The sequence below is a fragment of the Juglans regia genome, chromosome 3, assembly GCF_001411555.2.
Source record: "Juglans regia cultivar Chandler chromosome 3, Walnut 2.0, whole genome shotgun sequence".
NCBI classification, from domain to species: domain Eukaryota; kingdom Viridiplantae; phylum Streptophyta; class Magnoliopsida; order Fagales; family Juglandaceae; genus Juglans; species Juglans regia.
The window spans coordinates 659,822-945,751 of record NC_049903.1 but is presented as its reverse complement, the minus strand read 5'-3'; the positions used below and the strand labels follow the sequence as shown (position 1 = coordinate 945,751).

The 285,930-nt window shown below is 36.0% G+C and overlaps 27 protein-coding genes, 2 long non-coding RNA genes, 2 other non-coding genes and 2 pseudogenes across 50 annotated transcripts; 19 read left to right on the top strand and 14 right to left on the bottom strand.

Moving 5' to 3' along the window:
* The first annotated feature begins 12,934 nt into the window (after nt 1–12,934).
* On the top strand, nt 12,935–15,570 carry LOC108999404 (ankyrin repeat domain-containing protein 30A-like). Of its 2 annotated transcripts, none has more exons than XM_018976298.2 (5): nt 12,935–13,380; nt 14,185–14,295; nt 14,437–14,517; nt 14,625–14,673; nt 15,280–15,570. In XM_018976298.2, exons 1-5 carry the CDS (start codon nt 13,144–13,146, stop codon nt 15,372–15,374), a joined length of 573 nt encoding a protein of 190 aa, XP_018831843.1. In that variant the 5' UTR covers nt 12,935–13,143; the 3' UTR covers nt 15,375–15,570. The 2 variants fall into 2 exon arrangements, with proteins under 2 accessions (XP_018831843.1, XP_035544482.1); XM_035688589.1 differs by having other exon boundaries at nt 12,937–13,380; nt 14,625–14,726; nt 15,280–15,383.
* An 8,029-nt stretch (nt 15,571–23,599) lies between these two features.
* Nucleotides 23,600–28,714, top strand: LOC108985010. The gene is made up of 3 exons (XM_018957133.2): nt 23,600–24,919; nt 25,478–25,664; nt 27,805–28,714. Exons 1-3 carry the CDS (start codon nt 24,035–24,037, stop codon nt 28,344–28,346), a joined length of 1,614 nt encoding a protein of 537 aa, XP_018812678.1. The 5' UTR covers nt 23,600–24,034; the 3' UTR covers nt 28,347–28,714.
* A 2,302-nt stretch (nt 28,715–31,016) lies between these two features.
* On the top strand, nt 31,017–31,853 carry LOC108985008 (dehydration-responsive element-binding protein 1B-like). Its single transcript, XM_018957131.2, has one exon. The coding sequence runs from the start codon at nt 31,049–31,051 to the stop codon at nt 31,703–31,705; it is 657 nt and encodes a 218-aa protein (XP_018812676.1). The 5' UTR covers nt 31,017–31,048; the 3' UTR covers nt 31,706–31,853.
* Nucleotides 31,854–56,656: 24,803 nt separating this feature from the next.
* On the bottom strand, nt 56,657–57,460 carry LOC108985007 (ethylene-responsive transcription factor ERF024-like). Its single transcript, XM_018957129.2, has one exon. It carries the CDS (start codon nt 57,299–57,301, stop codon nt 56,657–56,659), a length of 645 nt encoding a protein of 214 aa, XP_018812674.1. The 5' UTR covers nt 57,302–57,460.
* Nucleotides 57,461–81,215: 23,755 nt separating this feature from the next.
* Nucleotides 81,216–84,310, top strand: LOC108985011 (trihelix transcription factor PTL). Its single transcript, XM_018957134.2, has 2 exons — nt 81,216–81,791; nt 82,559–84,310. Exons 1-2 carry the CDS (start codon nt 81,352–81,354, stop codon nt 83,808–83,810), a joined length of 1,692 nt encoding a protein of 563 aa, XP_018812679.2. The 5' UTR covers nt 81,216–81,351; the 3' UTR covers nt 83,811–84,310.
* A 5,135-nt stretch (nt 84,311–89,445) lies between these two features.
* On the bottom strand, nt 89,446–92,549 carry LOC108985009 (fructose-bisphosphate aldolase 6, cytosolic-like). The gene is made up of 3 exons (XM_018957132.2): nt 92,349–92,549; nt 90,841–91,068; nt 89,446–90,603 (listed from the first exon to the last, which is right to left on the bottom strand). The coding sequence occupies exons 1-3, from the start codon at nt 92,374–92,376 to the stop codon at nt 89,783–89,785; spliced, it is 1,077 nt and encodes a 358-aa protein (XP_018812677.2). The 5' UTR covers nt 92,377–92,549; the 3' UTR covers nt 89,446–89,782.
* A 6,919-nt stretch (nt 92,550–99,468) lies between these two features.
* On the top strand, nt 99,469–100,071 carry LOC108984775 (annotated as a pseudogene).
* A 2,892-nt stretch (nt 100,072–102,963) lies between these two features.
* On the bottom strand, nt 102,964–104,961 carry LOC108984773. The gene has a single exon (XM_035688584.1). It carries the CDS (start codon nt 104,598–104,600, stop codon nt 103,695–103,697), a length of 906 nt encoding a protein of 301 aa, XP_035544477.1. The 5' UTR covers nt 104,601–104,961; the 3' UTR covers nt 102,964–103,694.
* A 3,101-nt stretch (nt 104,962–108,062) lies between these two features.
* Nucleotides 108,063–109,978, bottom strand: LOC108984774 (PAN domain-containing protein At5g03700-like). Its single transcript, XM_018956825.2, has one exon. The coding sequence runs from the start codon at nt 109,907–109,909 to the stop codon at nt 108,434–108,436; it is 1,476 nt and encodes a 491-aa protein (XP_018812370.1). The 5' UTR covers nt 109,910–109,978; the 3' UTR covers nt 108,063–108,433.
* A 3,056-nt stretch (nt 109,979–113,034) lies between these two features.
* On the bottom strand, nt 113,035–113,115 carry TRNAL-AAG. The gene has a single exon. It is a non-coding gene; the product is annotated as a tRNA-Leu (tRNA).
* Nucleotides 113,116–116,190: 3,075 nt separating this feature from the next.
* On the top strand, nt 116,191–117,109 carry LOC108984776 (putative phytosulfokines 6). The gene is made up of 3 exons (XM_018956826.2): nt 116,191–116,485; nt 116,591–116,667; nt 116,773–117,109. The coding sequence occupies exons 1-3, from the start codon at nt 116,386–116,388 to the stop codon at nt 116,881–116,883; spliced, it is 288 nt and encodes a 95-aa protein (XP_018812371.1). The 5' UTR covers nt 116,191–116,385; the 3' UTR covers nt 116,884–117,109.
* A 2,384-nt stretch (nt 117,110–119,493) lies between these two features.
* On the top strand, nt 119,494–122,213 carry LOC108984791 (ribosome production factor 2 homolog). The gene is made up of 6 exons (XM_018956849.2): nt 119,494–119,727; nt 119,825–120,028; nt 120,699–120,944; nt 121,030–121,272; nt 121,357–121,422; nt 121,775–122,213. The coding sequence occupies exons 1-6, from the start codon at nt 119,659–119,661 to the stop codon at nt 121,892–121,894; spliced, it is 948 nt and encodes a 315-aa protein (XP_018812394.1). The 5' UTR covers nt 119,494–119,658; the 3' UTR covers nt 121,895–122,213.
* A 12,526-nt stretch (nt 122,214–134,739) lies between these two features.
* LOC108984781 lies at nt 134,740–149,127 on the top strand. 2 transcript variants are annotated; one of them, XR_004801167.1, is made up of 4 exons: nt 134,740–134,901; nt 148,662–148,811; nt 148,890–148,951; nt 149,041–149,127. It is a non-coding gene; the product is annotated as an uncharacterized LOC108984781 (long non-coding RNA). The 2 variants fall into 2 exon arrangements; XR_001995080.2 differs by lacking the exon at nt 134,740–134,901 and adding an exon at nt 144,942–145,010.
* Nucleotides 135,748–143,110, top strand: LOC118347959. Its single transcript, XR_004801168.1, has 3 exons — nt 135,748–136,180; nt 136,374–136,521; nt 143,041–143,110. It is a non-coding gene; the product is annotated as an uncharacterized LOC118347959 (long non-coding RNA).
* On the bottom strand, nt 136,604–149,857 carry LOC108984779 (transcriptional activator DEMETER-like). Of its 5 annotated transcripts, none has more exons than XM_018956827.2 (20): nt 149,771–149,857; nt 148,772–149,434; nt 146,557–148,233; nt 146,044–146,442; nt 145,080–145,170; nt 143,730–144,987; nt 143,556–143,635; nt 143,258–143,342; nt 143,057–143,148; nt 142,915–142,983; nt 142,749–142,785; nt 142,567–142,649; nt 141,709–142,140; nt 141,313–141,349; nt 141,165–141,222; nt 140,870–141,009; nt 140,665–140,730; nt 140,448–140,562; nt 140,327–140,365; nt 136,604–137,064 (listed from the first exon to the last, which is right to left on the bottom strand). In XM_018956827.2, the coding sequence occupies exons 2-20, from the start codon at nt 149,256–149,258 to the stop codon at nt 136,946–136,948; spliced, it is 5,364 nt and encodes a 1,787-aa protein (XP_018812372.1). In that variant the 5' UTR covers nt 149,259–149,434; nt 149,771–149,857; the 3' UTR covers nt 136,604–136,945. The 5 variants fall into 5 exon arrangements, with proteins under 5 accessions (XP_018812372.1, XP_018812377.1, XP_018812373.1 ...); XM_018956832.2 differs by having other exon boundaries at nt 146,557–148,068; XM_018956828.2 differs by having other exon boundaries at nt 149,790–149,832.
* On the top strand, nt 137,071–140,113 carry LOC108984780. The gene is made up of 2 exons (XM_018956834.2): nt 137,071–137,546; nt 137,624–140,113. The coding sequence occupies exons 1-2, from the start codon at nt 137,522–137,524 to the stop codon at nt 138,910–138,912; spliced, it is 1,314 nt and encodes a 437-aa protein (XP_018812379.1). The 5' UTR covers nt 137,071–137,521; the 3' UTR covers nt 138,913–140,113.
* A 10,680-nt stretch (nt 149,858–160,537) lies between the features above and the next one.
* On the bottom strand, nt 160,538–167,995 carry LOC108984792 (delta(14)-sterol reductase). The gene is made up of 13 exons (XM_018956851.2): nt 167,678–167,995; nt 167,484–167,601; nt 167,286–167,356; nt 166,654–166,710; nt 165,925–166,016; nt 164,942–164,989; nt 164,419–164,539; nt 164,272–164,318; nt 163,414–163,495; nt 161,527–161,603; nt 161,310–161,429; nt 161,114–161,188; nt 160,538–161,037 (listed from the first exon to the last, which is right to left on the bottom strand). Exons 1-13 carry the CDS (start codon nt 167,723–167,725, stop codon nt 160,884–160,886), a joined length of 1,110 nt encoding a protein of 369 aa, XP_018812396.1. The 5' UTR covers nt 167,726–167,995; the 3' UTR covers nt 160,538–160,883.
* A 2,571-nt stretch (nt 167,996–170,566) lies between these two features.
* Nucleotides 170,567–175,306, top strand: LOC108984784 (histone deacetylase HDT1). 2 transcript variants are annotated; one of them, XM_018956840.2, is made up of 10 exons: nt 170,567–170,775; nt 171,806–171,876; nt 171,980–172,194; nt 172,321–172,343; nt 172,429–172,497; nt 172,596–172,756; nt 174,370–174,477; nt 174,551–174,644; nt 174,824–174,935; nt 175,010–175,306. In XM_018956840.2, exons 1-10 carry the CDS (start codon nt 170,754–170,756, stop codon nt 175,071–175,073), a joined length of 939 nt encoding a protein of 312 aa, XP_018812385.2. In that variant the 5' UTR covers nt 170,567–170,753; the 3' UTR covers nt 175,074–175,306. The 2 variants fall into 2 exon arrangements, with proteins under 2 accessions (XP_018812385.2, XP_018812387.2); XM_018956842.2 differs by having other exon boundaries at nt 170,568–170,775; nt 172,330–172,343.
* Nucleotides 175,307–175,841: 535 nt separating this feature from the next.
* Nucleotides 175,842–178,702, bottom strand: LOC108984783 (splicing factor U2af small subunit B-like). 2 transcript variants are annotated; one of them, XM_018956839.2, is made up of 6 exons: nt 178,249–178,680; nt 178,089–178,170; nt 177,631–177,757; nt 177,047–177,521; nt 176,907–176,917; nt 175,842–176,100 (listed from the first exon to the last, which is right to left on the bottom strand). In XM_018956839.2, the coding sequence occupies exons 1-4, from the start codon at nt 178,576–178,578 to the stop codon at nt 177,077–177,079; spliced, it is 984 nt and encodes a 327-aa protein (XP_018812384.1). In that variant the 5' UTR covers nt 178,579–178,680; the 3' UTR covers nt 175,842–176,100; nt 176,907–176,917; nt 177,047–177,076. The 2 variants fall into 2 exon arrangements, with proteins under 2 accessions (XP_018812384.1, XP_018812381.1); XM_018956836.2 differs by lacking the exon at nt 176,907–176,917 and having other exon boundaries at nt 178,249–178,702.
* Nucleotides 178,703–178,768: 66 nt separating this feature from the next.
* Nucleotides 178,769–178,851, top strand: TRNAL-UAA. The gene has a single exon. It is a non-coding gene; the product is annotated as a tRNA-Leu (tRNA).
* A 3,088-nt stretch (nt 178,852–181,939) lies between these two features.
* Nucleotides 181,940–183,007, top strand: LOC108984786 (peroxiredoxin-2E-2, chloroplastic-like). The gene has a single exon (XM_018956844.2). The coding sequence runs from the start codon at nt 182,168–182,170 to the stop codon at nt 182,852–182,854; it is 687 nt and encodes a 228-aa protein (XP_018812389.1). The 5' UTR covers nt 181,940–182,167; the 3' UTR covers nt 182,855–183,007.
* A 273-nt stretch (nt 183,008–183,280) lies between these two features.
* LOC108984785 (pentatricopeptide repeat-containing protein At5g12100, mitochondrial) lies at nt 183,281–186,256 on the bottom strand. The gene has a single exon (XM_035688571.1). The coding sequence runs from the start codon at nt 186,194–186,196 to the stop codon at nt 183,707–183,709; it is 2,490 nt and encodes an 829-aa protein (XP_035544464.1). The 5' UTR covers nt 186,197–186,256; the 3' UTR covers nt 183,281–183,706.
* A 2,142-nt stretch (nt 186,257–188,398) lies between these two features.
* Nucleotides 188,399–193,834, bottom strand: LOC108984789 (glucomannan 4-beta-mannosyltransferase 9). Its single transcript, XM_018956847.2, has 9 exons — nt 192,960–193,834; nt 192,719–192,817; nt 192,333–192,585; nt 190,708–190,818; nt 190,330–190,466; nt 189,824–189,937; nt 189,536–189,735; nt 189,069–189,263; nt 188,399–188,937 (listed from the first exon to the last, which is right to left on the bottom strand). Exons 1-9 carry the CDS (start codon nt 193,287–193,289, stop codon nt 188,775–188,777), a joined length of 1,602 nt encoding a protein of 533 aa, XP_018812392.1. The 5' UTR covers nt 193,290–193,834; the 3' UTR covers nt 188,399–188,774.
* A 14,090-nt stretch (nt 193,835–207,924) lies between these two features.
* LOC108984771 (AT-hook motif nuclear-localized protein 1-like) lies at nt 207,925–211,920 on the bottom strand. Of its 2 annotated transcripts, none has more exons than XM_018956821.2 (6): nt 211,228–211,920; nt 210,472–210,539; nt 210,231–210,362; nt 209,092–209,253; nt 208,259–208,596; nt 207,925–208,156 (listed from the first exon to the last, which is right to left on the bottom strand). In XM_018956821.2, the coding sequence occupies exons 1-5, from the start codon at nt 211,622–211,624 to the stop codon at nt 208,267–208,269; spliced, it is 1,089 nt and encodes a 362-aa protein (XP_018812366.1). In that variant the 5' UTR covers nt 211,625–211,920; the 3' UTR covers nt 207,925–208,156; nt 208,259–208,266. The 2 variants fall into 2 exon arrangements, with proteins under 2 accessions (XP_018812366.1, XP_018812367.1); XM_018956822.2 differs by having other exon boundaries at nt 208,263–208,596; nt 211,228–211,898.
* Nucleotides 211,921–222,433: 10,513 nt separating this feature from the next.
* LOC108984793 (protein PSK SIMULATOR 1-like) lies at nt 222,434–226,196 on the top strand. 3 transcript variants are annotated; one of them, XR_004801164.1, is made up of 3 exons: nt 222,434–222,661; nt 223,117–225,293; nt 225,626–226,194. XR_004801164.1 is itself a non-coding variant. In XM_018956852.2 (2 exons), exon 2 carries the CDS (start codon nt 223,175–223,177, stop codon nt 224,891–224,893), a length of 1,719 nt encoding a protein of 572 aa, XP_018812397.1. In that variant the 5' UTR covers nt 222,434–222,661; nt 223,117–223,174; the 3' UTR covers nt 224,894–226,196. The 3 variants fall into 3 exon arrangements, 1 of the variants encoding a protein (XP_018812397.1); XR_004801165.1 differs by having other exon boundaries at nt 223,117–225,044; nt 225,626–226,193; XM_018956852.2 differs by having other exon boundaries at nt 223,117–226,196.
* Nucleotides 226,197–226,720: 524 nt separating this feature from the next.
* Nucleotides 226,721–228,512, bottom strand: LOC108984772 (cytochrome P450 76A2-like). Its single transcript, XM_018956823.2, has 2 exons — nt 227,522–228,512; nt 226,721–227,414 (listed from the first exon to the last, which is right to left on the bottom strand). Exons 1-2 carry the CDS (start codon nt 228,431–228,433, stop codon nt 226,803–226,805), a joined length of 1,524 nt encoding a protein of 507 aa, XP_018812368.2. The 5' UTR covers nt 228,434–228,512; the 3' UTR covers nt 226,721–226,802.
* A 2,570-nt stretch (nt 228,513–231,082) lies between these two features.
* Nucleotides 231,083–236,167, top strand: LOC108984770 (probable 3-deoxy-D-manno-octulosonic acid transferase, mitochondrial). Its single transcript, XM_018956819.2, has 12 exons — nt 231,083–231,487; nt 231,569–231,662; nt 231,759–231,801; nt 231,902–232,024; nt 232,152–232,271; nt 232,353–232,431; nt 232,563–232,679; nt 233,077–233,174; nt 233,748–233,838; nt 234,358–234,477; nt 234,562–234,632; nt 235,561–236,167. The coding sequence occupies exons 1-12, from the start codon at nt 231,142–231,144 to the stop codon at nt 235,744–235,746; spliced, it is 1,488 nt and encodes a 495-aa protein (XP_018812364.2). The 5' UTR covers nt 231,083–231,141; the 3' UTR covers nt 235,747–236,167.
* Nucleotides 236,168–238,699: 2,532 nt separating this feature from the next.
* Nucleotides 238,700–241,965, top strand: LOC109015904 (leucine-rich repeat receptor-like protein kinase PXC1). Its single transcript, XM_018998353.2, has 2 exons — nt 238,700–240,306; nt 240,994–241,965. Exons 1-2 carry the CDS (start codon nt 238,950–238,952, stop codon nt 241,665–241,667), a joined length of 2,031 nt encoding a protein of 676 aa, XP_018853898.2. The 5' UTR covers nt 238,700–238,949; the 3' UTR covers nt 241,668–241,965.
* Nucleotides 241,966–242,269: 304 nt separating this feature from the next.
* Nucleotides 242,270–248,354, bottom strand: LOC108984787. Of its 4 annotated transcripts, none has more exons than XM_018956845.2 (7): nt 247,327–248,352; nt 246,004–246,148; nt 245,809–245,862; nt 245,622–245,713; nt 243,956–244,191; nt 243,183–243,353; nt 242,270–242,874 (listed from the first exon to the last, which is right to left on the bottom strand). In XM_018956845.2, the coding sequence occupies exons 1-7, from the start codon at nt 248,139–248,141 to the stop codon at nt 242,777–242,779; spliced, it is 1,611 nt and encodes a 536-aa protein (XP_018812390.1). In that variant the 5' UTR covers nt 248,142–248,352; the 3' UTR covers nt 242,270–242,776. The 4 variants fall into 4 exon arrangements, with proteins under 4 accessions (XP_018812390.1, XP_035544467.1, XP_018812391.1 ...); XM_035688574.1 differs by having other exon boundaries at nt 242,369–242,874; nt 243,177–243,353; nt 247,327–248,354; XM_018956846.2 differs by having other exon boundaries at nt 242,369–242,874; nt 243,183–243,256; nt 247,327–248,354.
* Nucleotides 248,355–254,146: 5,792 nt separating this feature from the next.
* Nucleotides 254,147–261,331, top strand: LOC108979677 (pyruvate kinase 1, cytosolic). Of its 2 annotated transcripts, XM_018950388.2 has the most exons (17): nt 254,147–254,442; nt 254,589–254,685; nt 254,799–254,896; nt 255,458–255,613; nt 256,044–256,121; nt 256,286–256,417; nt 256,547–256,627; nt 256,913–256,984; nt 257,056–257,145; nt 257,742–257,886; nt 258,138–258,226; nt 259,064–259,159; nt 259,292–259,359; nt 259,603–259,702; nt 260,058–260,108; nt 260,450–260,509; nt 260,845–261,331. In XM_018950388.2, exons 1-17 carry the CDS (start codon nt 254,374–254,376, stop codon nt 260,995–260,997), a joined length of 1,635 nt encoding a protein of 544 aa, XP_018805933.1. In that variant the 5' UTR covers nt 254,147–254,373; the 3' UTR covers nt 260,998–261,331. The 2 variants fall into 2 exon arrangements, with proteins under 2 accessions (XP_018805933.1, XP_018805935.1); XM_018950390.2 differs by lacking the exon at nt 260,058–260,108 and having other exon boundaries at nt 254,148–254,442.
* Nucleotides 261,332–261,602: 271 nt separating this feature from the next.
* Nucleotides 261,603–263,720, bottom strand: LOC108979678 (kinesin-related protein 4-like). Of its 3 annotated transcripts, none has more exons than XM_018950392.2 (2): nt 263,449–263,719; nt 261,603–263,329 (listed from the first exon to the last, which is right to left on the bottom strand). In XM_018950392.2, exon 2 carries the CDS (start codon nt 263,319–263,321, stop codon nt 261,918–261,920), a length of 1,404 nt encoding a protein of 467 aa, XP_018805937.1. In that variant the 5' UTR covers nt 263,322–263,329; nt 263,449–263,719; the 3' UTR covers nt 261,603–261,917. The 3 variants fall into 3 exon arrangements, with proteins under 3 accessions (XP_018805937.1, XP_018805938.1, XP_018805936.1); XM_018950393.2 differs by having other exon boundaries at nt 261,603–263,290; nt 263,449–263,717; XM_018950391.2 differs by having other exon boundaries at nt 261,603–263,720.
* A 5,592-nt stretch (nt 263,721–269,312) lies between these two features.
* Nucleotides 269,313–274,638, top strand: LOC109014218 (annotated as a pseudogene).
* A 4,821-nt stretch (nt 274,639–279,459) lies between these two features.
* Nucleotides 279,460–282,468, top strand: LOC109002767 (homeobox-leucine zipper protein ATHB-22-like). Of its 3 annotated transcripts, XM_018980656.2 has the most exons (4): nt 279,460–279,474; nt 280,063–280,222; nt 280,690–281,027; nt 281,995–282,468. In XM_018980656.2, the coding sequence occupies exons 2-4, from the start codon at nt 280,129–280,131 to the stop codon at nt 282,271–282,273; spliced, it is 711 nt and encodes a 236-aa protein (XP_018836201.1). In that variant the 5' UTR covers nt 279,460–279,474; nt 280,063–280,128; the 3' UTR covers nt 282,274–282,468. The 3 variants fall into 3 exon arrangements, with proteins under 3 accessions (XP_018836201.1, XP_018836200.1, XP_018836202.1); XM_018980655.2 differs by lacking the exon at nt 279,460–279,474 and having other exon boundaries at nt 279,651–280,222; XM_018980657.2 differs by lacking the exons at nt 279,460–279,474; nt 280,063–280,222 and adding an exon at nt 280,452–280,605.
* Nucleotides 282,469–285,930: the final 3,462 nt, after the last annotated feature.

Below are 285,930 nucleotides of genomic sequence, written 5' to 3'. Positions count from 1 at the left end.
AAAGAATTTGTATAAAGGTACGTTTAGGTAGTAAGAAATGTTGATAAGTGTTAAGAATATTTGTGAATAGTAGTAAAAAAATAATGAAAAAGTAATAATAAAATATTAAATAATAGTAAAAAGTAAATAAAAAGTAATAAATAGTAAAAAAATAGATAAAAAATAATAATAAAATAAAGAATAGTAGTGAGAGTACCTCAATTGTCAAATACATCCTAAGTCATTACTCTTCAGAGAATTTACACTGAGAGAGTTGAGCCGACAATACAGTTCCATTGCAGCCGAGCCTAGGCTTTACCATTTTGTTTACGGTTTCTACGAAAAGTCAGAGACCGACATTATATAAAAATAAATTTATAATTAATTTTGAATTAAATCTATTTTATATTAAAAATAATTTTATAATTTAATGTTATAAATTATATTTTATTTCTATATAATTTTTTTGTGATTAAAATATTTTTTTATTAAAAATTACTTCAACTCTCTTTTTTATTATTATTAATAATGCTAGGATGCACACTAGTGTAAATTGAATTTTTATTTTTAATTTTTTTAACCATTAAAAAAATAAATAAATATAAATTCACTAATAATTAACTTTTAATTATTAAAAAAAATATGCAAATAAACATATCTAACACATAAATTTAATAGTCATACTATTGTTTGGCTATTTGTGGTTTTATTTGAACTTTCTGCAGTTACCAAGTCAATCAATATTTGAGAACGTTTTGGGAGGAAAGTTAAATTAATAAATTTCATTAATAATATAGCATACTCAGATTTACAAAAGCTTGAAAAAAAAATCAATTCTCAAATGAACTCTTTATTCTTAGGTTAACATAACAACATTATTTGCAGTTTAGATACATTTAACTTTGGAAAAATAATATTTTACATTATTGGTTAATATCTTATCGAAGGCTGAAGGCTATATTGACCTTCTTTTCGTGGTAGCGAGGTGTGTTGTTCACATGTATCTCTCGTACATGTCAAAAATAAATATATTTTTAACACATTTAAAATTGGACTTTAAATTTTAATGAATAATATTCATATTATAAATATGGGTAAAACGTTGTCCACGAAAAAAAGGGCTTCTGCTAAGAACGGTGACAAACATTGCTGCATCCGAGTCATCAAAAAGATAAAAGAGTCCAATTTAAAACGATGGTAGGAACTCATGTTTGCTTGAGCCGCTCCATTCCCCATAAGATAAAATATTTATTTATCACGTGATTCTTTCACCGTAGGAAATGTCCTCCAACATGCTCCTTGGAGAGATAAAAAATTCACAAATAAGAGGTTCGGCCCAGCTAAAGAGTAATGATACACTAATAGAAGTGGCCAAGGGTGACGTGCGCCAACTTACCAGCCACCTTGAATCAGTTGTCATAAAGCACGTAAGAGAAACTATAACCACTGTTCACTTGGAAATTGAAAAAATGAAATTGGGCGTCATCTGGATAGATCGAAGATGATACAAACTCCTCAAGTCCTTATAAAACAACTGCTAGAAAGGTGGGCATCGTTGTAGCAGGCTGAGAAGTTACCGAAATGATAACCATGAAGCAACAACTATGAGGATGCATTCCAAAAGAGCAACCATGGCTCTCTCTACAAAAAGAGAGAGAGGGGACTCGTTAGCCCTGGTTAAGAGGGTATTGAGACAAAAAGTAAGAACTCAACGCCGCATTAATTATTTGCTTTAAGATAACTAATTCACATGTTTGAAGCATTGAGCATGATGGGATAGCTACTCGAAAACGGAAGCCAACGACACTCCAAACCTAATATAAAAACTAACTCAAGGTATATTCAAACTCACGAAATTTGAGGACAAATAAAATATTTATTAAAAAAAAGCTAATTTAAGCATTAGAGGGTCTCTTAACCATCCCCGTGACCATCTCGAGATACCCTTTATTTTTGTATGTTTGTAGGTTTTTTGGTCCACCTCTCATCTATTCGAAAAGACATTCTGATATGTATGAAATACATCCAAAACACTCTTAATTAATAATGAATATATATATATACCAAATATTGATTTGATTTTTCCACTAATCTTCTTCCCTCCACAATTAGTAAAGTTTATGGATATCACAAATATCCCTACTGAAATATGGTAATTAAGAAAAAGTACTTGCCACTTTTGTTTATATTTAAGAGAAAAAGAAACAAACGGAATTTAAAAAAGAAAAGATATATACAAATTGAATGAAGAAATGGGGACCAATGTGACAGACAAGTAGTGATGGCCTTTGTTCAAAAAAAAAAAAAAAAAAGGAAGTAGATGATGGCCTGCCCTCTGACATAGTGTTCTCAAAACAAGCAATAATAATTCAACGTAGACTACTTATAAGGTTTAGGGCCTCAAGTCTGACCTATTTTCTCTCTCTTTCTCTCGACTTTTACTAATATAACTAGATCCCTGCAGTTTCTTGAATGTAACCAGCACCCTATAAATACACCACGGACAAAGCCACAGCGGCACTTTTAAATATTTTAAAAAAATAAAATAAATTCAAAAAATTATTAACAAATACTTATTTAATTAAAAAGTAAAAGAAAAAATATTTCATTAATCACGAAATAAAATAAAAAATATTTTTTTATAATTTTTTATTTTACTTAATGATTAAAGAATTATTTTTTAATAATATTGTGAACTTTTATTTTTTTAAATATTTAAAATTGTTAAAAAAATCTAAATAAAAAACTTTAAAAAAATACATAAAAAAAACACTTAGAGCATTATTATTATTATTATTTACTTAGAGCATTATTCATACACTATATCACTTCCACTCTATATCTCAATTGATATATTATCCTCTCATTTTCTTTTGATTTCATATTGCATTGATACGATACTATTCATCAATTATTAGATTAGCTCGAATTTAACAAGTTCAAAATGTAATTTGGATAATACCATATCATCTATTTAACCAAAATTCCAAAAAAAAAAGCCCCGAATGTTATTAATAATAATTAATTGTAAACCGACACGTGAGGCCTGTGGTGGGCTACAGCTGTCACCGTCCCCAAAACGAATGAGATCAAGTGAGAGGGAGGGACTCGGGGGAGGGGAGGCGTGGCTAATTAAAGAGCGAGCACGCCACTTAAGCCAAGCCGATTTGTCTTTGTCTGCTAAAGTGGTCCACACCACCATCTCTGCTCACTCCAATTATTACCAAGTCCTTTTTTTACCGACACATCCTCCATTCTTTATTTATTTACCCTCTTCCCACCTATTAGTTTTTATTTACCGAGATATTCTCCTGCTTTTAAAAAAAAAAACTCAAAACAAAGTGAATAAAACTATTTAACACCGTGATTTATGATTTTTCTTTTTTAGTGCCTCATACAAGGTGAAAGTTGTCACTCTATTTGAGGCTTAGGGTACGTTTGGGTAGTGAGAAGTATTGAGAAATATTAAGAATATTTATGAATAATAGTGAAAAAGTAATAAAAAAGTAATAATAAAATATTGAATAGTAGTAAAAAATAGATAAAAAGTAATAAATAATAAAAAAGTAGGTAAAAAGTAATAATAAAGTAAAGAATAATAATGAGAGTACCTCAAACATACCAGAGTACTCTTATTGAATTAGTTAAAAGTTAAATTTAATGAATATTTAATTATAAAAAAGTAAAATATGTTCTAATTAAATTAGTCAAATTCAAAATATTTAAAATTTAGCTACAGTAACTTTCAAAATTTTTTTTTAAATTTGAAGGTTATTGTACATATATCAAATGTATATTTTATTAATTATTTCTCTCTCTATTTCTTTCTATCACATATTTTATCACAATTAATATATTAATTTGACTTAGCTAATTATCAAATAATAGTCTTTGAAAATATTTTTCAAATAAAATATTATTTTAGAGAGAAATAGTAATTGATCAAATTCAAACAAACAAATGAATTTATTGTAGCTCAAAAATAAAGTTTTAAAATTTTAACTATTCTAATACTACTTAACCAAAATTTGATTAGAAATTGGCATTTAACTAGCCAATGCCAAGTGCTCTAATCGGGCAAATACCAATCTAATAAATTTGGTGATTCAACAAATTTATTTTGAAATGATTATTTTAATGTTGATATAAAATATTAAAAATTATATATAATACAATTTAAATATTTTATATCGTGTATAAAAAAAAGTACAAAATATAAATTTTTTAACTAATTTCAATAAAAATATGATATAAATATAAATAGTTTCAACAAACTAAAAATTACTTTAAATGGACTTAAATTGATCGATTGAAGCGATTCAACATATTCATTAAAATCGATACTCTTTCGTACTGATTCGATTCAATTCAATTTGAATAAATTAAATCAACCCTGGGTCGTATCGTTTTTTCAAGGCTTAACCTGACTACAACATCTCTTGTCTATAGCCATATCCATGCTCTATGACTTTTAATTACGATGCATGAAAGAAAAACGTTAGCTGACAAATAAATTTTATAAAAATATAATTTATAAATTGATATGATTCCTAGCTAACACATTTCTCCGCATAAAATCCACTAAAATTCTTTTAAAAAATGTGTTTTGAATTTTAACTATGTCTTGTAAAATAAAAATTCCATTGTATCAAATACAAAATCATGTGCTATATATACTGTTTTCACACAAATCTAAGACAAACAAAACCAACTTACATCGTACAATTAGATAAAAACCTTTCTTTACAAAACTTTATCTGTTTTAAATCACTTAAAGAAAAAAAATCGCTAATATTTTTCTTACGAATTTCAATATGAATAAAGAAATACTCTTAGCTTTTGAAATGAAAAATTACAAAAAACATATCTGTGCAGTGAGTTTCGTTACAATTTCGATTTAATAGCAAAGTTTTTCTGACAAGTCGTAGCTATAAACCGATTTATTAAACAGGTGTTGTTACATGCCAATGATATGTAATAGAAGTGATCGATAAAGTGCTGTCTTGATGGCATGTGATCGTCTCTGTTTTGAGAGATTTGAGTCCAAACTCAAAAGCCGTCAAATCGTGACGTTGTTCCCTTCCCTCGTTCGTTTCATTACTTAGAGCATTGTCTTAATTTTAACACTACTGCTAGCTGACAATTGACACTCAACGACCAACAACTTCACGAATTTAAGCTTGTGTTTGGATGTTGAAGTGAATTGAGTTGAGTTGAGTTGAGTTGAGTTGAGATGATAAAATATTGTTATAATATTATTTTTTAATATTATTATTATTTTAGAATTTGAAAAAGTTGAATTGTTTATTATATTTTATATTGGGATTTGAAAAAGTTATAATGATTAGTTGAGATGAGTTTGGTAACCAAACTCACCCTAAGTCGGAGTCGGCAAAATATTACATTTTAAAACTTAGTCGAAAAATATGAAAAATAATAGATAAATTATTTTCAATAATTACTATTTATTATTATACACTTTACATCTTATAAAAAATTATAGATATAAAATATGAAAATAAATAGTAACTAATACATAATGTCAAAAGAGAGGCCAGTTCTACCTCCACTTTCATGCTTATATAGGCAGGGTTGGAATTGGATATGTTATTCATATTCATATATATATATATATATATATATTGATCAATGATGATTGTATCTTTAGATTACTTCTAAGTAATTTAGTATGTATTAACTATTTAATTTGAATTAGAATATAAATTCATCTTGAAATATTGATATATATTAACCACCTCAGAATTTATTAAATTTTATTGTTGGGTCGGTACCCAAATTATGACTTAAATCTAATTTGAGAAAATGCTTGCAACTTCTCAACATTTACTATGACTATGGAGACAAATGGAAACCTCCCGTTGGTCCCTACCCTTTCTAGCTCCTAAAATAAAAATAAAAATAAAACATAAATGTTTACTTTGTTACAACTGTCCAGCTTCATAAATTGTGAGAGCTCAGAGCATCCTATGCGTAATTGGATTTCAGAAGATCAGTGGTAGATACAGTTTTTGATAAGTTTATTATTAAAAAAAAAATGAAATTTATTATTAAAAGATAATTTTTTATTTTTATTTTTTAATATACGAAATTTGAACACATGCATATATCATTTCTAGAATTGAAGAAAAAATGAATAAAAAGAAAAAAGAAAAAAGCGGGCACAGAGAGGGATAGGAAGGTAAATAAGAGGGGAGCAATGCAAAGAACTGGTGGAGAAAGAAGAGGCATCAGAAAGTGTCAGAAGTTAAGAGGAGAAAGTGAGAAACAGCAGGTTGTTGGGTGGGTGGGTCTTTGTTTTTCTCCATTTTTTTAATTTTGACGGAGTGATGTGACCAACTACTCTTTTGTGAAATGACTTGACTACTCAGGTTCCCCGCTCCCCCTCACCGGAATTAAAATATCACAATTTTGACCTGCATCCACCAATAAATTATATAAAATAATTTTATAAATTTACATAAATTTATCTTATTTATTAAATTTATTTTATAATAAAATTAATTTTATATAAATTATATTAAATAACACCAATTATTTTATGATTAAAATATTTATATTTTAATAATAATAACGAAAGGATTTAAATGTAAACATTTTATTAATATTTAAAAAATAATAATATAGGCGAGCATATTGGAAAGCAACCTAACATCACCCTCGCAATACATATATCCTAGCTAGCTTCGCCCCTAGAGTTAAATTAATTGCTTTAATGTATACGTAGTCATGACTCGTATATAGGATAACATAACATTTTTTTTCAGAGATAAGATTTTGTCTGAGAAGAAATATGAAAGTTGAATAAAATATTATTTTTATTTTAAATTTTAAATTATATTTTATATAAAAATTTGAATGATTATTGATTACCACATGTTTGTCGAACGATACAAACAATATATTTCATAATAAATATTGTAAATTAAGAGTATTTTTATAAGATATTATATAAAAAAAAAAAATCTCTTCTTTTTAGTTGTGTTTGATAAATGAAATAATTTCATACTATTCATATATAATTACTATATATTTATAAACATCTTATTATTATTTACGATTACCTTAATATGATTATACTTTTTCACATGCAGTTATTCACGTATCAACGTAGCTTTAAAATATAAGTATCGAAGTGATGTATCATTTTTATTGTCGTTAATGTATCACAACGTTGCTTGATCAGGAAAGTAATGATAATGTCCTAAGAATATTGCTCTACAAACGATAGAAGAAACTTATTCAAGCTCTACTATAAATAGTACTCTTCTTACCAGATCAAATGAAACGCATTAATTGCTCTGTTGGGTGGATCAATCTTTTGCAAAGATATACTCCTTAATATTAAAAAAATAATAATAATTGGGACGTCCGATCCCCACAAAATAAGTAGATTTATATTATTCATAAAACTAAAAATTATATAATTATTTCCAAATAGAGTCATTTCATTGAAATAGATTTATATCACATGTATCTGACCATTTCAGGCTTATTTATACAAAATAATTTCACATGGTGTATAGACTCCATCTGAGCAAAATTCCAAACCCTGGCTTATGAACTAGAGAGTCTTCCATAAAGTGATAAGACTCAAGAGAGAAGCACGCAGGGTAGGCTCTACATTTATGACACACACGTTCTCTTTGGATGAATTTATTCGCAACAGTTCACAGTAGGTACATTTCTCACAGTTCCTCAGAATCCGGCCAGTGCCGGGGCATATACGTCAACGCTCGACAGTCGGGACACAACCCACAAAGGAAAAAAAAAAATCTTGGATCAACTCCTGGTCGTACAGGGTAAAGACAAGGGCCCACACGAACAGTCCACGTCATCTAAGTTGTCTTTACTCCAACTCACTTGTTTGAAATTAAAAAAGAGATGGGGGCTTGGGCTTCACATGTCTGAAAGACTCATACGTCACTGACTCAGTGTGTCAGTAAAGTTGTCAGAAAGTTGGAGGGTAGCTTTGCCCACGTCGGTCCCTTAACTTTTGTTTTTTTTTTTTTTTAATTAATGGTTTTAAAAAGCTGGGCACGCGAGAGCTTACGATGACCTCACGTGCCTTCATGTGAGTCCTCACTTTTTTTCCCCCTCGAGGTTTGTCTTTCGCCCTTTTACTTTTTATTGGAGAGACGAGCTTTGTATGTATTCGCTCGTACCAAGGCCACTCCTGTCTGCGTGTGAGTAATATGTTCCTGTTGATGTGGGTCGGTCTTACTGTTTTTAAATCCCTGTCCATTACTGTTTTTTAATTTTATTTCCATTAGGTTGGATTATCTTCGTTCATCACACGTTGGTTACACCAGTGATTACCGTACTCACAATCTACCAATCTTTAAAATTTATGGTTGTCAAAAGAACGGCACATGAGACTCAAGCAGTCCATATATACCTCGTATGATATGGACATTGATGTCACATAAATAAGATAACACATTCGATAATATCACATATAGCATTTTCTTTGCTATATAGACCATCGTCTCAGTGCCCAAAAGGCCCAATTGTATCAGAAGATTCACTAGGACGGAGGCTTTTCCGAAATGGCTCTTGTTCAGACCATTTCTGTTTGTCAGGCCCGGTTTGGCAACTTCCAGGAAAAATGCCGACTTAGGCTGGCCCAGCATCTTTGAACCCGGGCCCGTTAGTTATGGTCCTGATCTTAAGGCCGGCCGTTCATATCAATATTTTACTGCTGCACGCTAGCCCGTACAAGAAGGTTGGGTTGAAGGGTTACAATCAAACCAGCTGTAAATTTGCAGATGCATAAGAAATAGACAAGATCCAAAGAAACTTGGTCCCCGGAGCATTTTTTCTAATTGCAACAAAACGACAGATCAGCTTATGGTTAATTAAGCAAAAATCCAAAATAAAAGTGACAAAGGCCTAACAGCCTAGCTATAGCTACCGGCTGTTTGCTATCACATTTTATTTCTCGTGAGGGACAGATGCTTGATTGCGAGAGCAGCAAACATCTTATATCTTTTTTATTGAGTTTTGAAGCCATGAAGTTGACAACAAACAACAACGATAATACTAAGACTATTATTCTGTTGAATTCTAACATTGTAAGATTATTACTCAATTAAATGCTAACCAATAAAAGCCGATGCATATCAGCATAATTAATATATATATATATATTTTTTTCTAATTAACAAAGATGATAGATTGCATGTAATTTAATCCATTTTTGAGTTCTCCGGGAATGGAACTCAATGCATACGTCAGCATATCGTGTGTTTGTCGTTTTCTTTTGGGGGTAATTAATTTATTTTAAGGAAAATATTAGTGTTTATCTACGTACGACTTCGTGACATGGGTGGTCAACTTTGGTAACCTGAACTAACATCGGATTCTGATCCAAGAAATTCTTGTTGGGTACTGTTGGCATTTGAGGGTGAAAATATGAGCAGTGTAGCACGAGACGAGCAAGAGAGTTTTTTTGTTTTTTATTATTTTTTAAAAAATTTACAATATCATTAAAAAATAATTGATTAATTCCATTTAGATAGTAAGATGAAATGATTTTAGATAAAAGTTAAAAATTAAATAAAATATTATTAGAATATTATTTTTTAATATTATTATTATTTTAAAATTTAAAAAAATTAAATTGTTTATTATATTTTATTTATAAATTTTAAAAAATTATAATAATAAAATAAATTTAGATAAGATGTGATAAAATATTTTTATTATCCAAACCGAACATCAATAAAAAAAAATTTATATTTTTTCGTGAAAATATATATTATATATATAGTGCCCCCACATGGATTGTATCAATCGGATACCCCAATATGGATTCTGATTTCTGCACAACTGACCAACTCTGCATGTAACCGTTATTTCAAAAAAAAAACTCTACATGTAACTGATAACTAGTAGTCGTTACACGAAGAGGAGAACATGGATGGAAGAAGTATCGCTGAAAAAACGATTGAAGACTCCATGAAGGAATTGTGAAGACCAAAGTCAATGTGAAATCTCGAACAAAAGCATTTCCCGATTCGTAAAAAGTAGCTACTCATCGAATTATAGTTGTCATTATCATAAACCTAAAGGCTCTTTAAAAGGCTATACCGTATAATTAAAAAAAGAAGGTATGCCAGCATTCGTGACGTTTACTTGGGGTTATGAAAACATTGCGAAAAGAAAATCTAAATACTTGGGAATATGTACAGATTTTAGATTTTGTCTATGGAACCAATCATAAGGGTCTATGCTAAGAGCCTAAAGGATTAGGTTGCCCAAAGAGTACGGTTAGAGTCCTGAATTTGAGATTTAAAAAGTGTTTTGAATAATATAAAAATTTTTTAATGTATTTTTTTAATTATTATAAATATTTTAAAAAAATAAAAATTTATAATATTATTAAAAAATATTTTCTTAATCATTCAGTAAAAAAAAAAAAATTCTCATTTAGGACATTTTTTGAATTTTAAATTTGAGATCCAAAACATTTCTCTTGTCAAACACTAAAGACAGGTTTGGGACACAAGATAAAATATAAAATTTTCATCTCATCTTATCTCATCATTATATTTTTTTCAAATTTTCATACAAAATATAATAAACAATTCAACTTTTTTAAATCTTAATACACCTTTTTTAAATTCTAAAATAATAATAATATTAAAACATAATATTTTAAATTTTAAAACAAAACATAAAATTTTCAGATCTATCCTAACTGATATCCAACAAAATTCTCAGGAAAAGAGCACAGTGATGTCGTACGTAGAGGTTTTGCCAGACCAAGACATTGCACTTAAAAAAAAATAAAAAATAAAAATCATCGGCAAGATCACAACATTGTATGTACCACCGAAATCATCGGAAAAAATAATTAAAATTTTTTTTTTTTTGGGAATGCAAAATTGGATTGAAAGTTGAAACCCTTGTGGTGGTGGGCCTGAGGCGACAGATCATTTGAGTTCGCAAACACGCCTCTAACGATGCTTGTGCTGCCATTATGCAAAAGTGAACGTATTCGTTGCTTTCATTTATTATTTTTAAAAAATAAATGATATTTTTATAATATATTTTATAATAATATTTGTATAAAATATTTTATAAAAATATTATTCATTTAAAACATAATTATATAAAGTGTTTAAAAAATATTGTGAATTATTTTTCATTTAAAAACAAAACAAAGCAAATAGCACGCCGATGACCCTAATGCGTGTATTGAACATCCAGCATTGGATGGCCCACTGAAGATTCCTAGGGCCATTTGATTTGATCTTGGGATCTCAATAACGTCATTTTCTGTTTTTTTTTTTTTTTTTCAAATACCTAATGAAAATTTTGTGCTTGAAAATTTCAAATGGTGAAATGGTCCCCACCTCATAGACTGGGAGAAAAAGTAGAAACCCATTGGCAAGGGATTATGTTATTGAAGAATATTTAAAGTACACCTTGACTCAATCATACCGAGTAAAATAAGAATTAATCAAAGAAACACGAATAAAATTAAAGAATACTAAATAAGAAAAAAAAAAGCAAAAGAAAAAAGAAAAAAGAATGAGATTCTTCCATTGAAGCCACCTGATTGGAAAGTGTGTCGTAGTTGTCAAAAGCTTAGCTAAGTTGCCGTTTAGGAGAGGAGGGTGACCTGATCCATCCTAATTTCTTTAGGTAGACTCCCACACCAAACGACGTTTAACCAAGCAGGGAATCAAATGGGCAAAAAAGTTATTAAGTTTTGAATAATTTAAAGAAATTATTTCCCGGAAATTCAATCCAATATAAATATATGCATGCAGTTACGTGACTTTGTAGCGGATCAAATACAACACAATACTGCATGGGCGAGGGTTATAGATACAATGGTCTCAATAAGCATAAAATACACTTGATTTACGAATAATGAATAAACATGTCACTGAAAAGTGTAAAAAAACAGAGAGGAAGAATTCAATACATGAATCAGATTGCAAGCAAAGATTAATTATCGAAAAGAATCCCTTGAGATGTTGTCCAAACACTAACAAAAAAAAAATACAATTAATGATGTGATCGCATCAGTCACTCCATTTACGAATTAGGTCTGTTTTGATTAAAAAGTGATCTCAATTCATCTCATCATTATAATTTTTTTAAATTATCATAAAAAATATTATAAATAATTAAATTTTTTTAAATTTTAAAATAATAATAATATTAAAAAATAAAATTATAATAATATTTTATTTAACTTTAATTTCATTTAACTCTCAATTCAAACGGACCGTTGCTTGAAGTTGGCCGTCTACCTACTTCACAAAAATAACAACCTTGTCAAATCAAGCAACCTGGTTATAAAACGATAAGAAAGACATACGGGTAATTGGAAACAAAAATTGCTATGCCAAAAAGATAAACAAAACTGAAAACTGCTTTAATAATATTCACTATAAAAGGGGGGGCCATTCACATTAGATGTGTACGTAGTAGCTTCTGTAGGTACAATTGAATTTGATTTTGAAAATGTAAAAGGTGTTTATCAACTCATACGGAAATGGAAAACACTATTTCCACATAGGATTTTTATTGATTTTTTTAAATTTAATTATTAAGTAAGTTTTTTTAAATAAATATATATATTTTTTTTAAAAAAATATTTAAATAGTTTAAAAAATGGTGAAAGAAAAAAAAAAAAAAAGTGTTTTGAGGATTCCATAGAAAATTTCGGTAGAGATTATCTGTGGAAGTAGCAATGTCCTACGGAAATTGTGTATGCAGGTTTTAAAATTTCTGTGACCCAATTCATTCAGTAAAGTTGAATCGGGTCTCAATCTTTATCAGTCGTTGGCAGTTTAGTCATTTCAGCCTTCAGCCAGCGCTTTTTGAAATTCCATTGGTTTTTTTCTTTTATTATCTTTTTGCCCTTTTCTTTGTTTTTGGCTCATAAAGAAAAGCTAACGCTGGACACTCTTAAATACACCTTTTTTTTAGGGCAAAAAAAATTAAGGCCAGCCTCGTTTATCAACACTCGCAAGTCGCAACAGGGGAAACAGAGCAACCCATATGTGAAGGCAAAAAAAGCAAGAGAGAGAGACAGAGAGAGAATCAGAAAGCAAGGAAAGAAAGATAATAAAGAGGGGAATTCAAGGAAGAAGAAGGGTTTCTGTGTAGTTGGGACTGGAGACCATGCAGACAGCGGAGCCTCCTCAAAACTCGCAACAGCTAATGGTGCAGAGCTCGGGAAGCCTCAGTTTCAACAGCAACTTATCCAAAGAAGACGAGGAGATGTCAAGGTCTGCTCTCTCTACTTTCCGGGCCAAGGAAGAGGAGATTGAAAGGAAGAAGATGGAGGTCAGAGAGAAGGTTCAAGCGCAGTTGGGCCGTGTTGAAGAAGAAACCAAGCGTTTGGCCACGATTCGTGAGGTATGTCTGATAAAATTTACATGTATCTTATAGTATGTCATCGGAGGAATAGAGAAACCGAGATTTCTTCTGTATTTTCATTTAGCTTTTGGTGAAATAAGAAGTGGCATAAGTCACAAAATTTCCAAGATTCATGATCTGAATGAAACGTTGACGGTAATATCAATGAATTCTAGGAAATTCACCCTTTCTTATCTAAAAAAAATCATCTTTTGAGAATCCGAAGCACTTCTTCTTTGATGTCTTCCCTGTTAATTTCTGATGTGAGTTTCTCATGCCTAGAAAACTTAGATACTACCAACGAGGTTTATTTTCTCGATGTTAATTCCCATAAACTTTTACTCGACTTATATAAGCTCAAACAGTCACCAGAAGTCGGGATCTGAAACAAAAATCATTAAAGATTGAACTTGCGACAGGGTGTTTTCATCTGAGACCCGAAAAATTTAGAATCATTTGTTTCTCGTGCACCTTTTCATGGCAAAGCATGGTATTTTGTTAATTTCCATGAAATTAAGACGCTTTTTTTCCCCTTAATTACTTGATAACTCAAAGGTGACTCTCTGAAAATCTTTGAAGCAGGCCAGTTGAATAATTCAAGCCAACCAAAAATCCAGTACTATTGTTTTAATTGAATATTCAGTACTTGCGGGTTTTTTGTGGTAATATTGGCGTGTGTAATTGTGAGACTTTAAGGTGTTATTTGTAGATACATAAAGTCTGTGCAATAATTGTTGTGAAAAATGTAAGACTGCATCTTTTCTATTTTGTTCTGATCTTAAATAAAATCGATGGAGCTACCAGGAGCTTGAAGCGCTAGCCGATCCCATGAGGAAAGAAGTTGCATCCGTCCGCAAGAAGATTGATGCAGTGAACAAAGAATTAAAGCCATTGGGGCATACCTGCCAGAAGAAGGTAAAGCACTTATCTAATACCAAATTTGGTCTCTATTAAGTTTTGCTGTGCATATCACGCGGAATCATCCAACATCTTACTTTGATTTGTATGAGAAAACCGAATCAGAACCAGTGAATTTGGGTTTATAATTTGATGCAGGAGAAAGAATACAAAGAAGCTCTTGAGGCATTCAATGAGAAGAACAAGGAAAAAGTACAACTTATAACCAGGTTAATGGAGGTTAGTATCATAACTTTCTGCTTAAATGAAAGCATATGAATCATTGTATAACCTAATTTTGCCGCCTAATAATTGACCTTTTTGGCAACGTTTGATGATTTGAGCAGCTGGTGGGTGAAAGTGAGAGGTTGAGGATGAAGAAGCTGGAGGAGCTGAGTAAGAACATCGATTCATTACAATGAAATAGCCTGCTGCTAATAACTGATTAGGTTTGCGTAGCTTTGTGTGACATTTATATTTTATATATGGGTGCTTTCGGTTTGGTGTATTTTATGATATCTTTGTTTGTTTCATTAGCATTTTATGGAAATACTCATCTGATTTTAGGAAGGGAAATGCCCTACAAACAGGTTTGTAACTAAATGTATTTGGATCTAGCATTTTCTTCTCAAAATTTTCCCCTCGTGTTCATATTTGTATTCTCTCTTGTTAAGCCCTCTGTAATTTGATTTTTCTTCCATTCTCTCCCAATAATGGCTTGTAAGAGCCATTGGTATTTATTTAGTATGTAAACTGTTTGGAATTTTTATGAGGCAGAAAGGGAACATGTTAGTGTTGATAAAGAATTATTTGACACGAAGAGTCTAATAATTAAGAGATGAAGTAGAGCTGAATCTTATCATTGACAGTTAGAATATTCATCTTTCCCTGAGCTTACTTTGAAGGCACTCTCAATAAGGGTACAGTGGCTAGCACTGACATGCGTTTGGATTCTCCCCATGGCCATAAAAAGTAAAGTAATGGAGCTTTCATGTTTTTCAGTGACACATGCCGAACTGGATTCTCCCCCCATTACGAGAGAGGTCCTGCCATTTGAGCAGCTACCAATAACAACGGTTGATGATATCAACAATTGAGAGGTCTCTCGATTCTCAAATCAGCATTATATGTATATCTCTTATGCCGAGTAGTTAGTGTTCATATTGTGTTAGGCTACAGTTTATCGTATCCAAATCGATTTCATTTCATCAGTCTTAAAATACATAGATGAATGTTTTCATAGACGAGAGAGAGCATTTATCAATTTAATTACTCATATTACCCCTTTTTTTTTTTTTCTAGTATAATTTATGATAATGATGTCAGAGTTTTAACAAGAACAACCTAAACTTCGCTGTCTGTTTTGTGAAGGCTCCATGGAAAATATTCATCTAAGATTAACTGGAACATAAAGAAATGGGAGGAAAACAACAGAATTAGATTCATGTGGTCTGTGCACTCCTCCTAGTTACCATCTCCTTTCAAAATAGACAATTTACCCAACTGATTTAGACGTAAAGGACAAATGAGTAGGGTAGAGGTGTAGGTCACTCACCCTGCCATATGTTTTTTCGTGTTAGGATCCCTTTCTTTAATAATTTTAAAAGGACAGATTAGGCCAACTGTATTAACCACTCCGACTGCTAATAAAGTGAAAAGCGTTCCTCTTTCTTTTATCCTTGTCTGTAATCATAAGTATTGTCGACCGTTGGATAAGAATGAGATAAAGCCAAAGTTTCTGCATTGATGTTTTAATAATCATGCCGTTTCTCCCCCCACAACAAAATGGACATATCATATGGGAAACACAACCTCAACTGTATAATTGCTGTTTTATTATCTATATATATATTAGCTTGAGCCTCAATCAAATTCAAAAGATTGACGTGTAAAACCATATGACCAACGACACGTATTATGCTAACAAACCCGTTTTAGATTATCAGAGGAATGATTCTAATTTTGGAATATAATTCTGTCTCTAGACTATTCCATTTGGTTCCTGTATTTTCCTGCTCTTAAATACAGAGGAAACTGGACCACAACACCCGGAGCGGTTCCCTTGGAATAGTCAAAGATTGCTGACTTGGCACGCTTTGACTGGGTTCGGATAATCAAATCAAAGCATGCTTAGCATGGACTCTTGACCACGGCAGACCACTTATAGGCATTTCTCTCTCAACACGCCTGGAAGATGGAGGCTGCTGGTTTTACCACGGATATGTTTTTTTTTTTTATTATTATAAAAAGACGGAAGATATTTTGCATATTTTATAATATTTGATCAGCGCTCTGCTCTTGTCAAATAGAGTTAAATTACAGTATATAATGCTTTGAATATTGGAACTGATTTGAATATCAACATAGCCCATTATGGGGAGCCCGTTTGTTCAATAGTCCAACGTGATTACATACCGAACAAGTTCTCTCCTCTTCTGTTTACAAGATTTCAGAAGCGAAAAACAGGAGCAAAAACTTCGGTGTTTTTAATTTGCGAAGTGGTATAGCAATAAAGAAATTTATAGACTGATGTGATTTGATATGATACGTTAAATTTGCTTTACAATAAAAATAATTTTACAATCTAACTTATCACATCAAGCTATATCAATTTGTAAATTTATTTTTACGAAATCATTTCTCTTTTTATTTTTCGTTTAGAATTGTAAATAAAAGGACAAATGGATGACCATTCCATAATCCATTTGCAGTTTCCAAAGTGGGAGGCCATTCAGCCATTGTGTAGTCGCTGTTGCTTAAACGCTCTCGATACCTTTCATTTCATGGACACAACTTGCAAGTCTGGGCTCCCGAGCCTGACCGTTGTCCAATGAATTTCATGTATATAAGAAAGCCCAAAAGCCCATGCTAAAATTTTCAATATCGTGTGGCTGTTATAGTAATATATACTCTTTATCACCACATGAGAATCTACCAGCCCATAATCCCCCATTGTTCAATTTTCTGTGCCTTCGCCTTTGTGTCGGCTGTAGTTAAGCCCATTGAGAAACTGGGCTTCCCTAGTTTCTTCATTTTTCTATCAATATTAATATATATCCAGTTTAGCATAGACCTTGGGTCTAATTAAGGACCCAGAGCCGGAGGGATTGGTAAATGGTAAGAGAGAGGATAAGGTATTGCTTATTGTCTGGTTCGGATACAGCTAGCGGTTCTATTAATTATTTGTAAGAAGCTTCCAAGATACTTTCAGCAAATTAAATTAGACGAGTATAATATCGCACTAATTAATCATGTTTTTGTCTACAAAACCATGCTGAGTAAGAAGCTAAAACATATTGTTTTGGCCGGGAAGATGCCCGTACGACGGTGTGCAGCCGACTGATCCTTTATTGTCGAAGTTTGATGTAGTATGGAGGAACATACATTCACAGATTTGATCTCTTTAAACATGAAACGACAAGACTTTGTCCCATTACTCGAATGGTCAATGAAAGTATCTGGACAAAATGCATTTAGAATAGAATAAATATAATTGATGTTCACATATCATGTGTTCAAGGCAGAATCTATGTACCCATCTCCATATCTTATGCTTGATTTGTGTTAGGTTCCCCGGCGTTATCCATTCCTTTGATGTGCCTCATGCCTAGATGAAGAGAATCCCCCCTCTCTCTCTCTCTCTCTCCTCTCTCTCTCTCTCTCACACACACACACAATTTGCATGTCTCCTGTTAGAGTGACCCATGTAAATAGAATAATAAGGCTGCCAAATGGGAGGTTTTGTACTTTTGTGGGCCTTTAAATAGGAGACCACGTTGAGAAAAGAGTATGATATATAGTAGGAATTCGAAATTAAGAAACGCCAAAACTCTTCTGTTTATAATTCATTGCATGCGGTGGAGTTGAGAACTTGAGGTGGGCTATCACACTTTGACTTGTTGACGTCATTAAAAAAATGAATTCTATATCATATGCTGCATGCATGGTATGAATAATTAAGCATATTATATCATGAAAAATCTTATTTATAAGCTGATCACTTATTGTAATACTAAAAAGAGTGCATGCATTATTAAGACTGAAGCACAGAAGCCAAACGGACAAGCTCGAGGATGGATGGCAATTCCTTTACAAGGAAATGATCTTGTGTTTACGATTCTGTTATAGCCACGTCAAAAACATTACATTTGATAAAAAGAGTAATGATATATAACAATACATTGCATAATATATTATATAATAATATTATTTTTATAAAATATTTTTGTAAAGTATTGTAAAAAAATATAATTATAAATCATTTTCCTTGATAAAAATGCGAATTCGAGAATAATGCAATCATAGCATATATGGTATCCGATGCAGAGGGGTACTGCCGCGTCACATACGGAGCCACATGTGCGGTTTGCAACGATGGAAGAGCTGGGCCCACAACAGTACGCGGACAAATATCCGACCGTCTCTGACACGTGGATTCGGTTCTTCCAACAATGCACACATGGAAGTTAGAATCGCCAAGGATTGGTTGATTTTTTTTTTTTGCATCTGGATGCATCGAATGACGGTGCATTTGTAGGAAACCGTCTCATCTATCTTTTGTCGTCTGAGTTTAGGGCTTTCGGCTTATTGTGTGGAGGGCCCTGTAGATTTACTAAATCAAGTTGCCTGGTACAAAGGTTGCGTGGTCGTTTTGTCCTGCCATTCATCACACGGGCTAAATTTAAAGTCGGGCTACCGTCCAGAGAAGGAAGTTTAAATTAGTTTTTTTTTTAAATTCATTTATCTTTATTTTTTTTCACATTTTTAATATATTTTAATATTTTAAAAAATAAAAAAATATTTCAATATATTTAAAATAATTTTCTTAATTATTAAGTAAAAAAAAAAAAAAAAATTTATCAAACAGTCAAATAGAACGGTATAATTAAGAGGGCAAAGTAGCTTTTTTACCTAAACTTAAGCAGTGGAATCGGCATCATGGATGGGAGACCCAGAAAGTAGTAGTAGTAGTATGGGAGAGTGAAATGCTCGAAATTCATATGGTCAATCAAAACATTTGCATTTAATACCATAAAATTAATAGCCCAACGATAAAACGTGCTTTATAAAAAAGCAGTACCTGTAAATTAATGATGTCAAGGTTTTGTCGACAATGATCAAAATAAAATCAAATTTTAAATCGATGGAGATAAAAAATAAATATTACAAATTAATAAAGTATTATGCACGCTTCCTCGCACATGGTGGTACAATATTGGGCCCTTTTTTTAATGAATTGATCCAAAATATTATATGATCGAGCATTAACTAATTATGCAGCATAACTTGAGAGTTCAAACAGCTTGCATGGGTACGTACCATATATATCAAACACATCAAACTAGCTAGTATACATCTTTTATATATATAAATATATATATATATATATACACATACACACACACACACACACGATTAGGAGGAGGATCACCGCTCGCCACTGCCAACAACCGGCTACATGCAAAACCAATTAAAAAACGTAAAATAAACAATATTATCTGAGTTCTTTTCCTTCTTTTCTATTCAGTTAATTAATTCACCAATCAACTCAATAGAATTTTGTTTTTGTTAAGAGGTCTACTTAGCAAATTATTAAATCAAAATTAAAATTCCTAAGCAGTCGGATACGTACGTGAGTGGTGGAGAATTGAACAACTCTGCTTAATATATATAGGGTACTGCATCTGTAAATTTTTGTCTGATCTCCTACCAGCATTACAAGCTGGTTAACTTAATTCGAGGCTCATTTGTAAATTAATTAAGGAAGAATTTGATAGCATCGAATTAACAGCGTTTTTTATAAGTACTGCTTGGGATAGGTAGCACTGTAATTGCAGCTCTCGAGCCATGCAAATAATGGGCGGGGCCCGCGTCATTGGAAAAAAGTTTTATCTATATAAATAATCAATCCATGGAATATATTATATACTATTTAGTACTCATCTTTTGGCTTTCTAATTAGAAAATTAATCCCTTTAACTTTTGTATTCAATTTCCAATGGTCAGAATTAATATATATATAACAACATCCCAACTATCTAAATTAACCAACTTCTTAGAATATTACATCATGACGACATGCATTAATATCGATTATCTTTTTATTTGTTGGTTTTTAAATACACATACTATATATTTTGATTAAACTCACGATTATAGGATCACTCTACCGTCTACATAAGTTGATCAGATCATCTAGGAGTGAATGTTGAATTACTAGAAGGAAAAATAAATAGTTTCACTAGGAATTAAGAAGGGAGAAGACACGTACAGCGAATGATCATTAGCAGCAGCACTTCAAGAAGATTCCTTCAACTTAAGCCAGCGTCTCTTCTAACTACAGGAATTGGATAAGATCTTGGCTATAAAGCTGCCAGTTGGAAGGCGGAAGTGCTGTATAGGGTGGTAAGAGCTTTCAGCATTGGAATTAGGGATTCAACTACAAATTTTCTCAGGAGTACTTAATTATTATTCATAACTTTCCAACGTTGTATAAGCTGGTTGGGACGGCTTGATTGGCCACAAAGTAAAGAAAGTTCTTTTTAAATAATTCGATTGGAAAAAGTCTTATCCCACTTAAGCGTGCTCGTAGCGGTGGAAGGATTGATTAGTAAAGATCAAATGATATTTAGACAACAAAGCAAGTCCACTTGGCCGAAGATTCTCCTCCATACATGTAACTTTCAAATTTATTTATTTATTTATTTTTCTTTAAGAAAAATCACACATAAAAAAGGGAAAGGTACTGAAGGCAAAGAACATGCAAACGCCTAGCTAGCCAATATTTTGGAGAATGGGATATTATAATAAGTTATCGTTGCTGTAATTATGCAGCATGCGGCCTGCATTATTAAACTCGAGCATGTACGTACGGCTCTACCCGACATATGGAACTGTAAGACTTAAAATATAGCAACGGAAAGACAAAAAACGTGAAGATTTGTAGAACTGCAGTAACGCAAAGGACGAACTACATATATATATACATGTATTCGTTGATATGTGGGTTTTTTATTGCCTTCTCCCGGTAACTGGTTCAAACTGGCTCTGTTCGCTCGTCTCGTCTCACCCGGTAACTGGTTCAAACTGGTTCTGTGCTTTTTGTATTTCTCGTTGTCACCCATGTTATATATATAAGTACTCAAGTGTGAGTTCCTAGCTATTTCAAGTCGAGTTAGCCGTATGCAGATGTTCTTTCACGAAAACCAAACCTCCACGTTCAATCAAAAGTTATAACTCATAATAGAATTAAGAAAGCATGTAGTTTCACGTTACCACTTGGTATTGATAATTGTTTTTTTTTTTTAGCTGCTTTTTTTAGTGGAAAAGAGGCAAGAAGATCATCTTGCTGCCATGCTCCACCTTCATTCCACAAGATATTTAATATTTGGAAAGCTGAACATTTAGATCAGATATTCCGAGTTGGTTGATGTCTCATGTTAGCTGCTAATAATGCCAAGTTTAAACACCTTTTTTTCTTTCAATTTCTGCTAACAATGATAAGTGAGCAAAGAATACAAGTAGGACTAGACTTTCCCATGCATCTTTTGTGTTCGGATTTATGTTAGACTTTTATTTATTTTTTTGGATTTAAAAATTAATTATAAACTCTAATTATAAACCAAGCAGATGCCATGGTTGTGAGGTTGAAGGATTATGCCACAGTTTTATGTAAAACGAGACGTGGAAAAGCACTTTGCTGGTTGTCATTCATTTTAAAAAAGTATAGTAAAAGTATCCCCGAAACTGTTAAATCAAGTGGGTCACGCTTTGGCCTTTTTCGAGGCCTGTAGACAACAAATTACAAAATGGGTAAAATTAAAAAATGTAATTTTTTTTGTTTTTGTTTTTGAAATTTAAATTAAAGGTGATATAGTGGAAATAGACGAGACAGGTAAAAGGTGGGGGGGTACGACTGGCAGGGCAGGACGCTCTCACACGCATGGCGTACGCACGTTTGATTTGCAAGGCAGAGGTAATCAAGATGAACGGGTGAGACGAGACGAGCGAACAGAGCCAGAGGGAGTGCTCTTTCGAGAACTGTCAAAGATAGGGTCAAGATCCGGTTCTTCGGACTGTGTAGGTGACTCAGACGGCACGCGCGGTAATTGTGTCTTTTCTCGTTAGCTTTCCCCCGTTTTGGCTCTAGTGCCGCCGAGTCTGCTCCCCCAATCCCACTTCTTCCCCATCTTTCTTACTTACAGCTGTCTTTTCATTCGCGTTAATTAAACAATGTTTTCACAATTTCTTCAGAATCTCGTAATTTATTTCATTTGTCCAGCCCCGCCATTAAAAAATAAAATAAATACAAGATTATGCCATGTGTACAAAATAAGCCATTTTATCAAATGATATATATATCTATTTAAAAAAAAACGAAAATAAATTGTTAAGGGTAAGTTAACGCTTGACTTTCAACCCAAAAGAAACACCATTCTTTCCGGATATTCTCTGATGTTATGTACTTACAATTGACGTAAAATTGGTGATTAGTAGGGGTATAAAGGTAGCACTCGAATTTAAAAAAAAAAAACGCTTGTTGCAGGCATTTCGTATCAATGATGTATAAACGTGACTGATATGGAGATACTTGATGAGAGAGATCGAACTGATGAGAGAGGAAGAATTTATTTTAAATTTGATGTGACATGAATAACTGCATACCGATTATATCTAAAGATTATATATATAAGAACTTATTTCTAAATTAGTCAACTGTTAGTGGGAATAATATTTTGGAGGGAGGGAGAGAGAGAGGACCGATTTACTGCAAGGAGTATTCTATTAGCACCTATATGATAATGATAGTTCTGGTATAAAAGGCTAGCAATTGGCCTAAACCAGCGAAAGTTTGTCAACAATCACAAGACATAAGAGAAATTTTATTTATAATTTTAAGCGGGAGATTGCCTGAATAATTTCATTAATGAATGCTGATAAAATAAAAAATATATTATTATAATTTTAATTTTTTTTAAACATAACTATATAAAATTATATGAACAATCTTTATTTTAAAACTGTACGTAGACTCTTAACGCTGTTTTTTGCATTTTAACTTACCCGATGCAATGCAATTAAAAAGAACAAATCTCGGGAAAGAAGTGGTCTATAGGCAACGCGGAAGTCTCACGTAGTCCAGTACTTGGTTCGGCCATGCAGCGCGCTGTTCTCGCAAAATCTTCTCCTATTTTGCAGTAACAACTAGATAATCAGAATCATAATACATAAAATAAGAAATGAAATTAAGGAAGATCAAGGCGCGCCCACACACACAATTTATATATATATATATATATATGGAACAGTTTTGTCAGTCAATTTACATGAGCCCGACAGACCACAAAACTGTAATACTATATTGTAGATTTCTAGTGTAGTATATTTCTTCTGTATCTCTTTACATGTACTTGGGTTCATCTACAATTTGCTGCCAAGTTTTAACCTTTTGTCCATGTTTGTAGCTATTATTTTATAATAATTTGTTTACCACACTGCCTTGCCTCGAAGTTGTATACCTATCAGATTTGAATCGGGAAGTCTCCGTATCCTCTCTCTCTCTCTCTCTCTCTCTCTCTGGGGTATATTTGTTACCAAGCTCCCCCCCCAGCCTTGGTCCTCCCCTTCGGAACTTCCACTTCAGTTGAAATCTCTTCAACTATTTTATGTTGCCGAAAGTTGCAAGCTTTCTTCTGTAATCAGGTTTCAAATACATTTTCTTTTTTTTTGCCAATACCCGCGTTCTTTCAGACTCTAAATGATGGCTCAAAAGCACTTACACGAGCTACTGGAAGAAGACCAAGAGCCATTCCTTCTCAAGAACTACATTGCTGACAGACGCTGCCGGCTCAAAGGGCCTTCACCCAAGACCCAGTTACAAGCTGTCAAGAAACGAAAATCCATCTCCAAAACGCCAAGCTTTCCTGGAAGCTTTTGCAAAAACGCTTGCTTTCTCTCCTTCCACGACTCCCCGGACCTCAGGAAATCTCCACTCTTCGATTTTTCATCTCCGGCCAAGAGCCCTTGTAGAAGCCCAAATGCCATTTTCCTCCACATTCCTGCCAAAACCGCAGCTATTCTTCTTGAAGCTTCTCTGAGAATTCAGAAACAGTCATCAGCTTCAAAATCCAAAACCCAAAACAAAAACCATGGATTTGGTTTATTTGGGTCAATAGTAAAGAGACTGACCCATTGGGGCCGAAATCGCGAGATTGAAGGCGATAGAATTAACGTCTCAGTGAAGGACATTCTGAAATGGGATTCATCAGTTTGTCGAACTTCCGAAAGCCTGAAAAGAATGCACAAAAAAACTGTGGCCTTGGAGGACAAAAGTGCTTCCGATAAAAGTGCCTGTGAGACAACCTATTCTTGTTCTTGTAATGGTAGGCCTAGTAGCGCGATTTGGTCAGAAAGTAACGAGGAAAGGTCTTTGGACCTCGATTTCTCAAGTAGTAGCCAATCCGTAGACTCTGAAGTAATTGAATTGTTAACCAAACGGAGAGAAGATGCAGATTTCTCTTGCTGCGACAAACAATTTTGCGAAAGCCCTTTCCGTTTCGTGCTCCAAAGAAGTCCATCGCTCGGTCGTCGGACCCCGGAGTTCACGTCACCTGCGGAATCCCCTAGTCGTCCCAAAAGAGAGGTTTGTCTTTTCTTTTTTAACGCGATTTCTTTTACCTCTTACTTTATTTTACGGTGGAAATTACCCAATTTACCCTACAAAAATATTGTGCGCGTTGGACTTTACCAATTGACTCGGTTTGTGAATTGTCGGCAACATTGTCCACTTCCTTCGAAGTTGGCCGTAATGTTGCCATCAATGACAATAGTACAGTAAAAATGTTACTCGGAAATCATAACTGTCAATGACTAGGCCATTTTAAGGGCTATATATGTCATTTAAGCTTTTAACTCCAGTCTTCGACGTGCGAACCTCTCTATATTAGCTAATTATTTTCCCGAAAATGACAAATCCCTTTTTGTTTTTGTTACCAGTAATAAACTCCGACATCCCTTTTTCTTGAATATTGTTTTTTGCTTTATTTGCTAAAGCTTGGGATAGAAGTCAACAACCAACAATTATGATCCGGGTCTTGATCTAAATTTACCAACGAAATTCAGATGACAACTTCAGCAAAAAAAGTTTGGCTCAATTGTGAAAATTGTTTGTCTTAATTAACGTAGTTATGAATTCTAATAGGAAAAAGAGATTTCTGAAGCGGGGGCTCTCGAAAAATTCCAAGAAGTGGAAGAGAAGGAGCAGTGCAGTCCAGTGTCTGTATTGGACCCTCCATTCGAGGACGATGACGATAGACATGACGACGAGCACGAGCACGAGCACGAGGAGGGCAGTTTTGATCACGAATGCAGCTATGCCATTGTACAAAGTATGTAACAAGTTATAAATTCGTACTAAATTATTGAACTTTTGTTCCATTCTTTGTTAGTTGTGTGGTCATTATCAATGAACTTGTATTAAAATTGTACTAGTTGCTTTTGCTTGATGACAAACTTATTGTCTGGTACAGTAAGATTTGATGGTCATGGTTGGATGAGTCATAGTATCTAGGTGGGATCCATTGAAAGATTGTAGGTTGAACAGGCACTTGTGTTTTGGTCATTGGGTATGTGACAACTCTCGTAGGCTCGTTAATGTGATTTAATTTGATCGACAAAATGGATACTGCCAAAGTTTTAGCATCATATGTGACCCATCTTTGATGGTAGGAGGTTTGTATTAATTGTAGGAGTCTTTTCAATTAATTGGATTGGACCGTGCAATTGTGAACCAAATTCATTTGAACTTTAGTGCATGCAATTTGGTACCTCTTGTTTGTTCATGGTTCAAGCATTTAATGGTTGCCAAAACTTTCTTGAAAGCATTTATTAAATGAGGTCATTGCCATACTGATGTGTTGTAGCAATTTGGCACAAAAAATACAGTAATACCCGAAAGGGATCGCAGATGTTTCTCATATACTGTAATGCTCCAATGGAAGGCCCAAACCACATGGCCTATACTCCAAAAGGACTGGTCAATAATATAATTGGAGTCCCATTGGAACTTTATAAAGAGTAAGAACTTCTCATTCCCAAGCAATGTGGGATTCCATACACTACCTACCCTTATCCATATCATATGGGGTATCACAATCTACTCCCCTTAAATTCCCAACGTCCTCGTCGAGCCTATCCATTATAAGTGGCACGGCTCAAGTCCCATATTTCTGGTTGGGATAGTCTCTGATACCATTTGTAACGCTCCAATGGAAGGCCCAAACCACATGGCCTATACTCCAAAAGGACTAGTCAATGATACAATTGGAGCCCCATTGAAATCTTATAAAGAGCAAGAACTTCTCATTCCCAAGCAATGTGGGATCCCATACACCACCTACCCTTATTCATATCATATGGGGTATCATATATACCTTTAGGAACCGACTTTGCCTTATTCTTGATATCTCCCAAGTGCTATTTATTTTCCTTCAACAGTCTTATAGACATACTTGTTTAAGCCTTTGTACATCGATCAGTCTGTGGTGTGAAAGCTTGTGCTCGTTAAGTTCGTTCTGATAGGAAAATTGAGGCTCAAAACCCAAGAATTAGTTGTTCTTTTTCATGCTTTTAACTTCTTTTGTGACTCTATATTTACCGTTAGATTGTCATCATAGGTCCCTTCAATATTGTTTTCGCTGTCAATGTTACTTATCGGTGGCATGACTTTAGTTATGAGAATGGCAACTGTCTTAATTCTCTTGTAGTTTGTTGGAACTGAACCTCTCTTTTACTTGATTTGTCCTGATTGTCAGTTACAACTTAAAATGAAAAATTATAGTACAGATAGAGTCAGTCAATTGTAGTGTGAAACCCAAGCACAGTAAGTTGAATTTAAATTTTGGACTATGCTGCAAACTAGTACTGAATTGAGATTCACTAAATTTACAATGTTCTTGTTGAATTTACTACATCCTTTTTAACAAATCATATAAACTTAGTCTATTGCTTATAAAGTGCAAGTACTTTGGATTTCAAGAACAGAAGTGCAAATACTCCGTATTTTCCTCCTGTTTCTTCAGGAGAATGCTTGAGCAATTGTATTTCTCTCCTTGTTCAAACTGATGTACTTATCACAAAAGAAAAGTCCTGGTTTCTGTATTTTTTTTTTAGTTTCATGTTTATGAGTTGTCCATTGTTCAGTAGTCTTGTCCAAAGTGATTTAGTGGGTATATATATCTATGTCATGCGATCTATTCTCTTACTCTTTGAATCAATTCATGTATAATTTGTGAAAGAAATCTAGATAAACCTTTTCTTCCCTGTTTGTGATGGAATGGAGAATGGTATAGGCTTGATATGGCTACGGTATAGTAGCTTGGCCGTTACCTGTATTGAACTAAATCAACTTGTAGATTTAAAGTAGCAGTTTAATGCAAATTCATCACAGAACTAGTGCCAAAGTTTATGAATCAAAAAGCAAGTGATTTATTATGATTTGCCTTTTGGTTGCCTGTTGGATATTTGCAGGAGCAAAGCAGCAGCTATTGCACAAGCTTCGTAGATTTGAGAAATTGGCTGGATTAGATCCAATTGAGCTTGAGAAAAGAATGTTAGAACAAGAAGAGGATGATGACTATGAGCATAATGATGATGACCTAGAGGAAGAAGATGAAATTGAAGATGATCTGGAAGCATCATGCAGAGAAGAGAATGTTGATAGGTTTTTTATGGAAGTCCTCTGCAAATCCCACTTGCAGAGTTTGCGGCGAATCCCAGAGGACATGAAGAGATTGGTTTCAGATCTCATCATCGAGGATAGAAGGGAACAGGATGCCTTTGATAATAGAGAAGAGGCGGTGAATAGGGTTTGTAAGAGGTTGGAATCATGGAAAGAGGTGGAATCCAACACCATTGACATGATGGTAGAGCAAGATCTCAGAAAAGAGCTTGAAGGGTGGAACAGAAATCAGCAGCAGGCAGGAGAGACAGCACTAGAGATTGAGCTAGCTATCTTTGGATTATTGGTTCAGGAATTGTCTGAGGAACTAGTTTCTCTCAATGGAAATTGATGGGAGCTGTGGTTCCATTCAAATTGAATTTTGGTACAGCTTTCTTCTTTGATTTTTTATTTAGTTTTCCATTGGAGCATAGTCTGACTTGCACTAGGATGGAATAGGCTAAATAGGAAAAGACCGAAGAAGGCAAGAAAGATGCGAGTTAGATGGTAACAGGCACTATGTATATGGAGCATGTAAGTAGTGGGGAATGGTGTATTTATCCTTGCTTAATGAAACATGACGTGTAATTATCGAGTTTTTTTTTTTCCCTATCTTGGAGGTCTTTCTGTGCTCATGGGTGTCTATGAATCTCTGTTTGTAGGGAGCTTACTACTTTTTTCCAGCAACATGCTTAGCAATTGATTACTAAAATTGCTCATCGTCCCGGGCATAAGTAGAACATCCATTATACTATGTCATGCTTGATTTTTAATTCTATCAGTTTTGGACTTAAAAGACAAGATTGTTCTAAATTGTATGCTGATTGAACCAGAAAAAAAGTCTTAACCAAATAAACATCCTCTGAGCGAGTGGCATTCAAGTTAGGCCAAGGAATTGAATTTAAAGTGCGGCAGAGCAGCATGCTTGATCTGCTCCAACAATGTTCAGGTAAATCCACAAGGAGGGAAAAAAAACATGGAGGGAAATAGTGGAGGACCTTCTCCAGTAAGGCTTTCGCTATTTGTTTTCTTTTAAGGAGGTTGATCATGTAGGCCGGATTTCTTCTTCATTGCTTTTTCAGTTGCCAACAGCCCAATCGAAGTTCCTTAATTATATTGCTTAACCATGCATTGTCATTTTCTTCATGACCGACACCTAAAAAGGCATTATTATCGAGGTTTTGCTTCTTTGCTGACTAATCTATTAGGGGGGACGAGACGAGAAAAAACAAGTTTTTGCAGACTAGTTAGTTGGTGATCGATGGGACCATCCATCTAAAGTTAAAGCTTAAAATTGTTGACCCGATGCCAGCTATACTGCCATATCGTGCATATATGGTACTGTCGAAAAATGGCTTCTATGCCGGCCGGTTACGATTTTTCACGAAGTCACTCTCTCCAAACTTCTGACTTTAATTAAGGATTGTTTTTAGAGCCCCGCATTTGATAATCAGATTTGTCAAATGAGATGCAAAGTATAGTTTTTCTTTGACTAAAACCTATAAATTAAACCTCTTCTACATGATCAACCTTCTTAATTAAATAATAAAAGTAGTGACTTTTTTTAGATTAATTTGCATCTTTTTTAATTTTATTCAAAATCCAATATTCAGTCTCCCTTAGTCTCTCATTTTGAATGAAAAAAAAAATCATTGTTTTTTCAGTGAAAATGGTGTTTTCTTTTTCACACGACAGATTAATTGATGCTGGTGCTCACAAAGTTCTCAGCCAACCAAAAAAAGGTCGGAAAAGAAAAAGAAACCTATATGCCTTTGATATTGGTCCTTTAATTTATGCATTACTTTATTGTTCACGCAGTGTCAAGTCTTCAAAAGACAACAGTCGAATTAAATAGATGTTCTTACAATATATATTTTCGGGTCGAGAAATATAAAATTAAAAATTTGAATTAAATTAACTAACATGAGGTCGTATCAAATAAAACTTGAGATTATCGTTTCTAAAATTTTTCTTAAATGTGTTTGGTGGAGCAAATGCAAGTAGTGTCCGTTTCAATCCGGACCTACTTGCAGTTGCAAATCACAAGTTCAGCTCAGCACGTACAAAATGGGGCTTAATTAAATTAAAAACAAAAAAAAAAAGGGGGTTCTGTTTATGTCCATCACAGCCCAGTAAATGGAAATGACCTGTCTATCGGATTGGAAAGAGAGAAATTTTCGTTGACAACGTGACCAAAATAGTAGGCAAACCTGAACCAATCCATGAAAAAAAAAATAATAGGAACAATGTTTATGATGATTATAGTGGGCAAAATTTCGGTGGATGGGATGTTGCTCGATCTTTTTCACACTACTGATCATACGGTACCCACTACCTTATTCATTTTGCTTTTTATCACTCTCATTTATTTCGATCCAGCCACGTGCCACGTCCAACATTAGACACGTTAGTTGTTAGGCTCGTGAACAGTCGGACAAAAACCAAAGGTTGTCCGCCGCAAGCTGGAACCGCCTGAATTGGACCCACGACCGCACTTGAATGTTCCGGCTTTTCTAAAAAAGTTGTCCCAGAATGTCAAACTCGCTATGGAACAGAGAAATGATTTGTAAGAGTTTTAAATATATAAGTTTTATATTAATTTTGGTAAAAAAATAAATTTTATCTTAAAAATGTGTAAAAAAAATTATTTTTTATTAATAAAATCTATTATTTTATAAAAAATTTATATAAAATTTATCTATTTAAAAACTTATACATAACATTTAAAAAAAAACAATCCACTTGTTAGCAACGTCTCAGTGCCTCTTTCTTTTTTAAAGGAATTCCTGGTTTTGGTGTCGTCAGACGATGTTTTTTAATTGGGTAACAAACGAAAGTATTATGTACCTTTTTCCCCACGTGGGTTTCTGAATTTCCAGCTCTTCCACGTGTTGAAATATTAAATGTCTCAACAATCAAAACACGTTTTAAATTCCACGTGATCCTCGCATCTTCCTCGTGCCATAAAATTTCCACAACGTCACTGCTACTCTTTTCTCCATTTAAGGTACAAACTCCTCTCCCTCTCGATCTGTATGCTATTCTGGCAATTTCATGGCTATTGGAGAGGAACCATCATCTTCAACCTTGGACAACCAACGGAGTACTACTTCACAGTCACTAGTACTGGAACAGACTAGTTCATGGCAAACTGATCATCACGCGCAAAGTGGCAAGCAAAAGAGAAAGGCAGGAAGAAAAAAGTTCCGGGAGACGCGTCATCCGGTCTACAAAGGCGTTCGGCAAAGGAAAGGCAAATGGGTTTGCGAGCTGAGGCAACCGAACAACAAATCTCGTATCTGGCTGGGGACCTTTTCACTCCCGGAGATGGCTGCTAGGGCTTACGACGTTGCCGCCCTAGCTCTCAAGGGAGAGTCCGCTTCCTTGAACTTCCCTGAAGCGGCATGTGCCCTACCACGCGTTAAGTCATCATCCTCCATTAGGGATATACAGTGTGCTGCTATGGAGGCCGCAGGGGCATCTTCCTACGAAGTAAAACCATCTTCTTCACTGTCCTTGTCCAACTCATGCTTGGGTATGGTTCCCAAAACTTGTAGGATATCGTTTTTGGATGAGGAGGAGTTGTTTAACATGCCGGGATTACTTGACAGCATGGCAGAGGGGTTGATCCTCACTCCACCAGCCATGCAAAAGGGCTTCAATTGGGACGGTTTGGAAAATACTGTGGACCTGACTCTATGGAGTGACTGACGTTATGTATGATATTTCACGTACATGCATGATTTTAAATTACGTACCCTTCCTAGAATATTTGGATACTATCCGATTTGCATGAGTAAGTGCATTGTTTTGTTCAAATAGAGAAATTATGGCACATCTCTCCCGTTGGCGCTAACGTTTAAAGAGCTATATATATATATATATATATATAGAAAAGTTTTTGTTTGTTTCTTAATTGTTTTGGGAAGAGAACGGTTACGTTTATAGAGCTCGTAGTTATCAATTGATTATAGCATGATTGCTTGAACATGCGTGTGCTGACTAATTTCTACTAATGACCCGACGTTTGTACGGGCTAGCTATATATGGTGAATGTTAAAATTAAAAAAATAAAAATAAACATGTAGATCGATTCTTTTCCTCAGGGGCACTCGGTCATGATCATCATGTCGTATATTATATTATATCATTCCAACATGGAAGTATCTATTAGAGCAGCATACACAACAGATTCCTCAAAATACAGATCATGTGATGGATGCTGCTCATAAACAAATCAATGGTTTTGATGTGCAAGCTCCCACTTCATCAAATGTGCAGAACACACGTCATAATTCTTTAGTTTATTTACCACATGGACCTTCCTTTAATTGATGTTTCATGTACTTTTATGTAAATTCCAAAGTTGTTACGTTGCTGTACAAATCCATTGTAATTACTTTATTCTGGTAGTTTGTTAGGATTTTCTTTCCTCTTTTAGTATAAAGCTGCATGCAGCACCTTGTAAAAGGCATGACAGTATACGATTACAGAGCACTGCTCTTCCCTCATTCCGTGTGTTTCTTCTTCTTCTTTTGCCCTTTACTTCTTTTATTCCTAATTCTTACATGGTATCAAGAGCCATTGCGTAAACATATTCTGCAATGACTACTGAATCTCCCAAGTCTCCTTTTCTGGATTTCAATAACATCACCAATCTAACTTATCTTCTTCACCCATACAGCCCCTTCTTCAAACATCCTTCCATCTTGCTCCTCTTCCAAATAACAATTCTGTTATCCCTTCAGAAACTTCATTTTCTTCTCCACCACCCCCACCTGACTCACAACCTCCTTCACCTCCATCTACTCTACATGACTCATTACCTTCTTCCCCTCCACCTGACTCATTACCCTCTTCTCCTCCACCTATCCTTAGAAAATCATCTCGAACCAGAACTGCTCCTAAATATCTTCAGGATTTTCATTGTCAGCTGGCCTCTTCTATCTCACCTTCTCAATCAGGGAACATGGCTACTTCTTCAGGTATTCATCATTCTTTATCTTCCTTCCTTTCTTATAACAATTTATCTCCTGCTCTTTCTTTTTTTTCTGCTACCATATCATCACACACTGATCCTCATACTTTTAAACAAGCTGTTAAGGACCCTGATTGGTGTCACGCAATTGAGGCTGAACTTGAAGCTTTAGAGCTTAACCACACCTGGACACTCACTGATCTACCCCATGGAAAAGTTCCCATCGATTGTAAATTTGTCTTTAAAACCAAATACCATTCCAATATCACAATTGAAAGGAAGAAAGCAAGGCTGGTTGCCAAAGGATTTACTCAACAACCAGGAGTGGACTACCATGAAACATTTTCTCCTGTGGTGAAAATTGTGACAATCAGAACCATTCTAGCTCTAGCCTCCATTAAAGGTTGGCATCTTCACCAATTTGATGTCAACAATGCTTTCCTTAATGGAGAGCTCAAAGAAGAAATTTACATGAGAAAACCATCCGGATACACTAAAGGTTCTCCTCATCAAGTTTGCAAGCTTCTCCAAAGTATTTATGGCCTCAAACAGGCCTCGAGACAGTGGTATGACAAATTTTCTTCTTCCCTCATCCAATTTGGATTCACTCAGTCCAAATCAGACTATAGTCTCTTTACCCATCATACTGCAACCTCTTTTACAGCACTACTTGTCTATGTAGACGACATAGTAGTTGCCAGCAACCAAGTTGAATCCATTTCTATTCTTAAAGATTTTTTGAACAACCATTTCAGAATTAAGGACTTGGGTACATTGAGATATTTCTTAGGCATTGAAGTTGCTAGGAATCCTACTGGTATTCATTTGTGTCAGAGGAAATATACTCTTGATATTCTTGCAGATTCAGGCATGCTTGCTGCTAAACCACTTCGAATCCCAAGACCTGATCCCACCCCTTATAGACAACTCATTGGTCGACTTATATACCTTACAATCACAAGACCTGACATAAGCTATCCTACACAAGTACTCAGCCAGTTCATGGACCACCCTTCAACAACTCATCTTGCTGCTGCTTATAAGGTTTTAAGATATCTTAAGAACTCACCTGGCCAAGGGATTCTCTTATCATCTACTTCAGAAATTCAATTACAAGGCTATTGTGATTCCGATTGGGCAACATGCCCTGACACTCGAAAATCCATTACTGGTTATTGCATTTTTCTTGGACAGTCTCTCATCTCTTGGAAATCCAAGAAGCAAACTGTGGTTTCCAGGTCATCTGCAGAGGTTGAATATCGAGCCATGGCTTCCATCACCTCTGAGTTAACTTGGTTAAGACAATTGCTTACAGACCTCTCTATCTCTCACTCTCAAGCTGCACAATTATTCTGTGACAATCAAGCTGCATTATATATTGCAGCCAACCCAGTCTTCCATGAGAGGACCAAACATATAGAGGTGGATTGCCACCTAATCCAAGATAAGATCTTAGAAGGCAGCATCAAAACTGCCTATCTTTCCACCACCTCTCAACTTGCTGACATTTTCACCAAATCTCTACCTTCTCATATGTTGTTTTCACACATTTCCAAGATGGGAATAGTAAACATCTATTCTCCATCTTGTGGGAGGGTATTAGAGTAGCATACACAGCAGATTCCTCAAAATACAGATCATGTGATGGATGCTGCTCATAAACAAATCAATGGTTCTGATGTGCAAGCTCCCACTTCATCAAATGTGCAGAACACACGTCATAATTCTTTAGTTTATTTACCACATGGACCTTCCTTTAATTGATGTTTCATGTACTTTTATGTAAATTCCAAAGTTGTTACGTTGCTGTACAAATCCATTGTAATTACTTTATTCTGGTAGTTTGTTAGGATTTTCTTTCCTCTTTTAGTATAAAGCTGCATGCAGCACCTTGTAAAAGGCATGACAATATACGATTACAGAGCACTGCTCTTCCCTCATTCCGTGTGTTTCTTCTTCTTCTTTTACCCTTTACTTCTTTTGTTCCTAATTCTTACAGTATCAGCTAGCATCTGGTTGCATCGATCGTTGGATATAGAACAATTACACAAAAATATTTGTACTATTCCACGTCATTATATGTTAATGCCGCTTCTACGTACAACATCTTTCCTTTGGGTAACTCTCCTTTTAACTGATCATAACACGGCTCGGCTATCTGGAAATCAAATGAAAAGAAAAAAAAAAAAAAAATTTCATCCGCACTTCATGTTCCGTTCAGAAGCTCACGATCAGGTTCCGGCCGTACGTGTAAATTACAAGGCATTATTTTCAGGTCCATTAGAACCACATGACTTCAAAACAAATGTTTTATTTTCCATTTTGCTGTCCATTTGTACGCATCTTCCAAGCACTCAGACGATTTTTTTTTTTTTAATCTGGCAAAATAATCCTTGATTGGTCGTTATGATTATTAATAATCCCAGATATTTAGTTGTAACTACAGTTTTTCTTCACTAAAAGCGAAGGCTATCAATAAAATTAATTACTGTCCTCTTCTAAAAAATAATTAAGAATCCTTCTGTCGTTGATTATAAAGACTGCTGCCATTTCGCTATGTGGATGTGTTTTCCCCGACTTGTTTGTTAAACCTTTGTCTTTACTTCCCCATGAGGACGACGACACATTTTATATTCTACTTATATATATATAGACCTCAAGGAAAAAGCTAAGGTCACGAGATATTATCCCGATTGTTATTTATTTTTTTTTTTGTTAAAAAAGTATTTTTTAATGTATTTGTGATCTTTTTAAAAATGATTGAAATGATTTAAAAAGTGCTCGAAAAAATACACGAAATTACAAAATACACTTATCGGAGGGCAGTGTCAGGACACATCTGAGGCCCAAGACATCAATATTATTGCCATTACATAAGTGGGAGGAGTTCTAATATATATTTAATGTTAGAAAAATGATAAGGAGCCCGTTTTGGGCTCTGTTTATTTTGTCCGATTTTTGTTTTTATTTTATTTTATTTTGATTTAGTGATTAAAAAAATATTATTTAATAATATTGTTATTTTTTTTAAAATATTTTAAAATATTAAAAAAATAATGTAAAAACAAACTAAAAAAAACATTCGGACAAATTAAACGGGAGCCCAAAATGAACTCCCTAGCATTTCCCTTAATGTTACTGTAATTAGGCGCTTATTTTAGGAATCCATGGCATCAACGTGTTTCACTTCTTTGGTTTTTGTTCCTTTTTCTTTCTTTTGGGTCAAGTGTAGCTAGCTCGCATGACATCTGCGTCATTTGGTTAGACTTCACAATGGAAAAACTTAGAATGAGATTGTTAGGTAAAACGTAAAAGTACTGTACGCCAAGAAAGAGGGAAGGTCGAGATGCGATCAAAGAGGTGTGCGTGCATGAGAAGTACTCCACATGAAAGAAGGCAAGGAAGGGTCGAAATTAGATAAAACACACCGGTTGGCAGACCAAATGACGACCCTTGGGAGCTATCGTGATCGACCATCATAGTTCTATCCGATAGATCAGCTTATCTCGTGAGAGATTCACGCAGACGAAACAAGTCCTCCAGAGGCAGAGGCAGAGGCAGGTACCTCCTTCGGAAGGACCGCGTACACCATCGTCCTGAGTACTGTTGTGCTCAGCGTAACAACTCCTGTATATCATGCCCTCCAAATCTTATAAATACACTTTTTACGAACACGTTACAAGAGATATAGATTCATTAGAGATTCTTGCTTTTCTCATTGGGCTAACTACTGTTAGAAATATCCCTATCACTAATAATTAATACATAATCGGTCTTCTTAAAAGAATCGGTAAGTAATGGGCCTATCACTAAGTACATAATCGGGAAGGACTTCTCTGAGCCCATTAGACGCGATTGCTCTGTAAAATGATGATAGGTCAGCTAGCTAAGTCCAGGGTATTCAATGATTCCCTCAAATAATATTGTTCTTGGTAGTGTGTGTATGTGTGTGTGTTACTACGATTTGAAATAGTAAAACACAAGATCGAACATGCAGTACTACTGCATCTAGATCAACTTTGTTCTGAGGTTGTTAATTAAGAGGTCACACAATAAATATTTATGGTCAATCAGCAGGGAGTATGATATACTTTACTATATAATTAAGTTTCTTAAGCCTTCTTGTAAGAGATAAACGTAAAATGCTGCATGCAGGTCTTGAAAATTATTCAGGCACAAAACAAATCAAGCTGTATAGAGCTACAATATTGCAATCAAATGGGGAGATAAATATTAAAAACGTAGGGCCGTGCTTCCATATGCATCTTATAACCATTCGAGTGTGACGTTTTTTCTATATATAATTTGGATGAGAGTGAAGGATGTCTCAATATTCAGCAAAAGATTATTCCATTTTATCTTCAACTCGCGCCGGAAGTTCAGCTTCATAAGCTCTCCATCCCTTTCCCCTATTACAAAAACAGAAAAATTTAAGAGAATAAGCTCTTTGCCTATCTCTAAGGTCTCGTTCATTGTTTGATTAAAAAAAAAAGGTCTCGTTCATTTTTATCAAATTTTTTATCTCATCTCATCTAATCATTATAATTTCATCAAATTTTCATACAAAATAAAATAAACAATTCAACTTTTTTAAATCTTAAAATAAAAATAATATTAAAAAAATATTCTAACAATATTTTATTCAATTTTTAATTTTTATCTCAATTCATCTTATCTCATCTACAAAAACAAATGATATATATTATTCAAATTCACATATCATCTCCTCCTTCTCCTGGCCGAGCAAAAGATCGATCGACCGAGCACATCTGTGAAATTCAGAGTCGGTTAATTTTCTCAAACCCAAGCACTTATATATATATATAAAGCAACAAAATGTGTTTTAAGACCACCAGCACACATCAAAATGGTTCTGGGTCGGTTAAATTTCCTCAAACAAGACCTCTACCAGTAGGCAGCTACGATATTGTTATGAGCTCCGCGCCAAACAATTAAATTGAACGGCAAGGCTCATGATCCAATATCATTTTTTTTAAGTGACAAAGAATTCCGGAGAATGTGCAAACAAAACTCTTCTTTTAGCTGGTAACAGAACAATTAAGACTCATTAGGACAATTAGGAGTAGGAGAAGAGCGTGGGAAATACAAGCAATGAGTTATGAAGAACCAAACTCATTAGTATAGTCTCTTTCCATAGTGACCAAACACATAATAAACTGAGTTATTATAACAAATTAACATATATAAAAAAGCAAAGCCATTGCATGCATAATACTAATACATGCAATCCTAATACTTCCATTACATACTAATACCTCCATTGAAGATGAACATATTTTTAGCATGAATGGGAAGGGAGACTCACAACAGCTTCGGTTGAAGATGAAGCTACATAATCATCTAAAAAAATATTAAAAATTGAGTTACATATATAATAAACTGAGTTAGATAGATATTAAAAAAAATATTTCAAGTTTCAAACTTACATTCAAGGTCTATCGACTGTATGTATTCTTCCAACTCTTGAATGTCGATTGGTTCGATCTTTAACCAATTTTGGGTGCAAATGGGGGTTTCGACAATTTTTGGAGACAATAAACTCCTAAAAGGATCCAATATACATAATCCAGTACTAATATAGACTTCAAGGCAATAGTGAAAATGAAGGTGGCTAACACATCACGTGCTACCTCAGCAAGAATAGGATAATTGACGGCATTAACTCTCCACCAATCTAAGATATCAAAACTGAGCGAGTTTTTTACACGCGCCTCATACAAATACCTCTCTAGCTATGATCTAAACTTCACAACACCCTGCTCCTCAAGGTATTTGGTGAACATGGTTCGAAATTTAGTTGGAGGCGGTGCAGCCATTGCCATATATTAGAGAGACCCTTGGTTTCCTTTTGAGCCATTTTCCCCTCTCCCCCTTCTAGCCCCCAATTAGCTTGTTAAAGATTTGTGTATGCTTGGGGCCCTAAAAGAGTCAATTAACCTTATATTCATCTCATCTGTCAACTCATATTGCACTTTTACAACCAAAACTTCATTGTCATCATCATCGTGGATCAAGCACAAAATCAAGCACAATAATTCAATTTCATAAAGTTGCTCAAAATATACATTAACTGTCACATATAAAGAATCAGAAATGTTCAATATAACATTATAAAAAATTTTCAGCAATTCTACAAAAATCCGTGCATTTTTCCAATCATCACTAGTGGGGTTCACAAATTGTTCATCCACAAACACATTTTTCAAATGGTTGTTTATGTTTTTCAGCGATACTCAACATCAAATATGTAGAGTTTTATCAAGTAGGGACATATAAAAAAATCATCCTCTCATTGATCTTTTCCTTTGCCCACAAGTTTTGAGCTTGGCAAATCTTGATGACAAATATTTCACATACCTGACGGCATCCCTAATTTTTTTTACAAACTCATAAACATCCTTCAAGCTGTCCATAACAATCAGATTTAATATATGGGCAACACAATGCATGTGAAGAAATTCACCACCAAATATAGTACACTCATTGTCTTTTATTCTCATATTCATGTAATCAACAACAACAACATCATTTGAGGAGGCATTGTCAACTGTGATGGTCAAGATTTTATCAACACTCCATTCATGCAATCCCAAATCTAACACCCTCACAATAGTTTCGTCCCTATGATTAGGATTTTGGCAAAATTTAAGTATTTTTTATGCAATCTCCAATTGCAATAAATAAAATGTGTGGTAATATACATGTAGTTCATATTTTGCACCGACGTCTAGGTATTGGTGGTAAGACAGATTTTTTGACCATTCAACAATTTTTTTATCTGTATATTCTCTTTGTTATGTTGTTTAATACAATCATTTTTTAAAGTGATTTGGGATGACAAAATAAATCGAGACTCTAAATCAGCCACAAACTCAACAAACCCTTCGTGCTCCACTAGTCTAAAAGGCAATTCACACTTAATAAAAAATTTAGCACGAAGGGTTTATGCATCATACTTCACTAGGTTTTGTGGGTTACACACTCTTCCCTCCGCATCCCTCTTAACATTAGAAGATTGACTTTTTCCAACTCATTTAACTCTAAGAGAGAAAGTTTCACATGCATTCTAGAGGTGGTATATCATAGATGAAGTGCCATTCTTTTAGTGGCAACTGTATTGTTTAGCGCAATAATTGCACTGAGTTTTTGGGTTATCGTGGTCAATAGGTTGCACTTTAGTAAAATGTTCTCAAATTACCGATTGGTTACTGGGTTTTTTTGGATTTCTTGGGTAAAGGTGGTCGGATGGAACATGTAGGGTATTATGTATATGTGGATAAAGGGGTTGGAAGACTCCTATGCTGCTCTATATCCACTAGAATAGACGAGAAATCACCACCAAACCCCTGGGTTGTACCGACATTACAACTCACAAAATTTTCTTCCATATGTTATTAAGTAATTATAAAGACTACCAAACACAATATAATAAAATAATCAAACACAAATAATCAAATATAACAAAATAAATAATCAAACACTGATCTAATTGTGGACTCTATTGTAAAAACCACCCTAAATTTTAATTGAACAACGTTCAGCAAGAGCTATCTATATCATCCATGCACGGAAATTCAAATTCATTTGTTCATGTATAAGGAACAGCAAAAGTAGAAAAAGAATAAGCAAAAAAATAAAAACAGACCAAACACATTACTTATGGGAAAGAAGTTAATCAACATATATTTTGATTCAAACAATAATAATTCATGTGCAATTATGATTCTGCGTTGTACTTGGGATTAATAAGCACAAGAATAGAGAATAAGTAAAGAACATGCTGATCACGCTTAAGCTGATCAGTACTAATTAAGTTCTACTTAAGTTGGTATGGCTATATCATTAGAATCTGAATGATATAAGTTAGTATTACAAAATTAATACATTGCAGGAATTCTTGATAATCACTCCTATTAATTGCTTTTACATTAATAATGTTCTTTTCTGTACTCATTAATTAAATAGGGAAAAGCAAATAAGATACAATTAATGCGATAATCAATATTGTAATTGATCATGACATAAAGAACATATGCATACATGATATGCGCAGAAAGGTGATGAAACTTATAAGGAATAGATCATAACTGATATAAAAGTACAAAAAAAAGAAGGAACATATCACAAGATTTGGTCAATCCACAGCAAGCATAACAGGTTTCTGTTGTGACAAAGGTTTGAGAATGACCCCATTTTTAGTTTTGTTGTTTCTGTCTTCCAATGTTATAAACAGTACTACTGCTGAAGGATTAAAAAGTGTTGATCAAGGTCTTGAAATAGAGAGACAACTCAAGATTATGAACAAAATGTTCCCATCAAAAGGACTCGGAAGGAAGACTTATTATGGGCCAAAATGTCGTTTGTGAGAAATTCTGGGTCAAACGCTGCCTCTCCGATCCTATTCATGTTAGCATTTTTTTTTTCTTCCTGTTCTAATCTTTTGTGCTTGTTTATAAATAGTTTTCATGGTATGTAGTAATTGGCAATTTGGGAAATTTTTTTCCTTTTATGATTTAATTGATAATAATACATTCAATATTTTTCTCCCATATATAGTAAGCAACAAGAAAATTACCAAGCAGTCCAAGCCAAAACTATAAGGGAGCTGCGCAATAATTAATATACAAAACCCCCAAGTTTATAGATAATCAATTCAGCCAAGCAATACAAATCCGAAGTGGTGTTGATGTGATTCAAGTTGGATGCAGGATGGTAATTAGTTTCAAATCCTAGCTCATGTCAATGCATATCTTAATTAGGAGCCATCTCTTGGTTCTTAAATGGGTGTTTGATTCATTGCAATTATTTCCATATATTTTTTCTCTTTTTAATAATGTAGATTTTCTTGGTAAATTTTTAAGGTAAATCCGAAACTACATGGCGATAATACTACGCGATCCTTTGGTGCATGGACTGTAAAGCTGTGAATTTATTTATCTTATGCATTTATATATAAATCTCAATCTCAATTCACAGATTGCATCAAACCATTTTTAGTATTCTCAATTTCTCACCATGCATAGAGGGACAGATAAAGAGACAGAGAAAATGCCTCAAGCATTTGCAAACTCTGTCATGAAATTTGAGCATATAAAAACAGACCCAAATCTTCTAAAATTTCTAGTTTGAGCATCTGTACTCGCATTCATATATATTAGTTTGAAGGAAAATTTTTTATTATCTTATCAATCAAAATCCTCTAAAATTTCTAGGCATTATATATATATATATATATAATTACTACTCTAAGTACACTACCTCTCAATAATTCTCACATCTTGCATGCCCTTAAAAAAAGTTGTCACATCTTACAGCCCAAGAATTAAAAGCTCTCAGCAAGTTGCAAACTTGCAACCCCACTAGATCTGATGCATGCAAGGTTCGTTGCGACCGAATCCGCCACTTTCTTTGAATGCCAAACTTTCAATCAATACAACGTGTAATCTCAGAGCAAGAACAGGTCTACGAATTAGCAAGAGTACAGTGGAATATACATGCATATTCTAGTTCAACTCTGAATTAATACTGATCCACTACTAATTGCATGCCTACCCAACAGAATAAATAAATAATAAATAATAGTGAACTACACGTCGCTTTTCACGGGTCCTCTGCTTATATAAACAGAAGCCAACCCCATTGGGCCATTAGGCTGCCATAACATTTAACGTTTGCCTGCTGGCCTGCCTTCCTGCCTGCACTTGCAAATATTTCGTTCTAACGTACGTTCGCGCGCTTGCAAATAAAATCGGTGCACGTTTCCTTAAAACTGCATCTGCTGCCTGCCTGGTGATCAAAACTAGCCGGCCTTCAGTTTCACCATGAATCGTTGTTCGGTGCTTCTTCAAATTCCCCAACCCTCCACACCCACAAACATGATTAATGGTATGTATTCCAACTCGCCCGTATTGGCCATGCATGCCTCCAGCAGATAGAATATTATCGCCTCAACTTTATAAAGCGAACATGCAGTCTCCAGCAGACAGATTATCGCCTCAACTTTATAAAGCAAACATGCAGTACATGAAACTTTCTCATGAACCCAGAAGAAATTTTTATGGTCACAAAAATAATATTGGTTCCACACCCCCCGTGCATGTGATGCCATCGTGTACAACATCATCGATGGAAGAAGAGAAAATTGTAGAGATCGAAGAGCTAACCAGAGGCATCTCAGGGTTGTATGCGGACGGCCCCGATGCCAGGAAAAGAGGTTTGAATGTTCGGACCATCATGCAAAGGCACCGTTTGAATGTTTGGTCGACATCAACTCGTGGTGGTTCTGGAATGTTTGGTGGCTTGTTGCGGAAGCCTGAACGTTTCAAAATAAGGACTCTGATTTTGGAAGGGACCACCAAAGAGGAACATAAATGAATAGGAAATTAATCAATTTTTTTTTGAATTTGTACTTTGGTTATCATGATCTAATAACATGTTTCGGATTTCATTTTAATTTAATTATTATAATCAGGTGGTGTTTCCGAAACGATAACTACTAGGATATATAGATCAATCTTGTAACAATTTTTTAAAACACAAGTAGCAAGCATATATTATTCGATCGCAAACGTTCCGAGTTGTTTTCAGATTTCTTAATTAGGAGAATTTATCGGTAGAGTTTTTGGATTTTTAACTATGCATTTTTAATTACATAATTCAGATTTTTTCCACTATTTGTGATGTTTGGAAATTATTTATTAATATTTTATTAATTTATTACACATCACTTATTAATTTTCTGAATCAACAATTAATGGCCTTATCCGATAGATAGCCTTATTTTCTGTAGCAAGTAATAGATAGCCTTATCCGATATGATATGGTCCTCCAAATTAATGGCCATAATTTTGTTGGGATCTAATACCACAATTCTCGAATTACTTTTAAGAAATTTCTTATGATTAAATTGAGGTGGATCGATCTTTCGTCTGTTTTACAGTATTGTTTGACAGAGGAGTAAAAAGGATTTGCTACACAATTTCTAGGAACCTTTAAGTTAGGCAGCCTCCAAAATAGTTGGCCTGCAAAGAATACAATACATTCAAGTTCGATATAACAGTTCCTCTTTGAACCGGCGCTGCCACATCAGGCCTAGATATAGGAGTGGATGGAGGGAGCTTTATGCTCATGGAAAATATTAGACAATGGGCCTAAGCCTGATGGTTTAAGCCCATCAAAACCCGAAATTAACGATCCGTATCTAAGCCCATTAAAACTCGAAATCTCTGTTTTAATGCATGCATTGTTTCATGTATTTGTTAGACTCTGGGCTGGCCTTGTTTTAAGATCACAACATGGCCGTTGATAAAAACTATTAGCTATAATAGGCCAGAGCTCAGCCACTCACAAAATATTCACGTAAACCTGTGGCCGTTCCACGTACGTTAGTAATTCAAGTCCTCATGTATCCTCCAGAAAATTACTGTGAGCAATGAGCTGTAAATTTTGAAAGCGGAATGACTTTGCTAGTGGCTTAATTAAGCTTAACTAGCTGGAAATTCTCAGCCATGTTTTGATCAGATATATAATTATTTTTTCCTAATTAAATACATCCATATATAATACTAGAGTTGAAAGCTGGTGCAAGTTGCAACCTCGGGAAAACGTGACTGATCTGGAAGTGGAAGGATCATGCATGGCAAGAATACGACGTCGATGCAAAACTAGGCCACATGATCTACAAGAAAAATGCCATTTTCCAGCGTCAGATTTAGTCGCAAAAAGTGCCCAAATTCGCCGGAATTATATTTTTCCGTCGGTTTCTGCTTCAACCCATGTTGGACGCCAAAGTTGCTTTACAAATACTATTTTCCAACGATTCTAAATTATTGTAGCAAAAATATGTTATTTCTGGCGCTCATAAACTGCCGCAACTATACGATTTAAGCGTCAGGAAAAAGCAACAAAGTTGATCACCTATTGCATTGGAAAAAACCTATACCGGAAAAAATTGATTCGCCGCAAATGTCATAATGAATGCCGCAAAATGTCATTTACAACGAGAAACGACACGCCGCAGGGTGGATGCGAAAGAGGCGATACAACAACTTTGGTTGCAAATACTTATTTGCGGCTATTTTGGTGGCTGTATAAAAGTATTTGTGGCCAAAACATATTTATGGCAATATTTGATTGCAAAAAGTCTATTACAAATTTTTTTTAAAAAAAAAATTCACAGAAGTATAATACAATAAATAATAGACATGATGCACCAACAATACTAGCAGACTGAGCCACAATTGAAGCCAAGGATACAATTTCGATCCTGCTATAGGTTTCAGATTGCAACGGTACTGTCCTTTACTACCTAGTTCATATTAACTTTCTACAGTGTTTTCATAAAGAATTCTAGAAAAATTAAGCTTACAAAATAAAGATATCATAGCTGAGATTAAAAACTTCTTTGAAGAAACTAATTAGATACAAACAAAGGTGAACTACTAACAGACTTACCCACTGATACTAAAAACCACGGTTGCAATCCAACCATGTTATTAGCTGCAATCAAGCAAATTAGTAACTTGATATGCAAAATAGTAAATTGTAGAAAAAACTTCTTATCAAAGCACTCGCTGCTTGTATGCTTGAGTGAAGCTGAACTCAAAAGAATCTCGAAAAAATAGTTTGTGTAACATTGCTTGCAAAATCCTAGAGACAGGATATGGTTGTTAGTTAAAAAAAAGCATCATCCTTTAATTTTTGACAAATATAAGCAATAACTCCCTTATTTCATAATAAGTAAAAGCTCTTTTGATTCTTACAAAAATTTGAGCTTCTTGAAACATTATCAATGAGGTCTACCTCAAATTCCACTGGAATTCTCCTATATGCTATTAACTCCTTATGGTCATAAGATACGTTGGCAAGCCCACAAATCAAACAAGCTCTATCAGTTAAAAGATTAATTGATTGCATCAACAATGGTGATTGATTTTATGAGATGTATTAAACTTTACTGGCCTTCTTACCAATTAGTCAGCGTCACTACAGGAAGAAATCCAAAGAGATACCTATATAAGCAAGTTCAGAGTACAACAAAAGTTACTTAAACTCTGGCTTGGATATACACTTGATGGGTTTGACCACTTCCTAAATCATTCATAAAAAGGAAAATTCCAAAAATATGTTACGACTACAAAAAAATTCATCCATAAAGTAAAATAAGGAAAGTCTTGGAAATAGATGATAAATGTATTTGAATTAATAAATAAAATGCTTAAGATCCACAAACATGCAAGCTAGCAAATTGCAAAACTAGCTAGAGCTTTGCTTGAGCTTGACTCTAGTATAATCAAACCAAGCTTGAATCGTCACTTATTAATGTGTCCCAATCTTACTCCCACTTCCCCTTTTCTCTCCTGTTTGTTTGCAATTTGCTGGTAAAGTAATCAACTACTTTCCCACTTTTAGTTGGAAGATTGACTAATCAAAGTACTTTATGCTCCTAATATTTGACAGATCAGCAAAAGGTAAATTTAAAAAAAAGAAGAAAAAAAGAACATTAATGCTCTAAGTCCTACCATTCATTACTCGACAATCTCAGAAGAAAATATATAAGAAGACAAGCAAAATAAATTATATTGTTCAGTACTTAGGTTCTAGTGATACCCACTGTTATACGTAGCTACATTGCACTCCTTGAACCAGATAAAGAGATATATCTAAAATCTAAAGAATAAGAAACAGGAGAGGAAAAATATCACAAAGTTATTGGCAAGGAAATTTCAGGCTTTTCCATCCACTAACAGTTGGTGGTACGATGTTCAGTTCGAATCTCCTCTAAAAAGGCCAACCTAAATCCAATCGAAAAGGAACTTTTTTTTATTTTTTATAAGTCAAGTCGAAAAGGAACTATTGAGAAAAAATAATTATGTACAAATCCAGAAAAAAAAAAAAAAAGGAACTATTGAGGTAAAAGTAAATATAAGAAGGGACATTAAAAAAATTCATCATGCATTGCTTCAAGTATCAAATACATATACAAAATTTGAAATTACTTGATATAAACTACATGCACCATGTGAAATCTAAAGCACACCTAATTTTTTTCAGCCCTACATATGGAAAGCAAACTATATGCAAGTTGTAACGCTCCGACCTCGAGGGTCCAGAGAGTTAACTCATATCACCTAAAAATCATTTCCAAATAATACTTTTAAAATAAACCAGAGTCTCCATAACATATTAACCTATTTGTTCAAAACAAATATCCATGTTCCTACATAAGGACACATCAATGGTGTATCATTAATAAACATAAACTTTCCCACAAAGACTAGGAATATCCATTACTCAAAATACCAAAACCACATACAATATTAACACTACCAAAAGACTCTCCAACAGTCATTGTACTCTAAAGTACTTAGTCTTCTATGATCAACAAACTTGCAAGTACTCCCTATTCTTGATTTCCAGTTGTTGGATCAAAATTATCTGAAACATATTATGGAAATAGTGGTGAGTTATCAACAACTCAGTAAGCAGATAATATATACTAGTATGCAAACATGAACATTTACATATGCCAGAATGCAGAACAAAACACTTTTTATTTTCAGAATGCAGAGTTAGAACATGTTATCAAAAATATTAGAGCGAAAGTTCACAATATTCTTATTCGAAATTCCCTTAGCACAACATAACTGAAACATCATATTAGAACAGAATTTCATGTTTAACCCCCGTGGTAGGGTTGTGCAAACCCCGGTGGCCAACCGAACAGAAACAGAATGTGAATCTTCCCCTTATCATTCTTGGAGCCCCGAGTGTGCACATAAGAAAGACCACGCAGAAAACTACTTTATTTCCAAAGTGGGTGCACCAAAAACAGAAAAGTTAGTACCAACCCAAACAGAGGCCACAGTTTTACACCTGTAGTAAGGTCAGGACATAAACAGAATGTCATGCCAGAGGTTTCAGAAATCACATCATATCACATCAGAGTACAAAATATTTTCAGAACAGAACAGAATCAGATCATAAAAATATAATTTTAGAATTCGGGTGTTACACAAGTAATCCAGTTTCTACAAGCACAACATAATAGAATTCGGAAACAAAGTCTACTATTTTTAGAGTGAGTCTTTTACAATGCAAATTTAGAGAAATATATGGCAAATGGAGAAAAAGATCATTTCCATATTAACTTAGAAAATAAGTATAATTATATATAATCAAATAAGGGACAATTATACAGTCCTTTTTTTAAACTCCATGCTAAAAAACAACCATATATACAGACCCTATGCTAAGGTTAAAAGATAACAAAAGCTTATATGGAAAAACTACTAAAACATAGCCACAACAATGGAGCTTACATTGTGGTCACAATATAACCAGTATATATATCTTGGGAAAAATTTTTAAAAAAATTGCACCTAGGTAACAATGTATTTTCCTCATTTGTAATCCAGAAATCCAGATTGAACCAGCTCCTACTTCATTTATGGCCTAGTTTTATAGCCTAAATGTCCAAACAACAGTTACTGGAGTTCACAAAAGACCAAAAATAGCATATAACAAGAGCATATAGATTCTAGCAGTTCACAAAGTTTCAGCAACTAAGCAAGAAATCATTCACACAAATTTTATCCAAGAACATGAAACTGAAGAGAAAGAGAGGGAGAGAACGCGAAAACTGTGGGCAGGAGAGCAAAATGTTCTTGAATCAAATTTCGGAGAAAACCCTAATAGTCAAAATTCTCAGCGAGCAAATCTTGGAATGAAATTTACTAAGCTATTTATAGAAATACCTCTGAATAGATAACAAAATAAAGAAGAAATGAGCTTAAGGAAATGCAGACTGGGCGGAGGAGGTGGCGGAACCACATGACAGAGACAAGGACGATGTGAGAGAGAGAGAGAGAGAGAGAGAGAGAGAGAGAGAGAGAGAGACTCACCAGCTGGCGAGGTGGTGATAGCGTGAGGAGGGGAGGCCGAAAACTCAAAAAAAAGAGGGAGGCTGACTATTGGGCGAGGGAGAAAAGTAAAGTATAAAAGCCTCAAGTTTTAATTTTTAACTATTTGCAGCGGTTTAACTCGTCAAAAATAGTTAAGTAGGAGGAATAATCTTTAGCGACAAACTAATATTGTCGTAAAAAAGTAATAAAAACGTTTCTGTCCAAAATATTTGATTAGTTCGCCGCAAAAAAAGTAGATTTTAGTGATGAATTCTTCTTCGCTAGAAATAAAACGATGCCAATGCACAAATTAGCTTTTTGTGTCCAATATTATGGGTGCTGCAAAACATTTGGCTGCAAAACCTGTCACAATAACTCAAAAATCGATGCAACAAATTAAAGAATTAATGCACATGTAATATATCTCAGCTTCACGCTGGAATTCAACAACAAAATTAATATCGTTGCAATTAGTTACCATTAGCTAGCAATAATTGCTTTTGTGACAAAAATTAAATTGCTGTAAGAAGTACTTTTTCTTGCAGCGTCAATTGACAAGACTAGCTTAGTTTACAAATCTGCAAGTCATGAAGTACTGGATATATATAACTCCAAGCTAGTTAGCTAGCTCAACTTTGAATAATAAGAGTGTTCATCCAGTTCCGAGTCGGAAACCTAGCCTGGGTATACCCGGGTTATGACCCGGGCTGGAACTTGGATGAATTTGAATTTTTATAGCCCGGAAATTCGGATTCCGGTATCCAACCCAGGTTTTATTTTTATTTTTTATTTTTTTAAATCTAAAAGCCTATATTACTGAAAATTTGGTAATATGTATATTTAATTTGAAATTCGATGATCATGTACATGTATTAATATATTCCAGACTTTCCAGTATTACTCCTGTTTAAAGTGATTGATCAAGTAGTAGTACTTCTAACCTTCCATAGTCATATAATGCATTTATCATGTAAAATGCATGCAATAATGCAATTCACTGCATATTAATTAATTGCATTATATTATAAAACACAAAATTATAATATATGAAAATTACAAAATGCTTCAATTGAAAGTTTAAAACTGTCATCTATTCAGCTATCTTTGTGTCCTTGAAGAGTTTACTAATTGCATCTGCACGTCACGAGAAATTGGGGAATTTGAAAAAACAAAATGTTTACTAATTACAAAATATAAAGTGCTATGAACATAGTTTGCTCACATATTGGTATCAATTTTCTTTCAAATAAAGGCAGAAATCCACATTCATGAACTAAGTCATGTATGAGAATACCAACAAATATGTGAAGGCATCAAACTGATATTGGTTATTCAAAAATGCGTTACAAAGAGCGTTTCTTCACATTTACCACAAAATCTATGTTACGAATGGAAGAAAATATAGTTTCTGGAGAAACATCTACACATGTAGATTTCCCATGCTAAAGTTAATAGCACATTTAGATGCAAGAACAACACTCTATATATACTTACCATCAAGCTATGCTAATAGAGTGCATTGAATTTGTCCTAGGAAACCACAACTACCTGGGTGAAGTCTTTAAATAAACACCAAGTACTTATGATGTATACAAGCAATCAAAATAATAGGCATATACACTAACAATATCTCTTAAAAATAATAATAATTTAATTAACTAGTCAAATGCCAAAGCCATTGTTATGTCTGCCATTATTTCATAGTTAACTTCAGACATACACAATAAAAGAATTATCAACAAGCAGCAATGCAAAGTAGAAATACTATCTAGTATTCTTTATAGCTCAAATTTTTATAATGGACCACTTACCCAAAATAAACATACCCAATTCCTTATTTCATATTGTTCATGACTTCTTAAATAAGGATGAGCGAAGTATATACAATATTTGTATGACCTGATCAAAGAAACAAACTTTAAAATAGACATCAACTCATATATATCTTTTAATGCACACACCTATATGTTGATCATACAAATAAAAGAGCTGACTGATTATGCAAGAAGAAAACACTTACATTAGATTCTTTTCAGATACTAGACAAAATCGAAGCTGCAGATAAAACATGGCAAAACAATCATCACTCTGTTTATGAGTATTCCACTTACAAAATCACACTATAGTATTCACATAAAAATCCCTTTCACTTTAAAATCCCTTTCAACTTTTTATAGATCTAACCCACAAAAATACTCCTAAAACATTATCATCAAAACAAACTCAAAATCAACAAACAGATAACAAAACAAACAGAGAGAATAAGACTTACCCAAGGATAAAGATGACGGCATGAGAGGATCTGACCAATAAAAATACTCCTCAAACATTCAAATATTCTCATAAAAACAAACTCTTAATCAACAAAGAGAAATAAAAACAACAGAGCGAAGAAACCAAATTTGGAAATAGGAAAAAATATATATGAAATTTTTTGAGACCCTCTTGCAAATCTTTGGCTGAAGGAACCGAAGATTTGGGAACCGAAGATTTGGGCAGATCAATAGTGGAAAACAATACATGTTTAAAAAAAAGGAGCAACTCTAGGAAAAAATATTCCGAAATGCCATTCTCGAACCCTAGGGTTAAGTTCAACGAAGAGCAAATCAACGCCATTCTCGACGAGGTGTTTAGGACATACGGCGAGTTCATCGACGACGAGAAGGGTTTGACCTACGAGGGGCTTTTGCGGACTTATGATGACGGTGCTGGCTTACCAAAATGACCCATGTTAAGAAAAAATACCCTCGTCATCTTCTACGGGCTGCCGACTCCATTGGAAGAGGAGAGAGAGAGAGAGAGAGAGAGAGAGAGAGAGTCTGCAGAGTGGAGGGGAAGTCTGGGGTTGGCTACTCATGCGAGACTATTAGGATTTTTTTTGTTTTATAAACCCTGGGTACCAGATTTTAAATTCGATACCCGACCCGAATTCATCCTTTTTTTTTTAAATCTGGGTTCCGGCTCACGTTTGACCCGGACCGAAAACTAGAATCGGAATCCGATTATTCGAATTTTGGACCAAGCCGAATTTTACCCTATCCAGATAAATAGTCATACTGAATAATATTAGTCAAGTACTATTGCTAATAAAAAGTATTAATTAATTAATACGCTATAAATAACGGCCTATTTTTCTTGTCTATTATTTTTTTCTATTGGCTCATGCATGCGTGCTTTTGTTCTCGTCCCCATTCATTGAAAACAAATTATGTATTAGCTAGCTGGCCTCCTGATAGTCATGAACTAATTAATTAAGAGATTAAAGCATCGTGAAAATAGAATTGTTGATCAAGTTGTGGAGGAATAGCTAGCATACGTTAAAAGTACTTATAATATGACATCAAACGTTGAAATTCGTTACTCTTGCTTTTACTAATTGATAAAACAACGGGAAAAAAATTAAAATGGAATTAAGATAAGGAATAAAAGATATATTATTGTCAATAATATTGTAGGAAGTGGTAGGCACAATAATAGCATCATGAAATCGATGATGACGAATATATATATATATACATACAATATATATTCGATCCAGTTACTTTGAACATTTGGGTCGATTACTACAATTGAAATATCAAATTGATTGGACGTTTTGAAATTACACCTAGTTTTACCTCGTTGATTTGATACTACGTACGTTAGAATTTCTCTCAAAGAAGAGACGTAATCAAAGTTATTGCGGGCCGTCCACTTTCATGTTTAAGGAACAATCTTTGAATATAAAAAACTAATTTGCCAGCTTTGTTTTATTAAGTAGTTTGAAAAAATTAACTACAATCAATTTAAGATGTAAAATGAAACTTCTCAAAAGGAAAAAAAATAAACTAAAACCCCTAATAACATAATGTATATTGGTGGGAAATATTTTGGGCCGGCCCGCCCGGTCGTATATAATATTTTACATATATAATGTACCACTCAGCGTACCAGTGTACAAATATATATTTGGCGGGCCTTGCTACTTAGGACATCCGAGGTAAAAAAAAAATATATATATATTTATAGTCATGAATTACATAAATAATTATTAAAAAAAATTAAAAATTAAATATAATAAAAAAATTAAATTTTTAATAATAAATTTTATTTTTTTTAAAAAATAAATACGCAGCACTTATAAATATAGTATAGCTAGCACTACTCAGGATCAAAAGGTTTGGGGACAGAAAAGAGACGGGAAAGAAGAAAAAGAAAAAGAGTCGTTGGTCACTAGCTAGCTAGTTCTAGTTTAGTTCCAAACTTCCAGGCACGAAAGGATATATATATATATATATATATTATATATCCTGAATCATTTAAGAATAAATTTGTAAATGAAGAAGTTGATAAAGAAGAAAATAATTCATCTTTATCACCAATAGTTTCGAATATAGTTGTTCTCATTCATCATAGTTTGACTGTTTTAAACAAACTTTTTGAGTTTGATTTAGTCGCTCTTGTGAATGAGTATGGTTCAAAAGAAAACAGTGATAAGCGTAAAGCCTATTAGAGCCAGTCTGGTATCTAATTGTTGCTTTTATTTTTGTCCATTTCATTTGTTTTGTTGGTTCACAACCTCCACCCTGAGTTCTTACTTTGTCTGGTTTGTCTCCTTATTGTCCGTCTAGTACCTTAGTAAGATCCATTTTGCTACAGAGTGTATAGGGTAATATAGGTTGTCGGGTCGGGATAATGATGGTATTCGCAGGACCCTGAAGTGTATATTCAATGACTCGAACACTTGTATCTTTTGATCTTGTTTCACTAGATCCTATTAATCATTTCGAAACATTATTTACGATGATAATAACTATTTATAATAAAAATATATATTTTGACAAGAAATAATTATTTTTATTAAAAATAACTTATCACAAATAAGTAATTTTCTTATAATTTCAGAAAGCAACCGAAACATATATGTAGTATTGAAATTTTAAATTAAGCGGCTTAATTCCTTGATCAGTTTCTTCGATTGCTAGCTGTTTAAGTACTACCTATAAATTGAGGGATCCTAAACCAATTGATGAAGTTTCCTAAATATATAGAAGCTGATCGATTGGATGTTTACATATATAATCCATGGCATCATGGTATATTACTCTCCCATATATCCATCCTTTTCTATTTGTCATGATATCTCATAATGGATCTTTATCTATTTACATGGATTAATGTATCTGGCCGAAAATACATCTGTCAAAAAGGGTATATATATAATAATATAATATAAAGATAGAAATCCAGATCCTTATGATATGATCTGATCTGATCTAGCCATCTTGTCAAATTTCGAAAAGCAGTATTTTTAATCAGGACAGTTGTGTTGTGGTTGTATCAACGTGAGTCTGGCCTCATTGGGCTAAGCCTCAGTATATGATGCACTAGATCACAAAGATGCCCGCGCCGGCGCATGTCATCCTTTGGCATGAATAGAAGAAGCATAACATGATGGTAATTAATTGGCACATTAATACAAGTGATAATTTGCCTTTCCGAGGTGCTTAAACCATCGATTAATGCCTAATTATCACTTTTCTTGACTTCTGCCATTTATGGAGTTTTGCCCACTGTCCGTAGATATTTAAAATATATATAATATATTTTGCTTCGTAGTTACAACCCCATAGATATTACTGGTTTAAGACTGCGTGCCTACAATTTGTCCCACTGTGGATAGGCCACACATGCAGTCAGATCTAGTAATTGAAAGCACACTTTCTCATGTTTGTTTAGTCATTAATCATGATAGTGGAGTACTGCTGGTACATGCAGACCTAATGGCGGCTTATATACACACAAGTTCACAACTAATGGCGGCTTAATTAATTAGTATATATGGAAATTCATTGTTCGCATACGTTTGCAAAGAAGAAGAAAGCTGTTTATGCACAAAACAAAGCGATTGCAATGCATGAGAGAACTATTAAAAAGAAGTGATAAACTCAAAAAGGACTGTACCATTCAACTTATATATATATATATATATATATATTCAACTTATATATATATTTATTAGGATGGAAATATTTTAACTATAAAAAAATTATATAAAAATAAATTTATAAATTGATGAGATTTAATGTGATACGTTAAATTATAAATTTAATTTAATTATAAAATAGATCTAAAAGATTTCACGAAATCACAATAATTTATGAGTTTACTTTATATATATATATATTTTTTGTATATGTAGTAATTCTCTTATTAGAATATTCACAAGAACATTGGGCATGATATATATATATAGCTAGGTGTGGGACCGAAGGTCCTTGTTTGATATTACACATTTATTCTTGTTATAACAGGCCAGAGGCAGGGTGCTAACAAAGCTCCATCTTCCAAGTGCTAGTAAGATTAATTAATTATGTTTAGGTGCATGGGTAGTACTAAAGCCACATTCCTCTTCATGCCTCACACTAATGTCTCTCGGTCTCATCTGATCTTTGCATTTCCACTTCCTAATAAACTGAAAACTACATATTACTTCTCGGATAGCCTCCAAGCCTACGATGCATGACTATGTGGACCCTGTCGATCGAAAGGTCGAAGCTAGGTGAAGACTCAACATCCCTGGAATTTATCCCCCAATGTCTGAGTGCCACGTCATAGGAACCAAACGGCGAGAATGACACGTCAACAGAGGGTAAGGTAGGCCATAATCTTTTTGGGAGCTCCATCCTAACAATCACAACGTGTGGCTGGAAATAAAAGTCATGTAAAGTACTGCAGTGTTAGAAGTAATAATATAAAACACCCTTAAATCAACATCTTGATTGTTTTGTTGACTAAGCCTCCCAACTTACTTGCTTTTCTTCACCTAACCATTCATCCTATTTGCTTAATTTGGAACCTCAGTGCACTGAATAATGAAATGGAGATTGAGCATCCGAAAAATTCTAGAAACATATCCTTCCCATTTGCAATGTTATTTCAAAGCCTAATAATACCGTTTCATGTGTTTGGCCTGATTTATGGTTCAAGTAGTAACAAAGTTCTAGAGGGCTGGATTGAGATGGGATTGAATTACTGATCATGATATTTTGCAGTACTGACAGTCTGACCATATAGAAGTTGGAAGATGCAAATTGAGGTGCCATTTATGATTCAGTTCATGGGAATATGTATATATATATATATATAGTCATTTTTTGGAAAGTACTGTCTCGAATGATCTTAAGATTTCTCATGGATTCTTTTAAATCTTTTGGAAGTTGGTAGTTACAAATTCAGTTGCTGGCAGTTATGGGCGGTACGGACACTATTTTTTCTGCTCTTTTCTTTTCTTTTTTTAACCAAAGCATTCTGCTGTATATTTTATTTTACTTCGAATTAAAGCATAGTACCTGAAATCAAGAAGGCCTTTGTTTTACTTAGATATCACGAATTTAATGTTCTTTTTTCTTTCTTTTTTTTTTGGCTTTTGCCTTCTGGGTAGGATTTGATCATATGTCAATTTCCAGTCGCTGATGAAATCAAGTCGATCGAGCTGCTTGTGAATTGTATAAGGATGTTTCTTTGATCCTCACATTGTGTGACTCTTGATCAAGCATTGAAAGACAGGAAAGTGCAAAAAGAGAAACTCCTAATACACAAAATCCTGTAGAATTATTTATAAGCAAACAAGCCAGCACTCTCACACGCACTTGATTTTGTCATCTTGCATTCTAGATTATCAAAGGAAGACTCCGTCGTATATTATAGAGGTTAAGTTTCTTCAGGTTTTGTTTTTGGCGGAAAATATTGATGATTATGCAGTTGTAGATATATGGTGGTTTAAGGAAATTTCCAAAGGTTCTGATCCTGATCATGAGTGTTTTCATCATCGTCGCCAGCGACGTCCAAGCGAGGTGGGCTAAGAAGCATTCCTTCAGCCATATTCACAAGAACATTGGGCATGTCAAAGATCAAATCCTCGTCAACAAATTCATCAAACACTGGTCTTTCTGGTTCTAGTGCTTTTTGTGTTCCATCACCCTCATTCGCGGTTGAAGCATCTTTTGCAGCTCCCATAGCAGCTGCTGCAGCCCCTAAAGCAGCTGCAGCAGAGGCTGCAGCTGCTTGGATATCACGTGGGGAAGTGGAGGCGGGCACGGGCAAAGAAGAGGCTGAGTTGGGAAAGTTTAGTTGATCAGTATCTTGACCTTTGAGAGCAATCACTGCCACATCGTAAGCGACTGCAGCCATTTCAGGTGTAGGAAATGTGCCTAGCCAGATTCTATTAGGCTTTCTGGGTTCGCGAATTTCGGACACCCATTTCCCAGTACTCCGACGCCTTACTCCACGATAAACTGGGTGACGCCCCCTAGTGGGGGGTGCTGCCCCGGCAGTAACAGAGGCAATGCTGCCACTAGCTCCACTACTGCCTCCGCTGCTGCTGCTAGAACTCGTATTTGTGGCGGATTGTGAATAATGCTTCATGGTTTTTCACTTGGGTGAGGATTGGAAGATTGGCGGGAAGTTGGGACTGGTTCGTTGGAGGCTGAATGAAAGCCATTTATGGTGGATGAAATTTTAGGGCAAAACCGGGTTGCAGTGCGTAGAGTTATGTGAAGAAAGTGCAAACCAGTTGTTTCTGAACTGCGCTCGCTGAGGATTTTGGTGTAAGACAGCTTTGTGTTGGACATCTGGGTTGGACTGTGTTTTTGAGGAAAAACTATATCTTAATTAACATCAGTTATATGTAACAGTGAATTTTTGGGCCGCGTTAAAATATAAAATATATGATTCGATTCAATATCACTTCCTTTCAACTTTAAGTTTTTGAAAAAAACTGGCAATTTTAATGGCTGAAAAAGAATATATACACTCATCCAAGAAAAAACCCTAACGGGTTCAGTTATATATGTAAGGTACTAGCTAGGGCTTCACCGGACCGGAGCACCACTTTAGATTACCCATGTTCACCTGTATAAGGCCATTCAAGTTCTCCTGTGGTAAAATAACCGTCATTGAAAATGGCTTTTTACAAACTAAATAAAAGAAATTTGCTTCTCTCTCTCTCTCTCTCTCTCTATATATATATATATATTGATATTCCCGTACGTGCTACTGCATAGTCTGCATGTATATATGTATATCCGCGGTTCGTGAAAATAAACTCTTTGCAGAATTAAAAGATATTCCATATATAGCAGGAACTCATGAATGCATGCTTAAAGCCAACAGAAGATACTAATTATAAATAAAAAGATAGACATCTAGATTTCCATATTATATTATTCAATATCCATCACGTGGCATGAAGTTGCTTATAATTATGGGTGTCAAATCGTGTTAACGGGTCGTGTTCGTGTCGTGTCAAGGTATGTACATTACACTTAACGGGTCAACACGAACACGACCCGTTAAGGATTTCGTGTCAAAATTCCAAACCCGAACACAACACGATAAGATAACGGGTTGACACGACACGACCCGTTATGACCCGTTAATGAATAAGAAATAAATTGACACGACATAACACGACACGACCCGTTCCGTTTCAACTCATTTACGTTAATGGGTTGGACATACACTATACGACACGACACGACCCGTTTGACTTAATTGATTTTATATAAATATTTAAATATAAATAATATCTATAAAAAATAAAAAACTAACTACAAGTCTAAAATTACAATCCAAACAAATATGATCCACACAATTTGTAATAATATTCATTATTAAAATTACATCCCAAATGTAATAGACAAAACATACAATGTATATATATTAATATTACAATCTCAAATATAATAAAAAATTAAAAACACAGATCTAAACAAATTTAGAACTTGAAGAAGGAAGTGGAGCGTCCTCCCTACACTTTAGGTCTAAGGGTATAAAGGTAAATTTAATTTTCTTAACAGGTCATAACGGGTTATAACGGATCATAACAGGTTGACCCGTTAGTGACCCGTTAAGCAATCGTATCTTAACGGGTCAACCCGTTTTGACCCAAACCCGTTAAGGCTAAACCCTAACCCGCTTTTATCGTGTCGTGTTCGTGTTGGGTTAACGGGTCGTATCACATATTGCCACCCCTACTTATATATAATCTGCAACATGCTAATTTCTTGCTTGATCAGTAGCGCGCTCGATCCTTCAAATTTGCTTTCTAGGTCCACCCTTCTTCATCCATTGCAACCGAGCTAACGGAGTCCTCATAACATCCACCAAGTAAGTAAATTAATGTAGCGTGTTTCATATCTTTGAAAGTAAATTTATGAGATAATTTCAGTAACAGGTTAAATTAAGTAGTACCCTACGCGCCCGACCTTGCATGTATATGACTTAATTCGTAAAATATTATGATCAACAAGTGTACGTCTGGCTTTACTAAAAACTTTCTATGTTGGATCATCTAATTTGAAGAGGATTAAATTCGATTAAAGATAAACCAGTGGATACTTTTTTTAGCAATGTTTTAGAGTTTTTAGTTTCTGTATATTCATAATATTAATTAAGGTTATACGTACGTTATCAAAATAATATATAATATTTATACACATATATTATTGATCAGCTTGTAATAAGATGAACCAAAAAGGTTAATTTTTATGGTCCACCATGATCCAATAAAAAATGAATTAATTGACACAAATATATCGTACGTGCAGATCAGATAATAACTAAATGATAAATTGATCATAACCTCCTCCTATATAAATATATTCGACTAGACCTTAAATATTTCTCAGATTGAGCAATATGCTACACACATGCAAGTTTGGATATATATATATATATATATATATAGTTGGTGACACTTCCAACCAAATTTTCTTGAAACACACTTGTATAATTGGATGATTGCTAATTCTATCATGTAAGTCATACCTAAAAATAATTAGTCATGAGCTAGCTAGCTAGGTTACTTGTTTCTTATAACTAATTCGATCAGCGCGCATATATATTGCATCTAGTGTGTGTGTGTGTGTGTATTATATATATATATATATATATATATAGATATATTTTCCTTTTCTTTTGGGTAATTAGTCTAATATTATATTCAATTTCTATTTAGTTGCATCCAAAATGTTTTTCCACTTGTAAAGAGAGATCGTAATTTCGTTCCCAATCCGCCGTACTACCCAGATTTAGGTAAGTCGATCGAAAGGACTCGAGAATTAGGACCAAATTAAAGTTCTGAGCCTGAGAATTAATATAGATGATCACCTCAAGTTACGAAAGGGTCTCCTTCAAAAGCCGCCATCCTGTACCCACCCACTGACCTCCGATCCCAAACACTTTTGATCGCAGTATTAATTCATGTTGTGAGGTTTTGCCTTTTTAGTCCATGAACTATATAATTGGTATCATCACACCCTTGACCAACGGCGGTGAGGAATTTAATGTTACTCCAACTTGCAACCAACCAGCATTTCTAAACTGTGCATATATAGAAATTACGATTGCAACATCGTGGATTGAGAGAGCAGAGGTACGTCCTAGCTAGTTTACTTATTTTAGTCAGGAAATTAAGCATTGGGGAAAAAAATAGTACTATATATCTACATTATTTATCGGTTTGAACCCATTAATTGTCACGTCCTAATTAATATTACTTGCATGCCTGGGGTACGTACGTTCGTACGTGAAAGCAAATATTTTTCGTGGATCTAACTTGCTAAAAGGAAATCTTGCCGGCCGGCCGGCCTTTTTTTATTAATTCTACAATTTTTATGAAGATTTCCAACTACTGCAAATTAAACTAATGAAGATATTTATTTTTTCCGTACAACACCAAAAAATATTAAATGAATCCAGTTATATATATGAAGTCGACATGATATAATTATAATACCACCAGTGTACGGATCGAGTCATATTATATATATATATATATATATATATATATATATATATATAACTGGGGCCACCTTCGATCTTAATCCATTTGCACCGATGGAGTTATTGCGGTATATGTATAAGTGAGTTAAATATTGTGGGTGGGGCACCCCAGTAGTACTCCAGCGCGCAGGACCTATATATGCGTACTGATGCGTCTTGCTTTTTATTTTGAAGCGACATTTCATGGCCCGGTCCCATTCAAGGATAACATTCGTGTGTCGTGTGGAGTTCCTCCACGACTAAGAAAATCGATCCTTAAACTGTTTGAGCCAAAGCATGAGCCCCTAAAACTTAACAAATTATATATGCTCGTAGGCTTTTCTGTTTTTAGCGGGTGATCATGAGCCTCCACAGCGTGAAACATATATATATAATCTTAGCCGTGTTTCTGTGTCCGTAGGTTGTCACGGTTCTGCCGAGGCCGCGTGAAACATAATCTCAATGCAGTGTTTGGATATGCATGCACGATTTTCTGACTCCCCTCCAACTCATGCGGCTTTTGGCCATTCTTTTCTATAATGATTCTTTCCTTTGAAATAGAGTTTAAGTTTCCACATCAATACTAATTATTTTGCAGGCATTGGGCGTTAGTTTTAAAATTTTATATTTTGCACTCATTAGTAGTACTTATCAAGCTGATTTCAAACCCATTTGGTCCAGGTTTGATTTTTGAACTTTCAGTTGGGAAAAAAAGGTGTATCGAGGTTGTTGGCAAGTGCCTTGAATCTAAAATTAGGCCCTTCTCCTTGTCGAATTCGTTGTATTTTCTTTTGCCGACACGAAGCATTATATATCATGTACAGCCTAATTAGTTTGCTAAGCGAGAAAACACACAAATCTGAGTACTTTGGCAATCGCACCACGACGCCGCAAAGCAAGTTTGACGGGACTCGGGAGTGCCTCATTGCTGTACTACAACAATTAGGAGATCTGGGAATTAGGGACCCGAAGATTTTCCACTTTTTTTTCCTTCTTCAAATTAACGGCACCAATTCTTTTTTCTGAGTGAGAAATATTTGGAATATATTAGAATTTGACCGGAGTTTGACAAGTGCATGGTTTAATTTTCTACTGTCAATATTTGTTTCCAACTAATAAATTATATATATTATATAGCGAATTTTGATCTCCACGCGATTTTACTTGCAGTCAAATTAACATATTATTTGTGATTAGTTATTTTTTATAAAAATAATTATTTTTTATTAAAATAAATTTATTTTCATCGTAAATAGTCATTACCGTCATAAATGTTCATTTTTCTCATTGTGGATGTACCATTTGCATCTGAAAGACATGATTTTCTTTGCCCCTTCCGGTTTTCGTCCTTATATTGTTCTCATGCATGAATTTGATTTTTTTTTCCTCCCGCTAATATACATATCTATATATTCAGATGCTTATCGAATATTGGATAATGGAGAGAGAGATAGAGAGAGAGAGAGTCTGAAGCTGCTAATTTAAATTCAGATGTCCTTTAGAAAAGATGTTTTCAAAACGTATTTTAAGCTTTTAAAATTTTCAAAATCTCATGATAAGGTAATGTAATGCGTCCAGTGAAAAGCATAAAATCTTGCTTTTATCGGATATTGGATGACCGAATGTGCTGACATTGCACCTTTTGATCACTCCTGCTGCACGTACGTACGTTTGTGTCCAAGGATAAATTCTTTTTTTTTTTTTTTTTGAAAAAACAAGATAAATTCAATTATTAAGATCGAAGAAATGTTGAAGTTATATAAATATATATATATATATATATATATTAATATGAAGTACTCTATTTTAAAAGCATTATTTATCAAGAATACAATTAGATTTATAATGTTGTTATTAAAATAATTATAAGAGGTAAGAACTTTTGCATTTCAAGTAAGGTGGAATTTCATTCACTCAATTTAGTATGTAGTATATAATTTATTTTTTAATAAAATTTATTATACATCTGATCCCCATAAGTATAACAACAATATCGTAAAAAGTGCACATAAACAGATATTAATATAATCTGAAAATATAAAATCCAACATGCACAATCTCGAGTAAGTAGGAAAACCGGGCTCTTTAATGCTCAATGCTCAAGGATACGTTGTTATGTGTAAGCAATCGATGTTTTTTGCTTAGAAAAAAATAAAGATGAAAACAAATCAATGGTATTCTCTCCATATGACACGATTACATTTTTAGGCATAGCAATGATATTTCTTGTTGTTAGTCATCATAGGATATATTAGCCTGATCTTTAGTAATATATTAAGTTAGAACAACAGAACTCATGTACATTTCAATAGACTACCATGGATCAAGAAGGACGATAATATATATAGATAAAAAAGAAGATCGAAACTGCATAAATTAAAACATAGAAAGTATTAATAACTACTGGCCACTTATGTAGACAGAATTGAAAAGAGGCAAAGATCCAATCTTCAGGCGAGGTTCTTTGCTTAGTTTAATGTGTGTTCAACTTCAACTTTATAACAGCTACTAATTACTGCATGCATGCCTAACGTTTTGAAACAGAGTTCATATCAATATATTTGGCTTGACAAGATCTGGATCAGTTTCTATCTCTCTCTCTCTCTCTCCAAATTTGATAAATGCATTAACATACTAGTACAGAAGACACTGCTGCACAGCGCTAGCAGAGCACTACCCAAGAACCGTAGGCAATATTGTTGCTCACCCTCTCAAATTGTTGTAACTGTTTTTTATTCTCTTTCGATTCCTTGGCCTACTATAAAAGGTTGTATATAAACACACTCAGATGTGCAATACAATACACATTGAATTTAGGCAAATATGCCTCTTTGATATGATATCAGAGCATTGTGACTCATAGTCCTTCTGATCCATGGCGTTAACATCTCCCTCCCTCCCTCCCTTCCCCAAATCCTTCCATTGTCTCTTCCTTTTCTCATATTGTCACTATTAAACTTACTACAGAAAACTATCCATTGTGGAAGGTACAAATTAGTGTTTACCTTCGTGGTCAAATCCTCTATCACTATGTTGATGGCACACTTCCCTGTCCTACTGAATTTCTACCCACTCAATCAAACTCAATTAGACTCTATCTCACAACCCAACCCAGATTTTTTTCCTAAAAACACACAAATCAATTGGTCCTTAACATTATATTTTCCTCCCTTTCTAAATCAGTAAATGGCCATGTCCTCTCTGCAAATACCTCTCGGGAACTTTGGCTTTCACTATCTTCCTTGTTTGCCTCTCATTCACAAGCCAATCAATTTTAGATCAAATTCCAACTTGCTAATCTCACACGAAGAGATCAAACAATTACAGACTATTTTGGAAAGGTGCGTTCCCTTGCAGATATTCTAGTTGCAACTGGTAATCCTTTACCTGATCAAGAGTTTGTCACTTACCTTCTTACTGATCTTGGCTCTGCATATGAATCTTTTATTACATTTGTGACCACATGGGCTGAGTCCATCTCTTCTCATGAGCTTTATTAATTGTTGATTTTTCATGAAAGTCGCATGTCGCACAATACAAGAAGTACTACCTCCTCCCTTGAACCTACGGTTCACCTTACTACTGCTAGTGGTCGTGATCAACGTAGTAGAAGTTTTCCTCGTGGTGGTCAAAACGGATGTAGTGGTAGAGGAAGATCAAATTATTTTATTCAAGGTGGCAGATACTCCTCTACTAGTGCACCTTCAAATTCTCAGCACTTCAACAATCACCCTTCAACATGTCAAGTCTGTCACAAATCTGGTCATGTAGCCTTACAATGTCGACATTGGTTTGATCATTCCTACCAGTATGAGGCCCATCACTCCTCTACAAAATTCACAAGTCCAAGTGCTTTCTCTAATGCTACATGGTATCCAGATACTACTGCAACCCACCACATCATCCATGACTTATCCATTTTAAACATTTCCTCTAAACCATACAATGGTGGTGAACAGATCCGAGTGGGTGATGGTTCAAGACTTCCCATACAGAACATTGGTGACTCCTCTCTTTCTTCCACTTCTTCTTCGTTTCTTCTTCAAAAATTGATTCATGTTCCTTTAATCACCAATATTTGGTCTTTGTTTCTAAATTCTGTAGTGATAACTCATGTTATTTCTAATTTCATGCCTCTCACTTTTCTGTGAATAACATCTCGACGAGGAAGCCCCTCCTCACCAGACCCATCCGTGATGGCCTTTATATTTTCCCATCTATGACGACTTCTTCTTCATCACCATCAACTCATCTTAGTGAGAGGACCTCTGTTGACCTTTGGGGCTCATCCCTTTATGTTTCTCGTAATGGATACAAGTATTACATTTCCTTTGTAGATCAATTTACAAGGTTTACTTGGTTCTGTCCTTTAAAATTTAAATATGATGTTCTCAATATTTTTTCCACATTTTTACCTTATATTAAAAGACTGTTCAATACTAAACTCAACACCTTACAAATTGATGGAGGTGGTGAATTTAAACCCCTCACTCCGTTGTGTCAAAAACATGGTATCCATCATCGATATTCATGTCCACATACACATAAACAAAATGGGCTTATTGAAAGAAAACATAGACATATTGTTAAAATTGAGCTCGTTCTCTTGGCCCATGCCTCTCTCCCATTCACTTTTTGGGGTTAAGCATTTGAAATTGTAGTTTATCTCATTAATTTACTGCATTCCCCAACTCTCAAAAATAGATTTTCCTTTTTTAAGATTTATCATCGTGTTCCAGATTATCATTTTTTAAAAGTATTTGGATGTGAGTGTTAGCCTAATTTGTGTCCCTACAATAAACACAAATTAAATTACTGTTCAACTCCTTGTCTCTTTCTAGGTTATAGCTCAAAACACATAGGATATAAGTGCTTGGATCTAAAAACTCAAAGGCTTTATATCTCAAGGGACGTAATATTAGGACTCCTTCCCGTACTCAAAACCAAAGCCCATCTCTCTGTCTCATATACAGTCCTCAACTATGGTCCAATTGCCTCTCATTCCGTCCTCAATTCTTGGCCTAGGCCCAAGTCCATAGCCCATTTCTTCCTCACAATCTTCTTCTTCCCTTTCCCGATCCCCTGTTCTTCCTTCTACTTCTACGCCAATTTCCTCTCCGCCAATCATGTCGACCGTTCATCCTATCCTGACTCCACCACGTTCTCTAATAATTACAAGGGCCCAAACAAATTCATCCCGTCCCTATATTAAGATAAATGGTATTGTGCCCTACCCCTCTCAAAAATGTCATGCTGCCACTGTACAGATTTCAGAAACTCCTACCAGTTACTCGGTAGTCTCCAACCCCTTTGAATGGCATGAAGCCATGACCCAGGAGCATAATGCCTTGATTCAAAACCACACTTGGACTTTAGCCCCTCTTAATCTTTCCTCTAATGTTCTTGGATGCAGGTGGGTCTACTGAACCAAGCTTCATGCCGAGGCTCCATTGATCGTTGAAAGCCTCAACTGGTAGCCAAAGGCTACCATCAGCAGCCTAGAATTGACTTCCATGAGACATTTAGTCCAATCGTGTAGTCCTCCACCATTCGGTTGATTCTCACCATAGTTGTTGCTAATGGGTGGCCTCTGCGCCAGATCGACATCCAAAATGCATTCTTTCATGAAACCTTAACGGACAAGGTATACATGCAACAACCTCATGACTTTGTAAATCCACTGCATCCCATTTATGTTTGTGAACTACATAAAGCCATATAGGGCCTCAAATAAGCACCTAGGGCATGGTTTGTTCAGTTAAGTTTTTGGCTTCTTGACTATGGTTTTAAAGCCTCTCAAGAAGATCCATCTGTATTCATTCATAGTCACATTAACCTTCGCATATATCTCCTAGTATATGTAGATGATATCATTATTACGTCCTCTGTTGCATCTGCCATTGACACTCTCATTTGTGACTTGAGCACTTCATTTCCTGTTAAGGACTTGGGCCCCTTGTCTTATTTCTTGGTTTAGAGATTAATTATCTGCTTGATGATTTATTGCTTTCTCAAAGAAAATATATTGAAGATCTACTTATTTGAAGCAAAATGTTGCATGCCAAGCCAATGACTTCACCTATGGCAGCCTCCTTAAAATTATCAAATTTTGACTCACTTGGTTTTGAGGAAGTTACACTCTTTTGAAGTGTTGTTGGTGGATTACCGTATTTGTCTTTAACAAGGGCCGATATCTCCTTCGCGGTTAATACGGTGTGCCAATTTATGCACTCATCCAAACTGCCGCATTGGAGTGCAGTAAAGAGGATATTAGACTACCTCAAAGCAACAATCAATCATGGCCTCTTCTTCTCATCCAAATCATCCTTTTAGTTGCAAGCTTAGTCATACGCTGATTGGATTGGATGTCCAGATGATCAAAGATCTACTGGCTGATTGGATTGGATGTCCAGATGATCAAAGATCTACTGGCGGTTTTTGCACCATCTTAGGTAACACTTAATTTCATGGAGCTCAAAGAAGCAACGAACAATGGCAAGATTAAGCACATAAGCAGAATATAAATCTATAGCTTCATCTGCAGCAGAACTCATTTGGATTCAAACTCTCATATGTGAACTCAGTTTATCTCTTCTTCAAGCTCCAATATTGGAGCTACCTACTTGGTTGCCAATCCAATTTATCATTCAAGGACAGAGCATATGAATATTGATTTTCACTTCGTAAGAGATAGAGTTGCTGCAAAAACACTTACTGTTTCTTTCATCAGTTTAAAGGATCAACTTGCAGATATTTTTACAAAATCATTAGTGGCTGAAGATTTTTTAAAATTTAGGATGACTTTCAATGTTATTGATACATGACCATTGGACTCGAGGGAGTGTATTAGTATAGAAGACACTGCTGCACAGCAGAGCACTACTCAAGAACAGTAGGTAATATTGTTGCTCACCCTCTCAATTAGTTGTTGTAACTATTTTTTACTCTCTTTTGATTCCTTGACCCACTGTAAAAGGTTGTAAATAAACACACTCAGAAGTGCAATACAATACACATTGAATTCAGGCAAATATGCCTCTCTGATACAACAAGCATTCAAAGCAAGTCGAATCATGATGAAGGTGTTTAATTAGCTTTGTTTATGGAAGTGACACTGTTAAAAAACAGAGACGCAATAATCGCTACTCCTTAATTTCCAATTTGAACTTAAAAAACTCAGCCTGCATGCATTAGATGACCATGCATATAGATTTTAACAGTACCAATCTTGCTACAATCCTCTCTGGATTGACCTCCTAATTTGATATCATCATTTATGCATTCATCTGCCTTTTCTCTTAAGTGTTTGGACCCTCCAATTGTCATCATATGGAATTCGGTGGCAGTGTACGTACCAAGACTGCCGGCATGAAGCAAATTGATATACATGCCCTGTGATTTATGCGCACATCCTTTCGGCCAATTACTGAACAAACGAGAATTTCCAGTCTTGAGATTACAACCATTTTTTTTTTTTTTTTCCTTTTATAATCTGTGATTTGAGGAAAGTATTTATTGTTTTATAGTCTTGATTTTCTTGAGTAGCCATTCGTTTTGAAATGCGTCCTTGATTTCTAGTTAGTTTTGGGCCTTAACAAAATCAACTGAAAATTAAAGTGGCTTGAAAACCCAATCTGGGCTGGCCCAGCTTAGATTTTAAAAAAAATGTGAGCTAATGTGACTATCCGTGGGCGGGCTATAAAAGCCTGGTCCTAATAAGTTAAGGGCATTATGCTTTACTTTTGTGGGGTAATATATATATAATATATATAGGATCTCTTGAAATCTTTATTAAGAACAGTACTCTTAGGATCATAATTAAAAACCAGCTTGCTAACAAGCACATGATCCGAGTAGGCGTAAATAAAAGCTAGAAACTCGAGGCGATGGAAGACAACTGCCTAGATTTGATGGGATTTAACGATTCAAACAAGGAAACTTTAGCAAAGAAAAAGAGATTCTTCTTTAATTAGTACTGAAATCAAATCCTGATCTAACTTTCTTATGTTTAATGATTAAGCTTTATTGGGGTGACAACTCACTCCCATATACCGATAAGACAACTTTTAATCTCCATCATGAGTACTACTCAACCAAAAAAGGGATATTGGCTTGGTTGGCAATCGCAGCTCTTGCCGGATGTTTTCCGGCCAGCAATCGAGTCCTTGTTTGACTAATCTTTCTGATCCCACTCGATCCTACTAGCTAGTGCCACCAAATTTATTATATACAAGGCCTTTGATCTCTAAAACCCCTAGCTAGCTAGCTAGCTAGCTTTTCCATCTCATCACACAAATCCTTCTTTCATGCTGTAATTATTGAGCAATCCCTATCGTTAGGTTTCATTATAATCTGCATGGGGTCCAAAGCCATCATGCGACATCTATCGGACCCACAATAATGGATCTCAATGAATCGGAATTTCTCTTAGCACTTACACATGATGTATGGTGACAACCATTTATCAGCTGCAATTTTGAATATGGATGATCATGGCAATTACTTTCCTTGCAGGATGACATCAACTTTATTTTAGTACTAAGCTAATATTCTCTGGTGTGGGACCCTTCGTATGACCTTAATTAATTTGCAGAAATCAATTAAATGCAGGGCGGTATTAGCACCTTTCTGGCATGCCACTTTTGCTGAGATAATGTTCAATATATATTTTTTTTGTTTCTTATATATTATATATATATATATCATCATCATCATCATTAGATATATGTAACCTGCAGCCCGGTAAGTACTCACCATCGATCGACTGCGTGATTTATAGCACGATTATTAATAATATTAATCTTAATTAACGAAAACCAAATTTTTATTTTCTTTTTGCAAAAGTGCTATGATATGATATGATCATCCACATATATATATATGATCTTGTGGTCTGTTGCTGGTTTGCAAGTAATTATAATAATTGGTAAGTGCAGAACTCATTGGCAATATTGACGGAGCCCGGCCAATATATTTTAAGTCATGAGTGGAGGCAATTGCTCGATCCATCCTATTTAAATTTTATAAACTTGCGCGCAATGATTGGTTAAGATTTTTGTCAAGTTGTTAAGCTGTCCCCATTAAACCAGATTATTCCCACTGAAGCTTTATGAAAAGGTGGGCATTGTTTACAGACAGTTTAATTAATTAAACTTTCGTAGAGCAGTACTAGTAGTACTACTAGTGATGCTCGATCGATCGCTAAAGGCCGGAGTGATCCATGCATGTTTTCTTTTCTTTTTGAGCTAGCTAGTTAATGGAGTAGGGTTTCAAAATGAAATGTTGAAAACAGTTCATGCAACCAGTAGTAGTAGTACTCGTACACATAATACCTTTTAAAAGTTAGGTCGCGATTCAAAATATTCTCGAGAAATTACCAGATTCAAAAATGGAAAAAAACGAAATGACGTACTCCATAAAATTAAGCAATGAATCAGTACTTTAAATATCTTAATTGATGAGCAGGCCTGGCCGGGATGATGAGTACAAGATTATGCCCTCTTTCGATCAAAAGCATATTATATATATATAGTTTATTCACAAACTTTAAATCAATGAGAATAAATTATATATGAACTTAATTAGTCATGATTTATGTCTTAAAAAGTAGTGCAATGTTGTTAACGTACATGAGAACCCGACGGACGCTTCTTTGTAACATCTGCATGCCAATGGATTGCATGAATTAAAAAGATTCTCCAAATTAATTACTATGATCCAACGGATGAAAAGGACTGGAATTAAATTCAAGGCTCATTTGCTTCTTATCTATAGTTTTAAAAAACGACACATGCATCCTTCTTGTCGCCGTTAAAGTTGTCGCATCAAACGATAATCTTGACGATCAAGAATTTCAAAACGTCTATATAATATTCCTTGGGCGAGTCAGCATAAGTTAGACTGAGGAAAAAAAAAAAGGAACATTAGTACGTACAATTAATTCACGAAGAACTTTTACAGGATGCGATTGATCAGCCTGCCCGACAAATAAGAAAGGTCTAGACCAAAGAAACCCCATCGATCAAAAGCCATAATTGAGTATACTTAAAATAGACATACATTCTGCCGACGAAATTTTATAAGGCGCGCGCTCAACTTCGATCATGTTATCGTAAGAAACAGTTTGACTTTCGCATGCAGCAGCTATGTGATCTCAGAATCCCCCGAGGATCACTCCTAAATCTATGGATCTCAAAAAAGTTTTCCAATTAATGGATCAGCCTACACCTGCTAATTAAGCAAAGAAAAAACAGCCTTCATCCATGATCTTATCAAAATCTAAGACATTAGGCTTAGAAATTGAAAAACAGTACTATATATTCTCACAAGGACACGGACTGCCCATAATTGCTATCCAAGCTGCAGCTAGCTACATTAACCTGCATCCTCAACCGCACAAAAAGCGTAACAATGTCATGCGCAGTTTGCTGGAAGGTGTTCGTAGGTGCTATCATCTGAGTTTTGTTCGGGTTGAAATTGAGACTGATTCTCAATTGTTGGTTAATTGGCTCGCCAAAGGTGGTTGTAATTATCTGGTATTTAGAGAATTTTTAAGATGAGTTACACGGTTATTTTAACTGCTTGGAGTATAGAGTGCATCATATTTTTCGTGAAGGTAATGTCATGGTTGATTTTCTTGCTCAGAGGGGAGCTAGTGGTTTAACTTTGGACTGGTCTGGTGAGTTGCCTAGTCGCCTCAGAGGTCTTGTTCGCATGGACAGAATTAGTTTACCTTATTTGCGGATCTCGTAATGGTTTTTCTGGTAAGTTGTTTGTAATTTAATTGTCTTATTTATTCTCATTTGCATGTGTTTTTTCTTGCAAGTTTCTTTGTCCTTGTCTAGGGTTGTTATTTTGTCTACTTTTGGTTTTACCCAGTATTGTTTTGTTATTTAGTTTTTTTTTTTTTTTTTGGATGGTTTAATTTTTTTATGCCTGGGCGTTTTGGTTTTCTTGATTATTTGTATCTCCAGGTATCTTGTTGTAACCGCGATTTTTCTACGCTATAAGTTAGGGCAATCAATAAAATTGGAGTATCGTCATGTGCTTAAAAAAAAAACGTAGTACAGTACTTGGCCAATTGACAATTACTAATGCATGCAGTACTCATCTTACCCTTTTAATTATCTACTTCCTCCTCAATTGATCCCTAAGACACATGACTGATTGGAGAACATATTACATACATTTAGGTTGCCAAGGAAAAACAACTACCAATGGAACGTGCCTTAGAGTTGATCCGCCATGTAAAGCTGAGGAGAACAACACAATTCCACAAAAAAGAAAAAACTGTTAGCATTGCGTTAGTTAAGATCCAATCAATTAACCTTATCTTCAAACTACCCCTAAAATTATCGATTAGTGGATCTTCTAAAGTCGTTATAAAGCGTAGGAACTTCTCACTTTTAGATAATATATATTGTGAAATCTCAATCATCTCACTCATGTACTCAATCAAGGTATTACACTCTAGGTCTAAAATCCAACATCATTTGCACATATTCAAGAAAAAAAGAAGCATAACTCTTCTAAAAATATATAATAGTTATACTCATCTATAATTAAATAACCAAATCTATGGAATGTTAAAGAGAAAAAAGATAGCACAATTACAATGTCTTTATAGTTAATTTATACTTTTGGGGCTCGACTCCTTTTCCTTCCAATTTAACGCTATCAAGCTGATCAATGATCCACGCTTCAAAAAGAGGAAGGGAAAGTGTCCTCTCTCTCTCTCTCTCTCTCTCCCCCCGAAAAGTCATCATCTATTCATCCATCATCGATCCGATCCGTTCATCGTATTACCCTAAGGAGTCGATGGGTGGCCCAGCTAAAAGAGGTCGGACCCACATGCCCATATTTTGTCAAGACAAGGGCCCCATATATGCAGCTTTCTCCATCTATCCAAAACCCCATGAGACTCTCATTTTCACCTCTCGAGAACTCTTGATGTTGCCATGTCAAGAGCCTGCCTGCCCTGACTGACTAGGTCTTAGCAAAAGGCTTTTGCAGCCTGCAGTACCTGATCAGCGTGGTCTATGCATGGGCCACTCGTGCACCCTTTTTCCCGTTGTTAGTTGCAATGCGCGCGTTTGCATGGATGGAACGTTCTGCTACTAATTCAAAAGCAAGCTATCAGATCTGACCTAGGCTCCAATGCTTCTGAATCTGAGTAAGTCAGAGACTCGGAGACGGACTGAGATTCTACTGTAGACCCTGCCTAGCTAGCGTCCTTTTCCTTAATGATTTCAACTTTTCTAGTTTAATCGACCCATAGATCGTAGTAGCTGGGAGTACTACTTATGGTGTATGCGTATCGCCCTCCCCCTATTTACCCGTATTTTTCCATTTTGACTGCAAAACTCATATAGATATACATCGATCTCATACAAACAAGGATGATGCATATAAAATGAAGTTTTAGTAGTAAGCTTATCATTAAGAAAGGAAAACCTGTTTCCACTTCTCAGTACACAAGGAAACCTCCACACAGCTAGCGCCTCTGGCCTTCAGGTGATGGGCATTGATCAGCCAAGAAATTATATATGCAGATGATAAAATGGACACCCTAATTTATATGGATCTTATAAATCTGCTAAGTCGTTGTTGTAGACTTGACTCAGACCACTCATTTTGAGAATTAAGCAGATATTCTCCTAATGGAAGACCTGAGCCCTGACGCTTCTATAGACAAATAGAAAATAGGCAGTACAGGCCAGGCCAAGTACTGGATTGCCCGTCCCCACAACATGCAGAAGAATAAAACCAATACATAAATAACTTGAGAGCTGGTATATATACGTGCATATTGAAGAAGCCCGTATACATAATATTGAAGGAAGAGCCCAAGCGACAGGGGAGTAAATTGACAGAAAATAAACTGACAAGCGATTTTATTTTCCAATTTCTCCTTCCTGACCTTTTCTTCGTCCAAACGTTTTCTTTTTCCTGTTCGCATTGAAAATTTTAGAACCATAAAAAGTCGCTCCCAAATATTGAACCATAAACCCCCTCCATAAAAATAGATAAGATTATGAGATATGACTGGACATGATGATATGTTTCTTACTTTCATGTCGATATGAAGCATTTGATTGACGCTCTCGTGAGAAAGTTTGAACACGAAAGCTAAAGCATCCTTTGCAATCATATATGTTAATTTCTTTCATAGTCGAAACTGATCAGACGAGTGATGATGTAATTTATAGACCCGGGACGACAAGTTTGCAATGTCTGAAAAGAATGACGCGTAGAAAAGCAAACTAAACTTTTTGCATTTTTAGGCTTCGCAGATCTTGTATACAGTCCAAAAAAGGATATTACGTTAGAAAAGTTCAAGCATTTTAAGGCTTTAACCTTCTTATACAATTACTACGATCGAACTCGATCTCGCAAGGAAATGATCGAATAATTGAAAACGACGTGAAAGCCATTGCAGTCGTAAATAATGGCAAAGGGCCGGGGTATGTAGTAAATGCATTAAATGGTGGTGGTGTTGTTCAACATGCATCACCATCAAGCTGCTTGTAATCACATGGGGCTTCGTATTCATGTTGAAATTGCAACTGATGGACCCGAAATCAGAGGGGTCCACCTTCACAGATCAGATCATCAGAGGCCGTATCAATCAATTATATCTTCTTATACTTAAAAAGTATTTATTGTTTAATAAACAGTAATAAATAGTACTCTTATTTTCTATTTTTCTTTTTGGTCTTTCTCTACATCCTCATAGCAATACTCTTCTCAAAATTATCCTAACGGATCACAAAATCACCACAACAAATCATAAAATTACAGCAAGTACAGACCAAACTCACTGTGAATCATCTCAAAATCACCGTAGAATGATCAAAAACTCACCATAAATCATTCTAATTCTACAAAATTACAAAATGTACAAATTTATAAAATCACAAAATGGGAGAGGTAGAGGCTCGGCTGGGCATGGAAGGAGCAGGGGAGGTGCCGTGGAAGGCTGGTGGTTGCGTTGTGGGCTGTAGGCAGCGGATCTATGCCGTCGTAGTGGTGCGGTGGTGTGGGCTTGGCTAACGGCGACGCCACTGGGAGAAACCTGTGCGTGTAGAGGCACTGCGTGGTGGGGCTAGGGAGGAGCTACGGGAGCTGCGTCGAGGAGCCACGTTGTGGGGAAGAGGTGGTTGTCGAAGCTTGTGGGAGGAGTTGCTCATGGCGGCGCGATGGAGGGAAATCAAAGGGAGAGGAAGAGAGGGTACAGGCTTCGGCCTGTTACGGGGAGAGAGAGGTGTCTGTGGGGAGGAGATTGGCGTTGGAAAGGTCGCCGGTGATTGGACTTGGTGGTGAAGCAGCAACGAAGGCCGGTGGTGCTAGGAGGAGCCGAGGAGAAGAGAGATCGAGGGGGAAAGGGGCATGCAGCTGGAGGGAGGGAGGAGAGAGAGGGAATAGGGGAAAACTTAGGGTTTGAACCTTTAAATCTCAACCCTTCATCTTGAGTCTCTAGATTTGATCCAACGGTAAATCAAATCATACATTTAAATAAACTCACTTAAAATAGATAATTAAAAAATAAATATCATATCATACATTTAAAATCAACATTAATTTATAAAATACTAATCTTTTATCATTAAATAAATGATGAAGTTTTGCTAAATGTTTTTAAGAAAATAAAACCATATAAATAACTAGAGTTTTTAACATAATTTAAATCTTATAATATTCTTAATTAACTAAATCATTTAGATAAAATAATTTTCTACAATTATAATATTTTTTGGGCTTCCAAAATATAAGAGGCTTACTTTAATGATGAAAGAATGTGAGAGCAGGAACATAGAGAGTGGATTTGCTTCATACGAGCTCGCTACATCTTCTACATAGTTGGAGATAACATGACATGCATGCATTGATCTCTACCGTCAAATATGATTAACTTGTAGAGCTGAAACTTCCATGCAAAGCTTTTAACACATGATTGTAATTGATCTTTCACGTACAGATGATCAACCCAAAGGAAATGTAGAGAAATTTTTTTTATAGAAAATTCTGCGGTTAGAACAAACTCTTTTTATTAAAGTAAAGAAAAATGAAAATTCATAGATGCTTGCTTATATTAGGTTTTATGCTCCTATGCATTAGGTTATTTACTAATATATCTTATGTACTCTTTCAATCTTGATGATTGTGAACTAACAACTAATTCAATTATTTAAAATTTTGTACTGCATTTAAGGTTCAGCCACACTTTATTTGCTGTTTGGATATATTATTTTAAAAAATTTTAGTTTTTCTTTCAATTAGGTAAACGTGGCAAACGTGCTTTGCCCGTTAAACCACTGCTAGTATGTATAAATATATATATATATATATATATGGCTAACTTTTCAATAATATTGAATTCAGTTTTCTGCAAGGTTTCATCACTCATAATATGTATATCACCATAATTAATTGAATTAAGTTTGCATGCATATATGTACTTTATTTTTTTGGCAGTGTCACGGTAGTCTCCTGGAGACTAGACCAGGTACGTGCCGGAGTCCAAGGCCAATTATTGGAAAATAATATTATTAAAATGGGTGGTAGTTTACCGTGCAAGCCTAGTTTTCTTGTTTTTTAAATTTTTTATTTTCAATTTATTAGTATTGCAAATATATTGAGAAGTGATTTTCACATGATAGACGAGTAGTACTAGTTCTTAGATCAAATGTCGACACACATTTTAGCTTCATTGGGCTCGAGTTATCAATATTTATGAGATAGGTGTTTCTAAATAGGTTCCATAATATATAATATTAGACATCTGAAAAATTATTAGATGCTTTGAAAATATAAATGAAGGTTGTTGGATATAAAATAAATTAGGATTATGTCCATTGGAATAAAAGGAAGAGATAAAGTCTAGAGAGGTTGATTGATATATATAAATATGTGAAAGTGACACAAGACAAGTACAACTCAGCTACTCTAAAAAATGGAGAAGATCTATATAAACAAGGATCTCACTACAAACGCAGGACATCTTAGCAACTCTACAAGGAAAGACTCTACAACCCGTGGGGCTAGCTCTTTCTCTTTCTAGAAAGAAAACATCTTCTTCCATCTCCCTTCAACTAGCGCTGTAAATGAACCAGCATGTTCGATAGCCCGTTCGGTACTCGTCCAGTTAAACTCGATTCATGAAAAAAGAAGATCGCCCGTAAAAGTAGATACCTACTCGATTAGTAAATTACACATACTCGACAAAACTCGATTCGACTCTGCTAAAACTTGTTAAGACCCGCTCATTTATGCCTGAGTCAACTCGTTAGTTCGACTCAATTAACACTCATTCATATATTGATAAATATATAAATATATATATTAGCTAATAATATAAACATAACACTTTTATAATTAAATATATAATATGTAACCTAATTATTTATGTCTATATATTGAATATACTTTATAGTTATATTTTATAATTTGTACAATAATTAGTCGATAAGATTTAATAATTTCATATACTAGTATGTGATAACCATATTTGAAATAGATATATGATATCATATTATGTGTATATATTAATAATTTTTCTAGAGATATAATATATTATTATTATGGATAAATACAAACTAGTTAGATATTAATTATTTAAAATTTTTTAAAATATTATAATTCAATAGAGGTTCTACTTGTTAGTTGTACAAATCTAATATTAGATTTTTTATTTTTTATTTTTTAGTTTTTATTTATCTAATTTATTAATTATTAAACCTTATTCAAAATAGACAAGCTAGAGCTCGAGTTCGAGTTGGAAATCTAGCTTACCGAGTCGAGTTCGAACAAAGAAAAATAAAAATTTTGAGTTCGACAAGTCAAAGACCAACTCTGCTCGGCTCAATTACACCCCTCTGCTCGGCTCAATTACACCCCTATCTTCAACCCTATTTCCTTCATTGTATTGAAAGCTACGAGAGGTCATAAAAGATTATAAAATCATCAAATATAGTAGATTTCGCTCTCAAACGATCCATGAACCTAGACTTTATGTTGAACCGCATAAATAATCTTTGTGCCTCTCTCTCTTTATATACGTTTTTTTTTACTAATCATTTCATGGATGAGCATTTGAGCACGGTATCAATGCCCAAATCATCATGGTGGGTCATTCAATCTTATTGTTGGGCTCCGATCCCATCGGGAAAATGCATCAACAAATATGATGCTCTTATAGAACTAATAAGACAGTGGTCTTCAATTTGGATTGAAAGTGTTTGAGAATATTTGTGAATCGTAGTGAAAAAATAATAATAAAATATTGAATAGTAATAAAAAGTACGTGAAAAATAATGAATAATAGAAAAAGTAAGTAAAAAATAATAATAAAATAAAGAATAGTAGTGAAAGTACTTGAGGTACTCTCGTTAGCCAAACCGTTCCGGCTCGAGTAGCTTAAGGATTTTGGTCCAATTAGAGGTTTCAACCCAAGTGCGGCCTCCCATGTGGAAGTTATGCAGCTTTTGGAAGCACAACTAGGACTAGGTTAGTTCCTTTCAATTAGAGCCAGTAGTTTGATAGAATTTTAGGTTAGGATGTATTGAGTATTGATGTTCCATGAGTACGTATTTTTTGTTATCAGACGGTAACTATATCCAAGAACACCTAGATTTATATATTAAAATAATCAGTTAATTTTCGATTACTGCCCTGCAGCCTGGAAATGATTATCCGTTGCAAAAATTTTAACGATTACTATTTATAAACTATATTTAAAATGTTCTCATTGGAATCCCTTGAAGTGATAATTATTATAAACTGCAAGATTTTCTCAGACATGATATATATCTCATTCATAACTTCACATTTTGTAAAGTACCCCACATTAACGTAGTTACTCTTTAATATATATATATATATATATATGTATATATGAGAGCTTATACTCATATGCCTCTTTCTCACATACACCACACAAACTGGTGATATGACTTTATTTTTTATTTTTCAGTGAAACGCATGCGTTTCAAAAAAACTCACCCATAAAGTACTCCTTCCCTTCTTCCAAATATGGAGGTGATATGAACAAGAACCCAACAGAAATCTATTGTACTAGAAATGGACATGCCTACATAGTCCACAATCACAAGCATTGGGGACCAAACGACCAATACCCAAATCAAAGTTCTCCTCTTTGAATCCAAATCCTTAGTCAATCTATAAACCCCATACAACATACACAAATCAGACAAGATTACAATGATTCTCTGGAATAAAACCACTGTGTTAGGTCTATTGCAATTGGATCTCGTCAAACACCTCACTAACATCTAAAAGATGCAACCTCAGGTCAATTGCAATTGGATCTCCATGCAACGAAACAAAGAAAGTCGACTGCAAGTCTTCAAATTTCGTTTCTAAACCCTTCCGATTGGCCTTAATTTCACTGGTTCACTGGAAAATTGCAGGGGGAGCGGGATTCAGAGGGAGAGAGTCTCATTCACGGGGGGAGAGGGATTTGGTGAGAGATTTCTCATGGGAGGAGAGGAATTTTTCATAGGGGAGGATGTATTTTTGTGAGGGATTTCTGAAGGGAGGAGAGGCTTCACGAGAGAAGGACTCAGAGATTTCAGTTGGATCGGACTTTAAGTTAGACCGATTTGACACATCAGATTCATGTGGCGTGTGATACACATCAGAAACGGTACTTCCAATTTTATGAATAATTCTCTTTTATGGAAGGAAAATACTTTTTATAATCGGTGTAAGAGCTTTGAGGGTTACTCTTTAATGTATATGTATATATATATATAAATTATATATACACATGATGATCATGATATATATATATATAAAAAGTTATTACGTTAAATATTATTTACGTAAACCATAAACGTTGGGTGTGGGCATTGTTAATTTGTAATGTTTAAGAATTAAGTTGTGTTAAATTTTTTGGATAAATGATAATTTTATATAGTATTATAATAGAAATTTTGAATTCGAACCTTATATATCTTGTGTTCCACTTCATTTAAAATATTTCAAGTGGTAGACTCACATGATGTTAAGGATAAGACTGATCTAGAGAATTTGCATGTTAAGAAATATATATATATATATATATATATATAAATTATCTCTTTTTATTCGCTTAAACTTTTATACCAAAATAAGTAATTATGATCTCAGGTATAGAAAGTACTATTGGTTTGAAATTAATATGTAATTCTTGGCTAACATGCACAAAATCTTCGCCATTTTTAGTAGTTTTTTTATCGTAGGTTAACCTAGTGCATGGTATTCCAATCATGATCATGTGAACAGTAATTCGTGGAGATTTGGCGTAAGGTACAATCTCGAATAGTTAAATCTCATCTTTGGATTTAAATTTTGAAAAAGGTTGTAGCTAGGAATTAAAAATTTGTCTTACATCCCATTTTGATTTGGACTAAAGGATTTATGCCGGCCTCTAACAAAAAATAAAAGAACTCATGCTGGCCTGGCGATGGGAGATTTCCACCGCAGAGCCCCACCTAGCTAGCGCATGGGGGAGGATCTGATCTCGACATTTATAGTTTTTTTCTTGGAGGGAATAAAAGCAATTTCAAGTGTTTTTTAAGTAATGTTGTCTATGTTTTTAAATAAGAAAATTAAGAAATAAAATGGATATTGTTTTTAATTTAGAAAATTAAATTGGTATCTCAAAAATCTGAAAATCCAGAATTACAAATGATTAAGGTCTCGTTTTCACAACTCTTCATAACTCATCTAATTTTATTTCACTTAATCATTATAATTTTTTTTAAATTTACACATAAATAAAATAAACAATTCAATTTTTTTAAATTTCAAAATAATAAATAATAAAAAATATTTTTTTTTATTAATATTTTATTCAACTTTTAACTTAATTTCATTTACAAAAACAAAAGAGACCTATAATAAAATCTTTTTTACCTTTTTCAAGAGATAATATTGGCTGATAATTATTAATATTGTGACACATGCATTTATTTTAAATGATTTTTGCATCACAAATGTATATTATATCAACAAAATCTTAAAATTAAGAACTGCATTGGTCAAAAATTATTATTTCCTGAAAGCGATAATTTGGTAGCAGCTCGATTCCGCCACTGTAAGAACAACAACGTTCAAGAATTGGCAATCAATTGTTGGTTCTCTTCGTAGGCACGGAGGAGTCTCTCTACGAGTGTCACAGACACACTGACAGAGAGAGACGACGGTCAAAAGACCGGATCCCGGGAACTATACACGCGTCAGCAAGGAACAGATGGCCTGTACTCTGTACCCATTCGTCGTCTTGCCTGTGACCACGTGTCTCTCATTCATTAGCTCTGATTACTATTACTATTACTACTACGTGTTTGTTCACTTTCCTTCGCTCGTAATCCGACTTGTCCAAACACACCCTCTCCCAACCTCTACGTGCACAGAACGAGGAGACCCATTTCAAATGAATGACAGACAGAGTTTAGAAATTACACACATTTTGACACGGACATGGGACCATTGTTCTGTACATAAATCGAGCTTTTTCGTGGACGACACGATCCGAGTCTGCCGCTCATCTCTCCCTCTCTCTCTCTCTCTCTCTCTCTCTCTCTCAATACCTTTTTATCTTTCTGCTCGGCCTTCTTTCTATTTCCCTTTCTCATATTTCAAATCCTATGGAAATGGAGGATCAGTACGGCATGCCCGATCTCAGGCAACTCATGAACGGCAGGTCGTCCCATTTCCCGTCCATCCCACAGCCACAAGAGCTCTTCTCTAGCCACCATCGAAACCTCTCACCCAGCAACCACTACGACATGATTATGGTGGGTCGTCAAGTAGGGGCAGAAATGTTGCCCCGTGGCCTTCACGAGTTTCGCTCTGATTCTGCTTCTACTGCACCTGCCACTACCCCCACCGTTACTGTCACCACTTCTACTTCTACTCCTTCGCTTAGCGGGTTTGAGGCCGAGACTGCAGGTTGCTTAGGTGGCGATGGCGGCACTGGAAGATGGCCCAGACAAGAGACTCTCACTCTTCTTGAGATCAGATCTCGCCTTGATCCAAAGTTCAAAGAGGCTAATCAGAAGGGACCCTTGTGGGATGAAGTTTCCAGGTATATTACATATGAGCCCTAATCCTCCTTTTATTTTTCTGTTTTCTTCGTTAATCATTAAAACTTCCTCTCTCTCTCTCTCTCGCAACAATTTTACATTTTCTATTGTTGATGATGATGATGAAGGATGCATGGAATGGTTTGTCCATGTCACTAGGAAATATTAATGGAGAAGAATGATTGCTGTTAGTATTTTTGGCGGTTACATTTGAGTACTTTGGAAGTGATATATGGCTTTGTTAACGGGGTTTTGAGTTGGAAAATGACTAACTAGGAGGTTCAGTTCGAGACCCCGGCAGTTATAATTTTCATCTTAGGTTATTAAAAAAAAATTTGTGGCTGATCGTCTGTGTGGTTCTTCAACCGACTCGTTATTTGTTTGAAAATGTGTACCCTTCTTAAGTGAAAGTTTTGCTGGTTTTTGCTAAAATTGTGGCCGACGCCTGGGACGCTTAACCACCCACTACAAAAATTGTATCCTTGTATCTTTTTTTTTTAATCTTTCGACACATCATTGTTTAGATATTTGAATAATCATGTGTTTAATTAATGGGTTATTTGTAATTATTCAGCAAGGAAAGCATATGAGATTGCGTAGCACCATCACTTAACATCGTTAGCACAGGAACTTTTATGAGATGTTCTTTTAAAAAAAAAAAATGTAATCTAGGGTTCCCTCCTATCATTATGTAAAACCTTACTTCAGCCTTCATATCCATGCGTTTCTATGTTTTTTTTTTTTCTCTTTTAAACTCTTCTTTTGGCAGGATTATGTCCGAGGAGCATGGGTACCAAAGAAGTGGGAAGAAATGCAGGGAGAAGTTTGAGAACTTGTACAAATATTACAAAAAAACAAAGGAAGGCAAGGCAGGAAGACAAGATGGAAAGCACTACAGGTTCTTTCGCCAACTCGAAGCTCTCTATGGAGAAACTAACAATACGATTTCGGTCCCAGAATCCCATTTTGCTGGACACAGCCTTCGGTTCCAAACAACAAACCAGACCGCAGTTCAAGCAAATCAAGAGGCTTTTCAATCTCAAAAGCATTGTGATAGCCTTAGCCTCTCTAATTCCTCTGAGTACGATACTTCTTCCTCCAATGACAATGATCTCAGCACCGCAGGTCTGGGGGAGAACGAATCGGTGGAGATCAAAAGGAGGAAGAGAAAAGGTGGAAGAAGCTGGAAGGCGAAGATAAAAGACTTCATCGACTCGCAGATGAGGAAGTTGATGGAGAGACAAGAAGCATGGTTAGAGAAGCTGACGAAAACCCTTGAACAGAAGGAACAAGAGAGGATTTTAAGACAGGAAGAATGGAGGAAACAAGAGGCAGCCAGGATAGATAGGGAGCACAAGTTTTGGGCTAAAGAGCGGGCTTGGATTGAAGCTAGGGATGCCGCTTTAATGGAGACCTTGCAGAAACTAACAGGAAGCGAGGTAAAGGCTTCATCTTCTGAGGGTCTAATGGCCCCTGAAATTCAAAACCACGGTGAAAACCAGAATGAGGATGGAAGTGAAATATTAAATAATGGTGGGAAAGGTGAAAACTGGCCTGAGTCTGAGATTACGAGGTTAATACAACTGAGAAATGCCACTGAGTTAAGAATTCGCCCAAGTGGGTGTTCAGAAGAGGTTCTGTGGGAGGAAATAGCTGGAAAGATGGCTTGCTTGGGATATGAAAGAAATGCTTTAATGTACAAAGACAAATGGGAGAGCATCAATAATTATCCTAGAAAAACCAAGGAAGGAAACAAGAAGCGCAAGGAGAATTCAAGAGGCTGTGGATACTTTCAGACTAGCGAGACGTCCCTATACAATCATGGAGGAGCTTACTGCGAAATCAGCGAACAAGAACCAGAGACTGTGAGACTGCACGGGAATGATGGTTCTTCCCCTTCCAATTCCAATGCCGGAAATTCTGTGCACGAGAGCTGCTTTCCTTTCTTGATGGGCGATGGGGATCAAAACTTGTGGGAAAACTATGCTTTGAAAGTCAACAAAGGCGATCAGAACCAGTAAGCTAAAAGAACGTGGACGTACGTACAGAGGGAGAGGAATTTTGAAGGGCGAGAAAGATGGTTGACTTGTCAAGAGGAAAGAGATTTAATTGAAAATGCCAATGGGCCGGAAAGTGGACATACAATGTGTAAGGAAAGATCAGCTGACTGGGACTGGGACTGGGACTGGGACTGGGACTTAATTATGTATAGGGATTGATCTTTAGGACCAAAATAAAGGGTTTGTGTTTTATGATCTCCCCGTTGGGGAAGGGAGGTACGTACATGCGCGATGTTCTCGATCCAAGCGTTGAGTTATCATCCCGGCCAACGTTTGTGTAAGTTTTCTATTTTGTACTAAATTTCCCTTTTGTGCATGCAATTGATATGTTAATTCATGTACGTACGTAGTTCATTACACATTAATCGGCCTACGTTTCAGGCCTGTACGTTCCTCGATCGATCGATTGGTAACTTTTGAACACATAATTATAATTAACTGCTGATGTGTTTGCAGCTGGGAGCAAATATATATAAACACAATCAACAGATCAAAACAATTAATTAGTACCATGATTAATATATATAGCTACGATCTCCTCATTTAATTTATTTGGTAATTTGCAAATTTATAATTTATATTTGTTAAATGTCTCCTAGCTAGCTCCTTTCTGTTGTGCAATAATGCAATCTAATTAATTAGGATTGTTGCATTACGTTATGATAATAAAATTAAGAATATATCGTACGTGTAAGTTTTAACAAGCTAATAACAGTAGTTTATTTTTTAAGGTTTGCAAATATGCTTTTGCTTTCATCATTAATGGTGCGGATCGAACAGATCAAGGAGAATTTCGACCAAAGCATGTAGCTAAACATATTCTCTCCGAACATATCACTCCTATATATACACACCCGTGGGAAAACTTGGCTTTAGTAGTACTTGTCAGAGACAAAATTTTCAAGATAACGTTGTTTGGAAAGGAATCTTCGTGCCGACCAAAAAATTAAAAAGAAATGATATTTATAGTTATAGAATTTGCACATATTCATTTTAATTAAAAAAATAAGTAAATATAATATTTATAAAAAATTAATTTTTTAATAATAGACATTTCTTTTTTTCAAAAGAAATACACAACTTGCACAAATTAGCTATATATATTTGTAATATTTAACATTACTTACAAATTATTTGCTAGCTATGACTTATATATGAGCGTTGTTTCCGACATTTCAAGCTTATATATATAGACAGTGAATATATACTTGAATACTCACTCTCAAATTAAGAAGCGGAATATGACGCTACAGGCCGTAGTTTCGAAGCCAATGTGGAAACTAATGGCCGGTACTTGGATATACTTTGATATTTATTGTTGCACTTACTGTACATATATATGGTGAATCGGTGTTTGGATTTAACTGATCAGAAGAAGTAAGGGTTTTGGAATTTGTAATGGTTGGAAGGGGATTTTCATGTAAATTGCATCTTGGATAAATTACTTATATTAAGAGAGTTATATTTTTAAGAAAAAGTGCTACCTACAACTATAAGAACATCTCATAAAAATAAACCTATAAATTGAAATGATTTTATATGATACGTTGGATCTAATATTTTATAATAAAAATAAAATTGCTATCTAACATATGATCTCATCAAATTACATTAGTTTATAAATTTACTTTTATGAAATCTCTTTGTAACTAAAACATTTCACATTAATTTTAAGTACCATTTCCTTTGGCCAATCATTAATGGGAAGCAACTCTTTAGATCAGTTGGAATATTATTGCTTACACTTTTCCTATTTACTCTTTAGACTTTAGAGTCTTATAAGAGTACGTAGCTGTATATATAATATATAGGTACTCTTATATATATATATATATTGGGGAGGGGGTCGAACCATGATCTCCATTAATTTGGAGATGTGGGTCTTGTGCAATAAGCCACAGGCCGTTATATATAATATAATAGTAGTAGGTATACATATAATATATATAATTAAGAAATATTGGCATACTTTGAATTTCGGAAATTGGGTAGAATGAGGTATTTTTGGCGTTATAAGCTAGACAGTTCAGAAAGTTGGACAATAGATGGGATGGCAGGTTTGCTGAAACCGCTTACTCTTTCTTGCATATAGAATAATATACAAGCGTGATGGTACCAGAAATGATGCATAGTCTATCATGGTCCACAGAAACTGTGTCCATACGTTAAACTAGTAGACAGGGACTGCCCGTATTTAGGAAGGAGTAAAGAAGCTTCCCACCAGGGGCAGGGGGAACCAAATTACAAGCTGGGAGAGACGACGTTACAGTCCTTGTCACTGTGTCAAGTACCAGAGCTTTCTTTTGGCCCCCTCCAGCTTTTATCTGTTTTTCCTCCTCTCTCTCTCTCTCTCTCTCTGAATCTTTCACCCAGAGAGGCGCTGCTTCCCTTGTCCCATGGACGAGAGACAGCTTTTAGTCATTAGCAATAGCAATCGAAGGAAACGAAATTACTCATCAATTATGGAAAAATCAGACTCCAAAGGATCGGCTTTTTTTGTGATTCCATTGATGGGACTTGACCATGTAACTTAGATAATATTTAAAAAGTGACCTGCCTTTCTTTTAACGTGCCCCAAATTATTAAACAAAAGGGCCACTGTTTAAATATTTTTTTGCCCTAAAAGGCAACAATCAATACCACATCTTTCACCCTGACTAGCAATATCAATTCTGTGTGATCAAACATCTATTTTTCCTTCAATACTTCATCAGTACTTTGCGTGCTTCTATGATCGGGGCATGCATGCATTCGCAAAACAAAGGCAGGACGAGGCCAGAGGGTCTTAAACCTTGTACATTTTTCTCCTTTTTTTTTTTTTTTTTTATAACTTATTTGCACCCAAACCATAAAAAAACTATAGATTAATTAGCAAAACCTAAACTTAAATGATAAAACGGGATGATGCAAACTTCACATTTCTGTACTGTTGAAAGCCCATATGCATTTCTCTCTCTCTCTCGGAATGGGAGAGAATTATTTTTCTTGACAGATATAATTCTTTTAGGCGTACGGAAAGAAAATTATTGAGGTACTGATTCTCCTACTATGATGTCTTCGTCGGCTTATGATTTCTGTGTGATTGCGACTGGAGGAGAGAGTATTTTGTAATACATATGGAGAATAGGCCACAGATACATACACCCAACCTACCCAATTCATGACTGTCTCATTCGGCCTCGATCGTATTAATTAAAGAAAACGAGGTTGCGCGCAATCTAAGAAAGGGCCCAAATTCCAATGACCAAAATCGAAACGATCTACGATACGAAGGTTTCCAAAAGCAACATAAATTTTGATATCATATTTTTGCACGATAATAATAATTAATGATGATGATGATGATGATGTCTGGTTTCCGGCCATTTCCCCTTCAATCTTCATGGCCTGCTTAGCCAACATCGTTAATCGTAGTTCTTTGCTTTCAGAATTCTTTTTTGGGGTTTTGAGAACGAGTAAAAAGTTGTGCCTCAGCCTTCAGGGCCCCCTAGGAAACATCGTTATCCTTCTGCGAGAATGAGTCCCAATTAAAGGACTAAGGACCACTGGCGAGCATCACAGCGCAGCAGCACTGTCCATTATTTTCTGTCAATTCATCCATCTTTGATATCTTAATGTGCGCTACCTAGATTATCACGTATTTCTAACTCTACCCTTTGTGTGTGTGTATTCGGTACTGCTATCCGTCAGTCCAAATTATGACTAACAAATTCAACTCGCCTTCTGTGCATCATAAATTTCTTCTGACTCCTACCTGGCGATGGGAGGGAAAGAATAGAGGGAAAAAAAAAAAAGCTTGAGAGCTTACCGGAGGGATAGTCTCCAAGCTTAAATAGGTTCCTAAAGATGGATCTAATAATATTTAACAGCCCATTTGTATCGATAATTGTTAAATTATCAAATAAAAATTCTATTAATCATGTCTTACACCACACACCAACTTATAATTTGTTATTTTTATATTTCTACTGAAATAGATATATATTCATGTATAAATATATATATTTAAACAAAAAGATAAAAATCATGACAAATTACATGTTAGTGTGTTTTACTATTGAAGAGGAAGACACGTCCCCCATTTTCTTTTTACTTGGAGCTCCTAGTAGTAGTGTTTTGGATATACTTTATCACCACTTCTCCTACCTTCTCCGATTTACCGAACCCATACTGAGGAGGTGGAGAATTCAAGCACGTTAAGCTTATGCCACATTTTGCGGCCCACAAAACTGCTTTGGTTTGGGCTAGGCTTATTGGGCTGGTATTTGGGCTTGATGGATTCGATCTCTAGCTAGTTGGTGTACACACGTAACACAGTATTGCTATGAATATTTTTCTTAACAAGAACGTACGGTAAAAATGTGTTTATTGTTTCATATAAATCTTAAAGATAAGACTCGTATTCCTGTAATTGGTTTAATATTTGGAATATTCCTTAGCGCTTGACTACGACAAGAACAGGGCAAAAAGCAATAAAAGTAGCTAGGTAGGTAAATGTAATGATGTCAACGGTGGGGTGGGGTGGAGGAGGGTAGAAGCAAGGGCAAGAAATTAGCACAAAATAGGTAGCATTGACTGTTCGAGAAAAGGGAAAGTGGAGGTGATAGTGCGAAAATAAAGAAGGAAGAGGTGCCAGCAGCCACTAAGTCTGATTGGCATAACCTACGGCGTCCAAAATAGAAATTTGGAGTTCGAAACTCCATTTTCCAAACTCCAAAAAAAAAAAAAATGAAGAGGTCTAGAAATTATTTGCTCTTAACTTTTTCTTTATTAATTAATGATGTGAATGTGGCTTAGTGCCGTTTTGAGACTGTCGAAATTACCATGCGTGCTCTACAATTGCAACGGAACTTTTTTGGAGCTCGAACTTGCATTAAATACGTGTTACATGCTGGAGGGATAGAATAGAAGAAACCGAGTCTAGAGTAGTTAGGGGAGTGACAGGTTTTAGCAGATGCAGTCATTTGTAACCAAACCCACATAAACATTGCATCATTTGTTTGATTTTATTTATTTTCCTTCTTCCATTTCTCGGCTTATTTGACACTCAAGATCTTAACTAGTTAAGGACTCTCCATTTTTCAACGTATACGAATCTGGACAACGATAATTTCTCACTTTTCCTGCCCTATGGATTTAATTCCATTGAATACGGAAAATGAAGAAAGAAAAAAACCTATTTTGCGCCATAAACGAAAATAAATAAAGCTTGAAAGGTAAAAAAAAATCATTCCAGATTTCATGGGGGTATACTTTGATCAGTCAGAATTTTTTACTGCTTCGGCAAACCTATCACCTTTTATTTCAACTGGAATCTTTGTAAAGCAGCATAAAGAAATGAATTTCACTTCGAAGGGGAACCTCAACAAAACCCAATTATCATGCCTCACTGAAGAAGCCCTTACACTAACACAATGTCACAAACCCCCCAACACCAGTCTTCTAGAGACAGCAGTCTTCCTTCAAAGAAAAGGTTTGCCACAACTGCCCATCCTTCGGCTGAAAGAGACGACGCCCGCCCCAGCTCACGAACGAAACATCCTACATCAGAGAGCATGTTGCCATGGATCCACGTATAAAGTCAATAGACTATGTATTCAACCGCAACCGCAACAAAAACGGAGAGTGGATAGAAACCAAAATGAAGTTACATTTCTGTGTTTGTAGAATGAAACGACAGTCATTTGACTCATAATACTTTGTTTAGAAAGCAAATTGAAATATAAGATATAAGAAGTTCTCGGCTGAAAAACCCAAGCTCACCAAGCAAATGCTCCTCAAGCTTTATTATTCTACCACCATCCTCTATTAGGACTGAGATAACAAAGAACATTGGAAAGGTGCCCTAACCTATGCCTGAGAATAGAACAAACCCAAAACATACCGCATCAACTCTCCAAAAGAAAACGCAAACCACCAGATGCTTAACTTCATCAGTACTTATAGTCCTTCACGTGAAGGCTCTCCGAGGCACCCTCACTGAGTTTTGCATCGCCCTTGTAAATTCCCAGGGTTGCCTCTGAGTTTGCCTTGGCCCTGGAAAGGAAAGCAGCCTGAGCCTTCTCAAAATTTTCCGGCTTTCCAGCCCAAGTCTTGAGAGTGCTCTGCTGAAGGGCCCGCCCAAAGGAGAATGAAAGACTCCATGGCTTCTTTCCCTTGTATTTGTTCATTGCATTTAGGTTGAGGGTTGCCTCCTCCTCACTCTGACCACCAGACAAGAAAACAACTGCAGGAACTGCAGGAGGCATAGTTCGCTGTAGTGCCGTAACAGTGTACTTAGCAATCACCTCTGGTGCAACCTTTGGTGCCTCAGATCCTGGGGTCACCATGTTGGGCTTCAACAAAGTTCCCTCAAGCAGGACATGGTGATCATTTAGAGCTTTGTAAACAGCAGCAAGCACGCGTTCGGTCACATCAGCACACTTCTCAATATCATGGGGTCCATCAACCAGAATCTCTGGCTCAACTATGGGGACCAAGCCATTTTCCTGGCAGATGATAGCATATCGGGCCAAACCATTGGCATTATCGTTGATGGCCAGCTGCGATGCCTCAGTTGCGCCAATCTTGAGCACAGCACGCCATTTGGCAAATCGAGCACCAGCTTCATAGTACTTCTGGCAACGCTGTGCAAGGCCATCAAGACCCTGGGTGGTGGTCTCACCATTGGTACCAGGAAGCTCAACAGTGCCCTTGTCGACCTTGATACCAGGGAGAACTCCACCTTCCTTCAAAAGCTCAACAAAGGGCTTACCTGCAGGGTATAATATAAAGATTTTACATTATCAGGGAAAAGTGAAGGTAAAGTGAGCACTTGTAACAAGATGTCTTTCAAAATATGGTACTCAAACATCAAAATCGAACCAGAACACCCAACTTTGAGCATATGCAATTTATGAAAATCCATGTCAAATTTTGTTTATACCACGAGAAACTTAAAGTGTGCTTAAAACAAATTCATAACAATAGATACAAGAATTAATCAAAATACCAGAAGCTGTCTTCTGATAGAGGGTCTCCTCAAAAAGAATTACTCCACTGAGGTATTGGAGGGCACCGGGAGTGGTGAACAGAAGCTCTCGTAGAACACGCCTGTTCTCTTCAACATTCTCGACATTAATGCTGGAAAGACGCTTGCCAATGGTACCAGTTGACTCATCAGCAGCAAGGATACCCTTCCCAGGGGTACCAATGTATGCAGCATTAGCAATAAGCTCGTCTGAAACAAATAAGCGGAAACAAGCCATTGATGAGAATTCATGAGACAAATAAGTAATATTCAATCATTTTGTTGTCAGTTAACATGAATAAAATAAACTAAAATCAGCACTAGCGGCTTAGTACAGACAGTATTAAACAAAAGCCAAATACCAATATGCAAATATGTTTAAGGGTCAACACAAAGGGCAGAGGATAACAGCTACTTATCACAAACTTTTAAATCTGCTAAGAACAACTTTCAAGAAAAACATAAACCCTAGTGATATATAAATGACATTAAAATTGTTGGCAGCTAAATTTTATTGGGCTTAATAACCGAAACGAAAAAAATCTGTACTTCTACGATATAACAACTAGGCATTACATATTTCAACAAGCGTTATCTGATGCACAAGTAACTCAAAACATTTACTCTAATAACCCAATAGAAATAGGCAAACCGGGATATAATATGAACCAAAATTATACAGACTCGTTGGATATCTATCGATAAGTGATTCCTCATACATCCATAAGAACAAACTCTTACACACAAAAACAAACAAACAAACTCCGGTAACCAAATAAATTTGGATCTCCAAAAACCCAACAACTCATTATTTCATTATTCTTAATTGGCAGAATGCTATGGGTCCTGAACAGCCACTAACATCAAAATCTACAAAAATTACCGATGATCGCAGTCAGAAGGCTAAAAGCAACAAGTCCCCACAGATGATTCAGACGAAGTGATAATTGACAAATCATCCCAAAGGCCATCATATAACCAGATCTGCTGATTATGTGAAACAACAAATACTCACCCGGACCCATAATTCTTACCAGCTTAATCAATACATTAAAGGAAAAAAAAATATATTCTTTTCTGCATGGCGTAGTTAGTATTCTATTTATCACTAACCAACCAGAAGCTGTACCATATAGAAGAATTGGTTAAAAAGTTTCAAAGTTCAAAAAGCGGATCTGAGGCTACTAGGTGCCTAGATTGGGTTTCGTTGCAAGAGAAAGGGCAACGATTCAGTTAGAATCCCCCCAATCCGAAAGATCCATAATTTTTTTAGTAACAATAAAGAGGATTTTTAACTAACAGTCCTCGTTCAAAGATCCGCTCTAAATCATAGACAATCTACGACGACAACAGTTGAATAAACAATACTACATCAAACAAAGCAGTATTCATCCCATTAGAATTTCCAGATCTAATCGAGGGGGATCGAGAAACGAAGAGTATAGGGAACAAAAAGCACAAACAGAGAAGGAACATAAGGAGTGAATTACCCTGGTATTTGCTCTTGAAAGCCGACATTTTCTGTTTTTGTCAATAAAAGGGAACTGAGATGAGTTATTTTCTGAGGGAAAAGGAGAGATTTCGGAGATAGGAATGAAAATGAGGATTCGGGGTTGGGGTTTATATTTAGGTGAGGGAGAGAAAGGTCAGTGGGAGCCGTGACGGCGTTGATTGGTATCGATATCGTCGCTTCTCTGTTTCGGCTTTTTCTGCAAGCAACGTTGTAGATGCTCGATTTACTTTTTTAGCCTTGGGCCGGCCCAACTGAGCTCGTCAATTGTCCTATTATAGGCTTGCGGGGGGCCGCACAGGGTTCGTCACGCCACACGCGAGTGAGAGGAATTACTATTTTACGTCCTTGCCCGTTCAATGCGGTTCTCAAAACATATATAAATTAAATAACATTTTCCAACTTATGGGTTTGACCTCAAACTAGATGATGATTTCCATTTTGTCAAGCTCCTCAAGAACTCCATTTTATTTTTATTTTCGTTTATAGTTGTTGTTCTCTGTGTGTGTGTGGGCGAGGTGGGGGGTTTTGGAGGGCTCGGGACTGGCGAGACGTTCAATACAGGAAGGGTATAATAGGGTAATCAACAAAAACCAAAAGGGAAATGGCCCACTTTCATGATTCGTCCCAGCCCCCAAACCAGCCCTTAAAAGGGGAAAGTGGTGGTGTTTCCAAGCTAAAAGTTTATCTAAAACCACTGCGCGATTAGGTGGGCAGCAGCAGGAATAGGATGGGTCAAATTCTGTGGGAGTTGAGAATGAGCTCTTCAGGGTTTGGTTGCTGAATGCTTAACAGTTTAACACGCAAAAACCGAGAGCGACGCCTGTACCCTTTGGGTGTCGGTTTACTTTTTCTCAACAACAATTAAAAGAGAAGTGATTATTTCATCCAATTAAAATTCTATTTAATTTTTTATTTTATTAAATATGATGTGATATATTTATTATTATTAAATAATTATTTATTATATATTTTTTAACCGTCCTTTTTTAACCGTCATCATCAATTCTGTATTTTTAACCGTCCTTTTTTATTTTTTTGAAAAAGATAAGTATTACATAGTTTTTTAATACCATGCTGTTTATGTGTAAAAAATGATTTTGAATGGATAGAGCATTAACATATCAAAACAGTAAGAGAGATTACTGTGATAAGATGAACCACTTAGCAAAACCTTTATTCCATCAGCCCTTTTAGGAAGTTTCAATAAATTTCTCATCTCCTTTCATCTCATCATTATAACTCTTTCAAATTTTTATATAAAATAAAATAAACAATTCAACTTTGTTAAATTTTAAAATAAAAATAATATTAAAAAAATAGATTCTAACAATATTTTATTCAATTTTTAACTTTAATCTCAACTCATCTCATTTTATCTGCAAAAATAAACTAGGCTTTAATCTTTATTTATTTTGAGAATTATGTTTCTCTCGTCTCTATGTTTTGGACGAGAAATCTCATCGAAATCATTATCTACTATTCTTCTTTGAAAAAATTTACATAACGTCATACTATTCACGTAACCTTCACACACAACATTTTTTTTAATTTTTTTTTCTTTTATCAAATACTTAATATATGAATAATGAATATAAGAATTAAATTATTTTAAAAAGAATAAACTCAAAAAAAATTTTAAAATTATTAAAAAATTTAAAATTTTTTAAAAATATAGTATGTGGAGGTTAGAGAGATTGTATAGTATTGCTCTTTTTCTTTTCTTTTCTTTTTTCTTTTTTCTTTTTTCTTTTTTCACAAAACAAAACTGATTAAGCTTGTTCAAACGGACATATAGATAAATTAAATTGTATTCCCATGGTAATTGGAGTATAACTTCTCGAATTATTGGCAATTATATGAATATGTAGGCAGTATAGAAACCCAATTATGCTGTCAGTCAACTTTTTACCTTTCATTTTAGTGTGTTTTGGAAGACCATGAAAAAAAATAAAAACAAAGAAAGAAAGAATGAAGGAAAAAAGAGTAAGATTATGAGAGAGATGGGCAACGAGAATTCATTATATTAGATTTCGTTTGGATACAGAAATACTTTAAACTCATATCATTTAATCATTATAATTTTTTAAAAATTTTATATAAAATATAATAAATAAATTAATTTTTTAAAATTTTAAAATAATAATATTATTAAAGAATTATATTTTATTCAACTTATTTAAAACAATATCATATCATCTTATCTCACTATTCAAATAAAGAAATCAGGATCTTTAGTTTGGAGGCAAACCTATATACAAAAAAGTATTTTTGAGACGGCATAAATTAATTTTCAACTTTGGATGGCCCCGCGGCCGCACCCTATAACGTGGGTCAGGGGCTGATTAAAAGCATTATATTATAAGGAGTAAAAAAATAAAAGACACCCACTAAAAGATATATCAACTTATATGTAAAGAGATCTCAAAAAAAAAACTTATATGTAAAGAAAACAAATATGACACGTCGATCAAAGATTGGACCATAACTACTAACTAGTACTGTTGATAATTTAGGAATATTGACATTAATCATATGATTAAATATATATATATATATATACACACACAAATAGTCAAAATAAGACGGTGGTTACTGTAACACTTTTTTCTTAATCTAGTGAGCGTTGAGAAAAAAAAAGTTATTTATTATGTCGATTTTGCAGACACAATGAATGTGATATTTATTTATTGCATTATTTGTATGCGAATCCAAGTCGAGAGCTGGATGGCGTCATTTTGTATTTGTTTAAGCGGACCTGCAGCTAGAGCGGCCTGGAGCATCATGTCTAACTACTGATATGCACGCACCACGCGACGGGCGTCCTCTGTCACCCACCGACCTCTCTCACTTATATACTCACAAGTCAAACATCAATAATCTGTGCGTTACACATTCGAATAATGCTAGAGTTCTCGCTGAGACCTCCCGTTGAGAGCTATGTTAGAGTTTTAGTATGTGTTTTTATTTATTTTTTAATTATTTTTTTATATAAATTTTTTTAATACTTTTAAATATTTTAAAAAAATACAAAAATTCATAATATTATTAAAAAATACTTTTTTAATTACAAAATAAAATAAAAAATATTTTTTTATGATTTTTTATTTTACTTCATGATTAAGAAATTATTTTTTAATAATTTTTTTTTTACTTTCTAATTAAGGAATTGTTTTTAATGATGTTTTAAATTTATTTTATTTTTTAAAAATATTTAAAAAGTGTTCAAAAATCTATATAAAAATAATTTAAATAAAAATACATGCTAGAGCTCCAGCGTTTCATACAACACAAACTTTGGCAATATATTTTGAGGCATTAATTTATTTATTTTATATGGCTCATTTAAGCAAAAGCACCATTTTGAACATCACTCCCAATTAATACTCACTATACTTTATATTTATATTCATCTTATAATCTTTTTGTATGAGAGTACCAAATACCAATCTGTTTTCTATTTTTTGGTAAAGTATGCCTTAAATAATCAAAACCATTGCGTCAGGAAGCAAGTGGACTCTAAATTATCATAGTGACCACCTAGATATAATTCGTCTCTATCGTGAAGCATGGTTCCAAAGTCAAAATAAAAAGTGAATGATTAAAAATATTAATTCTAAATAATACTTGAATGATAATAGAGACAATAATAATCACCTCTCGACACTCGTAGGTGATCCATTAATATTTTGTATTTTGTTTTCTTTCTATATCTTCCTAATACTTAAAAGCGTGTATAAGATGAATAGTAGTGAATAGTGCCGTTTTCGGTTTGTTTTGTTTTCGGTTTGACGAGAGGAAGAGAGAGTTGCCGTCTGCGTGTTAATGGTAGTGTGCGACGGAGAGGGAAAGGGGAGTTCGTGGTCGCCGGGTCTGGTAGAGTTTGTCGCCGGTGTGAAGTGGTGGAGGTCTGGTGGACTGGGTGGCCGCCTACGGCGGCGCTGGTTGAGAGAAATGGGAGAAACCCATTTCGGATGGGTTTCCGCGGGGGAGACCTAGGGCTGCGCGTGGGGGACATCGTTGGTGGCTGGGTTGGTCGCCGGCGTGAGGGGTAGTCGGCTGTGGTGGTCGTGACGGTAGGTGGCCACGTACGGCAGCGCCGGTTGAGAGAAATGGGAAAAACCCATTTCGGATGGGTTTCCGCGGGGGACACCTACGGCTGCGCGTGGGGGACATCCATGGTGCTGGTGCCTCGGGTGGTCGTCGGCGTGAGAGGGACTCCCCGATGGTGGCGGTGAGACTGGCCGGCGCACGGCGGCGCCGCGCTGGGCTGAAGCAAAACTGTCGATGAGGAAGATTCGGGCCACCGAGAGACAACCTGAGGAAAAAAAAAAAAAAAATCATTATAAATTCAATAAAAAAAATAATATATGTTGAAAAATATTTAATTATTTGTTATTAATAAATAATAGTCATTTCTTTCTTTTTCTTTAAATAGGAATGTTTAGATAGAAAATAACTTTAGATGAAAAAATTAGTAATGTTCCTAATAATATACTCAATTCTTTATTTTTCTTTTTATTTTTTATTTTTTTGCATAAAACTAAATATATATAATATAATGTACGTAAGAATGTTTAGATAGAAAATAACTTTAGAGGTTTAATTCAAGCATGTATCAGACTTTATTATACTTATGATGTTTTATGTAATAAACTTCTTATTTAAGTTGAATAATTGCAAATGAAATGCTAACAATATAATGTTCTTAATAACCATTTATAACAATATAATTACTTTATTACAAAAGCAAGCTATATCATGATATTTGTTCAGCTTCTTTTATTTTATTTATTTTAAGTTTTTTTTTTGCATAAAACTGAATATATAATATAATGTTAATAGGAATGTTTAGATAGAAAATAACTTTAGATGAAAAACTCAGTAATATCCCTAATAACATCGGTATCCCAGTCAAAATCATTATAAATTCACTACAAAAAATAATTTATGTTAAAAAATATCTAATTATTTGTTATTAATAAATATCAATCAATTCTTTTTTTCTTGCATAAAATTGAATATATATTATAATGTAAATATGAATGTTTAGATAGAAAATAACTCTAAATGGAAAACTTAGCAATGTCCCTAATAACATCAGTATCATAGCCAAAATCATTATAAAGTCACTACAAAAAATAATATATGTTTAAAAATATCTAATTATTTGATATTAATAAATAATAGTCTTTTTTTTTTTTTGCATAAAACTGAATATATAATATAATGTAAATAGAAATGTTTAAATAGGAGTCTATTTCATTAAAATTCCATAAAGCCCATTGAAGTTAATTAGAAGAAACTTTTTTCTGTTTAAGCTAATACAAGTGAGGCCAGGGTGTACATACTAGGGTGGGTGTATAGAGGGTAGAGAGGGGATTCTTTCCCATTATTATTTTTAAAAAATAATAAACATTAATTTAATGGTTGATAGACAATGCATGCAGCTACATCAGAACAATGCGATAGAAATGAGACGGGAACATGAACATTATGCACGCACTCTTAAATGTCACACGGATTTGTGAACAGATCCAAGGCCAAGTATCTACATATGGTATCGACATGATTATTAATCTAGACTTAAGAGATCATATATAATTATTAAGATATTCAGGAACTAGGTGTACTTAGTGTGAGGTTGGGTATTAGCTGTTAGCTAGGCCAGGACCCAAAAATTAAAAATAAAATAAAATAAAATAAAAGAATTGCAAGAAATAATTAATTAAAGAAAGAAATAATTAATTGCAAGAAATAAAACAATGCTCTGGATGTATATATTAGTCGTGCTACGTACTTACATGCATGTCATGAGCTATATATATATGGTACGTACGTACGTATGAGTTCACAATCAGTTGAAGGATAATGGGTAAAACCAAGCAGTACTACTCTCCAAATTAACATGGAAATATTCTAATTGATCAATAGAGTAACATTACATATATACAAGGGTCACAGCTGGCCTCATCCTGAATGTTGTTGGAAGGCATTTAATTACTCAAATGAACATATAGTAGTGTATATATAAGAGTCTGCAGACAAAATATTACATTATAAAAAATTTCAAAATTTGTTGCTCCCCTTTATTTGTTTAAATAGTTTATTTGGTTGTGACTTTTTTATTTATACATTCTTCGTGTACAATTCATACTAAAAAAGTCATATAATTTTTTTTGGTGGTCTATTTCTAATTATTATTCTCCATTATTCTCCATTTCTAAAATTTTCGCTTTTATTTTACTAGAAGATAAATTTCCTATAACTCTAGCCTCAGTCGGTTTTTCTTGTTTATTGTCTGCTAAACATAGATATAACATATGAGATTCTAACGTGGAGTTTGTTTTTAACGTGGTTCATCGTGTTGTGTGCATAATTTTTCAGTTTTATGCTATTGTTCTGTTCATGGCTAGGCAGATATGGTCATGTTTGTTTGATTATAGTTTGTTTAAACTTATTACTATTTAAATTAGTAGTTTCTAATTAGAATAATCTATATTATTCGCATAGACTTTATCATTAAATTCTCTTCTTCTACACTATATGTTTATATTTTAGAACAATTAAATACAGGGCAAACGTGCCTCGCACGTCACTTCACCGCTAGTATATATATATATATATATATATATATATATTTGGTATCTTCTCTGTGTCTGAATGGTTATTATTGGAATAAAATATAAAAACTTAACTTGCATTAAAAAGGTCGTCTCTAACCAACCTCACGCCCTCTGTCTCCTTTGATTTCATGAATCATGTGAATGTGATCGCTCCGACTAGGTGTGCGCGTACATGAATATATGAGAACTGGCGCACTTAATTTATTCACCAATTCTTCTACATACCATCGGCACGAGTAACTGTTTGGAAACCGGTTGAGTCACGTAAAAAAAAACCAAAACTAAAAACTAAAAAACCAAAACATAACACAACGAAAACGGAGGAAAATTTCAGATTTGGGAAGCTGAAGATGGCATCCTCTGGAAAAAGGAGAAGAAAAGGTATGCTTTGCTCGATCTCTGGTCTGGAAGAAGGAGAGTTTGCCACCTAGATATGGAACTAGAGATCGTTTCTAATGTAAGGGCGATGCCAAAATGTCTTCCGCAGCCGCCGAAAGCTACGCCTTGGCTCTCGTCGACGTCTCGAAGTCCAACAACACCCTCGACACGACCAGTACAAACATCAAGAAGATCGAGAAGATTTTCTCGGACCAGTAGGTGTACGGATTTTTCGTCAATCCCACCATCGACAAGGAAAAGAAGTGCAAGGTGCTTGATGAAATATCAGCATCGTCGGGCCTCCAGCCCCACACGACCAACTTTCTCAACATCTTAGTGGACAACAAGAGGATCGACCTGATCTAGGAGATCCTGAAGGAGTTCGAGGTGGTTTACAACAAGCTGATCGACATGAAGATGGCGGTGGTGAGCTTGGTGGTGAACCTTGAGTCACAGCACTTGGCCCATATCGCAAAGCAGGTGCAAAAGCTGACTGGGACCAAGAACGTGAGAATCAAGACCCTAATTGACCCGAGCTTGGTGGTCGGGTTCACCATCAGGTATGGGAATGCTAGCTCCAAGCTGATTGATATGAGCGTCAAGAAGCATTCAGAAGAAATTGTTGATCAACTTGACGTGGTAATATTAAAATTGGTATATGAATTTGTATTTTTGGGTTATTGGCTGTCAGTAATCTAGTTCTGAATTAATCTTGACATTTCTTTTGCTTCTCAATATTTTTTGGACTAAGAAAAAAAATTTTGAAGGGGAAAACGAGTAAACTAGTGAATGAAAAAATTGATAGAGATAGAGGGGGAACAAAATGAGAGAGTGGGAAAAAATAAAATTTGTTATGTAACCGTTTACGCGGGCTTCCTCCAACCGGTTGCAAGTAGAGTTTTTCTTTATTCACATACTAATTAAAGTATACTAAACCTTTTTTTATTTTGCATATAAATACAAACTAGCTAATGATATGTCAAAATAAGCTCTTTATCGATTACGCAAGAAACATATTGCATTGCACGTGTGAATTTAAAACTTATCATTTTTGTTAATGACGTGTTTCACTGCTACACACTCCTGATCTCATGCAACTAAAGAGTAAGATGGCTTGTTAGGTTTGATGGGGCATCTTTGATGCCTAAGCCAATAATGATAGGAATCTTCTTAGAATCGCATTATTCGAGAGGGTGCATTAGCAAATAGAGTTTTTGACTTCTTAGGATCACTCAGACTAACTATTTCGCCCACTAATTGAAATTTGAACCTTAGAACATTCTAACTATTTACTCATTTTGAATGAGTGAATATCCCAACTGTTTTAGGATAAGCAGGCAGGCATTCATGTTTTTAACAAACTGACATGAACCCTATCAAGCAATAAGGGTTTGAGCTTTGAGTGGAGTGACTTGTCAGGCCTCCATTATCCAAACCCATAGTAGCATCTCGCGAGTCCTTTTGGTGATGTTAAAACCCTTTCAATTTTATTTTTTCCTGGGATGATATATAAAAGGAATAAATTAAGTGATATATAGCACATTACAAAAGTCATTAACTAAAATAATAAAGTAGTTTTTAGTTTGTTGTTTTAGATGAGAACTCTGTCTAGCCATTGAAAATGCTATAAAAGACATGAATAATGTTATATATGGGTGATCGGAGTCCGGAGAAAGATACGCACGAAAAAGGAGAAACGTTTGAGATTCCCAAAAAACACCCATTTAACACTTATTCGCAATCAATATATATATAAAATGCTTTAATCATGAAAACATTTTACAAAATTTAACTTACAAACAGATATAATTTAATATAGTACGTTAGATTGTAAATTTATTTTTAATATAAAATCAACTTAACATATTATATAAAGTTATGTCAGTTTATAAATTTATTTTTATGAAATTTCTTTATCACTATAGTAATATTATATATATATATATTATTGTTTAAGTCTACTTACATTAGTAAAAGAAAAAATCTCACTTCTAAAACGATAACAACATAATATACGCGAGCATGTGTGTGCATATATTAAAAAAAGAAAAAAGAAATGCTAATTATTTTGGTATGTTCTCCGGACCCCTCGTGTACTAGTATAAAATTCTACACCACGGAGATTAATAGCATAGTTGCAACTACCGCCACTTTTATTGGGCTTTTCTTGACCTATCTGATAAAGACCATCAACAATCTTAAGCTGCTAACGGCCCAACAGAGTACTTTTGTTTCTACTTTCTCATTTTGTTGCAGGTCAGATTGAAAGGAACATCAAACACTGACGGACTAATGAGGTTGTATTAAGGGAGGGTTTTTGCTATGGGTGAAAACCGATCCAATCGGTGCAGTTTTGGTGCAAAATCGATGCCGACTGATGTAACATTTTTTAGGGAGGAAACAGGCCAAAACCAATCGATGGGGAGGAGAAATACCGGCCGTCTAGACACTGACAGTTCTCTGGCAGTTAACGGTTGGTTCGTCGGTGAGTTTCGTCTGAGAGAGTGTTGCAGAGGAGAGAGAGAGAGAGAGAGAGAGAGAGAGAGAGAGGATGAGAAATGAGATCGTGACTCTGGAAAGAAGAAGCTTGATGAATAAAACGTTGCTATTTGATTTAATACCAAATGGAGTCGTTTCAGTTGTGTTTAAAACACAACTAGAGTCTTAAAACGACATTGTTTCACTTAAACTTAAGTAGAACGACGTCGTAAGTGGAACGACGTCGTTTTGAGTACAGAATATATAAAAAAAATAACATTTCTTTAATCGATCGGTTCAGCGGTTCAAACCGACACTGAACCGGCCGATTTTATTCTATTTTCTACTGCAAGCCGATCGATTCTCTACCAGTTTCGGCCAGTTCTAAGCTCCGACAATTGGTCTAGATCAATTTCTCAATTTCTTGTACAACCCTAATTTTTGCCCCAGAGCAAATACCACAAGGAGGTATTGGTGAAGGGTATGATTCATGTAAAATCCAAGGAGATAGTCTATTTTATAGACTACGCTTCACATTAATATTTTCATTCTATTATAATGATGTGATATTTTTCATTAATCGTTGAATTTTTTTTTAAAATATGTATTATCTAAAGTTATAAGTATTAAGTAGTGTTACATCTCTGCAATGGGATAAAAATAGAAAGAAAATGTTTCAGTATATAACAATTGTCTTTTAATAATATAATCAATAAATCAATCAATTATTGGGTCCCATTTTACCACGATACCACCAAAAGAGAGAATCAGAGACTGTGCAAGCCTACCCTATGTTGGGGTTGGTTTGCCCTTGGGTTGCATCTGCCTTCGTAATTCAAGCCCAACCCAATGTCATGAACCGGACCAAGCCTTTGAATTATGTGATTTTGCTTGGGCTGGATTTGATTAAAGTTAAACGATCACCAGCTGCTGGCCATGCTTTCCGGCAGCCGGCAGGGGAGGGATTCGAACTTTCCTCTATTTTGGTACAGGAAAAAAAAATGCCAAAAAAGTAAAGAGGGTGAAAAAGCACTAACCAAGGGATGTTTTGCACCCGGCCCCATCCAAACTTTTCTGATTCATTTGAGAAAAAGAGGAGAGATTGAATTTGAGAAAGAAAATTAGTTAGGCGATATGATTAATTTTCCCGATACAACGGTAATAAACCTACAGCATTGATCTGTCGTTTCTTCCATTTTTCTTTCCTACCAAACAAGGGAAAGAGGCATATTTTGCGCCATTCCTTTACCTCTTTCCCATTCCTTCCATCCGCCAGTACAAACGGAGCTTAAGCTCATAACCACGGAATCCCTTTTAAGTTGCCAATACAACAAAAGGCCAAGAAATAAATGCTACCCAGGAATCCACGTGAGACCTGGCCCGATAGATTAGTTAATCTTAACGAAGTGGGGCCAAGGCCAACCAAACAAAATACACGAAACTAATCTCGTATGTAATCTACCGTCAATCAACAGCTAGCATCAAATGTTCTTCTCTACACAAATTCCAGTAACGTACGCATATTCCGAGCAGGCCTACAGGAAAGAATGTTCTGCCTTGGGAGAGGTGGCCGTAGAAGAAAAGGGAGAATCCATTCAACAATATGTTCCATGTGCTATTAGAATCTATATACAATTGTATCGATCCCTACTCACATAACAGTTTTCCCAAATCCACGTAAGGCATATTTCCCTAAACTAAAAGATTGACCATCTATATATCTTCTTTCTGCTGTTAAAATAATCACTGAAACAGTTAATAAATCAGTTTTTGTGTTAATATATAAATTTTCTTGTTCACCAGCAAGCAGATTTTAAAAAAGAAAATTACCAACAAAGAACCAATCAGGTTTCTTTCTTACAAGCACAGATCAGCAACGTGAATCCAACCTTCTCTTGTTCCTTCAGTTTCAAATTCTTCTCCTCCAACCACAGCCTGCTGTCAAACCCACTCCTAGTCCTAAACATGAAAACAGCAGACCCATATGTTGGATTGAAGAACCAGTCATGAACATCCCACATCAAATCCACCAACAAACCATCTAGAAAGATCGCTTGGTTCCCTCTAAAATTCCACCTTAATCTATTCACTTGAAAAATATTCTTCTTGTCAATGAAAACAGATAATACAGGACTCTTTGATCCTATTTCTCCAACACATTTGATCAAGATGTCATGAGGTGTTCCTGTGTCGCAGAACTGTGCCTTAGTTGAATAAACAGCATTACCAGAGAAGTGCTCGCTCCTAGAAACCAATGAGAACTTTGCGTGTGGGGTTTCTGTGTTGTATCTCTTGTCTTCTAAGTCTTCAATATCATTGTCTCCAAGGCGCAGGCTCAGCTCTGAGTCAACAAAAACCATGACATAAAACCCATCCAGCGGCTCAGGTCCAGAATCATAATTAGCTTTCGAAATATCCCAGAACACTTCAATCTTTGAGTTGCAAGATTGGAATTTTTTTGTGCCTTTGCTCTTTTGCAGTCGTTGACAATTGGAATTAGACTTGGAGGGGGAGGATGCGTTGTCATCGATGTTAATAATGAAGCCTTGGCCCATAAGTTCATTGCACCAATTGAGCGTGATCAGGAGCTGCTTTTGGGTTGAGAGTTTGGCTTTGTATATGCATCCCACTGCATTTGGGGTCGAAGGAATCATCTTTGTTGAGAGATTAGGCTGGTTTGAAGGGCCCGAACAATACAAATCGGACACCTTAACGGCATGTTCGCTGTAACAAGATGCTATACTCCTCATCGTGGAGAAAGTCACAGAAAGGAAATGAATGGGAGAAAAAAAGACAAGACTTGGAACGTATTTCTGGAGAGAGAGAGAGAGAGAGAGATGGAGATGGGTGACTCTTCCTTGTCGTAGTTGTCTATACCAGAAGAAGATGAAAAGATTGAAGGTGACAAAAGATGGGTTGCTTACACTCTGTGTTCTTTTCCATGTGTAGGTACCTCTCTATGCTTCCCTATAATTGTAGTAGACAAATCTGAATAGGCTAATAAAGAAAGAAAATGAAATCCGTTCCACTTCCTTCCCCGTTTGTCGAAGCAAATGAAGGGATTGGAGATGACAAAAGACGGGATATTTCGCTGTGTGTTCTTTTCCAACTGTTGGTGGTTCCTTTCTGTTTTTCCATTTAATTGTAGGAGCAAAATCTGATGAGACTAGCAAGTAAGAAAATGAAATCAATGTTTCACACCACCCCATCCTAGTCATCTAAACTGAATAGTGAAATATACTTTCCCAAACTTTTTCTGATTAAACTTGAATGAAGTACATAAACAACTCTCCTTTCTTTAATTAATGGAAAATAAATAAATAAATTATCTTCAAAGAAAGTTTGACCTGATCTGATATAGGGAATAAAAAAGTGTGATTTGATTTCTTTTTTAATCAGTTTCTTTGAATTAATCATAGATCTGTTAACGCGAAAAGTGGGGAGTTGTTAAAGATTTGGTTAATAAAACTCAACGAACTTGAAGACATTTTATTTTTGTGTTAAATAAATAAATCAAGTAAATGAATGGACTTTTTCTTTTAAATAATGATATATATAAGTTTTAAATATATAAATTTTATGTAACTTTTTTTATAAAAAATAGATAAAAAATAAATAAAATTTTATGCTTTTTTTTAATGAAATTTACTTTATTATAAAAAAAATTATATAAAATTTGTTAGATTAGCATTACTCAACATGTATAGCTTTGAAGATACATGATGACACGTGTTTTGTGGATGACTTGGAATGGTTGAGCTGATGGTGATGCGATGAATTGATGATAAGAATAGCTGGTCCCGCAAATTAAAGACTGCCTTCCAACTCACCTACTACGATTGAAAGACAAATATGAATGCTAAAGTTAATTTCCCATAGAACCCTTCATCTTACTCTTTCAACGACATGGGACAACAAAACATCCGTAGAAACTGCCAATTCTTTCACTTCAAAATTATTAACCCTTTTAAATTGAAAAAGACAGCAACAGCTTCCGAAGATCCGAACACATTATGAAAATAAAAGTTATAGTCGAAGTTTTGAGTTGAAACAGAAGGATCAACCTCGTTTAACCAAGCGCACGACCCAAGAAGATTTTTAATAATTTTACCACGAAATCACTTTAAAAATCCCGGTTAGAGGTAGGACTGGAGTTGATTTGGTTCACTAACCGAATCGATAGTTGTTGTCATGAGATGGATACCGCAGCTAAAGAGAAGAACACAAAATTCTAATCCGGAAAAGGAGCAATCTTAAAGGGTGGACCTGACTCACCGATAAAAGTAATGAAAGGCTAAGAGATAGGACCAACCTTTCAAGTACAGTGGCGCGGCGAGAAGTTGGAAATTATTAGTGGAGAGTCTAAAGGATATTTTCTCCACCTCACAAAGTCCATTGGGCTCGATCCAATATCTGGCCACAGGATCTCAAAACCATCCATGAAGCAAGATGTCTACAAGAAAAATTAATCAAGTGGCTGACGGAATAGATCTGTTTGACGTCGGTCGGCCAAATTCTGGTCATGGTACCTTGTACAAGACATAGCAGAAAATACAGAGAAGATCCTCTGACGTGGAAAAATCAACTGATCATAAAGGGAGGTTAGGGAACCACCCTGCAGTAACTTCATCTTTAAAATTAGGATGTATTTTTTTATTGTTAATTATATTTTTATAAAATAATATTAATCATCTTTATTTTAATATTTTTTAAAATATAAAAAATACACTTTTTGCTGGCCGGGGGGGAGGGTCCAAAACATAGTGATAGTCTGGGCTCTTTAAAACAGCATGAAAATAGCGGGATCACGGCTTACCATCATGTTATCTCTCTCTCTCTCTCTCTCCTTTTTTGTTTTTTTTATAGAAAAACATCAGGATGTTTGGTGCTTGTGTTATCAGGAAATTTGATATGCATATATTTCTAACAAGAAAGTTAAAAAAGAAAAACAAACAGAGACGTACGTGCGGAAGCCACCTAATAATTTTCATGCAAAAAGTGCCAAAAAAGTTGTACGTGTAGTACTAGGCTACTAGCTAGTAGTAGTACTACACGTGTATTAATTAATTATTAGGATATTTTATGTAAATAGAACATATAATAATCAGTGATCCAGACTTGATCTTAATTAGACGAATACTTACGTACAAGAACTTATAGTATCATTTCCCACACGCTCAAATTTCAATAATAGTATTCGTCGGTTAAAATTCACATACGAAAAGGTGTGGAATTCATGCTTAAAATTCTATGAATATGATACTACTGAGCTCAGGATCATATATGAGAGAGAGAGAGAGAGGAGTCCAAGTTCTAAAAGATCTTATCTAAGAAGCTGTCGGCCTACCAACATAAAAGGGCTTAGATAAGATCATCATACGGGTCATGAATAGCCGATAAAAGGGGAAAAGAGAGGAGAGACGATCAGTGGATGGCGGCCATACACATTGCAGCATGCAGTTGTCCTCGATCGAGATGCATTTCTTCTAATTAATTCCCATATATATATTCAGTCATCGAGATCCCTTAGTCACGTCCAGGACCCAAATTTTGATACGGTGCACAATACCCTCAGCCCTTCGATCCTCCTCCAAAAACCAGTATGTGAACTGTGAAGCACATGTTTATACTACTTAAATTTCAAGACCAACCGCCCCAACAAGAATTGCAAATGCCTGAGACGACGTTGAACTTTTGCCTCGTCCATATATATGTAAATGCTATATATGCAACCATCATTAAATTCCAATTTTCATTTACCAACTCGTATAAGCTTCCTTCATGACGCTCGATCTAGTCTATGGCTATATTTTACTAAATAGTATATTTCTGCTCCTTTTCTTTTTTTACCTTGCAAAAGCAGAAAGCTCACAAAACCAGCCCCCAGCATATACTAATTGCAGGAGGTGCATCCAAACATGGTTCAGACCTTCTGTCCGCCAGAAGAGGACACTTGAAAGTAGTTCCAAATACACCATGACCGAAATAATGGATTGGATCGACTATGGGTTGTGATACCATGCATGTTAAATCCTAAAACAGTCAACATATATAATACCACAAGTTTTAGACCCTTCAGGAACAACATGACAACCAAGAAACGCCAACTGGCCGGGACGTTAGTCCTTGCCACCCTGCATGCATGCACAATTTTACATGGTCATTATCGCACCAAACTAGAGTGCGATAAACTTAATTATATATATTTAGTGGACGGAACCAGTGAAAGAACTTGGTAAACCTTAACTGGAATTGAAAAGAAAAAGAGAAGATACAATCTGTATTGGCAAAGGAGGGATGTGGTAATTAAAAACGTGCGTACACGATTAATACTGATGTGTAACACTGAAAATGTAGGCACTTCATGAGGCTGGCCATGGCCGCACTACCCTCTACAAGCTCAGTAGCTCACGCACCCTATTAATTACAGTAAGCGGGCCCATCACCCCATCCCACCCCTTCCCATAGCTCCACAACCATCATGCAAGTTAGCGACGCAGTTTGTTGTAAACATGTGAACATCACTGTCAGTCAAACTTCCAAACTCGAAAAACCGCAAAAAATGTCATCTCTTGCGTCATCATCATCTATTGGACATCTCGATGGACTTGAAGCTCGCTGATCCCAGATTCTTATACGGGCCGGGTGAAACGTCACCCTCCTCTTCCCGGGTCCTCCTTTTCCAAATCCTGTACGTCAAAAACCCTATCGTCCCAATCAAGATCACCGCCGCCACACCCCCCGCTGCATACCCGACTCCAACAGCCACGTTCCTTTTCTTCTTCCCTGCACCTCCCCGCACCTTAAAATACCCCACCTTACTCTTGTCCCCGGTGGCCACCAACGTTTGGATCGGATAGTCCACCATGTAACAAAACCCGGACCCGTTGTTATACACGGCCCCCCAACAACTACAGTTGTTCTCGCATAGGCCCTCGCACTCTTCCAGCGAAGATGTCGTTTCGTATTGCATTTGCTCCTTGAACGGCAGCTCGACGCCATTCCTCATCAGAACCCAGAAGTCGTCCTTAATTACCTTTTCGCTGCAGAAGTCACCGGTCTCCTTGGGAAGACACTCCTTGCCGGAGCGATATTCCGTCCGGTTGTCCAAACAGAAGCAACCGTACTTGGGGCTGCACAAACCGTACAAACCGCATGGACTCGGTAGCTCGCAAGTATCCGAGATCGCCGCGTAGTTCAAGGCCCAACTGGACCCGTCCCAGTAATACCCTCTGAGATTTCCGTCCTGTTCCAACCGCAGCCGGAGGAACCCCCCATTGATCGGTCTATGAAAACTATTGAATGGTTGTATGTCCACTGGTGTGCTTCCATTTTGGTACATACCCAGATAACCGTCCGAGTTGACTTGGGCGTAAATCGGTCCCTGTCCTTCGACCACCTTTGCTTTGGCCTCTAACGCCGTGTGTTTCCAGTATATCTGATCCGAGTTATCACCAAACTTTGCGTGTAAGCCCCAAAAGTCGTACCCTAAGCGCATAGAGTAAAGTCCATTTGATGAATTCAAAGACATGTTGGACGTTAAATTTTGGTTCTCGACAAGGGTATCTGTGGGGAAGTCAAAACTTTGCCAGACAACCGAGGGAGGGTCCCTAAGTTTTTGTACTTGGAGATTCGAGGAGTTGAGGAGCATAACAACGTCGCCGTCTGTACGAGTTGACCAAAAAACCTTCGAGTGAGCATCTGAAACCACGAGACTGCCATTGAAGAAGAGCTGGGTTGTGTCGGACCAGCTAGCCAGCTCAGTCGGGTTGGCGAGCCAGAGTGGTTCGGAGGACTGCAAGTGGAGAATGGCGAGAGCGAGCTGGTTCTCGTTCACTCGGAGGAAAGCGAGTGAGAAATTGCCTGTAGAATCGCTGAGGAGAGGTTGGAATGACGACACCTTCGGGTCTGGGGTGGCTTCGAAGCCTTTTCTAAGCCCTTGGGCGGCGGCTCCAGTAATGATATACGTCCATGCCGTGGATGTGAAGAGAATATGGGTCGTAAAAAGGAGAAGCTGAGTTGCACGTAAACGCGTCACCGAGTTGGTGATTCCGTCCATTGCTGGAAATAAAGATGTAATGCGCAGATTTGAGTGGAGTTCAAATATCGACCAAAGCAGCCATGAAAAGTCTTCACGATACAGTGACCTCCATATATATATATATATATATATATATATATATATTTGCCAGCACGAATGGGTATATTATAACAAAAAATCTACTCAACCTCTTACTATTTACACAACTTCCACATTCCACATTATTTTTAATTTTTATTATTTTTTTTATTAAATATTTATTATATGAATAATGAATAAAAATTTTAAAATAATTTAAAAAGAATAAACTCAAAAAAAAATTTAAAAAAATGTGGAGTATGGTAGAGGTTGTGTAACAAAGCTCTCAATCGCCCAAAACCCTCAAGCACAAGTGATGATCAAAGTATCGTGAGAAGCTCGTCCATTCATCGTTAAGCATCAATCGATTTAAATGAGAGAAATATAAAAATATATATATATTGAACATTTAATGATATTTAAAAAAAAACTACACATACACACTACAAAAAAAAAATATATTTGTAACTATTTTTTACGATGAAAATAGATTTATTTTAGTTAAAAATAATCATTTTATTAAAAATAATTGATCGCAAATAAATATTTTTATTGTAATAACAACGATAAAACGTACTTTATTACGTTTTTATTGTTCTCTTTAATTAAGAATCTCGATATATATTTATAAATTAAACCTTTTTTCAAATTAATGGGATGATAGAAAATTTGTTTTATTGCGGTTTGAAAGGTCGTTGGGAGGTAAAGTATAAAATGCTTACTAATTAGTATAAAATGCTTACTAATTAGAAGTTGAAAAAAATAAGAACTTTCGATAAACTCATGACATGAAAACCACGAAACACCCCACTAATTACCAATATGCAATTTTGATTCAATTCAAATAATAAATTCAGAAAAAAAAAGGAGAAGCGAAGAATATATGATATGAACAGAAAGAACAATTAATGAAAATAATAAAGTGTAGTAGTTGAATGGCTCTGCAAGCTAGCAAGGCACTTGACATTACAGGAACACATTTGATTGAAGGGTTGACTATGGGAAGGGAAGGTGGGACAATTTAAAGCGATCCTCTTATTATGATCATATTATAATTGCTCTTTATACAAAGACAAAGCGCATTGCTGGCTGGCTGGCTGACATCAAGAAATTAATTAAGCAACCAGCATCAACCCCGCCATGTAATTCGTACATGATCTTGATCTGTTATATATATATATATATAGCCTGCTGCCTTTAATTTGGACAAATCAAAGAAGATCTTGAGCTTGACCGTACGTATTCTCCAATATTTAACCTCTTCTAACCTTTGATCTCTAGATGATCAAGACGGTTCAATGTTCCGATCGAGCTGTATTCTTGCATGTAGATCCCGAGTTTACCATTTAACCTCAATCACTTATATATATATATATATATATATATATATACACGTCTCTAAAGATTAGATAAATCTAATTACTTGCTGAAGCTAGCAAGGATCGAGGCGCGACAAAAAAGATAAAATAGATCATGAGAATTTGTCTCTCTTCTCCGGCGGCCTGTCACTTCGATCTAGCTAGCAGCTTCTAGATGTAGAAAATATTATGATAATATAATTAATCTTGCCATTCTATCTAATTCTTAAAAGAACCCAGAAAGGTCGTTGTACGTTCTGATCCTAATTAACTAGTAGTACCCGTGAAAAGTCTTTAATTATAATAATCAGCACGTAGTATATTCAGTTAATTAATCTAGCAACTTGCTCTAATTACAGATCCTACTTGCATCATGCCTACGTTCACACTTTAACTTTATTATTATTAGTTGTTCCATCAGCGCGCACTACTCCCGCTTGAACATATCATACAGTAATTGTATGTATAATATTCTTTAAATATTAGAAAGATCACATACCAAAGCATCGATCGAAAGCAGTTTGTCATGCTAACCAATAATATTAGAGGAGAAATGGTTCCAACTTATAACATGGTCAAATGATCCTAGCTTATATATATATAGAGAGAGGAATATTAGGGTTCATTTTATTTTATTTTTATGACCGGAGATTCATTAATTCTAAAAGTTATAGGCCTGCTTCACAGGTCCAGATCCAGCTTCAACTAATCCCGATGTGTAGTCATGTGAAATCATCATTTGTTTCAAAATATTAAACTGATAAAAAGATGTAGATTTTATTATTTATTTTATATTTTAACGCTCTCCTTCATGTGTGGATCAGATTTTCGCTTAATAGATGGTCCAAAACGTGAAATATTTAATTGAATAAAATAGAGTGTAGAGTTGAGATTCGAACTCAAAACCTCTGCTATGATACCAAATTATAATGCTCATTAATGTTGGGGACAAGCTCATAAATTACTTGAATAATAACCCGGGAAGACTGAAGTCAGATAATCAAGAACCTCAAGATTGGTTACAAAATCGACCCGTTAATAAAAGGGTACAAATTAATTAAGCGAGTTAGTTCCTTGATGGATCTTAGCTCGCTTTGGGCTTGTGCGGATTCATATGAAAAATTGTCTAGGAAGCATGCAGCACTTGGCAGCCTAGTCTTTTTCCTCAAATCCAGCCCATTGACAACGACCGACAAAGCTTTTAGTTTTTACGGAAAGTCTGGTCTATCAATCGTCAAAGTTGGGAGAGACTTGGAAAAAGAAGGATTGGCAGAAGCAGTACATGCTGAACATCTTACAGCCACAGGAATCAGTATTGAGTATTGACAAACAAACATGTGACTAGAAGGTTAAAAAACAAGAAGAAGGTGAAAAAACAACATTGACAAGATTGATCGCAGCATACATTTCTACACCTAAAACTCTTGGAGGATTGCCAATGTCATATCACTTTGATACTTCACAATCTGACATCTCGGGCCCAAAGATTCTTTACTTTTGAAGCTTTTCTTGGCCTCTAGCTCCGTCCATCTCCCAATAATTATCGTGGCTATTATCTTCCCATTATGCAGTGTGCTCCCCAGCTCTAAATTTTTTTTTAATCTAATACCCTTTTTTTTTCCTTTTTCCTTTTCCTCTCGTATTGTCTCAAATAACATACAGCGTAAAGTTGATGGATTGAGAAATAAAAAATAAAAAACTTCCTTCTGTTGAGAGTGGGATTTGAACCCACGCCCTTTCGGACCAGAACCTTAATCTGGCGCCTTAGACCAACTCGGCCATCTCAACTTTGTTGAGGCTCCAACGACCTTAAAACTAAACAATGTAATCCATCTTGTCTGTATTTTTTTTTTTTTTTTGTCTGTAGCTTTTGATTGTCCTTGCCGACCTCAAAAAGACAAAAAGAAAGAAAAACATGCCACATTCGAGTCTACCAAGGTCAAATATCAGCCATTGGTTGAATGTCATGGTGTCACCCACCCAAATCGTACGTCCTGCCGATTGGTGAGATCATGAAAATGACTGTTGAAGTCTGCTTTTACTTGATTAACCCCAGCACATTTTAAAAGTGCACTTCCTATAGTTGTAGCCACCTTGTTGGGTAAGTGTCCGAATCACTCGCTCGAGGGATCGGGACCGCAACTCCTCTCAAATTCTCTTGCTTGAATTGTCTGTAATTTAAACAAGGAATTGTAAAGAATTTAGGTCCTCAATTTCCAAAGCGACCTAACGTCTGCAAATGTTGTAGGTTAATAGGTAACATGGGTTGAGGTGATCTCGTTATAAAAACCTACTGTTATAAGATTGTGATTTTAGTTGTTAATCAAGACTTATAACATTTAATATTGTCAACCCATCTTGTCTTCTTGGACTTGAACATAGCTAACAAGATAAGAATGGAATGAGTGATAACATTTGTGAGGAGGTGGAAGGATGAGTGAGAACACGTCCATTCCAATGATAAAGTTGTTTTGAAATACATTACGCATGAAATCTGTCCACTTCATCTGACTCCGAGGACAAGTAAAACTACATAAATTAAAGCAATTTGAAGCAATTGTCTGACCCCATGGGCAGGGAAAGGTAACTTTAGCTAGAGATGGTGCTTTTTGATAAGGCTAATGATCCGAGGCAATCAATCGCGATTAATGGACCTCTTCTTTTTATAGGTAATTTTGTTTCTCAATCACTCATGCTCTAGGATTTATTAGCTGTGACTCTGGGACGATGGAATGGAATGGATAATTCTTTTTTTTTTTTTTTACTGGGCATGAAATAAATCATCAACAAAATTTGCCATTTTAATCCATTATTTTCAATCTCCAGACAACTGAACTTTCTAATTCACGTGAAATGAAAAAGTATGGGAGCTGGGTCATATGTGGGCACACAATTCTTTTATATTCAAAGTTTAGGTGCGAGATACCAACCATGTTAATCGTAAAAAAATTGTCTATTCAAAAAAGGAGGGCAGGGGACAGAGAAACATTGCACAAACTTATATGAACATGCACAGATGAAAAGACATAAAGCAAACGAGAACGTAAAGTAAGTTGTAAATAATTGATTTGCTTGCTCTATTAATCACGCTTAAATATTAATCCAATCCTCGTTATAGAGAGCAAGCTAAACAGAAAAACCCCACAAATTTGGAATAATAAAACTCGATCGATCGGCAAGACCAAGAACTGAAGTATATATAAGGAACTAGCTAGCTGGAACTGTGCCCTTTATTTATTTTTTGTTGGTTTTTTACTTATTATCAATAGCAACAGAGATGTTTTTACTAAGCGCCAGAGCTGCTTAGCAGCTCGATCGTCTCCTCATCAACCAGTTATCAATCAATTATAATTAGAGATTATAACTTTATTAATGTTCACCTCTCTTAATTATAATATGATGATAACTTTATTAGCATATCATCCATTCTTCGAGGAAAATGTGAACCGCGAGTGGATTTGTCATTGTCATGCCTCTGTTGTCTGTCTCTGCAGATTGTGGAAATTATTCCAGCACTTGCCTTATCATTTGTCATTTCTTGATTCTCTCAGTCAAAGAAATTGAAACTCTAGGGTTTTTAGGTTCCTTGTCATAGGCTTGCGTGTGCAATGAGTAAATTAAGATGTAAGTATATATAGGAGAATCACATGAAGTGGGACTGGGAGACCATAAAACTGTCTTTACAACTTAATTTACATAGATAAACTTCATGTTCATCATGTATGCTTGGAGTAACGTCCAAAGTAATACATAACATGTCTAACAGATTTTTTATACTGTCTTGATATTGTCTCTTGTTAGACCAAATATTTCTATAAATCATCTAATCGAATGAGTCTCCAAATACTCTCCTATTTTTTGAGACATTTCTATACCCAAATTAATTACTATATGCGAAATGCCTAATGCAATAGAAAAACTGTTGGAGCATTCCGATCCGATTTCTTAAAATTTTCTTCTATATTTTAATTATCTTTAAACAAATTTCTACATCTCATTCTCTATCATTTTTCTATTCTATTAAAATAATCTTTTTCTATTATTTTATTTTTACATCTTTAACTACTCCTAATAAAATATAAAAAAAAAAATAATTAATGAGATGAACAGTAACTCCTCAGATATAAGGAGTGACTTAAAAATGGGAAACCGGATTGAACATGAAATATAAATCCTATAATTTAAGAAAAAGGATGTTTTAAGCAATAGGATGAGAATGCTCCCATGTAAATCGTGGAAATATGAAACAAAATAAAATATAATATGGAATGGGAAGCAGCTGTCGGCCATGGCAGTCCACAGGTTGACTAGTTGACGTGTTGTAAACATCCACTATTTCTCTTTCGCTTTCTTAGCAGAAAATGGTTAACAAAACAAGAAAGAAAAAGAGGATGCGTGAGGATTCTTTCTTAATTCTCAGTCCACACTATTTTTTTGTTGGGTGCGGCTACTCTGCCGCCCCTTCTTGACTAGTTTTTTTCTCAGTCCACACTATTAAGAAAGTAAACTAGTTTTTTTTTTTTTTTTCTTTTTTCTTTTCACATTTTTTTAATATATTTAAATACATTTAAAAAATAAAAAAAATACATCAATACATTTAAAATCACTTTCTTAATCATTAAGTAAAAAAAAATAATAATAAAAAAATAAAAAAAGATAAGTGGTCAAATAGAGGTGTCAAATTGAGTGGGCATAGTAGTATTTTCCTTTTTTGTTTTGTTTTTTTAACTCCGCGTTGGACCGCCCTGACAATGACACAGATACACACGCACAGTGTCTCTCCGTTGATTTCTCTTGGATTTGTAAACTATAGTATAGAAGTGAGATTATGAAGTGCCTTATGGCATAAGATAGGGTAGTTACCAAAGTAGCAGTAGAGTTATGAACGAAATGGGTAGGACCCATTAACTATTTTAGTCAGTTCGTAAACTTTCTTGTTTGGTGTAGGTGTTTCCATGTGACTTTGGTCAGAATCGTAGGGGCTCTATCATTTTTCTTCTTATTTATAGTTCTACGCCCCCAGCTCCTTCCTCGCTTATGTAGTTTTGAGCTAAAAGAATGAAGCCACAAAATTTTCCTTCAAATATCATCTTTATTTTCTTTGTTTTTCTTCTTTGCTCCTATCTAACATCTGCTCGTCTCCTGGCAACAGAAGAGGGTAGGCCAAAGCTTCTTCTTGTTACGTTTTCCTCTTTATCATCAGTCTCTTTTTCAGTTCTATACACATTTTATCAGATTTTATAAGTTTAGAACTTGTTTACAGGTGAAAACGGAGTGAAGGTTAATGGGAATATTACTCCTGCTGCTGGATCATTTACAGACTTGGAAGATCTTTCGAACGTAATCTCTCTCTCTCTCTCTCTCTCTCTCTCTCTCTCTCTCTCTCTCTCTCTCTCTCGGTTAAAATACGATATCAATTTGACTGGCTGATTATTTTGTCAACAGCTGATGGGGTTAGAGGAGTCATGTGATGACAAAGATGAAGAATGTTTGAACAGAAGGATGGTTGCGGAGGCTCACTTGGATTACATATACACCCAGGAGCACAAGCCTTAGATTTAGTTCACCTTAACCCATAACTATTATATAAAGTCCTTCACCCGCAAGGAGGTTTGAGTACTTGAGATAAAGAAATACCATGTATGTAACTATTTCCATCAAAGTACTTGTACGTGTGATGTACATGATCAAGTTTGTATTCTACTGCATGCGTGCTGCTTTCTTTCTAAACATTAATATTATATTTGTACAATTGGAAGGGAATTGTACTTGTGTTTAACCAGTTATTATTCTCCAATATTCAAATATATATGCTTCCTATATATGGAATACCGAGAGAGAGAGAGAGAGCTAGCGACTCTGGCTGGAGGAAAAAGAAAAAGGCCCCTGCACTATGTGCTGGAATATGATAATCTTTAAAAAAAAACACGTGTCATTTTGTAGACAAAAACATTATTGATGTCATGATGACCAAAGTACCACAATCTCAACTTTCTTCCATCCTATCTAATGCATGCTTTGATGGATTTCATTTCGAGATCAATATTGCACACAAATAATATCCGCTATAAATAATTGAGGAAGCACATCCGGATCAGGAAAGTAATATTATTGGTAAAGTTTATTGGGTATATGAAGTAAGTATACGTAGGAGCTAGCAATAGATCGAAGTTGGAACTTGGAAGAAAGCATACAGAAATTGAGCCATTGCAAGAGAGTACGTACTTAGATCAATTTCAACTTGCAGTTTTCCTTTTCAAATTATCATATCACTGTTTAATTAATTTTGCCCATCAAGCTGAAATACTTGCTGTCCCAAAGCATAAATGATCACGCACTCTCAGTCTAGCATATGAGGAAACTGATCATCCATCGTTGATGGGGCAAGAGAGAGTAAAGAGCATTATAAATTGAATAGCTTTGCGTCCATATTTCGACGACAGGAAAATACGTAAAACTTTGTTGATGTCAAGACGTTAATTGCAATTCTGAACATGATATATTTCCTTGCGCACTTCCGGTCGTATATTTTTTTTTTTTAAAGTATGTTGGATACATTCATAGATTATGCGAGTACCGTGCATTTATTTTGAAAAAGAGTATAATCTATTATTATTAAAAAATTAATTTTTTATGTAGATCTTATATTTATTTATTTTTTAAATAAATAATACTTAAACAATTTATGACTATAAATATTTTTTTTTTAATAATTTATTCATTGAAGTTGACCAAAGCACCAAATGGCTAATGAAAATGATAAAATTAAGGATAGCCAGCAGTATTGTTCGGTTTAGTTGTGGGCTTTGATGGGCTAGCTGGGTTGGATTGTGGATTAATGTTGGTTGATTCGGTTGTTTAAGCATAGGGGCTTTAGAGCACTTTAATGGTTTTTTTATCTTATCTTTTAAAATATATTATCAAATTTTTTTTTTATTTTATATATTGACTTTTATAATATATCATACATCAACTTATCTATTTTTTCTTTATATTATTTAAATATTATATTTTATAATATTTTTTATTCATTTCTAATATTTTCTCTAACTATCAATAATATCCGCCTATCTTTTAATATTTACAATATCTCCCTATATTTATTTATCTTCCTCCTGACTTCTTTCGCTCCAAAGACCAGAAATCATTGCCTCCAAAAACAGAAGTTGAAAAAATCTAGAACTCAACAACAACTATCTTCCGATTTGAACCCAACCCCACCACTTCACGTTCCTCCAATCCACCAAATTCACCTTCAAATCCCTATCCAATCCAACTCACTAAGCACCATTACTCACTCTGATTCTAACCAAAGCAAACCCCACCCTCATCTCACACTCCAAAACCCATCAAAACCAGTTTCATCGCAAACCTATTTCTAGCAATCCCTCAACTTCACAAACCCTTCATTTTGCGCCTCATAAGTGAACTTTGGATGCGGAGGAAAGATTATCCAGAGGCCATAACCCACTCAAAAAAAGGAAGAGCAACCAGACTTGCAAATTTGAACTGGACGACAAGATTCTTAAACTGAAATTTGAAGTAAACTGAATGCGTGGTTGTTGGAATTGATGAGAACTGAGGAAGGGAAGATGGCGCCAAACACACAGAGTGGCTTTTGTGAAATAAGATGAATTTTGATGCAGATGAAAGAGTACAATAAGACAAAAAAATTAATTTAAAAATGTTTACATTCATGAACAATATCACGCTACATGTAGCAAATTGAAAAATAGAGATGAAGTAGAGAATCGGTTGGGTTTGCATTTTAAGCTAAATCATTCAAATTTTAATAGATAGATTTTACATAATCCATTAAGAGTGCTCTAGCCTTACTAAGTGTTCTTCATATGAGTAATACCATCTATAAAGGATAGCCAGCAGTATTGTTCGGTTTAGTTGTGGGCTTTGATAGGCTAGCTGGGTTGGATTGTGGATTAATGTGGGTTGATTCGGTTGTTTAAGCATAGTGGCCTTACAAGTGTTCTGTTTCAGATGAGTAATACTATCTATAAATATCATTAGATAAAAAGCCCTTCCGCCTCTGTGTTATCTAATCCAATGAGTTAAAAGTTTTCCCGTTATCCAAGTCACTCACTCCAATGAAAGGCCGATAACGACCCAGGCCCTTTTGTCACAAGTGCAAGCCCGTCAAGTCATTGGCCCAGTTTGTTCTACTCAACAACCGCTCAGCCTTAAACCCCCGAGTCAGAGTCCCCCACCATCGTCAAGTACCACTGAGAAACCCTAGCCTCCCCATAACTACTACTTAGCCGAGCTCTGCTTTGCTATTCGTCTCTCTCTCGATCTCTCTTTCCCTAGAAGTTAGTTATGTTGCAAGTAAAAACTCCGAAGAAAGGAAGGGTTAGAAGGGCGCTCGAGAAACGCGCCCCCAAACTTGTGAGCTCTACAAACTCTGCCGAAACCTACCAAAATCAACTATTTTTAATGTTCAGTTGAAATCAAAAGTTCTGATTTTTACGTTTTTTCCTTCCAGGTTGAAAACGGGAAGAAGACACTGATACTTCACGGTACGAAGACGAGTGGCGTTCTAAACGCCGTCTTGACTGAAATCTACAACATAAAGAAAGGTAGCGCCGTCAAGTTCAGCCGTAAGAACGAGAATATCAAGCCGTTTGAGAGCGGGGGCGAGACCTCTTTGGAGTTCTTTTCTCAAAGAACTGACTGCAGCATTTTTGTGGTGAGCATTTCTTGTTTCAATTTTTTTGTCGTGGGAATTTGTTTAAGACCAAGTTATTGAGTAATGAATCTTGTGTTTTCTTGTATGCCTTCTTTTTAATGGTAAATCTTTGTTTTTTTGTTCTCAAATTAAGGGTTGATTGACTCAGAGCACTAGAAGAACGATGGACAGCCTTTAGATTTAAGTATTTAATAGTAATTTTTTAGCTGTATGGTCCACTACTGTTTTCTTCAGTCGACTGTAACCAATGCGTGCATTGGACCCGATTTGAGATTCTAAAGCATCTATGTGCTAATTTCTTGGCTGTTGGACGTATTGTTTGCCATCTATCAGGCCTCGAGTAATTTTGAATGAAATCCTATTTTAATTTACCTTTTGTATTATTTAAGATCACGTGTGTCAGTTTAACCTGTCAATCCCAATAAACTGGTGTTTAACCACACTGCTTTACTTATAAAAAGAAGTTGTTAAACTCCAGTATTTCAGTTATAAATGACACAAATCGGGGCTACACTTTGTACTTTTCCTCTTAAAAATCTGTCAGGTGCTCCTTCAAAAACGAGAAGTCCAAAGTGGAAATGCTGTAATTATTGTTTCCTCTACTGATGATTAATTGCTTGCATTGTTTCTACAGTAACTTAATCTTGTCTTTAATTGGTGCAACTTGCAGTATGGTTCTCACTCAAAGAAGCGGCCTGATAATCTTGTTATTGGGAGAACTTATGACCACCACATCTATGATCTTGTGGAGGTTGGGGTTGAAAATTTCAAACGGATGGAGTCATTCGCATATGATAAGAATTTGGCTCCACGAATTGGGTCTAAACCTATGATTGCTTTTGTTGGAGAAGGATTTGAGAATGTAGAGGAACTGAAACATTTGAAGGAAGTTTTGCTTGATCTGCTGCGGGGAGAGGTACATTCATGCAGTCCTTTGCAGTTGGTATATCTCTATGTTATAGATAAGTAGGCTAAAAGGAGCATGGGTTTGATGCATGCAGGTTGTGGAGAATTTAAATATTGCTGGGTTAGACCACGTATATGTATGTACATCTATATCTTCAAACAGGGTATTTCTCTCTCACTGTGGACTGCGGCTAAAAAAGTCTGGCACAGCAGTACCAAGGATGGAACTTGTAGAAGTTGGCCCTTCCATGGACTTGATAGTTCGGCGGAATCGTCTTCCAAGTGACAGCCTCAGGAAAGAAGCCATGAAAACAGCTAGAGAGCAACCTAAGAAGAAGGTTGACTAAACTCCCTTAAACCTTTCTCTTCTATCGTCTATGAAGAAAGAAGTAACATGTTTGAATCATGCTCTCTTTTTGCAGTTGAAAAATGTTAGCGGGGATTCAATACAAGGCAAGATCGGGAAGATATACATTCCAGATCAGAAGGTAAGGAGAATATTTATTCATGTAGCTGCTACATAGTTAACCAATTCAGCTTGGAAATATGAGTCTGACTACTGAGAGATCATCCGTGGTCTAGAAAAGTACATGGCACTCCACAGCCACACTCTTGTTTTCCTTTCTTTTCTCGCACAGAATGATTTGATTAGTTAGCGGGGGACATGGCTATGTTCCACCCATGTCCACTTGAGCAACAATGTTATTTTCTGAAGTATATCAGAAACCGTTACACTTGCACAGTCGTGCTTTGGTTTTTCTTCAATTAAGATTTCCTGTGCAATTTGGTGACTGTTTGTTGTACATTTCATGTGGTTCCTCTTTTCATTTTGTCATTCAGATTGGAGAAATGGCGCTGCCTAACAAAGCAAAAGGTATAAAGAGGGAGCGCCGTGAAGCTAAGTTGAAAGATCAAGATAACGGGCATGCATCAAAAAAGCAGAAAGAAAATAGAGCGTAACTCTACTCCTGCAGCTGTTGCTTTTGGTTTTGGGCCAATGTTCTATTTCATTGAAAAGATCCAATGGTGAAATAGACACAAGCAGAGCATGAGATATCTTTTCCTCCCATAGTTTCAGAGATTATTTTCCTTGTGATGTATTTTTTTTTGGTAATTACTGTAGGATGCGTTATATTGTTCATTTGTCTTTTATTTTCCTGCCAACTCTACATTATATAATGAATTGAGCCAGTTCAACCCGATTGGGTGGGGGATAGTCCTGTATGATGGGGGAAGCATAACTGCATAAGCACAATTCAAGTTTACAGGTTTTGCTGTTTCTGTTCTCCATTTGGTTGCCCCAGCTGCTGGAGAAGCTTCAATTTCAAGCGTTTGTGGGCGGCAAATGCTGGCTTCTCCCAAATTGCAGTTCACATCGACGTTTTTCTGTCATAATAACTGACGCTTGGTCTTTTTCGTTATCTAAACAGCCAGCGTATCCAACCTTTTGATCTGAGCACAAGTATGTGCACATGTAAGAGTCCGACTAAATACTCCGTAGACAACCGGTGATATTGGATGTGTGATTCCACGGATGAACTTTCACTTGCCAAAATAGGAGATGATAATTTGATTGCCAAAATCACGAATTTATGTTCTCAGATCAATCTTCACATGGATCGGGCAAAGTCTTCAAGAGTCAAAAGGCGGTGGAGTTCGGCTTCTTTTTCTTCGCTTCTAATTCAACGGCCATTGGGCCCGATACAAACAAGTCGAGCTGCGAGAGAGCACCGACCTTTGATCGGTCAAATCGTGTTAATGGATTGTGTTCGTATTGTGTTAAGGTACGTATATTATACTTAATAGGTCAACACGAATACGATCCGTTAAGGATTTCGTATCAAAATTTCAAACTCGAACAAAACACGGTAAGATAACGGGTTGACACGACCCGTTAATGAATAATAAATAAATTGACACAGCCTGAGTCAGGGTGTCAAATCGTGTTAACGGATCGTGTTCGTGTCAAGGTATGTACATTATACTTAATGGGTCAACACGAACACGACCAGTTAACGATTTCGTGTCAAAATTCTAAACTCGAACACGACACAGTAAGATAACGGGTTGGCACGATACGACCCGTTATGACCCGTTAATGAATAAGAAATAAATTAACACGATGCGACACGACACGACCCGTTCCGTTCCGTTCCGTTTCAACCCGTTTACGTTAATGGGTTGAACAAACACGATACGACACGACACAACCCGTTTGACTTAATTGATTTTATATAAATATTTAAATATAAATAATATCTATAAAAAATAAAAAACTAAGTACAAGTCTAAAATTACAATCCAAACAAATATGATTCACACACATTGTAATAATATTCATTATTAAAATTACATCTCAAATATAATAAATAAAATGCACATAGTAAATATATTAATGTTACAACTTACAATCTCAAATATAATAAAAATAAGAATCTAAACAAATTTATAACTTGAAGAATGAGGTGGAGCATCCTCCTTGCCCTCGTTGTTTTCCAACTCCATGCAAATCCTTGACAATTACATTTGAAATTCTACCAGACATCTCACTACCTATTCCAACCCCAAAGCAAGTTGGTGTGGTGCCGGAAACTCTCCTGACAATGATGTTTGCGCTTGGACGGGCAATGACGATTCCATATTGGTCCCAACCACTCTTCACTGCAACAAGATCATCCCCACTCTCAATGTAACAGTCTTCAATGCACATATTGTTGCTCGAGTCTGCAAATTGGATGTTAATGCTTAAGATAAGTTTCTTGTGCCCTTTTGCTTTAAAAGGATTGGCAGTCCACTGCATTAGAAATATAAGAGAATGAGGAAACAAGTAAGGTACTTGGATCGATACCATCAGTATTTGGTGCGTTGAGAGGAACTAAGATTGTCATGCCTTTGATAACAACATTAATGAAACAAATAGATAAATAGATAGCACATCTGAAGTATAACATATGAAAGTAGCAGGTTAGAAAACAAATCAATACTCTCTATTTTATATGAGATTACATCAAAGTAGCATATCAAAGTATAACATATCAAACTAGCAGGTCAAACAACAAAATACAAACATATGAAAATCGTATGAGATTACAGAGAAAGCAAAGTGAGATGACATTAGCCCCCAAAATTTGTGGCATTGCAAACAAGTCAAGCCTGCATCAGAAAATAATCCATAATCAAACTTCTAACTTAGGAATCGGAAGAAAGCATACGAATATGAAAGAAAATGCAAGCATATCTAGAAAACTCCCCTTGCTTTAAGCACTGCCATGGACAAGATTGTAATGCTTTGTCACCTGCATATTGCCCAGTGGGAAATCTCAATCTCCTATACCAACTCCTGAGCAATTGCAAAGGGTTGATTTGCCTCAACGTGCTTGATTCGTTCATTTGTCACGGAAAAAAATGAACGAATCAATAAGACTGAAAGAAGGCGCCAATGGATTTGCCGAATGAGCAAAGAGACCATTTTTTCTACTCATAGATTTAGGCTTGAAGTCGAAGAGAGGGGGGCGGCGTGAAAAGTTAGAAGTTTGAGAAAAAAAAAAAAACTAAGGGGCAGCGTGGTTAGGTTTAGGATTTTTTGAATTTTAGGTTTAAAAGTATTAATGCGACTTTATTTATCTAAGCTACCAATTCATACTTAACACCTCTTTTTCCAAGGGTTACAAATTTATGCACTGAAATGACCACTTGAACCTTTTATTGCACGCAAGTATCCACGTGATAAAAAATCAATCTCCCGAAAAATACTACTTAAAAATAAAGGATTGTTCCTAACCACACCTTTATATGAATGTATGCAATTACTTAAAAAATCTATATGGGGCTGTGCACGCAGTAAAACATGGACCTGCTAAACAGTTGACTACATCAAACAAATTGGTAACAATTAAATACATGTAAAAGATGCTCGTCTGGTGTACAATGCCCGCAAAGTTGCTCCCCATTAACTACACTAACCCTTTACATGGAAGATTTGGAAAGAAATTGTACAATTTTCCATTATGTCACAATACATAAAATGACCTTGGAAACGTACAATATCACGTAGGAAGGCAAGTTCCTTGCTTTGCGTAAAAAATCCGGGGTCTCCATTACCAATTAGAAAGAGACATGTACAACATTGATTCTGCAAACAATCATACCAATTCAATCATTAGGAGTTTAAACAATGAAGAAAAAAAAATAAAATAAAAGATCACCAAGGATTAGAACTCAGCTCCAGACTCTGTTAATTCATACATACAAAATCGAAAAAAAAACACGAAATATGAACAACAACCCCCCCCCCCCCACAAAAAAAAAAATCTATCATATTCTTGCCACCACTTACCATTATCATCACGAAACAATCGTGACATTAGCTCCCCTACCATTCAGCCATGCATCCCCCATCCCAATTTCATTGGGTATTACATCCACCAACAGGTGGTTGCTATATATGCATCACTTCACTAGGAGAAGAAGCCTAAGTTCAGGCTGTTCCTCATAACATAACATTCCACTTCACTAATTTCCAAGATCTTTATAGGTAAAACGAAATGCAGACCTGGAACGTCACAGCAAGTTGAAATTGTTGGCTACCTAATATTCCAAGGCCTTCCTCTTTTCACCTGATAATGTCTCTGGCTAAAAGGAGCTCTAGGGTACCGGAACCACTGAATATTGGTAAACTAGAATATGAGATTTTAGGTGCACGTGAGACCATACCAAGAGCTTGTTTTCCCTGGCAGACATCAAAAAACAAGAGTGCTGTATTATGTATCTTTAATAAAGAAGTTTCAATCTCAGGTTCCGAGTCCTCCAGATTGTCCTTGTTACTGTTTCTAGGATAATCATTGTTGCTTCCACATACTGGTCATTAAATGCTCCAACAAATAGCATTCCTCTATCGCAACTGCCTAGCAACAAGTTGTGCTCTCTGGCTCAACATCTTCACAATCATCAGCTCCTAAAGGATTTTCTCCCATGCCCCTTTCAAGTTAGAGAAGCACAATGCCAACATAATCAACATTCACTTTCCACGATCATACTTGACTACTTGTCAAATACAGCTACATATTACAGACTTGTGCTGGATTTAAATTACTCCATGGCCTTTGCAACGTTGCAAGCTCCCACAGGATTATACCAAAGCTGTAAACATCTGATTTTTCATTTGATGCAGGCTCGTCACGAAGAACTTCTGGCGCCATCCACTCAGGCTAGTGACACAGGACAACCATAGTTGCATGTCATATATTATAAGTATATGGCTCATGCAACTTAAAATAATAATCAGCTAAAAGTATGGTTGTCAAGTTCAATAGAACTTACAATACCAGCGGCTGATTTTGATTAGGACTGTTCATCCGGGCCGGGTTTTTTCCCGGCCCGGTCCGGAACCCGGAAAACTGGGTTCCGGTTCCGGGTTTCGGCCCGGATCAAACTCGGGCCGAAACCCGGGTTTGAAAACCCGGACCAACCCGGTCCGGATACGGGTTTGAAACTTTAACCCGGTACCCGGATCTTTATTTTTTTTATGAAAACCGGTATCAAAACGACGCCGTTTTGATACCGGTTATATTCATCTTCTTCCCCCCCCCCCCTGCGTCTCTCTCGCTCTCTCGTTACGCTGCGAAAACCCTAAGCCCCTTGAGCCCGTGACCCCGTGACCGTCCACCGCTCGTCCTCGCCGCATCTCGGTCGCTGCATCTCGGTCACCGTCGACCTTTCCCTCTCTCTCTCGGTCACTGCATCTCGGTCCCGCTTGTTTGGGTACTCTTTCTCTCTCTCTCTCTCTCTCTGTATAACTATGATTATGTGCGTGAGGAATGGATGGGGTAATCACTTGGTTGAGTAGAGTACTGGGTTTGGTTTTAATTGTTAGGGGAATATCCAACTTGATTTTATTTGTTGGGTTTGGTTGTTCTAACTTGTGTAACTATGATTATGTTGCATTGTTTATATAGTTATTAATAGCTTATGAACAACCAAAGCTATATTTTTGGATGTGTATTTGGATGTAAGCAAATCTCCTATACCAAGTATAGGAACGTGGAGGTGCCCACAATGCGTGTGCACTCGGTTATTAGAGCATATTTTTAGGAATTTTAGGCAAAGATCAGTGGAAGTCCTTGACAAAAAAACATATGATGCATGTGCACTCGGTTGTATTATTTTTATCTTTCAATCATGCAAACATGAGGACATTACTCTTTTTCATTTATTTTTAGAGTTCAGAAGACAAACAATCCCAAAGAGAGGAGAAAAATTGTAGAGATGTTCAGATTTCAGAATTAGAAGCATGTTGAAATCAGAATCAGATTTCAGAATTACTCTTTTTGTTTGCTGTTTTGTTTAAAATATGTATTTCCTGAAATTTGGGGAAGTTCTTTGTGCTTTGGGAATATGGAATTTGGGTTCATCCTATCATTACTTTTTCAACAATTCAAGAATGAGTAGAGGGAGTTTTCTGAACTCACATATATGGTTGTTCATAATTCCAAAACCATTTTTACACATTAACTGTTTCTTGGAATCTTACCATTATGAAGGATGTTCAAAGAGACAAAACCATTATTTTTCACAATAAACTTAAGGGATGTTGTTGAACCAAAACAATACAACATAAAAAATTAAAATACCTTGAGGAATAGTTCTGAGTTGTCAATTATATAGGAAAGAGCAAGAATCATTTTTTCCCTTTGACAAGTACACTCAGTTTCTCAATTTTTACAAAGAAGATATAAGCCATTGTATAGCTTGATTAGATTTTTAAGGTGAATGTATGCCATGATCAAGAAAACAAGGTACGCGATGTTAGAAAATAGACTTGGGAAGATAATGAGAATAATTTTAACATAAGACTAGATGCAAGTACTGTTATGCCACAACATGATACTTTTCATTCCCCGAATGGTAAAACAAAACTGAATACACAAGAATGGCAATAGTATCCATCTATGACAGTCAAATTACCCAAAATTGCTTTATGTTTCTTCAACCGAAATTGCTTAAATTCTGCAAATTGATTATTAGTGTTTGATTATTTATTATATTGTGTTTGGTGGTTTTTATTACTCAATAACAGATGGAAGAAGATTCTGTGAGTTGTAATGTCGGTACAACCCAAGGGGTTGGTGGTGACTCCTCGTCTATTCCAGTGGATGTAGAGGAGCATGTGAGTATTCCAACCCTTTCATCCACATATACACAACAACCTACCCATTCCAATGATTCCATCCCACCTTTACCCAAGCAATCAAAAAAAACACCTAGTAACCAATCGGTGGTTTGGGAACACTTTACTAAAGTGCAACCTCTTGACCATAATAACCCAAAAGCTCAGTATAATTATTGCACTAAGCTATACAGTTGCCACTACAAGAATGGCACTTCATCTATGTTACACCACCTCCAGAATGCATGTAAAACTTCCCCTCTTAGATTTAAAGGAGTTGGAAAAAGTCAGTCATCTGGTGTTAAGAGGGATGGAGAGGGAAGAGTGTGTAGCCCACAAAGTCTAGTGAAGTATGATGCAGAAAAACTTAGGATTTCAACTGCTAAGTTTTTTATTAGGTGTGAATTGCCTTTTAGGCTTGTGGAGAACGAAGGGTTTGTCGAGTATGTGGCTGATTTAGAGTCTCGATTTACTTTGCCATCCCGAATCACTTTAAAAAGGGATTGTATTAAGCTGTATAACGAAGAGAAGATACAGCTAAAAAAATTGTTGGATGGTCAAAGAATCTCTCTAACCACCGATACCTGGACATCGGTGCAAAATATGAACTACATGTGTATTACTGCACATTTTATTGATTGCAACTGGAAATTGCACAAAAAAATATTAAAGTTTTGTCAAATTCACAACCATAGGGGCGAAACTATTGGGAGGATGTTAGACTTGGGGTTGCATGATTGGGAGATTAATAAGATATTGACTATCACAGTTGATAACGCCTCTTCTAATGATGTTGCTGTTGATTATATTAGGAGGAGAATAAAGGATAGTGATTGTACCATATTGGGTGGTGAGTTTCTTCACATGCGGTGTGCTGCCCATATATTGAATTTGATTGTTATGGACGGCTTGAGAAAAGTTTATGAGTTTGTAACAAGAATTAGAGATGCCGTTAGATATGTGAAGTCTTCACCGTCGAGGTTTGCCAAGTTCAAGGCTTGTGTGGTAAAGGAAAATATTAGTGGGAGGATGATTTGCTTGGATGTTCCTACTAGATGGAACTCCACATATTTGATGTTGAGTACCGCTGAAAAACACAAACAAGCCTTTGAACACTATTATATGTGTGTGGATAGTGAATTCGTGAACCCCACTGTTGATGATTGGAGAAAAGCACATATTTTTGTAGAGTTGCTGAAAGTATTTTATGATGTTACATTGAACATTTCTGGTTCTTTGTATGTGACGGCTAATGTATACTTCCAAGAACTCTGCACAATTGAAGATACATTAAATGATATGTGCAATAGTCATGATATTATCACTAGCACCATGGGCATAAATATGAAAAGTAAGTATGAAAAATATTGGGGTAGCACAGATAGATTCAACTTGATGATATATGTTGCTTTTGTGCTTGATCCACGATATAAAATGATAGCACTGAAGTTTTGGTTGAATCAGTGCAAAGGGGATGAGTTGGCGGATAGGATAGAGGCTAAGGTTAAACTCTTGTTAAGGCGCTTGATTGAGCAATATAACAAATTTCGTGTGGATAGTGGGGGGAGTTCTAATGTGGTTCAAGGGAGGCCAAGCACTACTTCTACTTCTACTACTATGTCGACTAAATTTGATATCAGGTTAGAGAAATTTCTTTTGGAGCAAGGGTTTATGGAGTTTAGATCAGAACTAGATCGGTATTTGTCGGAGGGGTGTGCACAGAAATCACCCAGTTTTGATATTTTGGATTGGTAGAGAGTTAATGCCACCAATTATCCTGTCCTTGCTGAGGTAGCACGTGATGTGTTATCCACTCCCATTTCCACTGTTGCCTCGGAGTCCGCATTTAGTACTGGAGGACGCATCTTGGATCCTTTTAGGAGCTCATTGTCTCCAGAGACCGTCGAAGCCCTCATTTGCACTCAAAATTGGTTAAGGACCAAACCTGTCGACATCCAGGAGTTGGAAGAATACGTACAGTCGATGGATCTTGAAGGTAAGTTTGAAACTTGAAATATTTTTTTAATATCTATTTATCTCGATTTATTATCTATCTAACTCATTGTTAATATTTTTTTAGATGATTCTGTAGCTTCATCTTCAACAGAGGCTGCAGTGAGTCTCTCTTCTCATTCATGTTAAAAAAATTCAAGAGTAAGTGTTTTCTTCTTGCATAATCTTACTTTCTTAAATGATTTAAGATGTATTTTGAAACCACTTCTTTATATGACTAGTTACTCTTCTATACTTTCTTGGGAGAGGATTTCAGAAATGCAACCTTAAAGGGATAAACCCATGCAGAGTAAGCAACCAGTTTATCTCCATAAATGTCTCCCAGCTCCTACATATATTTGAAACCCCAGTTTATTTAAATTAGCAATATACTCATCATGTATGTGCAAGATGCATGGCGCAGAACCATACTTCTTCCCTAATATAGCTCTAAAAAAATTCTGGGCCTCCTTGTTTTCTTGCAGATGGGTGTTGTTGTGGGTTTGGGCTTGGAGGGGCTTGTCATGATAATTTGATGAATTTAATGAAAAGAGGAATTCTCCATTCAGATTTGTGTGATCAATGTAAAGTGGCTTTGCTGAAATATGGAAATATATGTTTATTTCAACACAATGACTCTGGTGAAGGAAATTGTTGAAAATTGTATTGCCTACGTTGATAGTTATCTAACTGTTAAATCTCATTATTTATTGGCAAGAAATGAGTGTTTATCATCCTTGTTTACTTTTAGTTCTATTATTTCTGATTTTTATGTATTAGAGTTTAATTAAAGTAATGTATGTGTTTTTATTTTACATGTATTTGTGTAAAAAAAAAAAACCGGGTTCAACCCGGAATCCGGAATCCGGGTTTTGAAAAACCCGGATTTATCCGGGTTCCGGCCCGGGTCTAACCCGGGTAAACCCGGTCCGGGTTCCGGCCCGGGTTTGAAACCCGGGTCCCGGGCCGGGTATACCCGGGTTCCCGGGTTGGAACCCGGATGAACAGGCCTAATTTTGATGACAGAAATGTGTTTGCCTTTAGTCGGGAAAGACCAAAATCGCAAACCTATCCAAACAAATCATACAATGTGAGGCAAAAGTAAAAGCAATCAACAAATATAAAAACAAAAACTTCTCTAGAAACTCTGGTTTTACTACTACCTTTACCGTGTACTTTTTTTCAACTAGAAGATTGGGAGATTTTAAATCCCGATGAACAGTTGGAGGATGGGGTTTATGAAGATAATTCATTCCCTTTGCCTGTATTAAACAATGGCATATCATGTAGCTCGGATATTTCAGGACATCATTTAGATGTGACAACAAACTGCTGGCGATCATGACCTTAATGAGAAAACAGAAGAATAAATAAAATTGAGAACAACAAATGCGAACCTTTGAATACATACCACATCAAAAGCCATGTTGGATATTTCAGGACATCATTTAGATGTGACAACAAACTGCTGGCGATCATGACCTTAATGAGAAAACAGAAGAATAAATAAAATTGAGAACAACAAATGCGAACCTTTGAATACATACCACATCAAAAGCCATGTTCAACCTACGCCTCTCATCCAACATCTCTCTAGCGCCAGGCTTATGCAAAAGTCTATACAAACTACCTCTGCACTTTAAAGCCAATATTTTAGTTCATCGAATAATCCATACCTTTTAACCAAACTTTCAGTTGCCTATTTTGTTTCCCCTTATCTCCTATTTTTTTCTTTTTCTGGCAGGGTGGGGTGCGGGTATGATTCTAGGAAGAGTGCTTAAGAAAACAAAACCCTTATAAATATTCTGTGACTATGGATAAGTTTGGGGGCCGAGTGACTGCACCCATGAAAAGAACAATATTCGGATGCCGTAGGCGTTTCAATATTGCGACCTAACAAACAAAAGAAGCAAATCCATATCTCAAATCAAGTTTAATGAATCCACAAAGTGCGATTAGCTTATAAAATATTAGAGAAAGAGAAATGTTTTAGCCACAAAAAGATCTTACAAAAGTAAACATACATACTGACGTGTTTTAATGAAGTATATTAAATTGTAAAGCTATTTTTATTGTAAGGTAGATCTAACGTATCATATGAAATCATATCAGTTTGTGAATTTACTTTTGAGGGATTTCTTTGTGGCTATAGGACTTCTCCTAGAGCAAACCTATTCAAATTCCTCGCCAGTACATACCTCCCTCAAAAATTCTTTGTAGTGTTCAGCATGAAAGTCTTGTTCCATGAGGTTCTTCATAGCAACATCCTGGATAGAATTTGATGTAACGTATAAAACATAATTGGATAATAACTAACAATAACACAAGACACAAAATGGATAAAATTTCAAATATAAGCTTAAAATGGAACTTCAACAAAACATGCTGAAAGCAGAGTCTGTGTAAAAATTAAAATCACAAGCATTAACAAACTGAAAAGGATGTTCAAGATGCAAAAGAAGACGTAATGTTCACCGTCAAAACAACTTAGAAGAATGCACAGCATCGGGACAACCAATATATATGGTGAAGTACTATTAACAGCTCAAGAAGTTAGTAACTTATGGCAGACCATATGCCTTAATGGAATAACTATCCATCTAAACAAGACAGTTCTTTTTCTTTTTCTTTTTTTGATAAGTACATCTGAACATGGCATAGTGCAGATCGTTATTAGCCTAGTGACAGAATTTTCACAGCCAATAACAGTAGACATCATGTTCTTCACCTTAATTATTATCTCCATTAATAACAAACAAATCGTAGAACTTTCATGATCCTTTCGGCTCTATTGAATAGCTATACACATCCTGAAGCTTTCACCTCTATATACCCATTGTGGATTGGACCGTCTCCAATCAGTTCACTGGAAAATTGACTTTCTTGCTTGCTCTATTTATATTATTGAGTTTTCTTAGTTCAATTAGTACTTTTTCATCGTTTAACGAAGGATTTTAGACCGAAAACAACCAACACGAGACCACGGAATAGGGATTTATAGAAGAGAGGGAAATAAAAGTCATACCCATTTCATAGACCATGTAACTACTTCGAAATATCTCCACTTAATTTACAAAAATGAATCAACTTTAAAATAAGCATTCACATAATCTCACAACTATTACCTTCAATCTTTTTGTCTCGCCATAGTCATGATCTTTTAGTCCCACCTTCAATCTTCACTTTTAGGAGTTACAAGATAAACTCATATATTTGAATGGAGTAGTGATAGGCTTACAACCTATCAAATCAAGAATCAAAATCAAAATCAAATTATTTTATTACATAGTTGTTATACAATAATATCAAAATAAAGGAAAAGATCGATAATGCACAAAATAATATTAATAGTGGATCGTGAATTGTGCAACCGTCGCGTAATCACTTTAAAAAAATGAATAAAATATAGGATCCATATGAAAACATTTAATTTTTTAATAGTGGATCAACTCTTTTTCAAAGCGATTACGTGACGTTTACGCACTTCATAATTGTATGTATAAATTACTTATATTCGTTGTCAATTTATTCAACCATTTTTTGTTTGTGTTCATGTTCAACATCAAAATTGACGTTAGAATCATAGTTATTCATGAAGGGAATAAAATATCTCAAGCTTAAAGATCGGGCCTAGCCCACCTAAAGGCAACTTCTAGGAGACAAGAGAGAGAGAAGGGGGACAATGAGAAAAATGATGTCAGAAGAAAAGCCAATAAAATATAAGAGGGGAATGAAAACAGCGAAAAGGGAAGGCGACTAATCATCACCACTCCATAGGGGCACTCGGAAAGAGGAGTTAGATTAAAGAAAACGGTTAGACGATTTCTAGGGACTTATTTGACTTCAGTTTCTTCAACCTTAGGAGAGGGGCTCCCGAGATGAGATTTTCATAAGAAAAATAGAGTTATAATCTCCATTATATAGAGAGTATGAGAAATTGTAAACAAACATATTATAATAGACTCTCCCCTCCCCAAACTTCCATAGACGTAGACTCAGTGCCAAATTATATAAATTTGTGTGTTCACCTCTATTTTACATTCTCAGTATTTATTTTCCATTCATTAACATGGACGTTCACACAACCGCTCTGGACCATGCCAGGGGCTCCAGACTACACCGATCGAGGGCAAATTGTCATAGTGAGCCAACAATGACTTTTTCTCCTATTCCAAACTGTTGTGCGATTTTTGTCATTATCAAATCATAATATAGGTTAAACTTTAACTTTGAATTTTACCTTGACATGAATTTAACATTATTGTTCAATAACTTGTGTTACAACTTATTATAGTTGAGGTTTTTTTTTGTAAATAATGACTATTACAATTATGTTTTATAACAATTTCGTCTAATTAGAATAAAATTCTTAAAAAATTCGGAAAAAAATGTCGGATCTTTATCATTTTTCTTCCAACAAATTCTAATTGGATCAGAGCAAAGTTGGACTTTCGAAATTTATATACACGCCCAATATTAAATTCGTTTATTGGCCCATAAGGCGGCCAGGCCCATCCACCGAATCTACGGGAAGCACAACTCTAGGCCTCTAGCCACGCATCGTCCAAAAAAAGAAAAGAAAAAAACAGAAAGTCGACATAAACAGAGCGGTCAAATTATAGGAGGGAAAAGAAAGACGACAGGGGCAGTGATAAGGCGGCAAAAGCGGCATACTCTTAAAAAAATTTCTCAGCTCTTTACACTCGCTTACACATCCCCAGCTCTCTCCCCATCTCCTAAGTTCTCTTCCCTGATGTGGGCTTCATACGAATCTCACTTTCTAACGTGCAGCAAGCTAAACACTTGACAGGTACGCTTATCGTTCGAAAATCACACCCTATTAATTATTAATTGAGCTGTAAATCTCATCGGTTAATTGATTTTGTTGAGAATATAAACATTTTAGGAATCTCGAAGCTTTGGCTTATTGATTTAACATATCGAACGCCGTGTGTCTAAAAATTCAAGTGCGCATATTTTCATTCAATTACATTGCATCGATTATTGATCAGACTTAAATATCATTCAACATGACGTGGTGTTTAAGTGGATATCTTGTTCTTTTATCTTCTTTCACTGATATTTGTTTTGGATATGATCTTGTAATCCTGCTCGTGGTTTATTAGTCTGGTTTCAATTGTTTCCAGTGGCCATTTGTGATAATTCAAATCGCGGAAATCATGTGTTGATTCACTTGCCGGTGATTTCTTAGATCTAGACATCTATGGATTTTTAAACGGTGTATTTCCAACCAAACAGGATTAGTAGTAAATACACGTGATTGACCTAGTGAATCTCAGTAAGCAACATCGCCCTTTCCGTGAGGGAAATAGAAGAGTCGGAGCCTTCCGTATCCATTATTGGGGAGAAGAAAATGAACAAGTGCAGTATTCGGTTGAGTTTAGTTTTTTAAGGAATTTCATTAGATTCGGCTTTTTTACGTCAGAAGGGAAGACATAACCTAAAGTGACGGTCGTTTCGTAAATTCAGATACTGGGACGCTGATTTTTTATGCATCTTTCAATCGCTAATCTGTGCGGTAAATCTATTTATAAGGTCTGAAGCATAACTTCGGTTGGAATGTGTCTTCGTCAATTGTCCAAGTATAAATTTATTATCTCGATTGGGTGTGATCATGGACTGGAGCCTGGAGGGATTGCACATACATTTTAAACTTTAAAAAAAAAAAAAAATGTAGGGTTCGTAGAATGGGAGTTATTGGACCAAATTGTAACTCACATAATTTTTTTAATGCAAGCACCGAATTATTCCTCAATTCGAGTTGCTTGTGTCTCCAGTCTTCAACTGCATTGGATTATGCCAGAGGTAACTTTACTCTTGACAGCGTATGGTTTTTGGCTATGTATATCAGCTTTACCCGCTTTGTTTTTCGCTTCTTTCTTGTTAACTCGGTGTACCAGAATAGTGAATGTTACGAGGTGAAGAGGTCGTAAGTGATGAAGCATTTGCACCAAACCTGCTTGGAGAACATGTGCATGGGATGACTTGCTTGTTGCCCAAAACCGGATATAACAATTATTCAGGCTCACTGTATTTCTCGATCGTCATCATCATTATCTGATTAAGAGGTGAGTAAGACTATCAACCAAATCAGCTGTTCATAAATACTTCAAGTTAGGTTCATTAAAACACCGGTTTAAGCTCTTTCTTTAACTGATTAAGATACTTATTTAAGCCCGTTCTTTGAGTTCAAGTTTAAAGCTTGACCCGTTGTATTTGGTTTATTGTTGACGAATTCTGTTTCGCTTTGCTGATCAAAAGTTTGGGACCACTGCAACTAGAAGTTATTCAAGGGGGCTGTTGTCGGAAAAGCTACACACACCACATCTGGCCTCGAGATCACTAAGACAGATTTGTAAGATTATACTAGGACATGGCATGGGGCTGGTCCGTCGGCAAAAAACAATTCGTAAGTAGTTTGACCGGTATCTTTCTTAGCATTTCTTTACGGGAACTAGTTAGATATGCACGCATTTATGTACAGATAGTCGTTCTATCGTCATGCTCTTCTCCAGTGCCCTTGCACCCTCTTCCAACTTGCATTAGTCGTCCAACTCACATTCCGAGTGTTTTTGTAGGAGAAAAAAGTTCCTGTTTAGTACACAATATGACACGTTTGCTGATTCTAGAAGAATGGCTCAAGATTGAGGTAATTACAAGCTTGTTAATCACTAATTGATACGTGGCCCACCTCATCATGAGATCATACAACTTTTCTGGGTATTCACTGTTTTCCATAAACCAAGTCAAAATTGTTCGATTCTGAGCCACTAAATTCTCCCGTGTTGCTCTCTAGAGGTGCTCGATTTCTGGAACTGATATCAGCCATGTATCTACTTACCATCTGTCTTACCTTTTGTCGTGGTCAACCTGCTAGCCGGAAGGTGCAGCCTGGCCATTAGAGGACGGGGTGCCCGTGTTTTTTGGTCAAATCCTCTCACACAAACATATCCTGCAACCATTTTCAGTAACTTTTGAGCAAACAGTGTCGTGCTTTGCTGGTGAGAAGTTATCATGTCAACATAATATGATGAACTCGTCCCTTAGAACTAAGTTCAAATGGAACTTTAGGCAGTAGGAAACACTATATGCCATCATAAGCTGAGACTCCAGTGTGTTATGTGATGGTGCTTGTTATCGAGCTTACGCTTTACTCATTAGGAGAGCATAGTTCTATATTAGATGTCTAGCATTTTCTAAAGCTGGGAGGATGAGAATGGCTATGTACCTACATCTTTTTTGTTTGACAGCATGACTGGAGTTCCTTTTATCCTTCGCTAAATTCTTAAGTGCTTGAGATCTTACCTTAGACATATGTACATACATATTTATTGGGGGTGGGGATGTCCGGCAAACCTAAGCTTTGACTTGTACTAGTGCAGGCTCTTTGATATATAGTCATTGATCAAATGCACACTTTGGTATTATGTACAAGTAAGTTTACCATCATATTCATTCTCATATATTTGCTCGTAGATGCGTGCATATCTAACTCGTTCCCGTAAGATCAGAAACAAACGTCTTGGCTCCTGCACAGACTCGGTCGACGGTAGTAGTTAAGGAGATCCCGACGTCAATCGCGAGGAGTAAAGGTGATTTTCTCGTAAGCAAAGGCAAGATAGTTTCGGCTCAGGCCCGAGACTATGTAATGGAGTCGATATTAGCACAGACGCTTCCACCAATGGCACAGAAAGAGTCGATAGGCACAATGGAAGCTTCGGGTGAGCTTATGTTGGTCCACCATGTTCTAGAAAGGGAGGCAGGAGAAATTGTCGAGGCTGTTGAGGGACAATATGAGGTTCTGACCTCTATGGTCATCCATATGAGGGAGGTAGGGGAAAATGTCGAGGCTGCTGAGGGACAAAATGAGATTCTGACCTCTATGGTGGAAAGGGGTAATTGTTTAGAAGGAAGTAGGCAGGTTGAGTTTGAACGGTCTGAAATGGAAGAGCTGGATGAGCAAGATAGGATGGCCTCGAATCCAGAACTTGAAGTAGCTGTTTATGAGGAGGAGATGGATAGTTTATCTCCGTTACGGATGACTCCTCTTCAGATTGTGTCGGAGGAAACCTCAGATTGGGTTTTTAAACATGTGGAGAAAATTCAAAGCTGTGTGGGTCTCTTTTATGAGGGTTATGAAGAACAATTGAGGGCACTTTTAGTTGCTATTGAAGCTGTCCGCTTTTTTGTTCTTGTTAATGGGCAGCCTTGTGGGTATTTTTCGAGTTCTAGAGGTTTGAGGCAGGAGAATCCCTTATCTCCCTTCTTATTTGACATTGTTATGGAAGCCTTGAGTCGAATGGTGGAGGTAGTGGTAGGAGCAGGATTAATCTTGGGATTTTCTGTGGGAACTAATTCTAGTGGCCCCTCTACTATATCACACTTGCTTTTCGCTGATGATACCCTCATTTTTTGTGAGGCAGTTGGGGAACAAATTCAAATTTTGAGGGTTGTCCTGCTATGTTTTCAAGCCATCTCGGGATTAAAAGTGAACTTAAGCAAATCGAAATTGGTACCGGTGGGAGAGTTTCATAATATTCATCACTTGGCTGAATTTCTAGGGTGTAAAGTTGCATTTCTGCCTATAAAATATTTGGAACTACTGCTAGAGGCATCTTTTAAGGCTAAACACATTTGGGACAGGGTGATCGAGAAGATAGAGAGGAAGTTGGCAGCTTGGAAAAGGACTTATTTATCTAAAGGGGGTAGGATTACTCTTATAAAGAGTACTCTATCTAATATCCCTACTTACTTTCTATCTTTATTCCCTTTACCAATTGGTGTGGCCAACCGTATTTAAAAATTGTATAGAGATTTTCTATGGGGAGGCTTGGGAGAGGAGACCAAAACTCCCTTAGTGAGTTGGAAAAAAATCTGTTGTCCGATTGCTGATGGAGGTCTGGGTATTCATAGTCTATGTAATTTTAATAAGGCGTTGTTGGGAAAGTGGCTATGGAGATATAATGGGGAAGAGGAAGCATTGTGGAGGGGGGTGATTGATCGCAAGTATGGTAGTGATTGGGGAGGATGGTGTACCATGGAGAGCAGGGATTCGTATGGAGTGAGTCTATGGAAGTTTATTAGGAAAGGTTGGGGTCGCTTACTGAAACAAGTTAACTTCTCAGTTGGTGATGGTTCAAAAATCAGATTTTGATCTGATGTTTGGTGCGGGGATATTGAATTGTCTCGAGCATTTCCGGTTGTTTTTAGGTTGGCGACTAATAAGCAAGCTTTAGTTTTCGAGGTGATGGTATTTTCCAATGGAGTGGTGCTTTGGGATGTAGGCTTCTCCAGATCTGTCCAGGATTGGGAAGTAGAGGAGGTTACTGATTTTTTTAGACAGTTGTATTCAGTGGAGATAAGAAGACAGGGCAGGGACCAACTATGTTGGAGTCAAATAGCCTCTAAAAAATTTACAGTTTGGTCATTTTATAAGGTGATACTAAATCAGCACCATATTGGCTTTCCTTGGAAGAGGATTTGGAAGGCTCATGTTTCATCAAGGGTGGCTTTTTTTGTATGGACAGCAGCAATAGGGAATATTCAGACTATAGATAACTTGAGGAAGCGCGGAATAATTGTTGTGGATTTGTGCTTTATGTGCAAGAAAGAAGCGGAATCAGTGAACCACCTACTACTTCATTGTGAAATGGCTAAAGTGCTATGGGATGGTGTGTTTGGAAGGGTTGGGTTGTGCTGGATTATGCCAGAAGCAGTGGTCGATTTCCTAACATGCTGGACCAACTTTCAAATGCATACTTGTTCCCAAGTGGCAGCTGCATGGAAAATGATGCCTTTGTGTATTATGTGGTGTATTTGGTTGGAGAGAAATGAGAGGTGCTTTAATGATCAGGAACGCAATAGAGATGCATTTTGGAAGTTTTTTATAAGCATTCTACTTAGCTGGTTCTCTGCTATTGTACTGAAGGGTGGGGCTGTAAACAAGTTCTTGTCTTTGTTTTTCTAAATTTTAGAATGTACTAGGTGTTTCTTGTGTATACTTCCTGTGTACTCGAGCTTTGCCTATTACATTGTGCTTAATAAAGTTTTTATTTATAAAAAAAAAATATTTGCTCAATCTGGTGTGAGTACCGTCTGAGCCAAAGATTTCAGTTCAATTGGTAGCATGTAGAGAGGATATGAAGGCCTTGGGTTTTCTTGACTTATTTACAATAATTAAAGTTTATTGAATGAGGTTGAATTAAATTGCATACCTCTCCAAAAGCAGTGTTGAATACCTTCTGTTGACAAACCTAGTAGACGAGGAACATATCTCGAGTTCCGTTAGTTGATCAATCATATTTAATTAAAACCCATCTCTTTTATAATCTTTACCTTTAAATATGGTTGGTATGGAGGTTCCAAAGTACACAGTTCTCCTTCGCAGGTTCCATATCCAATCTCTAGGAACATCAATTGGGTTAAGGCTTGAATTATGGTCCGCAAATACCTGCATAAAAATAGTATTAAACAATGGTACCACCTGAAATGGATATACATGCCTTAAAAATGCAGAGAGAAAGAGCATGATCCAAGTTGGGACGCATTTGACCTCATTAACTTGAAAGTAGGTGCCATTGAGTGGAAAGCTCCCCCTCATTGCTGTTCGACATGGTATCTGTTCATGATTTGTTTTAATTATCAGTTAGCTTATGATTTTCTTTGTTTCTACCACTTTTATAATTCATATTATAATTGCACTTTTATAGATATTTATGGATGTATTTGGGTTTTCATAGTAATAGTCATATCCTCACCAAAAGCGTCCCTCGGACTGTCTGGGAATTTGCTTCCCGTATACTGTTGCACGAGAAGCATTCTGTGTCGTCACACAATCTGCCATATTCTTGGGAGCTGCACCTTTTTTCAGGTGCTTGGATGGAATTTGCTGTCTCACCTGAGGTAAATTCCATGCATTTGGTGGAAATGGTGAGAAACTGGGGCAAACATGCCTTCAGGTTATTGCTTATCCTACCATGTAGTGTAGATGTAGCATAGCCTTAAGGCATGGAAAAAAGTTTATTATGGCAGGTCTACTTCTTGTCTGCTTACCTGGTGTCCATATAGCAAGAAGGTATGAGCACGGGTCATCAGGTTCTCGTTTATCTAACTGTGATTGAAGCGAAAGCAACTAATCAGAAAATAACTCGCACATACAAAGTGAATACTATTCATTTAAGTAGATGATGGAATAACTAACCCCTTCCAGAAGAGGGTGTGAATCTGGAAGTTCGTAGCTGCATCAGGGAGAAAACCAATCAGTATCAATTGCAAGGGTTTCGAAACACTCCATACCATTAATAACAAAGATAGACAAGCTTAGACATTCTTTGGCATTGGATCCACTTATCTTAGGTATTTTCATGTAATATTTGTATAAAGGAGGAAACATTGGTATCTACGATTTACAAGGTAACCAATCACAGAACTTTGGTTGTAGTTTCATGAATTTGTTTTTTTGGTAGGGTAAGCATTTATGTTTCCTCTCGCTTACTTATACCATTTGCCATCCATTCCAATACTCTTATATAAAATCTTGAATGAATGAGTTTGAAAGATCTCTTGGTTAGTTTGAGATGAGGGAGTGCCAACTTACACTTGGTGCTCTGTTCGCAATCGACTCACATTCTTAAGCTTGGGCATTGGAATTGATGCTGCTTCTGGAGTTAGAGCAACTAATGCATTTGACATTTCAACTTCTTGTAGTTCCATGCTATTTTGCATATAATTCTGTAAGTTCTGAGTGAACTCTTCAATGTTCAGTTTGATTATAGGAATTCCATTGGGATCCTCATAGAAAGTGTCCTCAATGTCGTTTTCTGCTTGTGTGCATTCTGGCTCTGGTGTTGCCGGCTCTTCAATAATAGGTTCACAATTAGTGACTCCAGATTTTCCTTCTGATTGGTTGGCCGCTTGAGGGAAAGGTAGAGCCAGCTGATCAATGATCACATCAGGGTTTTCAGCTGGTCTGTATACAGCTGCCGTCACTATACTTTTCTCCTCTGGCCCTGGCAGGGCAAGCCTTGCACTGCATCCAACATGGTTAATGATTGATCAAGACTTGCTGAGTGTGCAGGTCATGTGATGGGGATGATATAGGTATGCAGAATTGGATTTCTGGTGTTCTCTAGTGCATACACTTCAAAAGGCTGCCAAGAGAGATGATGATTACCTGTACGATGGGGTACATTGTCTATTATATATACCTAATCCCTGAACTCATTCTTGTACCAACCACCTTCCATTTCTCTTTTGATATCTACAATTATTTGAAGCTCTTGAATGATTGTTTGGGCATCAATATTTTTTATTATGAGATTTTGTTAGGCTGAGCATGTGAAGAGGGTCCTAGACAGTGGTGGATACATGAAAGTGGATTCCCTCTTTATTGTAACTATAAATGTAAATAGTATCGAAGTATGGATGCAAGATAAAGGAACCGATTAAAGCAGACCTTGCAAATGCACTTGCAAAGTGTCTGCACTCTCCCCTCATTGGGCATGAATTGCAATTTGGTTTGCTTTTTGTACAGAAGACCTGCATGATTTCAAAGAATATTGTCCAGTTCACCTTTATCTTTTGATAGGTCATCGAAGGGAACAAATTTACTTCAAGTATAAAATTCATACAACAGACCTTTCCAAATGTAATCATCTGGTAATGAAGTTCATACCTATTTGAAGAAATTGTAAAGAATCAGTCAATAAGTGGTAACTTTAATCAATATATGAAATTGTTACCATCTCAGCTAGAAATACAAAGACATGCATTTGAAAAGTGTTGAAGTGGAAGAAATCTTTACAATGTTCTTTGGTCGAGCTTGCACAATCGGGGCCAGAGATATTTTTGAATGGATTCTAACACCGGGTACCTATACAATAAATTGAGCTTTTCTCTAAGTGGATATGTTTTTATTACTATTATGCAGGCTGAATTTTACTCACAGTTCTAGGAGATGCAACTGAAGTGACTCAGGCAGTGGCTGAAGCGGCACCCATCCAAGTCTTACAGCTATACGTCCGACATTTGTGTCCACCTGTAAAAGTTAATGATATCCTGTGAATTCTGGAGATCCTCTCTGTTTTTCTCCACTTTTTTGCTAGTTGGAAATCTATACCGTCATTTTGCTTTCATTTTGAACTTACTGGGAAAGCAAGATGGTGAAGTGTTAAAAGCCGCACACACTCCACACTTTTCAACCCCAATCCCCTTATGCTTAGTAGATATTCTCTGCATGAATGAGTAAAGATTGACTTATATATATTGCGTATTTCTTTTTCCCAAAAAAAAAAGGCTGCAGAAGTAGTAAATTATTCGTATTCAGTATGTAGCATATGGCAGCAATGCAAGAACACCATACTGATAATAGTATTTGTTAGTGTTGTTTAGTAGGATAAGTGTTTTTCCTGTTAATGAATTGAAGTGGATTATTTGTGGGCTTACTTTACTTGGTCAGGTGGAACATCTCTCAACCATTCAAGATCAATGCTCCCATGTTCCCTAACAAGACGGTTAAGGAAATCCTGCACAAATTTCTCAGTCAAAGTGATTTGATCTGAATTCTTCTCTGTCGTGAGTACATTGACATGCAAAAACTCTTTTTCGTGGAACTCTTACCTGGATACGCCCTGCAAGCACATTGTTCATCCCTCGTTCTTTGATGGCGTCGGCAATCTCGTGAACGCCTGCAGATCTTACAGCTTCCCAGTCCAGTGAGTCCATTGTGTTTGCTGTTCTCTCTCTTTTCTTTCCATCCGCTTCCACCTGTTTTCTAAGACTGTCCCAGTTAAACTCATCTTTTTTCTCCTTTTGAGCTTTTTTACTCTTTGCTTTTACAGTAGCAGTTTTCATCTCACTCATCTCATTACTGAATAGATTACCACAAGCATTCAGATCCGAAACAGATGTCTTCTGTGTACCATCCAAGATTTCTTCAGAAAGATTTGGCAAGTCTTGCTGTATTTCAGTGTTTTGCCCCTGAGCTAGTGGTCCAACAATTTTAGGGTCCCCAAGAGCCGGGCTTTGAGATGAAATGATCACATTTTCATCTCCTTCAACATTGTTGCATGATTCACTCGGAGATCTTGGGGCCTTTTCAACATTCACGACCAGCTCAGTTTGAAAAGCAGCTTGAGTTGAAGATTCTATTGTTTGTGCACTTTTTTCTTTGATACTGTTTTCATCTTTATTATTGGAAACGCCAGAAAATTGTGTTTCTTCTCTGAAGATCTCAGAGTACTGAACTTCCAGTATTCTTGAGGTGGGGGTTGGATGCAAATGATAACTACTGGAAGGGTCCATGGATGCTCCTAAGAAGCTTTGAGGATCATTTAATTTGACCGCATTTTGTCTATGGTTTTCATGATTCATACCTTTGAATTGGTAACATTCATCCTTCGAGTTCTCAATGGATGATGCATTTCTACTTCCATTTATTTCGTTTAGCATTGTAGATCCAGCCATCTGTCCAAGATCCGCAATAGTAGCAGAGCCATCTGAACCATTGGGCTCAGAGCTATTTAACATATGGTCTGCTTCTGAGTTGCTCTCTAGGCATGATCCAATTTTTTCAGCAGTTTGAACATCTGAAGAGTTTTGAGATGAAAAGACAGAATTTTGAGATGAAACTGGATCCCCTATACTGCCTCCAGGGGAGTCATTGCTGTTGACAACTTCTTTTTCTTCACTACTTTCGGGGTCATAGAGCGTCATGGAACTCTGGTCACAAGCTGTTTTCCATTGTATGCTGTCTTCTGTATCCAGTAAGCACACTTCTGGTTCGCTGACTATGAAGCTCACCCCCTCTTCGTAGCATGCTTCATGGTTGCTCTTTGAATTGAGTGGGAAGCGTGCAGCGAGTGACATGAATGCAGAACTGCAAGAGATTGAAGCAATTGGGTAAAGGGATTTGTGATTTGCACTTTCTCTAATTAATATTTCCTTATTTATATTGGGGCAATAGTTTACCTAGAAAGATGGTCAGAGACATTCTGAGTAAGAAAAACTCCAATAACCGAGTCCACAACTGAGCCTTTCCATTGTGAGAAACGTCTATCTCCTGTAGTTACATTTGTAAGTTAATGTTATGTTCACGCAATAAAATAACAATCTGGCAAAGTTATATAAAGTTGAGACTTTCAATGGGTAAAAAGAGAGGAAAGCTTTATATGAGGAGACTGTTATCAAAGTTTCTTAGGCATTGCAACAATCATTTTTTTGGTAAGTACTTGAGACCATTATTCTTGAGTAGGTTCCCTTGGATTTTCTTATGGGTGAAGCAGTGTTTCAGTTTTTAGGGATATAGTTCGTGTCAGTATTGTTATATCTTTCAAGTGTAATGAAAAGTATATGGAGGGCCATTCCTTTTCATTGAGGCTTCTATGCACTAGATTATTTTGTATAACATCAAGGTTTGGAACAAAAATTAGTTGTCCTAAATTTAATATCAGCATCTGTTTCTTCCCTTGTTCACAGTTACTACGTTATATTGGCTGAAGAAAAACTCATCACATATATTGAAGTTGATTTATCATACCTATAAAAAAAAAAAAAAAAGAAGTTGATTTATCAAGACTAAAGATGCTCTACTTCTTTTTGCCGTTGAATTTTTCCTCTCAAGAGAGCTTGGACACTGATTTTTGGGGGGGTTCAGTTTACAGTTAACTGCTTGGTAGTAAATCAAAGGTTTTAGGGGCACTCTTGAATTCTTAGAAAATGACATTTCTTTAGGAAAAAGGATGCCGGTTGTGGTGTTGCCCAACTGGTGCATGAGGTGTGGTGGGTGGACTGGCTGCTTAAGGACTGTGTCATAGTAGGATGATTTTAAGATGATAATTATCATGCAACAGAACTAATAACATGCAACTTGTACATTCTTAAATAGAGATAAGTCCTTAGAAAGAATTTGTGATTAATGTTGGAATATTGGTACCTTGTACAAGATGCATGCGTGCTATAAAAGAGTCTGCACGTCCACGGAATACTCTCCGTTCTTCTTCCCACCATTTTGCCTTTCCTTCATCCGTACCATCAATCCCTTCACTGTTTATGTTCCCCATCAAAAGCGTCCAAACTCTATTAGTCTCTTCATCAAGGTCAACTTTAGGCCGTGGACGCCGTTTCTTTATAGGAGCAAACCAACCTTCATAGGGTACAACTGTACCATCTCTTTTGTAGAGGACGAGTGCACTGTGATCTTGGTATTGCATATTGACTGCATTATGCTGTTGTACAAGTTTTCTGCTTTCCCTGTCGATGCTCAGATTTTTAAATTGCTCGACCCTTGCATCAATAGAAATATTCTGCTTCCATGTTACTTCATGAGAAGCACCTGCATCAAGTGGCCTGTATAAATTAGACACAACTGCTTGGCAGACTTTGTGGGTTCCTTAAGAAAGTATGTTATTGCGTAATCTGAAGTGAAATGAGTTTATAGTTGAAGTACCTAATGGATCTGAAGAGGATGGGTGGCAATTATATAAGACAAGCTTGTTGTCCAGTTGCATTTCATTCATACTGGAAGTTGCTGAAATAACCAGAGAGTTTCTCTTCTTGCTTCGCTTCCTTCTTGCCGGTGTTGCACTCATCTTTTCAACCAGGTTGTCAATGGATGTATGAGGTTTGTGTGGATTCTCAACTGTTTTCCCATCACCATCCCCTAGAGGTTGTTTGGTGAGGTGAGTTATGCACTCTGAAACTTTGGTAAGGGCAGTCAGGTTGCGAACCCGAGTAGGGCGGCCTCTAGACCTTTTTCTTGTTGATCTCTCTGTCTGAATGAAAGCCAGGAAATGCTGAAAACTTTGCTGATTACCTATTCCTTCTTCAACACTGGGGGAAACTGTACCCACCTCAAACTGAGGACAAGAAGCCCAAGTGTTGCCTTTGGTTGAGCAATGATATACTTCAGCTTCACGGTGGAGACAGGTTGCCGGCCTCACATCTTTAGTGGCAGTCACACAAGACGATGAACAAGATGTAGCAGAATTCTGACCCTTTTCAGTTCTCTTTTTCTTGTAAATATTTGGAAAATGCATCCAATTCATGATCTGGTATGCGTCTAAAGTGTTAAAGTGAGCCTCGACTAGATTTGGCACGCTGGCATCATCAAATTTGGCAGCATGAGAATAGCTTCTCTTGGATTGCCTAGCTTGTTCTTCCTTGGACAAAATCACAATGTGTTCCTGTCCATCATGAGCAAGCGGTTGGCATTCCCTTTCTTTATAGCTATCCTTTTGGGAATTGGCATTCAACTCGGCCTGCGGGGGACTAGTCTGTGTAGGAAGTGAAGTGCTTGGGGCTTGCCTTTCAGGCAGCGATATGTATTCTTTCAGCATTTGATCCATGGAACAAGTGAGGTCATAGGCAATTCCAGCTTCTGTGCGTTCTACCATCACTTCAATCCCTTCACTGATCTGTACAGGTGATCTTAATTGAACTCCTTCATTGCAATAGCCTTTGGCCTGTAGTTCTGAATCTAAATTAATAGAACATTTGAATGTAGAGCTTTCATCTCGTGATTGTTCAATGTCAAATTTCAAAGCCCTTCTGCATGACTTTCTGGCAGGCTCAAGTGTCTTCAGATCAGTAGATTCTCCAGTTAGTTCTGCTGGAGTTGTAGAGTGTTCGCTGAGTCCTTTTCTTCGTACATACTTTCTCTTGCCTGTTGTTGCTTTTGGGGTCACTGGCTTTGGAGTTCTTTTCGGTTTTCCTTCTGTGATCACCTTGGGCCGGTGCTTTTTTCGCCTTGGTTTCTCCTGTGGCGTTTTACTCGGGTCAATACCATGGCTGCCTCCCTTGTCAGGATTGTGATCCTCCTTAAATGGAGTGGAAATGGCAGCAACTGATGAATCTGTGACAGGCTTTAAGAGTTCTTTATTGTGTTGGAACTCATTGGTGCCAACTCTTGCTGTGACAATATCATTCTTCAGCTTCTCTCTTTCCTCAACTTTTGTTCCATCTGCACATAAATTTTGTTCTTCGGAAATCAGTTTGTTCTGTACTCTCATGTCCTTCTCCGGTGTTATGGGTGCAAACTTCGAAATCTTATTACACGAATTTGCATTAGACATTGTCTCTGGTGGCAAATTGAGATCATAGTACTGCCTATGAGTATGAACTTCATCTGTAGTGTGGAATAGGTTCATATTCACATGGTTAATCGGGAAAAAAGAAGAAGCAAATAGTAACTTGCATTGTTAAGGTATGCACAATATGGTCCTCCCCACTAACGAAATTGTGGGACAGATATGGCTTTCAACAGATATTTCTCCTTAATTTGTCTACCAAGTAATCAAAACTGAAGTCTGCAGGTAATGACACATTTGGGGGATGCACATAATGTGCAATTCCCCCGGGGAACTAGTTTTTTTTTTTTCTTTTTCAAGTGCCTATTTTAGATCAAACTCTGTCATCCGTTTTTGCCTTTTTGCAGGATTTCACAACCGGTTGGGTAAATTCTTAATGATGTTTCATATCAAACTGCCATTTGGCAGTCGTTTGTCTAAAATGTTCCCAACTATTCTAGTTCTCTAATATATTTATTTTCTGCAGTATGGAAACCATGATTGACATCTCTCCTCATGGTGATTGTGTGTGAAATGGTTGCCAGAGGCTTGAAAGTACAGATCCAATACTAAAAGCAAAATTAGCTACACACTTACAGTGAGGCTCTTTCGGCATGCAGTTGACATTACTCCACAGGTAAGCTTCACCGTTACATTCATTCTGACAACTTGTAGCACGCATTAAAGAGCTGGTTGCCACATCATCATTTTGCAGGTGTGCCACAGTACCGGAGGCCGCCGAAGCGGCATCTGCGAGGGCCAAGAGATGGCCGAAAGGTATGTAATTCCATCTGTCCATGTGGGACTCTTCTTCGCACGTTTCTTCGTTCCAATTGTTAATACTAGTCCTGTTGAATTCACTGCAGTTGGGTGAATTGCAACATGCAACTAACCTACCTGTTTGAGAGCCTTCTGTAAAACTAGAAAATGTCTCTGATCCCAACCAAGTTGCTCTCTCAATCTGGTTTCCTTGTCCATCTGTGTAGATCGGTGTGGGTCTAGGTAGATGGGGCTTAACTGGGGTTGTTGGAATCCAAGAACCCTGAACTTGTAATCCATCTTCATCCGGTTTTCTCGCATCCATTCCTTGTCTTCAGAAGTACAAAGCTTGAAACTTTAACTCTTGTTTCTCTATCCTTTGTCTTCTACCCTTTATAAGCAACAACTTTCCCAGGTTGCTCATCGGAAAAGCCTTCCCATCACTGCTAAATTCCGTGGTGATTTGAAGCTAATTCTTGAGCCCCATTACGTGGGATTTTCCTGCCGGAGAGTAAAGAGAGGACTGTGAGATTAAAAGTCAAAATTATGAAACTGCATACATAAAAGAGCAGGCAGAGAATAACAGATAACAGTGTTCGAGCTAAAACGGCTCATGATGAGTGAAACCCAGGTTCCGGAGTCCTATGAAATCGCATCTAAGCACCTATTCAGATTTCTCGGACACTCGTGTAGGTAGATTGGAACTTGGGCTTATTGGTAAAATCAGAAAAACGAAAAAAATAGCAACAGAGTTCATCCTCCTAAAACTTTCTCAGAAGCCAATCTCCATGGCATTAGCATGAATTAAAACGAATAATTTTCAGGCCTCAGAGTTACCGGAGAAATGAGTCGATACCGGAGATCTGTTGGAGTCGCTTGGAGACAAGAAGTCTTGAGAGTAGGAAATGAAAGCAGACCCAAAGAGCTAGAGGAATTTATATTTTTAGAACTCGTCAAACGGATAACATTCCTTCCCGGTAAAATTACGAAATATACACGTGCGAATGCGAATATAAAATTAAAACGTGCGAACTTAAGTTTTTATTAAAATATTTTATAAAAATATATACGTATGAATGTAAATATAAAAATAAATTTTAAATAATAATTATTATAAATATTGATATAATTTTTAATAAAATTATGAAATAATATATATTATAAAAATTTAATTTTATATAAAATTTATTTTAATTTTATTAACATATAATAATATTATATTTAATTTTTCCTACACAAATCTTAATTTATCTCATATCATTTCGAAAAATGTTATTATATCATTTCGGAAAATCTATTGGGGGCAAAATAGTTTAATTACGTCGGCCCAGTAGGAATGGCGTGTGAAGCATCGAAGCAGGACCTAAACACGTGAGCCAACTGAAATTCAAAGAGGCTAAAATTTTTTTCTATTAAATATGAATATATTTGTTGATTTATTCGAAGTTTTCGTAGCCTTTGGATGCCCAACATATGATTAAAATATGAATAATTATGGAACAGATCGTGAACACGTGTTTCGTTGAAATTCATTCCGTACTCGTGTCGTGCATATATTATGTAAAAGATATAAATTTATATGATGAGAGATACACGTCGTGTTTATGTTGCAATTATCGGCGTACGGGACTAGTATGCCGATTCTTGTAACTTGGTAGGAATAATTTCCTTACTCTTTATTGAGAAATATTTTTATCGCAAAATAATTATATAAAAAATAAATTTATAAAATTATTTTTATTATAAAATAGATTTAATATATGACATAAATATTATCAATTTGTTAATTTATTTTTATAAAATTTATTTGACTGTAACACGATTTATATAAATAAATTTAAATTCAAATTTTATTAAAGAATTAAATTATGTTATATCAATAATAATAAAAATGTTATTTATATTTACTTATACTAAATATCATTTTTCTTGCATATTTTTCTCTAATAATTTTATATGTTAAGTTAATGAATTCAAAGTTTTCATGTTAAATAAAATTTATTGACAGAGAAATATTACTTATCATCTTTATACCACATATCAATATGTAATTTGTTATTTTTTTATTCTATTTAAACATGTATATTTATACATCAATTTGTGTGTTTAATTAGAAAGATAACAATGACCAAACACATTGACGTGTGATGTAGAAGAATAAGTATAATTTTGCTTTGACGATAATACAGTGTGATGTTGGCAATGAATTCTCAATCAATATTTATTTCACTTAAATGTTTTACATTATTAATCTTATAGTTTTAAATTTTAGAGAGTGATATTAAATTTAGATTCACCTCTAAAAAGATTCAAATTTTATGTTAGTGAGTCCTAATTATCATAACATGTTTTACATCAGCCTTAATTTCTTTTCAAATACAAAGTTGAGGCGTCGTAATGTCTATGACCACCTTTCAGACACTACTTTTTTCCTCAACAACATTCTACTTTCTTGTTTAGAAGACGCTAGTTTCTACGAATTGGGATCTCTAATTTTTTTAGGAAAAAATAAAAGCGATTGGCATCTATTACCTACATCATTTGCCCCAGTTTTAGGTAGAATCTTTCTTTCGACCTTCAAATAGAGGTTTTATGTTTTAAGTTATCAGAAAGTAACACATAACTCTCAAGTTGTTTAGGGTCGGGCGGCCCAGTATTATGTTGTATGAGGAGGGAACCTTTATTACTAGTAAATCGGCCATGACGGATGAAGTGTGGCCTCTATTGGCTAGACGATGTCGCTTGTGAAGCCCTTGAGTGGCGTCAGGGTTGGGCGCAATTAGCCCGGGTTGATTCCCATTCTAACAAAAGCTTCATAGAATATGATGTTTACTAAATTGCCATTATCGACGATGACTTTTTGGGTAATAAAGTTGGCAATCTATATGGTAATTACCAATACGTCGTAGTGGGAGTGGAGGATGTCCTCCTCATCCTTCTCATTGAAGGTTATTGTTGTTCTCCCAGTGTACTTCTTGGTGCCAGTTGTGACCTTTCTCGTTGTGAACACCTCTTCGTATCAAGCCCTTCAGGCATGGGCTCTATGAGCCAACAAGGTGGAGCCTCCTCCCGCAATCGTGCAGATCTTACCCATTGGCTTGTTTGCCCTCAGTGGGCTCCGGCGTCAAGGGCTCCCTCGAGCCTCTCTCCTAGGCCTCTCTCTTGCGTCATGGGCTCCTTTAGGCCTCGCTCTACTGGACTCTCGGGTGACTACCCTTGTGGTGTTCCTGTCTGTCCGTCGTATGCCGCTGCTGCTCTAGTAGACCTTCAAATGACTCCCTCCTTCGCTTCAAAGTGTAGTAGTCTTCAGTATTGTGACGGTTCGTCAAACGTGTGCACGGGGCCCGCTGCGTGCTCGAGTCGATGCTTCACCCATTCTCTTGGCCTTTTGTGCTCCTTTCTTGCCCTTTTCGTAGTTCAGGTCGCCTTTTTATTAGGCGGCCTTTTTGTCTGCTTGCTTTAGCTCGGTTCTCTGAGGAGTTGTCAATGCCTTGAAGGTGTCTTCAGCATTAATGAAGCCATTGGCCCTTAGTGTTATGGGGGTTCTTTGGGCTATCTCGGACCAAGACTTAGACCGGTCCGGTCCGGTTCACATTTTAGAGGACCGAAAACATTTGGTTCGGTCCACGGTCCACAATTTTTTTAAATCGGACCGGACTGAATGAAAAAAATATATATATATTTTATATATAATAATTGTAAAATTAACAATATAAATTTTTAAATATATTATTAATACTTTTTAATATTCTATAAATTAATAATATTTTATATATATTCATCTAACCTATCACTATTAACAATATAAAATTTTAAATATGCTATTAACACTTGTTAATATTCTATGAATTAATAAATATATAATATCAATTAGTTAATTATATAGTAATTATATGAATTAATAATATAATTTTCATCTAATTTATTATCATTGATCATATAAAATATTTTTTTATTGAGTTTGTTACATAATCCATATTAATAAGTCACTTAATTTAATTTAGTATTTTAAATAATTTTTTTATTAATTATTTAAAAAAAAAATAGGCTAGACCAACTAGACCGAACCGGAAGCTATCGGTCTGGTCCGGTCCCTTTGGATGTTTGGTTCGGTCCGGTCTGGAAAAATGATGGACCGAAAATATTCGGTCCATCGCTGGACTGGATCGAACTGTTTGCAGCCCTAATCTCGGTTATGAATGGGTTTTGGGGCCAGATTCCCCCCAGCAAGGTCGCTAGGGTGATCTTTTCATCTTGGTTGTTCGTGGTCATACGCTCCCAAGTGCAGAGGTACAACTTCAAGCTTTTGTCGTCTTATTGCTTCACTGTCAGGAGGTAGGCGGTCGAGCGCCTCCTCTTCTGGCTTGCCATGAATTGCGTCAGGAAGAAACAAACCTGCTCGACGAAGCTGTTGATAGTACCGGGCGATAAGGAATGCTCTGCACGCGACTTCTCTTAGGAACCCGTGCAGGATCATGTGGGCCTTGAACTTTTCCAAGTGCTACAGGGGGTCCTTGGACCCATCGTACGCATCTACTTGCGGAACTTTGAACCTTGGGGGGAGAGGAACTGCCATGACTTCGGTGTTATACAGTAGGTCCGTGCTAGTGAGCAGTTGTTCCACTGAGGACGACATGCCTATCTATTTTGCCATTTTAGCATATTTATCCACCACCTCCCGGAGGTCGAGGTGCATTTTGTGCCTTTCTTCTTCGGGCACGGCGGCCTTTGGGATCTACCGTGATTTGGCATGTTGCCTGGTCTCATCTTCCTCCAATCCCCATTCAATTCTCTGCAGAGTAGCATTTTCCTGGCAAGGAGCTGCTACTTCTTCAACGAGTTTTCGTATGGTTTCACCTATCTCGTTGGCCATTGTTTCCATTATTTTGAATTGTTTTCTTTTCGTTGTGATGCTTAGGAACGTGTGGTTGCCGACATACGAAGGACACATTACTATAGAAAAAAAGATCCAACGGATGATGCCACTATTGTTGTCATATTTCACAGCTCGAGCAACTCCACGTGGGCCCAATTCGTCCACTTGGTACTAGAGAAAAATGAGAGCTTTGGGGTGGTGGGAGACACCTTCGATGCAAAAGTCAGTATAATTTCCTTATGAAGATTATGAATTGAAGTACTAAAGTGTCTAAACCCCTCTCCTGGCTGAGAGTTGGGGTCTATATACTTGGTCGGGGTGATCCTCGAGAAGGAGATGGTGGGTGTGCCACTCTGTACTGGGATTGGGTGTCCTTGTCATCTCTTTGTTACGCAGCAGGCCTGCCAGGCTCGATCGTGGCTGTTGCTGACATCCCAGTCTCGGAATTCATTAAATGTGGCGTGTCTCCCTGTCGTGGCGTGGCCATTTACGTCTCATTAAATGTGGCGTGACCTCAGTCAAGTGCGTCCATCCTTTAAGCCTGTCCAAATGCCAGGGTTTGTCCCTGAATGTTGGCCAGCAGTAGAGTCAGACAATTCTGCCTTCCATCCTCTGGTCAACGCGTGTAGCCCGACTGCTTCCCCTCCTGGGCCAACCTTGTCCAGCCTTGGAACTGTTCGGACCTCGTCAACTGGGCATCCCCCGCTCGGCCCTAGGGATTACTCTCTTCACAATTCTTATTGTTAAAGAGTATAAGAGAGTATGCATTATTTTTTAGGAATAAAAATGGTATCTCTAATTTTATTAATTGCTTTTATTTATAATGGAAAAATATCATATTACAAACAAAACGTGAGGGTTACATATAAATCTCCAAAATCAAACTTTAAAAGTTCTAATTTAAAAAATAAATCAAAGTTTATATTGTAAATTATAATCTTAAACTACCAATAAATTATAAGTGTAAACAATCGAGGTCAAGATTATAATTTCATCAAGCTCAACTATTGGAATTGATATTATTGATTTATAATCTAAGAAAAATACCTTAGATATAAAGAGATTTTATAAAAATAAATTTATAAATTGACATAGTTTTGTGTGGTATGTTAGTTTATAAAATTATTTTTATTATAAAATAGATTTAAAATATCATATAAAGTCACGTTAATTTGTGAGTTATTTTTTTAAGATTTATTTGTGATCATAATACATCTCATATTTTTATAATTAAAAAGTTTTATAGTTACAGTGAAATTTTATAAAAATAAATTAATAAATTAACATAAATTAATATAATTCATTAAATTTATTTTATTTTTATTTTAATATAATATAAAATTAAATCAATTTATAAATATATTTTTACGAAATCTTTACGAAACAACTGCAATAAAATTTCTGACACAACCGTCCAATGCATGGCGCGCAATCCATTATCCATCCATCGTAACGCCCTCCGTTAAATCACACCCTCTTTTTCTTCCTTTATTCGTAAGCTGACCGTACTTCTCTGTCGGTCACAGCCCCAAGCGAATCTTTTCTTTTCTTATTATTTGTTTTCTTTTGGCGTTCTCTGATTCTTATTTCTCTTGCTTAACTTGACAGATACCGTAACCCGCAGTTCAACGTGTTGTTCGTGACACTTAGTTCACGCTCTGACGCGTGGAATGAGACATGGCAATTCACACCTTTTGTTGTGATTCTCCCATTGGCCTTTTTGTCCACAATGTCTGACGTGCCAGCTTTGAAGTCTGCATGATATTTCCGCCTCTTCTTTTGCTACTTTGTTTTTTTGTTTTTTTAACTCTGTATAGTTTGTATGCCATGGATTTATGTAGAACATTAACGAGGTAAGGTAACAGAAGATGCTGTGCGTTTGGTCCTGCCTGGGCTGAGAGAGAGGGAGAGAGAGAGAGAGAGAGAGAGAGATTGTCTTTTTTGAGTGAGATGCGCTTGAACCAGCAAGAAAAAAGAGTGCAGTACGCAAATCTTATCTTCTACCTTCTTGAATTATTTCCCACTCGCACTGGGGACACTAGTCTTGCATGTGATCAGCAAATGCACTTTATTTATTTGTTTAAGTTTAAGGTTTGAAATTCGATTCAGTTATTACCGTTTCGACGGTTATAACGGTCAAATACATTTATTAGTTGATTGTACATTGAGAGTAATGATATCCTTACAATCGAATTTTACTTTCTATTTATAATTTTTAATAATAATTTTAAATATTTAAACCTATCAAAATAAAATAAAATAAAAGTCAAACTAAAAATTCAAAAAGTATATTATTTTAATCTATAATTATAAATAAATTGTTTACAAGTTGTTGCTCTATTATTTTTCAAAATAAAATAATAGAAAAAAAAGAGAGAATAGAGAATTTCAATGACAAAATTTAAGGGGTACTCTTTACTTTTCCAATTATAATTGAATACAAGATATGCATTAGGAAAATTATATTGAGATGAAATAAGATAAATATATTTGAAAATTAAATCTCTTAATTTCATAACTATGAACAACTCAATTGATTTGATAATATGTGATCAAATTACTAATTTGAAATTGTCTTCAATATCCCTCCTCAAACTCAAGATAGATAATTTTAAAATATTGACTTTGAAACTTGAGTATAGATTTCATATTTGTTAATTATTATTGATGAGATGATGAAAATGATGTTGGTGATTAACAATTGAACATTAAATATGGAGTTGTGGCCAACGATGAGTTGATAATAAGCCAAAGCCAACAAATGGCTAAAAATAGGCTAAAAAATTGAGCAGATAATGGGTTACATGTGGTTTTACTCAACTATAGGACCAAAGCTAAAAGGCCAAAAACAAGCATGAGGCTTCAAATAATGTCCACACAGGCCAAAATCCAAGAATAAAAAAAAGGCTCACATGCTCCAAATACATCAACTTAGGATGAAACATTGTTGAAGGGCGATGAAAATTCTCTAAGACATAAAACTAGTGGAAGAACTTAAAAAATAATCTACAGGATCGAAGCCAACGCCTCTAATACCAAGATAAAATATAATAAAAATTGAGATAGAGAGAAGATAATGAGAAACAAAACATTGTTGAAGGGCGATGAAAATTCTCTAAGAGGTAAAGTTGGTGGAAGAACTTAGAAAATAATCTACAGGATCGAGCTTTACGTTAGCCAATACCTCTAATACCAAGATAAAATATAAAATATAATAAAAATTGAGATAGAGAGAAGATAATGAGAAAGAAAATAGCTACTTTTTTTATTATTCTCAATTGTTATTGAATATAAGGCATAGGCCTTATTTATAGGAAAATTATATTGAAATAAGATAAGATAAATATCTTAATCATTATAAATTCAAAGAAATTTGATAATTATGAAAATCAAATCAATATATTATCTCTAACACCCCCTTCAAATTCAAGGTGAGAAACTTTGAAATCTTAAATTTGAGTGTAACTTTCATATCTATTGATTGATCGTCGACGAAATAAAAATGGTGATAATGATGAAGTGACTGATAACTAAAACATCAAACTTCGAATTGTAGCTAACAACATTTGCGGCCTCTAACTACAACTATGCAATTCACCAAATGGACTATTGTAAAACCGTCTCTTTCAATGGTTCCCTCCTTAAATTGACCAAACAAACTTGGACTTCTTGTTAGAACACACTTTTTGTTTAATTTCTTAATATCTTAGCTGCATTTTAATGATTGAGACACAAGAAAGATAGATTGGAAAACTTATCTTAAAACTATATATCTCACATGAGAATCTTCCCAAAATCTGCACCATTCATGGAACTATTCATGGATGAAAACTTCAATCCATCGTAAGAATTGTGTGGAGAATATTTGTGTTAGTATTCACAATTTTTAGAACATCTAGGTGTGTTTTGACATAAATGACTTCAATAGTTGTTCAGAAAGAGATTCAAATTTCCTTCTTGGCATAATGCAGCAGTACTGCTACAATTATGCATCTAACCGTTGGATTAGGTTGTAGAAGACTAGCTCAAGAATTACAACATGAAAATCAGGCTTGATTTATTAGGAACAATATGTATTAGCATAAAAACCGGTAAACTCTGGTGTGAATAGGAACGGCGAAGACCAGGAGTAAACCCCATTTGGCTGCTTTGATTCCCAGGTTGGGATGCTCGACAATTATAAAAGTTGGTCGCATACATCTCAAAGTTTTAATGTCAAGTTCATGTCCATGCATTTATTTATCTATAGATTTCTATTATTTGTAGTTTACTTGTATATGCCTGTGATAATCTACTATATGTTGACTGCTTATTTGCTGAGATTTTTTGAAATATCATTTTGGTAGTTTCCATTATTATTTTTCACCCGGAATTATAGAAGTTGTTACAGACTTAGACGAGGACCCTAATGACCAAGTAAAAGAGCACGTCACCTCCTCCGGAGAGAATCGTACCTAAGATGATCAAGAGCTCGCTTGAGCTCCCCATCTTAGAGCACATTGAAACTATTGATCAAGCAATCATCGAAATACTCTAGTTTATTGAGGAATTCAAATGGCTCAACAGTCAGGATAATGATCGAACATTAGAAAAACAAGTAAAACCCGAGCCCTTTTGATGGACAAAAAAAAAAAAAAAAAGAAGTAGAAGAAGAAAAAGAAAAAGAGAAGGGAGGAAAAAATGGAGCATGAGAATAAGAGTAAAAGAAGACTATGAATTATGGTTTTTGTGAAATAGTATTTTGATGGTCCCTGTGTTTTGGAAAATGGTTTTTGCAAAATAGTAAGTTGAATATTTTAAATATTCCGTTTAAAATTTATCACTCTTTTAATATATACTTTAAAAATATTTGTACATAGTTGTGACTTGGTTCATAATCATTGTATTATAATTATAAATATTATACAAATCGCGTGTATAATATGTATTGTAAACAAGAAAAAAAAATTAAAAATATAGATAAAATTCTATCTATTTATAATTAAAAATTTAAAATATAATAAAATTGATCAATAGGGCAAACGTTGCCCTTACTGGTGTGTGTGTGTATATATATATATATATCCTCTTTGAATGAGAGGTTTTTGGTTTTTTCAAAACAAATATGAAAAAAAAAATACAAAAGCAAGCAATGCGCGAACATGTCAATGAAGGAATCATTTTTGCTTTTACATCATGGGAATAAGAAAAAGTCAAGACCATTATTATGAAAGCTTGACAGGTACGCCTACCTACCTCTCTCCTGCGAGGCAGCTAGGGTGATACGTATCACCAAGTAAACATAAATACGTAGTAATTAAGAGAAAAAAGAGAGACCAGAAAAGACCTATCCGTTTAAAGGTATCAGAATTCAGAAAAGAAAATAAGAAAGAGTGAGAGACTTGGGAGAAAGAAGAGGAAATGAAGAGAAATTGTCGGTATACGAAAACGAAATGGCAATGATCTACGTACACTGAAGGAAATTTTGGATATTCATAACAGTAAGATCAACAACATGATTACCATTCCCTTACCTTTTCACTACAAACATCCGCGTAGAATAATTAAAAGAAAATACTCAGAGTTGATATTAATTTTCTGTAAATCAAAAGCCACAAAATAAATGAAGATGTATCTTAACATATCACTCTAAAATTCTCGGGATATTTCAAAGGAATTTGTTTGGTTTTGATTTGTGCCGGTTAAGATGCATTACTTACTATCTCATCGGTGTCATGAATGGTGTTTAGGATCAGATCTCCTTCATGGATAAAACCTGACACCTGTTCTTCCTTGAGCCATAGTGGGTGACAGCTCGTCCCGGTAATTTTTTCTGTTTCTTTGGTGGGAGGACCCTAACCATTGTCCTTGTCAAAACTAAACAGGTTTTACATGTCATCAAATTTTGGGTCTCCTTGTCTTATCCTATATATATATATATATATATATATATATATGTCGCTTCATATTGCTAATACATTTCAGATGGATTATCCATGCACTTATTACTATTTTTAATGCATCCATAACTATCATCCCCACCCACTTGCTCTTTGTAATGGGATCACTCAATTGTATAGCTCTCAAAGCCTGCAATTATTTTTCTTCTTTTTTGCATCTTTCCCATCATGGCCCCCCCCTCTCTCTGTCTGTCCCTCTCTCTCTCTCTCTCTCACACACACACACACCACACCCATATGGAGAGCATGCTTCTTTTACTGCACAATGCAGAGACTAGAACATGGATAATATTTAGAAAAAGGATGACAAAAGGGTCATCCCCACCGCTTCCTTTTACTCATGTTGTCTCTTTATTTGACTAATACGCAAAACAATGCAATTGAAAAAGCTTCCTCAACTACCAAGTAACAAAACCCAATAAATAATGTTTAGTGTGGCTCCCATTCCAATCAAAGTCTGAATCTTTTCTTTCTTTACTATTTTCATATGAACATAGCAATTAACGTAGCTAATTAGATTTGATAAATGACTAATACCCTTTATCATGTGTTGCCGTGGTCTAGCATGGCTGGCCCTTGGATGCATTGATTCGAGAGTCAACCACTAGCTCATCTACCGTCAATCTAGCACTCAAGAAGGGATAAGCACAATGTAGTGGGTCCTGTCGGATTCTTAGAGAGCCCAATGAGTTTTAAATCGGCGACTCGGAACTGCCAGTAGTAGGAACATAACTGTTTCTTAAAACCTCTATGGGACAAAAAGTCTACCCAGAAACACACTCTGAAACAGAGCAACAAAAATGTCTTTTATCTAGACTACCTGAAACAAAGAACAGCAACATTCAATCAGTTTGGAACCCAACAATGGTAGCACCCAAGAAGCCGCTCGGTTTGGTCCGATAAAGATAGAGACGAGGACGAAGAAGATTGTGAGAATATGTTCTCCACCTGGATGCTATGATTAATAGTAAATTACAGGCCTATTAATCATAAACCCAAGAATAATTCATTTAGTTGGCTACTAGTACACAAAAAACCCAAGAAGAAATTCATTTAGCTCGCTACAAGTACACAAAACTTCTTCAACAAAAGATGCATGAACATTAATTGAAACAGGTTCCTTGGTTCCTGGGTGCTAATAGAAGTAAGGCAATATTCTCCATGGAACAAGTCTACAGTATTCTGCCCAGACTTCTTTGTACTTCAAGGCACAGCGAGCTTCATCCCTCCTTTCTCTCCAAATTAGCAGAATAAGCAGATAAACGGGATAAAAGTATGGAATTGGGGAGCTGCAGAATGAGAAAACTCTCAAAATGAAAACCCCGTTTACAAAGGAGAACGTGGTGTAAAGGAATCACGACGTACCTTATCCCACACGGTAAACTGAAGGACAGAGCAAGCAACAGATCCCCAAGGTAATTACAGTGCCGTGCAACTCCCCTTATTAAACAAAATAATTGCAGTGTTGGGGAACTTTAAGAGATGAAGCATTTATGAATAATCTCCAAAACGCCATTAAGAAGACGTGGATTTGTACAATGTGATCATACAGCAGTCTTACCAGAAACCGGAAGCAAGCAACTTTCCCCCAATGACCTTTGGAGGCTTGCCCCATATAAGTGCTTTGGGATTCTTCTTAAATACATGTTTTTGCTTGTTAGCTCCTCTAAATACGAGATACCTACTCGGTTATAAGGAATGAAGTTTTAGTGATTGTTCTAGAAAAGATTTCAAGTTAAAGTTTCCAAGTCACAAGTGTAACGTCGAAAGAAAGCTACCCCATCAGAAAAACAAAGCAATTGGCTATTACAGCCGCTGTTGTAAGCTCTGGCTTGTTGCTCAAAAGCCACCAGCCCTGTAACAGAAGAAAAGATGACTGATGCATATTAACTTTTTTTTTTTTTTTTTTGTAAATAATAAGAAATTTTTATTAACAAGTAAATAGGCATAGCTCAAGTACACATGAAGTATACAAGAAAAAACACCTAAATACAAGCTATGAACTAGAGTGGACTAAAAGCAAATCATGAAGATTATCTCCATTCAATACAAGAGCTTTAGCCCAGAAACACAAATTACTAAAGAAAAACTCCCCAAGTGCTCCCATCGAACATTCTTTATCTTCAAAGCACCGTCCATTCATTTCTAACCATAACCACCACATCAAACATGAAGGAATCATCTTCTAAATGGCAACAATGCGACGACTCCCCTTAAAATCTTGCCAACATGCTAAAAGGTCCACCTTAGACATCACCTAAGCAATACCGGTCCTACCAAAAATCTCATCCCACAAAAGTTTTAGCCACTTCACAATGCAGAAACAAATGGTCAACAGATTCACCATCTTTCTTACACATGAAGCACCAATTCACAACAAATAATCCATGCCTTCTCAAATTATCTGGGGTCAATATTTTTCCAAGAGATGCAAATAGAAAAATGTAACCTTAGAGCACTCTCATTGGATTAGCTAAAAGCTAAATCTAATGAGTATAGAGTAAAATATACTCACATTGGATTAATAAATTCCAATGGAATTTAGCTACAGTGACTTTCAAAAGTTTTTCCAAATTTGAAGGTTATTGTATATACATCAAATACATATTTTATTAATTATTTCTCTCCCTTTCTTTCTATCACATATTTTATCACAATTAATATATTAATTTGACTTAGTGATATATTAATTTAATAAGAACATGATTATTAATTAACATATAATAAGTAGAATAGTAAAATATGATAAAATCAAATAAATTAATAATTAAAAAAATTAAATATTTTTGAAATTATTAGTTATTCATTACCATATAATGAATAAATGTATAATCTAATATGGAGATTTAATGTGAATAACCAAAACAAAATTCATCTTATATTATTTTATTATTATATAATGAAAAAATAGCTATTCCAATGTGGAGATTTATGTGAATGGAATAGTCAAAAGTCAAATTTCTCTTACATTCATCAAAACTGTCCTTTAACTTTGGCTAATCCAATGAGAGTGCTCTTACTACGCACCTTAGATCTCCAAAGGCTATTCCAAGGGAATTTATTGACACAATGACAACTTAACGCCTTGTAAAAAGAACTAACCGAAAATCTGGAATTACCATTGTGAATCCACAGCAAGCCATCCTCCCTTCTTGTAAAAGGAACTTATTAACTAATAATGTTTCAATGATCTCTATGATTACAACTGCATCTGATGAAATTGAGAATTTGCTATACAGTGGTTTGGGTGCTTTCAACGTGCATAGAAGTAACAAAGGTCCATGCTTGTTAGGGACTTGAAATTTACCACTGGTACTCATGCAAAAAGATGAAGAAAGACGCTTTAAAGAGAACGAAAAGACATGAGTTATCATAACCATATCAGAAGCACCAATAATTATCAGGAAAAAAAAATTCAAGTTATAAAAAAAGAACCTGTTTAAATAAGCATCACACCCAGTCAATCGAGTACAGTGTTACTGGCTTTCAATTTTGTCGTTTTGGTATATTAGGTGAACTGTAGGACTGTTCGCCCTTTTCTAGGAACTTAGTAGTAAAAGGCACATTCTTGATAACATACATCTAGGCTATAATTTAGATAATTCGGGGCTGGAGAAGATAAACAATCTTTCATATTATCTAAGCTTTAGTTTAGAGTCACATGCCTGAATGCTAAAAGTGAAAGGGATCCACACTAGATCTCCAAATACCAACATGAAGCCCAACCTTTCAGCAATTATGTCCCATCTATAAAGACAATTACATACAAGAGGGTTAGATATGTGAAGTACATGATAGGTAAATACCGAATCAATATCTTCATAAATTTTAATAGAAACAAAGGCAATAGAAAAAATATGCAACTAAAGGTGCATAACAAAAGATGATGACCATAGTTAGGGATAATACAAGAATGGTAAAGTGAATTATAGGCTTTCAAATGATGCGTTTTATCCAGTTTAGGGCATAAAAGGAGAAAATGCCAGACTAGACCAGGAAATCTCCAGATCCTGATTAAATCTCAAATGAACCACTGAGGTTGAATGGATTTGAGGCTGGCCTGAACTTGGCAAGAGCTTCATAACTTGGGCTAAGACCAGACTTCAGCAAAATCAAGGGACCTAAACTTTTGGCTGAACGCAGCTAAAGCATCATACAGCTCAGCATGGCAGTGCTTCTAGTGAACCTTTTGGAAAAGATTAATCAGTTTATTAATGCATGCTCCATGTAATCTATTCCCGTGGTTTTTTCCTATACAAATTGTTCGTGAAGTTCTGTACCGAATAAGCCAATATTGACTGTAGTCGATACCTACTCACACCATGGCCTGCCAATAGAATAACAAAGTACTGGAAAACACAGTCAAGTTTCGCAATTCCTGATTTCAATTTATCATCTGAGCAAATGAAGACAAATTGTATTGAGAAGAAGATGGCTCCGGAGAAGTATAAAGCCAAAATTTGACACAGGCGAGGTCTACATTATGCAATGATTCTGCTGCAGAGACATGGTACTGCACTTACGTGGAGGTCATGTATTCCTCATAAACAAAGTAGTCTAGGATGTATAACTGCAAAAAAGAAGTAGACAGAATATTCACTAATAAGATATGATATAGAAATAAAAAGAACGGAATATATCAATAGTAGTACTTAGCATCACCAGATTACCACACAAAACAGCTGGTAGAGAATCATTGATCGGCTCACAGTGGAATCTTGAATGCTTCTCGCTAGAACTGATAGGTTGATGAGTAGCCAGCCCATCATTCCAGCTCTAACAAAGAAAAATCTACAGAAGAATCCCATCATGTCAAAAACGAAAGAAAGAAAAAAAAGTAAAAAAGAAACTAGGTACATTATAAGATGTAGATTAGATTATTCAAATATATCTGTACTCCTATAGTGTTATGGTTGCCAGTGATGATAATACCAGATAAATTAGTCCATCCTACTCACGGTGTTGAGAACATAATTAAATTGAAATGTTTTTGTGAAACGATGGGAATCATGAACTAAAATGGAAGCAATAAATGAAAAATGGACCAATCCTTGAGCGCACAGGCAAGACAGAGAACCATTGTAGGTGGAGAATAGAAAGTCATTACAAAAGTCAAAATCAGGTATACAATAAGATTCTCATTTGTTGATCATATAAGAATATGGCCAGAAAAACGAGAACTGAATCACATACTTGAGGTCAATGCCCATACACTGAGGATTGAGCTGAATTCCAAACCACCTATTCACCGACATAAAAAATAGCAGTATCAAGATAATTGCTCAAAACATGTTCTACAAGGACTGCAGCAAACATGGACACGTATCGTAACCCTTCTTTTAAGTTTGGGTGCTGAGAATACCTCAGGTAATCTCATAATATCTCACTACTATTCATTATTTTATTATTACGTTTCACCTACTTTTCACTACTATTCACTACTATTCAATATTCTATCATTATTTTTTCATTACTTTTTCACTACTATTCATAGAATACCTGAGAATACCTCACTACTCAAATGCAACTGCCTTCATTATAAAATAAAATTGGAAGGATATAAACAGGGGTAAAGTTCTCAATTGTTGCTTCTTTTTCTTTTTCTTTTTTTAATTTGATTATGTGTCTCAATAGTTGGTGAGATGTTGCCAACAGGACAAAAACAAATGGTCAGTTATTCATTAAGCCATCCAAGAAGCTGGTGGAAGATCAATTGTGAATTCATTATTTTAAAAAATTGGAAAATGGTATATTCTACCTCATATATGGAAAAAAAAAAAAATTGTAAACAGGCCTTACCCATCAGTCTCATGTATACAGTATATTCTTTTTTAATTCAATAGTATGATTTAGCTTGGGCCAAAACAACCCAGGAGTTATGACATGGTTTACCCACTACAGCTAGGGATAGGATAAGAATGCACACTTGTAGGTTTAGCATGTCTCCATAAAGTTAATTGTTCCCATCTTTGGAACATATAGTCTTTGTTAACTGAGGAAAAAGCAGATACTTTTCACTGCGGGTTAGAGAAAGCTAAAAAGATGGGCCGGAAAATATTCATGTGCATTAGTAGCCCAGAATCTATATCCTACTAAAATAGAATTTCTCCAACCCATTTTAAAATTTCTATGAAATGCATATAACTTGGAATAAGATAAAGTGGTCACAAAAGTACCAGTCATGTATTAAGCTCTCTGTGAGATGAGGTTTCAGGGAAGAACCCTGATTGCTTGACTTGCAGCCAGCAGCATAAAGTACAAAGGTCACCTAACATTAAAAAAACAAGAACAGAGAGAAAATATATAAAATGATCAGAAATAGAGAAAAATATGTAGCATATGGTATCTTTTTATGAACCACAACTTGCAGCCATAAGTTAATCTTCGAAAATGATAAATCGTGTATAAATTGGACTAAGAAATTTTGCCCTTAATTTGAATCCATAATATAAAATCATGTTAAAAGATGAAACGGTAAAAGAATTAAAAGGCTAGAGGAAGAGTAAAGCATTGCTGGTACTTTTTCATCACTGTAATCAAATTATCATCATGAAAAGCAATGAAAACGGAGGGATGATCTTGCATTGGTCAGATAAGAAAATACCCCCCCCCCCCAAAAAAAGCAAAAAAAAATCCAAATCTTTTAATAAGTTTCTGAAAAAAAAAAATAGTTTCCAAATTACTGTATAGGAACTTCGTCCGAATTTAATGGGGTGCTGGTAACAGATAACCCTCAATGAATGGCTACTAATATACTCGTGATTATCCCCTATTCTTTTGATATTATGCCGAAAGGGATTTCCCACATCGGCATCTTTTGATTTTGAATCACAAGTATATCTTTGGCTTCTTGAAGTGAATATTATGCACCAAAAAAAAAAAAAAAAACTTCAACTGTAACTTACAAGAAAACTGAACGCTAAAATTGTTGATAGCAGCTCAAGCCCTCTGTCTGATATCACCTGCAAGCATTGTTATCATGTCCACATGCGCAGTATGTCAGAACTTGCAGTAATCTAATCCACATTTATGATTATGGAAGAAAACAAAAGAAAAAAACTGCAGAAACATTCAAAACTACCCAGTAGGATGGATCAGTAGGATTTTCTTGCACAAAATTGGTCCAAGTAAATCTAAGCAACCAACATATCTCTAAAAGTTATGGCAGAACAAAAAGATATATGCCTGCTTGACAACCTTGCTGTTACTTGGAAGCGGGATATGTATCCTTTGATTTTTCAGGAGGGTTTTGGGCGTCTATGAATTTCCAAATAAGTACTAAACCATATCAATTGAAAGCAGTTTTATTTTCTTTTTTCAGCATTATTTTAATTTGCTTTAGATCACTACAGCTACTACTGATATAATGCCACATATTTAGAATTTCATCCAATAATGGGAAGCCTGGAAATTAACCTAGCATATTCCTGATCCTATTCAAATGCCTAGAGTCCTGAGATGGATGTGAATAGTTGAAGCAATCCTTGAGTGAAAAAGAAAATAATAAATTAACTAATCGAAAGCAGTAACCACATACAGTGGGCGATATGTAATTCATCTTTGCACCGATCCCGAGAAGCCCAACCAGCACAAGAAGTGATAACAAACCTTTATCAGGGAAAGAAAAAGAGAGCCAAAAATAAAGCACATAAACAATCGTGTTGAACCTCAAATATTCGAACAACATAAAATTGTTATAAAACTGTACTATACGCATTCGTATATAAGCACAGACCGTTGCAGCGATAGTGAAGACGGGTACCGTCCTGTAAGATCACACCGGAAACAACTTTTCCGGGTAGTACGGATCCAACAATGGCCAAGTAGGTAAAAAACGTGGCTAAGATCGCAACCTGATGCCACAAATATATAAGAAAAAGGTTAGATAATCAATGGGTCAGAACTCGATTCGAAGAAACGGGAACTCACTGAGAACCACGAGGGAATTAGAGCGTGGAGAAGAAATGCCAGATCCATGTCCTGTGTTTGTTGATTTTCTTCAGAGAGAATGGCAATACTACGCACTACTTTGCCTACTCAACGCTGTGTGATAAGAGAGACAGTGAGCTTTGACTTTTGGTAGACTTCAAATAGCTGTTTGGTTTTGCAAGTTCGTTTATGGTAGCTGCGAAGAGCAGCCTCTGACCTGACGCGATTAACGTCCTAAACTTCTCCGCCCGACCGGAGGAATTGAAAATTTGCGTGAAATTTGTCGTAGCACATGTAGCATAAAGTTAATTTACTTTTATAAAATCAGTTTTTTTTTTAATTCAAATATAAAACATTTCTAAGAATTTATATTAATGTTATCCATTTAGGTAAAATACATGATGTTTGTTATTTCACTCGTGAATTAATTATCAAATGACTAAATTGGATATTTTCTAACAATTTTCTTTACACTAGATGGAGTCGAAATGAAAATGATCTCATTATAAGATACAGGCTAATACATAGAATAGATTTTACGATATTTCTTTTTATTCATATAGATATACTGAATAATATTAAATATTTAATAAATAGTATAAAATTCTAAAATTATAACAAAATCTCAATGCTACCTCGTTACAATTACGTTGAGAGTCTTATGCAGTAATTTGTAAGGTGGGTTCGTGGTTAGTTTAGGGCTAGTTTGGATTTTGAAATGAGATGTGATGGTTTTAAATTAAAGATAAAAATTAAAAAAAAATTATTAAAAAATTATTTTTTAATATTATTATTATTTTGAAATTTGAAAAAGTTAGATAGTTTATTATATTTTATGTGAAATTTGAAAAAATTATAATGATGAAATAAAATATTTTCTGAATTCAAACAGAATTTTAAAGTTAATGTAGTTAAGATATGTTCCTTGGAAATAAAAAAAGGAAGCGATTTTGCTATCTTTACAAAGTTTCATTCGATCAGCACTCTTAGATTCTGTTTGAATTGATAAATTATCTCAATTTATTTTATCTTATTATTAAAAATATTTTAAATTTTTATATAAAATATAATAAATAATTCATCTTTTTTAAATTTTAAAATAATAATAATATTAAAAAATAATATTTTATTTAATTTTTAATTTTTATTTAAAATTATCTCATATCATCTTAGTGCCTAAACGGGAATTAAATCTTGCGACCAAAACAATGTTCATGCTGTTAAGAGCATTAGCATTGGATTATACATATGCAAATGTAAAATTTGCATAATATGACATGATTTTACATTTGACTATTCCACTCAAAACTTATTCTCATATTAGATTATCTATCTACTCGTTAAAATAATAATAAAATATTATAAATTTAATAATATTTTTTTTCAATTTTTTTGTTCTGTTATTTATTTTCTAAATTAAGAGGTACATGAAAATATTAATGTTTTATAATATTAATTTTTTTGTTTTGTGTCAATACTTTTTTACCGGTTTTGATGCACTTTGTATAGAGGCTGAACTGAAAAAGTAACTAATTCACATTCGAAAAATCGAGAGAAGAGAGAGAGGAAGAAAATAATAAACAAATATTTAGTTGAGCTATATGACTCAGCCTATATCATCAAGTCAAATATGACTAAAAGAGTTGAATCATTGTAGCTAAAAACCAATTGATTTTACACTTGCATAATCCAATGCAACCCGTTTCCTTTTGTATTTGTATTTAGATATTCCGAATGCTCTTAAAAGTACTAGCATTGGCTTGGCCAAATACATATTTAAAATTTAACAAATATTACACTTTTTTACATTTACTTATTTCATTTAAATTCAATCCCTAAATTAGATTAGCCATTTACTCTCTATAAAATAATAAAATATTATTAAATTAATGATTTATTTATTTAATTTGTTTATATCACATTTTATAATTCTATCAATTTAATATTAATAATAATTATATTCTAATTAAATTAATATTAAAAAAATCATATTTTCAATGGTCATTTAATACTAATAACTAAAAATTGAGATTAAATTTATCTAAATTTCTTATTCACTAACCAAATATCTAATATTCTATCTAAATATTTACTAATCATATTTTTAATGGAGTGATAAATTATTATTTTAACTTTTGGTGAATCAATTTAGTTCTTCAAATTTGACTAATCACTGTAGCAGAAATTCAAATTATTTTAGAAATATCCAATTCAACGTGGGATCTTTTTAGTACAACTTATCTAAATTTTGATCAATCTTCAACTTTACTCAAGTCAATACTAGTGCTCTAAGAGTTTGTTGCCTTTTTAAGTAGAAAAATTCTAAACATAAGCCTTACACCCTGTACACTCATTTAAAAATATGTCATTTTACTTTTTTACCCACATAATGAAAATGATTCTAAATATGTTTGTAAGTAAAATAAGATAAAAAAGCAAAATGATATATTTTTAAATGGGTGTGCAGGGTGTGAGGCTTATGGATAGCACTGTTCTTTTAAGTAAACTGAAAACAATGGAGTGTGAAATTGTACGGACTGCCTAATAATAATGAGAAATTCTATTTACAGTCCTCAAATGGAGACTATATGTGCAGGTACATTATTAAATAAAAAAAATATTATTTTAAGAGGGATAATTTTAAAAAATTTTAAAATTAAAATAGACTAAACTTACATTGCAATCCTCGAACTATACCTAGCATTGCTCAATAATAATATGAGAAATGTTTGAGAGCAGCCGGAAGCCGTAACACTGAAGAAATTTTTTTTTTTTTTTTTCACCCCAGCACGTTGAGTGTGCTGGGGACTCTACAAACAGTAGTGTGATTTAGATTTTTTCTAATAATATCTATATCATTTTAACTGTTCTGTACACCGAATGGCGAATGGTAGCGAGCAAGATTGAATAATTCCCAGCACAATTTACCGAGGTTCAAAACACAGAATCAAAGTTCGAGTTGACACACCTATATAACCGCACTCATGGAATTTGAAACAAATCCATGTCCTTTCTCTAGAGCCTTCTAGACAGCATAGCCCATACTATTTTGAGCTGCTCCCTCTCGCTTCAATCAATGTCGCTAATGGAGTTTTGGGGTACCCTATCTCTCGTTTTGATTTTCTTGTTGTGAATTAGGGTTTTGTATTCTCATATGTTGCCGCTTATCATTTTTTTTTTTTAAAGTCATATGATGTTATGCCTTGCGATCTTGGGCTTTCTTTTTCCATTGGTCCCTTTGGTTGCCGAGATGACTGGGAAATAGTACGGGAACACAGGGTTCTAGTGTTTACCAATTCATCGTTAATTTGGTGCTTGAGAAAAGAAACTTATGGTCTCGAATGAGATTGTAGGTAGTGTTTGCTCTTCTTTCGTTTTACCAGACTTTCTCGGAACCAAACAGAGGGTTAGGGTTTATATCTTTTCTCGATGGCTTTGATTTCTTAGAATTTGTAGAGCCTCTTTGTTCGGGGCTGACAATTTTGGACCTAAGCAATTTTCTCTTGTTTAATTAGCTGGAAATTAAGCGAACTCATTCGTCTGGTGGCGCTATACTTTTCTGGCTGATTTTCTTGGGCCTACGTTCTGTTTTTCACGCCATTAAGCTGTTCTATGTAAACATAGTTCGTGTAAACAAAAAAAAAAAAAAAGAAGAAGAAGAAGATGCTTCAACTGTCTAAGTTTTGGGGAAGAGCGTATATCATTTTGATTGCCATCTCTCACTTTTTTCATCGTACCAGGTAACTAGTTTTCTTAGAACATGTAGATTAGGAATATATGGCCGAAAGCAGGTTTAAAGTCCTTCGTGTATACTTGGGCATTTTGTATTCGAGGATCTGTGTTTGGTTGTCTATTTTTTCTCTATACGTGCCTGTATGTGTGACCGTGTAGGTGATGTCAAGTGAGTTGCAATCAGATGTTATCCTGCAAAACTATGTTAGAGTCGCTTATTTTCATTTTTTCTCTATACGTGCCTGTATGTGCGATCGTGTAGGTGATGTCGAGTGAGTTGCAATCAGATGTTATCCTGCAAAACTATGTTAGAGTCGCTTTGGCATCCTTTGCTCTTCATAACCCCATATTTTCATTTTTTGCTTCTATAATGTTTGTACCTAAACAAATGTACAGGTGCTGAGGTCAAAAGTGGAGAGTCCCTTGAGGTGGATCCTGGTCTGGGTGTGGTGTTGCATCTTTCACAGGTTATAACAGAATCTATGATCTTTGATTTTTCAATATCCTTTTTTTTTTTTTTTGCATTAATGATGTTTGTGACGTAGTATCTAAAGTATTGCTGCACTGCAGGCTTCTATTGGTGAGGTTAAGAAGGACAAAGCAAATGAAAGAATCTGCTTGTTTGTGAAAGTTGATGATCAAAAGCTTACTCTCGGAACCGTGTCTTCTGAGAAATTACCCCAGATATCTTTTGATCTGGTGTTTGAAAAGAAATTCCAGTTATCCCATAACTGGAAAAAGGGAAGTGTCTACTTCACCGGATATAGAGCTTATGTACCCAAAGAATATCCTGTTACATTCTTTTCTCTTTGAATGTGACCTTCAGTCTATTTATTCTCAAAAACTTTAGCTGGTTTAGCCACTTTGTTTATCTCCCTACAACCTGTAATCTCCTTGACTGCTGTATGTATTGTCATTACCGATGAGTCTTCAGGTGAGTCACTGCTCTGGTATTTTATTGTCATTTTAAATTTAACTTCATCTCATGCTCTTTGTTTATATATGCATGCTACTTTCAGAATCTGATACTTATTTTGATACGGAACCTAATTCGGAGGAGGGCTTTCGAGTCGATCCCCATCATATTGGTAGGTCATCTTTTTTTTTATGCTTTTTTATTATTATTATTATTATTATAATTTTCAGATTCATGCACATATAATTAATTTTGATCCTTGTGATGTAGGAAAATCTGAGTTAGAAGTTAAACAAGCTGCAAAGCCTAATGTTACCACAGCTAAGCAGGTGAGGATTGTGGAACCAAATAAAGTTGAAGATACTGATGAAGATGTGGATGAGGACACATCTTCAGATGAGGAATCATCAGATGAGTCTGATGATGATGAGGTAAGTGAAGCGAAGATAATCTTGTCTAATAAATATAAATACACGTTTCTCCTTGCTAAATGGCCAATGACTTGGGGAAAGGCAAGTGATCAGATTATTTAGCTTCTATATTCTTGAGACTTCATTTAGTATTCTGGACAGTGGTTCTAGGGTCTTTCTTTGAAGTTTCATTGCTGAGTAGTCGGTAGAAGATAGTTATGATTTAAGTTAATGATAGACATATCAAACCTTCAACCTGAAATAATATATCAATTATCACTATTAATAATAGACGTTTCCATGTTTTTGTAACTGTCAAAAATGTTGAGATCTTAACCCCTGATGATGGCAAAGAAACTACTACTTTTTAGACTGATACTTATAAAAAATATATATAAATATATATATATTTTTTATAAGTAAATATATATAAATAGATATATTGTTGACTGAGAAATAGAGCTTCTAAACAATGGTCAGGAACACTTGCATACATGATATGAATTGTTTCTTTTTTCTTTTTATAAGTAAAAGGTAAATTTTATTGAAACAAATGAAATAGGCATAGCCTGTTTACACAAGGAGTACAAAAGAACACCTAAATACATTCTAAGAATGATAGATTAAGGACAAGAAGTCACGAGCATTGTTCCCATTAAATACAATAGCTGAAAATCGAAGCAATAGTGTGTACAAAAAAATTCTGAAGCTCTGCCATTGTGCGCTCCCTTTTTTCAAAGCACCGCTCATTCCTTTCTGCCCAAATATGCCACATAATGCACACCGGAATTATCATCCACACTGTCGCCACTTGAGGACAACCTTGAATCTCCTACTGGCAAGACAGTAAATCAACCACCCTCAATGGCATTACCCAAGCGACGTCAACTCTTCTAAAAATCTCATCCCACAGCACTATTGTCACCTCACAATGTAATAATAAGTGATCCATCGATTCTCCTTGCTTTTTACACAAGTGGCACCAATCCATCACAATGAGTCCCCTCTTCCTCAAGTTGTCTATGGTCAAAATCTTTTCAAGAGTAGCAGTCTATATGAAAAAAGCTATTTTAGAAGGCACACGAGACCTCCAAATATTCTTCCTAGGTAATGGAGCATTACCTTGTGATACCAATATTTTGTAATACTCCCTGAGTGTACACTTCCTATTGCCTTTGGACCTCCATTGCATCCTATCCCCTGTGCCGTAGTGTTTTCCATGGAATATATCAACCTGAAAAATTCTGAAACAGTGTGCAATTTCCAATCATGAATATCTCTATTAAAAAAGACATTCCACTAATAAGAACCATGAGAAAATACCTGCAGATCCGCCGTAGAAGCCTCCATGTTGGCTGCAATACGATAGAGATATGGAAAAGCCCTATCAAAAGTGCAATCTCCACACCAAACATCATGCAAAAATCTGAAATGGTAAACACGAAAACCGGACTGGACCGAAACCGGAAAAATAAAAAATTCCGGTTTTGGTGATAAATCGGTCCGTATCGATTTTTAAATTTTCAAAATCGGTATATATCGTTTTGGTTCTAAAATTTCTCCAAAACCGGACTGGTTACACACCCTTTAGTGGTTTGTGGACAAAGCACTAGATTAATGGTTTTGGTTCTCAGGCTAAGGCAATTAGTGAGGAAGAGAGCAGTGAAAATGATGATGATGGCAGTGATGGTGGTAGTGATGATGACAGTAGCGAAGATGAGGATAAAGAGACTCCAAAAGAGGTAAAGACACTCGAACAAATACTCTTATTTTAACACAGTCATTGTCACCGATCAATGTGTATTTGTTGTGCAGTTGAAGGCCAAAGCAAACAAGAAGAGACCCATGGAACCTGCCAAAAAAACCCCTGCCGATAAGAAGGCAAAATTTATTAGTCCTGAGAAGACTGGTGAGTTTCTTTTTTGCATGACCAATTAGTAAGGATGCAACAGATTGAGTGTGTCTTGAGGGGTTCGTTGATTATCTTGAATGTGTACCGCTAGTTATCAAATGCAAGCAAGATTTTTATTGGTATAATAGTCCTGATATCCTGATGGATTTGTTTGTGTTCCGAGTTCGTTGTTGCAGACGTCAAGAAATTTAGTGGCCATGTAGCAACTCCTCACCCTTCAAAGCAGACTGTTACAAAACAGCAGACTCCAAAATCAGGGGGAGCATACCCTTGCAAATCGTGTAACAGGTGATTTTCTGTCCTTCCACTTTGACAGCGCTCTTATTTGATGGATTGTAATTATTTGCATATCTGTGGCACAGGTCGTTCAGCTCAGAAACTGGTTTGCAGTCTCATACAAAGGCAAAACACAGTGCTGCACAGTAACTTACTTTTTCGTGACCTTAACCTTTGGGATGTCCTAGAAAAACCTAGTGTTAGTTTTGGTAAAATGTAAAAGGAGGGAGTAGTTCGGTATATTGTGTCGATCTTTTTGGTCAACTTTATTGGCATTCCTTGATGCAAACTTTGATGGACTTCTTTTCCGATCTAAATTCAGAATTGATTGTCGTAATTGTCAATCTTTTGGTGATGGTTCGCTTACTATTATTATTATTTAATTTTTTTTGCGTCTTTAGTTTTATATTCAGTGGTCTCCGGTTCACGGTTTTGACTCCATGGCCAGATATAACTATCAAGTGCCGGATTCCAGCTCTAGACCTCTGGAACCTTTGCCAGACCCATTCACGATCTTATAGTGTCGGCAATTTATTTTTGAAGCCGATCTTATGTTTGCTTCGCCTTGTGGCCGTCAACTTATTTGTAAGGTTTTTCTTTTTCTTTTCTCCGATGGCAATGGTGATTAATCATGAATTTTTCAAAAAACTTTTAACAGATTACTGGGGAAACAAATGACACATTTAAACGGTTCGTAAGAGATCAGAATCCTTTCAATTCTCAGGGCTTTGAAGAACTTTGTCGTTGGATGTTAAATTGAGGATTCTTTGACACAACTTCTTTATCCCATGCATGTCAGATTTTCCTCTCTTCAATTCCATCATGCTAATTTCAAACCATCTACCAATTGAGTGCTCTCTAGTACAGCCAACCATCTCGATCAAATAATGGACTATAGGTAATTTAAAGAAAACCGAATTGACAAGATAATCCTTAGGTTAAGATGATATGATGTAAGAGCACAACGGTATAGTCGAAAAACTAATAAACCAGATTAAGCCAGATGGTATAAAATCAAATTTAAACCACTGCTGTTTCTAGAGTCCCATATAACTTGATCTGTTTTCTGAGATACAAGTCTTAACAAATATGCTAGCTACGCAGCTCCAAGAGATTCAGCGAGTTTTCCGACAACATACACGTTAGGTCCTGCAAGCATCCGCAGACAACAGCCAACCTGTATACAAATATCATGGTAAGCTGCCTGAGAAAATTGAGAAACGATCCTGGGAAGCAGGAACATCTGAACCTGCAAAAACTTGTACAGCAAGTAAGATCACAATTTTCATGTGAAAATTGGGCAGAGTGTTCAGTATGCCAAATTCCTATTTGCTTTTCGAAAGGGATGCAGATGTAGGAGGTTTAAAAGCATCTGATCTTAATGATCACATAATTTGCACAATAGAGTATAAAAACCTGAACTACATATGTATTTGAACAGCCAAAAATTTCTATTCTGAAGATTTTCACATGTTAAAACATGTGAAAATCCTGCGTGCAGTGGCTTACCATCAGTTAAAAATCAGTGCTTTGAATGCACATTCCACTTTGCCGCAGAAGCTATTTCATTTTATATAAGCTCACTCATTTTCACTATTTATGTATAACTAAATACAGGTGCACGGGACCGGAGTTTACTCTACAAGGGTGGGTCCAAAGGGCCCTACCTTGGAGAGGTTCTCCGACATTAAAAAAAAAAAAAAAAAAAAAGAAAAAAGAAACCTGACTGGAACTAAACTTTGTGATTCATATAAACATGTGCAAAAGTGATATCAACAGAATAAGAATGGAATGAAACATAGCTAGAAAGAAAATGAATGCAATTACCTGAGTAAGATTGGAAGTGAAACTTAAACCGTAATAAATGCATAGCAGCACCAAGATTTTAATTCTATATTTGCTTTACTTATTCAATTCTGTTCACTTGGAGAAAAAGATTTTAAAGAAATATAATTTTACTTTCAATAACACATGAGAGAGAACCTGTACTCCACCTGCACAGTGGAAATGGGTAGTAAGCTATATTTTCTTGATGGGCCATCTTATTGACAACAGAAACGTACTTTTATATTTCTATGAAACAAAAATGCTTATATATCTAAATAGAGAACACTGGGACAAACCAGAAAGGTCCGATTGCACTAGTTATTGTATCAACCATGCTGCTGCTGCTCAAGGTCATTATATTGATCACTTTTCTGGGCAAAGCAGTTTCTGTCATTGTGTATGTTGCCCCCATTGTCCCTAAGACCGGATCCCTCATGTTCCCTCTCCCTATTCCACTGTTCAATTTTGGCCCTCCGTTCAGCACTACTTTCCCTGACTGGACTCCTATTCCTCCTTCCCCCAGGGCTCCTACTTTGCTCCCATCTACGTCCAGGACTGCGAATTCTAGGCCTCCGGCCCCTATCATGGTAGCGGTAATCCCTATCATCATGTCTTCTACCATAACCACGACCACGACCACTACCTCTACCAAAACCACGACCACCGCGTGAATGCTCCTCATAACCACGGTACCTAACAGGACTGCGACTCCTGCTTCGACTGCGGCTATGCCTTCTTCCATTTCTCCCAAACAATTTCCTCCTCAATTCCCTATAATCCACATAAACAAATTACATGCAAGCAGATCAACAATCAATAGGTTTATAGGTTCATAGCCAAATACTTACAAGTAAAAATGATTAAACCAAAAACCACTCACTTGCTAATCTTTTTCAAATGCATGAAGTTGCAATAGCCACCTCGATCACATACATTTTCCTCATATTGTCTACATGTAGCTTCACGGAAATCTGTGACTGGCGAGAAGTCAACAATGATGGGGCGCCCTGATACATTTGATGTTCATAAAGTTGAGAAAACAATTTTTTTATATAGGTAAAAATAAAATTTTATTAAAATTGAGAAAACAATGTTACCATGATGAAATTAATTAACATTAATATTTCTCCTTGTAACACTAATACCGCTATGATGATGCAGAAACAATGTTACCGTGATGATACAGAAACAATATTGCCGTGATGATACAGATAAAATTCAAAGCCACTCTTTTTATTATTATAAATTATAATTCTTGAACAAACAATGATCTTTAATTCTACCAAAAAGAAGAGGAATGCAAGAAATTAAGGAAAAGCTTAGGGCATTAAAAATAACCTGAGTAAAACCTTCCAGTCAGATTGCGAAGCGCGTTGGCGGCGTCTTCTTCCTCTCTAAACTGAACGTACACATTACCCACCTGCTCAAAACACAAAAACAACTATATATTTTTTTCTTGAAAAAAAGAAACGAGAAAGAAAGAGGGATATCTGAATACCATGTGATCAGCCAAATTGTCGCAGATGTTCAAGCTCTCGAGAAGACCGTACTTGGAGAGCTCTTCGAAGAGGTCCTGATAGAAGTCGTCGAAGTGCTCCTGAACGTGGGCGGGATCAAGGTTGGGGTTGGGCTGGGCCTGTGGGGCAGGGGCGGTAAGCATGTCAGGGCGCTGATACATGTTGGAGAGGCAGAGAGTGGGGCTGATGGTGGGCTTTGTGTGGAGCCTGGAGCACCGGTCGCCGTGCCTGCAAGCCCCAATCTTGAAGTAGAACGGGCAGTTCACCCTATCCTTCTCTGTCCCGAATATCGATGCCAAGTGTTCCGCCATCCTCCACCGATCAGATCGATTCTCTTCTTATCAAAGAACCCTATCAAATAAAAATAAGCATGTATCAAAACCCTGTACTCAGGTTTTCTTGCTTTTGTCCTCTCAATTTTCATCACTCTTAGGTTTTCATAATGCAGCCATATCTTAGAATAAAAACTATAATAAACAAATTAACATCACGACATGTACCGCAGGTTTGCCCGAGAGGTTAAGGGGGCAGACTTAAGATCTGCTGCACATAAGTGCGCGTGGGTTCGAACCCCACAGCCTGCAACGAAAATTAAAACTATAATATAATTTTTTCCCTCTCCCTTATTTTTAACAAGCCTATAATGCAGTGATATGACACATTTACTTTTCCTTGACATTTCGTCAAATAATTTATATAACATAAATTAATACAATGCGCTTACTTCTCGTCCTCATCTTGTGCATCAGGTTCTCGAGATGAACAACTTCCCGATCAATGACTTTTCACAAACCAAACTGGACAGCTGTCCCTCTTTTATATGGAGAATCTTGATTTCAGCTAGGCCTTTGCTTAAATAATGGACTATTTAAAAGATTGAGAATGAAAAAACAATTAGAATTTGGTCTGACAAATGACTATCTCGACCAACTACTTTTATAGTACAAAATCCAATAAACATTCTGGATGCAGCAGTTGAGGTTAAGGAACTAATCAATTCAGACACTATAGACAGGAATCTCAATTTAGTCAATCAAATCTTTACTAAAGAAGAAGCACATCTCATCAACCAACTACCTATCAGTCACTCAAACACTATAGACTTATTAATGTGGAGATATACAGTAAATGAAAAATTTAATGTAAAGATTGCATATCATCTGCAAGGTGAGTTACAGAGAAGAAGAGAAGGCCAAACCTCACAAGAACAACAAAATGCAGAAGAATGGGCCAAACTCTGGAAATTGTCAATCCCTCTAGCAACAAAACCTTTATGTGGAGAGTTTCTCTTAACATATTACCTACCAAACTCAATTTATGTAAATAGAAAATAATGGTAGACCCTCTCTGTCCCTTATGTTTGCGGAAACCAGAATCTATTAAACATGTTTTATGGGACTCCATATCAACAAGAGATGTCTGGGGACAGTGCTCTATGAAAATCCAAAAAAGCATTAGTTCATTCAACAACTTTCAAAATATTCTGAAAGTCATGTTCATGAAGCTAAACAACGTGGAGATGGAGGAACTGTTAATAGTGTTATGGAAGCTTTGACGGAGAATAAATGATTTTATTTTCAAAAATACTTTCACTCATCCTAATCTTTTAGTGAAACAAGTCTATCAGTTTCTGCAAGAATTTAGAGCATCTTAGGAAATGGTAACCAGTCAACTTTCAAACTCGATTGGTAGGAATGCAGGTTGGGTACCTCCCCCAAATGAATTTGCCAAGATTAACTAGGATGCAACAGTGGATAGGGTTAATTGCAAGATAGGAATTGGCCTAGTGGTGCATGATAGACAATATTTTGGCAACAATGAAAAAGAGGCAAGATTTACTCCCTGATTCATTACTAGTAGAGACCTATGCTACTCTTCAAGCAACTAACTTTGGTATTGAGCTGGGACTTACGAAATTTATTTTGGAATGAGATTCAAAAAAAGTTGTGCAGGCTATTCAAGGACATATGGAAGATTTGAGTCTTGTTGGGATGCTGATAACAGATATAAAGACCAAGCTTCATTATTGTGAAAGCAGCTCCATCAAACACATTCCAAGAGAAGCAAATGTAATTGCACTCACGTTAGGCAAAAATGCTTTAAGACTGTCTAAATGTATTGTAGACATTGAAGATCCTTCTCACTGTATACTGTCTCTGTTATGAGGACTTTCATCTATAGAAATTTCATAGTTTCTTCAAAAAAAACTTCTCGTCCTCATCAAATTGCAATGAGGCGGAGAGCCTAATGCACAAGACCCATTTTGGCAAAATGAAGAATTTGGGTTTGACTCCCTCTCCAATGTATAAACGGAAAAAAATATATATATTATGCACATTATTCACACACTACACATAATTTTTTTTTCTCTTGCGTGTATAAATAATAAGTAGAAGAATTCAAAAAGTTTAAGAAGAATAAAACTAACAAAAATTTTAAAAAATAAAAATAAATGTGATATGTAGTGTGTGATATATGAAGATGATGATTAAAAAAAAGTTGCAGTGAAGATAGAAATTGAAATATTGCCAACATTGCCGGAAACAATGGACACTATCACCCTTCGGGTTCTAGGAGTAGGAGATTCAAGTGAACCAGAAAGTTGAGCCTAACATTAAAAATAAAAGAGAAATTATTTGTAGTTTCAAATAGATAAATTTCAAACAAGTTTTTGTAAAAAAATAGTCTTCACCTTAAAAAAAAAATGCATACAAAATATTTTTTATTAGTAAAACTCATTTTTTTACAGAAAATTTATATAAAATTTATCTAACTACTACTTGAGCTTACTTACAGCAAAAAACTAAAAAGATTTTGCTTACACGGCTCCTGCTACATACAACCGGGGTGGGAAAACTCCCAAGGAGTCGGCTGATGTGGCATAATGCCATGTCAGCCGAGATATATTAAAAAAAAATGGTTCGACTGAAACATAAGCAATTGCACGATCTCAGGTCGGGATCTTTTATTTGTGCTTGAGGTAGACTTTCTTCCCTCATATTCCAAAGCTTCTTTATCTGGACGTCGTCTCGGGACATAACCGATTTCCTGGCAATTGGTAGACCCAAGAAAAGTAGTTCTTAGAGATTAGATTGTTCATCTCGTCTTGAATTTTTTGAAGGTATGGACACGGTAAAAGAAAACAAACCAGAAATTATTTTGCATCAACACCTATCGTTGCACATTAATTAGCAAAAGGGCAAGGAAATTGAGAACAAAAGTCATAGAAGTGAAAACAACGAACCCATTTGACGGACAAATTTTAAGAAAAAAAAAATGAACTTCGTGTGCGTATAAGACTTTTGAGGGTGAAGTGAGCGTCATAATAGAAGTTTATTGTTCAATTTCACATGATTTCTTAGACATTAAACTCAAAGTTCAAGAGAGCTAACCTCCGATCAAACCCACAACCGAAATTTCAACAAATTCGTGAAACAAAATCCACGAGACGTTGAAAACTTTTTTCCAAAAAAAAATTATGGCAAAATAATAATGGGTTTTGATTTTACATTCAATATCAGCTCCTGTTTTTCTTTAGATATGCTTTTTTTCATATCAGTGTGTTTTATTTTACCTGGAGTGAAAAAGGGAGGAGAAAATAAAATGGAGAGGGAGAGAGAGGGAACGAAATAGAGAGAGAGAAGAACATAAAATGGATGAAAAACTGTGGACAAACCGGTTGCACGCCGGTAAGACCAGGCGGTTGTCTCAATCATTTTTCTGCTCGTATGCGTATCTTCCAGTTTCCTACCACTTGATCCCAAAGTCCAAAGGGCTCAAAACAGAAAGTACCTACAAACATCACACCTCGAATCTCAGGTGACATTCCTCTCTCTCTCTCTCTCACGCAATTCCCCTCTCTCTCTCTATCACGCACACACAAACACAAACACAGACACAATGGCTGCCTCTCTCTCCGTCTCAAGGCTCCTCCTCTCATCCCCTAGCGTCCTCGCCCTCTCCACCAAAACTTCTCTCTTCCACACCGCCAAAACCCTCTCCGCCAAACCGTCTTTCACTTCACTCCCATTCAAACTCCATCACCGCTCAAAACCCCTCAAATTCTCCACCGCCACCACCAAATCCACAATATCCGCCACCATCGCAGTTGGCGACAAGCTCCCCGAATCCACGCTCTCCTACCTCGACTCCGACGGTGAGCTCCAGACCACAACCATTTCTGACCTCACCAAGAACAAGAAGGCCATCCTCTTCGCTGTTCCCGGCGCCTTCACCCCCACCTGCTCCCAGAAGCACCTCCCTGGATTCGTCGAGAAGTCCAAGGAACTCAAGGCCAAAGGGGTAGACACCATCGCCTGTATCTCGGTCAATGATGCCTTCGTCATGAAGGCCTGGAAGGAGAACCTCAAGATCAACGACGAGGTGCTCCTGCTGTCTGATGGGAATGGGGATTTCACCAGGGCTATTGGGTGCGAGCTCGATTTGAGCGATAAGCCCGTGGGGTTGGGTGTGAGGTCCAGAAGGTATGCGCTCTTGGCCGAAGATGGGGTTGTCAAAGTCTTGAATTTGGAGGAGGGCGGTGCGTTTACATTCAGTGGAGCTGAGGATATGCTCAAAGCTCTATGAACTTGGTCAGCTTGTGACCCTTCATTTGAATTTCTTCGTTTTTGGAATTTCCTTGTTCTTCGCTAGTTCGCTGGATGGGCTTTGTCTTTCTCTTTTGCTGAATCATGGACTATTTTTTGTCAATAAAATTATGGAAATGAACTTTATTTTACATATTGTGCGCTCGATGAACTTCGTTTTCCTTTCTTTTCTTTTACCCCCCCAATAAAACTAGGATGCATTTAGCGGGCAGCACTTATACACCGTCATAGTTGAGACTGTAGGACATGCCAAACGTGAATCGCATAATATGCTATTTCTGTTTCAAACATTAGTGTGATACGTACAAAACTGTATTTTTTGGAACATATCGGATGCTTTAAATTCTTCATCTGCCAAAGATTGAAACCCCAAGTTACATGCAGCGTCAAGCCGAATAAGAATAATATGTCCTGACGATTCAAGAATATAAAACAAGACACGGAATCTCTGAGATTAGATAATCTGCTTTGTGGTTAATGACTGAATGGCGCATGTAATGCTCATGGGTGTTAATGATACAGAACTGCAGTTTTGTGAAATTGACCAGAAATCATATAATATATGAAGTGCTTCAAATTCAATACAAATAGAATACCTGTGGCCTTGTCTGGAGAGCAATATTTTCAAGCTTAGAAGCTTATTTACAATACATAGCTCTACCAAATCCTTACAACACTGGAATACGCCATCTTCTTTAGCAACTAACCTACTTCCTTTGTGAAGTCGGCCAGGCCCTTCTCAGCGTTTCAACGTCGACAAAGAAAGCAATAAGCCAGAAGAAATATGCAAATATAATCTCTCTCCCTGTTGATAGATTGTTGTGTTGATAGCTTAACCACACCGAACATCCCTCGACATTTTGGCAACAGCAGAAAGATCTTCGTTACTGCTGCAATCTTCCGGTAGTTTAATTTTCATTTCGGAGCAGACAATCTGGGCCTCTTGCAACCTCCCCTCCTGGCGAAGGCCAGCAGTGAGCTCGATGCATGTACAGGTAGTAAGGAGGAAACCATTATTGGCCATTTCTCTGTACCAATCATATGCCCCACTGAAATCCTTCTGCTCGCAATGCCCCTTAACAAGTATGTTAAAAGTATCGGCTTTTGGGACCAATCCTTTAGCCTTCATATCATTAACCAGATCCTTCACCCCTGACAACTTTCCCTCTCTAAAATGTCCCAGAATCAAGCTATTATAGGTCATCTTGTCAGCATGAATACCCTGGTCTATCATCTCACGGTGCAAAGCAAAAGCCTTCTGAACATCACCCTGTTTTGCATAACACTGGATAGTTGCATTATATACAAGTAGATCAGGAGCCAGACCCATCTGTAACATTTCGTCAAACAATCTCTCTAAAAGCACCTTATCTTCCTCACATGCACTAAGTAGAATATGATATGTTTTTAAAGTAGGTTTAATGCCCAACTTCTTCATATTATCATACAAGCTGAGCCATTTCTGGGTGTTTTTTGTATTGGAATACCCTGAGATTAGGGAGTTGTATGTGATTACATCCGGACTATAACCGCAACTTGTGATTTGGGGAACCAAATTCTCAGCTTCTATCGCCCTTCCCTTTTTGCAGAGGCCATTAATGAGCGCATTGTAGGTTACAAGTGTTGCCCCTATCCCATTTTGCACCATCTCATCAAAAAACCTAAAAGCATCTTGCAATTTCCCCGCTGCACAACTACCATCAATGAGCATATTATAAATTTTTGCGTTTGGTAAAACCCCCCTTCCTACCATATCCCTGAGAATTATTTCAGCTTCGAGAAGCTTACCATCCTTGCATAGACAATTTATGAGAGAACCATAGCTGACAACATTTGGTTTCATCCCTTTATTTTCTATTTCTTCAAGAATCTGGAAACACCTATCGAACAAGCACATCCGCCCATAGCCATCAATAAGGGTGTTATATGTCTGAACATTTGGGTAAACACCCTTCTCTACCATCTTCTTTACCCACTCCTCCGCCTTATCCATCTCCCTCATTGCACAAAACTTGTCGATCAAAGTATTAAAAGTAATGCAGTTCATCTTCAACCCATGATTTTCCATATCTTCAAGCACCAAAATGGCTCTGTCCACATCACCCTTCTGACAATATCCATGCACAATTGTGTTATACATTACCTCATCCGGAACAAGTCCATTATCCATTAGTTTCTTCAACATCTCCTCTACCTTCTCCATCTTCCCTTCTTTGCACAATCCGTTCAAAAAAATGCTAGAAGTATAGTTATTAAACTTCACCCCTTTGCCAATTGCTTCTTCATACAAAGCCAATGAAGCCTCACCATCGCCACGCCTAGAATTCCCATAAAAAAGAATGCTATAGGTAAAGCCATCGGGCGCAAATCCAAGGGACTCCATTTCTTCCAATACCTTCTTTGCATCATCCATTCTCCGTGCCCGACAAAACCCACTGAGCAATGAATTGAATGTAACTTGACTGGGCTCTACATTCTCCGCCTTCATCCTGTGTCTCAAACCAAAAGCAGCCTCCAATTCTCCCGTCTTACAATATCCATCAATCAGCGTATTATACGTAATCAAACTCGGCACCAAATTCCTCTTCAGCATTTCATCAAACAACTTTTCCGCATCCCTCATTCTCCTCTCTTTACACAAACCACCAAGCACTACATTGTAAACAAACACGTTAGGACTAACCCTGCTCTTTTTCATACTATCAAGCAACTCAAGGGCCCTACTCAGATCCCCCAATTTCACCGCCGCAAGAACTGCCTTTCCATACGTGGACCTATTAGGTCGAATACCCGACCCTACTACCTCAGAAAACAAATCCAACGTCATCTGAAACTGTTTCGAAGCCACCGATGATTCAAGCAACAGATTGAAAGAAGCCACAGAAGGAAACGTACCGTCTTTTTTCATTAATCTGTACAACTCTATGGCTTCGGTTGCCATTTTGGACTCTGAGCAAACTGCCAAGAGTATGTCCGAGAAAGAGGTTTTCATGGAGGGCGAAGAGAGAGCAAAGAGAGTAAAAAGATCGGAGGGCGAAGAGAAAGGAACTTTGGAGAGAATGAGGGACTTGATGACCTTCTCGGCAGTATCCGTACGGTCCTGTTGGAGAAGGATTCGGAGCTTTCGAACTTGTTCATGGCGCTGTTGGTCTTGAAGGGCGGTAGTAGTAGGGTTCTGATTCTCTGTTAGGGTGGTCTCGCTAGTATTTTCAGGGGCAGAGGCCGAGCAGACACACCGAGAGAGAGGGAATGAGATGGGGTATCTGAGTTTGATTTGGATAGTGACGAGGAACTTGGGAAGAAGATGGACCCACCTTGCCATTGGAGAGGCTTTCGAGTTTCGAGTTTGACACTGGTACTGGCGTGTTCCATTCGACCATAAACCCTTGAAAGCTAAGGCCTAACTCTTAAGGGTTTAAAGGTCAGCCGCTTAATAAATGGGCTTAAGGGGCCTTTTGTGTTAAGCCCATGATATTTGTGGGCCGAGTAAGGAAAAGCAGACATGAAATTTCATGAGCCCAATTTCGTCGGTTGGGTTCACTAAAATGCGAGTTAATAAAAAAATATCATAATTTATGCTACTTTACAAGTTGGCATGTAAGAGCATTAATATTGGTCTATGGAGATATAAAATCACCTCTTTTATATATCCATTTTATCATTCAAGCAAAATTTCTACATTGACTTATGTATATTTGAGACAAAATAATAATAAAATATTATTATTTTATTATTATTAATTTTTTGCTAAAATCAATTTTTTTTATATATATTTTGTAATTAGCATCCACAACATACATTTGACATTAGTAATAAAAATGCAATAATAAAAAATAGAAATTTTTTATATATTATATTAAAAATATAATAAAATGAAAAATATATATATATAATATATTATAATAATAAAAGGAATGTGCAAGTGAAGATTTGTTGTGTTGTTGAAGGAGGGAGAAAATGAAAGTATTGTAAGAGAGAGAGTGGGAGGAGAGAGAAATAATGATTAAAATATAATTTTGTAGGGTGAATAGTGATTATCTAAATTTGAATAAGCATTATTCATATGTAACTAAATATTTGGATATACATAAGCTAATGCGGAGGATTTTAGGGTTATATTATAAATATAACTTTGCATATGCATAGACCAATGTTAATGCACTAAATAGGGGTGGCAAATTGTGTTAACAGGTCGTGTTTATGTCTTGTCAAGATATATATATATATTATATTATATAGGTCAACTCTAATCCGATTAGTTAAGCTTATCATGTCAAAATCTCAAATCCTAATACAACCCGTTAACATAACAGATTGTGTCGTGTCAACCTGTTTTGACCCGTTTATATAAATGGGTTGAACAGATCCGAAATTAACCCGTTTGACCTAGTTAAGTTTAACATAATTTTATATAAATATTAAAATCACAGTATCTAAAGAAAAAATATAAAAATAACTAGAAATCCAAAATTACAATCCAAACAATAAAAATGTTGAAATTAAAATCAAAACAATTTTATTTTTAGGTACAAGGATATAATTGTAACTTTAACTTTTTGAATAGGTCAAAATGAGTTGATCCGTTATCAACCTATTAAGCAATCATGTCTTAACGGGTCAACTCATTTTGACCCGAACCAATTAAGACTAAACCATAACACGCTTTTAGAGTGTTAGTATTGGATTAACGGGTTGTGTCACATATTACTACCTATATATGCAAGACATCACCTTAAGACAATTATAAAATAATTTAAATATAAATATAAGGTGGTAACCTTTCACATCAGTAATACGTATGATGTGTTAATGAGCAGGCTTGTAAACGGAATATTATTATAATAATAATAAGGTTAATGTCATTGATAGGTAAGGACCAAAATAAATTATAATATAGAAGGCAATAAGTAATTTGCAGGTTTCCTACGAGTCCATAGTAACACAATTATGGCGTTTAAGAGGATGCGAGGAAAGTTAGGTGAGAGGTGTTCTTGTGAAATAAAGTTTCCAGCTACTACTTGATTGTACGTTTAAATTATATTCAAAGGGCCACAATGCCAATAAGATGGAGCTGCTGGTGCGGTGTAGTTGAACTAATGAATTCTTTGTTGGTTCATGAGTTTTTTTAGTGATAAATCAGATTGATTCCAAAACAATAAAATTGAATGGTTAATAATGATCTCCAATTGTATAGATTGAGTGAATCTGTCGTAAATTGGCTCTCCATTTGTACTTTTTCTTTTTGAATCTCAGTTGGGTCTGAAAAATGGATTAGCTATGGTGCTTTCTGGGCTACTATTATTGGGTACGATCATTCATGCCTGCGTAGCCTGCGTTTCTTTCTTCCTTTCTCTGTTTTTGATCTTTTCTGCGTACAATTCAATTACTCACTCTCCTGCATTGCGCTGCCAAATGGTCAGCTATGAACTACCTTAAAGCTTGTAGTACACACAGAGAGAGAGAGAGAGAGAGAGAGAGAGAGAGAGAGAGAAAGAGCGAGTAAAGAAGTATTGACACTTAACAGTGAAGTAAATCCTGTTTCCAACTGTTTATTCCCTCTTCAGAGAAATCCAACAAAAGTAAAAAGGGGGAAAAAGTTACAAAAGCTCAGAATTACACAAGCTCCTTTATCTGTATAGTGCACATCGGCATAACAACAATTTGTTTTATAGTTAACTTGCTTTAATATACAACAGAAAACTAACTCTCCCCACTCTCTGACTCAAAATATAATGCTCAACCTAAAAAAAAATGACCATACACATCTTTGTTCTTTTTACAAGCCTTCATTGCATGATACTTGTCACTGTGAATGGGACATGATATGTTGCTGAAGCAGAAATCAAGGGAACAAAATAGCAGAAAGAACTTCACTGTCATTTCTGGAGACTGGAGTTCCTCTAAGAGTTGGGGACAAAGGTGCCAACATACCCAAACCCCATGATGAAAAAGGCGATTGCTTGGATGTAAAGGAATATGAAAAAGTGGTTTTTCCCAAAGAAAACATCGTAGCAGCCACAAAAGAATAGGTAAGCTCCAACTCCAAGCTCTAACAAATGGAGTCTGTCAAAGTTTAAGCACAGAAATGAGGAATGTGGCTCAGATATCATCTTTTATAGATAGTAATGTCAATTTAAAATGAAGGGACGACCAAATTTCATAGCAAGTCAATGGTAGAATCAAGAATGTATTACCTTTCTCCAATCCTGAACCTAGGTTTTCTTGGTGCTTTCCCACTTGCTTTTCCCTTGAGAGCATCTCCTAGTTTCTCCGTCACAATCCATTCATTTACTCGACTGGCCTCTAGTAAACCAATGATGGTAGCCTTTGTTCGGTGTAGGGACATGACATTCTCAAAAAGGATCCAGAAAACCAACAAGTGGAGTGACCTGCAAGATCACCATAGAACATGAACAAGTACACCAGAAAACTCGGCGAGAAGTAGATTATATTGGCCTAAGTGTCCAGGAGCAGGGAACTTGCTTTCTTAGGGATCGTTTGCACAACAAAATTGGATGAAGCTGTCACCCAAAAATAAATTAAAGAACTTCGCATGTCGAAAGCAGTTCAATTGGAATTGGTTCTCCTTCAAAATTGCAAAAACCTCATGCCAGAAATGTATTTGAAAAGAAAAGATATAGAACTTTAAAAACCACCAGACCTTGGAGTTCCGACAGCATTGAGAAGGGTGATGATGGAAGGAATATAAACTGCTCCCCACTTTGGAACCGCAACTTCAGGCACCACGACAGTTGCAGGTAGTACAATGCAGTAAAATACAAATGTGTTTATGTGGGCTATGATCTTCCGAACGAAGAAAAAGCTGTAAATTACATGGACCTTCTTCCATAAAGATACTTTCTGCATTTAACGTGTGAAAATAAAGGGTAAGCCACCAAATTATTTTTCTTTTTCCTTCCTCAAACTGTTATGTTTTAGAAGGGCTGACCTTGTTCCTTAGGATCTCCATTACCATTTTCCGGAAAAGATTAGCAGGACCACAAGACCACCGATGCTGTTGGAAACGATAGGCTTTGAAAGTGCTAGGTAATTCATTTTTCACCTATATATAGTAGGATGAGGCTGATAAGAACACGTACAAAACAGGGTGCAAACACAAACATGAATAAACAGGATCGAGCATGCCTGGTTTACCAATTACCCGCCCATGGTTCTTCTTTCTCCTTTTTGGATAGCTAGTAAATGCCCACTTCATTTTATATGTATGTATGTATGTGTCTACATATTTATATAAAGTTCCTTACAGTCCACGGATTCCTTGAATCACAAAAACTAATTTAAATAGGCTTTCCTACTTGCATGCATGGCTCATTTGCTGATCAGAGACAATGAGAGATTGGAAGGGTAGTTTTAGTGCAGTCAAACACTGAAAGGCAGGTAATTCAAGTACAAGCATGGATATGACTAATGGATCAATGTGTTTTTTTTAAGTACCTTGACACTTCCAAGGTATACAAATTTCCACCCTTTGAGACTAGCTCTCACTGCCAGATCCATATCTTCCACCGTGGTCCGGTCCTTCCATCCTCCAGCCTCGTTAAGTGCGGCAATTCTCCACACACCAGCCGTACCTGGATCATTTCATTCCCAATATCTTGGTAAAAAACACCCATATAATCAAGTAATATTCCTCGATCCACCTAAAGATATAATCGAACATCCTTTTACTTTAAAAAGTTTCAAACCCAACGAATAGAACTAACAATATTATATTAATGACAGGTTCTTGTGGTGGTTGTTTTGCTCAAAATTTAATCCTTGTCACACAGGATGTACATACATACTCCAACTATATATTAATTTCGTACGTACCATTGAATCCGAAAAAGGCATAAGTGGAGGAGCCCACTTCTTGTTCTACAGTGAAATGGTAATCCAATGACATCTCTTGCATTCTTGTCATCAAGCACTCATCGGAGTTCACTGCAAAACAGCCCGGAAAAAGCACTGCCACGTCACTAACTTAGTTGGCATAGGATTTACAGTACAATAATGATAAATCAAATAACATAAATTCAAACTGTCGGTGAGTAGAGCTTGGATAGACAGTGACTAGGGGATGAGGTCCACCATTTAAGACTGCACATGCATCTGCCGGGGTAGGAGATGAAGAATTAAAGCAATAAGACAGATCTGACCCTGGACATATTCAGTGAGATTTTTTTTGCCCCTTTCTAAACTTGCCATGTGATTCAATTTTTATTATTTTTTCTTCATTTTATAATGTGTTATTAAATGATTTGAAATGATTTATTATTTGTTAAATAATTTGAAATTATTTATTATATTTTATTTATAAATTTATTATCTAATACTATGAAATGAGAAAATGATGATGAATAAATAAATTATGAATAAATTTTTTCGTTCAAACATACCCTTTGTTCGATTCGAAAACAATCAAAAAACATTAATGGAGAACATATGGGTAGATCCGCCCAAACTATTTGGTACATCTAGTCTTAAGAGCATAATATAAATCTTCCTAAATCACGTGACATGTTTTTAAACATGATTTGATTTTAACAAGAAATCACTTGGTTTTCTTTTTCGGCCAGAACTGATGTTTAACCCTATTTCTTTGGGCCACAAAAAAAAAAAAAAAAAAAAGAAGCTATAATAATCATCATTCGTAACTGAAACCCGTTGTAGCTTGTTCATTACCATATCAAATTAAGTTTATTTGTAGTTTATTAATAAAGTTATTATGGAATTGTACTATTCATTCTCAATCAAGTTTTTTTAACAGAAATAATTTTTACAAATTTCAAGTAAATAATCGAAATTTATGAAAAAAATAAATCGAAATTTATTTATTTAAAAGTTTTTCTAGCATTAATATTTTTGAACCAGTTAATTGCCTAGGGAGAGTACAGGCTATTCTCTTATCGCCTTCTCTCTGCCTGCTTTTCTGAGCATCGATGACAGGAAAGTACTCTCTAATAATCGTGGCCTCCGAAATAGGAGAATCGGCCTAAAATAAACTACAAAAAGCATTTAAGCCTGCTTTTAGCCTTTTGCTATGATAGCTTCTACATCATTAACATATCATATTAAAAATTTTAAAAATTAAATCATATATATATCATTCACTAACTTACTTATAAAAAAAAAAAATTAATAATCATTCCACAAACTAGACCGAGGGTCGTATCCTAGAAGGACGGTATTTTAGAAGGAAAAAAGAAAAAAAAGACCACACGTCTCTCAACCAAGACATCCCTTAGGATGAGATTCTGAACCACGAGTTGGGACCTACTTCTTTTCCTACCAATCTCTCATTTCCCACACAATATAGACTCACCGACAGCCCTGTATGCTTTTAGAACCGAACTAAAATTCTAACAAAATTGTCAAAAAATACATACATCAGGAATCACAGATTATGCAAACAAAATTAAGGAAAATACAAGTTTTGGGCGATTAAGCGGAATTACCGAATTTCCAGCGGGTCTGAACGAGAGCAAGTTCAGTGTTGTGGACAAGTAAAGGTATGGTGCGCCAAAGAAAGTCCGACTCAGGCTGGAAATCAGCGTCAAAGATGGCCACGTAATCGCACTGTTTCACGTAGCTGCGTTTCATGCCTTCTTTCAGAGCCCCTGCTTTGTATCCATTTCGGTTGTCTCTTATCTCGTACTTTATGTTTATGCCTTTGCTTGCCCATCTCTGGCATTCTAGCTCCACCAAGTCCTACAATTTTATTTTTTTTTTCATGCAAATTTTGAAGGACCCGGATCAGTAACTATATAATTGACGAGTTTGGCAAACTGGGTCTGTTTGTTTGATCAGAAAAGTTTGATAATTCTCATGGAAAATTAAACACCTTGATTGTTGGGTCTGTGGAATCATCGAGGACTTGAATGATGATACGATCAGAAGGCCAGGAAAGCCCACATGCAGCTCCGATTGACAGCTGGTAGACCTGCATTGAAACGTACCAAAACAACAAAAAGCAAAAACTTTTAAAGCAAAACATATAGCTAAGATGTCATGTAAATCTTGAAAAGAACAGATTAGTATGTGCTAATGCCAGCGTTTGGCTTCATAACGAGAAAGAAAAGGACCTCTCTTTCGTTGTACATTGGGATTTGCACCAGAACCATGGGATAAGCCGAGTTTCCCAGCTCAACGTCGTCTTTCATTGGCTCCCATTTATATCGCTTCTCGGGCTTTCGGCCTAACAGCTTTAGCAGAACAATGACAATGCCCATATAGACCCTTTCAATGAACAGCATCAAGGACATGATCAAGCACAGAACGACTGCAACTCTTAACAGAGGGACAATTAATGGTGCTTTGATCTGAGCCCAGATAATTCCCAGTTGCATGGAAATGTCATCTCTAGCTCCTTGAAAAGCATCGGGAAGAAGTGTTGTCGCCGTAAGCCGATCCATTTAAGCCCTTTCCTTTGTTATTTCTTGTCAATAAAAACAGAGCAAAGGCAGGGGAGAAGGTGGTGGGAAGCTAAGAAATAATAGTAACGGAATGTGGTATAGAGTTTGGGAAGGAAGCAGCCCGCTAGATCTGCATGGATTTAAAGAAGCCCCTTTGCGAAAAGAGCACGAATATTTGCTTTTTGTCTCAACGATTTTGCTTCTTAGTCAAGCAAAAGAATGGAGAAAGAGCTGCAATGTCAGTGACTGTGGACACAACAAAGAAAAAACCTAGAACAGACCCAGTTTAGATCTCAATCTACCAAGCTCGTAAACACGCACATATTACAGAAACAACCTCCAGAATCTAAAGGTCGTTAGGCAAAATAAATGTCGTCTTTCTCTTGCAAAAAGAAAAATAAAGAGAAGAAATTCCGAACAATGAAACCCTGTTTCTGCTTCCGTAAACAAGTGATACAGAAGCAGAACCACCGACTTCAAATGTGGTACCAGAGAGAGAAGCGAGAGTTCTATAACAATGTAAGCTCCCTCTGGTTTGTCATATTTCCTCTTCTTTTATAGTAAATGCTTTAGCTCTTCTCGAGGACCCCAACTGTTCCAACCACAAGTGTGCGGCTTACATAAAACTATCAACAACTCACAACGAGTCCAAAATAATCAACTGCCGGCGACGTCCACCATCCCGGTCATATTTTCCCGGCCATGTGGGGCCTGACTTCTTTTCTTTTTATTGGGGGAAACCGACGATTAACCTTTTTTTTGTTAATTGCCTGGGAGGATTAATATATAATATATATTGCTCATATGAATACCATATTTATATGCTCATAACTGCGCGTATAACCTACTTATATTTTATGCTCGAGGCTTTTGATCAAGATTGGAAAAAAAAAAAAAAAAAAAAAGAGTCTATCGCAAATTACATAAATTTTTGTTATGACGCTATATTAATATATAAATTGGTATATAGTAATGATGTTTCATGACCACTACAGATTGCATGTCTATAATAATGTTTATTTTACGAACACTGCCCATGGTGGTCAGGATTAAAATTTGATTGTAGGACTAGGGAAAATCGTTACCATACATACTAATATCTAAATGACCACAAAGCTATCAGTTATTGCCTTGAATATATAGATTGGTCTATCCAAAGCATCATCGAAGATTGTCAATATCATCTCAGTCAGTTTATAGATTGAAGATCTTTACATATTTCTTGAAGTGCCAACCATATAGCACATGAGCTTGCTCAAAGAGTCGCTAACTCACTCCGATGCAGTTACTCATGATCACTTTTATACTAGATCCACTATAGATTTGATCTCTCATAGATTTTATTTGTGCATGTATTAACTCTGTATTGGATACTCTTTTTTTCTATCTATATATATCTTGGTTGAAAAATATATATATATATACATATTTATATATATATACATCTAAAGGACCATAATTTAAAATCTTGAGCAATAAAATGTATCTATAAATGACTTCAAAGCAACGGTCGTTGAGATCACTAAAATAGACACGTTTATAGCATAGTCATTGAAATAAACATTAATTAACAGAAATCGCTTATAAAATGGTTGGTATATTACGTATAACAACAATCATGTTAACCATTTCGGACTAGCTATTTGTAGTAACAATTTTTGTTGATCCAGATTCAAAATCTCAGCGAAAGATAGCGTACGTGGAGGCCAGGTTTATAACATTTATTATTTGAGTGACATGAGTTTACTAATGAATAATGTTAAATATAGTCTTAATATGTATAAATTGTTCACATTCTCTTTAAAAATTAGTGAGGTCTAACATTAAATATATTTTTTTTTTCATATGAAATTTTTTTCCAAATAAACTAAAACTATATCTAATATTATTTTTTAAAATTAGACCTGGGTCTATCTTTTTATAAAATCTAGACATTTAATTTTGGACAAAAATGTTTAGAGTCTTAATCATTTTTTAATGCTGATATGATTTGTCGTAAAAAGACAAAGATAAATCGTGTAATCAACATAACTTCAAATCTAGAGGTTATAACATTATTTTTTTTTTTGTTGAATTTATTTTAAATTAATTAATATTGCTTAGATTATAAAACAAAAAGGGTAAACGAAAAGCAAAAAAGGCAAAATGAAAAGAAAGAAAAGGACAAGACGGAGACGTCGAGCCAAATTTTGTGCAAGGACTTTAATGCCCTCGGTGTTGTCACTGTATATGTGACAGCTCAGATGCTTCTCATATCGTATGCTTTTTGTTGAAATTACAGTAGGGTCCTCAGATCTTCGACTGATAGGATTTAAATGCTGTAACTGTAAGCCTGTAAGAGTGGTTGGGGTAAAACTTTAAAGTCAGGATTTAAGAACTGGCTCGAGTCAGGATTTCATCATGTTTAAAGTCTATGTCTTTGACCGACTGTATTTCATCGTCGACCTGAATGTCAAATATACCCTGTTCTACGTTTAAATTCTCCAAACACCACATCACGGTATGTGTTTTTTTTTTTTTTTTTTTAAAAAAACTGCAATAATTATAAAGGAATTATATAAAAATAATCTTATAAAGTTTTATGTAATTTATTAAATCTACTATATAATATAAATAATTTTACAATCTATCGAAACATATAAAATTACGTCAATTTATAAAATTAATTTTTTATAATTTTTTTATGATTAAAATATTTCTTAATGTTTATTTTTTCTTTAAAATCTAATCAGTAGTTAATTAGTTAATTTTACCTACAAAATATATAATAAAAAATTATTCTCATCAATTAATATTTATTATCTCATATCTTATGAAAATTGAAAAGCACATCCACACACTTTAAAAAAATAATTGATGTGAAATGTAAAAGTAAATAATAATTAATGTATAAAATTTCTCATATATATATATATATATATAGAGTAATGATAGAGAGAAGTCACTATAGCAGTACACACTTTACACTCACTGTGTGGTTGCTTCTAGTTGATTGTTTCCAACATTCAATTGGAAAGATGTGTGATCTAGATAACGCCACATCATGTATACAAAATAGATGCTCGTAATAGTAATTTCTATCTATATTTATTCTATATTTAATATACTATAGAGGTAGTGATGGTCAGTTTGTCTTTTCACCAATTCGATTGGCTTTTTCCTTCCAATTCTTTTATTGTCGGTCACCACAAAGCTAATTTATGCGTTGAATGAATGACGGTGTAAAAAATCATGCAAATGAAAAGCATGCTCGATTGCCATTCCAAGATTAGTCCCATGAATATAGGAATCTTTGAATCGTTCGCAATAAATAATGTATTCGATCGGAAATCATGAGCAAATATTATATACACAACGTGCATTTCGCCTAGCTATAATCAAGAAAACAATTGGCCGGCCGGGGGAACTCTCCGCTGATAATTATTTATTTGGGTTAAGTACAAGACTAATAGTCCTATTTTCGTAAAAATATTGAGAGTATATTGTCCGACAAGAAATCTAGTCGAATGGATAAAATATATACAGCCAAAATAAACCTATTAGGTTCAGTCCAAGGGGAGACTCTTAAAGATACTGATCGGGGGCTCCAGACCATACTGATCGAGGCCTAATTCCTGGGAATGACTTTTTCTCCACTTTCAGACTGTTGTGCGATTTTTAGTATTAATAATTGGCACTGTCTGTAGAATCTGATTTACTTTCTAAACTCAAAGTGGTAGAAGGATGATTTTCCGGTGTGCCGCATAATCTCTGAATGATTATTCTTCTCCAGATAAGTATTCTCGCATTCTCACTTATTATTTTTTATGAATGGCGCTGTTATAAAAAATTAGGTGAGTGTACCTCTCATTGCCCAAGTGATTAAGTGCATTGTGTAGTTAAAGTGTTTTCTTTTTATGAACCTGAGGTCGGGAATCCAAATTACCCAACCACTTGAGCTAAAAGCACTTTGCACACTTTAAGTGTACTATGCATTTAAATGCACAATAAATACAGTAAATAAATATGTACACAAACACAGTAGGTAGGTACTGCACTTAAGTACATGGTGCTCATGCACGTTCGAACTACGCATGGCACGCACAGTGCACAACAGGTGCACGTCGTTGTGCACCCGGGAACCTCATGGCAGTTTTTGTCCAACGTAGGGTGGCCCCCACCGTGCGGTCATACTCAGTATTTGGGTTGTGCACAACAGTGCACGGCAGTGTGCACACTGAGGTGCCACGGCCGTGGCACAGCTAGGGAGCTACGCTAGTGGTCACCATACAAACTTTCGATGTCGTATGTCTCCTCAGAGGCGGTCCACAATTGTCTCCCCACAATAGAGACCTTGCTGCAAGGCCACGTGCATGGGACTGCATGTGGCCAATATCTCCTCAGCCCAGTCCCACCACTGTAAGGCAGAGGTGCCGACAGTGAAGTCTGTCTTGGCCTAAGTGCCACCGGCATGCCCCGATGGCACGACAAACAATAGTGGCCTTCGACCATGTACCTCGTGCACACAGCAAGCTCACAACAATCCGCCGTGAGCCTCTTGATCCCGCCGACGATAACCACTTGGACCGTCGGCATCCTTTGCCATCTAAAGGGTGGTCCTCAATCACCACGGCTGACCCCAGTGGCCCCACGGCCATGCACCCAGTGCACCACTGCACTAGACTCCTCGACCAACTGAGCCGCCAGAGCTCATCGGCAGCCAACATGAGGGCCACCGACACCTTTTGAAGATACCATGGTGGTCCCCGACCACCACGACTTACCCATTCATTCCTCTTGGCCATGCACCTAGTGCACGAAATGTGCACTGGACTCCTCAGCTAGCTCACGGCTGAGGTCTCCCCTCGTCCTCTAGAAGAGCTCCACTCCTCAGCCATGCTCCACGGCCGAGGTCTCCCCTTGGCCCGTAACTTCCACGGCCATGGTCTCCACGACCAATACACTCATCGACAAATACACAATCACTGCCACTAATATGCTCCAATACACTATAACGACCAATGATTAGCTTCACAACCTCTGGCTTCTCACCCGAGTCCAATAATCATCGCCATGCATCCATGCCCCTGCCAAAACTCAGACAAACAAAGCTCACGCCGTGGACAACCATTCCTCAGGCACACTCCTCAGCCAACTGAGCTCCCCTTGGCCATGCACTCATCTCGACCTCTGCAACATGTTGCACCCACGCCGTGCACGATCCCCACTAGATCGAGTTCCTTGACCTAAGGTGAGCCACTTCCAGAGCATGTTGCCGGCCACTTGCTCAGTTGCCACTTGCACATCACATGCACGCATCCTAGTCACTTTGCATGCTGCATGCACGTCAGCTATGTTTATTTTTTTTCAAATATATGTATATGAAACGACGCATTTTCACTCAAATGAGTGAAATGACATTGTTTTGGGAATGCAATTTGTAAAAAAAATATAAATGCAAAGGCGCCATGTGGCTTAGCTGTTTTGAATTAGGGTAAAAGACCCCTGACGAGCATATTTCTTATTCTTTCATCGAAAACTTTCCCTCATTCTCAAATTCTCCCTAGTGGTAGCCACCCCCTAACCTCTCTCTCCGATGCGGCGACACCATCTCCTTTCCGATGCGGTGATTCCATCTCCCTTTCCCTCTTGAGCTCTCAGAGCCTATACCTCAGGTCTTTAATCTCCATTTCCTCTCTCTCTCTCTCTCTCTCTCTCTATCACACACAGACACACACACACACACACTCTCTCTCTCTCTCTCTCTCATGGGATAATTGATATTTATTGTTTGGATCTGTATAGTTGATGTTTATTGTTGAATCTGTATTGTTGAGAAATTTGTATGACTCATGGGAACCAATGTTCACACCGATGAACTGACGTCAATAGGTCGAAACTACGCCTACCGGTTTTACCACTCTCTATCAATAGGTTATGGTCAGTTGCTCCTCCATTCTTTCTCTCATCGGTCGGCGTCGATTTTGTCCAAAAATCGCGCCAAATGAGTCGGTTTTCACCCATAATTTACGTGGTCGAGTTCATCTGCCTCCACGTCAGAGTTCATTTCCCGCCATGTCCGAGCTCTATGCTCAGATTTTACGTGGTCGAGTATACCTCCCGCCACACCGAGCTCTGCACTCGCCATTTACACGGTCGAGTTCATCTCCCAAAACGTCCAAGATCCACGCTCTCATCTTAGATGGTCGAGTACACCTCTCGCCTAACTCTGCGCCCGTAAATCTTTATCGCTTAACGCAAGTGAAATAGATAACCAGGAATCCACTTTGGGGATTTTTTTTTTTACAGACCTCGGTGGATCATTTCGATTGCATATTTTATATTTAAAGATTCTCAAGATCCTTTTTTAAACAAATGGCCCTTAAGAATTACGAACAACTGGAAGAGATAAAATATACATTACCTAAAGTAAGCCTACTAGGCCCAGCCCAATAAGAGATGTCTCACCATTAGAAGACAATGGAAGGGAGATGAATGAGAGATAAGGAGAGGACAAGGGAAATAAGGGTGTAGGATAAAGAGATGGGAAGAAAAAATGAGAAAGTGGAGAGAAAAAAAAATGTCAAACACTCAAGGAAAAGACAGTCAATCCTCACCACTCTCTAGGGACAAGTGAAAAGAAGGACACATGAAAATAGGGGCATGCGAAAAGAGGGGCACGTGAAAAGAGGGACAAATAAAAGGAAACAACCATACGATTTCAAGGGCGAACTTGACTTCTTCTTCAGCTTCTTCAACCTCTCGAAAGGGGTTCTGACGAGAACATATTCTCAAGCAAATATATTTGAGATCTCCATTATACAGTAAAAAATAGAAGCTATGAGACACTGTAAAACAAGCTTATTATAGTGGACATTCCCTTCTCAAAATTCCATGAATGTAAGCTTTATGCTGAATCACGTAAATATTTGTACTTTCTTCTCTTTTATATTCTCAGTATTTATTTTCTATTTATTATCATAAACGTATGCATAGCAGCACTGGACCAAGCTGGGGGCTCCAGACCATACCGATCGAGGCCCAAATCGTCATAGCGGATCGATAATGACTATTTCTCAACTTCTAGACTGTTGTGCAATTTTTGACAATAACACCTAACATTGTCTATAACTTGAGTTTAATTATCCATATATATATATATATATAATATATATGGGTGGAAAATATATATTGCGCAATATTCCAATATATTTGACAGCAGTATGATTTGCATGGTTGATTATGTTGTACGTACATCCAGATGTCAAAGATAATCTGAAATAACATAACGTTGTACGTTTATAGCAATTAAAAAAAAGTGTGGTTAATATAATAACAGATCAAAGATAGTTGAGTGTCTCTGGGACCTCCACGACCGGAGTATCCTCCCGGCCAGCATGTCTCACGTGTACATATACCTATTTCCCAGCACCTGCCAGCCCATGTCTAGCTGCCACTCATGACTGCAAGTGCGCATATGGCCCCTTGTTTTGCACGACAAAAAGATACATCATGTTCTAGGTCAGTGGGGTTATATCTAGAGCATTGCTACACAACTTCTACTATACTCCACACTCTATATTTTTTTAAATTTTTTAAATTTTTAATATATTTTTTAATTTTTTTTTGAGTTTATTCTTTTTAAATTATTTCAAATTTTTTATTTATTATTCATATAATAAATATTTAATAAAAGAAAAAAATAATAAAAATTAAAAATAATGTGGAGTGTAGAATGTTAGGAAGTTGTGAAAATTTTTTGTAATATTTATTACAGACAGCCAAAGTGACATCATTTTCTTCTTGTCTGTTGCTTCAATAATTAATTTTAATTACTTCAATATAAAGAAAATTTAGGTCTACGTACGTACATTAGTATAATATATACAAATTTCTTTTATGTTCTTAGTTGAATAAAAAATATTATTTGAGGAATTTCTGAGGAGATGTCAGCAATGAATTATATATTAGCACGTGTCAAGTATCTTATGATTTCATGATCAGTTAGCTTGCTGCTTTTTATTTACAAGTTAGAACACATGATCGGTACTCCTCTCAAACTTGCGCACGTCAGAGACCGATGATCAGAAGTCAGAACCCCTCTGATGCAAAATTATTGCCGACTACTCTATTTGCTCCGGTCTTTCTTTCTGCTCTATATTTTTCATCTCCATTTTTTTTTCTTTCTTCTTCTCCCCTCCTCTTTTCTCCTATTTTGTCTAAACTTTTACTAAATGGGAGAAGCTAGCTAGACCGGCTAGACCGGCTACATGAAGTCAACCCAGCATAAGCCCACACCTGTCCGACAGGCCATGATCACTGGCGGCTTGGCTTCCCCCATTAGTCCATTTGTTGAATATCATGACCCTCCAGTTGTTTATATTCCCACCGACGCATGAGCCTCGCACGTTACGTAAAGATATAAACTGAACTCACACCGCTCCAATATCTTAGATGGATTTACCTTATTTCATTTGATTTCTAAGAAGCAAACTGTATTGATCTCTTTTATTGATGTTTGGCTGCTATACCCTATTCAGAGTAATTGAGAGGATGAGAGATTGGATCTCTTTGTTCGTTCCAATTCCAACAAATGAGTCACAACTATCAATAATTATACAGAATATTGCTTTATAAACAACAATCTCCATGGCGAGCAATTTCTTAACGCGCGCGTTGGTAAAAAAAATAGGGGACCGAACCAACTTGTCAGCTCTATTTTCATTTTCATTTTCATTTTATCTCTCTTAATTTGGTGCCTTGTGATTACTATTGTTGAGTATTTCTAATTAAGATCTCCGACCATTCTTTGATATATATATATATATTTAGAGTAATGTTAAAGATAAATTATTATAGCAGTGTACACTTTGCATTCACTACGTAGTTACTTCTAGTTAATTATTCTTAACATTCATTTGAAAAAATGTGTGGTCTAGATGCTCTTAATAAAATAAATGCTCTTAATAGTAACTTCTATCTATATTTATTCGTATGTTTAATGTTTGCTAACTTTGAGTGTGGGAATTAGTTTTAACTGATTGATGAAGGTTATAAAGAATAGACAGGACATTTTTGTCAATCGAAAAGATCAACAATAATATTTATACTCTTTAGAGAATGGACAACATGTTAGTACGAAAGGAGCCATCGCTTTTGATTGATCTTGTCCCTTGCGAATCAGTGGCAACAATGAACGATCTAGTCATGAGTTTCGTCGGCAGGTGAATTTCTTTCTACATTTTACAAGTGATTACGTTATTCCGATACATATACATAAAACACGTCACGGCCCCTATATATGTATGTATTATCAATTATGTATTGATAAAGAAAATGAGAGAAAAAAGCGAGAGTCTCATATATATGCCATAGATAGTAAAAATGAGGGAGATCGAAGTGAGCGTGAGGCCCGCAGCCATGCACTATTTTTTCCTTTTTTGACGTTGAATTTGCAAACTATCAGCTTAAAATTTACGTTAAAGTCGTCGGTGGGTGAACTAAATTAGGCAGATCCTAATTAAGTTAATAAAAGAATTAAGGGATTAAGATGGTTTTTTTTTTTTCTTTTTTTAAAAGAAAGCAGCATTGTCACTGATCAGTGATCTATCTCTCTCTCTCTCTTTTTTTATGGGATGTCACTGGTCTTTCTTAATCTTCACCTAATATTCCTATGTTAGTCAAGAAGAAAGAGATAATACACTCATCCGCATTGCTAATATTCATTGAAGAAACTTAAATCTCAAATTGTAAATCATTACCTTTCACACATCGCAGTGAAATCACATTCCTCAGCACCTTATATTAATTATTTATCTAACACTCCTCCATATATAAGTTATACTAATTTACACATGATATAAATTATATGAAGCTTTCATTTTTGCCGGTTTTTCTCTTTGTCTAAATAGAATAAACATTAAGGGCTTTTAAGGTTCATTTTTTCCCGAATATTTTTGTATTTTAAAGCCAAAGGGGAATCCGGCTGCTATGTCCACTAAATAAAGCATATTTTGGTTGGTGGCAGAGCAATTAATTAGTACCTCCAAATGTTTTAATTGTAGCAAGTCTAGACATTTTGCCGATAAATTTATCAAAAAAATCTAATAAATTTAAAAATAATTTTAATTAGTTAAACATTAATGATAATGATCAAGAAGATTTGTTTCGTCTCTTAAAAACAAAATCATATGCATCATTTGACATTAATGAATTCAGTTAAAGTGATTTCGAGTATCTGACATCATTTGACATATATATTTGGATCTTAGGACTACCGTAAGGTGTTTATTTGAAAAAACTTGGGGATTTTACCTCAAGAACTTCATTCAATATTTGCCACATGCAAATTTATTAATTTAGGTAAAATTAATAATTGGTGGGCCTGAAGGCCCATAGCACACAAAATGGAAACGATATCCTATCCACCATGTCTCAGCTAGCTTAAAAAACAAAAATATTTTCAGTTTGATCGCTCAAGTACTTGTCATGTGGAATGTTTGCGGTTTGTGTACAAGTTCAGAAGGACGCCACACCTTATAATTTACATCCATTTTCACGCCTAGTTGTAACTTAATTCCCAAGGTTGTCAGAGAGAGTCAGAGTTAGGCCCTATATATATATATATATGCTGTGTTGGCTTTTGTAGTACTAAAAGAAATAACATTCGATCTGTCAAGTACTTTATAAAATAAGAATATATGCCTATTTTCGTTCTTTAATTCTCTACACGCACATATGAAATACCATTTTTTGTCGTCGACATTGTTGATCTCTAAATTTAAAAGAAATATTTTCATGCATATAATTAATAACATGTGTGTGTGTACTTCCTGCCTGCCTGCAATTGGGTCTCTTGTCCAAAACTTCCAAGAGAACTTCCAAAGAAAATCATGCATATCTGAATACACATCCCCTCCAATCCCTTATTTATTAATGGGTTATGCTACTCATCATTCTATATCATACACCATACGTATTTTTTATTTTTTTTTTATTTTTTTATAAACTAATTAAATTGTTCTACTTATCATCCATACACCATATATTTGTTATTGAAAAAAGGAAAAAAAAAATAAAAGAAATGTAGTGTGTGGGATGCTAATTAAAGTAGAATTATATTCTTGACTAATATGCTGCACTATGAAGAGTAACATCTTTCTAGCTAGTTTCATGTTACTCTTTACCCTTTTATATATATATATATATATGTGTTCATGGAACATTAAGTAATGAAGGTTCGTGATAGTGAATTATTGTCATGCATGGGATTTCCTTTTAGCACTATCTGTACAAATTTCCCACCAAACTCGAGAAGTGACAAAGGGCCCAGAACAAGCAGCACGACGCAGCTAACACCAAACACAGTAACACATGCACATTATATAACTCATGATCATCCTAAAAAAAACTCGTTTTTTTTTTTTTCCCTCAGAGTCATTATAATTTCCTACAGTAGTCTTACATTGGCAAGGGCAGAGAGCCAAAGTGGCTTACCATCTGCACTCCTTTTGAGCTGTTTGGAGGTCTTCGCTTTGGATACTTTTTGCCAACTTTTTTACATTAATGATATTGCCTAATCATTCATGTTATGATTGTTAACCAGGTAAGGCCCCAAAAACGGATGCTAGCAATGCCAATCATTTCTAACCTTTCTATTTTCTTTAACCTGATCGTACTTGTCGTCTCTTTAATATAATTCCCTTTTGCTTATTAATTATGCATTTCAAGGTGTTATCACTTCTGGTAATTATGTAATATTTCTAGTCAATTATATATTAAATCTCTAATTTGGCAGAAGGTCCATCACTTTCTTCAACCAGTCACTTTTACTCTTCCAAGTGTCTTCTATTCTTTACCCACTACTACTCCATCCAATATTTAGTATTTTCTCACATATTAAGTATGTGATTCCAGTTTCTAAGCTTAAAACATACATTTACAGACTGATAAAACCACTTCACCAAACGAGCATGGAATTCTGTGATCCCGGCGACTTATAATTAAGAAGGATCTGTTCTTCCTTAATCTTTGTTCCAACATTAATTCTTCGAATGCTAATTGAATATATATATATATATTTGGAGGTTGAGAAAAAACCACTTGTGGAAGTATATATCTGAGTAGCTAGTCGAGAGTTCCTTTATTGCTTTAGTACGAGAGCAGTAGGGACGGAAGCTTGTGGATGGAATTAGTTTGATCGAGTGCTACGATTTGGATTTTATTTTTTATTTTTTAAAGAGGCCGGCACCTCAATCCTTTATTGAGAAACTCTTACTTATGACGGAGGAAAACTTATTACACCAATAAAACATATACCAAACAAGGAAATAAATGAAGAAGCCGATCCCAAAAAGCCACTTAAATTTTAATGATAGGAAGATCAATCTTGTTTAAACGAATCATTTCTTTCTCTAAATTGATGCTCAATTTAAAAACGAATCCCATGTAGACTAATTAACAAACCATCCCAATAGTCCCATAAGTACCAAGCCGTGCACCTTCTTTGACAGGTTAACCAATTAACCACCAAGCTAGAATCGCATTCTATTGCCACCTGTGAGAAACCCATCTCCTTGCAAATACCAACACCAACGACTCGTAATTCTGCTTCATTATTAGTACCATACCCAAAATGAGAAGAGAAGGGTCCGGGGTAGAATTGCTGAATGAATTTAAATGCTGTGGCAACTACCCGAGCCATACAAGAAGTACTCTCTCTATGGGATCGAAAGACCAACCAGCTGTTGATTCATGATTAATTAGGACTTGATCTAAAAATGTTGATCAAATTCCTTTTATGTAGGTAAAAATATAACTGCATATATATGGAAATGTCATCGTAACCTGACAAGACAATGATGTAGCTAGGCACCAGCTACCAATCCAATAATCATTATTCTCTATTTTTCAAGCCCTGTGCTGTCCTCCATTCCTGCAGACTGCAAGAAAACAAACGATTTCTTGGTCTTCAATTAACAACCAGTTCAAAATGACGGTGCAACGTTCGGCCTCTGAAAGATGCACAACATCTTAATTAAACGTACACGTGATGGCTAGGTTGGTCAGTCGATTCGATGCCACTGCCAGCTCTGCGATTAGTTCTTCTAAATGATTCATTCATTTGATTCTTCAAACCATATATATATTATATATGTAACAACTTTCAAGGAGACCCGTTTCGGCCATGACAAGAAAGAATTACGTACCAAAACAGAGTCGATCAGATAAAAGTTTCCACGGTCAAGTAGTTATAGTTGAGGTTACCAACTCGATGTTGATCCTAGATCTTAATGTACGTACCTTTGCTATAATTGAGCTTAAGTCCAAGTCTTTCGTATTGTCAAGATCAAAGGATAAACTATGTGCTGATTCTTCTTGGTTTTCTAAAGCTATATATTGAGGCAGAAGATACAGTGATCGTAAGGGAATATTGTCATTGAGATAGTCTGTCGCTGCCCTGCAAGACCATAGCACGTTGCCTAGCTGGACCGATTAAGTTGAAACTATGGCTATCCCTATCTTGAGAAACTCCTGTCCTTCTACCAATGACGTCGATGGGGGCATGAACTCAAGTGTGATAAGTATGCACCAAAACCCATTCATCTGGGATCGGTCTTTTAATCCCATTCCTTATTATTAACACCTATAAATTATAATGTCGGTGACCACTTATGATCAGTTTGTGCATTTTTTTTAAAAAAAGTTATATTATTTACAAGAACGTGACTAAACTCATGTATTATAATCATTAAAAAAAGTCAAAATCGATCAATATATTAATCAATAAACTTTTTACTTTTTCCTACATATGTCGGCAAGCACGACAGAGTTGGTCGAGACAGGAAGTAAGAAATGGCTTGTAAAATATAAAGCCCAACTCCACAACTGACGAGAAAGTAGGCGCTTTAGCCTCTAGCTCACGTAGTTGGGCTGGGCTGGGCTGGGCTGGGCTGAAATCGTAGTTAGTCGGAATGGAGTGTGATCCTATAAAGTTTCGGTAGGTTATAAATGAACCCATAGAAGTTTCCTCTATCATGCCTCATTCTCTAATGAAAACTCGAGAGAATTAACAAAACTTATGCCAAGAGTTTCATGGCATATAGTCCTGTTCTTCAAATGAAAAATTTAGATTCGAAACTCTCACTGCCTTGTATAAAAAAATAAAAACAAAACTTATCACCAAAATATATTTTTTTTAAAAATGAAGAATTAATGAATATAGGAAATCCAGTCCATGCAATAAAATTATCCGACGTTTTAAAACCGGAACGGGCAATGATGATGATCGATAAAAGCTTGGACAGAAAAACAAATCAAATCTTGATAGTCAACTGATGATCAAGATGCTTGTTACCACGCACCACAGGAATATACTTCGTCCCCGAAAAAGGGGAAAAAAAAAAGTGGCGTTGCTGCTAACCATTCATGAGAGCATCTTCCTCTCTCAGTTTATTGGAAACCTTACCGTGAAGAATTGCACAATGCTGTGGTTGTTCCAGTTAAGGACAGTATGGTCTCAAAAGGACTTGGTTGCAAATTTCAGTTATGCAAACAAATTACGTCAGCGAATGGACATTATTATTGCAAATTTGTTGCGATCGAGATAAAATTAGAAGGAAAAAAGAAAGCCCATCAAGAACAGAACAGTCAAATGGAAAGAAAGTAAAGATACAGAAGAAAATGATCTTGATCTTACAGTCCACTAATATTTTCATAGTTAAAATGATCACACAGCAGTTCAAGATAAAAATTTGAGGCTGCATTCCTTACTAATTCCTAATCCTAGCTTGGCATTTTTCAACATTTTATATCTATATTTGTTACAGAGTAATTACTCAAATTAATCAGAGTCTTGTCACTTCAGCCTCCAAGCCTCCTAGATACACCTGAAATGAAATTAAGACACCAAGTGGCAAAACTCAGATATGAAAGACAAAAATCATATCAGCAATGAAAGGAAGGAAAAAGTAAAGAAAATGCAAGTCTACCTACGATTCTATTCCCCAGAAGCAGAGACATTGATATCAGGAGATGGCCTCTGATCTGAGGTTGACTCTGATCTATTCCAACCAGCACTATCCAGTGTGCCATTTGGGTTTTTCAGTTTATCATCACTCCTGCAGTTATCTGCTTTTGCATTGTTCTGCCCCTGTAACTGTATAGGGCCAAAAATGGTCTGGTCATCAGGTTTTGCTAATTGTGAAGGCCCCGCAGCTGTCACCATGTCTGAATCAGCGCTTGAGATTGGGAACGGCATGGTTTGTTCTCGATGGTGCTTCCTTTTATGTGCCTTATAACCGTTTGGCGTGAAGCTTCCAAGAACAAGCTGCAAATCAAAAACACCAAATATAGTTTTCACTTCATACTAATAAAACTAGTTCAATGCTTTTTGTCTTTCTGGTATATGTGTCAGAAATACGTTGTCATAACATCATGATGTAAATTCAGGTCAGCGTGCATGGTGAAAACATTTTCCAGCAGTGACAAAACATGGTTGAGGCTCTATATTTTGCTCACGCACCCTAGGAGGAAGAGGCACATTGACTCTGATTGAGTGCCATAATTGATGCTGCATATTGCACAGCGCCAGGATCTAGATTCTCAATTTCTTAGTTTATTCTCATGAATAAATTTTGATAATCCCAGTATAGTTGCAACCATATTTGGAGGAAATGCTTCATTCACAAAATAAAGTAATCCCAAAGCTACTAAACAGATATTGATACAATATTATGTCTGTAATTCTCATATTGTAGTAAGAAAAATGCTCAACAAATAAGAAACGTATGCATCGATTAAGCAATTAAAAGAAAGGCCTCACTTGGATGGGGCCAGCAGCCATTAGCAAACCAGCAATGCCACCACCTATTACGCGACCGTCAGGACCAGCCAATGAGACGCTTAATCCACCAGTCCGACCTCTTGTACCACCGTTATCAGTGACTGTGAATGATCCAGATAAAGACAATATCTCAAAGCGGCCCTACAAGAATTTTTTTTAATTAGATATATAGTGGATGCGAAAAGTTAATTCCGTCATGCATATATCTATAAGCAGTATAAAATCATCAGAAAAAGCATAAGGCAGCAACCATAAATTATATGGTTTACAGACAGAAAAGGCAGGTCTATTATCCAGGATTATTTTGAAATAGGCCTATATCAAGTCTTCTACACGGTTTTACTGGACATATTGGTTCCATTACACATTTCTGCAGGCTTCATCAGGCAGAATGGAAATCAACTCCAGAAAAAAAAACACAACCTCCTGATATTTTGCATGGCATAACCTATATAAATGCATTGTTTCTTTCAAGCTGAATAAAAGAGGAGAAAACTACACCGACCAGAAAACTTGCAGTTTTTCAAATTTACAGAACGCGATATTAATCATAAAATTCCTCTGTGCAGACAAAGTTTATTCTTTGCCCACCATAAAGTTTACTGTATTCAGATTGTAAGATGGGTGCAACCACATCTGCCAACCAACTTTCTTCCCAGCACTAAACTTTTTATCTTTTTATTTTCTATTTTCTTTTCTTCCTGTTGGATGTTTGGGCAATGATCTTTCCATTTGAAACTTGATCAAATCGTGTTCAGAAGGCTTGAAAATTATTAAGGTAGACAGATCTAGAAGTATCTTGCCTAAAATAAATTTGATAATACATGCCTTGAGTGTGTTTACTTGCAAGTTTGGGGATTCTGGTAAAAGTCTTAAGCACTATGGAAGTAGATAGGAAAGGTTACCCAGATCATATTCCTCCTCGCAGGAAGGAGCAATAACACCTCACTGCCCCAACCACTCTTACAAAGAGAACACCCTCCTACCTTCTTATTGAAATTATAACTATTAGGAGGTTTGACTATGCTTGCCCAAAATTACAATATGAAAAATTCAATGACAATGCAAGAGAAAAATGACAATAATTTGACTGAAAAAGTACAATTTTGAGAACATGCCTCGTATGTCAAGATTCCACCAGAAGAACCAGGTTGGCGAATTGTAACATTGGAAACAGCTCCATTGGCAGTGAGAACGCATATTCCTCGAGGTCCCTTTTGAGTAAAGGAAATAATTTTTTCTGCAACATCCTGCAAGAAAAACAAGAATCTCAATCAGGATTGGCGCAAAGACCCTCAAGAATTTCATGTGGGTTTGGGCCACATTGTGTATATATATATATCATCTTCGACACATTACCTCCCCAGTATTAACAGTCACCACGTGCGGTATGAAGTCCCCTCCTGCCGTGTTCGCAAACAACTCACCTACGTAGATCAACGTCCAGATTTAATATAAGTTAAGCTGACAATATGTTAAAAGCAACATGCCTATATATAAGCTCCATACGGCATAACTAGTATATATATCTTCATCTATGGTGTTTATTTGACAGAAACAAAAACCCTAATTTCTAATTGAATTAATTTTCCAATTGGTAAATAAGACAATGAAATGAAATGGATCAACATTCCTTAAATTTAGGAATTTCTTGCCTAAACTTTAAAGTTTATAGATGTCCTTACAAAATTTTTAGACGGTCTTAAATATTTAAAAAAAAAATAACCCAAATTTAAAGTTCAAAATGTGAGCTAGAGAGACGTAATATACGTCCTTGTAAATTTTTTACATTAAATGTTTAAAATTTATTCCATCCATGCGTTAATTTTATACTCTATAGTTTGAACAAAAGCTCAAGCAACCCAAATACGTCATAATAGCTTAGAAATGACTAATTAGATGAAAATAGAATTAAAAAAATAAAAGAACAAAATCTTGTTGTGGTGGGTAAATCCATCTTTGTTGACCAACATAGGAAAGGTGCAAAGTCCATGCCACCAACCACAAAATTTAAATAAATCTTTCTTTCTTTTCCTACATTTTCTCAGCAACCAAACAGTAACAATACTGGCCTCTCAATCACCTGAAAACCAGCTGTACTTTTCTTGAACTCACCTAAAGAAGCAAGAAGCTGCCAGTTGCCAGAGCCAGGAGGCCTGCCTCGTCCCCTTTTGGAAGAGAACGGAGAAGGAGGAGTGGGAGAAGAAGGCGAAAAAGCAAAGCCTGGCGATGGTGGCACTGTGTACGACTGCCTCAGGTTCCCATCTGTGTCGTACTTTCTTGGCCTCCCTCTCTTCTTTTTCCCAAGAAACTCAGCGCTCCCTGGTGTCATACTAGTTGCTGTTGTAATCGTGGTTGTTGCGGTATTCGGGGCTATCGTTATGCCAAGGCTCGTGTCTACGGCCGTGTTCACCACAACCTGAGGTGGCGCCACGTTGCTCAACGGAGCTGGGGGTGAGTCGGTGTCCGAGTTGCCGAGTGGCCCAGAAACCGTGCTCTCCTTCTCATCCATGAATAAAATACGTTTGAACAAGACAGAGAAGCGGATGTACAACCAGGAAGGTTTTGTTTTTCGATTCTAGAAGAGGAAACGAGGAAGATGAAGAAGAAGTTTGAACAAAGAGGCTGTATTCAAATGGCGCCAGAAGTAGCGAATGGAAGAAGGGCTGCTAGCTGTAGCTTCTTTTTTTTTTTTTTCTTTTCTTTTAAACTTTGCTCGCAGATTTCATAAAAACTTCCCACCATTAATGGTTGGAAGGCAAGGCAGGAAAATGACTCGGAACAAAACTGGCCGGAAAGGTATTTTCTACTTTTGTTTTTTATTTTTGGACTTTATATTAATATAATGGGCAGAATTACCGGAATACCTACCTAAGTTTATTTTCTTATTTTTTGAGCTGCTCCCATAATTCTAAGTTCCACGGAAGAAATAAAGATATATAAATTATATTTATAATATTTATTGAGTATTTAAATATTATTTAATAAACTTATCAAACAATTATAAATATGGTATAATCCATTTAAAGGTGTCTTATATGTATTGTTTTAAGCTATTAATATGTATTGAAATCAGTAAGAGAAAATTATTCGTGATCAAGCACCGAAATGGTAATCGATGATGAAGGACAATAGTGTAATTGTGAGGGAGTTCCTCTCTTGGGCGTCGTGTATAGGAAGGGATGAGCGGAGTGATTATAAAAGCAGGCTTTATGGAAGTCTCCAAAACAGGATTTAAATATCGGGTCAAACTAAACCGGTGCTTTGCTGTAAAAAGCCTTATAATAATGCTTTTTTTTTTTTTATTATTCTATTTTTAGCAACAAAATAAAGCTAGCATAGCCTTCATTTTCGTTTGATTGTTGAGTTAAATTCAATTTATTTTAAATTAATTATTAATAAAATTAATTAATTTTTTATTTTTTTATAAAAAAAAATTAAATTCATTGTAACTTACTTAAATATTTTAATTTAAAAAATTAAACACATCTCAACCTAAAAATGTTAAACTCATCTTAATAAAATTTATAAAATATTATTATTTACAACTCAACTAAACATCCAAACGTAACTCAAACCTAAAACCTAAATCTAATATTTATTTATTTATTCATTTATTTATTTTTGTTGAGAGGAATATTTTGTTTTTGGTGAATGTAGTATGTTGTATTTCCAAAGTGACGTTGTGATCATCGCAACAATTGAAGTTTTTACTAAACCATATACCATTTAATGCTATTTAATATCAGATCTATTTTTCTCTAAATTTAAACGTCCAATCTTTTCGATATTAAGAAGAATATTACAACTGTTGACATTTTTCTTTTTGACAAGTAATTGTTTACAAGAACTTGTAGTTTATTTTTTTAATTTCATAATAACATATAAAGAACATTTATATTATCTTTAATATATATAATATTATTCCGCAGCACATACGTGTTATCCATACGTTAGAGTTTATGTATAATTCAATTGGTATATGAGATTTAATTTGATCATAACTATTGGTACAATAATATATTTTTCCATATATGTAGTTAGTGAAACAACATTTTCTTGATAAATAATAAATATCGTCTTGTTCCATTCCTTGTACTAAAGAATAAAAAACAGGGTGCCCGTTTGATTTTTTTCTCGTTTCTTTTTTAGCCTCGTGTGTTTAAATATATATATATATATATATATATTTTTTTTTTTTTTAAAAAAAGGAAGGCATGCAGAAATTCCAATTCCAACTCTGCAAAAAGCATGTGTCGATAAGAACGTTGACGAGACCGTTGACTAAACTAAGCTAGGGAGTTATTATAACCTATTATTGGCCCTGACCGTCTGTTCGATTGCTCCTTCAGTGCTGATTTAACGGTAATGATCTAAGGCGTGGAATATGGAGATCATTATTATACAATATATATATATATATTTTATCATTTGAAATATAATTTGATGAAATATGACTTATTTTCTGACGAGAATTTTGTATATAACGAGTAATTATCAAATATAATGAAGCTCGTTAGGCTGAGAACCCGTTACATGAAACCGAAATCGTAGCCTTTTTTTGTTTGATTTTTAATTACTCGTTATATATAATCATATGATTTTAACGGTCAACACGTGTTTCCATTCATATCGATGAGGTTTGCTTTGTTCAAAGTTCAAACTATGTAATTGATTCTGTGACATGCAACCTGTTTTTGGCTGAAATATATATAATCTTTCATTTTTGGCAGGTTCATTGATTTAAAAGGGTCGATGGTATAATTAATGAAACTATAGCAATTAAATCATATAACAAAATGATAGTGAAATTAACAGAAAACAATGCTATTTTTCGTTTTGTATCTAATTATCATGTATAGTCATGCAACATATTTCAAATCGCTTCATCTGCCAATCATATGATATGTATTTAAAATGGAACATCCTGCAAGTGTTCATAACCAATGCGGATAAACAGAGTGAGAGTGCAGTTTTTTTGTTATCAAATATTCAACTCGCTTAAATTCTCGATGAGTAGCCACAGCTAAAAGCTGTTTACAATTTTTTTTCTTTTTTTTTAAATATACTGTCAGTTTATAAATTTATTTTTATATAATTTTTTTATATATATAACAATTATCCACAAATAAATATAAATAAAGAATGATCCTTCCAATTTGACCACATGGCGGTGACTTTTTTTTTTTTTGTTCAATTTGACAAGTTTGAGAGGTGATATGAGAATTTTATATTTTATTTTAATGTTTAAAATATTATATTTTAATATTATTATTATTTTAAGATTTGAAAAAGTTAAATTAGGATTTGAAAAAATTGAATTATTTATTATATTATATAAAAATTTTAAAAAAATATAATGATGAGATAAAATGACATAAAAATTTTACATCTTTATCTCATCCTCAAACCTGTCGCCAAAAAAGAAAGGAAAAATATATGCATCTGCCCCACACCGGCACACACTCAACCTATTGAGTATAAAAAAAAAAAAATGATGTGAAGTGTGTACCGGTGTAGGGCAGATGCATAGCATTTCCCAAAAAGAAATAGCAATTTGCTTGCTTGAGATTGAAGGAAGACATGCAAAGTAGCAGGTGGGTGTGAACGACGTCAGATTCCACGTGTGGAAACAGCTCCTTTCCGATGGGGTCTGGTTGCTCGGCCATTTTCTTTGGTTACCAATTCCGAACAGAGATGTCTAGGCATGTTGTTCAACGTGAGTCCTGGGTCCTGGAAGCAACTTTAAAAACTGGGTTTTGCAGCACGTGTTATGGCCTGCCCCTGGGGGCTGGGAGTTTAAAAACTCTCTGGAAAAAATAATTTTATCCCATGTTTTCTTGCCAGAAACATCAGAGTAACTGTTTATTCAAAAACTATATGCCATTCATAAAATAAAACAAAACAAAACAAAATTAATAGATTTTACTTCCAACAAATAGCAGTCTCCCCGATAAAAAAAACTAAAGGTGGAAACTTTGCGCATGCCTATATCATAATGCCACAAAAGAAAATAAAAGTCAGTCTAGACAGATAATTAAAAATTACTCAACTATCTTTAAACTTTGATTATGCAATGAATTCGGCCAGCATTGCATAAAAAGAAGAAAAATAATAAAAGAAGATTATATAATATGTTTGTATGACCCATTTTCTTCTATTCTTTCTTTAATCAACTTAAAAGTCACTTCTAGTGGAAGCTTTTTCTAAGGTGAAGTAAAGAGACTCTTGAATTTTCTCATGTTAATGATCGCATTCATATATCGTTTTCTTTAACTTATATTTTTCTATCACTTTTTTTTCCCATAACCAGCAACAAGTGTATGAATGTAAAGAAAAATTATTCTCATTAGTTATTATTTATCATCTCACATCTACACCTTATGAAAAGAGCGATACTACTCTACTGCTTAGAGTACACCGCTCCATCTTACCGTTAGTTCAAAATTTTCCTTTTATTTTTCTTCAATTTTTGTATTCATATTTTTTTATCATTTTAAAATATTTTTAAAAAATATCAATATATTAATAATTACTTCTTTAACTATTAAGTAACAAAAAAATTAAAATACATGAGGTATCAAAATGAGAGAGCAAATAGAGTGAACAAAGTAATATTTTTCTTATGAAAAATATTTTCATATTTTATAAAAAAATTATAAATATAAAATATGAGAATGAATAATAATTGATGTATAATAAATTTAAAATGTATAAGAGAGGAGGATGTAGTTAAAAAAGTGGGAAGATTCTCCGGAGATAATCATGCGGTACTTAAGGAGTTTCAAGGCTACACATTTTTTCAAGAAATTAAACGATTGGGTTTTCCGATGAGTGCCTTGATATTAGGAAAATGGTAATCTTTATCTTTTTTGTGATACAAGCTACACTAGTTATATAAAATAATATAAAATAGTATTTATTATTAGAGTGATACTAGTGGGTCGTACTGTTTTTAATTTCATATCGTATCATCCAATATGGTTAATATTTGTCATACTGATTGTTGGGTAGGTATAGGTATTATATAAGTTTTGTACTGATCTAAATACCGATCGTACCGACCTCGATTTTGGCCTATATTGACTTATATTTTGGCTTTTAAATTTTTTATTTTTTTATTTTTTTAAACTATAAGTTTATTTTTTTACCTTTAATTCAGATTATATTATTTATAATTTATATATATGTATTTATATATAATTTATTCATATATAAACTATTATTTTAAAATATAATTTATATATATAATTTATTCATATATCGACTATTCTAAAACAGTATACGAAACTATATTCGTATCAAAATATTTTATTACAGTATTTTGACCGATACGATATTCAAAATATTGGTGTGTCGTCTCATTAATATAATTTTTATATTTTATTTTTATATTTTTTTCCTTTTTATATTTTTTAAATATTTTTAAAAATAAAAATATATTAATATACTAAAAATTATTTTTTTAATTATTAAATAAAAAAATTTAAATACATAAATAGTCAAAAGGAGAGTTAAAGCAAGCGACGTACTTCTTATTATTATAACTTAACTTAAGAATTGGGCGAAAGGAAGTATTGGTTGGGGGACCACGGAGTCGGAGAACATTTTTAAATCGTTTCTCATGGCTATTTGAATGAATAAGCACGAAAATAAAGCTGCAGAGTTAATAATTAAAGTGATATACACGGAATCGAAATCCTTTTTTGGCTTCTCTGCATGTGGGTTCATTATGCTAATACTCTCACATCGCCTTGCTTCAATCCTTGCCTTTATTTTTATTTTTTTTTCTTGCTTTTTTTCTTTTTTGAGACTGACCGACAGGAAATGAAACAAAACAAATATCCAATTCTGCGGATTCATTCTGGTAAAAAGTAGCAGTGACAGGGGAAGAATGGCTTTTTAGGAACGATCATTTTCAAGTGTGGAAAGGACCTATATATAGTTCATATCACGATTATGAGTGTAACGTCGTATTTATAGAAAATACAGCGTATGTTAAAACTGCTCTTTATATCTTAAAAAAGAAAAATACTATAAGAAAGTCTTACATCATATCACACACATGTACTTAATTGACTTGTCACTTTTATCGTTATATGTTAACACACACATTTAAGCATTACAATAGAAAAATAAAAATAACAAATTAGATTTTGATCAAGTGTGTTTTGGACGTGTTTCATACATATTGAGAGGACTCTTCGAACAATTGGGAGATAGACCAGAGGACCTGCAAACATACAAGTAAAGAAGGGAGTTCGGGGGTGGTTAGGAGACCCTTCGATGCTTAAGTTAGTTTTCTTTTTTAGGAAGTTTTTACTTTGCCTTAAAATTATGTGAGTTTGATCATATTTTGATTAGGCTTTTATATTAGGCAGTTTGGAATTCTATTACTTTCATTCGAATAAACCATCTCCTCGTGCCTCGTGCATGTGAATCAGCCATAGGGCGTGATACCCTAAGAAAAATAAATAATTCAGTGACAAGCTCTGACTCACGTTTCGGCACCTTCTCAGTCAGAGTCGACTAATCCCTCTCTCTTCCCTCGCGCGGAAAGCCATGATTACTCTTTCGACACACATTCTCACAACCGATGTTTCACAACTGTTACTTCGGTTGTTTCTCAGCCTGTTACAACGATGCTTGCCTTTATTTCCTCAGTGTATGAGTCTGGTTACTTCTTTCGCTCGCTTTCTAGCAACCGTTTTCTAGAAACTTGAGGAGTTTGTGTCCTCTCGACTTGTCCTGGTGGCGCCCACCTTCCATTTCCCAGGTGATTGGTGGCTGTAGCTTCCTCGCACGCTTCCTAGTATCCACGTGTTGGTGATGATTCAAAATGGCTGACAAGTCGGCATATGTCACCCTTGACCACCTTTGTCAGCACCTTATTATTCTTGGGCTGGGCCAAACATGCCTCTCACTTGGGGGGATAAGCCAACCAAAGACCGTCATCTTCATTTTGTCAGACCGATGGGCCTTCCTTTGAATTGTGAGATTTCAGACTCTTGGACAAAGCCTTTTTACCTTCTTCAAAGTGGATGTGTGTGGTATAAAATTTACATGTAAAATTTTCGTTAAAAAAATGGATTTCATGACAACTCCTCGACTAGTAATGTGGCTAAAGTAAGTAATAACATGGATAAAGCAAAGCAAAGGAAACAAGCATGCGGAAAAGAAACAGACTTTGTCTCTTGGAAGCTGTAGTTGTGCGTGTTGGACTTGTTCTATTATTTCACGTTGCTGTCGCTTGGATTTGGTTTTGCTTCTTGTTGACTTCATTGACGCTGAACTGTCATTCAAGCGGGTGAATAAGGACGATAGATACGAACCTCACCTCACCTCCTTATAAATCACTGTACCACTAAGCTAACACCTTCGATGGTTGACAAAAAAAAAAAAAAAAAAAGTAGAAAAACGCAGCACTGCATGAGACCAAAGTCTTCCCAATGGAGCAGTAGGCTAGATGACATTAAACAACGTATGCGGTATTTATAGAAAATACAGTATAAAAAGGAAAGAATAATTAAGCACGATACGAATGACGAGGAACAGAAAGAGATCAACATGATTAACGAACACCGACACATGTAATAAAAAAATATGTACAGTTGTGTTTTTTTTTTTGGAAAGTGGATGTACAGTTGTGTTTGTTGCTGGAGATTGGATTATTTGCATGTGGACATCAGGGCTGTCAACGTAGCCCGTTCATGATATTTGGGCTGGTTTTTCTGGCCCGTTTTAGAAGGATTCATTGCTCAAAAGACGATGATAATGGCAAAGCCTTTACCATTTTTCTCTCTTTTCAAACTTATCCATTGAATTGTTATTTTTCAGGTTAATATTTCTGTTGGCCCTTGTATATATATAATTTAAAGATTTGGATTCCCTTTTGATTCAAAAAGTGTTTCATCTAAAATTTTAATTTAATTTTTTTAAATTCTAAAACAATAATAATATTAAAAAATAATATTCTAATAATAATTTTTTTTAATTTTTATCTTTTATTTAAAACCATCTCATCTTATCTTTAAATTCAAACCAGCTCTTAGGTGTTCAAGTTGTTACTGAGTAAAGGAGTGAGAGGACTAAAACATTACTGTGACTAACAGTCTAACATATCAAAACGCATTGGAGCATCTTATCACAAAAGGAGAAATTCTATGAAATAAGAATGATTTTTTTTTACATGGTAAAAGACATACATCCTTACACCACCGATATGTCAAGAATTTAATTGTAAGAGAAGCTTGAAAAATTGGTTTTTTTAATCTATCAATTATGTGAAATATTTATTCTCGCTTATAAATATGGTATCTTAATAAGAAAATAAATATATATTTTAATAAAAAACCAATATATATATATATATATGCGAATAAGATAGACTAGTAATAAGGTGTTAAGGCGTGGTGAACAATGGATTTAATTGCTCGTGCTTGTATTTTGTACACTTAATTTATTAGTAAAGTAAAACAGGTTGGTGGGTGGGCGTTAAATTTGATATGTAGACTGAGATCTTCGAGCTTTTGGTAGTAGCTGTCTCACGCACAAACCAAAGCAAGAAAGGGCAAGTTTCATTTTCAAACTTACCTTGGAATTCACAGGCGTACAATCTACTCATACATACATACTATGATACGAACAAATCATCCAAACAGAGACGTTTAGTATTATTACTAACTGGCTAGTTGAGCTGAGGACAATTTTTGCATTGCCAAATACGCATATCCACTTTCGTATAGTTGGCCATTTGCCTTTCCACTGGCCCAATGCACGAAGCTCCCAATGCTGGAGGACCACAGCCCTCTTCTACCAAACAAACAAACAACAATAAAATTAAAATTAAAATTAAATGGATACAGAGAATCCAGGCCACCAAGGCAACTTCTTTCTGCAAACCTATCCTGACTCCTTAAATGCCTTTTAGCCCTTCCAAAGGTCCAAACTCTGACACTCCCAATGCTTGATCATAATTCTCAAACAAACAAATGATATAAAAATTAAGACACGTAAAGAAAATCCAAACCTTGATCACCAATTCACCAGGACAAGAACACTCGGTTTAAATACTGGTTATAAATTACGTATTTGGGATGTATTGTGTAGAATTTTTAATTCTAGGATGGAATAAGATGCTACTAATCCATAGCTTCCAACTCAGAAGTACAAGGACAAGTTTAATTTTTATTAGAAAAAGTTTAGGAAGTCCACATACGCCGTTATAATCACTGAAATTTCCAAAGAGTTATCTTCCCATAGGCACCTATGTTATCTTCCCATAGGCACCTATGATATTCTCCAAATAACAGTATCAAATAATAGCCTGCCACGTAGACCCCACATGAATCCAATGGTGGATCGCATTGCAGATGAAAGAGAAAATTTTTTTGGTGATTCACTCCATCCTCTCTCTCTCTCTCTCAAGAAAACCTTCGAAGAGCAGAGTCCACCGTCGACCGAAACCCACTCTCTCTCTCGGATTCATGTCCCTCTCTCCCTCTTCCATGCGACTCCCTTGACCATAAGTCACCCTTTTGAGCCATCTCTCTCTCTCTCTCTCTGAGTCAGGTTTTTAGATCTCCACCACAAGTCACCCTCCCTCTTCCATGAAACCCACTAGATTGTAACCCTCCCTCCCTTGACTCCTCCACCGAAACTCCCCTCAATTGACGTGCGGTTGCATGCAGATAACAACGATGCTAGTTTGCGATGGTCACTGACGTTCCCAATGAGTTCGAGGGCAATTTTTGTCCCTTAAATTCCTCTAAAATTAAAATGAATTTTATCTACAAATTTGAACTATGATGCAACTGTTATATACTTGAAATTGTTTTGTCCCTTAAAATGAATTTATCTATGTTCATCCACTTTTCGCCTATAAAAAGACAAATTTTTATTGGCATATCACGTGGTTTGCAAAATTGAAAAAAGAAGTTGATGAATAAGGAGGAATGGGCAGCAATGCGATGGTTCGTGTGGTTTGGAGAGCAGCAGTACGATCGTTCGTTCGACTACAATGGGGTGTGCCGATTTGGTCTGGAACTCCTCCATCGAAACCAAAGGTCGGGGCGTGCGACGGCGTATATTTGGAAATTTCGAAGTGGGCTGATGGTTCACAAGAGAAAATAATAAACGAGTGTAAACAATCTTTGATTTTTTATTTTGAAGAATGATTTTGCATATAAAAAAAAACTCTTTATATATTTTTAAATTAAATAATAATAAAATATTATTTTTGTTTATTTTTATTTGTTTCCTAAAATTATTTTTTTATATATATTTTACAATTAACATTCATTTTGTATTATCAATTTAATATAAATTTTATATATAAAAATTATCTTTATATAAATTCTACAAAGTTAGTTTTAATGGGTAGGAGAGAGAAAAAAATAATAAAATAATATTTGAAGAATGAATAGTACTTCTTTAAATTTTAAGAAGTACTATTTTTAACTATGTAAAAATTTAGAGATATATATGAGCATTGGTAGTGGCTTCTCCATCTTCATTTTCATCTTTAAATTTAAAGAATATGTTTTTAAATTCATCTACATTAACTTATGCATCTCTAAATTTTTACATAATTATAAATAGTGTTTCTTTAAATTTGAAAAAATACTATTCATTCTTCAAATATTATTTTACTATTTTTTTCTCTTTCCTATCCATTAAAATCAACTTTATAGAATTTATATTAAGATGATTTTAGTACATAAAATTTGTATTAAGTTGATAATACAAAATAGATGTTAATTGTAAAATATATATAAAAAAATAATTTTAGGAAACAAATAAAAAATAAAAAAATAATAATATTTTATTATTATTTAGTTCAAATATGCATAAAGGTTTTTTTTCATATGGAAAATTATTTTTTAAAAAAGATAATTTTGTATATGAAGATACATAAATTACTATCAATGCTAATGTAGATAAATTTAAAGATATATTCTTTAAATTTAAAAATAAAGATAAAGATGAAGAAATCACATCCAATGCTATTACATGATGTGTCAACTCACTATTAATTTTTATTAAAAAATAATATTAAATACAATCGTAAAATATGTAAACGTCATACAGTTATTTTAAAAATAAATAAAATTTATTATTAAAAAATTAATTTATTTTTATATAAATCTCATATTTATTTATTTATTTTTAAACAATTATACAATACATACAAATTCATAACTGTAAATATCATTTCTCCTCGTTGAAATCAAATTGTCGAATCTGCCGTTCCAAAGAGGAACTCATTTCCAAGCATAAACCCAAAATTATCCGATTCTTTTTACCTCGGTTTGACCAATTTTCCACGTTCTCCGTCTGGTCACTTCATTATCCCCCTAGCCCGTACGATAAATAAATCGTCTTCGTCCGTTTCAGCTCGACTCAACTTCTCACCGGTTATGTGCGTACGTTACGAATCTGTGCACCCGCTTGCCCCTTCCCTCCCCCTCCTCCTCCTCCTCTTATTCTTCAGCTCAATGTTGCTTCTGATTGTTGTTAGTAGACGCCTCAGCGTTCTTTGATCTCAACTGTAAGTTACTCTCCGTATCACTCACTGTTATACTTAATGTCTTTGATTTCACCGGTAATTTGTAATTCTTTATGGGATTTGCAAACGGGAGAGCTTGACTGAGATTTGGGGTCGTGATTCATTTGGTCTCAGAGAAATTGCAGGGAGAGGGAAAGAAAATAGACGAGGTTTTGGCATTTGATATGTATGGGACCTGAGATACTAACTCAAGGGTTTAGCTTGGTTTGAGTTTGCTAATGTACTTCTTTTTTCTTTCCTCTGCTTTTTCGGGAACCAAACGACGGTTAAGATTGGCATCTGGGGTTCTTTTGGTGCTCATTTTAGTCTCAATTTTATTTCCTTACTTTACAGCATGAAAGCTCCTGTTAACTAGTTAGTGCTTAGACCAAGGTGTGATTTGGATCTTTGCTGAGATTTTGACCTTCTTATTTTTTATGTGTTTGATTTTGATACAGGAATCGAGGCTTCCATTTGGATTTTTTGATAGGTTAGGTTCGTACTGTTTGCATTGTAATGGGTGGAGAGAGTGTGACTGAATCGTGGTTTGGTAGTTTGAGGTGGATTTCAAGGAAGGGTGGATCAGACAATGACAAGGGGGTGATCGAAATTTTAGCGTTTGAAGTTGCTAGCTTGATGCTAAAGGTGGTTAATTTGTGGCAAAGTTTGGGTGATAAGGAGCTTCATAGGTTGAGGGAAGAGGTTTGGAACTCAATTGGGCTTAAGAAGCTCGTTTCTGATGATGATGATTACTTGATGGAACTTGCCTTGAATGAGACAGTTGAGAATTTTGTATTTGTGGCAAGGTCTGTGGCCAGGCTTGGGAAGAGGTGCAGAGATCCCATGTATCACCGTTTTGAGCAATTTGTTAATGACCCTATTCAGAATGGATTTCAATGGGCTGGTTGGGAATACAAATGGAAGAAGATGGAGAGAAAAGTGAAGAAGATGGAGAAATTCATTGCCTCTATGACACAATTGTCACAAGAACTGGAAGTACTGGTGGAGCTTGAACAAACTCTTAGGAGAATGCAGAATGCTGAGTTAAATCGGGTAAAGGCGCTTGATTTTCAGCAGAAGGTAATCCGTCAGCGTCACGAAGTGAGAAATCTGAGAGAGATGTCTCCATGGAATAGAACTTATGATTACATTGTCCGGCTTCTGATGCGTTCACTTTTTACGATACTGGAGAGGATAAAACATGTACTTGGAACATATCAAGTGCCTTCTGTAGAGGCAAATGTCGATTCTCAGCTTATGAATATTGAGTGTTTTCCTCGCAGCCATTCCTTCTCTGCTATTATGTACTCTTCCATTTATCCATCTGAGAATAATCTCGGTGGGTTCTATTCAGGTCGTATTGAAAGGTCAATTTCAAAGCCAGGAAATGCTGACAAGAGCAGTAGAAAGGAAAAGCAGCAACAGGATCGTCCTCGGCCATCAACAATATATGGAAACCACCCGAATTTGGGAACCAATCCGTTTGCTCATGCCGGACCTTTCAAAGGGTGCATGCCTGGTGGAAGTGAATCTCCCGTTGTACCGAGCTCCAAGCCAACTGGTGGTGGTTCTATGAGGTTGAGTAGTGTTCGGCTGAAAAATATTGATGAAGACAGTAAAACCAACATGAAATCTTTTTCTCGCAGCAACAGGGTCTATTCTAAATTGTCCTTCTTCAACTCTAAGTGTAGGTCATGGACTGCACCTCCATCTACTCTTGGCAGTGCTGCTTTAGCTCTTCATTATGCCAACGTGATTATATTGATTGAGAGACTAGCTTCGGCACCTCACTTAATGGACCTTGACACAAGAGATGACCTGTACAACAGGTTACCCTCAACCATAAGAAGTGCTCTGAGGGCTAGGCTAAAATCGTATGTCAAAACCACGACTTCATCTGAGCACAATGCTGCCCTTGCAGCAGAGTGGAGTCTCGCGCTTGGGCATATATTTGATTGGCTGGTTCCACTTGCTCATAACATGACAAGGTGGCATTCTGAGCGGAATTTTGAGAAGCATCATGGCTTTTCTAGAACAAATGTGCTACTGGTCCAAACACTTCACTTTGCAAATCAAGCGAAAACTGAAGCTGCAATTACCGAGCTTCTTGTGGGTCTGAACTATATATGTAGGATTGGCATAGAACATCAGAGGAAACATATGCAGGAGCCTGCTGGCAGTAGACCTTGTTATGATTATACGTTCATAAGGGATGACACTGCTTACGATGTTTAATAACTACAGAGATTTCTTGTAGGTGTCATAAAATGTACATGATCAATCTAGAGACATGTCCCGTTCATATGGAATGGGGTAATAGACAAGACTTTCAGGAGATTACTTTTTATTTTTTCATAAAAAGACGGGGCATTTCTTCCATGTTGAGGTCTCATTCTCAGCTTCCATTTTAATTTTTTTGTTTTCTGTTTGTTGGAGCTGGCTTTGCTAATTGAGTTGTTCTATAGATTCATTTACTTACTGATATGGTGGATGAATTTCACTTCCATGTAAAGTATAGTTTGTATTGTAACAAGAAGCCCACGTGGTCTCATGGAATGCATAGTAAATCACTCTTTTAATGCTTGGAATGTCTACGTAACATCTGTTGAACAGTAGGAGAGCTTTCTACTGCATGGTAACTCAAAAGTACTGTTTAATTTATTTCTCTGCCTTGTATCCATCACATTCCTCTCTCTTTTTCTTACTTCCTTTGCATATTGAGTGTTGCCTCTCTTCACTTTAATTTTGATGTGGCTACACAGCAACGGATATTTAACTTTTAACATTTTGAATGTCTTTGATCTACACTTTAATTTTGAATAGTAGGAGAGCTTTCTACTGCATGGTTACTCAAAAGTACTGTTGTGCTTATTTCTTTTCGTGGTCTCACATCACCACCCTCTCTTTTTACTGTACATCATTTAGTTTGTTGCCTTGCTTCACTTTAATTTTGATGTGGCTGCGCAGCTTTCATTGCATGACATGTGGTTAGTGGACACAAGTTCAGCTTTTGAAGCCAAAGATCAACTCAAAGTGCTGCCTTAAAGCTCCCAGGTCTGATCCTGACCCTTTCCAAATGGTGATGTCTACATGAACTAGGGTGTTTCTGGGTATTGAATTTCCAATGAAGTTGGAGTCGTGTGATGCTTTCTGTGGAAGCAGCATTAATGGAAGAGCAGGATGCAACTGTGTGGATTCTTTGCCAAATGGCTTTTTTCCTCCTACAGTAACAGATGGAGGGTGAGGCGGTGGGGCCAAAGATGTGTTGGACGTATGTCTTACGAATCAAAAATAGAAAAAAGATTTAAAAAAACTAACTTTTTTCACCACTACCTGCTAATATGGCAGCTCATCATGTATGTCACCGTGTCTATAATCACTGTTTGGTTTAACAATTTCATTAAGCTCTTCGGTAGCATTTCTCACCTTCTCTGGAATGAGGTTCAACTCTGCATGGATCTTTTGTGTTGATTCTAAGATCAACGCCATTGTTTGTTATCAGTTCAAACTCCAAAGAACCATATATACCAGAGATGTTTATATTGTCAGCTCGATCTGCCTTCTTCATTATCTTAATTTCCTGCCTTTAGGAGCTGCCCGACTTGGAGATCACTCAGTTTCTGTGTTTTAGATCTGATCAGAGTTGAGCTTTTGTTTCATATATATGTTTGCTGAGAAGATAGAGGAAAAGACGGTAACTGGAAGTTCTTTGTTGCGAAGAAAACCAAAGGAAGTAGGAAACTGGCCGGTGAGATTCCACTTGGTTTTTGCTATCAATGCATGAGATGTAGAGAACGTCACGACACAAACGCACCATGAATAACTGATTAAATTTAAACAAGGGGCGACAGAGGTTATGTTTGAGGTTATAAATGTTAGAATATAGATTAACTTACTAAATCTACCTAGCTCTTATATATCATCAACTCAAATCCAAACTCTATTCTTCACCACCATTTATTTAATATCTAATGTGTTGGTCTACTTATTTAGAGAGTTTGTTCGACATGTAAGGGGAGTGTTAAAATATAAATTAAATGAAATGATGAAATTTTCATATTCCTAAACTTCCATCAAATGACTACATATCATGTTTCAAGAAAGTTGAGTTCTCAAGAACATGGCTATCAGTGATCTTCCCAGTCTAGGCGACACATTTTTTAGGCACTGCCAGTAATGATTCATACTTCCGCATGACAATGCCCAGCTTGTCCCTGGTGTCCATCGTCTCTCGAGTCACGTTGCCATCAAATTCCCAATCAAATTTGTGAAGCAATGAGCCCAAAACGAGATTAAGCACTCTATGAGCCAAAGGGACGCCAGCACACATTCTCCTTCCAGCTCCAAATGGGATTAGCTCATAATGTTGCCCCTTGTAATCACAGTCTGTGCCCGAAAACCTCTCGGGCTTGAAAGACGAAGGATCATCCCACGCATCTGGATCTCTTCCAATTGCCCAGGCATTCACAAGAACTTTGGTGTTATAGGGAATGTAAAACCCCATAAAATTGGTATCTCGCATTGCCCTTCGTGGAACCAGGAATGGAATTGGAGGATGCAATCGTAGTGTTTCCTTAACTATAGCCTGTAAATATGAGAGACTGTCAATGTCACTCTCTTCAACATCTCGGTTTGGTCCGACTACACGTGCGAGCTCAGCTTTGACCTTTATCATCGACTCGGGGTTGCATAGGAGCTCAGTCAGTGCCCATTCAATAGTGCCGCTTGTTGTTTCTGAACCAGCCAAAAATATTTCCTGCAGAATTATCGTTGTTTAGCGATCGACAATAGTTACTACTGTTTCCTGCAAATTAACGATGGTCGAATTAGAGGGTAGGGTTTAATATTAATATTGTCGCTTACCAAGATGAAGATATTTAGGTCCCGGTCAGAAATTTTCGCAGGCTCATCTTTTCCGTTGCCTTCAAACTCAAGCAACACATCCAAGAAGTCCTTCCTGATATTCTCTCCCCCAACCTGCCTATCCTTCACCCGCTCCTTCACAAATCTGGATGCAATCTCCATAGCTTTCCCAAGATCTCTCTCCATGTTCCTCCTCAACCCCTGCGGGTCCAGCCGCCTCAGCCATGGAAAATAGTCCGCCATGTTTGGGTGCCCCGACCACTCCATCAGTTTCATCACCGCCGCGAAAAACTCTGACCCCTCCTTCGACTGGGGGTCGCACAAGTCGCGTGAAAGCATGAGGTTTCCGAGCAAGTTGAACGTCATGAGAAACACAAACCTTGCAACGTGAAGCCCACGTGGAGCTTCAAGTTTACGTGTCTCTTCCTCGATCCACAGCAACAAGTCGTCCACGCATTTTCTACGCATAGGCGCCGTTTCGTTGATGCGCTTGTTGACTACCATATCCACCGTGACGAGGCGCCTGAGCACCCGCCAATAGGGACCATAAGGAGCCAGCGCTAAGGATCCCTGGTTATAATTGTGGGCCCGCATGGTCTCGGTCACGGTTCGCTCGGCGAAAGAGAGGTCGTGGTGCTTGAAGAACTCAGTGGCCGCTTTGGCAGAGAGGATTGCCATGGTTTTTGTGGCACCCATTCTTAGCCATATAACGTCTCCATACTTGTGTCTTAGACCCGCGAGGGTGCGGTGTGGCATTGCTCCAAGGTCGAACATGTTGCCGAATATTGGCCATCCCGGTGGCCCAGGGGGAAGCCGCTTGAGGATTGATTTTCTACGGTGGAGCAGGAGGAGTATAGCTGGTGACAAGAAGATGATAAAAAGGCAAACAGCAAAGTTTAAAGGCCATTCCATGAGTTGATCAGTACAGTAAAGATCTTGCTCCCCGGCCCTTTCCCCCTGTTAAACCTTTTCTAATTTGCTACTCATTTATAGACTCTGCCAGAGCCTTTCTCGTCTCTATTCCGTCGGACGTCGTCAGCAGATGGTCAGGAAAATAAATTATACGTATGAGTTATTATTTAGAGTTTTGTATCCAAGGTGATTCTATTCGATGATCCGCTTAATGAAAGACATTTTGTTAATTATGGCCGTCCCCCATGTGAATTTCTCAAAGTTGATTAAAGTACGTGATATAATTGAGCGTTGGCCCGAGGGCTATATTAAAAAGAAATGATATTTACAGTTGTGAGTGTATAAATATTATGCAGTCATTTTTAAAAAAATGAATAAATATAATATTCACATAAAAAGAAATTAATTTGTTAATAATAAACTATATTTTTTTTTAAAACAACTGGACAGCATTTACACATTCTACAATTATATATAATATTATTCATATTAAAAACTTTGCACAGATCATGAGATCGATGTAGCCGATCGACCACTGTCCAGTTAGGTAAAACGTCACTTAATGATAATAATTTAATTTTTCGATGATCACGAGGCAACATATATAACTCACCCACTGAAATTACATTTCACCATACATATTAGATAATTAAATTCATTTGTTTCATACTAATATGTATGTATATATTTTTTCAGCTTCCTTTAAGTGTCGGGTCGGTTAGATGCTTTCATGCATGCATGCTTGACCTCATTGTAACTGCAATTTTATCATTACTAAAACCCACATATTAGTCTCTGTCATGATCACTATATATGGTTTGATTCGTGCCCTTCTCACGTGTTATATTGTAATAATTTAAGCTCCAATTATTTTGATTTGTTTTGCTCAGAAAGAAAGAAGGAAAAATATTAATTATAATGGGATATATATATAGTAATATATAGAGGATCATCTTTTATATATATATATATATGCATTGCATTAGCACATTCTTCTGAAAAAGATTCTTGTTTTTATTTTTTATGTGGGTTCAGCATGGCATTCAGTACTAAATTAAAGCATGTGGGCTAGCTGTGAAGAAATTAAATGGTGTTTGTGGGTTGGTGGCCGGGCATGAGTACAAGCCAACCCTTGCATGCATGCATGCAACTTTAAGGATCATTTCTAGCTGCCCTGCACCACTTTCTAGCTAGTTCTGGGCATTTGGATTCTAGCGGTTAGGCAGCCTTCCAATATGATGCTCATGATGGTATCGAGGAAACTATGAGAAATGCCAAACATATATGGAGTTAGATCAAGATTAATCTATTGCATATTATATGCATGGTACGTACATGAAGGATTAACGTTGTTTTCAATAGTAGTCTGTCATAATGATTTCTAGTATTATATATAACGACAATACGTCAAGGGCTCCAAGCTTCATATGACTCATTAATACAGGTGCCCCACAATTATTAAACTCATAATTATTCTGTCTTATTGCATATATATGACCTTTTAAATAGTTACTGATTATTGTCTTATACGAGGTACTTTTTTATTAACAAAATGCTGATTTGTGTGAATGTGGAATCTCTTAATTTCTTCAAAACATATACTTGTTCCTACAAAACAAATGGTTAAAAAAATACCTCATGAAATGCGTGGCAATATAAAAAATATTAAGTTGATGTCACATTAATATTTTTTATGTTATAGAGTTGCGTGTCAGTAAGTTCTCGCACGCAATATCTTTTCATTGGATATTACATGCGTAGTTGACATGTGAGAGTATTGGCATTAGTGTCTCGGACTCTCGTGTGCAAAAAGTAATGATGAGGTTATTATCTTATTATCTTATTATTAAGTAAAAAAAAAAATCAAATATAAAAAAAAAAAATTCTATTAAATAAAATTTTACTATTTAAGTGAGGTGAATAATGTACTTTTATATACCGGCTTGAGATATAGAATAACTCTAAATCTACACGTCATGTTTATGCTATGGAGCTGAACGTGGATACTTCACATTCCTTCTTATCACAGAGCTCAATTTGATGTTTTAGCTTTATTAAATTTTACCAACAAGAATATTTCCAAACGTTGAAGACTTCGTTTTTAGGTCATGAACTTGTCTGGAGTATAGATGTTTACAACTTCCATGTACGCTAAGATGAAAATATATACGTGAAAAGACACTTGAATGCTCCAGAGATTAATTGAGCATGCCAACTTTATGCGTGAATTCCAAACTTTTCACTTTAAAACTCCGCCCGTTTAACGCTACCCATTTTAAAGGTATTTGTATGGCCTTCAATGGGACATCTTTCCTGAGAGTCACGCCGTCATCTCCCGCATTCTTGGTCATGTGCATCTCATCCGGCCCAAGCCCAGCCACCCCAAGCCCAAACTCAAGTAATCAGTCCAATCTGTTTACTTACAAATCAATATATATATATATATATATATATAAAGTGTTATTGAGAGGATAAAAGTTTATTTGTAAAAAGAACTTTAAAATTTAAAATTTAGATTATATTTAATTTAATATATCAATAATAAGAAGATAAATTTTCTACTTTCACTTATAAATATAATTTTTTCAGAAGTACAAAAAACGCCAATATATTGTATGATTCACGAATACATACGTTTACGCTATCAAATTAGTAAAGGTGATGAGTCTGGATTACAAGCTCGACAGGGCAAAGTACTTCCATATACGATGGGCCCCGTTGGCGCAGCTTCGCATGTTGGCCCACCGCACTCACTACCTTCCAGAATAAGGCAAAAACGGGGGCAGATTTCAAGTCGTCAAGAAAGAGGTGTGGCCTGTGGGAATTTGGGGAGTTCGAGTATTGAGAAGAAAATGGCGGCAACGAAAGAGGGGAAGCTGGTGTACAACATATACAGGGCGCTCAGCTTCGGTGCTGCGCCGGTGCTGAATCTTTACCTACGGTTTCGCAGACTCCGAGGCCGCGAACATCCTCACCGCTGGACCGAGCGACTTGGCCGTCCCTCTCTCCCTCGTCCCCTTGGCCCTCTCCTCTGGTTTCACGCCGTCTCTCTAGGTTCGATTTTTCTTTCCAGTTTCCTCAGCTGCATAATGAAGCATCGTCATCATCATTATTATTTAATTTTTAAAAATCCAGGTGAAGGAATGGCCGCGATTCCTATAATCAAACAATGCATAAAGCAAAGACCGGATATGAACATTTTGATGACAACTACAACAGCGTCTGCATTGTAAGGAAGAATCTTTTACTCATTAAATGAAAAATAATGAATACTGGCCTAAAATCGTTGGTCTTATGTACTGTGAGTTTATTTTTCTTGTTGCAGCGAAGTAATAAATAAACGGCTTCCTAGTGGTGTAATATATCAAGTAATGTACAAACTTTGGTCCGTTTCCCGTTCTCTTCATCTTTAACGGCAAATAGATGTAGTAATTGTTTTAATGTGCTTTAATCTTCCGGTTGAATCAGTTTGCACCACTTGATACCCTGTCCGCGGTCAGAGCTTTCGTAGACTATTGGAAACCGAGTGCGATCGTCCTTATAGAGAGTGAATTATGGCCAAATCTTATCATGACTGCTTCGGAAAATGGTGTAAGTTGTTCTGTAATTTGCGTACATGCATGCAACCGTGTACATCAAGTATGTGGAGTATGCTTTTTATGCATCGCACATAATGTTCATGACTCTCATAGCTTATATGCATCCATCATATTTTCAGATCGTGCTGGCACTGTTAAATGCTCGTATGTCTGCAAAATCCTTTAAGCACTTTTCAGGGCCCGTGCTTCTTCCACTTATTTCGCTGATGCTTTCAAAGTTTTCTTTGATTGTCCCATTGGTATGTACAGTCCTATAACTGCATATATTTTTACAACTGTAATTTGTGTCCTGCTGCTGCTGATATTGTTCTACGGCACAGAGCAATATGCAGGCAATCCAATTTCAGCTACTACAAGCCCCTCCTTGTGTCATCAACTTTTCCGGTGACTTGAAATGTGGTATGCCCATCAATTAGGAGCACAATTCCTTTTACTAGTTCTAAATGCGGACAATTATACGTTGAGGATTGTTGAAGGAGATAGATATACTGTATTCTTATAAGGCTTTACTTGTTTTTTTCCCCATTCAGTGGTGGAAGATTTTGATGTTTCTGAGGGGGAGCTGAGAAGTATAGAAGATCTGAAGTTAGAGCTCGCCCACAGGCAGGTCTGGATGGCTTCTTCCATACATAGGGGTGAAGAAGAAAGTTAGTTCCCACTTATTTTCCTCCAATATTATACTGTACTCTAGATTGTTTTCGTTTTGAGTCAGAAGTCTATGGAAAGACCTTACTCTATAAATGAAATGCAACTGAAAGGAATGATATGCTAGGTTAGTTTGACTCCTGAAACGTTGGCTATATCCTTGCTATGAAAGCGATTTCATTTTGTCTGGGCAATTTGTGTTATCTGTTTCTTGTCCTGACTTTTCATATTTTCTAGGTCAGTATATGCTTGAAGTATAACTGATTGACCAACAATGGCGATGTTGAATGTTCATCATATTTGCTTCCTTATTTAGCAATAATATCATATGTGCAACTTATTATCTTTGTTCCAGTTTTCTTGACTTGTCTAACATGCTCAATTACGATTGTGATGCAGTAATGCTAGGAGTTCATAGAGAGCTCGCAACAATACATCCAGATATGGTCACTATACTTGTACCTCGAGATCCACGACATGGACTAGAGATCAGTCAAGTATGATTGTGATGCAGCAGTAATTATCAGTAGGACTATACTTCAATTCATTTTCCTTTTGCATGTGTGTTCGTTATCTTGCTTCATATTTTGCGACGAAAGTTCCCATAGACCTTTTTATGATAAATTATGAAGGCATTTCTAAACCAACTACTACTTGAGTTTGAGATTTTAAATAATTTGGGGAAAAAGTAAGCATGCATGCATGATTGTCATTGTAAAGAAGAGGATTATACCCCATGTTTATTTATAAACCCTCCCTTTTGGCAGAGGAAAACCTTTTACAAGATAGATCTTGGGGGTTGCAAAGACATCTTAAAACTGAAGCACTCATGTAAAAGCGCTAGCTAAAGAAGCTATACTAATTACAAGTAAAAGATAACAAAGTAATTTCGTAAAGACATATAACCTGAGCAGCAATTTTGCAACTAAATTTGGAGTATGTATATAATGCATTAATTGATGACCCATTTGCACCAAAGTTTGATTTTTAGTTTAAAAAATGCCTTTTTTAATTTAAAATTTGTTGTTTTTTTTTTAATTTAAAAAATGCTTTTGCCATAAATAGTGCAGGAATTGCGGAGAAAAGGGCAAAATGTAGCATTGAGGTCTCAACATGAAAAGCTTGTGGCAGGAACTAATATATATGTCGTGGACACATTAGGTATTTCTTTTACTTTTATTTTTTAATAAAAAAAAAATATTTCTTCCCAACAGTAATGCTAAATTGTACAACCTATCATCATTAATTCCCTTCCAACCTATCATCATCAATTCCCTTACACTCAAACTTAAAAGAATGGGGCATTCATGAGGCACATGCCATGCACTTACAGAGATAGGTTTACCTTAAATCCTTTGTTACACATAATAGGAGATGCTTGGTAATGAGGTTCTTATTTAGATACTTTGTTTTCTTCACATTTATCATTGTATGTTATTCAAGAAATTGCACACATTATGGTACCGATGTCAACTAGTCCATGAGACTTACTGCACGTGAAAGCTTTGCATGCCCTATGCTCATTAATTTACTTTCATTGGTGGTTTTCAATTTTTTTTTCCATGGGTCCTAGATAACTTTCTTAACTTTGGTTTCATTTCCCCTTTTTTCAGCGTGTATGCTTGCTTTTAGGGAGATTTGACCCCCAGGTCACTATATCCTTCTGAACTTGTTTTGCAGGTGAGTTGAGGCACTTGTATAGGTTAACACCAATAGCTGTAGTGGGGGGTTCGTTCTTACCAGGTTTAGCTGGCCATAACATTTTAGAAGCCGCTGCAGCTGGCTGTGCTGTTTTGACTGGTAAACTTTTGTTCATACCTTATTGGGTTGACATGTCACTTTTTTAATACCATTTTAAAAGCTTTTTTCCTTGGGTTATATCAGGTCGTCATATTGGCCATTTCTCACAGATGGTACTTGAAATGCAACAGTTAAATTCTTTGTCTGTTCTCCAGGTTTGAAGAACCTCTTCTTGATTACATTCTTATCTTTAGAAGACAATGTGTAGAAAAGAATAGTTGAAACTCTTTCTCAAGTCCATTCTCCAAAAACATTATTGATGTTTCAACAGTATGGCATGATATGATAATTGCACCATGACAAATCCGGTATAGATAAAGAAGTATCTGTCGTCTTATCTTGATTTTTAGGTCTCTAGTACCCTATGTAAAGCTAGTTTATTTGTTCAACCTGAATAGTTCCATGTTCTGTTTGTGGTGATCACACCCACTCCAGCCTTGACAGGTAGATCCCAATTTCCACCTGTTGAATTGACTTGATCAGTACTTGAAGATTTAGGGTATGTTTGGCAAGTGAGAGTACTCTCACTACTATTCTTTATTTTATTATTACTTTTTACCTACTTTTCTACTATTCATTACTTTTCACCTACTTTTTACTACTATTCAATATTTTATTATTACTTTTTCATTACTTTTTCACTACTATTCACAAACATTCTCAACACTTCTAAAAAATTTTCATTAAAATTTGGCTGGATTTAAGGGTACGTTTGATTTTGATTTTGTACGGAGGAAGCAATTTCTCACAGATGGTTCCTTATTTGATTAGTGGTTGAAGAAAATTTAGGAACAGTTGAAAATTCATGAATTGTCTACTTCGGTGAACTCTTTGAGAAATGCTATGAATTAATTCACTTACTTCAAACCAAATGGGCTGAAGGGGCTTAAATCCAGCCAAATTTTAAACTGAAATTCTTAGGGCTTCTCTCTGCTGAAACATAATAAAGGATGTCAGTCAAAGGCTCATTCTAATCAAAAAGTCTATAAAGATCATATTAGGCTTCTAAAATTACAGCAAATAAATGTTATGCAAGTTTTTTCATTAAACTTTTGGTTTGGGGCCTTAACTGTGACCATGCAGGTTTTTGGCAAATTGGAGCTTGTGAACGCGCTCAAGGAGCTATTCAGTGATGCGAAAGTTCTGGAAGCACGTCAAATGGCTGCAAAACGAGCATACCGTTCTCTGTCCAGTGGTATTGTTTCCAATGTTTGGAATCTACTGAATTCGCATGTTTTCAAACGGGTTGCTTTGTTAGAAGGTAAATGAAGAGCCGCATACAACAGAAGTAAATGTGATGGTGAAAGTTGTTGCATTCTACAACAAATAAGTACTTGTTGATGGCGTGCTATTTAGTGCATCTAAACCCATTATGGCTTTTCGGCATCGCACATGAAATCTTTGGCAGCTGTCGCTGTAACTTTCAAGTCGCAGAATGATCTGTACAATCACATTCATGCAAGTTCTATATTGGTGGTTTGCTTTCTCATTGATTACGTTCGATTTGGGCATCTCTTCACCGTCGGAGGTGAAAGAGGGATTAACTGACATTGTAGTCAAATCTTACCTTGAGTCAAAGCTGCATTTTGTCCTGGATTTGGATATATTTCTTACCTTTCCATTGCATATATTGCTTTTTTTATTCAAAGCAAAATATGTACTTTCTTTTACTTGGGCTTACATATTCTTACTTTATCTGTCCATCTACTTTATCTTTATCATTTTTTATCTTTCAACTTTCTTTTCTCTTATCTCCAAAATTTAAGAAGTTTTATTGCTCCAATTTTGGCGTTTTGAAAGCTTCACGCTGTGATATAAACTTCTCGTGGCAATCACGGTGTTGGGGTCTAATGGCCGAGCAAACTTTTTGATCTACTTGTTGTTTAGAACTGCAAGCGTGGGAGCTCAAAAACATTGAATAATGGGGAAGGTAATATCTTCAACTTTAGGCACGCTATTTAGTTGCTGATATGATATTCTAGTTCCGCAAGTGCACGGCGATCTATTTTCTTTTGCGGTTAGTCAGATAAAATGATATGCAAGTTCACAAGGCTTCATTTTTTGGCCTCCCAGCTCAGGTTCAAGATGCAAAGTCACTTCCTACAAAAAAAATTTATAAAAAAAAGAAAGAAAAAATGTATAAAAATAAAAGTGCTCGGTCTCTCGGGCTGACGTTGGACAAGTCGGACACCCGCAAAAAATGAGATGAATTAGGGGAAGTGAAGAAACAGAGACCAACAGGAAAAATGCAGTCAGGTTAGCTAAATTCCCTGAATATACTCTGTCACATGCCAGCAATCCAAACACCAAGTGATGCCAAAGATGAATACGCAGTCTCAGCCTTCTGATTCGGCTTTTATTTGGCCCCAGAAACATCTCAAACCTGAAATCCCTGCACTCTCTTTTCATTTCCAATGATCCACCACGAGTGAAGGATAAATAAAACATGAGAGAACAGTAATAGTAAATAACAACAATGAAAATAATAATAATAATAATAAAATCAAAGTTGGGCATGTACTACTTCTGTCCCACTTGCTGCTGACTTGGTGGAGAGAGAATTGAATGATGACATTCTGACAAAATTAGAACGCCAATTCCGCCTTCAATTTCTCTCCCCCTTCTCCCTTTTTAAATGGCATGTTCGGTAAGAAATGGGCAAAACGAATCGTAATGAAACCTAAAAAGGAAATTAAAGCTGAAGCATTTTCTTCGCTTTGTGCGACAACATTACTATACTGGTGAATAGGAAGGCTGAGAGAACTGGCCTGGGCGTGTACCATAAATGAGCCCACCATGTCGCATTTGAAATTAAAATCAATCAAAACTCTCACAGAAGAAAAGCACTTTGGATTTGGAAGATCCTAATCCTGCAGCTGGAAAAGTCACAAGTGTTCCGGGGTTTTCACTGCCACTGCGTAGTCAAAGATAGATTGCTTAGTTTTTGTTAAGTAGTTTGTGCTCAGCTTGTTTTGTAAACTCCTCGTTTCAAGAATAGAGGAAGGCCGCCCCAGTAGGTGATCTACAATTAAGCCCATGAATGAAAGTGCAGAATATTATAGATGAATTGGGTTTTGGAAGTTCTATACCATCCCGTCTATGTTTGCATGATATTCTCTCCATCATCATTATGGGTTTGGTGCAGCAACTTTGCTTTCTTATGAATTAAAGTAGAGCACTCTTTCCTTCCACCATACGAAAAGGAAGGAAGAACAGCAGACAAATAAAATTATGTGCGTAACTTTTTTTTTTTTTTTTTGGTTGTCCCTGACTTTCTCTTTATAAGGAGGGAGGGATCGAAGCAGCACATGACTTTGATACACAAACCAAGTTACCAACCAAAGGATATGTTCGCTCGGCATGTAGCAAAATGTTAAATATAGTGGTCCACACTCACAGCCCAAAGCAAGTGTAATTATACCAGATTCTGAATAAAGGGCAAACGAACCAGTAAAGCCAACAGTCATGCATGATTTAAATAAATCTAGAAAGATCCATGAATCATGCTACTCTTAAATCCATAACACTAATCTTGGAGGATACTGGTTTTTACCTTTAACATGAATATTGTCTAGAAGACGTACAAAAGCATCCTATATATCAAAGCTACTTATGATCATTTTCAAGTTCATCTTACAAAAGCATCCTCGTATGAATCGATCCCATTTTGTAGTGGTACTAAGTAGCCGATTCTATATATATATATTATCACTGATTGGAGATCCTCCTTATATTATGTGACATTACTCCTCTTGAATCGATCGAATTGGAGAGATTGAGAAGTAAAATAGTAAAGGCTTAATAATTTTGATAAAAAGCATTGCCATGATCGATGTTCCTTTTTTTTTTTTTTAAAGTGAGAAATTATGGGTTATCCTGGCTGTAAATGGGGCTGGGTAGGAGGGAATAAGTTGTACCATGCAAAAGTGTGGATCATATTTGTTTTGTTCATGCATAGCATTGGTAAGGGAAAAAAGAAGCACTTGATTTAAAATAAACCTCTATACTCATTCGATTCAAGAGGAGTGAGGAGGGAAATGCAATCATTCACCCAACCACTCTCCACCCTCATTCCCATATACTATTGCCACCTTTAATCATATTTAGTTATTTACCTATGTTCCCTCAAAAAGTGTTGCTCCCAAAGACATCATAAACACACTCACAAACAACACTCCCATTCTCATCCTCCTATCCCTCTTTAATCATTTCAATTCTCTCTCTCTCTCTCTCTCGTCCATCTCATCCTTATCAGACAAAAAACACACAAAAGTCTCTCTTTTCTCCGTCTAGAATTTTTTTAACTCGTTTGGCCAAGACATGGAGTGAAGAAAGATACTAGCTAATAGCTATCACTCTCTCCGGAGTTTGAACACTAAACTATACAAATTTAAAAAATCAATCTCCTCCTCCTGACTCCTTTACCCACTATTCCCACTCAGACCTGAGACCACAAACACACCAAAAGATCGATGAATAATCCTTATCTCTTACCCTTGGCCTTCGCCTTAGCCTTCTCCTTCCTCACCCTTTCTCTCTGTGTTCCCAATGATACAGACGCACTCACACGTTTTCGCCTCCAGACCGATGCCCACGGCCTGCTCGAGTCCAACTGGAGTGGCAGTAACGCCTGCGCAGCGTCGTGGCGTGGTGTCCGCTGCTCCTCAAACAACAGACGCGTCATCGTTCTCTCCCTCCCTTCTCTTAACCTCCGCGGCCCACTTGACTCTCTGGCCCCGCTAGACCAGCTCCGCCTCCTCGACCTGCACAACAACCGCCTCAACGGAACCGTTTCTCCCCTCACCAACTGCACCAACCTCAAGCTTCTCTACCTCTCCCGCAACGATCTCTCGGGTGAGATCCCACCCGATATATCCTCCATTCAGCGTCTCCTCCGCCTCGACCTCTCCGACAACAATCTGCGCGGCCCAATTCCCAAAGATTTGTCCCAGTTGAATCGGCTTCTCACGCTTCGGTTGCAGAACAACGCCCTCTCTGGGACGGTTCCTGACCTCTCAGCCAGTCTGGTAAATCTCAATGAGCTGAACTTGACGAGCAATGAGTTGTACGGACGTTTGCCTGACGGTTTACTGAGGAAATTCGGCGACAAAAGTTTTTCAGGGAACGAAGGGCTATGTGGGTCGAGCCCCTTGCCCGTTTGCTCGTTCACAGGGACTCCACCGGCGGTTGCTTCTACTCAGACCGTACCTTCGAACCCGAGCTCGTTGCCACAAGCGCCTGTGACTAGTCAAGGCAAAGGAGGATCAAGGAAAGGGCTAGGCACAGGTGCTATAGTGGCCATTGTGATAGCCAACTGCGTGGCGTTGTTGGTGGTGGTGTCGTTCATCGTAGCGCATTACTGCGCGAGAGACCGGAGCTTCTCGGGTTCGTTAGCGGGGAGCGAGAGTGGGAAGAGGAGGAGGAGTGCGAGTAGTTATGGTGGGAGCGAGAAGAAGGTGTATGCCAACAATGGAGGCGGAGATAGCAGCGATGGGACTAACGCCACGGACCGGAGCAAGCTTGTGTTTTTCGATAGGAAGAAGCAGTTTGAGCTCGAGGATTTGCTCAGGGCGTCAGCAGAGATGCTGGGGAAAGGGAGCTTGGGGACAGTGTATAAGGCAGTACTCGATGACGGGTGTACCATGGCCGTGAAGCGTCTCAAGGACGCGAACCCCTGTGAGAGGAAGGAGTTTGAGCAGTATATGGATGTGATCGGGAAGCTCAAGCACCCAAATATCGTGAGGTTTAGAGCTTATTACTATGCCAAGGAGGAGAAGCTTCTTGTCTATGATTATCTTCCAAATGGGAGCTTGCATTCACTTCTTCATGGTTAGTAATAAATTATATCTCTGCTTCTTAGCACGTACGTAATACCTATTAAGAGCAGTGGCATTCAAAATTACATTTTTGGAGATGGATTAATTTGCATCTCAAGAAAAAATTTCACCTTACATTATTATGAATCTTCAAGTCAAATAATAATAAAATATTATTATTTTATTTTTATTTATTTTTTTCTTTCAAATTTCTTTTGTGTCGAGAGAGTAAGAAGAAAGAAATCTCTGGGGAGAATGTTTGGGAGAATGTTTGTTTCGGTTGGTGTTGAGAGAAAGAGGGGGAGGAGAGAGAAAAAAATAGATTTAGAGAGTAAACAGTACATCTTTAAGTTTGTAAAAATATACTGTTTATAACTATACAAATTTTTAAATATGCATAATCTAATATAATCCAATTTAAGGTGATCATATCATGCAAAATATATAATCCAATTTAAGGTGATCATATCATGCAAATATACAGATACATAATTCAATACAAGTACTCTCAAGGCTATAATAATATTTCAGAAATCTCGAAGTGGTGCAATAATAATATACCTGAACTTTGACATCTGAGGGTTTATTTATGTTCGAGTTCAATTATGTTATATTACCTACTTATTATTGTTTCCATCTGAATGATAATTCACGTGAGGCTTCAACGGTATACGATATTATGTTTGGAATAACTATTTAGGGAATCGAGGTCCGGGGAGAATTCCTTTGGATTGGACTACAAGGATCAGCTTGGTGCTAGGAGCGGCTCGAGGACTAGCTAAGATTCACGAAGAGTACAGCGCCTCGAAAATACCTCATGGGAATGTGAAATCTTCGAATGTGCTCCTTGATAAGAACGGTGTTGCGTGCGTGTCTGATTTTGGGCTGTCGTTGCTTCTAAACTCGGTTCATGCCGTTGCAAGATTGGGAGGATACAGGGCTCCTGAACAAGCAGAAACCAAGAGGCTGTCTCAAAAGGCAGACGTGTACAGCTTTGGGGTCTTGTTGTTGGAAGTTCTGACAGGGAAAGCTCCATCCCAGTACCCTTCACCAACTCGGCCACGCGTGGATGAGGACGAACAGGGTGTAGACCTTCCCAAATGGGTTCGATCGGTTGTAAAAGAAGAGTGGACAGCTGAAGTATTTGATCAAGAACTCTTGAGGTATAAGAACATCGAGGAAGAACTTGTGTCCATGCTCCATGTGGGGTTGGCCTGTGTGGTGCCGCAGCCTGAGAAAAGGCCAACAATGCTGGAAGTGGCAAAGATGATAGAGGACATCAGGGTGGAGCAGTCTCCTCTTGGGGAGGATTACGATGAGTCGCGCAATTCACTCTCACCTTCACTTGCCACCACTGAAGATGGATTGGCTTGACGATGCTTATGCTCTTTAAAATTGCTTCAGTATTTGCCAAATGTTTCTATGCTCGTTTAAATTTGCATTGTCTCGCTGCAAATTCTGGCTGTTGCAGACTCTCTTGTCCAATTTCTTTGTAATATTTGTAAGCTTCTATGTTTTCCAATGTTGCTGTTAGTGGAGAGCTCTGATTGTCCAAGATCCATCAGGATAGTTCTATTTTGTTCCGTGTCATGTAACTTTACTTTTGTTCGTCATTTATTTCCAAAGCTAGAGAATCTCAACAAGTACGGTTGCTCTCCAAGCAGCCTTTTTTCCAGCCTCGACAGCCTAATTACCCTGTTAATTAGTTCCATAGCCCCCGAAGGTTGGAAAGTACCACAACGACAAAGGAAGGAACTGCAAAAGCTGTTGTTCCCGATGGACATGGTCGCCAACCACACCCCCTTCTCTTCTCAAAGAAGGCAATATTTCAATCCTATAGCATGTCCACACACTTCAGAGTGCTGAATTTATTCCTTCTTTTACATATAAAAAATTGCAGCCCATTCTCACAACAATCGTCTCTCCTCTCTCCCAGTTTAATAAATTCCACCGTCAACCCCCATGAACATACAATATTATCAGGCATTATTAATAGTAGTTCAAAAATAGATTAAGAAGGTGTGAATTTCATCATACATGTTACGGCAAAACAATTTCAATCTATAACAGACTCATGACTTTGAACTCTATAACTTGCTCCCAAATAAATCCATTATCAGTGCACTCACTGTTAATTCATCTCGACCAACTATTCTCCCAACTAATGGCTTCTTTCAAGTCAACAACATTTACAAATATAAGGATACAAGAAATATAAGCACCTCACTAAGATGCAGATATAGAATAAAGCGAACACTAGAAAGTAGAAACAACATGAACAGTACTGGGCATTTCTGAACCTTGATCAGTTATCGTGTACAGTAAAGGAAGAAAATCACGGCTCAGGATAACCATCCAAGCCTCCACAAATAGTAGCCGGCAGCTGAATTCAAGTGCCCAGTAAGTGTTCCAAGGGTCAACTCACTTGAGATTGCATCTCGTAACATGACCTGGTAATTTATCAGATCAGAGTTTCATAGATATTAGCTAATCCTTCCAGTTTGATCAATCAGTGTACCAACTTGCTCTCCACATAGCGCTTTGGAGATGTTGCCAGGCTCAAGAAGATTAAAGACCACAACTGTACATGAAAAACATAAATTAATCTGTCTGCAATTCCCTCATACTAAACCCAAAACTGCTTCCCATTTCGTTAAATTACTATTGACAGCTTATCATATCCAGGCTTATGAAACTCACATACCTTCACAAGAGATATTGACAATCAAATAATATATAGCATACTTGATTATCAGTTGATCTACAGAAATAATGTTCTATGCCTCAATATGATGCACTGAGATATTGGTTACCAAATGAACTCAAAATGTCTATACCAATATAAAGATGCACCCTACACAGAAGCAAGCACAAAGAAATTACACAAACCAGGAATGCTGTTCTCTTCACAGTAGCTCAGTGCCATTGTGTCCATGGACGTGGCACCTCTGGAGGCCAGATCCCTGAAAGATATGTGCTCAAATGTAAAATTGTTGTCTCGAGAGGTACAATCATACACACCATCAACATTGGTGCCCTTGAGGACTGCCTCGGCATGAACTGAGAGAAAAACAGCACATAATTTACAAAAGACCCAAAAGGTATGTGTGCACATGCATGGCTGTTGTGTCCCTGTCAAGCTAATCCGTTACAAGTAACATGACTCAAATCCGATACTTTTTGCTGAGATTAGCTCTGATACCATTTATAATGACCCAGGAAAGCCCAAGTCACATTAAGACTTATATTTCAAAAGCAATGTTAAAATTGGAGCCCTTTGGAATCATTATACATCACAAGAACTTCTACCTTCCAAACATCTCATTGACCACCCTCTCATACTAAGGCTTCGTTTGGAAGTTGAGCTCATCTCAACTCATCATTACAATTTTTTCAAATCCCAACATAAAATATAATAAATAATTCAACTTTTTCAAATTCTAAAATAATAATAATAATAAACAATAATATTCTAATAATATTTTATCATCTCAACTCAACTCAACTCAACTCACTTCAACATCCAAACCCACCCTAAGTGTGAGATACTATAGTACCTTTGTCTATGTATGCGCACGTGCATGTGAGGGAGAGTGAGAGGGACCATGTGCACCAATACAAATAAAAAAATATCAATAACTTTGGGTGGGGCAGAGACATACTCTCCGAAGCTCGAACAGCCGCAGCTGTGTCGGTGGAAAAGGGTGGATTTCCAAAACCAGCACCAATACCACCAAATATTACTACTCTGCCTTTTTCCAGATGTCGGATGGCCCGTTGCCTACTGTATGGTTCAGCAGCCTCCAGCATTGAAAATGCAGTTTGCACACGTGTCTGAACTCCCATCTTCTCTAATGCTGACTGGAGCAGTACGGAATTCATCACCGTTGCCATCATACTGGCACACATATTACATGTTAGAATAAAAAATCTAATATAATTTTATTGTACAAAAGCAAACAACATAGAACAATTTCTTCTTAATTTGTTGAGCTAAAAGAGAAGAGACGACAATTTCTTCATATACAATACAAAATTTACTCTTTACCATTTATTCTTCTATAGGAGACAATATCAACCTGGCCATGCATATCCTCCCTAGCTTATAGGCATTATTTTTTAGAAGTCAAGCGGCTGACATATCATTATCTACCCCTTCCTTAATAGGCAGGAAAAAACAAAAAAGGAAAGCCACTTTCATCCAATGGAAGTTGAGAGAGATAGCATCATTGAAAATGACAACTACCCTCTCTCTCAATCACAACATATCCATATGAACCATCCGACAATAGGCATGTGTTCAACACTCCTCGAAACAACTGCTCAAGTATGCATAGTATACAAGACAAATTTACAAGAAAATTCATTAATGTTTTCTTAAATCATCATTTATCCCAAAAATTTAAGCTTACTTGGTTCCTCCTCTTTCTCTTGATTTCTTTTAATTTCATCATGGTATAAAGTGGTGGTCTTGATTTCAAACCCAAGTCTACTATATCTCTAAATTATCATGTCAAGTTCATGTCATAATAGATGGGTCCATGTGTTGTATGGTCTAGCACATGAGGGAGTGTGTTAGAGAATATAATTTAAAGGATTCAATTCATCATCTCCTATCAGCTTAAGGTTTTGTAACAATTGATGATTTAACATGAAAGAGAGCAAAGAATTCAGCTTTACAGTATGGTCTCAGATACAACACGTCATGGGTACAAATCTCTTTTTCCAAATTCGGTCTCCATTAGTTTGTAAGATTGGATGGCCAATTCTCCTCCTGATCCTCAATTAGATTGTTTTCCAAGAATATTAACCCAAGTAAGCCATGTATCTGGGAGGATATTAAAAGGACTTTTGATTTTTTGCACCCTGATTTGGTCTTGCAAATTTTTAATAAATATAAGTTCTAAAGCAGAATTAAAATATGTTGTCTTGTAATTACATTTTTGGAAGCTTTTACTTTTCAGTGCACCTTCTACTGGTTAATTCTAGATTTCTTAATAGAAGAAATAACAATTCAGCCAGAGGAAGTAGTGGCAAACGGGATCACACCAGATGCAGCCAAGTTCATAAAATTTTATAAAAAAAATATTAATAATAATAAGCAAAAAAAATTTTGTTGTATAAGTAATGATATAAGTTGCAAATAAGATTTCGTAACATATTTTATGACATATTATCATCACCTGACACAAAATTTAAAACTTATAATATATATGTATGTATCCTAAAATCTCACCTTACATTATTTATCTCAGTGGTAACCATGACTCAAAAGAGAAGACATTATAATTCAAGAATGCAAAGACTTCTAAAAAGCAACAGCATTACCCGATTTGGTATGCAGTACATCGTTCTAAACCTGTAGTGGTGACCCACGTATCTCCACAAAAGAAGTTACGACCTCCAACAACAATTGCCACCTAGGATACCATGAAAAATGAAGAACGTCCCATGCCAAGTACAAAACATAAGCAAACATCCATGTTGCCAAGAGTAATCATGCCAAAAATAATACCTCTACACCAAGGCGGCAAGCCATTGCAACTTCTCTGGCAATCAACGTTACTACCTGACAATCAAGAAGAAAACAATTTAACTTAGGTTACAACCCAGATAACATATTAAGGTGAGAACCCTTTCTCACAAAAAAGGTCAATATTCAAGCTTATTCTATCAAATTTTCTATATATATAGTGGGCTCACACCAAACCTTCGGGTCAATATTGTTAGGGCCACTGCCAGCAAGAGCAACACCACTAACTTTGAAGACTACTCTCCGCCATCTAGGGTTTGATATTGATTTTGGTTTGACATTGTTTACCTGACCTACAGGACCGGGCATTGCAATTGTTGATCTGCAAAAGCACATTTATCAGAACATACGGCGAGGATTAAAATCCCACCATTAACTTCAAGATGTCTCGCAATAAAGAAAAGTTCACAGACGGTTTTCTTTGACCACTGTGAATAATTAGACATGCCTCGTTTAGTTTCAGTGAAATTAATTAGGATACAAAAGATGAGGACAAAACTCAACGAATTCCTATCTATAAGCGTCTATGAAATGCTAACATCCCTGTGATGATGCAAATTAATTATATACCTGCTTGTTGAATAAATTAGCCCTATCCTTGCATGTGAAAACAAATCACAGTGTATATCAACAAGATCAACAAAAGTCCAAATGCATAAAGCACAAATGCTGTGAAATATACATTTTGTTGCAAATGAAAAGCACCAATTTAAATCAAGCTTACATAACCACTTCGCACCTACACAATCAACATTAAAACTTCAAGTTTTGGGAGCACAAGGAGACCAGCCAGGTACATGTTTCCAGGATAGATATCCAGTAAACTTTTCAGACGCATACTTGTAAGATTAGTTGCTGCTAGGTGCTGCTTATATTCAAAAACTCGTCTGCTTTTATAATCAGGGTGAAGGGCTCATCTAAAATGTCACATGATTGCAAATAGATACTTATAAAGATTCATGCTTGTCAAGCTAGGTTTTCCTTCTTCTTTTTGTAAAATATCATTTTAAATACAAACTTTGTATTAGAGAAATTATTTCTGTTCCACTTATAAAAAAATAAAAAATAATAATTTTTGTTTCATTTCTCCATTACAGTATACAGTGTGTGTGGACTTCTGAATAAAACCAGCTACTAGATTTTTTCTATAATCACGTTTCTCATAAATCTTGAGCAGGTAAGAGTAATAGTATGCTGATAATTTGTACACACAGGGTTCAATATCACCCACCGACCCACTAATTCACTAGATCCATTTTCATCACAGTACGGCAGTACCAACCAGATAAGCAAGCAGAGCGGCTGCTTTGACTCTCAAAACAGTTATCAATTTCAGGGAGATTTCGAATCAAACCCACTGCGATACAATACTAGAAGAAGAGGGGACAAAACCCCAAAAGCATCAAGCATAGAAGCTTTGGAAAATGCTATCTCAGAACCAAGAAACAAATAATAACAAATGTAGAATAGATAACCAAATTGACGAAAGCATTTGTTCACCTCTTCGTCTGCCTAGGCGTGCTTGCGGAAGAACCACCGCCTTTATCTTCGTCAGTCAAAGCCTTTACCGGCAGCGAATTGCCAACAATGTGCTCCATTTGCTTGAACCACGGCCAATGGCTCACAGAAAGGCCGCCATTGGTCATTCTCTGGCGCTCCAGCTTGTACCGCTTCTTCAAATTATCCACTTTGTTCTTGCACTGTTCCACGCTCTTCGTCTGCTTCTCGCACCTCTCGCTCACCGTCGCCGCCACCTCCTCCCAGTCCCTTCCTCTCAGATTCCCGCGGTTCAGCTGCGTAAACTTCTCCGTGTACGCGTCGAGCAGACAAGCGATCGCTGCGTCGCTCCACTCCTCCCTGTCCTTCCGGTAATCTCCGCCTCCGGAAGTACCGGCACCGCCGGAGGGCTTTGATTTTTTGTTGTTGTTATAGCCGTAATTGGTAGCTCCGTCGCTGAGCTCCTCACGGTCCTTCCTCTTCTCGGTCCGCAGATCGACAATTCTAACCCTATTTGGATCGGTTCCATTGTCGTAAGGGTTGGAACAGAAAGCGGCGTCGTTGTAGTCTTCTCCGTCGTCCTCCTCTTCTTCTTCTTCGGCGCCGCTGATCTTCTGCGGGCTGGCGGCGGAGGGAGAGATGATCGATTGGGACGGAGGTGGCGGCGCGTGGACAGGATTGGATCTGGTTGCGAAGCGGTGGGGCGCGTAGGTTTGGTGGAGGTGATGAGAGGCTGGGATTTGGGGATGGTTAGGGTTAGATTGGTGGTGGTGGTGGTGGTCGTCATCGAGGAGAGAGAAGTCGTCACAGGAGGCCATTAGAGGACGTTAAAGTTAGGGTTCGGGAACGACGACGTTAGCGGAGAAGGATGAGAGAATGGGAACGGGGACGAGGCGTCTTAACGGACAGTGAGTTGGTTTAGGAAGGGCCGTGACGGTCCCGTTAATTGATTTAGGTAACATATCGGCGCGTGGCCACGTGGGTGGGACCCGGGTGGGAGAGACTGAGAATAGTAGTCGTACATCTTTGATTATTGCCTCCCATTGTGATCGGGTTGATTTGCGAAACTGGGCTTTTTCTTTGTTTATTGCCTTTCATTGTGATCGCATTCTCGGAGCGTCTAATTGCTTTGGTCCGTTGGGTTGATTTTTGGGAAAGAGGGCTTTTGCTTTGGGCTGGCAGGGTTGTGAAAATTTCTGAATGGGAGTTTTTTCATCCGAGTTAAAAGTAGTTACTGCCCATTTACAACTTTGACACAACAATAAACATTAAAAATAAAAATAAAAATCACTTTAATTGATACAAATGATATGATAATCAACGGTATAAATGTACTAATTTAATTATTTTTTAATGTTAGTTTGTTAACGATGCATAGTAATTCTAATAAATGTACTAATATTATAATTTAGAACCAATAAAATTAGTACAGACACGACTCTCTAATAAATATTATTTATTTATTTTTAATTCAAACCCAAACTAAAGTTGTTTAATAATTATTGAATAATTACCTCCCTATCACTTCTCATTAACGTGTATATATATATATATATATATTTTGTAAACTTTGAACTTTATGCATTTCTAATAATTGTTTAATTGGTGAATAATGGTATGCTGTCTATGGATTAAGAGAAATTCTATTTGCAGTCCTCAAGTAGAGACTGCATGTGCAGGCACATTATTAAATAAGAGAAAACATCATTTTAAGAGGGATAATTTTATAATTTTTAAAAATTTTAAAGTTAAAATAGTCTAGACTTACATTGCAATCCCCAAATAAAAACTATATCTAGCATTGCTCATGGATTAATGAATGATTATTTTTGTTGGTATTAATTTTGAATGTATTGGCAAAAATACATCGTTAGGGATAATGAATTAATTGATGCTTACCTAGTTTAATAAGATTGGATTTCTCAAATTTTGTTGGTTTCGGAAATTCGGTGTTGATTGTCAAAGTCAATTTTGATCGATGTTCTGGATCTCATTTGGTCTAGGTGCGGTTTGGATAGTGAGGTGAGATAAGATGTTTTAGATGAAAGTTAGATAAAAATTTGTTTTAGATGAGATGGTTTAATATTATTATTTGTTTTATAATTTAGAAAAGTTAAATTATTTATTAAATTTTATATAAAAATTTAGAAAAATTATAATGGTGAAATCAAATTAAATGAGATAAAACACTCTCGCTATCAATCCAAACGGATCATTTAACGCTATAGGCAAAATCAACAAACCCAACCAAAATCTCAGTTGTTTAGCAATGCCTCCACCTCCAAATAAAAAACTATATACATGTTAACAAAAAAAAAAAACATTTTCAGCATCCAAAATCCAATAACCCACTTTACTCCCAAAAAACCTACATTTAATGGTCCTTAAAAGACTTTTAGAAATCCCTATATTTGGACTTTTTGCTATAACCAAAATTTATTAAAAACTTAAAAGCTTGAACCTAAAAATTAAAAAATAGAAATAAATGTCTCTTTAACAAATAATTCTTAAGAGTTAAGTGTACTACGAATTTATTCTCACTTGAGTTAGGTTTTTCTTTATTTTCTTATACATTATTTTGTTATACATTAATTTTCTCATTTTCGCCTAGTTTCAAGGGCCCTATTTGGAACTTAGATTGAATTTAAATCAAGTCAGTTCAATCTAATTTTAACTAAGTCTAAAATCTAAAAATTCAACTCTCAAATTACTAAACTAGTTTCAACTCAAGACTTACAGTTAGGATCCACAATTTTTTTCAATTCTACAATTTTTTACATGCGAGATCCACAACTTTTTTCAACTTTCTATAAATATATCTAAATTCATCTTAACATTAAAACACATCTAAACTCACCTCAGGTGGCCCTCACAAAACTCGCTTTATCATCTCAACTCATTACTATTTATAAAGAATTTAACTTATCTCGACTCAATTCAACATCTAAACGAAATCACTTGTTTTCTTATTTTTTCTCCATTCTCCACTTCTTCATCTAATAACAAATAAATAGCCATTATACGTTTTAGGTGATATTCAATACATGTGAACTTGCACTACTATGAATCATACATCCATAAGTGATACTATTTTTTATTTTATTTTTTTGTATATTGAGTATATTTACAATATTTATATCTTATTTATATTATTCTAATTATCACAAAATTAGTTCGTCCCGCCCATAAAATGAATTTTGGGATGAGTGGCAGAAAGGTCAACCGTCAATGCAGGTTTAATTAAAATTAGAAATGCCCGAACATACCAAGAATAAAATGAATGACTTGTAGATTACGACCATACAAATTAAAAAGAAGAAAATAAACGGTAAAGTAAAAATAAATAGCAAATCCTTTGAACATTATAAAATGAGTAATTCTACATACAATCGTGAAGTGTATAACCGCCGCGTAATCGCTTTGAAAAAGAGTGAGGTCCACTATTAAAAAATTAATTTTTTTCATGTGGGTCCCATGTTTTATTCATTTTTTTCAAAGCGATTACGCGGCGGTTACGCAATTCACGGTTGTAAGTATATTTTCTCTTATAAAAATAACTTAGCTTAGGGCCGACGCACAATACGCGTGTCAAGACGTGGGGTGGAGTTTCTTTCATGAGATAAAAGAGTGTGCAATTAGAGTTTAGTGTATGTTTGAGTGGAAAATATAATTTATAATTTATAATTTTAAGGATTATAACTTATAACTTAAGTAATAAGTCATAATATTAAAAAGTTATTTACTATTTAGTAATTATATATTTAAAATACTTTTAAATATGTTTAAAAGCAAATTAAAAAATATTTTCCAATGTAGAAATAATGATTATTTGAATTTTCAAAAATTATGACCATATAATTTTTAAAAGTTTAAAAATTGTAATTATCTAAAAGTTTTATGGATATTTTCGTACATTGACAATCTTTTTAAAATTCAAATTACGTCCTGCAATATCCGAAAAAGTATGTTTGAGGATTCAAATATACTTTTTAACCTATTTGAGTTTAAAACTACTTTAATACGTAACACTCAAATAACTTAAATGTCATATTAAAAAACTTTTAAAACTATTTAAGTACTTTTTAAAACTTCTACCACATTCCCAAATAGGCATTTAGCTAATTCAACTCACTCCACTTCAAAATGATTTATTTAGCTTAATTAAAGTCGACACTTTATTTATGCTTCTAATCTCTTCGGTATAAATTAAGAAAGTATTTTAAAGAAACGTATGTCTATACACAATTTTCATTAAAAATATATATATATATATATTGGTATAATTTGATGTGATCAATCAGATTGTAAAATTATTTTTATTGTAAAATAGATCTAACGTATTATATTAAATTACGTCAATGTATAAAATTATTTATATAAGATTTGTGATTAGTCCTAATAGTTACCTATTTTAAATATATATATGATTTTTATCATAATCCGACATCACAATTTAATTAAAAAAAAAATGATTTGTTTGAATACTTAGAATATCAATAAATGATAGTAAAATTATTTGATTTAAGATGTTTTAATGGACTTTGGGAAAGCAGGACAAAAAAAGTTGAATAAAAATATTAAAAAATTATTTGAATATTATTTTTGTTTTGAAATTTTAAAAAATAGTATTCTTTTTTATATTTTCTTTCAGAATTTAAAAAAATATAATGATTAGACAAATAATTTGAAGATTTTAAATTGAAAAATATTTTGTAATCAAGTAATTTTTAAAAGGAAACATTTGAAAATCAGTTATGTTGCCAAACAAATACTTAGTTTCTTTGGAGCAAAATAGAAAAAATATATAATTAGAATTTAAATTTTATTAGAAGAAAAATTATAAGTTGGGGGAGGATACAACATATAGACACTCTCTACGTTACTAATAAGATGGAATATAAAGGTTGGAATCCTGACAGAGTGAAAAACCCTATTCTCGCTCTCTCATTTTTTTCTCTACACAGTTGCTCCCTAAAAAAATATAGACCAAAGAAGTGGGGTTGGCTTTGGCTTAGCCCTCCCTCATCATCCCTCATCTCTCTTCTCTATAGTTTTTATTTTATTTTTTTGGTTTTTTTTTGTCACAGTAGGGTGAAATGCATATATGTTATTCTTCGGAGCCAGGTGACCACCACGTGCCCCACCGCAAGATTCCCAAGGCCCCGATCATTCAGACAGACGAAGAATCTCGTTAAACAAAGCGGCGCGTGAGCCACACGCTTAGCCCAAAGTATGTATGTGACATCTACGCGCCATTGCAAGGTAAGCTTTATCGCTGCCACACGCGGCTTTTTTGGGACTAGAGCCATTGGTTTCTTCATACTTGATGTTCTGTCGTACTTCCAGGGCGGCGCACCACTATAGTCTTAGTGTTTGCATTTTTTATTTCCTCTAAAGTTGAAAATGTGGATCTATAGCTTTTCAAGTTGTAATTCACTATTTTTTTATGTATATTTTACGTTTTCTGTTATTTTCTTTGTTTTAAGTTAAAAAAAATACATAGTCTCTTGATTTGTTGTCCATAGAGTGTGTCATCTATTTTGTTTTAGACAGAGTGTGAGGTTATTTAATTCTATCTTATGATAAAATGTGGGGTTTGTTAAATCTGTCTTAGGATAGAATGATGATATCTTTCAGACGGTTTGTCTATGGAGAATTATATCAATAGATTAGACCATGTCAGTCACAAAGAAATTTGTGTATTAGGGAGCCTTAAAAGTAATAGTTGACTTGTATTCTATATGTTTCAGATCAAAGTTGTAATATATTGTTATGAATGAATAAAGTTTGTTTTACCTTAAAAAAAATATATGGAATATAATTTATGAGTAATGCTACTCATAATTTCAATTATCATCATTTTATAATGTGATATTAGACGATTAAAGATTATTTATTATATTTTATTTGTGAACCTATTATCTAATATCATATCATGAGATTATGAGTAGATAATGAAAAAAAGAATGATGAATATATTTTTTCATAAATTATATAAAAAAACTTAATCAATTACGACTTAAAATTATATCATTATAATTTACCCAACTTATAGAATACAGGGTCTCTAATCTCTATTAAAAATAGACAGGGGCTGGCTACCCGGCCCGACGACCGTACTGCAATCATGGTACCAGAGCGGGAGCAGCTCATAAGAGTTGACCACAACGGAAAAGTGGGCTGTGAAGTGTGAAGTGATTTTGTAGTGGGGACTGGGGACGGGGCAGAAACGGTGTGACGGCACTCCTATGTGGTTTAGGCCAAATGTCCAAATCCAACCAACATGAACATGCGATGCGCCCCCTTTCTCTTGCGCCACACGAAAGGCCACCTAACAGTAACTGCCCCGACACATCATTAGCAGCTGCTTTTTAGTTTTTTGTTAGTTAGTTTAGCACACGGCCACCAGCACGCGAGGATATCAAGTACCACCAACACACATTTTTCCACCTTCCCACGCGAATCTGCTGAGCTAGAATTCCACGTGTTATAAATTCAAAGTGGTCTTCTATTTTTTGGTTTCTTTATTAACTTCTTCTTTCTCCATTTCAAATAAGGATTCGTTTGGTTGATCAATTCATTTTAATTTATTATTATAATTTTTTTAAATTTTAATATAAAATATAATAAATAATTTAACTTTTTCAAATCTTAAAATAATAATAATATTAAACAATAATATTATAATAATATTTTATCATCTCAACTCAATTCAACTCACTTCAACATTCAAACACAATTTAAAACAATTAAAGTTGAATTACAAAAAAATGAAAAAAAGAAGTATCGAACGAGTGGGAAACCGAAAAGTAGAAGCATCTGAAGTTTGAACATTCGTATTTCGTAGTTACAAAAACCATATTCCAAGTTTTCTAAATAAGAAAAGCAACAAAAATCCCTTCGCCCCCTTTTCATCTCATCAGCGGACTCTGATCGAAGCCCATTCTTGTTTTCTGCCGTTCTCTGCTCTGACCTGAGACCTCTCTCTTTCTCTCTCCTCTATTTTTTATTGTTGTGGTACTTGGTTCAGAGCCACCCTTAACACGAAAGATGCATTCTAATCATCTGCTTCTAGAGGAGCCCATTAGGATGGCATCCATTCTGGAGCCATCCAAGGCCGTAAGCATCTTGATTCTTTCTTAATTTTGCATTTGTTTTATTTTATTTTATTCAAATCCTTTTTATTAGTCTGCTCAACGTTGATCTTTAGAATGGGATCTATCTATTTAGTTTTGATGATTTTGTGGTTTATGACTCGTTTACAGAGTTTCTTTCCTGCAATGACTAAGATCGTGGGGACTCTGGGGCCGAAATCTCGATCCGTGAACATTATTTCGGGTTGCCTCAAGGCTGGAATGTCTGGTATGAGGCTTTTGCTTTTGCGTGCTTTTTGTTCGGCTATATACATTCACTGCCTCTTTTTTGAGAAGCTTTATTCTGATGGTCTTGGAGTTGGTTTGTGTTTTGTTTGGCAGTGGCCCGATTCGACTTCTCGTTGGGTGACCCGGAATATCACCAGGAAACTCTGGAGAATCTGAAGGCTGCTGTGAAGAGCACTCAGAAGCTTTGCGCTGTATGTTACGTTACGTTACGTTGTGCTACGTTTCTAAGGATTCTGAAATATTAGTTATTTAAAAGTTTATTTTCTTACTCTGTTCTGGTGCTGAGATTATGGATCATATTAGTTTACGGGAAAGCGGGATATTGCGCCTTGATCGATTTATTGTAGGAAACGCTTGCTAATGCATTGAGCTCAGTGGATTTTTCTTTTTCTCGAATTTCCTGTGTCTTTTTTTGTTGGGTTTCTTTTTATTTTTCTTTTTCTTCACTCCTTAATAAGAAAAAAGAAAATGGAAAAGGGGACGGAGAGTTTAATGTTCACTCCTTTGGGTTCTATATATGTATTTAGGCATTGTTTGGTTTGTATTTTGGAAGTATTTTTATTGCTTTTGAAATGAAGATTAATGACGTGCTCAATGCTAATCAATGAATAATTTCTTTTGCAAAAAGAGGGAGGGAGGGAGGGAGGGAGGGAGGGGGGGCTCTTCTTCTTAAGCGGTTTGCTGTCGTGAATTGAGCAATCTTAGAAATCTTAGAAAAGGAATTGAGCAAACTATTCTTCCCTGCATGTCAGGTTATGCTGGACACTGTGGGCCCTGAGTTGCAGGTCGTCAATAGAAGTGGGAAATCTATTTCGCTTCAGATGGACGCTTCTGTTGTTCTGACACCAAATCAAGAACTAGAAGCCTCTTCAGACCTATTGCCCATTAATTTTGATGGGCTGGCAAAGGTTTGATAATAATTATCAGCTTATTATCATATAGCTTTGGTGTATATGGTGAAATTGTTGCGGAAGCTCCTGCAGAATTGTATCATTATTGTTCTGAATAGTGTGCATTATGTGAATCATGATATATGATGTCTTGTTTACTGTCATCTACTAGATTTTACTTGCTCTTCACTAAAAAATTTTACTTGCCCTTCTTGTAGACCGTGGGGCTTGGGTTTTGGATTCTAGATAACATATGCAGGAAATCACTGATCTGCTTATAATGAATAAAATAGTAAATTGTAAATCTAATCGAGTGCTGCAGCATGTACAGTGTGATCTAATCATGAAATAACATATGCCTGTAGTTAGATGGTGTATTCTCTTAGAATTTACACTCTTTCTTATAAATTCTAGAACAAGAAACTAAGCCTTGGATTTTTTTTTGCAGGCAGTGAAGAAGGGAGACACCATTTTTGTGGGTCAGTACCTGTTCACTGGAAGTGAAACTACTTCTGTTTGGCTGGAGGTAAGATATAGACGACCAAGAAGGCTCATGCCATTGGAATAGATGCCTTTTTCCTATTGGGATATTATCTTTCATTTTCTTTTATGAGGAGATCATCTGTAACAAGGATGCATTGAATTGAATAATACATGCCCAATTGATTAGTCATATCTGGAGTTGTGAAGGTTTCTGAAGTGAAAGGGGAAGATGTTGTTTGTGTGATAAAGAACACTGCAACACTGGCCGGATCATTGTTCACTTTGCATGCCTCTCAAATTCATATCGATCTGCCTACCCTCTCTGATAAAGATAAGGAGGCAAGTAATGACTCCTGAATGTACACTATTTAGTGATTAGTGTATGGGCTGCAGTGCCTCTTTCTCTCTCATTTTGTTTTTGGTAATTCTATTTAAGTGCATTTCGTGATATTTCATTGCTCATTTCAGGTTATAAGCACCTGGGGAGTTCAAAATAAAATTGACTTCCTCTCACTGTCATATACCAGGCACGCAGAAGATGTTCGACAGGCAAGTATTTTTCCTTGATGTATTTTCCTTTTACTTTGGCTTCTTTCTAGAATTGATATGTTTCTTTGTATTCTAGTTATTTTAGATGTTGCATTGATTTTACTGGACTAAGTCTCTGTGATTTCTTATATTGGGTTCTAATTCCAACGAGGTGTATTTCCACCCGATTACTTGGGCTACACCTATTGTTATAATCAATAAAATTCACATGTACTTGTAAAAAAAAAAGAGTTAGTATAGTTGTTTGATAACTTCTCTAACAGGCTTCTTAGTGCTGGAATGCAGGCCCGCGAGCTTCTTTCTAAGTTGGGTGACCTAGATCAGACTCAAATTTTTGCAAAGATTGAAAACATTGAAGTGAGTTTCGTCTTAGTATCTACTAAAATTGTCTAAGTTCTATAGAAGGCTTTAATTCGATTTCTTTTTAGGGGTTAACACATTTCGATGAGATCCTACAAGAGGCAGATGGTATTATCCTTTCACGTGGGAATTTGGGCATAGATCTCCCTCCCGAAAAGGTTAGTTTCCAAACTTGGATAAAATAGTCATTTCATGGTGTTATGCTTTAATTGTGAAAAGTTAAGCTTTAACACTTATAAATTGGGTAACTACATACTTATCAAAAAAATAAATAAATTAGGTAACTATAACTACATGGGATATATAGTTGTGCTTCATTTTAGCTCAAATTGCTTCCATAGATAGATAAGAATTCATATACTTATCTTTGCCTCTGTTATATATTTTTATCTATGTGCTAACTTTCCAATTTTTATTGGAAAAAAAGTAATTGCGCCTTTTTTTGAAATCTACGATATCTAATGTTTTCTTTTAGAATTCAAGCCTTGATTTACAAGTACCAAGATTATGAAAGTTTACCTTATATATAAAACATATCCAGCACTGTGCAACATACTTTGCATCCTATGATATTTTCCCTCTAACTCTAATATATATCAATGAAACCTTCATGTAAAAAGAAAAATCCAGCACTGTGCAACATACCGTGCATACTATGATATTTTCTCCCAACTCTAATATATATAACTGAATAATCTTCGTGCTATCAAAACTAATTATTTGCGTCAGCCAACATATCTTATGTACCTTGCAGGTGTTTTTATTTCAAAAAGCTGCGCTTTACAAGTGTAACATGGCTGGAAAACCTGCTGTGGTTACTCGTGTAGTGGACAGTATGACTGACAACTTGAGACCAACTCGTGCAGAAGCAACTGATGTTGCCAATGCTGTGCTGGATGGTGTGTCACTATTTTTCTGGTTTTAACACTTGTTAATTTAGAAAACCTTGATGCCAAAGTCACGGATTTCCTTGATGCGGGATTGGATATAATATGTGATTGTGTGTGAAATACTACGATGCGCTCGGTGGATTTAGGTCCATTTTATGGTTCCTCTTTTCTCTTCTTTGTATTTGATTTCTGTTTGACATTGCTGTAAGTATTACATGCAAACGGACTTTCTTGTCTAACACATTTTTTAATGGGTGCAGGAAGTGATGCGATTCTTCTGGGTGCTGAGACTCTACGTGGGTTGTACCCTGTTGAGACTATCTCTATTGTTGGTAAAATTTGTGCTGAGGTATATCTTCTCTTGAATCATATTTTTGTTGATTGACTAATTTATTTTTGTTTGTGGGGTTTAAACTTATGAAAGTTGAATCTTGAAGAATATTGAACTCATCATGCCTTTCAGTGACTCAAGTCCTGAACTTGGGCATGTGGAAAGTTTGGGTTTTACAGATACATGCTCTATTGTGAATGCTAGTAGTTTTCTTTTGCTGTAAGGGAGTTGTAGTTGTTCTATGTCTTGTTCATTTTTATTTACTGAATTGGGATGTCAACATCATGAGCTGAAGCACAAGGATGGGAAGCCAATAACTGGCAGCGTTGTGGGTCTTGTTTAGTAACTGAAACAGTGAGATCCTGATAGAATGATAGGATCTGGACTGAAGCAAATTGTATTTTTGGCTTGTGTGTAACCTGTTGACACCCTGTTCATGAATATGATGTATATACATGCCTTGATTGTTATTGCTAGGGTACTTTTGCATATCGATAATTGTAATGAATTGGCTTGTAGTTGTGACTTATTGGAATGTGGTGATTATTACATCTATACCACGCATTCCCAATCATTGCTTGGATTTATTTTTCCTACGGTAATGGCTTATTTTAGACTAATGGTGTTCCACAATATCTTCTAAATTGCTATGAGAAGAATGTATTTGTTGTTTTAATAATTGTTGGACAATACTAATCCAGCCTTTGCTGCATGTCAAGTATTCAGGGTAATTAGTTATCTATTAGTAGTGCTTCAAGAATTGATAACGTGTGTAATAATCCTGGATTTAGGAACATGCACATTGTACGAGGTTTTTCATTATTTGTTTTTTTCCCTCTGAAATAATCTTTGTAGGCAGAGAAGGTTTTCAATCAAGACCTTTATTTTAAGAAGACTGTCAAATATGTTGGAGAGCCAATGACCCACTTGGAATCTATTGCTTCCTCAGCGGTATTCATTTTTAAATGCTGCTCTTTTTCATTAATATATTTTGTTGTTAGTTATACTGCACCATCACAGTTCTTGTTGAAATTATTGCACCATCAAATTGGATTTCTCATAGACCAATATTCACTTGTCAAGGTACGAGCTGCCATTAAGGTGAAGGCATCTGCCATTATTTGTTTCACCTCTTCAGGAAGGGCTGCAAGGTACTATCTTGGTGGATGGTTTAATGTAAATGTGCATGTAATGGGTATATTCGAAAATAAAATGTTTCTATTTGTCTTTCCGATTTATCAGTGTACAAGCTTGAATTTCTATTTTCTGAAGGAAAAAAAAAAGAAGAAGAAATGGGGTTGGGGATGTACATCCATAATATCAATCACATTGGAAACTCATCTGCAGCCATTTATTTTGACTCTTTCTAAATAAAATTACATGACTATGGACAGATTGATTGCCAAGTATAGGCCAACAATGCCAGTTATATCTGTTGTCATTCCCCGGCTTAAGACAAATCAGCTGAAATGGAGCTTTAGTGGAGCCTTTGAGGTATTCTCTTGACCTTTTGAAAGAAGTCTTTTTGTTTTATTCTAAGAAAATTTTGATGAGGAAAACCCTTCTAGTAACTGCATTCTTCTTGTTCAAATAGTTTCTTGAGGTTTGGAAGGATAAGCATTGCTGGTTATCCTTCAGTTTTTTTTTTCCTTAAAATCTTTAAATATTTGGTTGTAATAATGCTAAACATCTTAATATAAGCCATATAAGTTTCTATTTCAATCACCATATAGGAGAAGGAACGATTGATTAAAATTGAAGTCTTACGCAGGTTTTGATGCTTATGGTATGTTCCCCTTATGTTGTTGGTTTGAAGCTCAGGTTGTTATCCTCTTGTTTTCTTGTCCAGGATCAACTGTCTAGTTCGTATCCCATGTCGGAAAGCCTTTATCCCTTTAATGTAATATTCCTTTTATGAATCTTGTTGAGTTGTCATTATGGATTATTACTTCTTATATAAAGAATGTGTAGCTAAATCTAATGATGCAATGGTTTACTATTAATATTGCCTAAATTTACTGTATAACTTGGATGTTGTCATCAATGGTTTTAACTTAATTCTATGTCTCTAACTAATTTCCAGAAACATTTTTCCTTTTCTGGGGGGAAATTCAGTGCACTTTTATGATTTTTTTTTTTTTTAAATTTTCTCAATTAATTATTGAAATTTCATAGTCATTTACTTTGTACCTCCCCATTTATATCCAATCTAATGAATCCATCTGTTTGCTTCATGGATAGGCAAGGCAATCACTTGTAGTCAGAGGCCTCTTCCCCATGCTTGCGGATCCCAGACATCCTGTAAGTTCTTATTTTACCTATTGTAACTTGGTAAAGGCTCTTGATGAAATTGTCGGAAAAAAGAAAAGAATAAAAGTAAATATTTTTTGTTTAACAAGTACGAATACCGTTGCCTTGCCCAAGGATTTGGCATTTTCCTATGTACCGATTATGAGTTGTGTGTTCATCCTAATCTTTCTGACTCCAATCCGAGGTTACCCGTGTGGAATGTATGCTTAGTTGTGCATGGCTTATAATCATACGAATATGGGTTTTTTCATTGGCATTAATTATGCGATGTTACTTTGTTATTCATCAATTATATTTTATGAAATCTGTATCTCCTAATATTGCAGGCGGAGTCTACAAGCGCTACTAATGAGTCGGTTCTAAAGGTTGCCCTTGACCACGGAAAGACAGCAGGAGTGATTAAATCGCACGATCGAGTTGTTGTGTGCCAGAAAGTTGGGGATGCATCTGTGGTCAAGATTATTGAGCTTGAGGATTAATATAAACTGTTCTCATCGTCAGTCTTGAGGTATTGCTTATAGTTTTTTGAAACGTTGGGAGGACTGTAGCTGTCACCCATATGGTTCTACATCTCAGGTCACGAGGACTAGGCTACTAGCCTGCATGTGACTTGATATATATATTGATTATTGCTGTTTTTGTAACGTGTTCGATCATCCAAGTAATACGAGCGCAGGTGGGCATCTTTTTCAAATTGGAGGCAGTATCATTGGTCCGTATTGTGATGAAATAATAAGTGCTATTGTATTCAAATCGTTATTTTGGTGTTGTAGACGCTCTGCTCTTTGTTCTTTATTAAATGATTGTTCGTTATTTTGGCTAGCTGTAGGGACAACAATGACTGGGGTTATCGATAAAGATAATAAACAAACTGGAACAAAATGTCATTTACATACAAATAAAAGTACCCCTAAACTTGCACCCTTTAGCGCTCTTTGAGAAATTAGGTTTTCTTTTGCGGAAAGTGATTATCATCTATCTACCACTTGGATCGGAATGCAAAATGAATGACCCCAAAACATTAGTTGATTGGGTGGGGGTGGGAAAAGAAAGCATTTTCAGGAGTAAAATACAGACTATTAAATCAAGAGCTAAAAAAGAGAAGAGAATCCATGATTCTGATTTTCCTTCTCTCTATATTTCTTTGTTTTGTTTTGTTTTCTTTTTTGGGTGGAGTGCTTCACCTCTCGTCGGCGGTTCTACTGTTACAGATAGACATGATAAAGCGCCCAGCCCATGACGGTTCTACTGAAATATAAAGGATGCGGGGCTGAGAGCCTCTACCAAGATTAACAACAAAATTTGAGCCGAAGTAAAGACGAAAGAAAAAGAATGCCACCTTTTAAGCTCTCTAAACCTACACTGAGTCAATTATCATATGTTGTTATACAATTAGTTTTCATCCAGTAATGGAGGATGGTTCACCCCGCTTGTTAGTCGATGAATGTTGTAGGTGTTGCTGCTGTTGGTGGTGATGATCAAGCAGCTCCATCTCTTTCTGGCGTAGAAGCAGGGACATTCTCTCGTTCTCGAGCCTTCTCCTCTCGTTCTCAAGCTTAGCTCTCTCCATTTCCCTCTCCTTCTTGCTGCTAAACTTGACCCACTTCAACCGCTGTTTCTCTAGCTCAAAAGATCGGCCTCGGTAGCTCACTTGCTGCTCCTCCAATTGTATCAAACGGGTCCTCATCCACTGTTTTTTTTCCCACGGGCTCTTCCCCACATCTTGCAGCACGCTCACCACCTCACAGCTCAGTTGCTGCACTAACTGCGAGGACGTAAAAAACACTCCCTTCCTTGCTCTTTTCCTCGAAGACTTTTCATCATTGTCGTCCTCGTCTTGATCATGTCCATGCCCGCTATGACCCCTAGAACCGCTTTCCACACCATCCTCGTCCTCGTACTCATCAGAATCATCATCATCCTCATCATCTTCCTCCTCTTCACCATTTCCTCCTTTCACCAATTTCGAACCCTCAGCACACATACCTGCATTCTCCGCCAAGTGAAAGCACCGCTGCTGTTGTGCCTGCTGCTGCTGAGTATGAGATGGCTCGGTAGCCACCTGATCTGGGGATTGACTTGCTCCTCCACCAGCCCCACCGGCACTCCCATGACCACAGCTATTGTGGTAAGCACACATTTCCCTGAAGAACAAGTGCTTAGAATTCAGCAATTTGCGAACTTCTTCTTTCATCTTAGGTGACAAGTCCATTGTCTCCAGCAAGCTCTGATTCTCCACGACCTTGCAAGCCGTACCCTTCCCAAGTATATCATTCACTCTCTTATACCTCTTGTTCAAGTCATTGAACTTGTCCTCGCATTGCTGCGGAGACACATAGAACCCCTTCTCCATCATAGCGCGGGAGACCGATTTCCACTTCCCTTTCTTCTGTAACAAGCCTGCAGACTTCTTCTTGTTGCCCGTTGGATCGGTCCCTTCAGACATGGATTCGTCGCCCATGTAATAGACTGCCATTATCAGCAGCCTTACCATGGTGTCCGTCCACTTCATTCTCTGCCAAGGCGACATTTTTCTCTTGGCATCCCCAGAGTTGTCATCGTCCTCATCACTGAGAGCTATGGCTTGCTTTGGTTTGGAAGCATATATTGGATGTTTCACGGATTGCTGAGACTGTGGTGGGTTGTGATCGGTTTCATGATGGGGATAGGAAACCATCTGGAGATGGTTGTTTCGGAGGCCGTGATGAGGGTTTGCAGGACTCTTTTGTTGTTGTGGTTGTGGCTGTTGTTGTTGAAGAGGCAATTCTAGACCTAACATTCCAGAACCAATGTTAGGAAACATCCCACCACCTAAACCATTTGGTTCCATCAAAAACTAAAATTGGTCACAAAGGCCGAGTCGAAAAAATTTGTTCATCACCTACGTACTCATGTATTTCTCATTCAAGGAAGTAGTAAAGGAAACATACCCCGTCCGTCAAGAAAGAGAGATTGGAATCAGTTTGTCACGTCACCAGACACCAAGTCCTGGGCTGCCCAGATGGATAGTACTGGTCCTTCTCGAACCTTTGCAAATATAGACACAAGAAGATATACACACGGAGAGAGAGAGAGAGAGAGAGCGAGAGACGGTGGATGTGCATTAGATTGAATGATGGGATAGAAAGGATCGAGTAAATACAGAGAGCGGGGCAGCCGGTTTTAGATTAGCAGGTTTTGTTTGGGCTGACAGAAAACTGCCCATGGTTTTGCTTCTTCCTGCTTTGGACGGAAACCCACAGGATTCCTAAAAGAGCGGTGCTACTGCTCAGACTTACCGCTGGAAACTTTTTTTTTTCTTTTCATTTTTCTATTCATATTTCTTTTAATATATTTAAAAATAAAAAAATATATCAATACACTTAAAATAATTTCTTTAATCACTGAATAAATAAATAAATTATCAATCGAATACATTTGAGGCAAAATAGTAAGAGATCATTTTCTGATCATACATACATATATATATATATATATTATACATATGGGTGAGAGGGGACGGACAACGTACTAATGACTAAGAGAAATGTTTGGGAGCAGTCGAAAGTCGCAGCACATTGTGAAGAATTTTTTTTTCACCCCAGCACGTTGAGTGTGCTGGGGACTCTACAAACAGTAGAGTATGATTTAGATTTTTTCAATGACTAAACCCAAAACAGTCTTACTACTTTCTATTGTCATTTTATTATTTTATAGAGAATTTAAAATTTTTATTTTTTTATTAATTTGTTTTAATATTCTTAATTATTAAAAAAATTAAAATAATATACAACTTCATTCATAATCACTTTCTTAATTATTTAAGTATTAAAAAAATAATTATAAAATTATAAAAATAAAGAGAATAGCAAATGTCTGATAGGAATTAATATGAGTTTTACTACACAACTTTCACTACACTCTATATTTCATATTTTTTTAAATATTTTAAATTTTAAATTTTTTGAGTTTATTATTTTTAAATTATTTCAAATTTTCTATTCTTTATTCATATAATAAATATTTGATAAAAGAAAACAAAAATGTAGATTATAGAGTGTGAAAAAATTGTAAAGATTTATTGAATTAATATACCTATCGTTATCCAATCTAAAAAGAGTTTTTACTCTATGAAGCAGCTGAGAGGTTTAAGGCTGGATTGGTGGCTAAAAGATAGATTGTGGATTTGAATTTATTAATAGAATAGAACCTATTCTTGGTAACATGGATTACCACGTTGGTCAAGGGATACTGAAATCAACTACTTTACAGGTCAATATGTTTGATTTAAAATTTGAAGATTGATTTTTATTTAAATAATATGAAGTTAGGTTTGACATTTTTTTAATTATGTTTTTTTTGGGCCCCATCAACTACGTCGATCCCCTTACTGCAACTCCTTGAACCAAGACACGTGTTCAATTTCTGACCATTCAAAGTGATATACTAATGGACTTAATAATAATTGAGAAGAGACAAACTAAATTTATAAATTTATATGATTTTATATGTATATTATATCTATTTTATAATAAAAATAATTTTATAATTTAATATATAACATTAAATTTTATCAATTTATAACTTTATTTTAATAATTTTTTTATTATAAATAAAGCATTTCTCATAATAATTATTAAAGAGTTGTCATCCTTAGTTTGGAAGCTCAATGGATTATCATAAACTTGAACATTGTAGACCTTTTATAATTTTGAAAATTTATAATGTGACCTGATTTAATTTGTTAAAAAAAAAATTAAGATTTAAATATTACAAATCAAATAGTGACATATTAATAATATGGATGATATGTTCTTTACAAATATAATGACTATTTAATTAATATCAAATAGGCACCAATTAAAAGTAATTAAATTCTATTTAAAGAAAATGGTGTATGGAGTATTAAGCTTTGATTTCATACAATAGTAATGATACATACATAACACATTTCATAATATATTTTATAATATATTGTAAAATAAGGATATTTTAATAAAATAATATTATTTTTATAAGTTAATTTATAAAAATAATTTTTTTAAAAAAATAATATTATATAAAATATTATGAAAAATGAGATAACAAGACAGAGGAAGGCAAATCTGAAAGGTCGAATCATGATGCGGTGTCCCATTCAAAAATCAATACGAGGGACTGGGATGGAAGAGGTGTTGACTAGCACACAAGTTTTGGTTGTTTGGGTTGGGTTTATAGAGAGATTTTGAAGAGGGTCCCTCTGAGAAATCCCAAAAAATTATTTCAAGATGACAAAACTCAAACTGATTTGGGCTCCAGCCTCAATCTTCTATGACTTGCAATGCAAACTTTCTTCCGCCAAAGCCCTACACGATTTGAGTCAAAAAAGTATTTTCATCCACTTCGTCCTTTTTAGGTGTTTGTGTTTTCAGATACATTAACGCCAAGATCCATGCACTATTTGAGCTGAACTGATCGGCATGTTAATTATATGTGGGAGTAAAAAGCCCAATGGAGGAGACGCGCTTCATTGGGAACTGCAACAATATCCACGGTCAAATCCTCAATTCCCACTCTTTAAAAAAAGAGTTCTTCTATACAACCCCCTACTATTCCTCAACCTCCGCACGCCAAACCTACGTGGCATTTATTTATTTATTTTGTTTAAAAGACATGAAACGTACGTTTTGATTTGTGGAAGGATCCAAATTCAATTCAATTACATCCCCCCCCAAATTGTTCTCCCCCGCGTTCTCAACCCCCACCCCCCAGCTCGTTTTCCTTACGCCGGCCTCACTCCTCCACCCGCATTCTTACTGTCATCATTGTCCTTTATCTACTTTCGATACCGTGTGGCTCCGCCGACAAGATTAACAAAAGTTTGAAGATGGTTTTTTTTTTCAAATAATCTACTCAACCTCCAGCTTCACCATTCTCGCACGGCTTCACCCCTCCACTCGCATTCTTGCTGCTGAAATCATCACCATCCGTCATCTACTTCCAGCAGCGTCTAGCTCCGCCAACAAGGGTAAGAAATGAAAGTATAAGGGTTTTTATTTTTCTATTTTCGTCTCCTAGTATCTCTCCATTTCTAGCATTACTCATATTGTGTGTTTTTGTGTTTAATGGATCTGCGATTTTGTATTTGTTTGATCTGTGTTTTGTGGGTTTTTTGGTTGTTGACTTTTTGGGTGTTTTATCATCCGAGAATGGCATCAACTGTCCATAGCACGCATAAATTTCGTATACCATGCCACACAACGCATCAACTGTGTTTTTTGGTTCCTGATTTTGGTTTTTGGGTTGTTGATGTTATATACCATTCACTGGTTTTTGGTTTGCTGATGTTGTATTCCATTCACTGGTTTTTTGCTTGTTGATAACAACTGAAATTGTGTAGCTAATTAAATATTAAATCAAACCAAGATTTAGTTACCAAAATGCCAGCCCCCCGTAAACATGTTCTGCTTGCTAAGGTCTGCTATATTGGTCAAAGGAACATCATTTCACCAACAAAATTAGTTAACTTTATCCATTTTAAAATTGATTTATGAAATAAAATAAATCTGAATGTGATTAAGCCATATAGCTATGGTCTTGAAAAAGTTGGACTTGAAAAACTATATAGGCTGAAAAAATAAACCAAGATATTCGTACTCTTCATTTCCAACTTCTCTAAGGCCTCATTTGGATGTTACTTTTGAGATGGTGATTAGTCTAAGGCCTCATTTGGATGTGGCCCCCATGATAATGAATTTATACTTTTCATCCCCAGGAGAAAGTCATATAATCTTTAGACCTGAACGCTTCATTTGCTTTTACTTTTGGTGATTAAAATGTATCTTCTAGCATATCTAGATTTTCACTAGCTAGTGAAAATATGTTCAATTAGCATGTCTTATGTTTAGTTAGCATTTTATTTTTCCTTTGTTGGTACATGTATAACTAATAACATTTTATTTGATTTTTTCAAGATGTTAGTTAGTGTTAAGTTTAGTTATTTGACTTTTGAATTGTTGGCATAGGTATAAACCAGATACGAGCGAGCATTATGCTTATATATGTTTGTGAAATCAGATATGGGCGTGCAAAGGATTTATGCTTTCCGTATACACGAAGGATTATTTTCTTGAAGTGTAATATTTCTGGAAGTGTAATATTTTCTTGTCTGTAAAAGGGGTAAACCAGATATGTGATTTGATATGTAAAGTGCAATATAATATTTTCTTAAAGATGGTTTGTTTCCATTTACATTATATTCGTGGATTGGCTGCTACTTCTCATATTGCAGTTTGTTTTCACAATCTTTGATATAAGATTGCAGCAGAATGTATTTCTTCTATGTTTTGTTAGTTTAGGAACTTGGTGAGGACAAAGTATATATGAGTGAGAACATATTGGCCTTTGAACCAGAACCTTTTGCTGATTGTTCAAATAAATTGTTGTTAATGGTTCTAGTTGCTGACATTTCGAAAGTGTTTAATTTGTGGGTGAAGATGGAACCCACTCAACTAAACATGCCACTTCAAAAGTGGAACAAGTTAAATAGGAAAGTGGCAGAACAAAACTAAATAAAGATTTTCCATTAACAAAAATTTGCTATGCCAATATGCAACTATTTAATGGAATAACCCAAATACAAACGCAGAAATCCAAAGATTGTAACAGGTCAATTTTCTGCATTTTCAAAGTAGGTTGTTTTCTACAAAACTATCAACCACATGAACTCAAAAATATGAGAGTGACTTAAATGAGCTGCAACATGCAAGAACAACAATACAAAATAAAGTGTTCCATCCTGATGCTATTTTCCTTAAACTTTTCAACAAAATAAGTAATATCTTCATTTGCAACAGCTTCTCCCGACACACTTGCAGCTCGAATAGATATCATGATCATTATGATGCTTTTTAATTTGGTTGCAAAAGATATCATCCCTGACCCAGACTTTCTTGCCAAGTTCTTTGCAAATGCATTGTTTGAAATGAAGCAAGCCATTGCAGCCACCTACAAAATCCAGGAGGAATTTATTTGTTAGTATGTTGATCAATTCACCTGAAAAAACTTGCTTTGTAAGAAAATTTAGACTGCAATTATTTTCTTCTATGTTTACAATAATTATTACTCATCCAAGAACTTTTGACTCGCACAAATCAATAGTAATATCTTAATCATTCACTGTAGAAAATGTTGCCATGCATTAGACAAGAATGGCACCAAGTCTATTAACCTTCATCTTTGACAGCCACTCGTGAAGAGATGGACATAAATCTTTATGTTTCTTAGGTGCTCACAAAGAGCCTTCCATGAACAAGATAATAATTAGTAATTTAACCACCTGCGATGTGTCCTAATGTAGGACTCCAAACAAACCATTCCAAAATTGGAGCTCCACTTTCAATTCATTAAGACCATACCGACCCCTAATTTCAAACACATGCTAATAATCAAGAACGTCCCTTCAAACAGGAATCCAGTTTATTGTAGTAAAATATATAGCTAGCTTCCAAATTACATATATCTATGCTTGAAAATGGATCTACGTACATGTTTATGCTTAAAAATTTTACTTTTATATTTTGAAAAATGGACCCTAATTTTGCTTGAAGATTGCCAGTGCACCAACCACAATGATTGTGGGATATATCTGCAAAACAAGGGTAAAGGAGTTTGTGCTAAAAAAATGGTAAAATATGAGATGCACTTTTGCTTGAAATACCTATTCGCCACAATGCAGTGCATAAATTGAGGGAGAAGATATGGGCGCTGGGCAAGGGAGAAGATATGGGTGCTAGGGTCAGAGAAGAGATGGGTTGAGGGAGAGGGTTTCGGCACCATGGATGAGAAACTCAGAAGGCTGGAGTTTGAGAAGAGGGAGAGGTCTGCGTCGAGTGGGAACTCTGAGGGAGAAGGGGGAGAATGAAGGAGCTCGGGAGGAATAAATAATAAACCGTGATATGGCGACAAACCGGGTTCACCACGTCAGGAGTGTGGCGTGCGTTTAGGGGACCGGGGGTTGGGTAGCTTTTTTCTTAAAGAAAATGATCATGTGCATGCATCTAGCACTCGAATCTTCCTCTTGACTAGGGCTGCAAACGGGTCGGTCCGGTCCGGCGATGGACCGAAAATTTTCGATCCATTATTTTTTCGGACCGGACCGGACCGAACACCCAAAGGGACCGGACCGGACCGATAGCTATTGGTCTGGTCCGGTCCGGTCCGGTCCAGTCGGTCTGCCCTCTTTTTTTTTTTTTTTTAAATAATTAATAAAAAAATTTATTTAAAATACTAAATTAAATTAAGTGGCTTATTAATGTGGATTATGTAACAAACTCAATAAAAAAATATTTTATATGGTCAATGATAATAAATTAGATGAAACTTATATTATTAATTTATATAATTACTATATAATTAACTAATTGATATTATATATTTATTAATTCATAGAATATTAACAAGTGTTAATAGTATATTTAAAATTTTATATTGTTAATAGTGATAGGTTAAATGAAGATATATATAAAATATTGTTAATTTATAAAATATTAACAAGTATTAATAATATATTTAAAAATTTATATTGTTAATTGTACAATTATTATATATAAAATATATTTTTTTTAATTTTTCATTCGGTCTGGTCTGGTCCGGTCCGAAAAAACTGTGGACCGTGGACTGGACCGAATGAATTCGGTCCTCTAAAACATGGACCGGACCGGACCGATCTAAGTCTCGGTCCAGTCCAGTCCGGACCAAAACGGTCGGTCTGGTCGGTCCGTTCGGTCCGACCGGACCGTTAATCACCCCTACTCTTGACCATCTGTGGGGACTAACTGCGATACCATGACCTGAACGAAGTACGTTCGTAAGGGACTGGGTGTGAAGATGGGGGGCGACTCTTTCGGGCCTGGCAGAGGGCAAGAACGGGTCGGGCACGGGGTCCGGGATTAGGGGACATACCGGAGAGCTGCGTGGCGGGCGTGTTACTGTACCTGACCCCGCAGGAGATGTGTAACCTCGCTAGGTTGAACTTGGCATTTCGCGGCGTGGCGTCCTCTGACTCGGTCTGGGAAAAGAAGCTGCCCCCTAATTACCAGGAGCTGCTCGACCTCTTTCCCCTTGAGAGGTATCAGAACTTGTCCAAGAAGGACATCTTCGCTCTGCTCTCTAGCCCCGTGCCCTTCAATCATGGCAATAAGGTTTGCGAAAAGACCGAGGGTCAAATTTAGTGTTTTTGACTGGTAGGATTCGATTTTTTTTTAAAGAATGGAATTTGGGGGTTTTACAGGAAGTGTGGCTAGATAGGGTGACAGGAAGGGTCTGCATGGCAATATCAGCAAGAGGCTTGGCGATAACTGGAATTGAGGACCGGAGATATTGGAATTGGGTTCCTACCGAAGAATCCAGGTTAGAAATTCATTAACAAGCATTCCAATTTCACTTAATATCGCATTTTATGTAGTGTTTATAACACCAAATTTTTTTTTTTTGATAAGTAATAAAATTTTATTCATCGAATGCAATAGGCAAAGCCGATGTACACAGGAAGTATAAAACAGATACACCTAATTACATTCTAAGATTAGGAAATGAAAACAAAAACTCATGAACAGTCCCTCCAATAATCACAATAGCTGAAAACCATTGAAGCAAGGAAAACATAACAAATTTCCAGATTTCCTCTGCAGTACGCCCTCTATTATTAAAACACCGCTAATTCATTTCCATCCAAATACACCGCATAATGCACAAAGGAATCATCTTCCACGCAGCTGCCACTTGAGAACAACTATGAAGCCTATTCCAACACACAAGTAGATCCACCACTGTTTTAGGCATTACCCAAACCAGCCCTGCTCTACTGAACACACCATCTCTTAGCCACCTCACAATGTAAGAGTAAGTGGTCCACCGATTCACCATATTTCTTACACATGAAGCACTACTCCATAACAATCATGCCACGTTTTCTCAAATTATCAATTGTCTGAAGGTTCCCAAGTGATGCTGTCCAAATAAAATAAAAAAATGCTACCTTTGACGGCACATGAGCCCTCCAAATACTCTTCCACGGAAAAGTAAAGTGATGCTGAACAGTCAACATCTTATAGTATGATCTAACAGAAAACTTTTTACACGCTGTATGCTTCCATGACGTTCGATCCCTCTCATTTCCTCCAATATCCAATGTTGTTGTTATAGTATGATATAACAACAATGTTGTTGTTAGAAATGATTTGCGCATGCATGTCTTCACTTAAGTCCAATACATGGTGGTTTGGGTACTTTTTCTTAAAGTAATATACGGTGGTATGTTTTTTCTCCCTCTAAAACAGACTTTGCAAGTTTTTCTGTACTTGGTGAACAGGGAATGAATTAGGGTTTACTCCGCTTTGCATGGCATGCTCAATGATTTAGTCTTATCGACTATGCATAATATATTTTTGTTACCATGATGTTCGATCCCTCTCATTTCCTCCAATATCCAATGTTGTTGTTATAGTATGATATAACAACAATGTTGTTGTTAGAAATGATTTGTGCATGTCTTCACTTAAGTCCAATACATGGTGGTTTGGGTACTTTTTCTTAAAGTAATATACGGTGGTATGTTTTTTCTCCCTCTAAAACAGACTTTGCAAGTTTTTCTGTACTTGGTGAACAGGCAATGAATTAGGGTTTACTCCGCTTTGCATGGCATGCTCAATGATTTAGTCTTATCGACTATGCATAATATATTTTTGTTATTTAATAGATATGTGTTCTTATCAAATAGGCCTATAGAAGCCCAATATTGTGTAGCCTTTTAATTTTGCTTAAGGATTATAATAAACTACTAATGGAGGGAGTTTGGTGTCAAGATCCTAAGTAAGAGAGGAAGACGTGGAGGGGAAGAACCACTGAGTCAGCAATCTAGGAGTCCTTGTTTAGCCTTAAACGGCATAGTTCCTTTTATTGTAAATGCTGCATTTTATATAGCAATATTGTCTGTTTGGCTTGTTGGCTTGTTATTTCCCACTCAATAAGAATAGGTTGTCCACAAAGTATTGAAGAAGAGACTTTTTAAGTTTGTCCATTGTCCATTTACAATCTTCAAAATTTCGATCATTCCTTTCCCTCCATTCTCTTAATGTGATGCTTTCCTAACATTCTGTTAAATGGATGATAAAACCTGCCAATTATTTCTTACTTCGCAATTGTTATAAGCCTATTTAAAGTGAAAGACACTAATGAAATTTGTCAACTCTCTCAACCACTCTGGACCTAGTTGTTCCTTAAACAGGACAAAATCTCTGTTGACGATTCCCATTTTTAAAAATACTAAACAGTTTTCTGGAAACCATGCTCCTATTTTCGATTTCTTCGATCTGTTAGCATGCACATATAAAACTATTAACTAGTGTTTTTTTATCATATTGTTGTGGGGACATGCTGTGTTCTGCTTGTGCTTCTCTAATGGTAACAGGACAGCAGGCATCCTTTTTATAGCCCTAATTGTTATATTATTTTAATTATTGTTTTTCCAAAGTATGTGTACTGCAAAGCGAACTTAAATTGATCCTGAATAAGTCCTACCAGCTCTGAGTAATGATCTTTATGACCCCTTTTTGCAATCTGGATTTCCAACTTTTGCACTCAGTTGTCATCTGAAATATCTAATGCTACTGTTTCTTTAGTGAGCTTTGACATTATATCATGGAAAGAATTGCAGATTCTTTGGAACTGGAAGAGTGCTTTCATATTCTCTCTAGTCTCTTCAAGATCATTTTACAGTCCTGGTCCAGTTATTGTATTTGCTTTGGAGAGTTTTGCATCATTTGGATCTGCCATAGTGGTTTTCGTAGATACTTTTCTGTCCTTATTAAATTAATTTCTAAAGTCTGACCGTGTACTTTAGTGTCTCTTCATGACTACTGTTCCTTTTATCATTTGCTCGCTAGATTTATGTATTTCTTTCTTTTTTGATATAAATCCTGATTTTTCTGTTTTTGGGATTGCCTCTTTAGATAACTAAAATAACTGGGTGGAAAATGTATATCTCGCTATTTCATATACAAGAGTTTACAAACCCTTTATCTTAATATTCATAAAAGTGGTTTTACGAACACTGATTTATGGGGTTCTAACAACTCATTGCCCATCAATATTTTTTGTTTTGTGGAATATCTTGCTTAGTCCTTCTAAATGCTTTGGGCAGGCCTGCTTTTACAAATGCTGAGGCTATTTGACAGATATTCTTCAGAGAACGGTGTTCAATTTTTTTCATTTTTTTCTAGGGCCCATGTTAAATACATCAAAAGGCATGCACTAATAGTCCTCACTACCTATTTGAATGATTTGATTAGAATCAATTTCTCACATGCCCATAATTCATAGAGTAAGTTCCTTTATTTTCTCTGTATCCTTGGAAAACTGTGATTGAGCCTGCTGAGAATGTCAGAACTTTACCTACATTATGGATCGTATTATGGTCTTACACTTTGATGGTGTGCCTCTTCGTTTGCAGGTTCCATGTTGTGGCCTATTTGCAGCAAATATGGTGGTTTGAAGTAGATGGGGAGGTCAAGTGTCCCCTTCCTGCTGATAGCTTTACTCTGTCATTCAGGCTTCATCTTGGAAGGTTTAGCAAAAGGTTGGGACAGCGAGTGTGTACCTTTGAGCACACCCATCGTTGGGAAATAAAGCCAGTACGATTTGAGTTATTCACTTCGGATGGCCAGCGGGCATCATCTCTTCTTTTTAGATGACACAGAACATGACGATGCCAATGGCAATCATAAGCGTGGGTGCTGGATAGATTACAAGGTCGGTGAGTTTACTGTTAGTGATTTGGAACCTGCGACTAAAGTCAGATTTTCCATGAATCAGATAGATTGCACGCATTCTAAAGGTGGGCTCTGTGTAGATTCTGTATTCATTATACCGAGTGATTTGAAAAGGCATAAAAGAAGAGGGGTTTTGAAGTAGCCATACACTCAACAGTGAAATGTTTAGTGGTGTCAGTAATTCTAACTTGTGTATTCCATTTTTGTGTACTCTGTATACCTTTGCATATGCTTTGGCTTTTTTCCTTGCTTGTGCCGAGCGCTTTTCATGAATACTATAACTAAGTTGTGTTGCGACTGAGGTTCATATCATCCATCAGTACTATTTTACCATCCATTACTCCAATTTTTCTTGAAATCACGAAACTTGTATAGGACCACCATAAATCTCTCTCTCTCTCTCTCTCTCATAATTAGTTTATTTATGTATTTATTAAATAGTTGCAACTAGGGATGAATGCTTATAATTAACCATCGTGAGTATTGCTTCCCGAACTCTCTTTAGGTTGGATAGGACCGGGTGCGCAAAATTTGGTTGCACCCTTTGCTCGGTTGTGAGGCCAGTGGTAGGGTGTGAACGCTGGACCACTTGGAATTGGTATTAGCTACTTAAAAACCCAACTTTGTTGTCAAAACTGTTATTTCCATAGCTTTCCTGGTGTGCTGCGTGTCTCAATTTCTTGTGGGAGTTGGTAACAAGCCCGTTTTATGCGGACTGACAAAATAATTTTACTAAGCAGCTGTTATAATCGGTTTTAAATATCAATGGAACGTTGGGTTTCCTCTGCGTGTGCCTGCTTTAACATCAATTCAAAAGTTATTGCAGCGAGGTTTCTATTATCTGATTTGGTTAAATCCTTGTGCAAACCGTCTCGTCTAGCATCTTTGAATTTTGTATGATTCTACACTGGCAGCCAATCCATGCACAATTCACGGTTCACCTGCATCCTGAATACTACTTACATTAGAAGAAAAGCACCCCGGCAGAATTTTGACCAGTGTGGCTGATTGGAGTACTTTGGTGTTCTACAAATTAACTACCTCGTTTTCAGAAGATTAAGGAATTATTTTTTCTCTAAACACCTGTAAAAGCAAGAAGCATGAGCGCTCTGTTCATGAAAAAAAGTGTCTTACTAGGTTTTCAGAAATCGATCAAGGTTGACTACTTGATAGAAGAAACAGGTAAGAAAGCTGTGAGTGAGCTTTCTTTTTCAGGGATTTTGTTGAATTCACCATGTGTTTTAGTTTTGGAATTTGGGGCCTATGTCAACTAGGGAGGCTCTTCTTTTCTGCATTGAATCCAATCATTTATGACCACGTTGTTACTACATTGTGGCCTACATATTAGAACCGGAGATCTCTGGTAGAACTCTGTATTCCAATATTGTTTCCCATTATTATTAAATGAATATTTATGTAGATACTGACCTAGATATTGGTCCAGATCCGGCGCCGCCTGCGTACAGTGACCGCCTTCTTTTGCAGCCATCTTTGATGATCTAATTCTATTAAGCTGTTGGGTGTCTTAAATTCCATTTCCACTTACTCTTTACTTGAAATATGTTCATGATTTTAGAAGGTTCGAATCGAAAAAGTTTTACCGATGGACCACTGATTTTAGAAAAACTCATCTCTAACCTAAAGTTTGCATGATAGGGGCATGCAGCCGCGTTGCCAGCCTTATAATTTTCAACCTTAGCTGGTTAAGAATTAATGTTTGCCCACCTAAACAGGACCAGTAGTACTACTACTAGTTAAAATTTTCATCATCCTAGAGCTTATCATGATGTTCTAGGGTTCGAAAGCTTTAGCCATGTCAACTAGGACTTTCTCTCCTCTCTGTCTTTGTCACTGAAATAGTCGGTCATTAGCTGCTTAGCTTGCTCAAGTGTTGCATGTGTAACAGTGGATCTGACTTAACTTGTAATGCTTCGAAGAAACCTCAAATCACACACACACACACACACACACATATTGAGCTTATACTCTTAAAAATTAGTCAATATTATAATTAGAATTTGGTTAGAATATATCATTGTAATAAATGCCAAGGGAATCATAACTCGGTGAAACTAGCAAAATAGATAATTAAATCACCATATATCATGTATGCATGCACGTTCAGTATGAAGCCAGACGGGGACAAAATCAGGATTGAAGCTAATTAGTTGGGTCTGGTTGGATTGTTTGTATTGAGAACTTACTGAATAGCCCACAAAATTAAAGAAAAACTATTTTCTCGAATTTTTGGAGTCCCAGATTCGTTACTGGGCACGCAGGTTCTTTTAAGGAGCTAGCTGCTTTTTTTCCAGATTCAGACGGCTTCTCTCAAAAGTTAGTCCCCATGCGTGCACGTGAAGTTAGTAACGCTAACAAAACAGACAAAGACTTTATTTTTTGTTTGGCTTCAATGATCTGCAAATTCAAGTAGTTTTGTTGATGAGATTTAAATAACGCCAATTTACGTACTGTGTCATCCTCCATCCGATCCAATTAAACTACCAAAACAAAGGCGTATGACGCCTTTCCCCGTTATGCTTGCAGAAGTCGTAGTTGATCAACTGGCGAGTCAATGATCAGCTTTTGAAATTTAGCAGTATAGTAGAAAATTGCATGGTGGCTTTGAAACAGCTGTGTGTGTATCTGAGAGTGATCAGTTTAACATACCTATATATAGGTGGTCCAGTTTGAGCTCATTTTATCATGTCTTGATCCAAGAATGCTTGTACCTTTCCTGGACTCAGACTCTTGCAATGTCGGGGGCCGGCATTTATCTCCAACACCAGTCAGTTCTGCTTCAAGGACTTCGTCACTTTTCAACTTATCCAGGAAATGACAGTCGCTATTCCACAGCCCAAAAAAGAAGAAGAAGAAGAAGAGGCAAAAATATTAGAAATGGATAACTATTATTATTATTATTATTATTATATCATCTTTGATAATGTGCAGGCTATATACAACCTTCAAGTTAGAAGTTGACATTTTTTTCATGAGAAAAAGGAAAGAAAAATCTAAAAGGCACAACGGCCACCTGCAATGCACTAACAAAGATTATGAGAAATTAATTAATTAGATCATTGATTAAATTAAAGAACTTCGTTCAATTCGTTTGGCTGAGCCCAAAAAAAAAAACAAAAAAAAACAAAAAACAAATAATAAAAAAAAAATAAAGAAAAAAAGAAACGCGATGGATGAAGTACTATGGTGAAGTTTGTTGAGCATCATGATCTAGCGTATTGTGAATAGTACTGCTGGTATTAATATATATAGTGATCATGGAGCAATATTGATTATAATAATTACAACTTCAGCTAGCAGAGGTAAACGGTTTCATTATACTTGATAACGTCGTGTTTTGTATGTCTTTGAGTCGGGTTTCAGCAATTTAGATCTTGAGTCTTTCACCTGCACACTTAAGAAAATACAAAAAGTGGGGGGCCTTGGTGGAGGCTGGAGAGTCTCCGATGCTAAGTTCAGTATATCTCCTTAGTAGTTTATACATGAGTATAGAGGAATCAGAAAAAGTTCTTCGTATCTAAGGATTGGCTTTTATACTAGTTTCTGGGTAAAGACAACTCGTACTTGACTTCGGGGAATCCATGTCCCTTCAACTGTTTGCTTAGTCAGAATAATTTAATGTGGTGTGGCTTATGGGGCGAAGTCATTAATGCAGCATAGAGTCCAAAGAGTGACGCAATTAATGCAATGTAGCTCCCTGACTCACTTTATCTCGCAGACGTTCTTTGTTAAACCCCTCCATGCCTTCTGTCAAAAGATCAAGAGTTTCTCATATTTTCCTCCCATCTGCCTGCGCAGGTTTCCAAGAGTAGGGTGTTATCTGGGAGGTATCAAGGTGGCGAGTCTCATCTGTCCCTATCGTCCGTTTTCCTCATGCATGGATTGCTTCGTGGGTGGATTTTTTTCATAGACCGAGTACTTTGCAGAGGCCCACTAAAGAGGAGAGTCGTTGGGTTTGGTCGGTCTCTCTAACTTACTTCCCAGTGATTCATCGTGGGCTTGCTATTTGGGACGATGGGAGGAAAAATCTCCTTACAATACTCATGATCCTCTATTAGTACAAGATTCTAGCGCCCCTTGATCCCAAGTTAGGAGGTCAATTAAGTACATTAATCAACCCCTTGCAAAACAATTTATAATTAAGGGCCAGGACATCTAACTCATGATCAAGGGCTAGCTATCTGCAATTGTCAGAAATATGCTGTACGTAATTAAGAAACATAATTTTAGCAGAAGGTCTGGCCTGCGGTTTGCTTGATACCAGACCGTGTATTGATTTCATATTTATATAATAGTACGGATTAGAAAAATTAGAGCCCCCCAAAGGTTTAGGATCGAATTCAAAATACAGAACCAAGGTATGCATCTCATGCACAATCTCAACTTGATTAACAACAATTTAATAATTCACAGGAATGCCAAATAAGCCAGCTAGCTAGGTTTTTGGGATTATTGATGACAATTACTAGCAAGAGTTAGGTATTCCTGTTTGTAAAGAAAGTAAAAGTTCTTTACGAAATGTTACGAAAGATCACGTGAACAGTACTGAATGCATCAATGGGAAAATAACCATGCACCCAAAAAAAAAATCAAAGACATCGCCATAAACAGCAACAACCACAACTAGGGTCATCTACACTCACTCAAAAGAGTCAAAACCCTTCCAAATTTCCCATGTAAATAAGTAGCAAATTAAGCGTCCGCACTCTTCCTTAGTCGTACTTGATCCTCTGTGTTTCTGAGTTTTTTTAATTATGAGGTCATGTAGTTATCATGAATTCAGACATATATCAGAGTACTTCAACTCAAGAACATTACATTTCAAAGGAGACCTCTGTCTCATCAATCTTTTTCACCTATTTGGGCGCAACGCCTTCTTTACCGTTAAATTATTCACGTTATGTTTCGGAAAGATGCCTTTTAACACTAGCATACGGACTTACTGACCAGTGACCACCTATATATCTGACCTCGCTCCTCACAGCTCACCCTCTCATCATTCAATTGCAATTCGCCGATCGAGACCAATCCAACCCACATATATAGAGGCCGCAAGAGTGATAGGGGGGGGCCTCAGCTTTCTTCACTGCTACGCTGCCTAGTTTTTATTAAGGTGGGCAGAGGAAAACACGACTAGTAGGATGAGCCCCAGTTAAGTTCCTTTTCCTTCTCTTCCATTCTTTGTCTTTTACCGATACAGAAGAGGTAGCAGGTGGTACTGATCATTGTATTATGCCACCCTCTTATTAATCCCCCCACTCTCTTCCTATGTTGTATTTTGGCCACACCTCTATATATATTTCTACATATTTGTATATGTATTCAGAGAGAGAGAGAGAGAAAGACAGCGAAATAGAGAGTTGTCGGTTGCATACGTAAATGGAAGAGTGTGGGATCAAAGGTCTCCGTCTGGTCCCAGTAGTCCTGCTCCTATGGAACTGACATATGCCTTCCCTTTCTCACGCCTTGTGCTGACTTCTTTCTAGTACTAAACCTCTTTCGCTCTCTATAAAAACTAGACACAAAACTTTGTTGCTCCCCAAAAGTGAAGTAGGAAGAAGAACCTCACAGTTTCTCTCCCTCCTCCTTTCTCTCTCTACGCATTCACTTTTTTGGCGACCTAAAAGATCAGGAAGAATAGAAACTTACAACACTCAGCGTCACGCCTTCCTAACTCAATTTCATCCCTTACACCATTAATAGTACTTCTCTTTGTGGTCCTGCCACTCAAATTACCAGGTCCATATTGCATAGAAACTTTGGGTCGATCTGAGGAAGAGTTGCAGAAAAGTGGAGCTGCCGAATATGGACTGGAATGGGAGTTTAATTAGACCCTTCGTTACCCGACCAGAATCTTCTTTAAGCTTCCTCTACAACTATAACTACGACCATTTTCCAGGTAAAGTACTCGGTTTCTCAGTACACTGACTATTTTCTCAATTATCGTCTTGTATTCCTTTGACTTTTCCATGCTTCGAAGGCTGATCAACGAGATGCACTCTCTTTTTGTTTCCAAACTTATTTCTTTATTGACTATGTTCGATCTAGCTAGCTTCTTGATCACTAGTACTATGAATACTAGCGTTGGAACCATATTTTTCTGCTTTAATTACTTTGAAATTTTGAGTTGCTCGATAAATGTTCATCTGCTCATCTCTTCTCCTTCAAATAATTCTAAGCCACTGGTATATGCTTCATTGGAGAAGTCACAAGTATAGATGGACATGTGAGGCTAAAGATCGGGCTTAAAACACCATTGAAATCTATTGACAGTTTGAAAGGGCAAGTAAAAAGGGGCAAGAAAGAAGCGTTATTTCAAGCTTAATTCCTTGCACACCCCTTAATTAATCTGCTTTACTTATGCAGGAATGGAGGTGAAGCATCCAGCAGTGGTGGACTCGGCTCATGGGATGGTGCCGACAATGGACAAGAACAGCAACTATGGCAGCTGCCAGGAGAAGAAGAAGCGATTAACGAGCGATCAGCTAGATTCACTGGAAAGGAGCTTCCAGGAAGAGATAAAACTGGACCCTGATAGGAAAATGAAACTGTCCAAGGAGCTAGGGCTGCAGCCTCGCCAAATCGCTGTTTGGTTCCAAAATAGGCGCGCTAGATGGAAGGCTAAGCAGCTTGAGCACCTATACGATGCACTTAAGCAGGACTATGATGTCATCTCTAGGGAGAGGCAGAAGCTTCAAGAGGAGGTATGTATGATATTTTGATCATATATAGTACTGCAAATTAAGCTAGCTCTCGTTTTCTGATTGTCTGCATGCAAGGTATATACAGTCTGCATAAAGTATATTATTCATCAGTACCATCATCTCTTTTCTTTTTTCAAAAACATAGCTCAGCATTTTTCTTTTGATTACTTTTTTCATCTATTTTTAGTTTGAAAATTATAATATTTGAAATTCACCATGTGTTACTGGCTAGCTAGCAATATCTAGTGGCTGTGGGTGAATATTTTTCAACATTTCGATAATTTCTTTTTTCGATCGTTATAAGTTTATTGACTAGCAGCTTCATGACCAGGCCGCATGTAGAGTTAGACGACAACATTATTATTCCCTCTTCAATCCGTGTTGGAGACAGGATCTGATCTAATGATACTGCATGCATTGCTGGCATATATATGAGTCAATAAATTATTACAATTATAATGCCAGACATTTCTAAATAATCAGTTAAAAGTTAAATTTAATCCCTGCAAATCTTATATACCATTTAACGATCCATTAATTCTTTGTAACATTGTAATGAAAAGATTAAAAATTAATGTGATTTAAACAATCCATAACTTTCAGCTTTCGAAATTTTAAAAAAGAGACAAATTAAATGAAAGCTTAATATTGAAATTATAAATTAAAGACGTATATACGTGGTGCGTGATATATAGTTCTAGTTATTTTGTGTTGACATGATATGCTAATTAGCTGAAAAAAATATATAAAGACGACCACAACAATATCCTTGTCTGTGTCCCCACTCTTTAAAGAGTTTGTCAGTGCCCCGATATGCTTTAGCTTGCTTTCCATCAACGAAGCCGCCGGCCTCCTTTCTATTCAATATAAGACATTAAAAACAAAGAAGATTATAATTAAATGTGTCATAATTTATCGATCGACCCAATAAAACAATAGAGTAATTGGCTGGTTGTACTGTACGTAGGTTATGAAATTGAAAGCTATGCTGAGATCAGAGCAGCAAGCAGGAGGGAGGAAGCAAGCTGGCTCCACGGGCTACACAGAAATCTCTGGAGAAGAGACGGTGGAGAGCACATCTATTGCCATTAATGGCTCTAACAAGACAAGATCAGGAGGAGGAGGAGGATCAGCGAGTCAGCATCATCAGATTAATGCAGACTGCAACTATCTCTTCAATGTGGAGGAGTATAACCCATTATCTCCTCCTTACTGGCCGGGTGGCCTCCCTTCCTATCCCTCCTAACTATTTGGCTGTTTGATTATTAGTTGTTCATATTCAGCTTAGAGCGTGTTCTTTAGCTTATTAGTAGGACCGATGCATGCATGAGACCCACTTGAAGAATTGCTATACATATCGATGATCAGCACATGAGTACTGAAAAAGACGCTAGCTAGCTGTCGTCTCCAGGATTTTCATTAACCTACCTATTTACTTGCATGATCATGCTCTAATTGTTTTTCTTTCCTTAAAACTTGATGATAATGTTGACTTTATTGACTTCTGAATTATTGTGGCGTGGTTTCAACAGTACTATGTTTGGATACCAAGTAATTGTGAGAATCATTATAACATTGAGGTCAGACATGCATCTTCCTAACTTGGGGTTGGCCCTATCTCCACTATACACAACGGTTGCTAATTCTCCAACAAATGCTTATAAGCTTGTCTGGATATTTAACCCAACTGATTCGTCGGTGCAGTATTCTCGGAATAAACAGAGTGTAAATCCTGTAACATTCTACAGCCAAAAAAGGGAGAGATGAAAATTCTAACTGGAGTACAACACATTAATGTCGAAAAGTTTTTTTTTTTGTCGTAAAAATACGAACTTTTTTCCACCCTCAGAGTAAAAAACAAACGGGGCCCGACTCGCCACAGACTTGTTGGCTTGCGGATCCAAAGTCCTGTCAAACTCTCCGGAAAGGTGGTCTGCCCTGAATTTACACAATATATCCCCTTAGCCCAATTAAATTAAGGATTGAAGTATTTATCTATCCAGTGAGCATTTCTTAAAAAACATATATACAAGGTTACGGGAACATCCAAAGTGCGAACTCAAAACACAAATAGTTAGGTATTTGTTCTATCTTTTATGTTGAGATAAGTTCGTCAAGAAAGACAAACTCCTCTGCTAATCAACTCTTATGTCGAGACACAAATGGTTATGTTTGACTCTTAGCTATATAAAACTGTATATATTCAAGTGTGTCTGTTCAATGTATATAATAGGTCTCTTTTCCCTCGCTCCTCGATCTCTTATACTTGCATCTAAGGCCCACCCAAGTGACAGAAGATCTCACCACAGCAGCAGTTGCACTTTGCACATTCACTCTTCCCAAAGGTTTGAATTTTCTGTAAAACCCATAAATTCAAAACTTTCGGTAATCTTTATAATTCAGATTCCTAATCCATACACATGATTTGAGAGGTAGAAGTCCAAACCAACCTTTTCTTGGTTCGTTAGAATGTGACTCATGACATGCGATCAAAACCAGAACACAAAAAAATAAACAATACAACATTAAAAAATGAAAGATTCTCTTCGCTAAAAGAACAAACTGGTGGCTCATCGATTTCCACCACGGCCTCCACGTTTAGTACCCTTTGGCGCAGCACCAACATGAAAAAGTTAAAATTTGAGTAATCTTACGTGCAGTCGTAAAAAAGAATTAATTTATTATTAAAAAATTAATTTTTTTTATATAAATCTTATATTTATTTATTTTTTAAAAATAATTACGCGTGAATTGTGCATTCTGTAATTATTATTTCTCTTTCCGATATATTTTTATAGCGCCGTTTCATGAAAACGAATTCAGCTAGCTCAAAATGGAATCGCTAATATTCGGTTGACACAGAGAGAGTGGGCGTCGCTCTAGCTCAAAATGGAGTCCTTTGCTCCGATGCAGAAACCCGATAAACGCGGTATGACCTGGTCCAATATTTGTTAAGTTTTAGCCCACCACTAAGCCCAGCTTTGTTGCTAGCCCATTTTATAGATGGGCTCACTTCTTCGTTGACACCTCGACATACAGTATGAAGCGGCCCGTTTCACATCGGCTTCTTATTTAGGACCCTGCCATAATTGTCTCTTTCTTTCCCCTTAATTTCTTTTTTTTTTAAGAAAAGGTTACGTTTTGATGTGACCATGTTTTTTGGCACTATAGATATAATTAATTATATTTGTTTAGAGGTATTCTCTTTATAGGTGATGGTAGCATTTATCCATCTACTTGATTGTTTGTTTCAAAGCCTCCAACAGCCTTCCTTGGGCAAGCACGTTTTATGACTATTATTGAAGTAAACAAATTCAATTATATATGGAGGTGAAAAACCTATGAGTTTTCTTCCTTTCAACATTTTCAAATGGAATAATGTATTCACTCAGTCGAGACAAACATTAATATATTTGTCACTTTAATCATAAAAAAACATATATTAATCGAATTGCCTATCACAGTAAACCAATGGATTGTTGGTTTAATTAAATTGCAAGAAACAATGGCCACCACCATCTAATTCTTCTTTAATTATATAAAATATGGATTTTCATCCCGAAGAATTCCATTGTATGATTCAAATCAATGCCACTTCAATTCAAGTCTTTTAAAAACCAATTCTGCTACAAGTAACCTAGGGTGGGTAACCCTTGGAAAATTTGTTGACGTGGCATTATTGAGATATATTTTAAAAAAAAATCTAATTGTTTTTCGAGCTAACCTTCGTCCCTTTGCTGGAACCCAAACTCAAATTCTCCATAACTCTCTAGCCCACGCTTTGATACTTCACTCAAGTTTTCTGGAACTTCCTCATACATCTCTCTCTAGAAGACACTATAAATTTGCGATTTCTCTTCTAGACTCACCTCATATTCTCGTACTCAAAGCAACTCAAAAACAGTTTTCGAAGCTCTAAACATAGACCAACTTTTTTTTTCTTTTGTTATGTGAATTGTGAGTTTTTAGCATGGCATCCAATCTTGAAAAAAAGGTATAGGTATTGACCTGGGCACCACCTATAGTTGTGTAGGAGCTTGGGTTAACGACTGTGTCGAGATCATCCTCAACAACCAAGGCAACTGTACTACCCCATTGTACGTAGCGTTCACCGACACCTAGAGATTGGTCGGCAATGGAGCAAATAACCAAGTGGCCATGAACTCGGAGAGGACATTTTACGACGCCAAGTGTCTCATCGGACGATGATACTCCGACCCTTTTGTCTAGAACGACATGAAGCTTTGGCCCTTCATGGTGATCCCTAGTCCTAGCAACAAGCCTCTGATCGTGGTCAGGTACAAGGGTGAAGTAGAATAGAGAGGTGCGTATAGATTATAGGAAGTTGTAGAAGAAACTGTAAAGTTGTTGGAACGAGGGCGAGCTTAGTTTATAAAACCAAAAAGAAAGAAAATTTAGTAAAGGACGAGAGAGGTCCAGTGTAAAGGGTTCTGGAAGGTTCTGTTCGTGCAAAAGATTTATCTCCAGCATTAGGTAACGGAATGATTAGCATCTTCGATAGAAAGGGAGAGGTTCGAGAGAGAGAGAGAAATGGAATTTCGAGGGAGAGAGAGGGGGACGAAATTGAGAGGAAGAGGAAGAAGAAGAAAATGAAACGGGTGACATGGATACAACGGTTGCATCCATAATTTTTTTTTAAAGATTAATGCTACGTACAAATTCTAAATAGATAAGTCACATATAAACTCTTCGTAAAAATATATATCTTATCAAAAAGTTTTTTTTTTTTTATATTTTTCTTAAGATGATGTCTATTTTTTTATGAAGACTTACACAAAATGTATCTATTTAAGACGTGTACAAATCATTTATCTTAAAAAAATATCATCTACTATTAGTTAATGACCATATGGTCGATAACATTCATCCCCCTTTTACTGGG

Excerpts from the sequence above, each read along its gene's own strand:
- LOC108984787 (XM_035688574.1), bottom strand. The coding sequence starts at position 248,141 with ATGGCCTCCTGTGACGACTTCTCTCTCCTCGATGACGACCACCACCAC. Across the intron at positions 245,863-246,003 it reads CTAACAATATTGACCCGAAG|GTAGTAACGTTGATTGCCAG; the intron begins GTTTGGTGTGAG and ends CTTGATTGTCAG. Across the intron at positions 243,354-243,955 it reads GGCTGTTCGAGCTTCGGAGA|TTCATGCCGAGGCAGTCCTC; the intron begins GTATGTCTCTGC and ends TTTTTCTCTCAG.
- LOC108984773 (XM_035688584.1), bottom strand. The coding sequence starts at position 104,600 with ATGAGGAGTATAGCATCTTGTTACAGCGAACATGCCGTTAAGGTGTCC.
- LOC108984789 (XM_018956847.2), bottom strand. The coding sequence starts at position 193,289 with ATGGATCGGCTTACGGCGACAACACTTCTTCCCGATGCTTTTCAAGGA. Across the intron at positions 192,586-192,718 it reads CCACAGACCCAACAATCAAG|GACTTGGTGGAGCTAGAATG; the intron begins GTGTTTAATTTT and ends ATAAAATTGTAG. Across the intron at positions 189,264-189,535 it reads AATGCTGTCGGAACTCCAAG|GTCACTCCACTTGTTGGTTT; the intron begins GTCTGGTGGTTT and ends GTGATCTTGCAG.
- LOC108984792 (XM_018956851.2), bottom strand. The coding sequence starts at position 167,725 with ATGGATCTGGCATTTCTTCTCCACGCTCTAATTCCCTCGTGGTTCTCA. Across the intron at positions 164,540-164,941 it reads TGTATGGGCATTGACCTCAA|ATTTTTCTTTGTTAGAGCTG; the intron begins GTATGTGATTCA and ends ATTCTTCTGTAG. Across the intron at positions 161,430-161,526 it reads TGCTTTGTTTTTCTGATGGG|GTATCTCGTATTTAGAGGAG; the intron begins GTAGCTTTCTTT and ends ATAACCGAGTAG.
- LOC109015904 (XM_018998353.2), top strand. The coding sequence starts at position 238,950 with ATGAATAATCCTTATCTCTTACCCTTGGCCTTCGCCTTAGCCTTCTCC. Across the intron at positions 240,307-240,993 it reads CTTGCATTCACTTCTTCATG|GGAATCGAGGTCCGGGGAGA; the intron begins GTTAGTAATAAA and ends ATAACTATTTAG.
- LOC108984785 (XM_035688571.1), bottom strand. The coding sequence starts at position 186,196 with ATGGCAAGGTGGGTCCATCTTCTTCCCAAGTTCCTCGTCACTATCCAA.
- LOC108999404 (XM_018976298.2), top strand. The coding sequence starts at position 13,144 with ATGCAGACAGCGGAGCCTCCTCAAAACTCGCAACAGCTAATGGTGCAG. Across the intron at positions 13,381-14,184 it reads GTTTGGCCACGATTCGTGAG|GAGCTTGAAGCGCTAGCCGA; the intron begins GTATGTCTGATA and ends TGGAGCTACCAG. Across the intron at positions 14,518-14,624 it reads TTATAACCAGGTTAATGGAG|CTGGTGGGTGAAAGTGAGAG; the intron begins GTTAGTATCATA and ends TGATTTGAGCAG.
- LOC108979678 (XM_018950391.2), bottom strand. The coding sequence starts at position 263,348 with ATGGAACCAAATGGTTTAGGTGGTGGGATGTTTCCTAACATTGGTTCT.
- LOC108984786 (XM_018956844.2), top strand. The coding sequence starts at position 182,168 with ATGGCTGCCTCTCTCTCCGTCTCAAGGCTCCTCCTCTCATCCCCTAGC.
- LOC108979677 (XM_018950388.2), top strand. The coding sequence starts at position 254,374 with ATGCATTCTAATCATCTGCTTCTAGAGGAGCCCATTAGGATGGCATCC. Across the intron at positions 255,614-256,043 it reads ATTTTGATGGGCTGGCAAAG|GCAGTGAAGAAGGGAGACAC; the intron begins GTTTGATAATAA and ends TTTTTTTTGCAG. Across the intron at positions 259,160-259,291 it reads AATCTATTGCTTCCTCAGCG|GTACGAGCTGCCATTAAGGT; the intron begins GTATTCATTTTT and ends TCACTTGTCAAG.
- LOC108984774 (XM_018956825.2), bottom strand. The coding sequence starts at position 109,909 with ATGGACGGAATCACCAACTCGGTGACGCGTTTACGTGCAACTCAGCTT.
- LOC108985008 (XM_018957131.2), top strand. The coding sequence starts at position 31,049 with ATGGCTATTGGAGAGGAACCATCATCTTCAACCTTGGACAACCAACGG.
- LOC108984771 (XM_018956821.2), bottom strand. The coding sequence starts at position 211,624 with ATGGATGAGAAGGAGAGCACGGTTTCTGGGCCACTCGGCAACTCGGAC. Across the intron at positions 210,540-211,227 it reads GCAGCTTCTTGCTTCTTTAG|GTGAGTTGTTTGCGAACACG; the intron begins GTGAGTTCAAGA and ends TGATCTACGTAG. Across the intron at positions 209,254-210,230 it reads GTGGAATCTTGACATACGAG|GGCCGCTTTGAGATATTGTC; the intron begins GCATGTTCTCAA and ends AAATTCTTGTAG.
- LOC108984784 (XM_018956840.2), top strand. The coding sequence starts at position 170,754 with ATGTCGCTAATGGAGTTTTGGG. Across the intron at positions 170,776-171,805 it reads GTCGCTAATGGAGTTTTGGG|GTGCTGAGGTCAAAAGTGGA; the intron begins GTACCCTATCTC and ends ACAAATGTACAG. Across the intron at positions 174,478-174,550 it reads ATAAAGAGACTCCAAAAGAG|TTGAAGGCCAAAGCAAACAA; the intron begins GTAAAGACACTC and ends TTTGTTGTGCAG.
- LOC108984776 (XM_018956826.2), top strand. The coding sequence starts at position 116,386 with ATGAAGCCACAAAATTTTCCTTCAAATATCATCTTTATTTTCTTTGTT. Across the intron at positions 116,486-116,590 it reads TCTCCTGGCAACAGAAGAGG|GTGAAAACGGAGTGAAGGTT; the intron begins GTAGGCCAAAGC and ends ACTTGTTTACAG. Across the intron at positions 116,668-116,772 it reads ACTTGGAAGATCTTTCGAAC|CTGATGGGGTTAGAGGAGTC; the intron begins GTAATCTCTCTC and ends TTTTGTCAACAG.
- LOC108984779 (XM_018956827.2), bottom strand. The coding sequence starts at position 149,258 with ATGGATGCGAGAAAACCGGATGAAGATGGATTACAAGTTCAGGGTTCT. Across the intron at positions 144,988-145,079 it reads GTCTCTGACCATCTTTCTAG|TTCTGCATTCATGTCACTCG; the intron begins GTAAACTATTGC and ends AATCTCTTGCAG. Across the intron at positions 141,223-141,312 it reads CACACCCTCTTCTGGAAGGG|TTAGATAAACGAGAACCTGA; the intron begins GTTAGTTATTCC and ends CTTCAATCACAG.
- LOC108985010 (XM_018957133.2), top strand. The coding sequence starts at position 24,035 with ATGATGGCTCAAAAGCACTTACACGAGCTACTGGAAGAAGACCAAGAG. Across the intron at positions 24,920-25,477 it reads CTAGTCGTCCCAAAAGAGAG|GAAAAAGAGATTTCTGAAGC; the intron begins GTTTGTCTTTTC and ends GAATTCTAATAG. Across the intron at positions 25,665-27,804 it reads CAGCTATGCCATTGTACAAA|GAGCAAAGCAGCAGCTATTG; the intron begins GTATGTAACAAG and ends GGATATTTGCAG.
- LOC108984783 (XM_018956836.2), bottom strand. The coding sequence starts at position 178,578 with ATGGCGGAACACTTGGCATCGATATTCGGGACAGAGAAGGATAGGGTG. Across the intron at positions 177,758-178,088 it reads GACTGGAAGGTTTTACTCAG|GGCGCCCCATCATTGTTGAC; the intron begins GTTATTTTTAAT and ends CAAATGTATCAG. Across the intron at positions 177,522-177,630 it reads CATTTGAAAAAGATTAGCAA|GGAATTGAGGAGGAAATTGT; the intron begins GTGAGTGGTTTT and ends TGTGGATTATAG.
- LOC109002767 (XM_018980656.2), top strand. The coding sequence starts at position 280,129 with ATGGACTGGAATGGGAGTTTAATTAGACCCTTCGTTACCCGACCAGAA. Across the intron at positions 280,223-280,689 it reads TAACTACGACCATTTTCCAG|GAATGGAGGTGAAGCATCCA; the intron begins GTAAAGTACTCG and ends TTACTTATGCAG. Across the intron at positions 281,028-281,994 it reads GGCAGAAGCTTCAAGAGGAG|GTTATGAAATTGAAAGCTAT; the intron begins GTATGTATGATA and ends TACTGTACGTAG.
- LOC108984780 (XM_018956834.2), top strand. The coding sequence starts at position 137,522 with ATGCACACTTTGGTATTATGTACAA. Across the intron at positions 137,547-137,623 it reads CACTTTGGTATTATGTACAA|AAACAAACGTCTTGGCTCCT; the intron begins GTAAGTTTACCA and ends CCGTAAGATCAG.
- LOC108984793 (XM_018956852.2), top strand. The coding sequence starts at position 223,175 with ATGGGTGGAGAGAGTGTGACTGAATCGTGGTTTGGTAGTTTGAGGTGG.
- LOC108984770 (XM_018956819.2), top strand. The coding sequence starts at position 231,142 with ATGGGCCCCGTTGGCGCAGCTTCGCATGTTGGCCCACCGCACTCACTA. Across the intron at positions 232,680-233,076 it reads ACATAGGGGTGAAGAAGAAA|TAATGCTAGGAGTTCATAGA; the intron begins GTTAGTTCCCAC and ends ATTGTGATGCAG. Across the intron at positions 234,478-234,561 it reads TGGCTGTGCTGTTTTGACTG|GTCGTCATATTGGCCATTTC; the intron begins GTAAACTTTTGT and ends GGGTTATATCAG.
- LOC108985011 (XM_018957134.2), top strand. The coding sequence starts at position 81,352 with ATGGAAATGGAGGATCAGTACGGCATGCCCGATCTCAGGCAACTCATG. Across the intron at positions 81,792-82,558 it reads TTGTGGGATGAAGTTTCCAG|GATTATGTCCGAGGAGCATG; the intron begins GTATATTACATA and ends TTCTTTTGGCAG.
- LOC108985007 (XM_018957129.2), bottom strand. The coding sequence starts at position 57,301 with ATGAAGCATTATTCACAATCCGCCACAAATACGAGTTCTAGCAGCAGC.
- LOC108984772 (XM_018956823.2), bottom strand. The coding sequence starts at position 228,433 with ATGGAATGGCCTTTAAACTTTGCTGTTTGCCTTTTTATCATCTTCTTG. Across the intron at positions 227,415-227,521 it reads ACCTAAATATCTTCATCTTG|GAAATATTTTTGGCTGGTTC; the intron begins GTAAGCGACAAT and ends ATAATTCTGCAG.
- LOC108985009 (XM_018957132.2), bottom strand. The coding sequence starts at position 92,376 with ATGTCGGCTTTCAAGAGCAAATACCAGG. Across the intron at positions 91,069-92,348 it reads TTTCAAGAGCAAATACCAGG|ACGAGCTTATTGCTAATGCT; the intron begins GTAATTCACTCC and ends TATTTGTTTCAG. Across the intron at positions 90,604-90,840 it reads CTATCAGAAGACAGCTTCTG|GTAAGCCCTTTGTTGAGCTT; the intron begins GTATTTTGATTA and ends TATACCCTGCAG.
- LOC108984791 (XM_018956849.2), top strand. The coding sequence starts at position 119,659 with ATGTTGCAAGTAAAAACTCCGAAGAAAGGAAGGGTTAGAAGGGCGCTC. Across the intron at positions 120,029-120,698 it reads CTGACTGCAGCATTTTTGTG|TATGGTTCTCACTCAAAGAA; the intron begins GTGAGCATTTCT and ends TGCAACTTGCAG. Across the intron at positions 121,423-121,774 it reads TATACATTCCAGATCAGAAG|ATTGGAGAAATGGCGCTGCC; the intron begins GTAAGGAGAATA and ends TTTGTCATTCAG.